This window comes from Platichthys flesus, chromosome 14 (assembly GCF_949316205.1).
Source record: "Platichthys flesus chromosome 14, fPlaFle2.1, whole genome shotgun sequence".
NCBI classification, from domain to species: Eukaryota; Metazoa; Chordata; class Actinopteri; order Pleuronectiformes; family Pleuronectidae; genus Platichthys; species Platichthys flesus.
In genome coordinates this window covers 14,352,063-14,588,468 of record NC_084958.1, presented here as the reverse complement: position 1 = coordinate 14,588,468, position 236,406 = coordinate 14,352,063, and the positions used below count along the sequence as shown (strand labels likewise).

The following is a 236,406-nucleotide window of genomic DNA, read 5'->3' as shown; positions in this document are numbered from 1 at the left end:
TACACACACACTTAAAATCATACATGTACATCACATTCATTGTGCCCACACTCACACACAGCAGGGTGCACTTAGAGTGAGAAAGAAAATGCAAAAGTAGGATGTGATTGGAGAGTCCACTGTGCAGACAAGACTAATCTGCATACACAGAGGCTTAGAAGTGAATATGCATGAGGGAATAAAGCGATATGCCTCGAAGCAGACCACCCGCTCCTTTTGGATTACTGTACCCACCTCCGAGCCTTTTATCTTCTAGCTGGCATGCAATCAAGCTGATTTTGGGTGCGCTGGCTGATGGTTTCACACATTCAATTGGACTTAAGAGTTGCTAACCTGTTGAGATTAAAACAAAAAAAAACACCATCACTAAAGGTAAAGCTGGAAAAGGTTGATTTATGTTGAAAAATTCACCAAAATCTATAACCGAATACCTGTTGAGGTTTCTTGGAATTTTATTTTAAACTGATTTGAAGATGGAGAAAACAGAGAGAATGGATATTTGGAAGTGCAGTGTTAGACACATGAGCTCTGATGACCCATCAAATATTGAAGAAATGTCTGCTGGATCCATGAATTCACATTTCAGACAGACTTCCTCCAAGTCCGTCCTCACCAACGAATGAATATTTCATTTCTGAAAATAGAGTGGCCCTGAAAGGCACCATTACCAAACCCTAATGTCAGGAAGAAAACATTCTCCACATTCAGGTGAAAGTTAGGGTGGAATGATAACAGCCGCCCATGTGTAGCAGTGTCTGAATGGGGTGATTAGTATGATTGTGTTTGACTGTAGGTTGGGGGGGGCTTGGAGCACAAAGGTTAACAATTCATCATCTGCCCATCTTGTGAGAATAAACTAAAATCAAAGTCTTCCATTAATTACTCCCTGGAAAAGGAAGTGTATACCAACCATTTGTCAATTTTAATTTGCACAGCACAAACTAAAATGTCGGTGTCCATCTTACGTTTCTTAAAACTGGGGTTTGGATTCAGACTTGGTGGACACGCATCCTTTTTCAAGATGGTTTCCCGTGTTTTTGTCGGACCTCACAGTGGCTGCCAAGAGCATCAGCCATCATTGCGTTTTACAAGACAAGAGGTTATAGTGCGCCCTGTGAGAAGTGCTTATTCTTCAGGGCAGACCGGATGCTACAGTGTTTTTCAAAAAGTTGTGAGATGGGTGAGCCAGGCCACGGCTAACTGGTTAGCATCCTGACCTCAGTGAAAGCAAAAATGTGATAGAAACAGGAGCAAAACGAGACGCAACCACATTGGCAATGATTTTCACCTCTGAAGACAGTTTTTGGCAAGTAACGAGGTTGGATGCTGAATTTCCAGCGTTTCTGTGAGATTGGCAAGTAAACAGCTGTTAGTGCAAAGATTGGCCTCGGAGCTATAACAACAATTTACAAATACCACAGCACAACAGCCACTGACTCACATGTCACACTGCACAGAGTATACCAAGGTGAGTCTATGAGGTCGTCACTGAGTCACAGCACCTGCAAAAAACCTCTGCTTCTCTTCACCCCTTCCGTTTTCTCTGCAAGGGAGGAAAGACAAAGAAAGCGCACGAGCCAAAGACAGAGATGTCCGCGGTGTGGAAATAGTTAAAGCCATAAAGACGTACAGTACCTCAGCCCTGACCCCGTGCCCCCCCTAGGTATCCCCCTGCGCAGAATTCTTATTCCCTACCAAACTGACAAAGTGTTTTTAATCTTTTCTTTCCCTCTCTCCTGGAGATTGGGGAAACAAAAATCAATAGCTCCTGGCAGGCGATCTAGCAGGCCGGTGAATTACAGGGTCTGCACTGCAACCGGAGCGCTGCATCACAGGGGCCTTGGAATGAGAGACCTTGGAAAAGGCATCAGAGACGCGGAGGTTGCAGGGTCACTCTGGGTCCGCAGTCTGAGGAGCGGGGTATTTACTGCCTCGGCCAGCTCGACGCGATGAGAAATAACTGCCACACGGCACACGGAGAGGGATGGCCGGGGCGAGAGAGATGGTGGCGAGAGAGGCCGACAGTGAGATAAGACAGACGCACGAGGCAGAGATGGAGACAGCCAGGTTGGGGGGGGGGGGGGGGGGGGGGTGTAGAGGAGCCGCTGAAGACTTGGGAGAGTTTGTTGTGATTTGTGTGTCCTCCCGCCATGTGCTATGTGCAGTACAGGTATGATGTCAGGCAGAAGACTGATGTTTTTTCCCCCCCTCCTCACTCCCAAATGGGAAATGATTCATTAGCGTTTGGTGATTTAGAACGTGGCAGCGCTGACCGATCAATATGCATGGGCCCATCTGTCAATACGTGATTTCTGCTGGTAATTAGCTGATGTGGGCCAGTGGTTGTGAATATTGCCTGGCAACTGACAGCCTGGTTGTTTCTGTCATCACTGGGGGGGGAGGGGGGGGGGGTGCACAGGTGGTAGTAGCTCACTGCTGATCGATAGAACACTGCGCTTCAAGGCCCCAAACCAGGTTGAGGAAGACATTCTCCGTGATAGAATATGACGTAAAGAGGCACTTCTCAATTTTCATTCATTTGCATTTGTGAAAGGTTCAGATTTATGCCAAATGAACAGAATCATTCCATCATGAATCATAAGCGATAACAATGAACCGGCATTTCGGTGAACATACATTTGCTTTGCAGAGGTGGAGGCTGCCTGCGTCTCAGGCACCTTTGAGAAAATGTGTCAGATCACTCAATTATAAATCTGGAGACAGCTGGCAGTGCGACAATTAGGAGTGTGAAAATGATAATGATCATTAGGACGAGCAAAATGTTTTAATTGCTTTGTTTTCAAAGCAAGCAGATATTTTGTGAGCAACCTCTAAGGCTCAAGCAAATGTCTGCGATGTTTTACTGCTGTATCTGTCTAAGTTCTAAATCCAGAAGTCGCTGTCTGTATGTAAGTGGAAGGCATATGGAGGCCACCGTTCATCTCATCGGCTTCACACTTGTCATGTATATGTTTTGTGTGTTCACGGTTTTGTACTAAAGAGACGTTCAGTATTAAGAACGATTTAAATAACAGGTGACCAGCGCTCTGCAGTGGCGGTGGCTCGGACTTATCAACGCAAGTGTCGTTTTTGATCGTAACAACAGTGCATCCACGACAACGGTTGGGTTCAAGATGATGGTCAGGCTCACGACAACTACAACTGGTTCTCCCCAATAGACTTAAGCAAAAAGGTTGTAAACATAGATGTAAATATGACGACAAAAAGACACTGAATGACAACTAAGAGAAACGAAACAGAGGAGTGGGAGCCTTCAACACAGCTGTCTTAAAAACCATCCATGATTTTCACAAAGCTTAAAAAAACTGTGTCGTTTTTCTTCACTCTGCAGGTTTGTGGCTTAAACAGGACAGTGGTCATGTGGAGTTTGCAACAAATCCAAAATTTACCAAAATAATCTGCGCTTTTATTTCCGAAAACTACAGAAACCACAAATAGACCAGAAATAACTGGAGTTTTTAGTTTTTTAGCTCCCCCCTTTAATCAACTAAATCCTGCTGCCAGTTTATACGTATTGACCTTGTTTTGGCTTCTGTTTGCTAGAAGCAGCTCTGTGAGGAGTTTCCTGAACTGCACTGTTTCGTGTCAATAAAACATCGCTGTTCATTGATCTGTTGACATTAAATCTTGTAGCCTTACTCCGAAACTATATGTCTTCAGTGATACATCTGAGCTGTTTATTATACATACGCATATGTCTTGATATATATTCACCAACATTATCCTCACCATATATGTTTCTAGTTCATAAGTTCACTCAGAGGGAGAAGCCAGCGAGCAGAGGTGGTGTAAACCGCTGCAGAAGGATGCCTCACTGTCTCTCATTGGCATTTGCATATTAGAGTGTTTTCTGGGGAAAATGAGCTGTAGAAATTAATTCAGGATTAATTGGTGCCTTTATCTCGTTAGGACAATCTAATTTAGGGGATGATGGAATTGTTTAGACTCCCTTTTGCATAATTGGATTGCGGTGAATGGCTGTCATTACCGTCTTTTTAGCATCGTCTGTGGGCCCCCTCTCTCTCACGCAGGCCCCAGCCTCATAAAGAGCGATCATGTGTTACGCCAGTGTTTTGCTAACCCCTGGAACACACCAGCCAGGCTGCAAGAGGCGAGCATGTGGCTAACCGCACAGCAGTGATTAACTCTCTTTTCAGAGCCATTAGCATTAGAGCGAGCAGCAAGCCGTTGAGGAGATTTCACATGAACACATAAGCACGCGGCTAACAACACGGCAATCATCGACGGGCAGAGACAGCCATTCGTTTTTTAGTCTGTCATGCTTTGTGGCTCGTGGTTCCGGGAGCATTACCTGACCCCCCTAGAGGGGCTGGACATGACATCACAAAACCTCTCTGCTCTATTCCGAGACGCTCTCTTTTCTTGTCCAGCACATTTCCAACAAATTTCACCCCTTTTATTATTTTCCACAATATCTCTGAGATGGGCTGTTTTGTTGTTGTCGTTGTTTTTTCACCGTGGGATAAAAAATCAATAGAAGAGAAGCAAAGCTCATGTTAAAGATCACTCACTGGAATACCTGATCTTCTCACTTCAACAACATTGATGTAACTATGGAAACAAGTTCCCAGGATGAGCAGGGATATGCCCATCTCCTGACAAAAGGCTTCTTTATATCTCTTGCAGCCAGTTACCCAACACCACCGCGCAGGAGAGGCTTATATCTGCTGCTCCCTCCTCTGATACCATCATCATTTTTCTGAAAGCGCAAATTGTATAGATATTATTCTGTGGGCCGCTCTCTGGTAAACAAGGCAGAGTGAAATCTAATCTATGGTGCTGATACTCGGGCTGTGCCAGGCTAATTGAGTTGATGTAGTCTGTCCCTGCGGAGGAGCTGGACATACAGTAAAGACAGACTCTATCAAGTCATATAGCTCGTGCACTGTACTTAATGGAAGTGACTCGTGTTTATGGTATCACGGTTGTCAACAATTGCCATGCACATGAAACTGCTGCTTTTCTATGGAACTGCAATCTGATTATTTGCATGATGTTATGGTGAATAAACTGCAGGAAAGAAACAACAAGCTACCCTGTCTTTCCTTATGTCGGCCCCATCCCCCCCACCCCCCCAACCCCACCCCACCCTCCTCCTCCCCTGTGTTAGCGATGCATACTGTGTCATGCTTTTGATGCATCTTAGCCCCCCTCTTCTCGTCTAGTGCCATTTCCATTCTTTGCATAAATGCAGTCTAACAGTATTAAGTATTCATGCATGTTGGGGAAGGTGGTGCCTGTCCTTCAGGGTAAGTGTCAGGCCTGCGTGCGGCACAAGAAAAGCCCCGGGGAGAGGAGAACATTAGGATCCATCAGCCTGACAGACAAATCATTCTCTCATGTAAACATAAATATGAGGGTATGTTTCCACTGCCATCCCACTATCTGTTGCTAGGCTACCTTGCATTAAGCAGTGTAGCTGTCCCTGTTCATTTTGCTCCAGGGATTCCGGCAATACCATCATATAACCTGCTGAGTCTTAATGAGAAGGCCTGCTCATATGAGTGGATATGAACATGGTGAGATGTGAAATTTATTCAAGACAGAAACTCAGCTGTCCGTCAGCGCGGGAGCAGCACGGGAATGTTTGTGAATTTGAAGTGTTTTGGAAAAAGAAGCTTTGAGAGGAATATTTCTCTGCACAAACACACCTGAGACAGGAAAAGGTCACGATGGATCAAAATGTGCATGCCTGCACGGATGCAACACACACACACACACACACACACACACACAGTAAACAATATGTGATGCTGAGCTCCATAAAGGTCATTTGGTGTTGAGAAATCACTGATCCCCAAATGCATTAACAAAGTCAATTAACCATTCTCCGACAAAGAAGAAAGGAACCCATCTCCAATAAAAATAGAGCGCTGAGCAGCGTCCAAGCACCCCCACAATTACAACCACTACGCGTCCCCAGATAATTATGTGAGCCATACATGGGGAGAGAAAGACAGTGGAAGGCAATGGTCACTGAGAAGAAAGAGCGGGGAGATGAGGGAAAGGAGCGCCAACAGCTGGTTTGAATAGATTGTGGTGTGGGATGAATTAAAAAGTTGAACCTTTCCCTGGCCGTATTCAGATGTCTGCCTCTGGGTGATTAATCATGGCCGTCAGAACCTGTAATCCTTTTCAATGGGAAACAAATGCAGCCACTGTCCTCTCTCCTCCAAAGCGCCCAGGGCCCAGGGCCACCAGCCCGGCTGCCTGGTCACAATACCAGAACCATAGAGGGGGCACCCTGGGGAGCGAGGGTGTGTGGACACACTGTAATCTGCTCCAAACATGATGGGATGAACAAAAAAAGCTGGATTTCAACAAAATTGTATGGCACCCTTTATTGGTTTTGTGCATCCTTTTTGTATTCTGCAGTCAATAGTTGAGGCAAGTGGCCCAGCTGCAGGTCCAACACACACGCACACGCACACGCACACGCACACGCACTGAGACTGTATTTCAGATGAGTTTCAGGGACTTGTTCTCTCTGGCTGCTATCCGTCCTTTATGCTCGCAGCCACTTTAGTCAGTGAACTTCATGTCACGTTCCTACACGGTGGTAAACAGCTGATCTAGTTTGGAGAAGACAGTGAGAAAGTCAAGAGCCAGCAACATTCAGAGCCCGGGAGAAGAAAGTGTGTCATCAGCATGAAAATAGAAGCCTGCTAACGAATTCCTAATCATATCCCCCATTTCCTCGAGGGGCCGCGCTAAAGAGGTTAAAACACCAGTCGGTAGATGAGAATATGTGGCGCATTAGCTCTTGAGATGATTTGTTGGCATTCCAAAGGATTCCAGTGTTACTGATTGTTAAATTTGCTGCTGTCTCCCGAGAACTACGGCACATGATGGCTCTCTGTGCAGCCGTGTATCCTTTCAGCAAATGTTAAGAGCTCAACAGAGAGTAATTCCTCCTCAATGTCTCCCTCTAGATCAGGGCTCCTTAGCACCTACTTTGTCAGTCAATCAAGTGAAATATCTTAAAAGCAAAATGCACCACTTACACATCAACAACATCAATCTTGACTTAAGCGTGACTGGATCAAGTACATGTCTGTGTTGCGTTGGGAATGTCCTTGAGAAGAGTGCCTCCATTCTGATTCTAATGGTGGGTATGACCTCAGACTAATCATCTAAAAAAAGCTTGGTATTAAAAAAATCCTTCCGTATCCAACAGAAGACAAATGTCAGTGTTCCCGCTGAGTGAAAGAGCGTAAACGTGTGAAAGGTTATGAGGGTAGTAATTCAGCGGGGCTGCAGGAGAAGGTTGGTGTGTGTTGGCAGCATGGCAGACTGTGGAGAATGGGCCACGTCCAGCCGTTTCCAGAGCCTTTGTGTGTCTCTGTTTGACCAGGCGTCTCCCGGTCCACAGGAGCACAGCTTCGACACATATAGCCAAAGGAACAAAGCGGCCATTATCAGCCCTATCTCATCTCCACCCTCGACTCCCTGACACGCCGGGACAAACAGTGGCCGGGCCCAGCCGCCGCGCTTTGCTGGGGGACTCTGAAGCGGACACTGAAGCGGAGTGGGAGGTCCATTAAACACATAGGCGACACCTTAGCTGTGGACAAACATCAACACAATGGCATGCGGCGCTGGTTGCCATGGAGATGGGGGAAAACAGAGTACGCCGCCAGCGGTGACAAAGAAAGGGAGGGGTCAGGCATCATGGGCCACTGGCAACTGAAAAGCCTCCGCAAACTGCCCTGAGACACACAACACCCTCTGCGTCACACACATACACACACTGTATACTCATCCAGTCAGTGACATGGAGAGAATAACATTAGGAGCAGGTCATGCACAGGATCTTAATTATTCTCCAGTAATGTGAGCTGTTAGCTAATAAGAGAAGAGTTTTTTTCTTTTTTTCAAAGGAAAATAACAGGCATATTTGCAGTTCATAAAAAAATCATCACAGGGAGGTGAAATAAAACCAAAAGATTTAAATAAAAAATTCCCTCAGTGTGTTGAAGTCACGCAGACCTGCTGTAAATCATTGTTCAAATAATAAATCATTCAAGTTAGCTGCAAAATACTAGATGTATATTCATTTATCCCTTTTTATTGTTATGGGTTATTTTTCAGTTTTCAGATAAAAAAAAAAACTGGTGTCAGATGGAAAGAAAACACGGCAAATTTATGAAATTGTCGGCTTTCATCAGACCTTGACGGAGAAACTAAGACACCAAAGTAAGTTTTTAAGCATTTAGATGCTTTGATTATTTTCTCCTTTGTGTGTTGATCAAATTCTCCTTCTCTCAAGGCTGTTAGATCTTTTCTATCAATATAATGTTGCCGAAAAGCACAAAAATATTTTTTTTTGACATGGAAAACAGGCATTCTGGAAATACACAGAACCATAATGTGTTGACACAAAATAAAGACTGTATATAGATGGTCGACACATCTCCACTTCCTCCCACTATTCAGAAATGAAGCAGAAATATCCCTGACAAGAAAACCATCTTGTATGTTGGGAGCCCGAGTCTGTGCAGTAGCATTCGGGGGATGGAGCTGCAGTTGCTAGGCACTCAAACCAATCATGAGTCCGTCACAGCTGTCAATCACAACGTTTCCCCTAATTTTTATGGCATCAGATAATGAATTAAACCAAACTTACAGAGCAAATAAGCACTTGAACAGACATCAGTGTAATAAAATGGTCCACGTCCCATCTGCTAACATGGAGGAGGTGGCGATCAAGGCGTTTGGCCTTCACTTTTCATCTTGCCTGTTTTTAACATTGGGTACCATCAGCTTCTCGGTTTGTTGGACCCATTGGGAGGAGCCTATGGAAGGGGACAGGCAAGCTGCGCCACTGGTGCTGTGGTTGTGCTATCAATCTGTTAACAAGAGTTGCTTTTATTTGTTACTGATGAATGTTTCACTTTGACCCATTTGCAAATGCTCTTCAGTCTGTGACAGTGTTTGTGATTATATGCATAAACTGTGACGGTACAAATGAGTGCAGTGGTGAGAGGGAGGTGAGTGAGAAAGTCAAAGTGTGTACATTCACACACATTTTCAGCGATTTTGATAGTAAAGAGTTTACATCTCTCCAGTTTGAATTCGGGCAGTGATGGATCTGGGGTTTTTTGACATCAGGGGCCATAAAGGGGCCACAGTTTGCACAGAGGGGCCAAATATATGTCCGACATCCAGGCACGTCTCCTGATTCAGTAAAGTGCACATTGAAGTCTTTCTTTGTTTACTGTTTGCTCTATAGCCACACTTAATTTAATATATATAATTGATATATTTTCGAAATTGTTATTGGTATTTCAACAAAAGTTCAATTTATTGTTGTTGTTGTAAGTAAATGAGTTGTTTAATAAGGGGGAAAAAAGACCACAAGAGCCATTCAGGGGCCAATCAGATTTCCGCCCCTGGATCTGCCCCTGACTCGGGGTATCTCGTGTCCCATTTCAAATGAATGAAGTTTGCCTTTTGCCTTTAGACGATGATTCCAAGTGTAAATCCAGTTCAAACTAGCCTGTGCCAAATTCACTTGGACATATTAGCTGAGAGCACAAATACACTTGAATTTATAGAGGGGATTATGGAAATTAGCCGCACATTCAACAGCTCTTCTTGCTTTGATTCAGTTTTCATTTGGCACAAAACAGCAAGTGGTGATTTATGGCTTTTTTCTGCATCACGAGCCTTCGCTGCTCGAGCCTGCTTTCTGTCTCTTTCTCAGTTATGATTGGCGAATAAAACCTGTCGATACAATCATCCCCTCTGACCTCTGAATCTGACAGCACGGCTGCTAAACACTTCAAATATGAGACTCGGAGAACCACGTCAGTTTTACCCTCCCTCCCTCTTTCTCTTTCTCTCTGTCTCCTCTCCTCTTGTAGAGCTTGTGTGCACGACTCTTCCTTTTCTCCACCTGCCTGAGCTGCTGTGGCCTTGTCTGAATCCTCTGAATTCCCAGTCCACTGCAGTGTATCCGCCTGGAAACACCACAGATGCCAGCACGTGGTAAGTTGCAGACAAAACAAGGAAAGTGATGGGATGAAGATGTCAGTTATGGCAAATAGAACTCTGTCACACTCCCATAACATCTCTGTCACTGATTATCAGACCGGAGAGTCAAACACACACCCACACACACACACGTACACAAACAATGTCTGTGCGATAGAGAGAAGCAGGAGAAGAGCTGAAGGCCCCACACAACACTGATTTGGAAAATAAAGGGAAGGTTTTACTGAAGAGACAAGGGTTATGTTGTGGAAGAGATCTGAGGAAATAAGTATCATAAGGCCACTATTAAATGTCTGTGTTTTTAAATTCAAAAACATAAGTAGATATATATATACATCCATATGTTGCCTGTGAGACGGTTTGATCCAGACACCGAGGTAATTCATGAGCAGTAAATCGGCTCGGCATTAGGATAAAGAAATCGAGCGACAGCAATTCCTATTTTCCACAATAAAAGAAAAGTAGCATTCAATAGTAGACCGACATACTTCAGGGTGGTTCCCTCCTTGGTTGTATGGTCAGGGTGAACATAACACGCCCATTCCTGCCATGTATCATGGCGACTGTCAAGATACTCACAGCTTCCCTAGATGAGCCCCACAGATGTGCTTGGATAAAGTTAACACTCTTCGTCACAGTCTGAGTGTCCGACATGCAGGAGAGTCAACAGCTATGAATCCTAACAGTCATTCAGAAGGAGAATTTGCTGCTCACAAAAACAAAGTAGTATTATTCACTCTCCATTGCAGATGGAAATCCCTGATATGACAAATGTAAAAAACAAAAAAAGACAAAAAAAAATCTTATTTCTCCTCCGGACTATGACTGTGACAAACCTGATAAAAACAGCTGCTAGAAGCATCATCATCATTATCATCTGACATCAAGAATTAGGAGAAAGGAAGATGGTGACTCAAGTAGAAAACTGAACAATACAAAACAACTTAATTATTCTGAAGGCAATTTAGTTTAGGGTAATTAAGTAACATCATTTAAGTTTTTAGCGCAGTACTCCAAGACCTGGGATATCTGTTAGCATATTATTTTTCTATACGATGACTTCGAACTTTAAAGTAAACAAAATGTTTTATTACATTGTCAAAAATTGTTTGACCTCATTTCCAAATGTTTCCAAAAGGTCCGATTTCACGCTGCTTCATCACTGTGGCTTTCATTGCACTGTTAATAACTTCATTTAAACATGATTCAGTGGCTTTAAATGTGTGGTTGAAATGTGTTAGCAAACAAAGACCCAGCACTGATTTCATTTCTAATTTATTTTCGGCCCAGACAGCCGTCGGAGTAGAGGGAGGGTCTCGAGCACTTGGGTTGTTTTTCTTGAGTCCTTTGGGGTGGGAGAGAAGGATCACGGGGTGAGGAGTCAAGGGGAGGACAAGGTGACGGATGGAGCCGAGGCATTAGGTCAGCGTCAGGCAGCTGAATCAAGCTGCACCGAGACCCTTCTCCCAACTAACTATGATCAAATACATCATCCGGCTCTGTCAACATGTGTCCAGCCGGACGCTATATCACTTCCACATGTGCACTCGGGCCCGGCCATACAGCAACACACATTAACGGGCTTATCAGCACGCAGCTCATAGAGGGACGCTGACAAAAGCAGCATTACAGCGGAAAAAAATTGATGCATGAAATCAATCTGTGAGTTTCAAAAGGTCATCATGCGTAAAGGAAAAGCATATCATGTGCAGAAGGGTCCACAAAGAGATATCCAACAAGAGGACATTAATTGAAAACGGGTGAACACGAGTTAAGTTGTTTTGAAATTCAAAACATGTGTGCTTTACACATTACCCAGATAATTAATGCGGCAATCATCACTAGTCGCCATTGGGTCGAGAATTAATCTACAGCCATTTCAAAGAAATATATGGCAAAGTACAAGATTCTTTTCAGTGTTCACCCGACATTCATCCACAGTATTTTCAGTACAGAATTCAATTATGCAGAACACCTGAACAAACAATATCTCACAGCCAATTATTCAGCGCCTTGGAAACCAGTGGCAAACAAATTAGCAATGTTAATGTGAGAGAGTCTTGATATTTTTTTGGGCTTTGTGTGCTAACAAAGGAAGCAACACCCCCCCCCCCCCCCTCCATTCCCCACTCTTTAACAGATTGGACTTGATTAGAGAATTAAAAAAAGGAACCTGTTAGGTGTTCGAGACGAGAGGCGTCTTCAGACTGCGGTTGGGGAATCTTACGCATTGTAAAAAATGATGTTTTTCAGCTTCCGTTGGATCAGCGCCATTCTGGAGGACATTTCAGCTTCCACGCAGAACAATGAAAAGCAACCACGAGATATCTTGGCAAGGCTACTGCCCTGTGTATTGATTGGGCAAAGGCCCAACATCCCCTCACTAAAAAGAGATTAAAATATCAGACTTGTCTAAGACATTTATGGAGTCTGTGACCTCACCCAATGCTAAAGTGGAGTACATACATCATAGTCCATCTCTGTGAGCTGCACTGAGTGTTGAGCAGCACTGACAGAGGGAGGAAAGAGGCTAAACATGCGACTGCACCTTCACAGGCGGATGCAGAAGGGATTCAGCTACAAGTCGTGGGTGTAAATCAACTTAGTCGCTGTTTCATTAAAAATTCACACCACGTTGTTGCATGAGAATGTTTAACACTGTGAGTGTTGTCTGGGATGCTTCTCTCACACCTTCCTTTCTTTTTTGGTTCAAATGGATGAGGTGGATTCTGTGGGAACGGCAGGGAGACAAAAGCGTGAAAGATGTGTGTATCCATTCACAGCTCCAGAGGACCTTCATTACAGAGCGAGCAGGTCCTGTCAACATCTTTTCATTACATGGTCCCATATATCCACCCCTGGTGTCCAAATGGTCCGCTCTGTCGCCTGTCAAGAGAAGGCACTCTCGGGGAAAGTCCTCCTATCTCCCCGATCCCCCTCACCACGCCTGATTCCAGACTGCGAGGCGGGAGAGGCCAGGCAGAAAGGGAGGAATCGTGTTTGCCATCAACAGCTCAAGAGAGTAGCATGGCAGCAAGATTGATGACACTCTCCCTGAAAGTAACAAAAGAACTCCTGTGCACGAGGGCCCGCTTATGGGGCTTGATAGAGTTGTCATCCTCTTAATAAACAGCTCTGATATGTCAGTGGCAGTGGCAGCAGGGACTGCACCACACTCACCCACCAAGCCATGGGCAGGACCACCTACTGGCACCATGTGGGCAATCTCTCCACGCACGCATGCAGGGTTAGTACAGGAGAAGGATAAATAAATGACAAAAACATTCCTTTATTGTTGTGCGAGAGAGTGTAAAGGTAAATTATGCAGCGACATTGGTTAAAAAATACATCCTGGTTTTGTTGTGGTTGAGTTTATATCTGGGCAGTTTATGATTTAAAGCTTTACTGAGGAGTAATGTGTTTTCATTTAAGGGCTGATGTGTGCTGACAATAAAAACCACAAAGTTCAGGTTCATGTAAGACTGCAAGTAATTCACAATTGACAAGAGCAAACTAGAAACTAGAGCAGCACAGTAGAGCGCAAACCTCCACCCGGAACCACAAGTCCCCTCTGATTTTAATCCCCCAAATATGCCTGATTACTTTTTTCTTAAGATCAATAAGAAAAAATAAGAATAATTTTCTGAGTAATTGTTCAAAAAAATCTCACAATGAAAAAAAATCCTGCCTCGGCCCCTGAAATGGATCTTCACCAAATTGAATGGGTTCTTCCCTTACCCATACCACATCCTTCCTGTAAGTTCCATATACATCTGTCTAGCAATTCTTGCATAATCTTGCTCACAAACCCACAAATCAACCACCAGACAAACTGCTGCATGTCCGTTGCAGTTGAAACACTTACAGGAGACCATGACGTATGTTCTGTTGTAATGTTTGTGCTAAAGAAACAGCCATCGTTCATTTGGGGGATTAATTCCACAAGAAAATATCATTATGGAGATGGTGAGCTTTAGTGTGGTTAGCTTAGTTTAGAATAAAGATCGACAAGCACAGGTGGAATCAAATAAATCCTGTAAATGACTTCTTCAGTTTAACCAGCTCATTATGATGGCCATGTTGAGGGATAAATATGTAGAATATTTCAAGGATGAAGTCATAGCATAACGAGGATACAGTCGTAATTGAGAAGAAACTCACGATATTACAAGAATATTATGAGAAAAAACTAATAATGTAATAAAATCCTTCAGATGGGAAAACAAAAACATTGTATGCTTCAATTCTTTTCAACATGTTAAATTAAAAACTATGATAAACCTAAAAAAGTAATATGGAGATTATCCACTATTGTAAAAAAAAAGGAAAAAAAGGAGCATGAATTCTGTGTTCACTGTTTAATTTAAAAACTGAAATACAAAACAAGGACAGCCATATGTTATCAGGTGCAAACAGCCCACATGAACTGGAGGGACCTGGATGACAAATGCACAAATTCATCCCCAGAAAATGGAGCAAAAAGAAAAAAAATTCATTTTATATAGTCTGCCACTTACAATATTCACTTATATTTCACCAGAAACGTTGTTGTCTCTGTCACGATTCAATCTGCAGCCCACTCCCCGCACGCTGTATAATACCTAGTTAAAGCCAGCAGGGTGTGAAATGGTATTTGGAAATAAATGAAACTGACTATGAAACACTGGAGTTGGGAGATATTGCCATGTCAAGATGACAGACAAGTCCTGGAATGAAGCAAAAAAGTTATTATCCCAAAGAAGAGCATGGCTGGATTAAATATAACCCATGATGCCTCACGCTGCTCTGCCTTCATCCTCTACGGAGAGAGAGAGAGAGGGAAAGAGAGAGAGAGAGAGAGAGAGAGAGAGGATGTAGACCAAAATCACAGAGGCCTCATTCCCAGCAGCAGCAGCTCGGGCTCCTGCTGATTTTCATCTGAACAATCAATAGTATTTCATACCGCTGTGCCAATAAGTGTTATTGCAAAGTGTTTGGTTATTGATGCTCCATATAAAGTGTTTTGAAGGAGCTTTAGAGGAAGCCGCTCCCTCGGGGCTCCTACTGGCCTGATTTACAGCCGAGCTGATGAGTCACAGAGGACATCGAAACAGCGACGAGTATGTTGTCAGCCTTATTAATTTTTAAGGTAGTGTGTTGTCCTGTGGTTTTGCAGAGGACATGGTGATATATGACGGACGAGGGATGGTGGAGGTTATGGGGCCTAATTGTTAAAAAGGTTGAACGGGGTGAAGGTGTAGGATGTGCGGAGGGTTATCCACCAGCCTGGATCTGCAAAACCAGGAGGTTGGGGTTTAAAGTTTTAAGCTGCAATTTACGCAAAAGGCTATTTTTGAAAATGTACGCTTGTAGAATACAGAGGCGCAAATTTCCAAAATAGCTTTAATTTGTGTGTCTGAGTTGAACGAAATGTCTCAAATCACTATTGTGAAATTGCTAAAAAATAATAAATAGCATCCCCCCCCCCCCCCCCCCCCCTATCCCTGTCTCTTCAATCTTCTCTACCGAGGCCTCCATTGATTATATGCTGACAAGCAGTTCACATTACATCATGTGAGATCTAATTTCCATCAAAGTAAATGTTGGATATTTCTTTTTAATGAATCTGTGTTAAATTGTAAAGATTGTTTTAGTTTCTGTGTTGAATGTTGTCCACTACAGAAGTATCTACAGGTTCAGGTTAATATACCGCTCGTGTTGCTCTGTGACTCAAACGCGAAACGACAGTTCTGCTGGATGAGGTCCTGTGTTGGTAGCTGCTGCCCTCTGCTGGAAAATCAAAGACGTCTCAGCGCTTGCACCCCCCCCCCCCCCAACACATATTTATTGAGTGTTATTTGCATGTTTGATCAAATATTAAACTGACTTTAAGAATCGTGGAGCAGTAAGCAGCAGAACAGATGAAGCCAGAATCAATTCTGTAAAGACTCATTGTGACATATGTTTTGTTTGATTACTGTTCCTCTGTTTAATGAGTAGATTATAATTCTCGTTTCAACTGCTCTTCGTTCAAATGCCTTATCTCTATGTTCAGCAATTTCCAACTAAGGGAAAGTAGTATGTAGTAAAAATAAAACTAATAATCATTATTATAACTACCATTAGTGTGTATGTATGTGCGTATATGTATATGTGCTGTGCTCATGAGCAATAATAATCTAGCAAAGTAATTTGGATACCTCGTAAAATCCATTTCTAGTAGCCATGAGAAGCCCAGGGGACGGCTGTACAGCGTTCAACCCAGAAGGTCAGCGGTTTAATCCCAGTCATTTCCATCTGAATGCCGAAGTGTCCTGCTACTCTATACGTTGTTATCAGATTAAGTTTCATGTGCTTTTTTTATTTAAAAATACTGATATTTTAATTACACTGACGTGTATCGCACTCATCATGTATGGTTTTAAAAAGGAGAACTCCGTGCTCTCTGTCTCTGGTAGAGTTACTCACCTGTTTGATCTGTAAGAAAATAATAAGTATGTGAGAGTACGTGAAATATTAAAGCAGGAAAACGTCCAAGTCACTTCAGTTCTATATTCAAATGAGTGACACTTAATCAAAGTTTGTGATAATACTCTGGCTGACACTTTTGCTTCATCCAGTCGCTGCACTGATGTATTCTTGTTCCAGAATATATAAAATAAAGAGTGATGAATAAAGAGCCTGGTTATTCTTTATAATTTATTTAGTTGATTTCATTTTTCGTACCAAACCATTCAGCGTTACAACTGAAGAAAACATCCGTTTCAAGGAGGCTCAAGAGAGAGTCAAAATACAACAAATGAATCCACAAATAATTAAAATTAAAATGGTGTAAGATTGTAAGACTTCTGGGACTTTCAGGAGTCCTTCTGACACGTTTGCTTCTCGAAAAAAAAACTTTCATGTAGCTTAACTAGTACATGTGGTATTTTGCCCACGTCTTGTATAAATATACAATATGATGATACTGGAAAGATATTCTAGTCAAATCAATATATTTAAATAACTCAGCCTTAAACAGAATATATATATATATTTTAAACTCCTCTCACGTCGTCCTGATGTAAGGAAATCCAGGTCTCTCAGGGGATTCAGGGTTAATATAACTGAATTAGCAATTATTATATGAACATATTCTCCCTCTTCATCCTCAAGTCCATCAGATGTTGCACTACAATCACTAAACAGCAAAACTGCAAAGAAAGACAAGGCATTGATAATTATGTGATGGAGAAAACATGAAATATTGAGGCCAAAACTTGTTCGAGCAAAGAACAGAAAATATATGGACATCGGAAATTCACAGTGAGCGTTAAAGGAATATAATCCATGTTGACATACATTTGTACATGAAAGAGCTTGTTAATATTAATACTGTTTGTTTCTAAATTCAGTTGACACGCATCATGCTCACCAGTTTGAATCCAGGGCATCGTTTTGCCGGAGGACCACAGGCTGGGAAGATGCATGATTATGGACGAGGAGCATTTCTGCATGAGCTTCGGTGGGGACGTCTGCTCACCGCGTTTAGCAGCAGGTTCAAAGAAGAGTCCAGCTGCCGCCACAGTACCAGGTGGTGCAACGGGGTATTTGCGCCTCCGGGCCCACAACTCTTAATGATCACCTTGAGCCACTGTGTGCAGAGACTGCAGCCTGGAGGAGACGTGTCCATCACGTGCCTGGACAAAGTCTGGTCCCGGGAAAAGGGTTGAAGAAGGGGAAAAGCAATAATTTACAAAAGATGATACTGTCTGTAAAGTAAACAAGAATTTGTACTGTGTCATCCAGGCTGCATGGGCAAACTGAGACGTAAAGAGAGAGGATCAGCTTTCTGAGATGACATTCAGCAACATGTGTGAGAGCAGGGTGGTGTTTTTAAAATATATTCAATTCATGGGATATTCAGGCCAGTTTGAGTGTGTTCCTATTCAGAGCTGCTCGTGATATTAGGAGATTACTTTTTTCTACTGTGTGTGTTTTTTCCATCCTCTGGACTGTGAGGGAAACGTAACCTTTGATCATGCACAATGTATTCATGTTCACTTCCCCTACTGATCATCGATCATGAGGCATTGTCGCCCACCTTGAGGTCATCAGAAGATCCTGATTTGGCTTAAGAAACAACCTCAACCAGTTAGAGGAGAATAAGCCAAGTCTATAAAGAGAAAAAGCTAAAAATGTATGTGTGACCATGCTCTAAGAGCTTTGTGTCTCGCTCCTCGTGTCAGACTGGGACAGATTAGGCCGAGACACTCATATTATGGTGGAAAATAACTATGCACATTTTCTAAAGAGCTGTATTTTGTATTCTGTATTTTCCCTTGCGGCTACATTGAGGTGCAAAATACTGCACTTTTCACTGTAGGAGTTCTCATTAGCTCCACCAAAGAGAATCTGGCCCTCTAACTTCCTCCTGGTTTTATTGAGACATCTGTTTTAGGCTGTAACATTCACATCCCCGTGCGAATACTTTGAGCTCCAACTTGATTATTTCCTGTTTTACTTTGAAATTCCTGCCTGATGTGTCCTAACATTTCGTTTGGTAGTTTTACTTCCTGTCTGTCTTTCTCTGCCTCTGCTCCCTGGTGTGTTTCATCTGTTCCTAATCACTCCTGTCTCCTGTGTGTATTTAAGTCGCTGTTTTCCCGTCACTCACGTCAGTTTGTTTCCAGTGTTCTCTCAGTGTGTGTGTGTTTCTTCTTTCTCAGTTCATGATTTTGTTTTTACCGGGTTTTCCCTTATTACAACTACTGGATTTAGTACCTGCTGTCCTGCCTGCTTGAAATCCAGCCTGCCAGTGAGTTAGTTTATTCATTCATTAAAAATCACATCGCTGCTACAAACCTGTTTTTGTGAATGCATTTGGGTCCAAAAACTCTCCAAACCTCAACAATGTAAACAGGGACTCACCAGACATCATCCCCCCATTATGATTTGTAGGAACCTCTTGAGTGGCTCTACAGGTCTTGGAAGAAAAAAAGACAAGATCCGAAAGGATGCTGCTCTCAGGGTGGCACACAAGGTGGTGTTGAAAAAATTGTGGCTGAAGAACTTTTGTAATACCCTTGATTCCAAGCCAGACTTCTAGTCACCTAACTTCCAGCTTGTCTAACTGTGGTCTTGCCTTCGGCCTGCTAGCCTCAGTGTTAGCTTCTCGTTTGGAGCGTCCCAGCTGCTCCACCTTTCTGGGTGTCAGTCCTCACCTCTGGCCTCCTGCTTGACCTCTTCAGCAGTCCAGCATTTGCTGAAACCCTCAGAGGCTGCTAGGTCTTTCTTCTTGACCTCTGGGTTGTCGCTTGAGATCTTCAGATCTGCCATGTTTTTCTCCTGGGACGTCTGCCCCAGGGTCTCCTGCTCTGCCCCTCACCCAGCACCCTGACCCTCTTGAATTTTTTTGAAGACCCCCATTTCAACCTGTTCAGGTTAAAAAGAAAAAAACCACCACACCAATTTATAAAACTCCTGACATTTACCTGCTGCAAAGATTGGAGAAAGGCTTTTTTTTTTTTTTTTTTTTTTTTTTTTCAAATGTATTAAATAGAAACAATATCTTTGTTCCTATTTATTAAATATTTAGATCAGAACCTCACTCCATAAGAGCAGTTTCCCTCTGCAGCCGTCCAACTGACCCCATCATGGACATTATGTGTCACACACACACCATCACTACCAGCACTTACCTACTGAACATATTTTCATGTGTGTGTTTCTGTGTGTATATATTTTTAGATTTTCTTCGGAGGGAGGTCATGTTTTAACCCCTTGTCCGTTTGTTAGTTGGTTTGTATGTTTGCACGATTACACAAAAACAACCAAACTGATTTCCATGAAACTTAGTGAAGGAAGGTGGGTCATGGATGACCCTGGTAAATTCTGGTGCTCATCAGGATCAAGAGAGCGGATGCATGGTTTACATTTTTTTCACTTGCATTAACATTCCAAGAGAATTTTTCAGATGAACAATTCTTTGATCTAGTGAAAAAACAGTCACATTTAGGCAACTGAGATCTATGTGTGCGTGTGTGAACTTTGATGCAGCTTTATTGAATGTAAAGGGACTGTTGGGCCTTGGCCGATTGTATGTGTGCTATCGGGTCCCATTCTAGTTTATTGCACAGCTCTACTCCATGACTTGCCTGCTAATTTGCTGCGTTATGCACCAAAGCAAATTCCTTGTGCATTGAAAACACAATTGGCAATTAATCTGATTACAAAGTTAACATGTGCTTTTTCGAAATGCATCACTCTGAATGCATTTTACACACAATTTTCTCTCGTGGGCATCCAGTGCAAAACCAGATTGAACCAACCCCAGAGGATTGTGGGGATTACGTAATTCCCTTTATTTCAAACCCTGCACCGTCTTGCAGTGACTGATCGCACCACGAGGTGGCGTCGCGCACAAACAATTTACACGTGGGCAGAGTTCTTGCCCCACGTTGCTGGATATCGGAGGCACATTTATTTTCATATATATATTCCCAGAAGCTCTGCATCTGAGGCTTGTTCTCACTTATTTAATTCCTCATCATCGTGGATTGCTGTGAGGATGAGGAGTACGCACGCGCTCAGAGGAAGAGGGTCACGCCACACATCGTAGCAGCCACGCGGCTGAGCTCCTGCTTGGGGGGGGCGTTGCGGCTCCGATCTTGTCCAACGACTCTGACCAATCAACGAGTAGCTCCTGCTCTTATAAAGAGGCCGGACCCGGAGCATCGGTACCGGAGAATGATAGGAACACTAGCGACACATCACTCGACGAGACACTGGACCTGTCTGTCCTTTAGTTTTTATTTCGACTTCCTCGTTTCTCCAGGTAACTCGTCACTTTCTTCCTCCTTTTGTATCTCTGTCATTTAGAGACTTTCAGACTCTGATGTTGGTCTCTAGAGTGTGTTTGTGTTGTTTGTGTTTCCTCACGTTGATCCAGGTGTTAGTTGGGCTTTTTGTGTGTTTTTTCACGTTGATCCACGTGTTAGTTGGGCGGTTTTGTGGATCGACTACAACCAGGAAGCTTGTTATGCAATGTTTCATCATCGATCGTTACCGTGACGACAACAATAAGCAGGATGTTGGTGTAGTGATGCTCGTCACTTTGTTTCCTCCTCTTTATTGTCGGAGCTCGTGTGTGTTTCATTCAGTCTTAATATTCAGGCACGAGAGGTGTTTTGTTTTCTAAGTGGAGAGTGAGGATGATGCTGGAACTGTTATCCCCCCCCCCTTCTCGTTTCTGGAAGAAGGAGACAATGGTGTTTACGCAACGTGCGATCCAGAGCGAAGCGCGGGTCCCATGCGCCTCTCGTTGACCTGTGTCCCTCCTTCTCTTCTTCTCCTCAGGTGTGTTGTAGCAGAGAGAAGATGGCCACGTCCGAGAGCGCCAGCTTGAGTAAAGCTGTCAAACAGCAGTACATGGACCTGCCTCAGGGGGACAAAGTCCAGGCCATGTACATTTGGGTGGATGGGACCGGAGAGGGGCTCCGCTGCAAAACCAGGACCCTGGATTTTGAGCCCAAGAGCGTTGATGGTATGAAACCTCCAGAGTCTTATAAACTCATAAAGGGGGCGCCTTGGATTCGTTGTTGTTAAATTGCCTCCATCCTCTTCCTCCTCCTGCTGCTGCAGATCTCCCTGAGTGGAACTTTGATGGCTCCAGCACCAACCAGAGCGAGGGCTCCAACAGCGACATGTACCTGGCTCCCGCTGCCATTTTCCGTGACCCATTTCGTAAAGACCCCAACAAGCTTGTCCTGTGTGAAGTGCTGAAGTACAACCGCAAACCTGCAGGTAACTAACAAGCTCAGATCGTGTGAATGTGCCCTGACTCGTAGGTTGTCTGCCCTCCACTGAATAACACCACTAATATAAAGTAACTGAAATAGTGGTGGACATGAAGCAGTGACTCAAGTAATTTGACAGTTTTTTGTGTATGTGGTCGGATGTGGCATTACTTTATAAGTAGAATAATGACGTCCGGCCTGTCTCATTATTTTTTTTTTTTAAATGTTCTCTTGAATGAACAAACATGTAATGAGAGCCAACCTCCAACTGTTCATAATTTGAAAAATGTGCGTTCTTCACATGTGGACTTGCATATGCCCATTCATTCTCATCCATGAGAGCCTTTCAATGCAGATTCGGGCAAAAAATTAGAAACAATTTATTTTATAAATGAAATAATCTTTTTGGGGGGTACAGTGTACATTTGTAACCCTGACACCCAATAGCACATTTATTGTTGCCTTATTTCCATGATGAAAAGTCCCTAGAAATTAAAGGTTGCATGTATTTTATACTTTTCTTTGGTATTCTAAACAGTGGTTTCCGAAACTGGCCCATGTAACTAGACTTGACGCTGCTGGTGTTTTGTTTTCTAAACGGATTATTTTCTTTCTGCAGAAACCAACCTTAGAATCACATGTAAGAAGGTGATGGAGATGGTGGGCGATCAGCATCCTTGGTTTGGCATGGAGCAGGAGTACACCATCCTGGGCACAGACGGACACCCATTTGGCTGGCCATCTAACGGATTCCCCGGACCACAAGGTCAGAAGCAAGTTCCAAGTGTTTCTGTGTGTTACTTCTTTCGGCGCGTGTCGTGTTGGTTTAACAATAGTTATATTTGCAGGTCCCTATTACTGCGGCGTGGGAGCTGACAAAGCCTATGGTAGAGATATAGTGGAGGCCCATTATAGAGCTTGTCTCTATGCTGGAGTTGACATTTGTGGTACAAATGCAGAAGTGATGCCTGCTCAGGTAATGACAGTAAATTGTGCTTTAATGGTTTAAACTGTCAATTTGATTTATAATTTATTTTGGACTTATGATGTGTGTGTGTGTTTTCAGTGGGAGTTCCAGGTTGGCCCTTGCGAAGGTATCAACATGGGTGATCACCTCTGGGTGGCACGTTTCATCCTGCACCGTGTCTGTGAAGATTTTGGTGTTGTTGCCTCATTTGACCCCAAGCCAATCACTGGTAACTGGAACGGTGCTGGCTGCCATACCAACTTCAGCACTAAGGAGATGAGGGAAGACGGCGGATTAAAGTGAGTGTCCAAAGCTTTTTTTTAGATCTTATAATTCTGCATAAATTATTTATTTAATCGTCTGATTGGGGAACCTTGTCATTTCTCCTTTCAGAGCAATTGAAGAGTCCATCGAGAAGCTTGGCAAGAGGCACCGCTATCACATCCGGGCCTATGACCCCAAAGGGGGGCTCGACAACGCCCGGCGTCTCACCGGCCACCATGAAACCTCAAACATCGACGAATTCTCCGCAGGTGTGGCTAACCGCGGCGCCAGCATCCGCATTCCCCGAATGGTGGGCCAGGAGAAGAAGGGCTACTTCGAGGACCGCCGTCCATCGGCCAACTGCGACCCGTACGGCGTGACCGAGGCCCTCATCCGCACCTGTTTGCTGAACGAGGAGGGAGAGGAACCCGCGGAATACTAAATCCACATTTCATTGACTGACTCCCACCGCCCTCCCGAATTTATCTTTTAAGCTAGTACTGTATTTTTTATTTTTCTCTCTCCCTCTGAGATGATTTTAACCTGCATTTTAATGGCTTAAAGTTGGCTGGTCAACTTAAAAGATATGGGAAGGTAGCAGCAGGGTACGTCTCTCCCCTCCACTTTCGAAGGGATTGGCTTTTGTAACACTGTTTTATAACCCATGTCATCTCCCCCCTTTGTCTGTAACTGAAAGAACTAAAGCACATGGACACTAAAGAGTAGAGCTGCTAAGGCTGGACAGCATGTCGAACTTAATAAATCTGACTAGTTCATGTTCTGTTAATATATGTTGACCTGCCTTTTCAAGTATCCAGTCTTTCGATGTTACTAATTCTTTGATTTTTATGAAGTGTCTATTTTTAAATGGCAACGTTCGATGTCGTCAGATTTTTGGCACACACTTGATTTGACAACTTGTAGGTACACTTTGTAGATGTCTATACCCAGACGTATGTTGTTGAACTGTGGTGGATCTGTCTATAATGCCATTTGTAGATTTCCTTAAGGAGTTTTATCCTTCTGTTAACTGCGATATTGTAATGCACCTGATTTGGTAAAACATCATGTTACTGAAGCAGGTGTTTTTTAATGGTACATTTAAAACTTTTATTTTTGTCACAACATGGCTGTGTGACTCATGACTTAAAAAAAGGAAAAAGATTAAAAGAATAGGTCAACACTTTGGGAAATATGCTTTTTTTGTTTCTTACCAAGATTTCAATGAGAATATTAATGCAACTCTCATATATATTGATAAGCAAAGGCTTCTACTGCTTCTTGGATTAACTTTGTTAAATCTGAATCAAGACCTTCTAGCAGTCTACGCAAACTATAAGGCAACAGCTAGCTACCGGTTTAAAAGGCAAACCTGGATCTGTACAAAGGCCTTTAAAGCTCAATAATACTTTGCTCAGGTAACTTTGAAAAGAGCCTGGCTAGCAGTTGCTCTTGTATGTAAATGATAACCGGTTACTTGAGCAGGCCGGGGCCATCAGTAGCTCACCTATCAATTCTCATGTAAATGAATCTTGTCATCCTTGGATCGAGCCCAGCTAGCTGAGTTTGTGCTAAGCTAATAGACTGCAGCCAGTGGTGGTATTGATCTTCTCATTTAACTCTAACATAAGAAAGCTTATTTCTCAAATGAAGACAAACATTAGCTTTCCATTGTTTTTAGTTTAGTGCAGATTGGATCATTCATGAACCTCAAACCAACACTCGACTGATTAAGTGCCGATCTCGTGTAACTTGTTCTGAAAGTTTGATCAACTTGCGAATACAAATTCGTTCAAAACAACCAGACAACTCCAGGTTGGCTGAAGGAGCAGCTCAAGCCGGGGCCCCGACCCGGAACGTAAGTGTCTCACTTTCAAAAGCTGTTTAAACAGGTGGGGACACAGCAATTTTTACAGCAGCAGTTAACTGGAAAAAGTAAAGCGACGTGGACTTAAAGGTAACTCTCATAAAAGCTCCACGGCCGCTGCTCCTTGTGCCAAATGTTATGTTTCAGTCCGGCTGGTGTCTTGGCAGGAGCTCAACAGCTGCTTTGTTCTGGACGCTGTTGTTTTGGGGTCGTGTGGGAAGTAACTGGAGACCGGTTCACTCACAAGACAGTTATTAAACTCCCTCACAGCTACAGCCCGAGGCCAGTACTCCCAGAAGTGCTGAGTCATAAACAATACGGCGGCACCACAGATTTTGGTTGAGACCTAGACTTGCTTTGTCTTGATCCTGTTGTTGACATGAAAACACGAACCGGACGAGCATCAGGTCGGGGCTTGCTGGCAGAAAGCACCAAACATAAGTTGATCTTAATATTTATTTAATACTCCAGCATAATTAAAGTTCCTGCATATGCAACTCATAAAGATCATACTGGCATCTATGAAGTTTCTAAGAGGTGGAGACAGAACTTCACAGATGTAAACACAGTGAAGGAATTCTTTGTTTCCCTGCCGTTCCTGCAGAATCAGAACACATTTCAACCACTTCTCTATTTCACAGGGCATAAACATTTACTCCTGGTGTCCTCTCCCTGCAAAGGGGGGGAAGGGCAACAGAGTTTGCTTGGAGACCTTTCCCCTACATCCCAGCTGCCCCCACAACAGAACATTAGTCAGCTCATTGATTGGCTTCGCCAAGGAAAAGTTGACCAATCGTAAAAGCTGAGGGCAGGTTCAATCCTGCTTCAGAGGATGTTGTTTGGCCCGAAGCCAACGTGTGCACTAACACTGATTTGGTCAGTTGATCTGAAACTTCTCTGCCCCCCCCCCCTCCCTTAATATGGTGGTTGAGAGTCACAGATTTGTGGGGAAATGCCTAAAAGGTGTCCTGTCACATCAACACTATCCCAATTGTTGTGGTACGAACACAACTGGGGATAATCTGGCACATAAAGTACATCTGCTTCTGTCTGCATTCACGTTGTAGCTGCTGTGCAGAGCAGCTAGAGAACGGTGGAGCAATAACAGGGGATAAGTCCAACACATGTGCTCTCATCTCTACCAGGATGACCTCGACCATAAAAAATCTCATCCACTAACAGCATCACAATTACAAGGCAACTAAACTGCATCAAAGCCAAGTATTCCCAGTAACGCCTCATATTCCCAGTAAAACCTCCATTCCCAGACACAAAAAGGAACACTGTGTTCTTTTCCCCAGCACATCCCCTCACCCCACCTGTTCCAATATTTTGATATCCCTGTAGAAACATGGACAGTCAGAGCATGCGGAAAAAAGGCATATATAGTCACACAAAAATCTATGGATCTTTTGAATCCAGCTTGTCACTGGGTGTTGACGTCCTCTCGTTTCACACTTGAAAAGAATTTTGCCGTCTCAGGATGTTTACCACCTCGCTACAACGTGTGAAACCTGTCTCTTGTTTTGTCGCATCGGGGCTCAATTGCGGGGGGGGGGGTCCATTTGCAGAAACGACCGCGAGCCACCTCCTGCCCGGGAAGCTCACACGACAGGGGAGACGCCGGACAAAAGATGGAGAGGGATGCTGCCTTGTTGCTATGACAACCACCAGAATGCACAGGCTGGATCGCGGTGGTTCTTGTGTAGCGCGAGGGGGCGGGGGGGGGGGATGGGGGGGACATCCATGTTATGTAAGGAGGGGGAAAAACAACATGGAATGGGGTCTCATAAATGGGGCCACACGATAGCCCCCTGGCCAAACACGGCTTTAAGATGCCAGTCAGTTATGAGCTCTAACACAATCGAAGAGAGAGCAAACACACGCAAGGACGTCGCACCATTTTTACATATTAATGAATCTGTGGCTGACAATTTGGTAGTCTAACATTTAATAGCACATGGATGTACACTAAACTGTGCACTGTGCATCGATCCTTTTTAATGGTCGCAGTTCTGCTGTCAGTGCGTGTTCCGTGTGATTGTTATCACTGGTGCTGGGTTGTTGTGTAACACATCATACTAGCTCAAACCAGTATGAGCTCTTCCTTCCACAGTGTGCAACCAAAGAAGGGAAGTCTGCATCGAAGCCACGACTTAGGACCAGAGAGAACGGTGACATTTGCAGAACGACTTGGGAATAAACTGTGGCTGTGTGGTTTTTTTGTTTTTCTGCAGAAGACATCTGCAACAGATGAAGAGGAAATTTCAGGGAAGGACCATATCGGCTCATGGCTCTTTTCTTGGCCTGCAGAAAAAAGAAGCAATGTGTTACGTATCACAACATCTGAAGGGGTTTTGTGTTTTTGGTAGAAACACTGACCAAAATATAGATGTTTGCATCATTGTGAATTCACCAGGAGCTAAATCTAGTTTTCTGAGAATAGCTTTAGCCTTTCTTGCAGATCCCTCTCTCCTACACATGCACACACATTACTCCCCCTCCCATAAATCTGCACAACGTGCTCACGTGAATCCTCAGGAACACATATGCGAACTCTGGCCTGTCTGCAGGGGCGGAGAATAACAAGCCGTGGCATGTTTGCTTCCAGGGCACAGGGACACACATTCACGTGGTTTGGTATTTTCACACAGACAGATGCAACGTTTGAGACTAGAGGCATCCTGACTGGTTGAGTGCTGCCATGTTATTGGGCAGTCGCTAGCTCTGATGCAGCCACTCTAGCTTACCTGCACCCTGATTGGTCACACCGTTATGTGTGACACAGTGACACACTTTTGTACTGCTGCAGCACAGACACACAGGTCAGTCTGTCTTTGTTTATTTGAATGAGATACTGTGGATATCAAAGATCAGTCAGCTTTCAGAAAGTGCTGTTGACGTGCAGTGGGGTTCATCCAGGTGAAATGCTGTGGAAAACTGGATGGGAAAGATAAATCTATTTCCAAGCGAGTAACTATGCTGTCAATTTGGAATAAAGTGCAGATGTATGCTTATTGTCATGATCCAAAGTATCTTCCCCTTTTAAATTATTTAAGATTGCAACTCCCTATAACTGTATACCTTGTACGTGGATGGGACCTATTTGGAAATATGGGCAAAAATCATTTTAATTATTTGCACTAGGGACATTTCACCCCCCCCAAATCCCCCTGCAATGCTTTAAAATGCCCCTTTTGTTCCAATCCTGCTACTTTTGCGAGGACAACCAAGTTACAATTAACCAAATGTGTCTTTTGGTTCACAGACCTTCATGCAGTTGTACTCGGTGTCCCTGTGGTTCTAACAGTCCAGCCTCTCCTGACTGAAGAGATGGACAGATTTCCAGTGTTTTTCCGTCCCCAAATTCACAAGAAGGTCTCCCCTCCCCCGAAAAGTCTCCAACAGATGTATCTGCAGGGGTTGACCCCTCTTTAACAAACACACAATGGCCGACCCGCACACCCCACCACGAGTCCGCACTCTGTGATTTTCCACAGTGTCATGAGAGGTCAAGGAAAAACACAGACGTTCCAACAGAAGTGATAGAATCATAGGATAGTAATTCCAAATGTACATTTTCTTTACGTTTTACAGAAAATTGCATCATATTTAAAAACTGACAGAGCAGGAAATTCTATTGGTTAATGAGGGAGACTCCTCAACTGCAGCAGCTGACAGTGACAATAACATGGTCAAGTAAATTAAGGGAAGTGCAGGATACTAAAGCTGCAAGTTGTGAAAATGACACATTAACACAAAATTGTGAAAATATACTAAGAAAGGAAGTCGGTAAAGTTCAGCATTGCAATAGTTATATTAAAATAAAAACACGGTAGATGGAGCTTACTGTCCAAAAAGGCAAATAGAATACAATACAATACTAAAACCATATACAATCAAAGGTGCAGTTTGACATTTGTTGCAAATGAAGTAAAAACTTTAACAGTATAGATTGTGTGTGAAAAGTTATTGCAAACATTTAATATTTTCAAGCCTACATTTCAAGTAGAAAGTGGGGCGCCCGCATGTTTCATATTTCATAATCTGAATACAGATGAACAATCTAGTTTCCCTGTTTCCATGTATTTGTCCCATCTATCAATGCTGCCATATGAAATGTATTCACATGAGGCAACCTCCTTGCACAACTGGCTCCCTGGTGTTTTCCACCCCCTCATCAAAACCTGTCTTTCCACCACGATGCTATGGTCAAAATCCAGTCAAATGCACCACAGTGGGTCACTTGTAGATCCCCCCCCCCCCCCCCCCCCCCCAGAAGGGACCTTGAAAGTCTGTACGCTGTTTTCTTTGTCTCTGAAGTTGCTCTGTTGGAAGATACAATAAAGAAAATCACTTGATACCCACATTTTGGACCTTAAGAAGCCTCATGTTGCTTTCAACTCTGTCCTAGGTCAATATTTTGGGCCTGTGTACAGATGATTATCTGATTGAATTTGATGGGAAGCTAAAGGAACAAACCAGACAGTTGCTTTACCACTCCCTTGTTTGCTCTCTGCTGTCCGGCGTATCCTGTCTGTCAGCCGCTGAGCAAGTAATAAAAACCACCAGGTTCAGACTTATATATCGAAGAGGAAGATCATCAAGGAGAGAGTGAAGCTTGTTTTTTAGGATGAGGAAATACTAAGTGAATTATGTGGAATTTTGTACAAGTTGTTCTGAATGAAGTTAAAAGTTGGAAAACATGGTCCATTTCATTGTTAGCAGATGTTATTTTCCAGGCCCTCGAATCACAAATGTGGCTTTTGTTTGTATATTGCTGACTCATTGTATCTAATTTTCACATCTCCTATTTCTCCAGCTATGTTTGGCCACTTTCGCTGAATGACCCAACACATGTACGTGAGACGTGTCTCTCTTCGAGTTTAAGGGCAGCCTCGTAGACAAGAGGTGTCTGAACACACAGAGCATTCTAATCTACATCTTAGCATTTGTTAATAAGATGCTAATAACTGTCTCTGGCTCTCTTTCGGTTAGGACACGTTTACCGCTCCGCTGTTTTCCGTTTTAAATCATCCAAAACCATAGCATTGGAAAGAAAGAAGAAATTGGGTCATTGCAGCAATTAAGAGCAAGATATAAATAACAGAGAGCACATGCACATGCACACGCACGCACATACACGCACGCACACACACACACGCACACACTCACACACACACACACAGGTTTGCACAGTTTATTAGGGCTTGACTCCATTGACTCTATTCATTGTGGACAGCCTGATAAAAACCTTCAGAGACATTTTGCTTTATTTAGACCGGATTTGGGGTTTTGGCAGACCAGGGAATATTTATGCTGAATAAGGTCTTACTAATTTTTTGTTTATTGCAATGCTAATATTAATTGCTAATTTCAATGCCAACACTATACAGAACAGGACATGCAGAGAGGGATTTCAGTCTGTGGTCAATAAAAAATGTAGATAATGTGACACAGTCATGCTGTTGTATAGTGGCCAGACACTGAGTTAACTACATGCAGAGAGCAACAGAGCTTCAAAGACACTTCCTGAAATGTGATTGTCCTGCTCTTGGCTCATACTCGTGTGACCCCGGTTCTTCCTCATGACTTCAACTGACGCCGACTGAATCTTTATGAGGACATAAAAAGATATTGTCATTGAAAGACAATGGGTACTCTTTCTTTCTTTCTTGCATTCTTTCTTTCTGTCGTTCTTTCTTTCTTTCTTTCTTTCTTTTTTTCTTTCTTTCTTTCATACTTTCTTTCTTTCTTTCTTCTTTTTGTATTGTTTCCCTTTTCCATATTTTGTTTAAAGCAAAGGATTTAGGGGCTTATAACCCATATTAAACAAATTTCAGACACAAGGTCAATGTAAGAGAATAAACCAACAGACTGTTTATCAAGTCACATAAGTTAAAAGATTTAGTGACGTTATTACATTAATAGCTACATGAAACAGAAGCTATATCCACATACACTTAAAATTATGTGTAATTTCAAAAGCCTGTCTGCACACACGACATGAAAGCAGATGTGTTTTTTCTGTTGATTGAGAAACTCTGGAAATCTCTGCAACCTGATTTCAAACTTTTGTAACTCAAATATTATTCAGTTCAAGAATGTTTATAAAGAAACACCAATGCAACAGTAAGCAATCTCCATTAATGAATGTTTTAAATGTAATTTTTTTATATATATATATACAAAAACTGTTTTAAATTATACTGGAAAGGATGAAATCAACTAAATTAAACTGTTAAACCAAACTAGACTATTGTTTCTTTCTTTCTGCTCTTTCTGTCTTTCTTCATTGCGGCTGAAGAAGCTATTACAATCACTTTTGATCTGATAATTCTCATAGATTCAGTGTGTAAACTTAAACTTGTCTTTCTTGCCTGGTCAGCACTTCTCTTCTGCAGCTTTACAGCATCCTCTCCACACCTCACTACACAAACAGACGCCCACTGTCCTGAGGATATTAAGACAGGCCTGAACTCAGAATTGGGCAAACAACCTGGGTAAAGTCCATTGTTGGTGGTGGTGAGCGGGCACTTCCTAAGGTCCAGAGAATAGCGCTGGTGGGAGAGAGAGAGTTAAAAACACCCCTGCTTTGTCTGTCTTTGTTCCTATATCCACGTGGTTCTAGTCCTGACCAGCTAAGACAGGAGAAGCCTGTCTGTCACTCTCCCTATTGAACACCTCTCACTGTTGTTTACAGGCATAACAAAGGGAATGCTTATTCTTCCAGGATTCCTGTTGACCTGTTTTTCACCCCCACCCCCCCCTTTCAGCGCACGCACAACCATAAACTGCTGCTTCAGTGTTCCCACTTGTCTCTGTGTTTATGAAGTCAGCTCATGGGAACTGCAGGGAAACGCCACAATGTTGAAATGCTTCTTCGTCGTTAAGAAAACAAGTAGCGTTATCCAACACGTCAGACCTGTGTCTGGATAAGGCGCACAGCAGATATTACACAATGAATCAGTTTAATCTTGACCCTGTTTGTTCTGGCTTTGAGACCTAGAAATGACAAAGCGATGACGAGGCGACTGGGTGAGGCAGAGCCCAGTGACGTCCATGTGTATTGTCAGAGGATTAAATCTACCTCTTCTCTTTGCATTGTGTACTCGTAGTAGTTTACGAATATTCATTGAATACATAACCTCATCCAATCAGGTCTTTTGTTATTGGTTTGAGTGAGAGACCACCAATGGACAAAGTGACTTATTGTAATTTCCAAACTTTCTAGCCTTTGTTTTGATCAGTTTCTTCACTTATTCCATGTGCCGTGGATTTACCTAATTTGAGAAAGAACTGAATGAGTGTGTGATGACATTATGCAGAGAATATCAGTGCAGTATTTTCCTCAACGTGGCATAGGACATATCAGTATACACAGACTGGAAGAATGTGGGCATAAGTGGCCTGAGTGAATCGGACCCGGGGAGCCCCAGTGCATCTTGGGTGCAATCACAACTGCTGTGCCAGGGTCAAGGCATCAGGACAAATTAGTAACCCAGTTCAAATACCTCAAACTACGTACTTAAATACCACACTTGAAAGTGATTGTGCCTCTGCTCCAGATGATTGGGAGACTCATCTCTGAGGTAAGTATTTTTCTGTGTAATAGACACCTCCCTCAACTTCATACTTAAGGCACGACTGATAGCGTTCAATGTGGTTAGTCCTGATGGGGTGGAAGTCCTGAGTCACTTCAACCGGCTCAACAAGTTCAATCACCTCGGCTGACCTGAGAACAGCTCTCCCGTCAGGTGACCCTTTGGTTTAAACAGGTGATAAAATGATAGGTGTAAGATAAGCGATGATTAAAGAATTTAACAGAGCTATTTTGAAACCTGTACTGCTTTGCTCCTGCTTTTACTTATCGTTGCCCTCCAACAGGGATGTGACCTACGCTGGGGTGACGCGAGCTCCAGGATGTGTGCACATGTTTGGACGTGTAAAACACCCTGACTCTGTGTGTAAAGCCTCTGTGTAAATACTTTATGAGATATGATTACACAACAATTACGATGCGTCATAATTAGTTCCTTAGCTACCGTCAGTGTATTAAGCTTTTGAAAAAAAAAGTTAATAATTCCCGAAACAAAGCCTCAACCTGAGACACTTTAAAGCCTCACCTTTGAAGAGCCATTCCATTCATTTTTACACGTAAGCTATTTTCAGTTGAAGCAAAGTGGAGAAAATGTCAGAGTCATATGTGTTGACACCAACAGCAAAATATCCAGACCATTCAGGTGAGGGGTGGAATGTCGTGAGCATGTGTGTCTGCAGGACCTCGCTACCACGGCTCCATCCCCCGATCTCTACCCTTGCGGACTCTGGCTCCACATGCGCAAGATGGCGGCATTTGATTTCAGGATGTTTTGTTTTGTTATTTTTGAAATTCTTATATTCGTTTTTTTTCATTTTGTTACATGTCTCATTCTTATTCTGCATTGTAGTTGCTGTGAAGACGGACCAGGCTCAGGCTCTAATCTATCAGATCACACAAACAGACTGCTGTTGCATAATTGCCAACAGCGTGTCAGGTTCAGCAAGCGACCACAGACAGACAGATTCTCTCCACACACACACACACACACACACACGTGCGCGCTGTGTCATGCACGTCTCTACATCTCTTGTTTGTTCCTTGTAATCTGGAAAAAATCAATACTGTCTGAAAATATAAGGATGACGACAACAGCGGCAGATAAATCACCCGCTGAACAGTTAAGGCCTCCTTCTAACCCAGAGATTTAAAAAAAACAATCACACAAAAGCAGTTCCCTTTCCAACCCCCCACACCCCTTTGAGCCTCAGTCAGATTAAAGGCTGATCATGTATCTGATGGTGCCACAGCAAGTTTCTTACTGCCATTAGTCTGCTGCCTAATCCCAGCAAATCCGTTATTTTCCTCAATACATCCAACACACACACACACACTACGGCCAGCCTTAACGGAGCCTCAACAACAAGTCAAGTAAATGAGTGAAGGGCCAAAGAATAAAGAACTGCTGCAATGCTACTGAAAGGTCTGTCATCACTGCGCATCAGTCTTCTCCTAATCCACGGCAAGTAATCACAACGCAAAATGCAGGAATGACGCATTTTCCCATAAGGCAGATTTCTTGGTGTCTGTCTGCAGCCTGTTCAGACAGACAGGATCACTGCAGCAGAGGGCCAGAGGTTTGAAGGGGGTCATGAAGCAGTGGGGGTGCAACAGGCCGCTGAGACACACCAGTCATTGGACTGATGCACGGCTGGTCCACTTCGAAAACAAAAACACACCTGTAAAGACTGGTGGGGAGAAGGCCACATTCGGACAAGGTGAGGACAAAGTTGCTTTTTAGCATTTTCTGTAATCAACGGAAGTAGCAATATAGTTGAGGGTTAGAAATATATTAATATTTCAATCATTCAAAAGAAAAAAATGATTGAAACTGCTTTTTGCCGTTTCAATATTCTGACCACCTGATATTGGCTATGCACATAACCTTAGCGTTAGCATAACTTTTCACATCATAATAAATGTCCTCAATGTCATTATCATTGTTTATTATTGACGTGTTGCTTGTTTGCATATTTTCAGACGAAATACAGTCCTCTCACTAAAAGCGCAGGCATTCAAATTGTATCAGTTTCTTCCACGTGGATGACGAGTCTCTACCTCATCCCACTATTCAGAAATGAAGCCAAGATAACCCAGTGTTGCCATCTTGTGCCGATGACCAAAATCTGTGCGGGGTCCGTCCTCGCCGCAGAAACTTGGTCCCATCGACCAATCACGAGTCAGTCTCAGTCCCAAAGTTAGCATCAAATAATTTGTTAAAACCAAACTTAAACAGAGGAAACATCATTGCGGTAAAATGTGTCCCCTACAATGACAGACACCATCTATTGAAACAAATTTGTTTTGAGAAGAAATTGCAGGCAGACACCAGGGGGCGATATACATGCAATATACCAATGTCGTTCTACCACTGTACAACTGAGCAAACATCTATTAAACAGGTTTTTATAGGTTTGACTCAAATTTTATCATAACTTTGTGTCTTTGTGTCTGTGAGGTAAATAAACTTCTGGAAAGAGTCGTAATCCTCTTCCTCTTTAGGACTGTCTTCCTTCCTCTTCTTCACGCTGCTCACTTTGCCTTCGGGTAACGCACCGACCTTGAAGGCTCCTCTGGTCGTGTTCTCTTTACAAACTAAATAAAGAACATTGATATCACATTGATAAACAGGCTCATGGAAAGCCAGGCGGTGCAGCTGTCTCTGTGACACAACTTACATCAGCACCAAGGTGAAACAGAGATTACAGGCTGCACAGGCGGACCCTAATCTTTCCCACAGATATTTGACTTTTACCCGCTCAAACAGACGCTGACATGCAACTCCAACTTTTGGATTAAAGACATTGTGTTAACTGTGATGTGTTCTATAGTGATTCTTTGTTACACAAAATAGAAGTGCTCATTTACATTCAGGAAGGACAAAAATGAAGTGTGAGGACTTGAATTTTCCTCTTTCTTCCCCAGAGTGTTTTTTGTTTTTGCACCTGTTAGTTTGTTGCTCTGTCACCATGTCCCTCAAAAACCTTCCACAACATTAGCAGGACAGATGCTCCTGTTCTGGGAAACAAGGGCTCAAATTTGGAAGTGATTTGCATTTCCAATATCACTAAAGAAAAATATATTTTCCCAGTGATTGATGTTACTACGTAATGCAAAGCATATATGGACATTTTTCATTGGCCAATACAGAAACCTGTCAAATTACTTCCTCTTGCATATCAGCAAAAAAAAAGAGCTTGTTTCAATTCTTTCCTGGATGATGGTTGAGTTCCCATACTGCACCTCCAGACTGGCTTCATTCAAATGAATGAGTGAGCATCGGCTGGATATTTTCCTGCTGTATTCTCACATGAGCTCACTTTGACCTTTTACGGATATTTTACTGGAGGCTGGTAGGAGTTCCGGAGAAGAAATTTAATCAAACATTTACGTTTTCAACTACATACCCTCTGGACATTTCCAGCAGAATGTCAGTGCATGACTGAGAGCAGTTTTGAATTAAATGTCTGTGTGCATTTTGACTGAATAATCTGCGAAATAAAATGTGCTTCAACTTATTCTAGGTCAGAAATGGTAATGCACCTTTTCGAATGAGTTGTTACTAGTTGGTCAGGAGACAAAAGTTTGGTGAAAATCTAACTCATGGAAATAATATTAGTGAAAACTGCCTCAGAGCAGCAGCTTTATTGTACTGTGTGATGCTGTAAACAGCTGTTTGCCACAAAATGCATGAAAAAGCATCCTTGATATGTTTTTGAATTATATTATATCATTTTAGTAAAGAGTTGGTTAAAACATAAGCCAACAAATCATTTCATTTCTTGCAGTTATTTTCCTGATCAGCCGTCATTGTCACGCAGCAGCTTGAGGTCTAAACGCTAAAGACCCTGTGAAAACCCTTTAAACTGTACAGACAGGGATTGCCCTCCAGTGGCCAGAGGAGAAGGGAATATACAAAAAGTGTGGGCGACCCCTAAGGCGGCAGGTCTCAGGAGTATTATTCATACATCCCTGCGTAATGGGACTTTCATACGCCAGCGTAATTGATTACATAAGTTCCTACAATAGCAACAGTTGCAGATATGTAAAGCATCATCAAGAGAGTGATGTACAGTAGATGTTCTGAACCATATTAGAAATGCACATATAATGCAGCTCTGAAAGAAGACTGATGGACAAGGCTTGGAAATGTTCGAGGGCTTTTTTTCTGTCATATAAGAAAACACCAGCAGTTGTTTGTAAAACTTAAACATCGGCATCATCTTTGTGTAAATTCTCCTAATATCCCCTCTATGTTCATTAAACTGCGTCATGAATCTAATATTTAATGTATTGTATTTAAAAGGTGTTGTAGTTGTTATTTTAACTCTGGATAAACCAGTCTAGGCTTGATGAACAATTATGAAATGAAACAAGAGATGTGTGGAGAATCACACCTTCTCTCCTTTTTCCCGTGTCTGGGTCAACTTCCTCTGAAGCACTTTCACATCATCTGCTCATTTTGCTTCCTCAAAGAAAGTCCTTACTAGTCCACGCCAACAGGTCCATTCATGCCTTCCATTAAACCTCCACCTGTCTTTTGAACTCTGACATTTATAAACAAAAGGCTGTATTATCTCCTCTTCTCTTTTATACCGTTTCCACCTTTCTAGGCTGCAAAACAGACACTCAGGTAAGAACTTGGTTCTCCCTTACACCACTCCCCACACAGCCCTGTCCCAGGTTGCTCACTGCAGCGTGGGAACCGTTTCCGTGGAGAGCGGTGCATTGTGGCACAGGAGCCGTCATCAGGGACAACGGGATAAAACAGGGATTGTCCATCGGCAGGGACCCAATTCATCCGGTTTGGCACACAGCAGAATGTTCGTGTAACAGTGTAACATCACCCGGCTCGACCCGTTCCGAGTCAGGTCAGAGGCATCTGATTGTTCCTCTCTGTGGTGCAACCGACAGCACAGAGTGAAGGCCTTGTTATCCAACGTGCCCTGCTCCATGTGCAGCGCAAGGACCGAGACATTTAGCTGAGCCGTCTCGAGGAGGTGCTTATCTTATCTGTCCGTTTGTTTGTCTGTAAGGAAGCAGCATTTCACAAAAAACGACTGCACAGCTCACCACAGACCTTAGTGGAAGGACGCGTTATAGTTCACCCATTCAAATTTGGTGCTAACCAAAGTAAATGGGCAGACCCAACAATTTTGATCCATTTATTTTTTAACTCTAAATTGTTCCAGACATTTTCATTTCCAGAGTCTCATTCATGTTAGAAAATACAAATCAGGCATAGGTCATCTAAATCTATGAGTTTGTAATTTAGTGCAGCTTGTTTGATTTTAAGGGGATCGCTAGAAATTTGCTCTCTAAGTATTATATTACCACGAAACTTGGTAGAAGGAGGAAGTATTGGTCAGGAGAGAACCCATTCAACTTTCTTGTATATACGAATAAATCTGCAGGTCCAGATTTTTTTTTTACTTTCTCCTGACATGGTGAGATAGGACAGGCCGGGATAGGCCTTTGTGGAGGCATGTGCTCTCAGAGCCCTCTCCTAATTAAACTTAAACCCAAAGATGCTTAAACTGTGGAGAAATATTGATGGGTTTTGCTGACATGTCTCAAGATAATTAGCTCATTATGCATTTGACCTTTGACCCCCAAATTCCAATGAGTTCATCTTTGAGTCCGACTAAACTTTTGGGGCAAATTTAAAGAAACTCTCTGAAGGCGTTCCTGAGACGTTGTGTTCACAATGGTGGGACGGACAACCTGAAAACATAATGCTTCTAGCCACCGGGAGAACAAATGTTTTCAGAGAGATGCCTGTGTTTTTCTATTCTAAGAATTATACTGCAGTCTCCACAGAATAAAGCATTTTATTAAAGGGCAGTGCTGCATTTATGTTGATGGAAGCAGGAATATTTTATAGTGACCCTAACTTTTCTCTGCACGTTATGGTGATGATAAGATTTATTGAAAATGACTTTGAACTTTACAACTGAGAGATCAGTTACTACATGTCAGGTTGAAGCCAAGTTCCATGAGTTCATTCTGAATCAGTGATGGGTTTGTTACAGAGCGGTTTAAAACATACACATGTTTAAACATTAGAAGAGCTAATACAACTTTAATCCATAAATTAAAATTATTAAAATTATTTTAAACGGTTCCACATTATTTATATGTGAATATCCTTGGATTTCGGACTATTGTGGGTTCCCCCTAAAAATGTTCTCTTAAAACTTTTGACTTTTATAAACAAACGTCCACTGAACAAATTACATTCATATTAATAAAGTGACTTGGAACATTCCTACATGTTATTTGCATTTACTGTTTCAGGTAGTGATTAGGATTGATTAAACATGAAAAATGCTCTCTGATTAAGCTTTATGTTGATAAACTGATCTATTGCATTAATAAAAACTCGATCTAATTCATATAATTGCTTTCTTTGCACAATCCAAGTGTAGAACAGCCAGGTTTAATATCTGTGTGAAATACCTCAACCATTGGCTGTGGTCTAACACTGGAACTACCTTTGTCCTGGTTGATGGAGTGCACAATCGTTGGTGCGTGACGAGGTCAATGAGAGGTCGGGGCTCCCATTTTATAGAAACCTGATCAATAACCTCTCTCTTGGACTTCGGGCCTCGGTGCTACCTGCAGGAGGAACGACCACGGATGACCGGCTGCTCGAAGCGGGATGAATAACAGCCATGTGGATGTTGTACTGTACGACGGCTCAGGGAGGTGCATGTACGTGCTGTAAAACCCCTGCAGAAATCGGAGGTGCTTTGAAATCAGATCAATACTTTATAATCCTACTACATTTGCTTTTTAACACTGAGTGAAGGAGTGTGCATTCGTCCTTGAGGGGCGAGTAGATTTCCAACTGTGATGCCATGATTTGTATCACGCTGCAATGAAAGAAGGGGAGATGTCACAAAATGTCCGAACCCATCATAAGACAAAGTCCAAACCAATTCCGACACCATGAAATTTAACTCAGAAGCCTATTGTTCCTAGCTGTATGATAATTGGAGCTGGCCCGGCCGGCTGTTTATGTAAGAGGGGCTTGTTTATTCATAGCGAGTTCAGTTTGTCCGAAAGCCCGTTCGGATCTCAATGGCTCCATTATTAGGAGAGTGGCTAAAGCCTCTTTCAAACTTCAAACGTAAGAAGCCTCCATCTCGGCAAGAACTGAAACGTAATCACTGTGCACATGCAGCGATGTGCAGAGGGGGGGAGAGAATCTGAATATGTGAAGCCTCTGTTATCTTGTCCACAAATGTTAAGCAAGTTCTCCTCTGAGCGGGCCTGGGAAACACCTGAGATCGGCTTGTCCCCCGACGGTAAACAGCTGAGGACGCGGCACATTTCCACTGACCTGTTAACAAGAGCTACTTTCCATATGTTCCACGGCACCAAAGCGGGAGAAAGGCTCGCACACAGCTGGGTCATTGTTCTTTACAGTGGGTCGGGAGTGTGCAAAGCCTCATTAGGAGCGGATGGCCGTAAGCCTCTTTGACTGTACTCTCTGCACCGGCAGACACTGAACCAGGTAGAGCGCATGCAGCAAGCACGAGCTGCACTGTAGAATAAGAAAAATGACGTGTTCAAATCCCGGTTTAAGGGGAAAATAACAGCTCTGCGAGGAGACGGCGGAAATCTGTGTACAGCGTGAGCTTATGCGAACGGAGAGGTCAACACCTATAGACGTCATTCACTGCAGTGGAAGCTGGTGGGGCATTGGCTCGCTGAGGGAGTTTGGAAATAGAACAAGTGCTCCTCTTCTACCTCAGCTCCTTGTACTGTACATCCCTCACTCCCATCCTGCTTCCCTGTGCACTGCTGGTTCCCAGTACAGTCAACCATACACCAAAACAGGGCATAATCCTCAAACACTGATCCGCTCAAAAAAATCTGTTTGATTTATTTTGCTCAGAACAAAAGGATAAAGCTTGGTAGTAGCAGATGTATTAACATCTTTGTCATCATGGCTGGCAGAGGTGGGATGTAACAAAGTACATTTACTTCGTTACTCAGCCCAAGTACATTTTTCATGTATCGGTACATTACATGAGTAGTTTTATTTTCTGGTACTTTTCACTTTTAATGCCCTACAGATATCTGCAAATATCTGTACTTTGTAATCCAACATGTTCTGCTTTACATGTTCACACTGTTTTTTTAATGTTTCAAATGTAATCAGTGATGAGAGGGGAATCGATCCACTGATCCAATCCGAGTGGGCTGGTCACATCAGACACCTCCCCCTTCATCGATGACAAGGAAACACCTACAACTTTAAAATTGTAAAAGCATATTTAAATGCAAGTACTTCCTTACTTTTACTCAAGTAGAAAACTTAACATGGTACTTCTATGTCAATGTATTTGGTTCTTTAACTTAAGTAACCATTGACGCCTGGTGTTGTGAAATCAAATGACATCGTTGTTTGTCGGATCTGGAGACGCAGTAGGAGCGGCCACTCATTGGCTGGCCTGTGTGAAAGCATTGTCTCCAGACGGCATCTTGATTACGCTGATCTCACCGCCATGCTGCTGGCGTCTCATGGCAAACCGAATGTCAACCACCGGGCGAGCGACACTGACACCGAGCACAGTAATCCCAGCATCTCACAAAGCCTCTGAGCTCGTCAGGGAGGGAACCTTGACCCCAAAGGACAACATTATAGGTGCAGATGAGATTATTAATTTTATTTTATTGAAATTTGCTTTTCAAATACCATTTGATCATTTACTAACTGAGGTGCTTTTAGTGTGAGTCTTCGTATTAATCATTTACCAGATATGAAACTTCCTCATAGTCATTGTTTCAAATGCGATAAGATCTGTGTATAACACATAATCCAACATTTTATTAAATAATACTTTCATTTTGAAGCAGTTTCATACTTTGATCAATCTATAACATGGTGTGGATTGAAAGCTTTTGGTATATATGCAAGTAACTCAGGTCATATTCATTTCACAATTTAAATCCAGTTACTTGAATCCCACAACTAAACCCACAATAGTTTTCACTTTATAATTTTGATTTGAATTGAAAATGTTACATTTCTTGTGCACACCAAACATTTCCAAACTCCTCTTCCCCTTTCTGTCTCCTCCTCCTTCATTGACGTCTGCACTTCTCTGACATCCACACACACACACGTATGGGTAGAAACCGCCTCCTGCAGCGTCTACACCGTGTCAGACTTCTGAGTAAGCAGTATTATGTATTTGTTCTTCATGAGTCAGCTTGTGTCGAGCCTTGTGTCAGTAAAAGTTGAGGAAGCAGCTGCTTCCTTGTGACGCCTGACACTTTTCATTTTCCGCGGTGAGCTAGTAAAACTGATTGTCTTTTAGTGAGGTTGCAAAACTGAGCAATTCTTTTCAATTACAGGTGTGCCATATACTCATTTACCAATAAACCACGCATCATAAACTACATAACTATTTGGAGGCAGTTGGATCAACCTGGTGTTACGATGACCTTTAATCGTCAGACGGGTATTCACTCGTTTTCTTTTGCCATTTGTCTGGTTTTTAGTTTCATGTGATTCTTTCTTTCCTTTCTCTCAGTCTTTCACCTGCTCAGACACCAAGCACCTGTTGGTGTCTGATACATGTAATCAGATCGCCAGTTTCAGGTCGGTTACTGCTCGCTGCAAACACCCATTCAAGACGATTATGAAAAAGAATGGGAGAATATCTGGTCTGGCCAGGGACTTGATTTCACAGCCTGTTGTTCCAGGATAAACATGTGAACTCTCAAGTCCAATGCTTCTTTAGTCTTTATTGTTTGTGCTTCCTTCACCTGTTGATGGTGATGACATAACAATCCCTGTCGTAGAAAATGATTAAAAAGCACATTTGATTGAACTAATGAGACAAATTTCTTTGCACTCAAACCAAAAATGTGTTTTTTCTCCTTCAATATTTAATATTTAATGTAATGTTGAAACGCAACATAAAGCCAAAGCATACCATGCAGATGCTCTACGTATAACTCAATCATGGAAGAACCTTATAATATTTTATTAATGACATTATATTGTGACGTTATAATGAAGGGGCAGGAGGTTGTCATTAGCTTTAGGTTGTTTTTGAACTGTGCATGAGGTAATACTTGACCTCTTTGTGACCTCTTCATGACGTCACTTAGCATATGACATCACATGATGCAGAATTATTATTTTTCTAACAAACTAAACTTGAGATTGTCTCTCTAGCCCTATTATTTGCCTGTATCCACACACAGCTGTGTATCTCGAGGGGCCCTGTCATACGAGGCTGATATACGTTCAAGTGTTTTGAATTTTTTGGTAAGTTTAGTTTTAATTAGTTATTTCATGCTATTAAACTGAGATAAACTGACTGACTCATGATTGGTCGATCCAAACCCATGAAAAAACGTCCTGATGACATTTTATGATAAAGCCGTTGCCTTAAGCTTTGAAGAATGAGTAAATGCTTCCATATAATGAATGAATGGAGGAATGAATGAGCTAGAGTAAGGGTTACCCTAGCATAACCTTAACCCTAATATGTAAAGGTTGCATATCTCAGAATAAAGATCACTGACAACAGGCTGCAACATGATAATTGTTTTTCATAAAGTCTCAGGAGATTTGTGTTGGAGAAAGAAACCAACCATGCACAGTTCTCCACTTCAAACATCTCACTGGTTACATAACTGGCTTTAATCAACATTTCCCTTGCAGAGCTAACATTGAGACGTTTGTGTTTGCATTTCGTATAAAGGCACTTTACATATGAGGCTTTTTTCGCAGCATTACACTGACAGAGTTAGACTGTGGTGAAACATTTCATCAAAAGAAAATAAACCACTTGTTGTGCACTTTTATAAACCTGTCAACAGAAGAGCTAGACAAGAACGAGTACCTGGAAAAGATTGTTATTGAACCGCATGTGACAGAGCACATTGCCTCATCTGTTTGCTTTTAAACTGGATCCCAACTGGTTGCTGGGTCAGAGTCTGCTGGGGGAAGTAGATGCACAAGCCCTCATTTGGGTTGTGGGGTTGTCTCAACGTGACCATGTGTTGGATGCTGAGGAACAATCAAACCACCGGGGTAAGGGGGGGGGGGGGGGGGTGATGATGTGGAGACAATACAGAGGCTGTCCGCTGTAGGCCCCACGCCACATAAAGACCTGTTTATCCCCCCCCCCCCCCCCCCCCCCCCGCTGGCTGGCCTTGCAGAGTGGACAGACAGTGGACTCAGTATTTCCCTCTCCTCTGTTGAGCATTGGGGACTCTCCTCCAGCCTCGGCCAAGGCAAAGCAATTTAAGGGGAGCTGTTGTTTTGGAGAGGCACTGTGGGAAAGTCATTAAAGTGTAAAGCATCGTTCGAAAGGGACTCCTGGAAGAGGCCTCCACTCAGGCGGAGGATGGTAATGAGCGCTGACACAGGCCGGCCACCCCCGTAGTGTGGTGCTCAGATCGCCGCTGCCATGGCAAACTGGTTGTCGGCTTAAAGAAACGGCCTGTTGGACGTACAGGGAGAAGAGCTTCCTCTCTCCCACAGGTGGCCCGTGTCTACGAGCAAACTACTCAATCAGGTCTTTTCTCTCTGCAGGAAATGGCCTTTAACTCACTTTGATGGCCGCTGGTGACCAGTCATGTGCTCTAAACATCGTCATGATTTATGCAAAGGAGACCTGGTGAATATCTGACATGCAACCCATGGCTCTTAGGGATGTCATTCCCCCACTGTCTCCTCTGACTGATCATATCATTATTATTCCATCCATGCACTGTATATTTAAGTGGTGAACTGCACGGTGCACAGGTGAGTACAAACTACCTATCATTCTTTCTCCACTCAGATGAGCCACACGGCAAGCTGTTATCATGGCATTACAAACCCACAAAAGACTCACATAACAGCAGTCTGGGTTAAAGGTACAATAAGTGGCAATCTGCGTTGCATTGTAATGACTGATGATTGCCTTTTCTGCAAAAACACATCATGGGAGTTCCCTTTATGTGAGTGAACGAGAGAAGTTCTAAAGCAATCTGTAAGTCATTCGCTTGCAAATGCATCAATGATCAGCAGTGCCCACATCAGTAAGATCATGGCAAACACAGAAACAGCTGACATCGCTGTAATGTCGGATTCCAGAGCGTGACAACCTCCCTCAAATGTGGAACACCCAAACCAGTCTGAGGCAGCCTGCTGTGGAGAAGTGCTTCTCATCTATTGTCACAGAGCTTTGTCTGAGTCGGGGGGGCCTCTGCTGGAATCCAGTGGTACCACACGTTGTTTACCAAGCCTCATGCACCCCGGGACATTTCAATACAGTATTCGTTTTGTTTTGTAAGCATGGCGTGAGCTTAGCATGCAGCTGTCTTATCGAACATAATCTTTAAAAACACTGACTGTACATAATGTCCTGGTGTGACTCCAGTGCCACACATGGTTCACAGTGAAATTACATCCCTGAATTCAAGTTCTCTGGAGAGGGTTCACCAGACATTCCTGTCAAAAGGAGATGTTTGCTTGCTGGACTTAAATAGGTAGTCATCCTTAAATATTAGCACACCGCCGTTCTATTTTGGGCCCAGCTATTGATTAGTGGGCATGTGCTTGTGGGGTCACATGCAACAGGATAATACTCCCCGAGCAGGTCAACGTACGCTCAGTCGAGGTGGAGGGAAACAAGTGTGACTGTAAACACTGTGAGCTTCGCAGCGTCACTGAAGCAACCGGAGGCCGCATCAATCGGCTTGGTTAATGGCTGGATATGGGAAAGAGGGATTGATTTGACCGCCACTGATTTGAAGCAATTCAAACTATGCCGGGCCCCGGTCGTTGCAACGTTTCCCCAGTTTATATTTTCCCGGATCTCCATTGGGATTCTCTCTCCGTGCATGACTGTGTATGTTTCCTCCTCCCATGGGCGCACATATGGACTTGTGAAAGGGAAGGTTATGCAACAGCTCCGGCCACTTGAATATAACTGCCATTTACTGTTGGTGAATGGAGGAGTTGAGAATGGCGAGGCTCCCATTGTCGGCGCTCATTGGTATGCAGAGTGCCAAGGAATTGCAACCAGGGCCGATGTATCTTCACCCCGGGTCAGTGAGAAGCTTGCTTCTCTGTGTCACCCTCAGAACGGCTGCTGTTACAGAAACAGCCCGGAGATCAACCCACTTTGGACGAAGCCAACTTTGATATGTTTCCTGATAATGAAAAAGCATGTGTTCAAAGGTACTCAGAGGTCAATCTTGTGCAAACGCTTCACTTGCAGGGCTTTCAGATCGGGGACTGAAGAAGTCTCACTGTGGCGCAACAACCAGAAGTGATCAGAAACAAGCAAGTCGCGAGCTTGTTCTCCTGCGCTTAATATGTCAGTGCTTTTATTCTGACAAAACCATCTGCAACCTTCTTGTTCACCGGGAGAAACAGTGTTTGAATGGGAATCTGACTCCTATTGTCAGCTGGACCATCAGTGCACCCAGATAACCAATGGCCTGGTTCATTTTCGTCTTAACACAAGGATTCACCCCAGTTCAGTAAATCCTCCTCCGTCCCCTCCTTCCCAGTCTGTCTTTGTGAGCGGAGGGAAGTGGGTTAGGGTTATATAACCAGTGCCCGCTCTCATAGATCCTCAGCAGCTCGTCTTCCCCTAATCTTTTCAGCTTGATTATACCCTCCATCCCCCTCCTCCTATGCCGACTCATTCAACTGAGAGCGTTCTCACACACAAGCACAACCAACACACGAGCACACAAGCCCAGCGTCCAGATCCGCCATGCACCGGTTTGGAGCGGCTGGAATGTTTGCAAGTGTGTGTGTTTGTGTGCATAGCTGCAGCAGTGATTCGTCAGTGTGTGCGCGGCGTCTTGACATTGTCGCATACTGCATTCGATGGTTAGCTGTGCACGTTACGCCTGAAATTTCCAGACCATTCCAGTGGATCACGGCACGTCTCAGCATCGGGAGCAATCAGTCTCAGTGGGTGCTGCAGACTGGTAATCTGTGCGAACGACGTGAGAGAGTGCAAAGTAACAATCTGCTCGGAGATGTCGACAGAAAGAGACGGTACTCTGATAATATTTGACGTATCGACCGCCTTGTCAGTGGCTGAGTAACACATAGTGATGCTGGGAAGGGTAGACTGCTGATACTGGTGTCTATACAAGTGTTCCTGCAATTCATCAATATGGAGGCAAAAGAGTGTCAGCGTTTGCCGCCGCTTGTTTACAGTGTGTGTCTGAGCGTCTTTGAGTGGTTTTCTTGTTGTCTGCTGCACAACATTCTGCCGTCACAGGGTAGATTCGATTGGTGTCGGGGAAAAGAAAAACCCCAAATCAGGTCAAAGGATGAGACAGTGTTGCTGAAAGCATTTATCGTATCTCACCATCTGGTAAATCACCAGGAATTTGGATTCAGGCCACGTCCATGTGCAGATAGTTAACAGATACACCTGACGTCCAGGCTACGGACTAAATGCTGTCGGCCCCGTTTCAGTTTGAAAACTGGGTCTGCGTTTCAGTGTGGACGTGCAGATGCGAGGAAACGATGAGGTTGAGTCGTCAGCCTCCGAATTACATGAGCCCCTTCCAGGAAGAAATGAACCATCATTAACTTTGGCTACCTATAGAACGCAACGTGGATAATCCATTATAATTGTTGCTGATGCTGTTGTTTGTGTTAACAGCTGTTGTGCAGTAAAATTCTGCATTCTACAACAATACAACAACTTAATAGAAAACAAGCAATACACAATTCCTGTTTCCAGCGGCCATAAGCAGCATGTGCATTCCCAGTGTACATGAGTAGTCACCGTTTTCAGGCGTGTTAGTATGGACGAGGATTAAAAGAGGTTTCTATGTTTTTTCCCTGTTAATGGGGGGGGGGGGGTTGTTGAGGGTCAAGGATGTCGCAACCTAAGCCCTATGAGCCAAATTTGCTCAAAAGGTATCGGAAAGGCCATGAGGAGTTCTTTTTTTAACACTTACAGTGCTCATAAAAATTGGTTTTAAAGCTGCGGACACGCAGAGAGACACAGGTCCAAAGGTCCAGAGCTTGATTTCCATTTTGTCCTTTTTTTTGTCACCAGTAAGCGGAATTGCAGCGGTAAAACCATGACACGTCTCGTTTTACCTTTGCTCACCGAAGAGCATAAACATGGAAATATTCTCCTTGGGTTGAAGCTAACCTACGTACCTGCTTACCTCCGTAAGGCAGTAAATGTCGCAAACTCCAGCTGCCTAAACGTTTAATGTGTTTTATGACCCTCTTCACACGAGGCCAACAGGCAGAAGAGACAGGAAGTTGGCATGTTTGACTGCAGCCCCATGGGAAATGTATCATGGACCTGGAAGCAGTTGCAGTATGGTTTTTGTGTTGTTTCCCCACAATACTAACTGTTCTGGTACATGCTTGATCACAGAAAATCCCATTATATGCTGCAGATATATGAGAGCGTCAGAGTCTTGGCTGAGTCTCTTCTCTTATCCTTATCCAGTCACAATGACAACCCACCATCTGCTGCCTCAGACTCTTACTGATGGTTTTTTAAACCTTGATTACTGTAAACCTGTGTAAAAAACCACCAGGAAACAGGTCAGTCACAATCTTGTGGATTTTTTAGATAATAAAACCAAAGTGAAGGGGGTTCGCAAATATATAAAATAATGTAAATTCTTGCAGCGACTCTTTTTGTCATATACCGTCAACCAAGACTTGGTGGCTGTAAAACTCATAGTGTGAAACCTAACTTAACCTTTTGTAAAAAATGAAACCGTTTTTGTTGCCAATAGAAAAGCGAAGTTCCTGAGTTCATTTTGTCATCTGTGAGCCGTCTCAGAAAGTAGGACACCGCGGATCTGTGCCTTCCTCATTTCACGAGCACAGCGGACACACAAGGGGGAGCTTCAGGAGCACTGTGCACAGAGAATGATTTTCTCATAACATCGATGCAATTAGCACCATCAGCTGAGCTTGCCAAACACAACTGAGTGTCATGTTTTCACCCGGTGATAAGAAATCTCTCAGATGTAGGCTATTAACACTTCTATCCTGCAGCTTTGTGACAGGAGCCGACAACGCCAAATATGGTTCTAATTCACGCCAACACTTTTCTATGAAGTTGCAATGTCATCCGAGGCACTTGAGTATAATCTACTTCATCATGCGTTCTCTGACACTCTGAAAAATAGCCAAGAGAGAACTTGTTATGATCGACTGACATCTACTGGTTTGATGTGAAAGGACACATTATGTAACTTTATTTTAAGGTCATACATGAGGCTCTAGGGCCCTCCAGTGGCAGCAGCTTTAAACTTAAGTAGAACCAGAGCACAGGGCCAGATGGGGCTCATTCCTCACGCATTGCCATCTTGATAAGATGGGACAATATTTTCTGTTCTTCACACTGGCCTCTAAAAACAGTTCAGCACACAGTTTAACCGGGGAGCCAGTGTAATGGAGGCTGAAGCAATCTGTTTGAAAATAATCAGTTTTTCTCAGCTCATCCCGACCAGTCAAGGCAGATGTCCGCCTGCACCGCGCTTGGTTCTCAAGGGAACTTCTGGGTTTTCTCCATGATATTGTTTTGTCGCAATATAGACGGCCTTGAGATACTGTATGGTGTGATTTGGCTCAATACAAGTCAAATAAAGTTTAATTTAGCTTCTTTTGTGTTTTAGAAATTGAAATTACATTATTTGCATCATTATGTGGTTTCGTAGGAGTTTTTCAACATGTGTCCACGCTGGTATGGCAATAAAGGATATTAGACTTTAATGCCATAACAGCGTATGGCTTTGACATAAACAATTGTTTATCCATCATCTATCTGACATGTGGGATATCATTGACTATGTCTTTTTCCTGCAAACTGCTTCATAAACCAAAGAAATGGATCTAAAGTCTATTATACCCCCGGGAACACCCAACAAGATCACACTGAACCTGCTTGATATTATAATATGCTACAAATCCAGTCGTACATTTTTTATTCATTCCATTCATGGTGACACAAAATGCAATGTAGCACATGGTGTCATGCCACACATACATAATGAGAAAGGTTCACGTTGTACTGAAAGAGCTTCTTTATTTCTTCATATATAGATATTCTGAAGGATTCACATTTGGATTGGATACTTTCAAAATCAAGAAAAATTATATTCTTCACAAAAATAATTTTTTTCAAATTTTTGTATTAAGTTCTACACAGGCTTCAACACACATAAAACACAAATAGTTCGCAACAGGCTGTTTGCGATTTCCATAATTCAGTTCTCTTAACATGCAAATATTAAGCTCAGCCCTCTGGTTTGGCTTTGACAGAGAAACAGATCCTTCTTATGGAGCCTTGTCACTAGAAATGGAGGACAACATTTTATGCCCAGGTCAGTGGCTGCCTGTCCAAATAGATATTTCTGAGTTGGAACACCTAGGAGCCATTTGCATGCATTTAATACATCCACAAAAACACACTGTTGAGGCTTTTCCACACAACATGGAATAGAAATCCAGAGCCAAATAAAGGCTTTTATGAAGAAAACTGCAATTGTGCATTTTTATTTAGCCCTCATTGGTTTGATCCTGATGTGTCAGTCTAAGGCAACTTTCCTTTCATAGGAAATCAGGGTTTGAATGTCTTTTTTGTTTTATCAGTCAGGTCTATAGCTGACAAAGACATCACAGTGATGGGGAACAAATACTTTTTATGCAAGCTGAATATTCAAACTCGCTCTTGGCTTTACCATATCTGCTCTCTATACTAGGTCCAGTGGTTGTAAATGTTACACGTGGGAAAATGAAAATGATCATCTTCTAATTTGGGCTACAATGTCACATCATGATCTTTTGTGCACAATCACACTGTAAATTCACTTACTTAATAACTATTTAGTTCACATGAGACATTACTTAAGTCTCTGTTCCACATGGCTCAAGCTCCAAACTGCATTACACTGTATTGAAATCACTGAAAAACTGATGATGATATCAAACGTTATCAATTGAATTTTCATCAATAGCTTTCTAACAAAACAAAAAAAGGAAATTCTTGTTATAAGAGGTTAATCCTGGAGATGAATGTAAATTGTGACCATAATACATTTAATTTAGAGGAATAAATTATCTTGTGAAAGGGGGAAAAGGCAAATGTACAAGACTATGTACATAATTATTTTTAAGGGTAAAAAACACTACACGTCCCTTAAACCAAAATCCTGGTTAATCTGTGTCGAACATAATGTAACACAGAACCAAATCATAGCCGACAAGATTTTTGCAGTTGTGATGAGCACTTCCCCTGTAACAGTGGGCTCCACTGATAACACACATCCCTGTTTTACCGAAGGATTGTGGGTTGCCATGTTTTTCTTACACCATACTTCATATCACACGGATACTTGTGGCTTCTACAGGAGCATATACCATTGTTTCAAAAGCTCCTAGCTTGTGGTATGAGTACCTTGAATTGGTAAAATATTATGGCTGATAATGAAATTCTCTTTTCAGAAAATCAATGGGATTTTGACTTTTGGAAAACCAATGAGTTCTGTTGATCTCCATCAGATATGTTACAACCACAAGATTCTCAGAGGGGCAAAAAATCTCTTTTTAGATTGACAATAAATAATAATGTGAGATTTATCATGATGGTTATCGATATCGATGGAACAATTTAATCTTGATTATTTTATAATCATTTTGGGCCATGTCTCTCAGCCTTACCTTGAAACTGAGATGTAAGTTACAGTTAACGTCAATAAAAATGTGAAATCAGAGTCTGCAAAGATTTTGGTGCGAAACATTATAATCACAGTGTTCTTTTTTGTCAAACTACAAGAATGATGAGTCCATAAGCACAACATTGCACACACTTACATGTAAAAACACTGTATGCACTATTGTCCATTTCAAATGTGTTGGTTGTGTTGTATAATCACTCCCCCCCGTGAGATGCAATACTGTATGCCCCCAAAACAAGCTCAACGATGAGAATGGCATTTAAAATTGTCAAATGTCATCACATACCTGCACAGGTCAACCCTACGGCTTTCACTACCGACCTTTCACATCAAATCATTAAAGTTCCGGAACAAATCCACAATCACATTTTTTTTTCAGGAGAGCCTCTCGAAATCACAGCTGACACTTGAGGTTTCCACAAGTAAAAGTATTGTTTCAGACGAAACTGTTCATAATGCCCCACGTTTAAAAACAGAAACAAAGACTTGGAGGAAAACAGCACAGGAGAGGTAGGAATTTAAATTCCAAAACCTCTGTTCAACAAATACTTGAGTGTTAATCAACTTTGCATGCTAATCACCAGTGGGCTGCACAGCAAGAGAAATCAAAAGCATACTTTTAAGAAGTTGTCACAATCAGAAATATGGCACGACGTAAACTAGAGGTCACACAATCTCACTCAGCGAGCCCTCGACCCAGAAGGATATTTACACTGCCAGCACTCTGGCCTTGGAACAGTGTCTTCTCTGCTAGGCGACCACTTCTTCACGTGGCAGGTTGAGCCTCACCTCCCCTCCTGGCACTGTGGAGGCAGAGTAGACTGCAGTGGCGGAATTGGAAGAAGGTCCGTTGGCCTCCATGGTGAAGACCTTGCAAAAGCTTGGTGGGGCTGCATCCGGAGGCTCCCTGTCTGGGCTTGAAACCCGGGATGACCCAGGGGATGATTCGGGGCTGAGCTGCACAGCTGTAGTGTCCTGCAGCGTGTGCTCGCTGGTCTCAATTTCAAATGCTGCCCCGCCAGTCAGCCCGCCGTGTCCCATCAGTCCCGTGCCTCGGCCTCCCACCTTTGACCTCCGCGAGCTGACAGGAGGTGGGAGGCGGCTGCAGACGCAACAGGCCCCGAAAAAGGAGAAGGCCACCAGCAGTAGGATAGGTCCGATGATGATCGGGGGATTGGCAGAAGGCACCAGTGTGCTGAAGGCAAACGCTCCCACCAGAGTGATGTTGAGTCCAGCCAGCATGATGCATAGGCCACAGGCACAGCAGAGAGCCGGAGAGGGGAGGCCATGAGGGCGAGACTTCCTCCTCTTCTTCTTCTGGGACTCCTTTTTAGGTACAGGGGTACCGTTGGTTCTATCGGTGATGACCATGATTTCTCCCCCGCTCTCTCTTTCTTTCCCTCTTCCTTGGTGTAACTCTATCTCCCAGGGTTTCAGTCCGAACTCTTCCCCATGGCGACGTCTAAATGAACTCCGAATCTTTGTCTGTAAACGACAGCACACGATCAATTAGAGCTGTTTCTCTTATTAGATGCAAACAGACACCCCCACCGCTGTTGTTCTCAGTATCAGTGGACCACTACCTGATGAGCATTGTGGGCGGTGAAGTGTTTATGTGACCATCAATGAGCTCTGAACATTCATAATGGTGCCATGTTACTCTTAACCCTACTCTCAACCTGAGAGGTTGGAGTCTGACATATGACAAATAACTGATACTTTTACATGTGATAATAGTATACTGGATAGTAATGTGAAATCATATCTCTCTATATATACTGTATATATATTCACACCTCATTTTTATATTCCTATCATATTTTAACCATACTCAGAAAACATAGATATATTTTACATTTGCGTCTCATTATACAAATGCACAAACACAGTATTCATCCTTGTGCAATTATCCTGTGCCACTGCAATTTGCTCAAGTACTTTTCTCTACCCATGATATTATGTCTGAATGGGGGATATTGTACACACAAACACACTCCATGTATTTATTTATTTCATTGCCTATGTTTATAACATTTTATGCTTTCAAATGCTCACTAGTCAAATATCGTCTTGACTATCCGCTGCTGTAACAAATTAACCTCTTCATTGTGGGACAGAGTTACATCTTCACTTATTTTATCTTGTATTATATTATATTATCTAATTCAGTTGTAGAAACACCAGAGTTGGCTATAGTCCGGTGACATAATTGAACAACAGGTTAGAGACATGTTTGGAGCATCACTGGTCACATCTAATCATGATGGCTAAGCCTCAGTATTAATCAGAAACTAATTTTACTGTAAATATATGTGCAACCGCTGCAGCTGCTTCAATGTCAGCTATAGGCCACTGGGGAATCATTACTCATCTGTTCTATTATTATTATTGTGAAATGCAATCACATCTGCATTTTCAGTGCAGCTCATTCAAGGGGAAATGACGAGAGAGGATGAGGAGGTAGAAGAGGATTTTTCTGTAACTGTATGAATCTGTGACCCTGGTACGAATGAAAACACATTTAGAGGCTCTCTCCACTGACGTGTTGCATTCATGTAAAACAAAAATCTTAAGCATCTTACCCTGTGCGTCGACACGCTGAAGGTATTCTCATCGCCTAATCAATAGATCGATCGGCCTGATCGCCGCGCGTAATTACGGAGAGGTTGAAAGGACGCGCACGCACCAAAACGAGGGCTTTTCATCCTGACGCTTCCGTGGCTTCACGCTCCTGGGGGCACAAGTCATGACGTGACAATCACACGGTGGCGATGGGACCTGCGGGGGAAGGTGGGAGAAAAAACAACAATAATCCGAGCGGAGGCTGAAGATCACTCAGGTGATTTCTTCCGAGTGGACACCGCTCAGACGCGACAGAACCAGGCTGTGCCGCTGCTGCCGCTGTGGAGCGAGACGCAGCACGCAGCACCTGACAGGTCATCATCCCGCTGCGGACCTACGTGGAGGGGGAGCCGCTCATGAAGCCTGCTGCCCGGGAGGAGCGACTGTCCGCCGGCCGGAGAGTGGAGTCTGCACGTCCCGTTAATTCCGTCCTCCATCAGCCACGTAGATCATCTGGATGTGACTTTGCTGCCTCCTCCTCCTCCTCCTCACTGATCCATCCTTTAACCACTGTCTACAACCTGCTGTGCGTGTGTGTGTGCGCGCGCGCGCATATTATGAGGGCCGTTATCGGTTCAATAGCATCATTGTGAGGACATTTTGACTGGTCCCCACAACGTCAAAGGCTGGTTTGAGGGTAAAAGCTAGTTTGAGGGTTAAGGCTTGGTTAGGGGGTTAGGGGGTATGGAATGCATTTTGTCAATGAGTGTCCTCACAATTAGAGAGAGTCGTGTGTGTGGGGGGGTAGGTTATTAAAGTTAAGTTTAGTTAAGAGTAGGTTTAGGTTTAGGTTATGTTTTAGTTTATGTTAAGGTTAGCTTTAAGTTAAGGTTAATGTTAGGTTAGGGTTAGGGTTAGGGTTAGGGTTAGGGTTAGGGTTAGGGTTAGTCCTAATACAGAGATAAACCTGTGTGTGTGTGTGTGTGTGTGTGTGTGTGTGTGTGTGTGTGTGTGTGTGTGCCTGTGTGTGTGCGTGTGAGGCGTGTGTGTGTGTGTGTGTATGGATACTTAAATATTAATTGTGTCGATTTCAAGAGTAGGTTCTGTTAATTTATTTGTATTTATTTACAATTTCTGTCTCGATTAGCCTATGCTTATCTAAATGTTATGCTGCTTTTCTAGTCTTAGCGATCTCTCTGTGTGTCTCAGGGGCAACTGGGACAATGTATTTCTGTGATTTTTGTGAACTGACCCTTTAAATGTCAATAAACAGGCTCTTAAAGTTCTTGTGCTCCTTTTGACAAGTGCATGCTGGGAAAGGTTCATTGTGGATTGCTTGAAATATTAAAATGGCGTATTCCCTCTTGTTCTGACTCTGGCTTTGATGCAGGTAATTTCATAGAAATATTATGTAGAGGCCTATTAATCTGCGTCTTATTACGTCAACCCGTGCTGGCTGGTGTTCAGTTAATCATTAATTATGTGTCCCTCCAGTATTTAACGCCATGCAGGCACAGATGGGTTGTGGCGGGACATTGTGATTTAAGGCCTGACAATCAAACTGATTGTCGTCATCAAGACACCACAGACTCATCGTGCTCCTGTTGCTGAGGCCCGTCGCCATTATTCAGCCTCACAACGCTTCGCTGTTTTTGTCGGAGCACAGCGTTGTTCCCCATGCAGCAGCCATTCTGCCTGTGCTCTCCTGAATATCAATGCATTATGTTTCACTGCAGCTCACTGTGTGCGTGCAACAGACGTATGCTATTAGTGTATATATGTGTGTGCGTGTGTGTGTGTGTGTGTGTGTGTGTATGTGTGTGCGTGTGTGTATACACGCATTAGTTTCCCCCCATTTGTTTTGCTCATGTCAAGTACAAGCCAGGGAACTTGAGCCAAATTGTGTACAAGTCTCATCATCACATAACGACCATAATAATTTTATAATTGGGGGCTGAGAACATTGTGTGATGATGAGATGAGCTGCAAGCAAGTGGGACTAATTTGCTTCCCTGAGTCTCAGGAGTGGTGGAAATGCTTCACCAACAGTCACTTTTTACTCTTTTCAATGTGTTTTTTCAGAACACGTCAGGAAAACACCATGAAGTGATCTTAACAAACAGGACAGTTGATGCGTCAATTCTATGGAAAAATAATGAATCCAAAAAATATTTGCTCAACATTTCTTGTATTACACTTGGAAGAAATGAAGAAGATGAACAGGGAAGCAGAATAATAAAGGTCAGTGAGATCATGTGAGGACATCACGGCAGGTCTTGATCAGAGGGGGATTGTTTCTGTTTGCGCCGAGACAAGACGTCTGGCATCTCTGTCGACGTCCTGCAACAGAAAACACAAATGTAATGTCTCTTCCCTTCATTTGAAACAACTTTTATGAACCTATTCCCCAAAATCAAAAAAAAAGTTAATGATGTGAGGTCAAAACAATTTAACTCTGCATCAGTTATTTAACAGAGCAATAAAAAGACACTTTTGGATAGTGTGGAAGACAGGCTTTACTGGCATATAAAGGTGGACGACAGAGTCAAAATATCCTGTGTATGAACTCCGCCATCTTGCGCATTCGGAGCCAGCGTCTGCGGCGTAGAGGTCAGGATGTTGATGCACGAGCGGTTTCATTTACAGACTAAAAAAAATTGAAAAACTAGAAGTCTTTTCCTGCCACACCACATTCTGACTAATGCTGATCTGATGACAAATCACTTTTTGGATCAACAACAAATGCCTAGCGTGTACGAGTGATCTGTACTGTACCACCATCCACCTCCCCATCCTGCTCATCTAAACCCTTTTTGTTCTGTATAAGTGTCTGTATGTAAATCGATAATCCACAACTGCACATGAGCATGATTCAACAGAGAAAGACGAGGTTGGTTTCATCTCATACCCCTCTTCTGGGCTGGTTTCGGCCATTGGTCCGCCCTCCACAAAGGTTCCCATACGACTCTTACAACGTTCCAGATTCAGTTGACTCTGCGTCACTGCAAGACCAAAAGGGAACTCGTTGGCAAGACACATCAACTGTCAATGTGACGTTACGGCAGTTTGTCAGCAGAACTACACAAAAACTGCTCAAAAGTAGCTTTGTGGAAGGATGAGACGGGAAAAATTCCTTTCATTTTAATGTCTTGATGGGGCCAAAGGTGCAGATCCAGGAGATCATTATCCACTCACCACTATGAAGGGGTGGGCAAAGTGTATTAGTCCACAAAACCCTTTTGGAGTTTCGGGGTAAACAGCGTTAAAAAAAAAAAAAAAAAAAAACATAAAAAGCCTCCATACTGCTCCTGTGTTTTTTTATACGTCTGAAGAAGTGGTCCCCCAAATACTTTAATTGTATCGGATATGGCTGCAACGCTGTTTTCCCCTGCACCTCCAAAACTCATTTGTGGACTCAAACACTTCACCCATAGCTCCATCGGCAGAGTGGAGGGCATATAATGAGTGAATTTTAATTTTTCGGTGAGCTATCCCTTTCAGATTGTGAAATAGGGCCCTTGCTGGATCTATGAGCTCTACTGAGGGCCATTCAAGTTTATTGTTTTTTTGCTTGTCTGCAACGTTACGCGAAAATCATTGGACGGATTTCCACGAACTTGGACGGCACATGGGCCAAGAAACACAACCAATAATTCTTTCACCCTTTCTCCAACATTGTGATTTTTTTTACTTTCACACCAATCAGGGACAAAATTCATGGATCTTGATTTAATAAATATCATTCTTCTGCTAGGGAGATTACGCTTTCATGAGTTGCAGTGCTTTGTTGGTTTAGGTTGAATTAAGGAACCGTTTGGCCTTAGCAGAGGGGAGCACTCTGTTTTTCCTTTTCATTAGAGCCTTAGCATGTAAGTCCTATGGCTGTCAGGTCAGATTTTTACTACACTGCATTGCTGTATGATGCTAACACACAGAATGCTAGTCCTTGAATTTCCGATGGAAATTTCGTACAAAATGTTCACCAGCACAGTGGCTCGTCTCTCTTCTGCATCTTTGCCTGATCTCGTAATGTTTCCTATCTGGGTCAAGCCAAAGTAATTATTAGAAGGAAAAATGTCTTTGCTATTCAACTTCCCCCCATGAGTTTAGAGTTGCCTGATGCTCTGCAATAACCACCGAGATACAACAGTGCTCTCACTGGTGTTACCTATCAGCTCTCTCGTGTACAGACCAGTGTCGGATTTTAATATTAACCAATATTGGACACAGACTTGAAGGCTCAGTATCAAGCACATGAACACTATCCCCTTTAGATGTTATGTGATAGCTGTGTCAATCAGTGGCTTTTCGGTTTAGACGTCTCCCTCACTCACCTTCTCGTCTGAGCGTTTCTATCGGTTGTTCCGGGGCAGGATTTGCAGCCGTGGGATGAACTCTGAAGTTTCCTGAGAAGAAAAGAGAATGCTCTGAACCTAAATACTTTCTTGGATATGACAAATGTAATTTTTTATTTTTTGCCGTGACAAATATAGTCATTCATAGCTTGTGTAATGAAACCAGGTTCAAATTTCTTTGAATTGACTTTTCCAATAACGAATATATATATGACAACTTACCAAAGGATGGGAGAATATTGTTGAGGTTCAGCCAGGCTTTTACGAAGGGGTATATCGATATGAGCAGGCCTGGAAAGCAGACGCCATTTAATAAAGTAAACCTGGTTGTAGTATAGTGCTCTCATCATGCTTCAGTAACAGAATGATTGCCGTATTCGAATTAGGATTTCACATTGACGTTGTCTTCGTTCCAGAGAAATAATAATGAATCATAATTGTTTTGGTAATGTGCTTTGTACTAGACTGTGACCAGGGATGGAAGAAGATATTGTGTACTGCAGGCTGAGCAAAAGAAAAAGAATATCAAATGCCCACTGTCATATCATAGCATAAATCTAATCACCTGTAAATTGATAATTATGGAAATTTAATATGTGAAATTTTAAGACCTGAGAGCCATACCTCGGGTTTACATAAAAGAAACTCTTTCAAAATGCTCCAATTAAAAACAGATATTGATTTCCCCTAAAAGCCAGAAGAGCTGTCATTAAACCGCGGGCCCTGAGGGTGGCTGTGATGCATGTCTGTGTCTAAAATGTCATGAAAGTGCAGAAGGAGTGAAAAGAATCTGCCAGGAACACTCTGTTCATGCTCATTAGTCATCCTATGTGTTGGCATCATGGCGCATGAGCCCCAAAACACATAATTAGATGCTACTTAGCTTCACAAGTGCTGCCGCGGCCAACATCTCCATTGAGCTGCCGGACACAGCTATAATTTGCCCAATTCTTGCGCACATTAGAAAAATAAATGAATTATTGAGCGCTGATCGAATCATCGGCGAGAGTGTGTTTCACATTAACTATGCATGTTGATGTTGTCTCGGATCAAAAGCCTCGTCTTTTACTCTCTCTCTCTCTCTTTCTCTCCAGGAAAGCAGTTAAGGCCAGTCCTCTGGCCATCAGCTGGTTCCAGTTACACTCCTGTTTCAGATGGGGATAAGGGATGGTGTGTTTTTGAAGAAAAGTGGACGGATAGGTCACAGGCCACAGATCTTTGTTTTTGACATTGGTATGAAATGCTAAATATTTGACAGAGTCGGACGAGTGTGTGGGAACATCTTCACTTTTCTGTTGTAAGCTATCTCACTGATCCTGGAGCTAAATGCATAAATCTCGAATTTTCGTGAAATCAACCATCTTTTTTCTTCAAATATACAGTTTAAAAGCCAAATATGTAGAAAAGACATTTACGAAATAATCATTGTTATTGCACCAAAATAAGGAAATAGTTATCTATTTTTCTTTGTTGTATGGTCTGTGCATTAAAATACATTGTGTTTAACCAGAGTTCACAGCTGGCAAACAAAACCAATTATAGTTTCTATAACAGATTCCTGAAACAAGTCACCGATCCCAAATCCTGTATATAAGCAAGTATCAAGAAAGCAGGGAAAAATCATGAATTATGAAAGGGAGACAATGCTAAACATGTTTTCTAAGCTGCAAAGGATATTGGGTCTCCAGAAGTCCAGACCTTCAGTTAATAATGAGTTAGAATTATGACAGAATGGGATTAAAACCTGTACATTAAGCTTAACTATTCAAATGCTTTTTCCAGTCTCAAGAGTCTCAAACACCTACTCACCCAGGCCCCCTGCTCCCAGGAAGATGCCTCCCACAGCATCGGCGTCACACTCCCTGGACACCCCAATGATGATGCAGCCTGCCACAATGCCGAGCAGGCCTGAGCCCACCCGTAGCCCATGGTACTGCCCAACGCTAACAGGGTTCATTCAGCAGGCGGAGGCCCCCCAATCTGCCCCCCACACACACACACTCACGCACACACGCACACACACAGTCCTTACTCTGTACTCTGCCTCAACTCGGGGCCCCTCGCTGCCACTGACAAACTCTCCTGTGATGTGCATGAGCCGCGCCCCTCCCTTGTTCCTCTGTCACTGACAGAGAAACTTTCTCTGGCTGAGCTTCCACCTCTACTCTCTGCTGCCCAAGACGTCTCATGCATCTTTGAAGACGGAGCTCTGGTTTCCACTGCCACTGATAATTAGAAAAGCTCAGGGAGCGGACTCTAATGACAGCGATACGTGTGCTACAAATCTGATCACAGCTTTCTCCCTACCAGCACTGGCATCCAGTATCAGTGCGTGCCTAGAGTGAAATTCAACCCCCCCCCCACAGACAAAAAAAGAAGAATCCTGGCAGGACGATCAGTTGTTTGAATGCGCAGCAGGTCAAAAGTGAGACAATGGTAGGGCTACTAACATGGAGGAGAGGGAGGGGAAGACAGACAGTCGGAGTATGTGCTACTTGTGGGATTTGTCTGCGAGCTTGAAAGGAATGTATAATGAAAGGTTCAGAGAGTCCTGTACGTGGGGGGGGAGGCCATCCGTAAAGGCCTGCAGTTGCCATAGGAATAGCATATCCATGGCAACAAGGGGAAAAAGTGGGTTAGCAGGATCAACACCGGTGAAAAGGATAACACATGAACTTACTGCATGGAGGAGAAACACTGACATATGTTCCGCTCAACTGTGAACTCCCATCTTCTTTCTCCAGAGGCACATGTCTCAATCTATTATTTATAAGTGCTGGTCATGAGGGGCGTGTGTGTTTGTGTATGTGTCACATACAGTATGCAGCTGACTTCTATTGACTTATAGCCTTTGTGGCTTGCGAAGCAAAGTTAACACACATGCCTCAGGTTTTATATTTGTATGTGTGTCTACATGTTGAATTGGCAGGTTGTTTAAACTCTTCTTTAGATAGAATGATATATATATATAGATAGATAGATAGATAGATAGATGAATGGATATATAGATAGATAGATAGATAGATAGATTTATAGCTGAAGCTATCAGACTAACACACTCTGTACAATTATGGTACAGCAGATTTTAAGTGTATTATTAACAAAAAGTGAAAACAGTGCAAGATGTCATATATATAAGACATATATAGATATTATGTATGTTAAATGTTGCACAACAAGGACATTTTAACCACAAGAATAAAAGGTCTGCGTTGGCCGGGAATCGAACCCGGGTCAACTGCTTGGAAGGCAGCTATGCTCACCACTATACCACCAACGCTAGATATCGCTGTGTAATACGCCAAAGCAACTTATTTCTAGAAGACTATACATATTGAAGACGATACATAATTTAAGTATAAATAAATATTTGTATAAATAAATACGGAAATAAATACAGAAATAATACAAAAATGTATAAATAAATGTCGTAAATATATTTCAACATTTATTTATTTCTACATTTATGTGTCCGTGTGCTGATGACAAAGGCGGGCCTAACCGCAGTTTCATGCAGGATTGGTCACAGGAGGAGTATTATGGAGGACCATACCATAAAAGTCATGTATGGTCATCCATAAGCTGCAACATGCAATTTCACCACTAGATGTCACTAGATTCTAAACACTGAGGCTACAACAAAAACAAAAAACGAGGTGTGGCCAGTACGGGGATCGAACCCGCGACCTTGGCGTTATTAGCACCACGCTCTAACCAACTGAGCTAACCGGCCATATGACGTGTTTTGAAATGTACTTGTTTAAAATATTATGGAGGACCATACATGTGGAGGCCCATTATGGAGGACCATACATACATACATACATACATACATACATACATACATACATACATACATACATACATACATACATACATACATACATACATACATACATACATACATACATACTATGGAGGACCATAATGGAGGACCATACATGATGGAGGACCATACATGACTTAAGTAAGAAGGTTATAAATATAAAATAAAATAAATGGAAATAAATAAATAAATATGGAAATAAATGCAGAATTAAATAAATCAATGTCTTAAACTTATTTCCACATTTATTTATTTATTTCCACTTTTATTGCAGTAGTAGGGCTGGATCATTACACTCCTGTGACCAATCCTGCATGAGACTGCGGTTAGGCCCGCCTTTCTCATTAGCATAAGGACACTGCAAATGCAAAGGAAATGTATCAGGGAAAAAATAAATGTTAAAATATATTTAAGACATTTCTTTTGACATTTCTTTTGGTATTAACATATTTATTTATTTATTTCTGTATTTATTTATTTATTTCCATTTTTATTCATTTCTGGTTTTTTTTATACATTTATTTATTTTTACTTAAGTCATGTATGGTCCTCCATATGATGGTCCTCCATATGTATGGTCTCCATATTGTACCATACATGACATAAGTAAAAATAAATAAATGTATAAATAAATACAGAAATAAATAAAAAAAGGAAATAAATTAATTAATACAGAAATAAATGAATAAATATGTTAATTCCAAAAGAAATGTCCAAATAAATAAATATATTTGCACATTTATTTATTCCCTGATACATTTCCTTTTCATTTGCAGTGTCCTTATGCTAATGAGAAAGGCGGGCCTAACCGCAGTCTCATGCAGGATTGGTCACAGGAGTGTAATGATCCAGCCCAACTACTTCTGCCTCTCTATTATGGAGGACCATACGCTTCACGTCATTGGTCCGGGGACAGCGGTCCAGCAGCGGATCATTTTGTTTCCAATATTATACCATTTTACTGGTCACATTACTCGTATAGTACATATATTGTAAGATTTCCATTAAATGGACAGACCTCGTGGCGCAACGGTAGCGCGTCTGACTCCAGATCAGAAGGTTGCGTGTTCAAATCACGTCGGGGTCAATCTTTTTTTTTTTTCACGTCTCGCTGTTTACAAATATATTGAACATACGATGCAATAGAGAGAACGACAATGAATTTATTTCTTTCAGTAAATTATATATTTATACATCTTTTATAAGAATATATCCATTGTAATAATATCGTAGGTTCAGATTAACAATGCACACATTTTTATAATAAGAGCAGTAAACTACAATCGTATCATCAAATAAATTGATCATCAGGTCATCTAGTTAAATTCTGACGTACATTTCATTATATCAAATAAAATTACATTTTTTTATTAAAAATTAACAAATAATCACAGGACGTTTTATCTTTTTGAGGAAATATGATATGTGTATAATAATACTCCTTCAGTTGTACTTGTACTCGCAGATGAGCTGAGTAGACAAAAAGTAAGTGGCTCAGTTCATGGAGGAAAAAAATCCGAGGGCTCGTCCGGGATTTGAACCCGGGACCTCTCGCACCCTAAGCGAGAATCATACCCCTAGACCAACGAGCCGTTAAGCGCTCAGGGAAATGTAGTGCTACATATACGTGAATAGTTAAATGGGATCGAACATTTTCAAACAAACTACTGTTCTTTAGGAGAGTACAGGAGCACGATATAAATCGAAATAGATTGTGATACGGGATCCCACACATTTTCTAACAGTGCAGGGACCACTCTGATTGCTACTGCGAAGTCCCTGGCAAAACTGATTATAAGAACACTAGTGAACAGCATTTGTTTCTGTTGCAGTTTCCCTCTTGGACCCTGTTCAAACCTGGAATAACACTCCATCCTGAGGGTTCTGATCACAAGTGGACAGCTCATATTGCATTAAAGAGCACCCTGGATGCATCTCCTGTGATCTGTGATCAGATATCACTTTCCTGTTCATGCACACCAACGTTTCTGTTCACAAAGCAGTCGTACGTTTGTTCAAGTCTGCGACATAGAATATTATATGGATCTTAATAGAAAGAAGTCAGGCATGTAAAGGGTCCTGATCTTTATGAGTTTGTACAATTTGATGCAGATCCAAATAAAAGTCCAGATCTAGTGAATTTGAAAGTGGTTCCCTAGGGGACTACCAGGCCTTGACAGAGGTGTATGCTCTACTGGGTGTCATTTTGCTTTTACTGTGACAGAGGGTTTTTTTTGTTGACATTTACACTTATTTGCTTCTCTGAACGTTAATGATCAAATCTGGCATATTTAGGGGACTGATATTTATGTTTGTGCAGCTTGGTGCAGATGCAAATCTTGTGAATGTAAATGTGGTGTTATAAAGGGGGCCTTAGCGGAGGTATGCGGCCTACTGAGTGCCATTTTTGTTCATATATGACAACACCCTGCATAAATTAAACCCAAAAGAGTCTCAAAGTTCTAAAGTTCACAAATATTAAGAAAAACAAACAGGTACAAACTCAAAAAATAGTGTGGAAATGTAGTTCTCTAAGGAAATGTGTTGTTTATATGAGTGTATTTTATTCTGTTATTATGCTGAGAGGCAGATTCACGGTTTGCACATGTGTATTAGAAGCTCATTGTGTACAGGGCAAGATTGGACTTTTTTCTAATGTTTTCATCATTTCCTTATAGAATATCTCCTGGATCTTGGTAAGACAAATGAATCAGACATGTGTAAGGGACTCATATTTATGAGAGTGTACAATTCGGTGCAGATTCAAATAAAAATCCAGAAGTAGTGAACTAATGTATATTTGTACATTGTGTTTTTTAGTGGGGCGAGGGGGGGGGGTCTTTAAAAACAAAGTTCACTCTTGCTTCATTTAGAAAACAGTGTGTGTGACGTGTCCGACATGTCTAGCTTAACTGTGCACGGCAGATTGACGGAACATGACAACGATACAGTTCTCACACGCACCTCGTTCTCTGCGAACACGCACCAGTCAGCAAATCCGACCACGGCAAACGGGTTTTATCAGGAGTCATGTGACCCGCGCTCAGCCATCTTGTGGAAAACGGTGAGAGAGAGGAAGAGCGAGCGAGTGAGTGAGTGATAGAGCTAGAGAAAGAGAGAGAGAGAGAACGAGAGCGAGCCACACAACTCGAATACAAACCTTGTGCTGTCAGAACAAGCAGAGGTAAGACAGCCAAAGTTTAATACACTACAATAGGACGGATCGTACAGTTAATTAAAGTGTCATGTCAGAGAGCCATACTCCGATGAGCTCGGCTGCTTAGGACTGTTGTTGCACCACCATGTTTACGTGGCCTTGCAGCATCGGGCTCCAGTAACCGTGTGTGCTTGTCCGGGTCGTGTGAAGTGTGGGACGGCCCGACGAGGAAATTGTGTTGCGGATCCAAGCTGCGCGGAAGGCCGCGTGTAGCTAGGGAGCTAATACACTAGCGTGCTAGTTGCAAGTGTTGGTGGGGGAGATAAGATTTACTGTCGGAGGGCAGCTTTTGGTTAGTTTGGTAGAATACGTGACGAGACCCTTTCTTTCGTGGGAAACTTGATTATTGTCAACACGCGTGTGGACATTTTCGTTCCACAGCGATACAGTGGGAGGAAAGCGCTGCTAGCTAGCACGCTAATTAGCCAGCGAGCTAATGCGCTGGCAGACCCACACAGTTGGCTGATCGTTTTGCTGGTTGGCGATATTACCCCTGCTTTGGCACCCGCATGTAGCCAGTAGCTCTTTAACTACACGTACGCCGCCACCTTTTCTACACAACCGCACCGCTGTGGTCAACTTTTAACCATTAGGAGACAAGTTGGCCAGTGTCAGTGACACACGTCTCGTTCATGATTCATGTTTATTTGACGTGCTAGCTTGCTGCGCTAGCTTAACGTAATGCTGCTAACTGTGAATCATTTCCACCTTAACCTTCCCGAGTGACCATCGCGGATCCCAGGCAGCGCTGTGAGCAGCGGTTTGGCATGTTTCAGTTATGTAGCCGACGTTAGCTCGGGTCGGCCTGGTCACCGTTGGTTTGCTGAGTGCTCCTCAACTCCCCGGTCTACTTTTTACTGAAGCTAACAACCCGGGCAACTTCACGAGAATTTAGCGGTCAGTCATTTTTTTTCTGCCGACCTTTACTTTAAACCCTCTATCGCGGCTTCCTGTTGACATAGGTAAACAGAGGCAAGTTGACCTGAACACGTTGTACAGCAGACTACTCATAACGTTATGTAAACTCCACCGGCCGTTGAGCTTCCAATGTACTTTAAAACGTGCCCAGTGAGCAGCAGTGGTGTCAGTCCTGTTGCTCTGTCTACCTACACGTGGCCTACTGACTTCCATATGGTCAGTGCTACTGTGAGTCTGCTGTGCCCGATATGTGATCAAGTATCCCTGTTTGCCTAGATCTTTGCCTTTTGGCCTAAACTTTAGTTAAGCCTTGACAGTGGGGGCAAGTAAACAAACGACGGATTTTGTTGACATCCTAATGTTATTTTTGTATGACTTATTTGCTTCTGTAAATACCACCAGGTGTCTGACAAACCCACCCTGCAGGCAGGGGGACTTCCTAAAATAGCCATAGCACATTGAAACTGTACACTGGTCGTCTGTCCTACTGGGAAGGGTTGTATATCCTGAGAGGTTCGACCGTATTGAAGCCAGTTACAACAATTTAAGAGCTTTACATAACTGAAGTGTTAAGTGTTGTCTCTGTAAAACTGTAATTAAATCTATATGGTATGTAATTACCTGTCCTGATATCAGTTGATTTCAGATGTGGATCTCAGTAATTTTGAATGGGTACATTGAACTGGAGTTGAAATAATGTGTCAAATAAAGAGGGAGACCACTCACAGAAAACTAATCTGCAACAATTTTGATGTCTTTTTTTTTTTTAAATACTTGCCATCGTTGAATGTCTGTGTCCAGCTTCTTTACTGCTATGATTTCCTCTTTCTATCATATTATTTTAAGTTTAATTGTCCTTATATCATGATGCTTAAACAATATCTAAAAGGTGTCTTAAGTTGTTCTAATCCCCTTCCTCCCTTTTCATATTTGCAGAACCTTAAAGGAAGTATGGGCGAAACCCAGACACTCAACTTTGGACCAGAATGGTAATTGACAAATTATGAATTCATGATCAATCTGATGATTTAATCTGGGGGGAGTAGGTTGTGAAACTGGTTTCCCTTTGATTACTTCTTTCAGCTTGTCCTCACCTGTTGAGACGTGCCAGTCTCCCCTTTGTCTGTCCTTTCTATATTAACAACCCTTCCTCTGTCTCCAGGCTCCGTGCCCTGTCTGGAGGTAGTGGCAACAGCAGCAGCGGTGGTGGTGGTGGAAGCAGCAACCCTGTTGCCTCTCCACCCCTCTCCCCTGTGTTGCCAACGTATAAACTTGCAGACTATCGCTACGGGAGAGAAGAGATGTTAGCACTTTATGTAAAGGACAACAAGGTGGGTAAAACCTCTTTGCTGTAATCTTGCAATCGACATGATATGCATACCAATAATGGAACTGCTGAGATTAGATTTACATCTCCCTTATTGGTTGTTTCATAACAATTCTGTCAAAGCCTTTCATTGCCTGTGACTGTTTCTCTCCTCCAGATCCCTATAGACCTACACGATAAGGAGTTCCTGCCCATATTGCAAGAGGAGCCCCTGCCGCCTCTGGCACTCGTGTCTTTTACAGAGGAGGAACAGGTAGGAGAACATGTCATATTGTCAGGCTAGAGAGAAATGCTAAAAACTGTTTCTGACTTATGAGGCCAGTTGGCTTCCTTTTCTTTACAGTTCTTGGAATATACATTATTGTTGGTAATTAGGGCTAGCAATTAATGAATGGGTGCCAAGAAGAGTGCTGAGAGTTGGCTGTCCGCCCCCCTGCTCCCCTCCCCCTGTTTGTATTTGCAGAGAAATTTTTCCATGTCTGTAAACAGTGCAGCAGTACTTCGGCTGGCAGGCCGAGGAAATGGTCCAATAGTGGGGGCACCAAGAGGCCGAAGTACCTCAAGGGGTAGAGGTAAGAAATATTACATGGATTTGTCAAGTTTCCCTGCTCATTTCAAGTAGCGGCAGGCATAGTTTACACTCTAGGAGTCTTTTTTTCAAATGAGTTGCTTTTAGCTATTTATATATTCTTTCGGTGCAGTTAAAGACTCCCAACAACTGTTGATAGTTAAGGTGCCTTTGGCGAATCCCACCACTTTGGGCACAGCTTGAGACAAGGAATGTAAAATTAGCTCTTTCTAGGTGTCGTGCTTACTCAGCATACTTTAACAGCTGTTTGTATGAATGCACTCGCACCTATATACAGCTTCCAAAATGTATTTGTGATTTTTAAAGTGCTTAGATTATTGATTAGTCAGCCCTAAATGTTAACCAGGCTATCTATAAAAGCATACAGCTGATCATTTATACTGAAGTTTCTTCTCCAGTATAGGTCCTATACTTTCAACTGTTTGCCCTTACTGTTTGATTCACACAGCCTAAGTACACACACCCAGCTTTAGGACCAGGAAGTGGGTAGAGTTCAATTTAATGCAGGTTTCTGTTAGCTATAAATGAACAGACTTATCGTCAGAGCATTTGGGACAGACTGGGGCTTTCATTTAACTTTTTTCAAAATTCCTTTGTTGAGACATCTTGTTTAATAGAAGGATGTTTTAGAAATTGTTGTAGGTACAAGAAATCAAATGTTTAAAATAGCGCTCAAACATGATAAATAAAATAAAAACAACCACTTGTTTGTGGCACATCTACCAGATGAAAAGGAAAGGTACATTACAGCAGTATGATTCACCATTATTTGCAGTGGGTGCTGGAAGTGTGTTCATTAAAAGTGCTAAGCCTTTAAGCTGCTTAATGTTAATGAGTCATATTGGGTCCCTTCTACCTGCCATTGCTTTCAGGCCGAGGAAGAGGAGATGGAGGGTTTTACCAAAGAAGTTTTGATGATGTGGAAGGTTTTGGTCGCGGAGCGAGGGAGATGCATCGCTCCCAGAGCTGGGAGGAGAGGTATGAAAGACAGTTTTCTTTGCAAGAATGTACAAGGTTTTGACCCTGTACAGATATTCAATATAAGCTTTTTCTACATAGCAGTCAAACATTTGACTTTATGTAATGTTTTTTATTTACTTCAATAGGGGAGATAGGAGGTTTGACAAGCCAGTTCGAAAAGAGCCAGGTTGGTTGTAAATCTTGTTGCGTAAGTAGTCAATACATGACGTACTCTTTGACAAATGCAGCAGCTTACCTTCTGCCCCTTGTTCCTCCCTGTGACCCTGACAGATGCTGCTCCGGGACATTTTCCATTGAACCACAGTAAGTTTGTGTTCAATAATTGATTTGTTAAGTGAGTTAGCTAATCTTGACTCGAACACCACTTTTACTAATGTAATGATGGTGGATGCACTTTTAATAATACCCCTACCCACTTCTCTTTTCAGTCCGAGCAAACTACGAGGACGTTGTGCCAGGCCTACCAAGGAAGCATGACTTGTTCCGTGCAGAGAGTGGGAACTGGCGTTCTTCTCGTGATGATCAGAATGGCGAGGAAGATGAGTGGGGCCGTCGACTGGCGGCTTCTCAACGGGACGGTGACCGGTGGTGCCCCCCTAGCCCAGGTGGGCCCTGCACTGACCAGCTAACAAGTATATTTGTCTTTGTGTACTGCCATGTTTGCTGTGTGGCCTGTTCCTTAGATAAGCAATATTTGTTTGTCACAGCCTGTATATGGTTGTGTTGGTGATACGTTGGGCAACAGAATTTTACCATTCAGTCAACTTGAATGTGGAGTTACATCTGTGAAGTTGGAGTTACATCTGTTAAGTTTCCCAGTCATGGTATCTTACCATTAACATTGGCAACAAGATTAGCTTGTTTTAAATAATTTTAGAGGGACACTGGTGACTTTCTTAACTTCACTGTGTTTTTGACTTGCACATGCCAAAATGTCATTGGCATCTATGGATGAACTTTGTGCAGTTGCGGCCAAAAGATGAATGTCCGTATTAATGAAGCTAAGTTATATCATGAGTTTAAGTTTAGTTATTAGTGAGTTAATCCTAACTATTTTCCCCCTTTTTGTTCAGATGCCCCTCGGTCAGCAGGGTGGCGGGAATACCCAGAGCAGCGTCGCCGTTTCCCGTTCGATGCCAGAGAAGAGGAGCGCGGCTACAGGAGGCCACGGTCAGGCAGCGGCAGCCTGGAAGACGAGAGAGACAGTCTGCCGGAGTGGTGTCTGGAGGACGCAGAAGAGGAGGCAGGCACCTTCGACTCATCAGGCGCCTTTCTCTCGCTCAAGGTTAGACGAGACCTCAGGAATAAATCAATGTAATGAAGTATCGGTCTGCCATTTATTTGTAAAGAATGGCTTGATTTCATTAAATAAGGAGCAGATAATTCCTTTCACTGGAAACCTTCATAAGATAGGATCATTGTCAACTTTTCTGTATATCTGTTATCAGAAAGCCTCAAAGGAACCCATCCTGGAAGAGGCAGAGGTCGACTTCAAGCCCCTGGAAGAGTGTGAAGAGGGCTTGGAGGAGGAGGACGGTCAGCACAAGGAGACCAAAGAAACAGAATCAGCAGCTGATCGAAAAGGTCAGTTAGTTCAAGTGACATTGGTAACAGTTTTTTTTTATTTAACTAGGAATGCTAAACGTGCTTTGTGCTTCCTCTGAATCATCAACATTTTAAATTGAGCCACAGAAAAGCACCAGTGTGGCTTGCGTCGTCTTCAGGGAAAGCTGTAAAAGCCCACCGATTTTATTTACCAAAAAAAAATGTAATCCTACGTCATTCCTTCAATATTGTTTTGTCTTTCCAGAGTTTTCCAGAGTGTCAGAAGAGCCTCCACCTGTTGCACCTCCTGTCTCGGATCCTCAAATCTCTGGCCAGTCTTTTCCCCCAAGCCAGCCGAGCAGAACAGAGGAGGCTGAGAGGCTAGTTGAACGGCAGCCACCCCTGGAGCTCCCTCCAGAGACCTGCAAAGTCCCCCTGCACATCCCGATGTCCAACAGCAGGCTGAAGTCCCTACCCATGACCCACATTTCTACCACCCTTACAGGTGGGCTTTGGTTCTTCACTAACCCTGGTACTTAACTCTACCTACCAGGAAATCCTTCTGACATCTGTTTTTTCAATTTCCTGTTGAATGCAGATGTATCTGCTCCATCGCCAAGTGTCAAGCTACCGCAGCAAAAGCCCATGGAGGTTCCGGTGTCCTTGAACAACCCTTTGCCCTTCCCTTCGAATATGATGGCACATATAGGCCGGCCTACTGCTGTGACACATCACACAGATGAAGATGAGGGACTAAAACACTTTGAACAGGTGAGTTATTTCACCTGTAACAGGAAGCTCTATCAGTAGAATGTAAGGCTGCTGTCCTCGACCACAATTCCTCAAACACTTCTTAGAGGTAAAATCTTTTTCTCAATGAAGAGAAAAGCACATTGTGAATAGTACGATTCCAGGGAAATGACTTCCCTCTTCCTCAAAAGTCATGATGTCAGAGGATGTCTGTCCACTATCATTCTCGGAGTCCATCAGCTATCACCTGATGATTAATCAGTCTCTGGGCGCAACTGCCAAAGGTTTGGGGTTCTAGTGTAGACAGCAGATATCCAGGCCAAGACTTTGTCTTCTGTTCACTCTACACTTTTTATAGTTCACTTAGTTTCTTTGATTACAAGAGTTGATGTTTCTCCACACAAAACACAAACAGTGTTTGTATGTGTTCTAGGTCCAGGCGACATTTTGCCTAATCCTCTATCAACAGCTATCTGCGTATGATTTCGATGAAGCAGATTAATTTTAATCAATGTGTTTCTCTAACTGTTAACCTGCAGGTTACCAAAGCCTGCTCAAAATGTGATTTTGCTCAATTTCAAAAGAGAAACCAGATAACTTCAGATTCTGCATATTCACATTCAGAATCTGTTTATTGAATTTCATCCTTAAACCCCAACAATCTGTTGACTATTCAAACATGTTATGTTAGGTCATATTGATCTAAAATATGGCAAAAATGACATAAAAAAATTCCTCCCAGGAGGCAGAAAAGATGGTGGCGTACCTACAAGATGGCGTGGTGGATGATGACAGACTAGCAGCAAAGACTTCAGAGAAGCCCAAGTCTGCAAGCATGCCGCTCACCCATGAAGCTGCTCTCAAGTGGTTCTACAAAGATCCCCAGGGGGAGATACAGGGTGAGACTTGGGGAGCTTTAATGTGCTTAAAATGTGACTTAAATACATAAAAAAAATGCTTAAACCGTTCCTGTTTCCAATGCTGGTTTTGTGCTTGCTCAGGTCCATTCAATAACCACGAGATGACTGAGTGGTTTCAAGCTGGTTACTTCACAGTGTCACTGTTGGTCAAAAGAGGATGTGATGACGTATTTCAGGCCCTCGGAGAGATCATGAAGATTTGGGGGAGGGTACCGTTCACTCCAGGCGCTGCTCCTCCACCTTTACAGGCATGTGCCATTTTCTTTCATTTCTTAAAGTCAAGACTTTTCTTTAACAATCTGACATCAGAGCAGAGGCCCAGAAGTCCCCGCTTTGCTTGATGTCACATGTTTGTACCGTTTGTTTGAACGTTATTTATTGGAACTGTGTATCTCTGGATGTGATGCAGGGTGATGGTGACCAAGAGAGGTTGAAGAGGCAGCAGGAGCTCACTGCTCTCAATCTCTACCAGTTACAGCAGCTCCAATATCAATACCTTCTCAGGTATGGCATTATCCGCAGAGGCTGTGAAGTTGGTTATTCTGTCAGGCCTTCAGAAAACCCTCCATCGGGTTTTGGTTTTCAAGCAATGGTTGGGTTTTAGACAGGCTTTTTGTTTGGTGCCTTGGGTCGCTAGATAGATAGTCAAACATTCAATTCCATGTTTGTGTGATACATGATCTATTCATTCAACCCTAACTTTCCCTTTCCTCTTGTTTCTCTTACCCACGTGTCTTCTAACTTTCAGGCAGCAGTATGCTCAGGCCCTGGCCCAGCAGAAGGCTGCAGCTCTTAGCTCTGCTCCTCTTCAACAACAGCAGCAACACCAACAGCAGATCAACCTGCTACTACAGCAATACCAGGCACTCAAGATAAGGTCGATAACACTTGCATCCTTCTACAGACACGTCAGCTCTACCTCAAGATAACGCTGTATTTATGATTCGTTTATTTGCTTTGTGTCATTGTAGAGCATCTGAGAGCCCCCTACCTCCTGTGACCCGGTCCTTGTCTGTACCAGACTCTGGTTCTGTGTGGGAAATGCAGAACTCGTCCTCTCAGGCTTCCTGCACACCAAAACTCCAACAAGCTGCTCCGAGTAGTGAGTGTCAAATTTCAGTCCAGAAAGAAATTACGTAATATTATAGCAAGTGTAATTCATTATATTCCATCATTCTCGACAGCATGGGATGGCACCAGTGTTTGGGATTTACCCATAGACTCCATGGCACAGGCTCCAACCATCGAGCAGATGCAACAGTTAGAAAAGTCAAAGGCTTCAAAGGTAAACATTGTTCCTACCTATTTTTCTGTTTTCTTTGTCTTAATGAGACTTCTCCCAACTTATTATATTGTATTATAACAAAGATTTACCATGAGTTGGTGTTGATGTCAGAAAACATTAAAAAGTAAATTGCCAACTTGCAAAACCTGTTAAGATTTCAAATTTGACTGAACTGTCAAAAAGTTTGGCCACATGGAATTGAGGAAAGCAAGAGAGATGTAAAAGAAAGTTTCAGAAATATGCCAAGATTTCTTTCCATCGCTACAGATAACATGAATGTTTTTAATATGCTTATTTTCCACCAGTTGGAGCTAGAGCGGCGTGAGGCAGAGATGAGAGCCAAAAGGGAGGAAGAGGAGAGGAAACGACTGGAGGAGGCCCTGAGGGCTCGACAGGAGGAGGAACGCAAACGATTAGCTGAAGAGGAGCTGGCTCGGCAAAAACAGGTCAAACATCCGAACTTTACAATCTGAAGCACTTACAGCCCGTGATGACACTGAAACTCACCCAGTGTCATAAATCTTTAGGAGGAGGCTTTGAGGCGGCAGCGAGAGCAAGAAGAGGCACAGCGCCGGCAAAAAGAAGACGAGGAGAGACTGGCACAGGAGGAGGCTCTAAGAAGACTAGAGGAGAGGCGGAGGGAAGAAGAGGAGATAAAGAAACGAGAAGAGTTCCTTCGCAAACAGGCAAGTTTCCTTAGTACCTTAAAGCAACAGTCTGAACCTAAAATATCGTCTTCAAAATCATTTTAATGGCAAACTGGCTTGTAATTGGTAGATTGTTGCTGCTTTCACCTGCACTCACCCAGAACACCTGCTCTTGCACTATGTTACATGGGTGAGTGGGTATCTGCTGTGAAAAGTAATAATCAAATGCTTCCAGATTCCAGAATCAGGCCCCAGTTAAAGGATAATGCTGAACTCTAGTAAAAACCAGTGTCAATCTCTGATATTCGTGAAGGAAAAAAACATCAAGGGTTCCAAATGGAGTTTGGTTTTCTTGTTAAAACAACTGCACCTTGGATCGCTGGGAATCATGAAGACTGTATGTTGTTAAACATTGTGGGGAGAAGGGGGCTGTGGTGTGGAGGCTCTGGTCAAGTAATTCAGTTCTTTCAGGGGGGGGGGTTGTACATGAAAACCACTTCCTCCAGAATTAATCTCCCCTTTTGGCTGCAGAGGGCGCCATTGCTCAGCAAAAGTAATACAAAAAAAGTGTTTAAACATCAATTCTGAACTTGTCTCCTTAATTTGCAATGTCCACCAGGAAGAGGAGCGCAGAAAGCAGGAGGAACTTGAAGCATTGCGAAGGCGTGAGGATGAGAAGCGAGCGGAGGAGGCGGCGGCGGCTGCTGCGGCGGCGGCGGCGGCGGCTGCTCTCGCCCAGCAGCAACAGGAGGAGCTGAAAAAAAGAGAGCAGGAGGCGCAGAGACAGCAGGAGCTGCAGAGACAGAGGCAGCAGCAGCAAGAGGCCCTCAGGAGACTTCAACAACAGCAGCAACAACAGCAACTTGCACAAATGAAGGTCAGGAGAAGGACTAATGTGACCATGAGAATGATCATTATTTAAAGAGAGTTGAAGGAGAATTATCTATGAATATATAAATGGTGATAATAATGATGCTATAAGTTAATTTGATCTTTAGGTTCATTGTGTTTTCTCGTTTTGTTTTGTTCGGTAAATGAATTGAAATTCATAATAATAACGCCTTGTTCAGAGGGGATGAGTGTCCTTAAACCCTGAATCTAACTCAATGAAAACCCTATGAAAAAGATGAAGAGCACTGCAAACAGCTGTTTTTAGGATGTACCCAAGTATTAATAACCAATACCTACTATGTTGGTGTGTGAACCATATTTTTACTGCATCACGATGGAAACAAACCAAGATGATGTAAGAGGAACTGGTTAATTTACAGGATTTTATCACATCGATTCCATCGATATTTTATCGTCAGGTCCTTTATTGCAACACCTCATAGGCAGGACACAGTATTTGTCAGCAAAAATCAGCAAAATATTTATACATCTGAAACTGACAGTACGCTTCACCCTGGTTTGTAGCTTCCATCCTCTTCGAAGTGGGGCCACCAGTCAGCCAACGCCATTAACCAGACTCAGAACACCCTGTCACTGGCCGAAATCCAGAAAGGTGAAGAGGAGCGAGAGCGACAGGCCCGGGAGGAGGTAAGGACAAACCATGGTGCCCAAATGGCTCCACAACAATTAAATTCCCTTCATGCCCTCACTCTCCTTGTCTCTCCTCGACCCGCAGCAGCGACGTCAGCAACAAGAGCTCCTGAAGCTACAGCAGCACCAAGCCCTGCAACAGGCTCAGCAGCCTCAGGCCAAGCTGTCCGGTTGGGGAACTGTGGCCAAACAGCCAGTTGCTACCAAGTCCTTGCTGGAGATTCAGAGGGAGGAAGCCCAGCAGATGAAACAGCGAAAGGAGCAGCAACAGCAACAGAAGCAGCAACAGAAGCAGCAGCAGCAGCAGCAGCAGCAGCAACAACAACAGCAACAACAACAGCAACAACAACAACAGCAGCAGCAGCAGCAGCAGCCCCCACCACCACCACAACCACAGCAGCAGCAGCCACCACAACCACAACCCGTTGTCCCCCAACAGAGCCGCACACAAAACAGAACCGTAAGTGACATGTACAACGCCAAGTTTCTTACTGGCTGAAAGCTGCTGCGCAGTTGGAAATGGATTAAAGCGTTTCTGTTCTCAATCATTGTGAGCAGTTTAAGAAAAGCTGCGTGAAAGCTGTGATTTTCATGTTGCCTTGTTTTTATCACATTTGACACTAAGATGAACTGAAACCCAAATTACATAATAGAAGTAGTCATTAAAAAGGGAATGAATCAGGAACTGTGTAAACAATGAATTTTAAGTGCAAAAGCACAGTAGGATTTTCTCCGTATAAAGTGATAATTAACTGATCATCTTTAGGTTATGAACTGTTCCCTTGGGCTAGAGTTGGTTTGTAGTAAATAGTATCAAGCATTTCTCTCTATTTCCTGATGTTTAATCCACCAAACATCTTGCCATGTCAACAAAGTTATAGCTAGTTTAATAAATCCTGATGATCCCATGTCGCTCTCTTCACAGACATCTCTGAGTAGCTCAGTGTGGGGCTCTGTCAACACCAGCCCCTGCACTAACTGGGGCTCGGACTCCAGCAGCATCTGGGGAGACACCCACAACTCTAACATGGGCTTCTGGGACGAGGCCGTGAAGGAGGCTGTTCAGCAACCTCCTCCAACCAAGAAAGGAAGCACGCAGAAGAATAACAAAGGGAACGCCAACCTCAGGTATTTATTAAAACATCTTTATCCTCTCATGACGGATGTGAGTAATTCACAGCTTTTAATGACTTTTGTCTTCCTCCTGCGTTTGTCTGTGCTCATACAGTAACTCCGGGAGTGGGCGAGTCAACAAGAAGGTAGAAGAGGAGGAGAAGCTACTAAAGTTGTTCCAAGGGGTCAACAAGAGCCAGCAGGACACCTTCATGCAATGGTGTGAGCAAACCCTGCACACCCTCAACGCAGCCAACAATCTGGATGGTACGTCTATTAAAAAGAATGTTGTGCTCAGGCGCTGCACCCACAACTATTGATGGAGCATATCTGAATGCCAAAACTCAAAAATACTCTCCATCTGTCTCCCTGCCAGTTCCTACGTTTGCTTCCTTCCTGAAAGAAGTGGATTCTCCATATGAGGTGCACGACTACGTCAGGGCCTATCTGGGGGACACTCCAGAGGCCAAGGACTTTGCCAAGCAGTTCCTGGAACGTCGTGCCAAACAGAACGCAAATCAACAGAAGCAGGCGCCGCAAAACCAACAGCAGGCCCACAAACAGCAGCCGGTGAGCGAGCCCGGCGTACTGGTTATTTAAAGGATCAGCATATGGATTCTTAATGCTTTGCTCCCACGTTGCCTTGTGCTACGATCAAGAAGAGAGACAGCTGTCCCTCTTCGGTGAAAATATCTTTCACTGAGGTTATTTCTGCCTGGCATGAGTGAACAGGGCCATTAAGCTAATTCCCACATCAGTTTGTATCATAGCAATGCAAGAGGATGAAGACCAAATCTGTCCAATCTGCCCGTGAAAGCTTCATATCACAAATGTTTAAACCACAAAAGGTTTCCTTGTTTAAACCATGCAATCAAGAGTCTGCTGGGAGGATAGATAGTATTTAGATCTTCCACACCTAACTTTTGATTGTCTACATACATACTAATATGGAAGCAGATTATCTCCAGACAATCCCAGTGGGTAAACTTGAACTGAGCTGCAGATGTGTGTTTGTAAAATATGTCTCATCCACATTTCTCTCTCGCCAAGGATTCTGTATGGGGCGGAACAGGATCGCCGTCGCTCTACCAGTCGTCCAACCATTCGAGTGGCCAGCAGCAGCAGCGCTTTGAGACCGTCACCTCCGGGAAGAAGAAAAAGAAGCAGAAGATGGTCCGCGCAGACCCCAGCCTTCTAGGTAAGAGCAAACACCCGTCAGCCACAACGCCTCCCTGCTTCTTCACACCTCATCCACTAATTTCGTATCTTTGTGCCTTTTTCAATTTTCAGGTTTTTCTGTGAACGCGGCCTCTGAGAGATTGAATATGGGAGAGATAGAGACTTTGGAGGAGTTGTAAGGGACTGCCGCCGACCAACGCCACTGACTGTATCCCATTTTCAACAGCAGCTGTTTAACCCCAAACCCCCCCCCCCCCGGCCTCGGACTGCTGCCACGACTTTCACCTTTTTTTATTTACAGTTTCCCACTTATCAGACATTCTCTGGTTGTTTATGTCCCCATAGTTTCTAAATTGTGAACAAACTCTCTGAGGCCCAGTGTGTTTTCCCGTTACTAACGGACGTGTAATCTGACTAAAAGGAGAGAACTGGTCTGGAGCAGACTGGCCAGTGGAACATCCCCGTCACCTGACCAACTCAAGTTTGTGGAGCGAGAGAGTCTGTTTGGCTGCTCCACCTCAAAGCATGTACCCGTTTTACAAATCCACTGCGATGACACATTTCAAATTTGGCCTCGAGCGTACGGGATCGTTTCTTTTAAAAGTGGGGACATATGGATGGGGTTGTGGGGATATTCTGCAAAGGTTAGAGAGATTATATCCATAGTTTTGTTTTATTTATTGACATTTTTCCCCCTTACAATTTAAACCCCCCTTCCTCCTCCTCCTCTTTCCCCTCCCCGTTCTCTGCTGGGTGTTCATGGATAAGTGTGGCACAGTAGAGCCCAAGGATTCGTACCCACTTATGTCCTGTTTTAAGGGCATGTTCAAAAGTTCCAAGTAGTTATCTATTTCTTGTAAAATACTAGGCTGTTTAAAGAATAAACTTTCAACTCTGCATCTGTATTATAATATATGAAATGATCTGCTGGACTCATACTTTTTTTTTATTGCGGTATGGAATAATAAAACAGTCTGATGTGTGGGGCTGTTCACACCTGTGTCTGAACCATTCACGAAAACAAATGAATTGGATCCACATTCAGTCGAGCAGCAACACGGCAGTAATTCACTATGGAGAGTTTTACAAAATGTAAATAGTAAAGTAGTGTTTCCTGGTGTTGAAGAGAACATGAGATGAAAATCAGGATTTTTTTTGTTATTATGCATTAACCAGATAAACAAAAAAGTTTCTTCTCTCGAGAAGTAATTCTGGAAGTCTTTTTTTCAACATGGTTATGAAGAAGCCGTCTCACGTGGGAAGCCAGTGAAAATGTCAAACACTTTCGGGAATCTGCCCCCTGACCTGGATCCACTTTATTTTTTTTGGGGGGGACTGATATTAATATAACTTTTCTTAATACGTGGCAAATATGTCTGATGCTACACGATTATCTGCAGTATTGGGATGAAGTGGCCAATCATCCCCTGGTTGAGATTCAGCTTTTTGTGCCCCTCTTGTAAGTTTTCGGTTTACGCCAAAACTACCTGAGTGAGCGTTTCAAGGCTTCCTTTTTTTCTCTTTAACAGTTTTCTAGATTTTCTGTCATTTCAAGATAATTAATGGACCTTGATAGAAGAAATTTGGTGAAGATCTAAATAATCAGAATCTAGTGAATTTGAATGTGGTTTCATAAGAGGGACTGTTGCTCCCTGGTGGTTTGTGCTCTAGATGGGCTTTTCCATCACTCAAAAATGACCGTACTCCTCCAGACCTCCAACAATGTCTTTGTTTCCTTGTGAAAGTCAAACTTTCTACGGTTAGATATTTTCCTCCAGGAGTAAAATAACCTGCAGGGACTTTGTGATGCAACCCACTCTGTAAGGTCTGTTGCTCCTGATTGTTTACCCCTCACACCCAACTCTGTTGCTGGAGGAATCTGGAGAGGGGTGGTCCCTGCGATGCGGTTCTCACAAAGTCCACAGTGTCCAGACCATCCTGTGCACACACCTACAGTCCCACCCCTTCCCCCCCCCCCCCCCTGCGCTCCACTATACTCCTCTCCTGCTCCTCTGCCGGGCGATTCACTCGTTTGAAGTCACTGGTCGAGGAGTTTTCGGAGACTCTTTAAATTTTCCCTGTCGGACATTCAGCCCCACAGCCACCATGGTTCACAGCAGCAGCATGTGCAGAGTGCTGATGCTCCTCGGACTCCTGGTCGTCTTCGTTCACACAGGTAAACCTCTGGAGGCTCGCTGATGTGGTTTGTTTTAATATTTCATTTGTGTGTCTGGGTGACAGTTGTGCATCTTTGCCTGCGTGTGCTACATGGGAAATGTAACAGATGATTTAAAACCACAGGCTGGTTTTTATAAAAAATCTGTCACTCGTAAAATCAAAAACTGTGGAAAGCTTCTGAATCAAGTTTCTAACCTTTTAGGAAAAATAACTGATTTTAATTACTGTGTAATAACTTCTTTTTTGTCTACTTCAATTTGTGGATCATTTAGGTTTAGCTGCTATTTTCCAAGAGCTTATAGTTCCAGCTGCAGATAATAAGGCAGCTGTTGAGTAAAGGTATCAAATCAAAGGTGTGTGTGTATACGTGTCATTTTCTCACACACACAGACTTGGATGTGTGCAGCGTGATGTAAATGATGCAGTTGTTGCAGCTCAGGGGGCAGTGAAAGCTGCTCATTGACCAACAGGATGACTCAGTTGCTTTCATGGTGTCCTTCTGAAAACCCCCAGCCTCTTTGACTCTGAGCTGAATGATTCTGTGTCGTCTCGGTATTTGGATTTAAGGCAGTGGACCCGTCCACATGTGCTGGGTTTATTTTGTGCATGTGAAGAGAGAGTTTTGGTGCTGGTGATGGTGTAGGAGGGGGAGGATGAGATGATGATGAGGGGTGGTGTGGCCTAGTGGTTTGAGTGGTGGTTCTTCAACAAGAAGGTTGCCGGTTCAAACTCCACTCTCTCCCATCTGCATGCCGAAGTGTCCATGGCAAGTCACTAAACCCCTAAATGGCCCCTCATGAATGTTGAGTGTACTAATTGTAAGTCACTTTGGACAAAAGCGTCGGCAAAATGACAAGTAAATGTAAAAATGTAAAAAATGATAATGACCAAGAAAGGCAACAAACTCGCTGGTCCTTCTTTTACTTTAGTTTACTTTTATCTGCGTTTCTCGGTTCCTCTTCTTCACCCTCTTAAATCATCTCAGATCACAGCATCACAGCTCCAGAGCTGAGGTCCAGATGAGCTGTAGAACTCATAGTTACAAACACATTGTTGCTCTGGTTTCCTTAATGTCCCTTTCTTCCTCTTCTTGCTCTGGATGGTACAATCTAAAGAGGAAGTTTTTTTCTCTGCTTTATATTTAGATTTACGGCTTCCAGAAGAGAAACAGAAACTCTGAAGTTGTACAGAACCTCCAACCTGGAAAAAAGAAAATACATTTAGAGAGAAGAAGAAGGAGAACACATATAAATAAGTGACTGATTTATACGTTGAGTAGTGGTTTTGAAGATATATAAACATTGTGCATTGTCAGATCCGAGTATTCACTAAAGGCCATGGTTTTAATTTAGTAAATAGAATAGGCCTTTATTGTCTTTGTAAATTGTACTTTGAAATGTGCTGAGCATCTCCGAGACGTTCACAGGATAAGTGATGGCCGCAAAGAAACAAATTTAAATGAAAGATATAGATTATATTTATACATTAAAAGTAAAAGCTGATAAAATAGTGCATGGTGCTTAAGTATTGCATAGTAAATGAGGTAAAAACAGTATTGTACCTTAATATTGTCGTACAAGTCAATCCAGATGTATAAACGGAAGACAGTCAGTGATGGCTCTGGGATAAAAACTGTTTTTGAGCCTGGAACTGGTGAGATTGTGTCTCAGCTTCTCATCAAGAGCTCGACCTCAACATCTGAAGACGAGGGAGAGTTCTCTGACGTCCCGTGCAGAAGAATTTACCTCCGGGGCCGAGGACACATATTTATAAGGCCTCACAACACACTGGGATAAACTTTATGGTTGATTTGACTTGTGGAACTATCCTCATGGATCCCAGAGGAGGTTTATTTTGTTGATTTGAGTAAATTTTACATATTTCTTTAGACGAGACAAATGTTGATAGACCTTACTGGTCGCCATGTACAGTACATGATGTCTAATCGGACTCCCAACGACCCAGTGACCGACGCAGCGTGACATGCAGCACCGATGTGTGATTCATTGCGGGGAAACAAACTGAGATTTGTCAAATAAGAAGATTTAAGCAACAGCAGTTTGACAATAACTTACATTTGATCTTCTTCAAAATGGCCGATCCGACTGTCTGAGAGACTCAGTCTATTCTGCAGAACACAAAAGGGATTCATCACTGCTATTTTATCACAAGACCTATTATCCAAATCTAAAAATCCTGTAAAAAGGTTTTCTCCTCTGGCAAATGTGGTCATGCCCTGTGGACTGAGGGTGAAGGGAGGGAAGGACGACACCAGCGATGTCGTGTTAGTGCTGCATCAATTCGTGCTTCTCTGTGTGTGTCCTGGTTGTTTTTCACACGCACCCGTCTACGCGCTTTGTCATCTCTCTGGCTGGTGTGAAATCCTGACCGACGAGGTCCGAGGAACAAATAAATGGCCGTCTGTGTTTTTCCGCGTCTGCCAGGCCTTTATGAATCTGGACTTGTTTGGTGTCAAAGAAGGAGAGGCCTTGAGTGACGTCTGGTACAAAGATTACCAACCACGGGCACATGCTTAGAAGAGAGGTATAAATTAAACATGTGTTTAGGATAATAAACATTCCAGCAGGATTAAAAATAAGTGGAATGCTTTTTAGTGTTGAACCATAGTCAAACACATAAACACAAATGAGTTGAAATTTTCAACTGAAAACAAGGTAAGAATAGTTTGAAATACAGGGGTGGATGTGAGGGCCAATTATTTGTCTAACATCCAAGAACATTCCTGATTCAGTGCATGTTGAAGTCATTCCTTGTTTACTGTAAAATGTATAGCTTTCGGAAAAGCTGCATATCATTAAGAACATTTTGAAAATTTTATTTTTAACAAATCGGCATAGTTATTATTAGCATAGTTATATTCAGCTTTGGTCAGTGCTCCCCAAGGCCCTGTCCCTGGATCTGCCCCTGTCAATGAAATAGTACAGCAAAAGACATAACTTAAACTACTTAAAGAATATCAAGTCAGCTGTCTGAAAAACTACATGTTTGTATTATTAGCATTGTTAAAACAGAATCCAGACTATAACCCATTCCCATAAGAACTTATGTGTGTGGTGGTGCTGACGGAGGAGGACACCTGAGCTCCCATCAAAGGCCCGTGGAGCTGCATCACTCACAAGAGGATTCAGTCACATTAATTCCATTTAACACGAATTACAAGCCTGAGTAAACCCCTCTTGTGGAAACAAACACCATCGGAAAACATGCTGTTATTATTTTTTGCCCTCTTATTAAATCAAGCTGTCCGTGGAGGCACAGCCCTTCACACACATCGACGATTAAATAAACATGTTTGTTTGACATCCAGTGCCCGGGCCGGTGCCTGGTTTGGGCCTGGCCGGCTGCTACTGGTTGCAGCCTGCCGCCCATCATGACCGCACAGGCTGCCTTTTGTGCCCTGGGCTGAAGGCCTCATTGATGGCTGAGCTGGCCACAGGCCCGGGCCTCCAGACCTTCATCCAACTGCGGGACAGGAAGCAGAGAATCAACGCAGCAGCATCAGAATCCATCAGCAGCACAAAGACTTGAAATGATATCACACACACTTGTTTATTAGTGATCTTGTTTTCTACTTGATTTGAGATGGTTAATTGAGGCTTATTTGGTCAGAGACAGGGTGAAGGAGTTCACTGAGAGTGTCACAGGCTACAAAGTCAATATGTCGTGTTAAAAATGCAGAGTGTAAATATGTTTGGATTACGGTTTTGTTGGTATGAGCAGAGTCGAGGGCAGGAGAAGTGAATCACTGAGCCTGTGAAAGGGTGGGCTTGTTTTATTTCAAGGGAAAGATGGAGTTCAAATCTTTCCCCCCCGTTTCTCCGGATTTCAAACGCAGTGGCAGAGGCGTTCTCAATGGTTTCAACCGAGCGCTTTCCAAAGGTTCGTGTCAGGAGACGGAATTGTGGCTTTGAGGAGAGACTCCTGTTCTTCTGGCTCCTGCAGAGGTGTGAAAAGTCTCAGGGGAACTTCGTGCTCAGATGGGAGGAATGTCTGAGGACAATTTGGGAAGGAGGGAGAACAGACGACAGACCAGGGTGCAAAGAGTTGTACAAAAACTGTAAACACTCAACAACTCACTGCCTCCCCTGAAGCTGTTTGTACTGCACTGGATTGATCAACCAACCCTGTGGTTGAAGGGGGTCTTTTTTCCGGTTGAACCCATGTGGAAAGGAGAAGCACGTAGAGAGGCTACCTGTAGCTCAAACGGACAAAATGTCCATCCTCCACAAAGACATCCTTATGCCTCGCTCTGAGCCGTTAGCCTGGTGAGACAAGAGCGAGGCTGTTGGAGTCACTACAGACAGAACCATGTGTAAAGCCATGCACTGCAGAGCCATTAGCAAAGTCATGCACCTCCATCAGTGAAATTATCGCCTTGGGAAAACAAAAAAAGGGTTAGTCCGTACTGCCCAGAAGTCATCATCGTCAGTGCATGGATGGAGTTTTGTACATGTTCATCAAAAATACAAGTGGTGAGGTTTTCTTCTTCTTCTTGTTCTGCAGAGACAGTCGCAGACCCGGCCTCAACAACCAGGGACAACCAGGACACCATGTCAGGGGAGCCACCCAGCGACGTCACCACCAGAGACCCCTTCAAGATCACAGAGCCGTCCTTCACCAACGACAACGAGGACGCCACACCCTCCCAGCCTGTGGACGAGGAGGAAGGTAAAACTGACGCAGACCATAGAAAAAGCACAACCACTAAATGTTTTCAAGTATTTATATGTGTGTATTCATTTGTGTGTGATTGTGTGTGTGTGTGTGTGTGTGTGCGCAGGGGTGCTGGGGCCGGGCGCCATCACAGCCATCGTCATTGCAGTCTTCCTGGGAGCCTCTGTCCTCCTCGCCCTCATCGTCATCACACTGAGGAAGTTCACCGCATCCTAGAGTGAACGTGTCCCATCTTGTGTGTGTGTTTGTTAGTGCGTGTATGTGTGTATGTGTTTGTTAGTGCATGTGTGTGTATGGACGTGTGGGTGTTTGTGTGTCTTCTGCCTCTCATCTCGATCTTTAACCTCCTATCTCTTCTCTGAGCTGCGTCTTTCACTTCCCTGTAGATGCTGAACATGGTGGCAGGTCCCTCAACTGACTATATTACAGATTTACTCCTGTAAACACACACTCACACACACACAGACACACACTCTCAATAACTGTTGCTCAACATGTTCACTTGTTCCTGAAGGTATGCTGTTAGAAACTGGCTGGCTCTTCCAGTGGAAACTGTAGCTCGTCCATGTTATTTTTTATTTTTTTTACATGCATGCTCTAGATGCCTTTTAATGTTTGTGAGCATTTAGTGTGTCTTTAGAGTTTGCTTCTCTTGTACATGAAATGCAAGTTTGTGTGTGCGTGTGTGTGTGTGTGTTTGTGTGTGTTTGTGTGTGTGTGAGTGTTGGTGGGGTTAATAGTCTTTTAAAGAGTTTACCTTTCGCTAAATATCATTTCTGAAATATTCCCCTTGGCATCGGCCCTGTACACGTTTTGAAGTTTGTGTTGAACCATGTGCAAACATTTGTTGAGTCAGAATAAGAAGGGAGCAGTTTTTAAAAGGCTCCTTCACTGGATGTGAACAGGGTCGTTTGTTTTACCTGCAGAGCAAACAGGAAGTCACAGTGTGGGCGAATGTGTGTTGCGCTCTCAAGTGACTGTCGTTTTTTTCTGTTGTTGTTTTAGCAAAATAATTTTGTCTTTTTCCATTCCCCTCTGAGCCCTCGATGAAGTTTTGTGTTTATTTTATTTGTGAGATTTTAAACTGAAAGGGAATCCAATAAACCACGTGCCAAATGTCTGTGACTGTCATTTATCCACAAGGGACAGATTGGCATGTACCTCACTGTCCAACAGTAGGTGGCGCTGTGGCTGTCAACTTTACTTGCCTGCATAAAAAGGCACCTTTGGTAACCTTACATTATTCTACACTCAACCCTTGTGGTTCATTCCAGCTCAGATGTGCACGCCGACACATCTCGCAATGTTGCGTCTGAGAAAAAGACGAAAGAAGCATCTTCTCACGCTTAAAATACATCTTTGTTATTGTCACAACTGAAACCAGGAAACCACCAAACTAAGATATCTTTGCAAATCTCTCAGCAGCTTCAGAGAGAACTGAAAGAACCAACACTTAAATCGCATCTGTTTTCAGTCTCTGGGACAGGAAGAGCGATTTCCATTATCACTGATCACAGGACCAACCACTGTTAGAGAACCGAAATACCAGTCATCGGCTTCATCAGCACATTTATACTTTGAACTATCCGTAATTTGATTTAAAGTTTGTTTTGTTTTTATCAAGGAATTTAGTGATGAACACAGCCGTGGGATAGCCCCAACATTTCAACACTAACTTCTGTAAAAACCTACATACACGTGATGCCGTGAAGAGGCAAACCTGCGTGACTTCATTTGTTTTTCGATGGAAATTCCAGTTAGAGGAAACATGAACCACAATCTAACAAAAACCCTCAAGACAGACTTGTGGTGTTTGCCAACACTGCAGTTTCCTCAATCGTACGTCATCTTACCCTTGTGATTTAGTGTGTGTTCAGTCTTTCGTGGGTTCATTTGTTTTCTGTTGCCATGTTAGCTGCATGGCACCACACGTTGGTCACTTGGTCGGTTTCACTCTCCTCACTCGGGCATGAGATGACATATGTGGTTTTAGAAGAAAGGTCCGGTCACCTGCTAACAGGGATCCCTCCATTTCTCATCAGGTGTCATCAGTAGGCCTTTCGCTATTTGCATTTCAATGCTGCAGTACTTCGGTTTATGTCAAAATAGTTTGTTGTTACATAAGAGACTAAACAAAAATGATGAACATAGAAAACATTGCACCTGCTAATAAGCGTGTTAGCATGTAGCTTAAAGCACTGCTTAAATGCTGAGTGTTCCAAAAATGTAAGTCGCTTTGGACAAAAGCGTCAGCTAAATGACATGTAATGTAATGTAATGTAATAAATGACTTGAACCCACAGTTGCTACTATAGTGGGAAAACCTTAAACGTTATTTGTCACATAGTTCTTGATTGAATGGACTTTGTGATTTTTTTTTAAATCTTTGTTTGTTTTGTTAAAAATCCATAAATCTCCATTTACAACAATATGAGAAGAATTATTTCATTTTAGAAGTATAAGTTACTCAGTAGCGCGCAGATACCTCGGCCAAGCACAAACAATCCTACAGATAATTGTCTCGTGTCATATTGGAAATATAATAACGGGGAGTGGTGTGATAACATCAATTATACATTTTTCATAAAACAGCTTTAATGACAGACAAAATAATAATCTCATTCATGAGTATTACGTACAATTGCTTTTTCATTTCTTGCAGCGACCGCCCATTCGATTAGCTTTAGAAGGCACATAAGATGGATGACAGTTAATCTGCCTGGACAGTTTTACCTCTGCTCTGATTTCAAATGGCTGTTATGCACATCTGAGTTCACGTGCAACAAAGTGTGGCAGGACTCAGGAAGTGGTGATGAAACAAAGGTAAAGAAAGCAGAAGTGTGTCTGGCGCAGAGACTCTGCCAGACACCCTGTGCTCAGTGGAGAGTCTGGCATCCGTGAGGTAAGGACGCAAATTCATATTCATATTTTCACCTTCACGGGATTCCTGATATTACACAGCACCAGGTTAGACTATAAAGGTGTTTCAGTGGAATGTTGGTAACAAGGGGAACATCAGTGTAGAATATTTGTGACAAGCAAATATTCAGAAAAGATTTAAAACTTTTAAATTTTAATGGCTATCTAGGGAGTAACCTCTATAGCCAGTATGATATATTGTCAATATGTAATTTGCAAGCAGTAGATTTAATTTTGAACATGCAGTATAATCTGGAGCCTGATCTAATAATGTAGATCACAGCCAATATATGTTAGGTTATTATTTGACACTTATCCTCGTAGGACTGTTGTTCAGTTGTAAATTAGATAAAGCTGCATTTATATCATGTTAAAAAACCTTAAAAGTATTTTAACATGTGGCTGTAGGTGCCAAATCTGACAGATCAAGATTCAAGATCATGCTACTTCCTTTCAAATCTCATTAAATCAGAATCATTTACCAAGTTACACAAACCAATACCTGAGTACTTACTTCTAATTCAAACATGCATTGATTATACAGAGCTCGTCATTGTTGTCTTTGTAGCTCTGACTTGTCCCCACGCCACTCAGAGGTTTCTTATCCTGCATGAGTTTCTGTGCGTGAGCAACAAATAATGACAGGTTCATTTCACAGGCAATTTCACAACCATCATACTCCGACTTCCTGCAGTGACACCATGACATTCAACTGCACATTTGAGGCGGTGGACGAACTGATGAAATATTTGGAGCTGGCCATCTACATTCCCATATTCATCTTTGGTCTGTTACTGAATGTCGTCGCGCTGATGGTGTTCTGCATCTTTATGCGAAAATGGACCGAGACCACGATCTACATGACCAGCTTGGCTCTCATGGACCTGCTGCTACTCTTCCCTCTTCCCTTCAAAATGCATGCGACCAACAACAAGTGGGCGGCCTCCCTCCACCCTTTCTGCTCAGTCTTGGAGAGCCTGTACTTTGTCGGGATATATGGCAGCATCTACACCATCATGTGTATAGCCCTGGACCGGTGGGTGGCTATCTGTCACCCATATAAAGCCAAGTGGCGGCGCTCGCCCACAGCAGCTCTAGGGACCTGCGTGGGGGTTTGGTTGCTGGTGCTGGCAGTGCTCTTTCCAACCGTCCATGGCTTCAGGGAGGCCGCGAAGGCCGAGTTCCAGTGCTTCCACGAGTTTTCAAACAAAGGTTGGAGCCCCCCTGTGATCATCTGCCTGCAGCTGTTTGGGTTCCTGCTGCCGGCCCTGGTGGTGGTCTGCTGCTCAGTGCAGACCATCCGGGCTCTTCGGCAATCTGGTGAGCACAGCCCTCAGAGCCGGGCCTGTGTGAGGGTCATCTACAGCAGCCTCTGCGCCTTCCTGTTGCCTTTCACCCCGAGCCACCTCGGCATCCTCCTGCAGTTCCTGGTGAGAGAAACTACAAGTAAACTGAACCCTGAAGTGAAGAGAGAAACAAGTTAAAGCAGGGAACAAACAAAGATGATAAAACAATCTCATTCAAAGTCCCATCTGTTCAGGAGCTTTTTGTTGCACCCTCGTATCTTAGCATATTGTATCATAAATCATAGCAGATAAGGTTTTTGTACAGATCTTGCAATATTGTGGATGTTTAAATGTCAATATTCTCTCACTACTATAAAACTGTTGGCTCAGCAAATGAATGATTTCATACAAAATATACACAATTATAATATTCGTTTTCTGAGGGCACATGCACAGGTGGTGCACTTGTTATGATAGACTCCTATATGATAAAAGTAACGTTACATAGATCCTTTGTGTACTCGAAACACTTATGCCTATCTTGCAATGTTGAAGAGAGAGTGATCAAAAAAAAGTCTTGGATCTTCCCCATAATCCAGATCCACTCCAAACTTGAATGGGTTCTGCCCTGACCCGTAAGGGTCCATCTTTCCTTCCATAAGGTTTCATGTTTCCAGTAATTTTGGTGTAATCCTGCTAACAAAAAAATAATGACAGAGGTGAAAACATAACATCTCCTCATACATGTAAAGAGCAGAGTTTCCTTAATGCTCCTCTCACCCTTCACTAATCCCAGGTGCACCAAGGAGTCATTCAGGACTGCGACAACAAGACCAGGATCAGCTTGTTCATACAGGTAGCCATGTGTCTGTCCAACATCACCTGCTGCCTGGACGCTTTCTGCTACTACTTCATCGCCCACGAGGTGAGGAGCTCCAAAGACACCTTCAGGATGTCGATCAGCCAGAGAAGAGCCACGTTCAGCACGTCAGAGGTCTGAGGAAGGACAGTTTGAGTCAGAACATGATGGGGTCCTCAGGAGGACCAGTTGACACAAGATCTGGCTTCTTGAGGTTTAGGCGGGCAATGAAAGGACAGTAGACCCTGTGTTTCAAGGGGCTGAAGAAATGGCTGGCAGTGAGTGCGACCTCAATTGAAAACAGAGCAGAGAATAACTTTGAGGCTGTTGTGTTGAGGAATTTTTTTTTTTGTGATTAGGTTCAATGACAGAAAGAGAGAAGGCTCCTCTATAAGCTCAGAGAACTCTGAAGCCTGAAAGAGAAATAACACAGCATGAGACATGTCTCAAAGAACCAGCAGGTCGTCCACACTGACAGCGAGACACTGGTGTGGGATATGATTCATTTGAAAGCAGAAGGATATTAAAGAGCACAGTCATTTTCTCAAGAAGTGAAGTCAAACATAAAGGACTAAAGATCCGGGACGATAAAATCCGGATTAATCTGGTTAAGAAAATACCCAAACTTTTCATTATAGAGACGGGTTCGAATATTAATTTATTTGTGATTTATTTATAGACTTATCACGCATCTCTATAAAATGCAGATATACATAAAAGTCAACTTCAAGCCAGTATATAAATTAGACCAAAGCAATAAAATACATTAATTTCCATATTAATTTATTTAGTACATGAATAACCGCATTTTAGTTGTGATCTTGTGAATTTAATGCAAATGAAAATAACAAATGATTTTTATCAAACTTTAATAATAATTTCTTGACTTCTTCTTCAGCACATTTTTTGTTGTAACGCAAATAACAATATCTATCACCGGTTTTATAAGTAACTGTAAATATAGCATCAGAATAGCATTGAAATTAAAGTACCAATAATCTACATCATTATCCATTAATATATCCGGTGGCATGATGATAAATAATTTTGCCATGTTTCAATTATTCAAATAAAAATAATATTTTGGATGAATAAACTTTATCAATAATCCCAATCTGAATGATGAGGTAAATAATTCAACATAAAGTAATCTGACGTTTTATGAGTAGAAACTGACTGGTTGTTGTGTTTTTACATTTCAACTGACAAAATATGCAAAATGTAAATATCATTTCACTTTGTACCTTTTATTAGGACTTCTATTTAAAACATGCAGCTTCACGTATACGCATTTTCTTAATGTTAAAAGGTTGTGATGCTGTGATGGTTATCAGGGTGTTTGCTGTACATGAATGCTTGTTTTACGATGGTGTATAATCTGTAAAATATTCTTTAAAACATGAAAATCATCTTATTTTTAGTTTGGTACATTGTTTTTGTCTTGATGGTTTTAGTTTTACACCTTCCTCCTCTCTGCTCCAGTTTTCTTTCATTTCTTTGCTTTTTAAGACTGAAGTGATTCAGCTTGAGCTGCAGATTTATATGTAGGCTCTGTAAAATTAAACATGTGAATATAAATATGTATTTATTAGAGCTTGACAGGAAAATGGTGTTGACGGTTTGTTTTCTTACACAATTAGATTAAATTGAATGACTTTACAATTATGTTATGACATGTCCGGTGGATCTGTTTGGCCATTGAAGACAAAGAAATATTCACTTTTATATTCTCAAGGCATTACTGTGGAAACAACAGAGTCGGTTACTTGTGAGTGTGTTTTTTTACCACGATGACGCTGCAGATTTCTCTTCTGTAAAAACAGAAGACATGTGAACTGAATTAAACTGACAGAAGCTGCAAGGAAGTTCACAAGGGACAATACAAATTTGATTTCCCTTTATGAACAAGAACTTCCTTTCATATTATTATTCATGATGTGTGTTATGGAAAGGTTTAGGCCTAATTTGTCAATTCAGTTTCAGACAATACATCTGTTAACTAGTTAAATTCCCCCGTGGCTCATCAGCCTGGTTTCCCTGATGGATTTATCGGTCTTTGGAAAAAACATCATTCTTTTCCCCGCCTAGATTTTCTTCACATTGTGTGTGTTTGAATGAGTCGGTTGCAGATAAAAATGTGAAAGACAAAACTCAAGTTTGATTATTTATTCTTAAAGCAGGAAGATATTACAAGAAAAAAAAACTGTACAGGGAAATCCAGGTCGATGACACATGAGCACTTTATCATAGGTCTCAACAGAGACGGATTTGCTCCATGATGCACATTAGAAAGACACCCCAAATCTTTTATTTTCTTTAACTTGGGACATATCTTAATTGTATTGATAATAATGGCAAAGTAAGAAGAATTCTGAGCTGGCAAGAGCTGAAAACAATGTACAAATCAAAGTGAAGAGGAGGAAGAGAGTTTTAGCCTTAGATATCATCTACAGTAAGTGATCTAGACTATAAAGCATTCTCTCTAAATGTCCTGTATAGAACACGAAGCATAGGATCGCTGACTGCCGACTTTGGTTCCTTTTGTCCCTCTAAAGCACTGCTACTAATTACAGTCTAAAGCTTGTATCCCAGGAGTAGGACGGTTTGACACCAAAGGAAATACAGAGACAAACCATAAAGAAATGAACCTTCACAAAACAATCTCAGATAAAAATCTATGCATATGCAACAATATGAAATCCAGAAGAAAAGTTAATTTACAGTAGATATTGCTTAGGAACAATCAAAATTATATACACCATTCATTAATGACAAAAACCAGCAAAGAAACGTATTAACTACATGAGGTATGTTTTGTCATTTTTCTGACATTCAAACAAAATAAAACGATAACAACAGGAAACAGATATTCACAGGAGTGCACAGGGCAAACCTCGTCGTTACCATTACCCGCAGTGCACTAGGTTACTAATAATGGACGAGTCGAAAATGAAAATTTAAATCAATGTGACAACACATGAACTTGTTTTGCACAACATAACGAGCTACAGATATATCCAAACACATTTATATCGTCAAATATACAGACTAAACTGACTGAGTAAAATAAAAAAGACTTAAACATTGAACTTGAACAGTTAGAGTATTCCATGTTCAGACAATAGAACAAACATTGGAATTAAAACTGAAACTGCTGGACAAACACTCGCTTTTAAAGTGCAGGTAAAAGACTAAGTAATTCAAGAGGTATGATTTGAAATTGCCTTCAGTGTTGGATGACTCTGATTTCTGCCTCAGATTCAGAACCTGCTGCAGATGACTGTCTCGACCACAAACGTGTTCTCGAAGTGACGGATGCTGTGGCAGTTCTTAGCCTCGCGCCGCTCGATACCTGGAAGACAAGAAGCGTGGAGGAAATCAGTTCAGTGCCAAGAATCGGAGTCCACATCTCACTTGTACAACCAGAGTGCCCACGTTGTCCATTTTTGCGTCAGCAGAAGTGATTCCCTCAAATCCCATCCATATAGGGGAAGTTTGTTACATCCTCTCTAAAGCTGTCACGCCAATCAAAGGCGGCAGCCAAATAGCTATCGCTCGCGTGCATCACTACCACCTCCACAGTGTGTGGATGTGTCCACGGCGAGTACGAGTGAGTCACAGAGCAGGAAGTTCCCAGGCTGTGCCCACACACAAACACACACACACAAACACACACAGAGACATGGTAATCCGGCTGCAAGACTGTTAGAGGACAGTTTCACACTGATGAAGTATGACCAGGAAGTCCCTATTTGGTCATGGTGGTATTTTTCTGCATGGTCACTAATTCTCACTTCACTCCCACACGCGAAAACTGAACACTGGATTCCCTGCATACGTCCCAAGAGTGCACATCTCACCCGAGTGGTGTGTGAATGGGGGTGATAAATTAGCAGTAGTTGACTCGTTTTTTAGCGTCTCATATCGCCAGAATAGGAAATGAATATGTGTACTCACGTCGGTGCTGGCTGCGGCGCTTCAGGCGGTAGGTTTCTTTGCCGTAGCAGAGTCTGTGGATGAAGGGGCCCAGCTGCCTCATGCTCCTCACCCTCCCCGTCACCACCATCTCCTCCTGGATGATGTAAGTCTGCGGAAGGTACGTCCCCCTCTGTGGCAAAGAGAAACACATGAATCACTCAATCGATCTGTCTGTGGGAGGAACGCTGCTCTCTCTCTCTCTCTCTCTCTCTCTCTCTCTTGCTCTCTCTCTCAAGAGCTGCACCACTAACAGTGAATGAGGCGGGTCAAGGTCCTCACCTTCATGTTGACAAGCAGCTCCCACAGGTTACGTGGAGGCATCACCAAGGTTGTGTTCAGCTCGGTGATGTAGCATTTGTCCAAAGCAATGTCGTGATAAGCTGTGAGGCCCTGGAATGGATAAAAAACAAACAGGGTTAAAATCGAATATATGTTTAATCACGTAAACAAGAACATTTTAAGAGGGGAAAACCAGTAACAACATAATGATGCCTGAACCCACCCTCTGAAAATCATGGATGATATCGGCGGGATCGCTGCCTCCAAAGTGTGGCACGGGCACGCTGATCTGTTCATAGTTGTCGTCGAGGTAGATGCCGACGTTCTCCTCGAGCTCCTGCCGGCCCCTCTGAGGAGCGTACACCGAGTCCTCGTAGACCACCCGACAGTGGAACAAGCTGTCCTCTGGGATCTGCTAATGGGATGCGACAGTGATGAGTTAGTGTGGGTACCAAGCTATTTATATATATATATATCCTGGGCTGTCGGTGAGAAAAGAAAAAGGAGAGGGAGGCAGAGTGAACTGACCTGAGGTATGAAGTAGTAGCGATAGACGTAGACGGAGGCCAGCACCAGTCCTGACATGAAAACCACCAGGCCGAAGGTGAGGCAGCATAGGCCGGTCGGAAACGGCTTCTTGGACCGGACAGGAAGAACCAGCTGCTCCTGTTTCAAAAATGAAAAAGTCTGGTTAGAGGACAGGTCAATGGGAAGTCAGATGATTATCCAGGAACATGGATATTTTATCGTTGTTATTTTCAATTCTAAAGACGACTTAAAAAATACAGCCAGGAAAAATACGTGGCTAAGATTTTTGTGCCATATCTTAGTGTAAGTGTGATGTGAGCTTTCTCATCCAACTCTATTTCTACTCAGGAACATTTCTGAGAAATATCGGCAGCGTGAAATGAGTCATCGCCACTTCTATGATGGAGCGTCAGCAGAGTTTCACGTCCAGCCGTGCTTTCCTGTACGAGGTCCAAAATCGTAACAGAGTTAATTCCGACGACAGGCGGTTGCCAGGTTGTTAGTCAAGCCCGGGGATCTGTTAGACGTAGGAAGGAGTGGAATGAGACATGCCAGATGCTCACCCACAGTCTCTCAGTCAATCTGCTTGCCTCTCCCTACTACTGTTGCTATGGAGAGCGGAAGCGGGGAGAGCAGATTGTGCCAGGCTCTGACGAGAAGATGCTGGCACGTGTTCGTCTGGGTCTATTCTTAGATGCCGATACTTCCACGCTCCATATTTGCCGTTATTTCTCAGCTACCCACAGAGAAAGTTGAAATGGGAGCATCTACGTGGAGCGGGACTCCCTCAGCAGAGGCGGACGTATTAATAGAGCGACACACACTGGCTCTGACGCCGGGCCTCTACTGTCGCAGCCAATCAGAACACACACAGCCCCCTGACATCATGTGTTGTGTCAATGTGGACGTAAGAGGTTAGGAAACGGGTTCGCAGATGTGATGGATGCATCATCAAGTGATCTTTACTCACAGGAAGAGGCTTAGACAGGCGTCCATTATGTGCCAGATAACTAATTATGTATGATTTGTGGGAGGTAGCCCAGAGGGGAGGATACGAAATGGTCCAAAAAGGTGTCCTGACTTCCTCTATGACTATCTATCTATCTATCTATCTATCTATCTATCTATCTATCTATCTATCTATCTATCTATCTATCACTGACCTGGAAACAGCTAGGTTGCAGATTATGCTCAGTTTCTCTGAAACCTCTGGTCCTTTAACTCATTACAGATCTACTTCATTTTTTGTGTGTAGTAAATGAGGAATTGGTAACAACTAGTCAAACTGATGCATGTGTCCATTATTGTTAACGCAGACTTCTGTCTTTCTATGAATGCCAATCCAAACAGAGAATTAAAAGCTTCTAATCTGTCTTTAGACCGTGTTTACATACATAAGATAGTACAGACAGTAATCCTGGATTACCATTCTCTCTCATTGGCCCTGGCCTCTCCAGCGAGACCTGCAGGACTCACGTGATATAACACCCCGTGACGTCACTTGAATGCTGCTGCAGTGCCATCTGACAGCTCTGTTGTGTTCTCGTTTCAACAAAGGACAGGGGGGATAAACACTGAGGCTATTCCCCCACATGAGCTTCTTCCTATCTCTGTAAAAACTGTATAACCCCATTAAAACGAGGGTGTGCCTTTGTGCTGAGGGCACACACAGGACTGCACATCTGCTGGGTGCACCTTACAGAGGCAAACAGGGTGACGTAATGTCAACATCCCCAGGCTGAGATGACCCCTGTTATTATGATATCACTGCACAGTGGGACTTTCAAGATGCACCGAGAGAAAGCAGGATAACAAAACAACAGCTTTGATTTCCATCTGTTTCCATTTCTGCAGCTGCATCTTTTGTTTAAAAGGAAATATGTCGACGGTGTTTTTGCACAAATTAAAAAAGACGTCAAGTGATAATCGGTGCACATACAAATCAAATATCCCAGGAGAGAATAAACAGTTCAGCTTTAGCAGAGGCTGCTACACAGTCCTGACACACAAACGCACAACATAAAGAAAAACCTAAATAAAGTGTGTAAACTCACGTGAGCCAGAGGCACAATGATCTTGTCTCCGTCCGTCTCTTTGTCGGGCTTCTGCGCCGCAACTGTCTGGAAAGTGATCTTCACCATGTTGGATTGCCCGGTGTGTGAGTGTAAGTGTTTGATTCTTTTCTTTTTGCTTTGTCTCGTTTGTGGTTCGCTGCGCTGCTTCCTTCTGCACCGGGCCGGGCTGGTTCTTATAGCGGCGGATCAGCGTCGCCCCCGGGACTCAGTGACCTCAGCAGCGCGTCTCCTCTGACGAACGAGCGCTGTGTGGGCCTGGAGGAAAAGCCGCCTCGCCGCTGTCAAAATAAGAGCCCTCATCCGGTTAACACGCCTCAAATGAACACGAAACACGGTATGTGTCCTCTTTGGTAAACACACAAAAATCCATGTTTAATTTGACGCTGTCTGGAATGAGAAATTCGCATTTTATTGCCAGTTTTACTTCTGGCAAAATATCACACGCTCTTATTGTGAAGGTTAGTGCCAGATATGGTAGTGCTTTCCGTATTTATTTAAAACTGCATCGCCTTTTTCTCAACCATGTCAGACTTTTCATCACTATCATCACTATCATCCGGAAATGTAGGGATGTTCCAACTCTCAGATAACTGCTGCACTGCAATAAAGTTAGCACCAGGTTACTACTTCTGGTACTAGTGGTGGTAATAATTCATGAACTCAGTACTAATAATAATGTGTCTTACTTTCAATGTTTAAAGTGTGAAATAGCAGTGCAATGACATTTTGTGTGTGTACTTTAAAGGTAAATATGAAAATTCACTCATTATCTCCTCGCCACTATTCAGACAGAGGGGTTGGTGAAGTGTTTGAGTCCACTGAAGTGGTAAGGGGCTGTTTTCAGGGGTAAACAGTGTAGCAGCCAGATCCAATATTTAGTTGTTTTTATATATTTGAAGAATTTGTCACCATTTACCTCAATTGTATCCGAGTATCGGATTTGGCTGCAAAGCTGTTTACCCCTGAAACTCCAAAAGTGCTCCGTGGACCCAAACATTTCACCCACCCCTCCTTCGGCATAGTGGTGAGAAGATATTGAGTGGTTTTCATTTTTGGGGGAACAATCCCTTTGAGTGGACGTTCAAACTAATTCTCTTAAACATGTCACTGGCTGTGGTTTGAAAGTTTTTTTTTACTTTTGAAGAATCGTTCTCCTGCTTAAATGATCAAATGCAGTAATACATTTTTTTGTAACTACACTTACAAAGTAAAAATCCATCTTCCCTCGGGCCCCACTTCAATAAGATAACACTGGAAATGCCTGCAAACCAGTCATACATGTACTCGTGCACATTCCCCTTCCACATGCAAGATGCACAACATGTGCAAATTTGCACAGGGATACACACATGCGGCCTTCGTCATCATATGAGAAGCGTCACGACAGACTGTCTGGGTGACTCAGTGGAGACATAGCTCACAGTGTGTTGAATATGGACATTACATGTTATTGGAGTTGATTATACATCGATAAAAATGGTTGAATTGGGCTACTCATAAAGATACTGACAGTGGAAATGAGTGAGCGGGGATTACCTGTCTGTTTCTCCACCGCACCAGACTCTTTTACACATGTGAGTGAGGTACTTTACAAACAGCTCTCATCTTCCTTACTGAAGTGGGGCATTAGCCTGGTCTTCATAGGAGGACTGATGGCTCACAATCAAGCATGAAATAGGCCTGGCTGACTAATGATGCAATGTGAGAATTGGCAGATTTAAGGCCCACAGTGGTGTGTGAGCACTCTGAAAGGCGTAAGGGCCACTTTGCTGTGTTAAACTACGTTCTCCTCCCACATTATTTTCAAAGCTCTTTATCGTTTATGTTCTACTCCCTTTTGCACTTTCACTTGCTATTTGTCCACACCACTTTTTGACACACTGCTGCTGTACAACGTGGTTTTGTATTATAGTACTATAGCTGTCTTGGATTTAAAAATGTTATTATATTACTTCTTGTCGTCCATGATGTTTTGTTTTCACCTTTTTTTATTCTGTCCTCTTTGTGAAGTGCTTTGTACTGGCTGTTTTGAAAGGGACGACATAAATAAAGTTATTATTGGCCTAACTGGGCAATTGCTGATATGTAAGAGTTATTATTAATTCATACTACATTAATAATAAATTAATACAAAGTATGCTGAGTATGTACATCATTTACACCTTTTGGTTGTTTGCATAGAAATGTTATAAGGTAAAGTGCAGTGGTGCAGGAAGATTGCACCAGCGAGTAGGAAAACGGTTGTTACATAGTGTGAAGTGCATTTGACACAAATGTGCAAAAAGAGGGAATGAAGGACCAAGCAGTCCGTCTTGCTGTTGTTTATGAAGTTATTGTTGTGAATTATGTACTGTTTGCTGTTGTTGTGAATTGTGTACTGTTTGCTGTTGTCTCCTTTATTTTATTGTTGGGAGTTTCGTATTGTTTCCAAGTGTTCTATCATGTGTTGTTTTATTTAAAAAAAAAAGGAAGAACATTGAAAGTGACTCAGGGGGAAAAGGAGCTTTAGCACATCTTTGAACCGGTATGTCTCCGCTGCAGAGGAGCAGCAGACTTTCATGTGCACGTGCGGATCTTCACATCGGAACAAAAGCTGACATGACCACTGGCGGGTACGAGCGTTGCGCGCCCTCGCTGCGTGTCCTTCACGGCCATTCATATGTAAATGAGCTGGGGTATAAACCCGGCTCTCGCCCCCTCGGAGCCGCATTGACGAGCCCAGACTCCCCGCAAGCCCGCGGCCATCTGTCCCCCACCAACGGGCAGTAACGGCTCTCAGGATAAAACACCCGCCTCCGGTCCTCTGCGGGCTCCAGTGCGGCAGCGTCCGGGTCAAGCTCCCCAACCAACATGGCCCCCGTCCGGAGCGACACACACGGTGATGACTGCGGCAGGTCCGACAGGAAGGTAAGCACTCCCCAAGGCCGCTTTGTAGTGAACTTCTCTGTGTGAACTATGGCTAAGTGCTCTCTCCTTGTACCGTGCCGGCAGATGAGGAAGCCCCTGGTGGAGAAGAAGCGGAGAGCTCGCATCAATGAAAGTTTGCAGGAACTCCGAGTTCTCGTCGCGGAAACAGACGTAAGGCAACGTGGATGTGTTTTGTATCACAATGCGGGGTCCTTTGTGGGCCAGTAGCTCTACTGGTGTGTGCTGGTTTTCGTTTAGCTGGTGTCGCTCACTTTGTTTTGTCTTTGCTTCCCGGCGCAGCTGCAATCAAAGATGGAGAACGCGGAGGTGCTGGAGATGACAGTGAAACGAGTGGAGAACCTCCTGAAGAACCGGGCTCAAGGTAAAGAACCTTTTCAAAGGAGTAATCAAAGTCAAATCAAGTTCACGTTTCGCTTAAACCGGTAACTTTTAACTTCAGCATACTTCTAATATATTATTTATTTCACTTAAAACAGTGACTTTTAAATCCACCATACTTGTAATATATGATTTCCTGCCCAGATCATTATAGTTATTTAGTCTGATAAAGTAGTTCATAACAACAATGGCGTATTGATATTCTTATCTATATGAGCCTGAACAAAATAGGAAGTGTGTAAAATACAATTTAATGCTTTTGAATCTTTTATTTAAAAGACCGAGAAATGGAATCACTGGGATGTTGATGTTTTTGAGTTGTTTGTTTTGTGCCTTGATTCTTGTTTTATGTTGTAACTTCTGATTGTCTTTTTCACCTGTTTTTAAACTATACTTCGTTTGTGTTGATGTCTCGACTTCTCCTGGTTTGAATAAGAAAGTAAACAATGGGCCGCTGCATCATGGGAACTTTTGTTTGAATGGTGGATGCTCTGTGTCTCCACAGAAGTGGATGCAGTGAGCCGGGAGGCCTGCGAGCGGTTTGCGGCGGGCTACATCCAGTGCATGCAGGATGTGCACGCCTTCGTGTCCAGCTGCCCCGGGATCGACCAGGCGGAGGCCGCGGAGCTGCTGAACCACCTCCTGGAGAGCATGCCCCTGAACGATGAAGACCAGCTCCGGTTGATGCTGCCCGACGGCGGCCTGGCGGGCAGCCATAGCACTTGGTCCCTGTCTGAGAGCTGTCTGGTGTCTCCGGCTCCGTCCACCACCTCCACCGACGACCTCTGCTCCGACCTGGATGACACGGACTCGGAGCAAAGCCTTGTCTCTTCGTCAGAGGAGGCTGACGGCCAGGATGTGTCCATAACTTACTCCAAGTCAGTGTGGAGACCCTGGTAGACCATTTTCTAAAAAGGAGCAGCATGTTTCAAAGTGTAGTAGCTGTGTTTTTTCTATATTGTTTGTTGTAGGGTGTGAGTTAGGCCTCGGTAAATAACGAAACACTGCGGAGTTCGGTGAAACTTGATGGAAGGTATTTTAGAAGCTCTTTGTAAAGTTATTCTGGAACTACAATTATACAAAAATGTATTTAAGGTTTGCTATTAAATGTGTTGTAGAGGTGAGGGTCTTCATTTGGAAATGTATAGGCCTAGCCTTCTGTGAAGGGGGTAATTGTGTATGTAAATATTTACATGTTGAATATGACTGGGCTGTATAGAAGATAGCTGTCCCCCTAGAGATTGATTGTTAGCTGTGTGTAAATTATTTCATATTTAGTATATTTTAAAGGTTTTTTTTATTGTGTCTGTCATTAGGTTTACTTCATCTTGATTTTCAGCTTTTCATTAAACATCTTTTTAACAAATCATTTGTTCTGAATCTCATTGATCCAGCAGCTTCTTCCAAGAGAGACACATTTCACACAAAAGGATTCCCACTAACCACCCACCCGCAGCTGTTTTCAAGATATTAGTTATTACTCTGCAGCATCTCTCCGAGATCCCTCAGCACATCGTAGACATTTGTGAGGTGTGAGATGAGTCATCAACTCGCTCCTTATATAGGCCTCGTTGAGGACTTGAAACGTGGGTTTTATATCTTCGGCTTTTCGAGTTTTAAAATAACTGAGCACAAATAACTTTCTCAGTCATGACTCTGGGCTCTTCAGCAACAAAACAACCACTTTCTTCCAATAAAATCTGTAGTATTTGGTCTAATAGCACAGGGTTTATGACTAATTGGTAATTAATTTTGTTCTAATTTTGTATATATATATATATAGAAGAATGTGTGTACAACCTTATAAGGGGGGGGGGCAAGGAAGCCATACTAATTCACAGAGACACTTTGAAAGCCTGCGTCTGCGGATCCCAAGACCTGACCTGTGTGGATCCTCTGCACCATGAGCTCCTACATCTACACATGAATAAGAAAAGGCAGCAATCCTGAGCCAATCCGTCTGTAGTGAAGTGTCTCTTGTGTTGTTCCTCTGATGTTCACGTCGAGTGTCGTTTCTCTCACCGTCCCCGGCCTTAAAACACCCGTGGTGAGAGGGAACTGATGAAAACGACGAGCGACCAAGAAAAAAGATTAATACAATGAGCTCTGAGGTATTAGTCATGACACGACATGTTTCCAGAGACTAACTAAGTACTCAAGTGGAATAATTAAGTACCATTCCTTAAATGATTGTAGTTAACATTTGTATATTCATTCATTCAACACAAATATGTAGGAGATCAAGTATAGAGGCTCAGCATGTTGTGGTGTTACTTTACGTGTGTATTTGATGTTTCTTTACACTTACACCCCACTACAGTATACAGGAATACTTTCTTCTATAATATATTAATCTGCCAGCTAAATTTACTACTTATTTTTTCAGAACACGCCTACTTAAACAGGAGCTTCACACAAAGTACTTCAAATGAGATCTGCCTTGATATCTTACTGTTTGTGTTCTCTATATTTCTTTATCTGTAATATAATCAACTGCCCTGTTGGGGAAGGGGGGGGGGGGGGCTTACCTTTAGTTGTTGGGCACTTTGTAACATTGTTAAGAGGAGTGCTATATGAATAGAGTTTAATATTATTATTACTATATATGATCAGCTACGGCATCCTGATATTTCTATATTACTTGTATATTACCATTTTATGGCACATTACACAAAATATTATACTAACTTTTAGTACATAGACTGTATCTACAACTTTCTGACAGCTGTAGTTAGGCTAGAGATTTGATACACACCTCAGTCCTACCCATCCAATGAAACAGTGTGTGAAAATATAGGTGTAATCATGCATATAGTGAGTATATATTTTGCATTGTGGTGATAAGATAAATACCACGCCGGGGAAATTCACTTGCAGACGAGAATCAAAATGAGGTGTAAAATAAAAAGGCAATAATAAAAATAGAAATAAACAACAGAGAACATGCATAATATATATATTAAAGCCTACATCTTTCACTATGGAAATATTTTTTCTAAAGAATAAAACAAATATAGGCCACTATCTTTACATCTTTGATACTGTATAGACTAGTTTTTATTCCATTCTTTTTTCTAATTTTTCTGTAATTCCTTACACTTAAGTTTTGTATGTTACTTATTCTTTGATGCCTAATTTGACTCTAACTGCTGTAATATAGTAAATTGCCCCATTGTGGGACTAATAACACAGGATCTTATATTTTACTCATTACTTCTCCCTTGATACTCCAGCTCACGAAATGATAAGTACAATAGTGTTAACAGTTCAATTCCAATACTGTATTATTAATATCATGTTTATTGAATATATCTAAGAAAGATGTTTCCCCCGGGATGATGAACTTGTGTCTTGAATGTGTGTGTGCGTGTGTGCAGTGGCCTGACACCGGATTTGCGGGGTGGCTGGAGGTGTGAAGGGGCCGCTGCGGGGGGGCAGATTGTAGATGTTCACACTTGGAAGGTGTGAACAGGAGCCGCTTTGATCAGACCTGCTACTGAGCGTCTGTCTGCCGGGACACACACACACACACACTCATTTACATGTGGAAGGTGAATGTCACGACTTCAGCACGGAGGAGGATAAAAGTCTGCGGTCATCGCAGAGCTCAGAAAACACCGCAGTTTAATTCTTGTTTTTAAATCTCGTGAAAGAAATGTGCAAAAGCGCGTTTGTGCAGACGCAGTTGAAACCAGTTCAAGCCTGTGATCACATGATCCCTGTTGTCTAGCGTCGATCTGCTGCTAACAGCCAATAGTTCCTTGGGTCGTTGACACTCATTAATCGATCATCAGTTTTGTATTAGTCCGGTTTAACACTTGCGATGTACCTGTCACGTGTCACCAATATGAGCGAAATGAACACATCTACCACTGTACTTGAAAGTAGGCAACATTAGATTTTATTTTATAAAAAAAAAGGGAAAAACAAAAAGGGGAATGCATTTAACAAATAGAAGGTGCATTTGCTGTCAGTGTCTGTTCAAATAACAGAAAAGACAAATGAATAAAGAGAAAAGAGAGAAAAGAGTTCTGTTTCTTCTTCTTCTTCTTCTTCTTCCTGGTAGTTTAAAGTGACTCAGCATCAAAGTGAAGAAGTCTCCACAGTTACCTGGCATCTGTCTGAGCTGCTTTACACCCGTGCAATAACCCTAAAGTCGGACTTCTGAGGCCACCACACGTTTTTCCTGGCTCCAAGTGGCTCCCACAGGATGCTCCTCTCCATATTTATGAGGGGGCGACATCAGACCAGCTCTCAAGTGTCATGTGGCACACTTTTAAAACTGGCCAGGGCATCCATATTCCCTCCACTTTACATTCAACACCCACCATAAACTGCTGCTTTCCAGACTGGGAAGTGTCCCAATTACACAACTTAGTCTTTACAGCAAGTAGTCTATTTGTGACCCTGTCCTCCACCATAACTTAAAAAACAAAGACATTTAACAGAATTTTTTTATGTAAAAAAAGATATATATACATATATGAGTCATGGAGTGTTACAAACATTCACATGAGCACTGGAATAACAGTATATAACCTGAATGTCAGAGATAGTAAACGCCTCACAGCTGAACACTGACACGATGCCACATCTGCTGGTGAACCAACGTTAAAAAGAAAGAACTCCTATAGCCGCACTGCAGCTGCTCCAAATACCAGAGAGAGAGAGTTTCAAAATAAATATTGCCACATTCAATATTAGAAGAAATCATATAACTTACAGAGCTTATAGTATGTGTTGCACGTCCTCCATCAAGCCCGGGGCTCCGCAGAACATTACTTAGTTTTATGTCACAAAATAGGAGACATTGTCGTTTATAAACAGCTTAAATATATAGAATAAACATCCTACATAAAGATTATCCAATGTAACATCCTGAAAAAGACATTTCTGCACACATAGTAGTTTTGACACTTAGACTAAATGTTGATAATCCAAGCAAACTTTTTGAAACCAGACTTTTAATGGATTGTCCTTGCATTGTGATTGTACTCCTATCGGAGCACTTCTCCCACCCCTGCTGAGGATGGAGGTAGTGAAAGTCTTCAGAGAGTCTGTTGCTCTCTGTAACAAAGGAACTGACATTATCACAGCGGCTAGTTCACCCCTGTGTCACTTCCTGGCTTGCGTGCAAAGCAGCCTTTCACTCTGTGTTTGTTTGACCTCTGCACATCTACTTCTCTCTGCGCATCTTTGCCAAAGTGCTGCGCAGAAACAAATGGAAAAGAACATGCTCTGTCATCGAGCCCAGCAACCCCTCACTAGCGCTAACAAATTCCTACCTCCTGAGGCTTATAAGTGTATTAAAATAAAATATAATTTAACGACCACTACATATTACATTCACCATATTTGAGCCGGTATTCTTTGATATTCTAACAGGTATGGCTCTTGAAACAGCAAGACAGAGACAGGGATGAAGATTTGTATGTGAAGTCCATCTTCCAAGTCTATCTTCAAAGTCAATCAAAGTCCCTCTGAAAATCGGGAGCAGCTCATTGTCTGGCTGGTGTGCGCCTGTGAGCTGGAGACAAGCGAAGGGCCGTGGCAGGAAACAACCACCGTGTTTGACAGCTTGTCTCTGGGCCTATGCTGGCAGCCGACCTCCCCCGTCTCTGTGTCACCGATGTCCAGGGCTGGCTGATAGTCCGCCATCGCTGCTGCTACTGCTGCTGATGCTGTCGATACTGTAGCTGTCTCTGAGGCGCCGTCACAGCAGGAACACACCTGGAAGTCACACACAGGTTTACATGAGTTATTAAAGCGAGAGGGTGAGAGGACCAGAGGAGGAGATACAATGTGCAAAAGTGGGTCCGGACATTTCTCTTTCACATGGGAAGAACACAGCATATCGACACAAGCATCGGTTGTTATCACCAACAACTATCAAATCTTTTTGTCTTTCCCAACTGACTGGAAAATTCCAAAAATCTATTCATCACATATATAATTCTCATTCCAATAATAGACTATAAATATTATACCTTGATGTCTATGGCGTTGGGTTGACCTCCATTCTTCATCCAGGGGTGGACCTCCATCAGCTCCTTCTTCTGCTCCTCAGAGAAGCACGGCTGGTTCTTGTGCAGCAGCCGCAGCTTCTCTCTGTCCTCTCGGAGCACTTGCTGGATGTCACTGCACACACAAGCAAACACAGGCACTCAGCACACAACCCAACAGTCATATCTAACAGCGCTTTTTGAGGGTTAGGGTTTGACAAACTCTGAACAATAACAAGATCCCTTCCTCTGACAACAACAGAGAAAAGGATGATTGTTTCGCACTATTTGTCTCCACCACTTTCTGCAACACTTCAGAAAAAACAGAGACTCTGTTGATAATCATCTGCTGACAGGCCCATCGACTGGGCCTCTTATCTATCCACTGTGCTAACGTAAGGGTGCCATCTGGTGGTGGAAAATATCACTCCATCCTAATTCTTGTATCTAAATTCAACACAACAGAACATCAATCTTTGCGGCTTTGTTTTGCACGTCAGGCACCAGGGGAACAGGGACAATTCACCTTGAGCGAAATACAAACAATAACACAGTAGTGTCCCTGCAAAACTGCAAACTCCATGCAGCGTTGCAAGGAGAACTTTTTGTGTATGTATGAGATGAGATGTGTACTTCCTGCCTCTTGGCTGAACTCGCAGTATCCTCCAAAGTCTTAAAAGGTAAACCAGTCTATTACTGGGGTACTCTTACCCTTCCACAACATATACAGAACTTTGATTATCTAACACAGCAGTGTCTAGAGAGCCGCTACCATAATCCTGATTGGCTGCACCCCCATGCCATGAGGGGCCACAGTGGGTCCTGCAGTACATACCTGATGAACTGTTCGCTCTGCTCCATGTCCACGGGCCTTTCGTCGCTGCCGCTCAGATGACCTTTGACCTTCTGGCTGTTCTGGGACGAGTCCACGCTGCCAAAGTATTTACTGCTGTTGTTGCTTCCTGTAAACAAACAGGACAACGTACAGTGATGAGTTTTTTTTTTGTTTTTTTTTCATTAAACCATGTAAATCTTTTCAAGTAAAATGATGATCCATAAAGAAAGATATGAGCACAATATGCCTTCTTTAAACAAAGCTGATGTGACTTTTAACTCTGTTCTGCTGAATCCCCCCCCCAGATGCTTTGTCAGGTTGATTTTATCTAATACTGTCCATGAGATGTACACAGTTAAGTTCGGACCTGTTCCACTGCCGGAGATCACACTCGCCGACACTCCACTGCCTGATGTCCTGCTATTAGATGTACGGCTGTTGGACGTCCCGCTGGCCGAGGTTCCACGTCCGTTGGACCCTGAGCCCATGGACCCCGAGGTGGCCGAGCCTGTGCCTGAATAAGAGTCCTCTTGGAGCAGAATGTCCAACATGCCGCTGGATAAAGAGTTCGCATCGCTGGTGTTCCCGCTGCCACGTGAGCTTGCCTGAAAACAAAAAAACATAAAAACAAAAACATTAAAGAGGAGCCTGATTTCAGAGATGGACTGCAGTGCTCCCTTCGTCTAGTGCTTCTGTAAAAAACAGGCAGGCGCAGTGTCATGAGTTGTGTTGCGCCTTGCCTCTGCATTTGAAGCCTCCATTGGGAGTAAATATCTGTGAGGAGCATGAAAATCAGTCTGCCTCATCGATAACCTGGTGCACCATATCACACCATTAAAGGTTGAGCTCGGTTAGCAACATGACAGTGATCTCGATCCATCTCCTGCTGATTTAAAGGAGAATGTAAACTATATTTATGGGTGTGAAAGTGAAAAGATCAATATGTTAGCAGTGAATAGTTCCTGGTCACATCTCAATACAAAAGAACACAGAGAAAACGGTGCGTCCCCAATGATGCTAAAATTGGATTAAACTACTGATGTTATTACTGTGGTTCAAGCCTCAGAGGCCTTTCATGCAAAATCAAAGAGAACATGTGCAACAAGTCATACATACAGCACTAATCAAAGATGTTCTAATACTGATACCAGCAAAGGAAATGCCTCTGATAATGCTGAAAATGTCGGGTCGGGTACCGGTGAGTACGCAAACCTATGTACTGATCCGATACCACTTCTTTAAAGTATAGTAGTTCCACCCAGATAAAACTGCAATATTCCATTCCAGGAAAACACATATCGATGAGGAAGGGATTTCCGGTGGTGTCAGTGAGAGCTTCCTCGAATGTCAGCAATATTTCATGCAACGTGGCAACATTTACTGTATCCAAGACTTCAGTTTAAAGCTATCTAAAAGGAAGAAATTGGTTTGGTTTCCCTAGATTTATTAGTTTGTTTTCTTTTTCAGTTTTGACTCTCAAACTAGATAATAAAACAAGTTCTATGGTATTTATGCCCAGTATGTATTTGTTTGTTAAAGGGTTTAACCTGAGCCAGACCATACAAAAATAACAGCAGCCATCACTTCCATACAGGGCCGGTAGCCTACAGCTGTTACAACATGTTATATACGTTGTTATATTTTCAAATGTACTGGTACTGGATCAGTACACGATATCAGATGATACACAAAGTCAAGGTATCAGAGTCTGCTTTGTGAAGGTAAAAATTGTATTGGAACATCTCTAGCTATGAAGGTTATCCTTATGTTTTTCAGTTTCATGTGTCAAAAATACAACGCAATATATTTTCTTCAACAGATAAGGATAGTGCAAATCATTAGTCATCAAAAGGAATAATAGGAGAAACTGTTACAGACATATGATTTAGGAAGAAATGGGATTGGAGAAGTATAGAGGTTTTCTGTTGAGTCGCCTACCTCATTGCTGTAAGCCCTCAGCCTAGAGAACACTTTATCCCAAGACAAACGCTCACAGGCACAGCACGTGCACTCGCAAAACAACGGTCCAGGAGGACCAAGGAGACTGAGAGACGGCTAAAGGGATAATAACATCACGTGTTAATACCCTTGGCCACATTTCATCGTAAGTTGTCGAGAAGGATTCGACTTTACATATGGCATGGCAATACAACAGTGAAATACTGGCACTTTAACTGAGGAATCACTGCGATGATACATCACAGGGGGCTAAGAGACAAAAGATTATTGTGGGACCATGCCACAGCCTCCCTATGGGGGTCCACACAAGCCTCAATGAAAAGTTCAGTGAGGCATTGACATTTTATCCTGACAGTTTAAGGAGAATATCAGTCACACGCTTTGGAAGACTTGGGGAGGAAAGGAGAGAGAAAGAAGACAGCAACAGAGAGAGGGTTATTTCCTTGTTTACTTGCTTCAGCCCCCTCACCTTGGATGGAGTGCCACTTGCTCCTTTCTCCCTTTCAGCGGTGTTCCCTTGTCCTGCAGGGGGCAGCACTGTGTTGTCCAGGAGGTCTGCAGACAGCTCCAACTCCAGCAGGTTGAGGGGTGAGCTGCAGCCAGACTGGAACAGAGGTGGGGATGCCGGACCTCCTCCAAATCCAGACTGGGGCGACGATGGGCGAGACTGGGTCTCTCCCAGGCCCTTTGGGATTTCCGCGGATAGAGGGAGGTGGTACGATGGGGTCATGTACCCGGCCGTGGGGGCAAAAAGGTTCTGGGGGTTGAAGGGATTCTGGACACCGAAGGAGGGTTGAACCATGAAGGTGCCCTGGCCTGGAAAGGCAGCCTGACAAAAAGGATGCGTTTGGGTGGTGAAGCCTCCGGTCTCTGCGTGGTACACTGGCTGTGGTGGTTGAGGCCCAGGGGTCATTGCAGAGTACATGTAGTTTGGCAGCACCAAAGCCACCATGGGGGTGACCATGGGGGTGGTGAAGGGACCAGGATGGATGGATGGCGGGTAGGTAGGGGTTTGGGCAGTTTGGTTGTCCCCAAAATTTGCTAGAGGGGGATCTGTGCGAGTCGCTAAGGAAGCAGGTGTGGGGTAACCCTGGAGAGGGTAGCCTGGCATCATGGCCGGGTAGGTCATGGTGTACGGGGACTGTGAGGTGTCAGAAGAGGACCAGCAGGTGGGGTTAAGGCCATGGTTTATGCGAGGTTGACGCAGATGCCGATGACTGTAGTGAGACTCCGTGCTGTCCGAGGACTCAACCTGCCTTGCTCGCTTCGACTTGGTCTTCTTGTTGCGTGTTTCTCGCCGTGCGACTGGCTCTGTAACCAGTCCAGCATGTTTGAAGGGTCGAGCAGCGGGTACAGCTGGAGGGTCGAGAAGAACAAAAAGGGTTGAGTGATAAGTGATTTGGACATTTTCCTCAACGAAATAAGTTTGGAGAATCATGTAACTACTTCTGCCCCTTGCCCCATATGACTTCTCTTAAGTGACGTTGGCCACAGTTCTTACAAATTACATTTTTTAGCCCAAAACGATTAATGCAGTTTGAAGATATACCCATAAAGTGTGATGTATGATAGAGATTATGAGTCAGTGTGGTGTTCAGTGGTACCATCACTGGCGATCTGCTCTCGTTGGCGCTCCAGGTACTCGGAGCAGTTGGCTTGCAGCGTTGTGAGTCTACTGAGCTCTTTGAAGCGATACAGGAAGGCCTGCTCCTCCTTCTGCGTGTGGGCCGCCAACACCTGCTTGGTCAGCCCCAGTTTCTTGTAGGACTCCCTCTCCTGACTGGGAGGTGAAACAGCGCAATGAGGAGCCCCAGCGTTCCGGCAAGATTCTGTCGTCTCCCCCGCTCCTGGTACATCCTCTATGATCTCTGCACAGATGAGAGTGGGGAAACTACTTAACACACAGTCCAGTAACAGGTGAAAAGTTTGCAGTGAAAATGACAAAAAGCGTTGAACAGGCCGGTAGCAGCCGGTAAAATAATGGCCCATTGTTATTGTAGGTGTAGTATGACATATTATCTACGTCTTTTACTACATCACCAGGTTGTGAGATTGACTAAGTCTGGCCTGCAGAAAGAACTTCTGTTTTATATTGGCCCCAAATAAAAGAGAGATTTCCTAGAGTTTTCGGACTATCATAGTCATCAGAGTGGCCATTGAGCAATCTCTTTCACTTACATCTTACACACTGAACCTTTAACCCTGGTTCAATTTTTCTTCTGATCTGATATCTTTGTAAAAATATGCAGTAAGAGATGACGTTATTTTGGAGATAAATGTTTTTTCACTGCACTGTACCTGACTCAGGCTGAGGTTTCTTGTCACCAACATGCACTAAGGTGCTACTGTAGCTACACTGGCTGGTGACCGAAACCACACTCTCCGGTTTGTTAGGTACAGGCCGGGGCAGCGAAGTGCCAACTACTGCAGTGGCGGCATCACCGGACTTTTTGTCTCGATCATCCATAGCAGAAACTCCAGACTGATCCTTTAACAAAGCTGGTTCTGCCAAAGAGAACAGAGGAGAAGACATACTGATACTGTGTTCTGTGTAGAGTCTGAGAGAGTTTAAGAGCAAAGTGTGAAGAGATTAGAAGCTGTATGTGATGAGTTGATAATAAGTTTCCTTAAGAGGTGTGAACAGAAGCAGTGCCACACCTTCAGACAACTGGATGTTGCTGGTCCCTTTCTGTTTGTCCTCATCCGAGTTGGAGGATGTGGTGTTAGAAGAAGACAGACACTTTCTCTTCATGTTGATGGGAACAATACAGTTCTCCAAATACCTGCAGGAAGCACAACAACACACTGATCAGTTTACCATCTCTTATTGACAATTAGTTATAATATATATATAATCTGTCGTTATATTATTTATAGGAAATTTGGGGATCACAGCTTCTATTTATTAAAATCCTGTCAAATTTGTACCTGACGACGCTGTCCAAACAGCTGATCTGCTGGTAGGAGTAGACAGTCTGATCATTGAAGGCCAGCTCCTCCTGAACAGATGTCTGGCTCTCCTCCATAGACCACGGCTCCTTGAGAGGGGTGGGCGATTCTTTGGTCCGCACCACAGCTGGGCTCTTCTGTACAGACTCTACTGGGGAGAGGCCAGTGGTTAGGGGACGATTGATGCGCTTAGAACCCATATATGATTATTTGCATACATTTTACACACATATATGCGTCTGCAGCTTAACAGCTGGACTTACTGCTGATGCTTTTCTTGTTGTCTGGTTTAGGTGTCTGCTGCTCCTGACTCTTCTGAAGGTGAACGCCATGGCAGATTTCCTGAAAAGTTCGCTGTGAGATAGAGACAAGATGCTGTGGTCAGAAATGATACTTTCTTTCTATGTTTCGTGTAATATTTTGTATATAAGTCACTAAACCCAGGACTATGGACCGTTATTGTATGATCATGTCCAGGTATGGCCACCTAGTATTCGATTGGTACTCACTGGTCTGGCTTTGCTGATCAGTTCCTCCTCCTCTCGCAGCATCTTGGTCTTGTTAATGCTCTCACTTGAGGAGGACAGTCCCAGAAGTTGGTCATTGCTGTTCAGACTACCGTGGCCACTGGAACCACTGCTATGAACCGGCTAATCACAGACAAAGAGAGGGAAGATTAAACGGTGATGTAGAACTGGCTAAATTAATCCAAGTGTCTATTCGCCTGATTTGTCTTTTGAAAGGAAAATGATGCTCTAATCCCTCAGCTCTGCTTCTAGGATTTATCAGGACTAAAAGATTCTGCCTTCATTCTTAATCCACACATAACATCCTTAAATATTTTCCTTTCTCAAACTTCTCACCTGTAGGAGAAGGCGGTGGATCTGCTCTGTCATATCCTGGATGTCAGAGTCCATGGTCTTTGTCTCCCCGAGAGACGAGGCCCGGGCCACAAAAACATCTTCATTTACGGGGCCCCTGTTGGACAAGGACAAAACATCAGTCGATGAAGATCAGGAACATTCAGACTGTGCATCTGTTTAGATATTTATAAGACCGATACTCACATGCGAACTTTGTGTCTCCCGATGACAAACGAGACCTTGCGGCTCCAGGGGTTGACGAAACTGGACCAGCTGGTGTCGAGGGTGATGTACTCTCCGTTTCGAGCACAGAAGCGGATTGATGAGTGGTCAAATGGCTGCCCTGCGTACTGAATGACTATACACAAAGCCCCCAAAACACAAGTTAGAACAGTGTGTGGACAGATTTGCAGTGCAGACATAGGAAATTCTGTCTTGATCTTTATAATTCTGTAGACTCACTCTTTCTGTGAATGGCCATCATGATGGGTCGGTCATTGGGATGCAGGTGGAGCAGGAGGGATGTGCCGATCAGGTCCTGAGGGAGGTACCCGAGGAGAGGGACAGCCCTGATACAAATAAAACATTTATCATGTCAGTTATTTAGTACCACGATGTCCTTGTGTGATTCGCTGCAACATTTGTTGTGTTTTTGGCTCAGCATTAAAAGCATTTCTGTCGTGGCTTACCGCTCATCGACATCCTGGAACACGCAACTGGGAGTGTGGGTGGTGGTGAAGATCCGCTTGTCTGTTGGAATTCTGGGTGCTTTAAAAAGGAAGAAAATTTGTGAAATTGTGAAAAGTGTTAAACCTTTGATAGGAATAACCACTCTGGGGAAAGGTGCTGATTTAAAACAAAATTTCTATTCAAAGTAGTAGTAATACTATTTCTGATATATGATAACAATTTAATATAGAAGAAATGGTAAAAAATATAACTGATAGAAGCAAGTGTGCCTGGATTACAAATAAAAATGTGATATTAAATCATGTTTTTCCTCAAAACCTGCAGTCAGGTACTTACCATCATAACCAGAGTGAACCCTCTCAGCCAGGAGAAGGCAGCAGAACTGGTCCTCAGAGTGGACGGTGTCCTGAACCTTCATCCGATACGGCGTCATGCGGAAGGGATAGTACTGCATGTTGCCCTTACACTCTTTACCACCGCTGTAATTTAGAATGTAGAAGATGAGCTAAGTTAGACAGGGATGATCTATTCACAAATACTCTAAATTAAGGCTTTGCTGTTCGGTTATTTTTACCATCCATCAATCATCCATCATTGTGTCCAGTTAATGAGAGTAAATGTTTGTTGTGTGCTTCAATGCATGTGTGTGTTTTAAATGTGTGTGCACAGAGCGATCTGTAGGCCAAAGAGTTAGAGTGCATGCCACATCACTACAATGTCCGCAGTTCTTTTGTTACCATGGACCCTGGATCCCCTCGTCGCTCTCTCCCCCATGTTTCCTGTCTGCCTCTTCAAATGTATGTACGTGTGTGTGTGTGTGTGTATGTCTGTGTAAATTGCCTGGAAAAAGCATTCGATAACAGTTTACACGCTTATGATGTCACAAACTAATTGAAAGGCATGTGGAGTGTAATGGAACCATAAATAAACCACACAAACAGGTCGGAGCAGCAGACGGACTGACACCCACTCACCTGATACGACAGAAGAAGGATTTCTCTTGCATGATGTCAGGCGGGGATGACTCTGAAAGGGGTAAAAAAAAAAATGTTTAAATTCAGAGGTAACATTTTCTTTAGCGTATGCTTGGGCGGGGGGGCTGTCCCAGGCATACAGGGGTCGAAGCGAAACAGAAAAACTGCAGCTCTGGGTCTGAGGTTTATCGAGTCAAGTCAGATTTTTATGATGTGTTGTTTTTGTACCTGCTCCGGTGCACATGCTCCATGACGGCAGGCGATACGGCGTTGTGAAGCTGTAAAACACGCTCACATCTTGTGGCGGCAGGAACTCCACGAATTTTGTGTTTTTGAACACTTCTCTCTTGCAGTTGAGGATGGAGGCGGCCTGATCCGAAATGTAGACGATGCGTCCCGTGGTCAGAGACACTGCCACTGCAAAGATGTCCTGCAGAACACAAAATCCAAATTTGTGGGATGAATAAAAAATTATATAGTTGAATGCAGAAACATTAAAGTTTTTTTGTTCAAACCTTCCTTATTCAAGCAAAGTGGACAAAACATTAATGAATTGTCAAAGCATGTATTGTTATGAGCAGCTTCAAAGAACATACATATCAGTGTTATAGTGAAAACAATCATCATGGACTGTTTATAAAGATGGATGACATGAAAGTGAAACCAAAGTGTCTCAATCGCCACCTGGTGGCTGGCTGCAGTATAGATTGTAAATCCCCCCTCCGTGTAAGTGGAGGGAACCAAACAAAAAAGTATTTATATATAGGTATATAACAACTTACACTCAGTCTATGATTATTACTCAGTGATCATATACTCAGTTACTCACATTGTTCTTGAGGGTGTACTCAGACGTAATGCTGTCTATTTCCTCTATCGTGTAAGAAGACACATCTGGGCCTGAGGGTTGACTGTCATTGGTCATCAGAAGCTGGTAATACTCCTCATTGGCTGTAAAAAAAAAAGTCAATGTCTGATGAATACACAGGCACCGTGAACAGCAGATGATCTACTCATGCTGTAGTCATGTGAACCTCAACCTTAGCTGCTAACGAGTTCTTATAACCAGCAGCTGTATTTATGAATTTACTTGTGAAGGGTTCACAAAGCGCAGCCTTACCTTCCACCTGTTTGACACAGTGCAGCGCGTGCTTGAGCATGTTCAACGTGGAGGACTTGCTACCACTTCTCTTCTCAGCGGGCAGGTGAAGCTTCAGCTCTTTCAGGGTTTTAATCAGCTCCTTCTGCGTCTTGGCTTTGGCGGACTCTTGACTACTGTGGGTTGCACAACGACAAAAGAGGGCCAGTCAGATTTTGCAGCAAGGAAAAGGGTCCCTCAAAAGAGATTCAACAATTAAAGGAGAAGATAACTCACAATGTATGAGAATTAGAGCCTGTTCGATTAGGGTTAGGCTGACAAAATCATAACTCTCACAGACACACTGTATCAGCATTGACCCCAAAAATCGACATAGGTTGGGCTCTAAAGATTTGAAATACAAAATGTGACTTTCAGGTGACAAGTGTTTCAGCCGCAGTTCCTGGTCTTACCTGCAGCCACTGGTCGAGGGGTTGTCCTGCTCTGAGCTCAGCAGACTGAATGCATTTGAACTGCTTGGTGGAGACGAGCTGTGGGAGTTGGAGCTGTGGGGGAGACGACGACAAGTGAACATTAGGCAGCGAAAACTAAAATGTCCCTCAGTAGAGCCCACCCCTCTGCCAAGGCTCCAACAATCCCATGGGATATTTAAAAAAGCTATGTTCGGCTTTACAATGTAGGGTGTTGATAAGGTTATCCCCAAAAAAGATCAGCCGCTTTCTGTCTCTGTGGGCGTGAGTGGGGAAACAGCATGTACTATGTTTCAATTCTCATTACGGAGCCAGGTAACAGAAGAATTAACTTCAAAAGGTCGGTCTCACCTCCCTGAGGACCTTAAGTGCATCTCTAGCACAACAGGGGCACAGCACAAATATAGAAAGAGCTGCAGACTGAATACATCTGACAGCAGGGGTGCTGCTGGAAATTCTGGTTGCAGTGTCGGTAGATTTCATGAGAACAGGAAATTACAGGTTGGTTACAAGCAGAAGAGGGAAGGCCTTTTTGCATTTTGTTTCGTTTTTATGAAAACAAAGTTGTAGTCAGTTTTAATTCAAGGCCTCGAATTGTGAATGTGCAGGAACTGGACTCTTCCACTGATATGTGTGGGTCTGTAGTCCACTGCATTACCCAGCAAGATTAACCAACGGCTATTAACAGCTGTTTGAGACACTAATTTGTTAATTTGCTGCTGAGAATAACCTCCTTACCTGGCTAATAATAGAAGGCACTTTCCCAAATAGCCTCCCCGAGCACAAGCAGGTATCGTACTAGCAGGTAAAGCCTTCAGTACCCAAGTAAGCAAGAGCTTGTTTAAGACTGAACATGTATTAGTGTCACCAGAGGAGACCTCTCAAAGAGGAACAGGAGGTCCTGTTTAAGATTTAAGAAAGGAAGAGGGACTGGGTTTAAAAAAATAAAAAGAGGCTGGTAAGGATTGGGAGAAAAACAACAACTTGAAAGCACACAAATCTGCCCAGTGATAAACAGAGACAAATACTGCGTTGCTGTGGCAATACTAAGGTGCTGAAGCGTGTGACTTTCTTTTCCTTCACTGGTCAATATCCGCTCTGCACTCCTACTGCATAGATTAAAAAACTATTTTTGGTCAGGCTGGATTCATGTCCACACAATCCTTAGTGCGTCATGGAAATATTTTGTCCCAGTGACACTGGTGGTGGGCGGAGAAGCAGACGTGATTGTTCATCTATTCAACCTTGGAGCTTTTCTGAATCTGTGAAGATTAACTATGAGGGCAGAAGGAAGGGAAATGAAATGTTTCTCTCCAGTCTTTTGCTCTTTTCCCTTGCAATCACAGACAGCACACTAGAAAAAGATACGGTCCAATGATCATGTCATCAAACACTACTGACCTTTTGTTGCTTTCAGAAGATTCCTGCAGGGCAGAGTCTTTGCTGTTTCCATTTGAACTGCCCACCGAGCTGTGGCCGTGGCTGTCGCTACCGTGACTCTCATTGCTGTGCGATTCGGTCCCGCTCCCACTCGACCCACTGCTCTTCATCTCTACGTCCTCCTCAGGAAGCGAGCGAGAGCGGGTGTTCTTGCGATGGGTGTGCATCAAGGCGGGGGGGTCCTGGCCGCTGCTGTCGCTGCCCTCTGAGGCGTGGCCAAGGTCGGGCCCACCTTGGTAACCTCCAGCCCGGTGCAGCTGTGCCATTGAGCCGCACCCAGAGGCCCTTCTCGGCATGGAGCTGCAGGACGTGGATGCTCGGCACCCCGAGGCTCCCTCCTGGTCCTCCAGAATTGCGAAGTGGTAGAGTTTGGAATCTGAATCTTCAGACATCAGGATATGTGTGGCCCTTGGCTTGTTCCAGGTCAATTTGTTGGATGAAGATATAACAACAACAATCACCCCATTTTAACAGGGGTGTCACTGCAGGAAATATGGTAGTGGATAGATCTGTTGAGAGAGAGGTGTTTCACACGTCAGTACCCATCATGCAACAAGAATGCACCACAGCTCGAGCAAACAGCCCATTCCAGGCAGACAGGTTCATGGGCACTGCACTAGTTCGTAAACAGTTGATCACTTGAAAAGATTGTCAAGATTTTGGCAAACCTTTATCGCAAAGTGATAAAACGTGTTTGTTAAAGTTCAACTCCTCCTCCGGCCCTAGATGCTAGAGAGTTCACTATTATGCAATCCGGTTTGTAACAAACCTGACCTGTATGGGGTTTTCATCCCTGCTGTTGTCTGAACTGGGTCAGTGGGTGGTGAGTCAGCCCCACTTGAGAGCGAGTACGGTACAATAGAGCCGTGAGTGACCTGCCTTCTCCGCAAAGTAGGATATTAGTACTTTATTCTCGAAATTCAAAATTAAGTGAGAATTTTGGAAATTTGTTTTCCTTTTTTTAAACCTGTTCCTAATGCTCTTCTATAGCTTTTGTATAAACACAGGCCATGACACATTTAAAATGTCATGCATGATGTGTTTCCTTTCAAAGTGCACAGCGGCTGGCAGCAGGTGAACGAGGCAGTTACATCAATGAAATGGAGAAGAAGCGAGGAGCAGGTGGTCTAACAAGGTATAGATGAGAGAAACACAATCACAGGTTGCGTACATAGTGCTCTACTCAAGCACTGTCACTGGTGTTAATGCAATCAAACAGTCATTCTGGGCCCTTGGGAACATGTTGCTGTAGAAAAAAAGGAACAGTCCATCAGACGGGATGAACCATTAAATTAAAGGTCGGAAAATATAAATTTGATTGTATTTGATCAGGTTTCTTGCTGTCACAGGTGATGGCGACAATAAAGGTCCACAATGGATGTGAAATTACTCATTCTTTCAAGTAAGAGGTTGAATCAGATTGTTTCTAAGTGAAGGTTGTGGTAAACCAATAATAATCCAAAAAAAGTCTTGCCATACACTTTCTCTAAAAATATATCGATTAAGAACTGAAACCTCTTCTATACTCAGATAATTTTAATTTGCAATGTTGCATATACCATTAGTAAAGTGCACTCTTAGTAGAGTGAAGATTAAAAAAATGCTAATTTAATCGTTGATAAGAAGTTTCCAGGTGTAAATCAAAACATTTTTTAGTTCATATTCTCAGTTGAAGCCATGGACATCAACATGTTCATCGTGAATGGACACTTCCAAGACGCAGCGTGTCCTTTATGTGAGTGTGCTCTTCTTTCATGGCCAAGTCATTTATGCAAACTGGACTGGAGCAGCCAGACAGTCTCCTCACATCTGTGTCTGCTGCTGCTGCTGCTGCTGCACTGGGCTGTTTATGTAAGGCCTATTTTTCATGTGACACACTGTGACACCAGATCTCAACACAATATGCACAGTGATCAGTCAACTGGAGCACCATCAGCCTGACTGCGTGACGCCTTCACTGCCCTTACATAAATGTGTGTTAGCTGCTGTCATGTGGTCAGGGCTGGAGGGAGCTTGGTCTACTGACCAGTCTGACCCTCCCACTGACACAGTTATGCAACTTTCACGTTTCGGTGATATCATTTCCAGTCTTATTATTACTAAAATTCATACAAAAAAGACTGCGTTCAATATTAATTTCTTGAAACATTATTTAGAGAAAAATATCTTCCCTGCAGAAAACATGGGTAGACGCCGGCTGACACTTGGATTCAAGAGCTGCATGAATTCAAATCCTCTCTTGTTATCAGAGTAGGTTTCTTCTGGACTCATTGTGTTTTTTTTCATTCACTCTATATTTCTATTTCACTGTAAGTTATCTTTTAGTCTGCATCACCTGAGCCTAGTGTGAAGGCAAAGAGAATGCAGCATTTCAGGGAGGCTTTTGATTCTTTGGGAGAAAACAGAAGAGGTTGGTTTAATGCGGCTGACGTCATTAATCAGAGTCCAGCAGATTCGTCGTCAAGATCGCGTGAAGACATGAATCGATTTTTTTACAGCTCGTCTCTGCTTGACCTACATCTATCCTCAGTGACATCTTAAAAAGCTGCAGTGGGTCCGATGCACTCTGCACACTCTACTGCTGATCCCAACACCACCTATGGCTTTATCTAATTTCCTAAAACCCTGAATAAAGTTCGAGATCAGATAATGGCGAAAAAGGGTGGGCGTGGGGAATTTATCCCAGGCCGGATGCAGATCACCCAAACACTTAGTAAAAGTAAGCAAATACATTGCAACTCACTTGAAGCCATTGACACGAACATCATCATTATGAATGGACGCTTCCAAAACGCAGCATGTCCTTTAAGTTATTGTGCTCTTCTTCCGTGGCCAAGACAGTAACGCAAACTGGACTGGAGCAGCAATATAGTCTCCTCACCTCTCTGTCCGCTGCTGCTGCACTGGGCTGTTTATCTCAGGCGTATTTCTCATGTGACACACGATGGCACGACATGCATGTGTGTTATGTGGGCAGGGCTGGAGGCTGCTTGGTCTACTGACAGGGGCTGACCCGCATTCTGACACACTTATGCAACTTCCACGCTTCCTCCAGTTAACCCGACACTTCCCATGTTCTTAATGCGACATTGTCAACACTGTTGTCATCTGCATTGGAGACGTTTTTTAAAAACAACGGCGCTCGAGCGAACAAGCAGAAACTCCACCAACCTGTCAGGCGCAGCTGCTCTGCGGCTTCCGCTGGGTCCGTGAGATGAGCCCGTGCTGGTATGGAGGCTGTCAGTGTTTGGTTCCAGCGTACGGATGCCTCTGGTTCTGAGTCCGTCCGACACACCGCGATCTTCAGCTGAAGTTCCAGCTCACGTCGGGACTGTGCTCTGTATCTACAGCTGAGCTGGTGACCTCATTCCGTGTTCTGCTCTGAGCCCCTCCTACCTCCGTGCGCCTATTGGTCCAGAAGGCTGCTCGTCACCACGTCACGGTGCTCTGGACCAATCGGCGCCTCCTGCCTCCAGGCGCACGGTCGCGGAAGTCGCCGGTCCGCGCTGCGATTGGTCAGCTAGGCAGCCACTCTCTTTACATAAGGATGTCACCGCGTTCACGTGGAAACTTACCGCACCGCCACCGGCGTGAATGACGAGAGAGCAAATCACCTGGAAGCAGCTGCCGGTGAATGGAGCGATGCCGATGGTTGGCTGCGCGCTGTTATCTAAACTGTTATACAAGTGTGCGCCTGGCCGCGTGGCCGATGCGGCTCGACTTGTTGGTCATTCATGCAGCAGAGAAGACTCTCGTAAAGAAATGTGATATAAAACAAAATCCTGACTGTATTTAATATATTGAGCCTTATATAAAATCTGTGCAGGGATGTGACTGTTGAGGTTGCAGCTGAATTACGTCGTAAAATACGTATAAAATAACCAAAACACTTTGTGTGAGTCCTGTGTGTAGAGATGTCTAGACGTCGAGTCTATTTTTTCCGCTTGACGCGAGCGTATCGAGACAGGAAACACACTGAAAAACGATTTTAAACGATATTGACGACATATTTTATATGATATAAAAGATCAAATATGCATCCCATACTTTGTATTCACCCTCTGTTGTCCTGGAGTTTTAATTTTACCACTTTTACCGACCACATTATTAAATGTCCCCCTCTGCCCATGCACTACAGCCACACAAGCAGTGATACAGATAAAAAGAGAGAGAGGGGGGGCTACGTATTCTCCACATAGGCTTGAGTGGAGAATACGTAATTTACCCCCGACCCCCGATTTTTTACGGAGCAAACAGCGAAGTTCTTCAACATGGATGACATTAAATTAATAATTGAAGTGGAGAAGTGCAGTGAATTTTATGATCCTCGGAACATGTTGTACAACACTAAAAAGGACACATGTTGGGACGCTGTTGCAGTTAATGTTGGAGCAACAAGTAAGTATATGCTTGAAAAAAAAATATGAAATGCTGTTTTTACTGCAGGCTGATAACAGCGGCGCTTCGGCGTCGCTTCCGCGTCCGGTGTGAACCCGGCGTAACAGAGATTTGTTTATACAACCACATACATGCGAAATCTAGAAAAGACAACATGGCAGTGAAGTGTTGCAGCCAAAACGTAGTAAAGAAAACATAACTGTTAAGTGTTTAGGCAAAATCTAGCAAAGAATACCATGGCAGTGAGCGTGGCAGCCAAAATCAAGAAAAAGAAAAACGTGGCAGTAAAGTTTGGCAGACAAAATCTAGATAACTAATTCACTGGTAAAATCTAGAATAGAACCGCCAGCAGCTATTAGTTACAGGCCTTATCTAGAAAAGAAAACACAGCCGCAAAGTGTGGTAACCAAAAGGCAGATGAAATATATCACACACACACGCACAAACGTACACACACACACACACACACACACACACACACACACACAGACACACACACACACACTCACTCCTTGGGTTGTGGATCTTTTCTTTAGAGTTGGTCATAACAACCCCTAGTGGTGGGTCTGGTTTGTACTCCTGCCTGCTGCAGGTCAAATCACTTGTTAGTGATGAATTTACTGATTTGGCCGCAATGTGTGTTAACTGATGCCAACAATGCAAACACTTTTTACTTTAATTACACTGACTAATAACATGTGATAGACTTTATGAACTTGATCATCGTTACGTGTCCTTGTGTTTATTGACCACCTGCGTTTCATTTCTTTCTGACTTTCTGTTTGAATCATGATGAGGGGCTGAAGCATTACCCAACTCACAATAGACAAGTGGCAGGGAGCACCCTGGACAGTTTGAGTCTATCATAGGTCTAAGGACTGTGTGAGCAGACAGACCACCTGGAGGAAACCGACAGATGCAGGGAGACGCTTGCAAACCAGCTTCCTCTCAGAAAGAAATTCGAATAGCTAGATTATCACTGATCCATTATGCACCACAGTAAAATAACTTTAGCACTTTTATACAAAAGTGTTACCCAGACATAAACAGATGAAACTGCTCACTATAAACAGGGTATAAAGCTAAAGTAAAAGTGTATCTTGCCTTTAGAATAATTATTTCCATCCTGACACACTAGTGAGGAATTAACCTGCCACACTTACTGACATCCATTCACACATTTAGACAGGTGCTGGGTCACTGTCTTACCATCTGCTCTGGGCAGAGACATCACAAATAGAGAAGAATAAGCAGTTACAAGTTTCTACTTCATTGCATTTATCTGTAAATGGGATTTTCCATGCTGTTATAGTTGAGAAAAGTCATGATTGCATGGTCAGTGCTGTCAAAGTGCATTAAACCAAAAAAATATATGTTAAAAAAAAAATCTGAATTACAAATTGCTTATATGCAAATTAATAACATAGAGAGCAGGTAACTGTCTAATGCTGTGAGTCACTGTCGCTAAAACCAAACTGTGTTTAATTAAAAAAAATCAGTGCAAAATTGTTGATGTCATGATACCTTCATCATCTAATTCTGTGTACGGGTCCACAGATGGAGCCGAGTCTGCAGTAGGATTTATACCCGGACAGAAAAACAAGTTTTCACATGCGGAACAGATCACCAGATGGCAGAGAGCACTCGCCTGTTCTGACTGGTGCTGGTTGCCTCGTGCTCTGTGGCGGGCTGAGCCAGCGCGATAGAAAAAGGTGAGAGGGCGCCTGAGAGTGCCAAGCATGTGTGACCTCAGAGAAAACCCCAGCTGCATCCTCCCCCACTTACACGTTCATGTGGGATGAATGCTGCATGACAAAATTATGGAACATTAGTCAAAATCACAGTCTACCCTGCTCACAAAAATAAAACCATACTTGCTGCTGATACCCAGGAATTTCCCAGTTAAGGATAAACAAAGACCAGCCACCCATTCATCTAAAACATGTTCACACTAGAAACAAAAACTTCTGACGTAAGAAAATGACTTGCTTCTGTGAGTGCATCATTTGACACATGAACACTGTGCAGAAACACAACTTCTGAAATCTCTTTATTTGGTCAATGTCACCTTTGTTTATATAGCACATTTAAAACAACACGGTTGAGCAAATTGCTTGACAAAGTAAAAAGATACAACAAGAAAACAGCAATACCTAATATATCAAAACACTCATGATTAAAAAAACGAATCAAATATGCTGGGATAAAGTGTTCTCAACCGCAAACAAAGGCCAAAGAGAAGAGATGTGTTTTAAACAATGATTTGAAGTGTGTAAGAGAGACGGCAGATCTAATATGGAGCGGTAAGCTTTACATCAGTGACATAAATGATATGGTTACTGGCCCAATCGGTGTGTTATCATTAATCCATAGACGTTGTGAGTACAATAGGACAAAGAGGAGTTAACTGAAAGTCTTCCTCCCTCCCTGAAACGAGCGGGGCAACTGAAGTAAGAAAAATGACAGCTAAGGTGATTTAAGGAATTACATATATACTGCTGGATGTTTTGCTTAAGGCAGTTCAAGATTACGAGGCTACGTACACAAACAAGCATTACAGTGTTCCCTTTTGTTAGCAAAGTTGCAGGTTTTCTAAACACTGCCAAGAGCAGAAATGGGCTTGATACCATTTGCCATTTACATTACTTATAGGGAACATGCAGTATAACAAACCAACAGTACATTAATTATAGGGAACTTACAGTATGACACACCTCCATTACATTACGTATAGGGAACATACAGTATAAAAAACCTCCAGCACTTTAACTAGAGGGAACATATAACACAGTTCTGCTGAAGTCTGTTTGATGTGTGCCAGTACAGCTGAGAATTTTCAGTAAAACTCTATGATTGGATTGAAGGTGAAACACTTGCAGTGACCTGCACGCTTTGTGCGATGGGCACTTCTGTCCCATTCAACAAGTCACCTCAATTATTTCGTTTCCGTTTCGTACATAACCGCCTGCCTAATAAAAGCTTTTAGCACTTTGCACACATCATCAAATTTCCATCTCCCATTCAATCAGCCGGATGTGATTCAGTCCCTTCCTGCTGGCAGTGAGCACGGGGCAATCTCCCTCACACTGAAACATTCGTTGCATTTAGGACACTGATACATGCTGTGTTCAGTCCGTTATATGTAAGCAGACATCTGGTTGCTTGCATGTCGGTGATTCCATTTAAAGGCCTCACAGCCCCGGCTGCGTCTGTCTGTGAACACGCTCCCTCCCACATGCAGTTTGTCTGACGCGTGGGCGGGTGTCAGTGCTCCTGTATGAAAACTCACTCTGCCGCAAACGTGACGTACGCCACAGATGGCGTTCTCACTTCATCAGAAGTTATCTCAGCTGTTGCTCACCGCCACCAAACTGGAGTGAGCCAGTGAGAAAATGCCCGAGTCAGGTTAGTTTTTCAATGTCACAGGGGATTGTGGAAAAAAGAAGACTGAATTTACACAGCAATAATTGACAGTGTAAACACAAACATCAGGGGCCCCAAATGTTTCATTCTTTCTTTAAAGAGGGAATTTGGGTGTTTTCTATTTTTTTATTTGCCTTTATTTAACCAGGTCAGTCCTGTTGAGATACATTGACCTCTTTTCCAAGGGAAGCCTGGCCAAGACAGCAGCATACAAAAAATGTCTCTATTGAAAATCTAATGGAGGTTACAAGAACCGTATCTTCAAATGTCAGTAGTTTACTAAGACAACTGGTTTAAAGTCCTACATCTTTACACAAGTCCAAACTTCAAAGTGATTAAAAGGGTTATTATATTAGTGACACTTGTTTCCGGTAAGTTCCATAGGAAGACAGGCATTCTTGTCATTACAATCCAATTTCATTACATTTCTAGCATGACCTCAATTCAAATTTGGTTTAAGAACCTGGGGGGTCAGGTGACAGGATGTTCCTGATCCTTTTAAGGCTCTAGGCCAAAACTACTGATATTAGTCAGCAGGCTACAAGCACCACTTGACACCTTGAATGGAGTTACTGGCAACGATGAAAGTGCACAATTTCAATGCACTTTCAAATCATTGGTGACGGAATTGTCTGCAGAAAGATAAAGATGGTATGAGCAGTCAGTAAAAAAAGCTGGAACATTAACTGGTTACAGTCCAACAAAGATGGCCTGGATTGGTATTGTGACTGAGTTTCAAACCATGGAGAGAATCACGTTTTTGCTAAATCTATGGAACAACAAATTGAAACTAGTTGATAGGAACAATGTCATTTATTTGATCACCGAATATAAACTACAAGGTTTTGCATGAATTTTCATAATTATATTAAATAAAATGTGTCCCACACTGTGATTCTTTAAAGGCGTCAGGAGCCAAGGTTGGAAAATACTGGGTTATTCTCTAACAATGGGTTTGATGTTAAATCATCCAGTATCTAAAATCCCAAAATATAAAAGTAACTTTTAAGTAAGGCTGTCAAATATATATAATAAAGTAGTTAATACAATAATGTAAAGGCGGTGTGGCCTATGATACAGAGTGGTCGTTTGGACAAGGGGGTAGACCATTTGTTTTCCAACAAGGAGGTTACCGGTTCAAGTCCCACCCTTCCCCATTTGCATGCCAAAATGTCCTCAGCAAGTAACCCATACATTTGGCAGAACTTCAACCTCCAATTCATTGCACAATATCAACTTTTTTTTAATTAAATGAAAAGTAAATTTTCACCACTTTCTAACTTTCTTCAAATTTTGGTAAGAATTTGAGCACGTTAAAGCCCTCAAAAAGCAGTTTCTTTAAATATAAAATATAAAGGAAATGCTGTTTAAAGTCCATGAATTAATAATACATTTACAGAGGAGTCTCTCCTTCTCCAGTCTTTGAGCATTAAGAACAAAGTGTCTGCACTATGCACCATCAATTCATGTTCTATGTTCTAGATTTTCAATTTGATTTTTGACAAAGACAACAGCAGTTTTCCAAAGGGGGAACTCAAACACTAAGTACATTTACTGCATTGACTCCTCTTTAATCAAACCCCAGCTTAGCAGAACACCTCCGTGTCTTTACTATTCAATATGTCTCCCCCTCCCAGTCATCACCAGTCGGAAGTGATTCAGTCCTTCCATCTATCAGCTTGTCGACTTCGAGCGGAAGAGAAACATGGTGTTGAAACTGACGCCAAAAACAGGCCTGACAATTTGAGTAGATCTACCTGCGTGTCATTTTCAAATAGAGTTAGTGGTCACTGTGTTTGTAAATGGGTAGGGATGTAAGCGTTACGCCCACTTTCTTAGATGCCCATATTTCCTCCATAGCCTGTGAACGCAAGAACCCATAATAGTTCTTGGAGCCGAATCTGCCTCCATCTGTGAGCACACTCCCTCCCACATGCAATTTGTAGGAGCGAGTGTAGGAGGGTGTCGTTCTTCCTCCTGCACAAGCCGAATTTTGTATTTCATTTAATTTTGTTCAGTAATTTCTCTTTACTGCAGTCGACCTCTGTGTGAAAAATGCTTTGCAAATTTAAACTGAAAATTTGAACATACATCATGTATGAGGAAGGAGCTTACGGGATCTTTGTTTAAACCTGCAGATCTCTAATTGCCCAGTTTCATCTGCACACCAAATGTCATTCCAATTAGGTCACTTCAGATATTTCAGCTAAAAGACAATCACACAATTTCTGCTCCTCTTAAGATTTTAACAGAAAGCAGCCTCACAGCTTTTCTTCCATTTTAACACTGGATACATTTGTTTTTATTTCATTCATATAATATAAATATTACCTTAGACTTAAGTATTGCATGTTACTTATTGCTTACTGGTGCCTATTGCTAATAACAAATTCCCCAATTGTGGGACTAATAAAGGATAATCCTGTCCCATGTTTTAACTCATTAATGTTACTTGGGTTTATATTGTATATTTTAACTTATTAATTACTTTTGACGAGAGCGTGTTTCTCTATTCTTGTTGCTGCTGTAACACAGAAAACTTCACTATAGTGGGACTAATAAAGAACTTATGTAATACTCAAATAATGTTAATACGTTATATTTCTTTTACATCATTTTTCAGCATTCATGACACAAACAGCCCTGAGAAGAAATACCATTTCAACATCTTGTAAACATGATCGTTAGAGATTGAAATATAAACCTACAACAGAAAACCAGTTAGTAAAGTACATATTCATCAACTGGCTTTAGCACTGAAAATATACTATACCAGCAGCCCAGACTCACTTGTTACAACAATCACCACAGCCATGATACTAAGCAAATATCGCCCTCTGCTGGTAATCAACAGACAGGTCATGAGTATGACTTCTGAGCAAACTGGATTTAAAGTTTCCTGTTAAATAGGTGATTAATAAAGTGTTGAGCATCAGATTTAAGTAATACAAGAATTCAGTCAATTTATTTTCTAATAAACAAACATACAAAACAAACAAAGCTCGGCTCCCATGTTTAAACTGTACAAGGAGAGAAACAAGAGCACAGGACTAATACTTCAGGGAGGGAAGGAATTTAAAGAACTTTTCCTCCTTTCACTCTGCAAAAAGTGCAAAACCTTTATACATAGTAATCACAGAAGTAAACTCCGCACATCCACGTTGTGGCCCGATATTGCAGTAAGGGAAAATATTATCAGTATAAGTGCTTTTTGGGTTTGTGATCTCCATTTCAAATCTGTAGTTGCTGGCTTAAATATCTGGTGAATGAATTGGTGGCAAAAAGCCATTCCATGGAGGAACGATGCAGGATCAAGATAAGAGATGGAGGTGACAGTAAAAATCTAAAGATCAGTAGTGACGACAGGAGTGACTCCATGAATGAGCAATGTTGGGCCGAGGTCTCGACTCAACAGGTCCACCTGGTGCAGGTAGGCACGGTAACGGTTTATGTCTGCAGGTGGGCGTGGCAAATACAGGAAACGCACAGCAGGTCTAGGGGCTCCGTGTCGGAGAATCAGATTGTTGACAGCACAGATGTATTCTTCTGTGAGCTGAGCCGCATTATTGGGGAACATTTCATTGCCATCTTCCTTTTGAGCCCTTTCTTCTTGCTCCATCATCTCCTCACTCTGCGCACACTCTGGCAGATTCCCTGTCTCCCGCCCTCCTTGTCTCTGCCAGTGCAGCGCCACCACCTCGTCCCAAGTCACCATCTGCACCTGAGCTGAGATTCTTAGCTTCTTTAGCATCACCCTGAGCTTAGTCTCCTCCTCTTCCTGCATACTGCAACCAGCCTCAACGCACAGGAAGAGGCGGAGTCTGGCCTGATTCCAGGTGCGAGTCTCTTGCAGCACACAAGCCAGCTGCAGGAGGAACAGCGAGCAGGTGTCAACGTAGCCATGGCTGTCTGGTTGAAGCAGATTCAGAGGCCACACATCGACAAAGGGCCCAGTCATGCTTTGCTTGCCTGCAGTCTTTCGTCCAGAACCCAAGACCTCCTCCCGGTTGAACTGATCAAAGTAGCGAGCCAGTGTCACATTCTTCCCCATTTTAACAGCGTCAGCAATCAGTGACACGTATTCCTCTTCCTGAAGATCTTTGTCTTCCTCTGTGCCACGCACACTGGGGAAGAAAGGGGACCGATGCTCCGTCGGGTCTTTGGTTAGACAGACAGTATCCAAACCGTAGCCTGTAGACACAAGAATTTTACCTTGCAGGTTGTCTTGTGGGCTGCAGTCATCATAGAAACCCAAGACAATGGTGTTTGGCCGCATTCCACCTTGACACAGACATAAGTATCAAAATTGCATCTTCAATAAGAGCTGTAAGGCTTCTCCGTGTGATACATTATCAATATTCATTAGAAATCAACATTGTACAGCTATAAGGTAAACTTGCCTACCAAATCCTGTAATGAAAAGCAGGTTCTGAACTCCGTGTCGGACAGAGTCCGCCAGGGTGAGGTTGACAAATGCCTTAATGTTTAGATGATCTACTAGAGACAGCCAGGATTCATAACAGCTTTGCAAAGGATCAGAGGGCAGCCCGTCTGCAGAGAGAAAAGACAATCATCTCATTCCCTCAAGGGCAGCATGTGTTTGTTGTGACAAGCAGGTGTGTGAGGCCCCGCTCAGACCTTGTATCAACATCCTTTCTGAGAGATTCGATCATCACAAGTATACAGTGTTTGTCTTTTCGCACCTGGCATTACAATGTGTCCTGAGCTGAACATCATTTCAAAATGGTTTAAAATGTGGCGGATTAGAAGACATTAGACGAGTAGGCACTAGGCCCTCCTTCATATTTTAATAACAATAGTCTTCAATAGTTGTAAAGCCTACAGAATTACAATACAAAATTTTAATTTTGGTCTTAGCACCAATTAAATGATGTAGATTTTCTTCTTACCTAGTAAACCCAGCTTTACATGTCCCAATACATAGAGGCCACTCTTCTTCAAGTCATTAATGAATGTCATAAGACCCGTAGAGCTGCGAGGGTTTGCCACCATCAGAAGCACCTGGGGCCTCCAGAACTTCACGTGGTCTTTACGCACGTCCAACATCAACAGGTACTTACGCACCTGAATCAAACAGAGATGGGACGAGAAAGAGAGAGGTGCTGTTACCCCTATTAATGTTGTTGTTGTGAGACGGAAGATTGGTTTGTGACTGTGAACCTGGTGGAAGATGAGAGCCTGGCTGATGTATCCCCAGTTGCTGATGGGACCAAAGTAGTGGATCAGCATCAAGAGCAGCAGCATAAAGGCTATGCTGGCAAAGGCATAAATGGCACTGATCAGAAACATCATGACCAAGCAGCCAATGATGCCCAGTGTGCAGGTGTGCCAGGTAAAACAACGGAATGAGGGTCTATGTCAAAATAAAAGAGAATGACTGAATAAGACAATTACCTTTAAATCATGCTTTCGAAAATTAAATCCAGAACAGGAAGCTTAGCTCAAAACAATATCCTTTACTTTACCTGAAGTTTGGTGCAGAAGCCCATTCAAGAGCCAAACAGGCCAGGTTCACGGCAGCATAGACCAACAAGAAGAAGATGGTTACAATACCAGCTATGGTGTTCAATTTCCCCGCAAACAGCACCACCTAGTGTCAGAAATAAAGATCATCATTTGGCTTAAACTTGATTCAAAGCACCAGTTAAGTCACAATGAAAAGTGAAAAATGTCTTATCAATATTATAACATCTTTAAAACTGTAGATCTAGTTGTTTATTTTAATATTTCTTTCCTCTTTTGTATATTAACTCTTTACGCAAATTCTGATCTGATTGAATATTTTATAGAATACATGATTACTAAAGAAATTGATAGCTGCAGCCCTAGTTTAGTTTCATTCACCTGACAAATGTTCAGCCAATAAAAAGCAGATCAGAGGCTCGATATCTGGCATCAACTTAGATGGTCTACTGCGAATTCAGACTTTTTAAGGCTTAAAGTTCTGAATGTACAATATTACAACACCTTGTATAACCCTATATGAAATAATTCGGAACTGGAGTCCCTGATATTTCTTAACGCATAATGGTACAAAACTATAAACATTACATTTAGATGGTGACTGATTAATGTAACGATCAGAAGTATTACATACACAGGGAGTGGTTGAAGATGAGGGCAAGGGAAGTGACATCAGTGTAATAATCCCACCTGTACAAGCAACCAGGACACAAGCACCGATGCCCAGGGGTTCCCACTCCGAGATGTTTTCCTCGTCAGAACCAGGAGGCCCCCTGTACAGATACAAAAATCACTCTGTTATTGCTCATCATCTTGAATCAAATAAACAACTGAGTCATCCAGTCTTAAGCCAAACCCATAATGAGGGGATTTTTCTTCTGAGAAAATCCATCTGCTGTCAAACGATACTTTCTCAGTTTATATACACCAGGAAAATAAGACAAGTGTCAATGTCTCACATTTCAGATGGAAGCCTCTTTCAACAGATTGCTGATTATTAAGAGGTTGACTCAGCTTTGTAGAAGACTAGCTGGAGTTGGAATTTGCTTTCATGTACACTGGATCATCTATATAGTCCTGATCATAACCTAAACAAGCAAAATTAAAAATGTGAAGCCTCTCACTACAGAAAGGGTCTAGGGCCATGTCCACTGTCGCTTGTCAGCTGACATGCTGAAATCTACAAGTCCTTCTCTCAATCTTAAATAAAGATGGGAATAACATCCATTGGAAAACTGGCAATACAAATTAAAAAATGTGTGCAGTTAGACACATGAGCAAAAGTCTTACCAAACAGGTTGTCTTTGGACAAAGCATAAAGGATCCTGGAAGCGCCGATCAAATTACTCATGGCAGCAGATATAGTGGAGGAGTAAACACCAATGGTCACCATGGGAGGCCATATATTGATGTCTCCCATAAAACTGTAGTTTTTTTGGAGCAGGCAGCTACGAATAATAGAAAAAAAAAAAAAATTCTGAAATAAATTGTGGACAATAGAAAATTTATTCTGAGGATTATCTGTGTTAAATTTTTTTATAAATATTGATTGTGATTACATTCAAGGAACAGGAACCATTGAGCATAATCTTAAACGTCAACTAAAATAATACAATTCCAATGCAAATATTTATGGAGGTCATTTTAATTACAGATCAGGCTTTGATGCACATGTGTTCCATAATCAGACACTTTGCACCAATAGAAAGCTTTGAGTTACGTTTTCTCTTACTCGTGCTAATTCTATTCAAGTGTCTTTGACTATGTGTGCATGTGTGACTCACCGGTCACAGGACCAAGCAGCCAGAAGACTCAGCAGATTGTATGTGATGAACGTTATGAGGACAGCTGCAATTGTTCCTCTCGGGATAGAATAGCTGGGGTTTTTCAAGTCACCTGCAAAACACACGTCAGAAGCTGATTTCTATATCACAGTTAAATGTCCCCAGACCAAATGTTGTTTTTACTTCACAATACGACAGAAATGCATGTTTAGTTTTGGACCCTACAGTACCACCAGCCCAGCACTAGTACTCAGTTCACTTTCGTGGTAAAGGGATATAGGAGGCAACAATACCATCACAGGCTTTGCTGACTTAAGTTGTGGTCACTTCCTTTTTGAAGTGGTGTATAACGACAAAAGACAACTTTGTATGGCCCCTCGAAAACACATTTATTGATATGATTTTAACACTCTTACCCGACATGTTGGAGCCTGCCATTATTCCAGTGCAACCATTGAACATGACAGCAAACACTGTGGCAAAATTCATCATGGCACCGGTGGTGTAGTCCACTGTGTAATTGGCTGGAGGGAGTGACGGGAGACCTGATCAGTCATACATGTCAGAATTCACCTGTACAGGGAGCTATTGCACATCAGATCTCTAATGAATGTCATGAACCTACTAAACAGAGCTGATATTGCATGTTTTTTTATACAGGTGCCACATTGTTTGAAAAGACTTTCGAAGGCTGTTAAATATGCAGATATTATTTTTATAACAATAACAGCAACATATCCAACACTTACGCAAGAGGTTACTCTGCAAGGTGTGGAGTCGGAAACCAGTAAAATTGGCTATGGTCAGGCTGGTGCTGTTAACAGATGGCAAAACCACCCCAACAGGCCTAACAATGAAGAAACTGATGAAAACGGACACAAGCACTGTTGTGACTATGATGAATATTATAAAGGCGGCTTTGGCATAGATGTGGGCTCCCACCTGTTAAGACAAACATAATGCATTGAGGTATTAGTGGCATATATCTTAATATACTGTTAACAAAACTGCATCTTAATTTACAAGAATTAAGTATAATAAAAATAATGACATCTCACCAAGCAGACAAGGAAACACAAGAAGAGCAGGCCAGTGCCATAAAGCACAGACCACAAGTATCCTGAAGGTAGCACCTGAAGTGGACCTGCAGAAGCTGCACCCCCCTCTGAGAGAGGACAAGAAACCAGCGTTATCTGATACATCAATATACTTTCATGTCTGTCTCATTGCGTCCTATGGACCTCACCTTCTGGGATGCCAAAGACAGACATAATAGCCTCAACCAGACCTAACACATAGAGAGCACTGCCACACACGTTGGCAAAGAAGAACATGATCCCGATGCTGCCACCGAACTCGGGACCCAGAGCTCGGCTGATCATATCTGGGGAGCCAAGTTAAACAAAGACAGGACACCACATCTCACCTAATAAAGTTCAACTACAAGTCAGATTCACAAGTGAAGCTTTTAATATCTCTGCAACCAAGGATACAGTATGCACCTCCAGCATCCAAAGCCCCATTGGTGGAGATGGCGCACACAGAGAGCACAGTCATTGTGATAATAACGTAGGCCACCAGGAACATGGCAATAGACTGATAGAGCCCTGCTTGTCCCACGACAAATCCTGTAAGCAGAGGGAGGACATCTTGAATTTATAATCGAATTGATGCATTTAATACACGTTTTTATTATTTATAAAGAACCATGTAGCTTCACTATTGTTTAGAAAACAGCCTATGGATATATTCCAAATGATCACTGTAATTATTATACATTATATAGACAGTGTGAAAAATCGATTACTTCAGTCATTTCGCAAAGAAATATTAGCTTACATCTTTTTACATAAAGAAAAATCTTCAGTTGGACAAATTTGAATTGACCCAACCTGAAAGTATTGAACTGACTACATAATTTCAAAATAACATTTATGAACAATCCTTTATACCATTGTGAAAATGTCCAGCTACACCCATTGAAAATCAGGCAATGCAAAAGTTTGAATAAGAATTTTCAAAACTGAAAATCATATTGTATTTTATCCAATCTAATGCTGCAACAATTGGTTGATTGATCGAATGACAGAAAATCGACATATCAGAAAACAATGTGCAATTAAGCAGCATTGGAAATAACCTTTGTTAGAGGCAGCTTCAAATTCAATGGCTCACCTTTGCCCTACATGAATTCAGTCAATAGCTAACACTTGTGTCTGCTGTTTACCCGAGACAAATCAAGCAAAGGTTTTTTAAACTAGCTTTAGTTTTATTCCTCTGTGTTAAAGTGAGTGGTTAAATAGTCGCCTCGTCGTACTCACCTATTCGCAGGAACACGACGACGCTGAACATGGACAACAGAGTCGGTGTAACCACTCCGAACACCACACCGAGCTTTCGGGCGGGTTTCTCCCCGGACCCTCGGCCGTCCCTGCACACCTTGGCTCTGCCGCGTTTGGAACCATCTGTCGGCTCAGCATCACTGGTGGTGAGTCGGTAATGTAGGAGGGGAGCCTTCTCTGACATGGCGGCTTTAACGACGACGGTTTCAGCAGAAACTCTCTTAACTAGTGGCTAATGTCCAGGTCCAGGAGCTACGGTGCCAACAGGTAAGCTAGCGTTAGCTTCCCGAGCTACCGCCATTCACCTCCGTCAGACTCACCTGTGCAGCTGATGACGTTTAATGAGCTGGAAAATGACGCCCCTTCCTATAATTGGCTGATGTCGTCACTCTCTACTTGATTAAGATCCGCCTCATGCTATATGCCCACCTGTTAGCATTAGCATAACAACAGCACATGCTTAAAACCTAACCAGCTAGGGATAAAAGAAGCAAAAAGTTAGCTCACCATAAATCAAAACACCGTTCTCTCTAACTAATCACCAAACAAAATAAATAGGTGTGATTAAATAATGGGTGTATAACAAATCATAATTGTTTATTGCATATTACATCGTAAAGGTTTTTGTCATAATTAATAATATTCATATTCATATAGTGTTGCAAACATGTACTTAGAATACTTTACATATACACATGATGGATTTGCTGAATTGGGATAAAAAAAGAAATACATAAGAATGTGTACATATATACAGCAAATCGTAAAATATAAAAGATATAAGTTCAAAAAGTGCAATGAGAACAAAAAAAATCAGCTTGTTAAATTCATACCAGTAGAGTGCAGCAATATTTTCTAGTCTTCATTATCCTTAAGTATGGGTTGTTGATAAGTAGCCGGAATGTTTTTATTATTATGTCTATTAATTTAAGTGCAATGACTGTCTAGCAATGTAACCACATTGTGCGACTAATTATAAAAAAGGACTTAAACAAATGTTTCGTGAAAACATGAACCAAAAATACGAAGTATGATTTTTTTTTGCCTCTGGCCATGTGATCAAGCTGTAGATCGCTCTCTTAACGTTGAACAATCATTTTAATTTTAATACATTTGCAAACAGTGAAGTCGAGACAAAGTCGCCTCTAAGCTACATGTAAAAAGAGAAGCTACTTGCCTTTTGGTAGATCGGAGGCTTGTATTGGTCGTTAAGGCCTAAAGTTTTATTCAACGCATCCTTAGCTCTATGTAGAATGATACAACGATACCTCCCTCCAATTGGTCCATGATGCTCATTATCGCAGATACATTTCTGCTTTTTGCCCCTAAAATGTGAGTCTGTCAATAACAGGATAAAACAGCAGACTTTTTACAGTTGAGACGTTTCAGGGTGAAGAGGAAGTCCAGATCAATCCTGCTGTTTTGCGTTGTTGGAATTTATTGCCTTGGGGCTCCCGAGTTTAATCCATCCCGTCATTTGTGAAGAATAATGGGTCCACCAAAGTTGTTAGTGTGTCACTTGTGAGGACATCTGTCTTCCATATTAATCATGAACCTCTCCAGTTTTCCTGAGATCAGTTGGTTGTATCTCAGCAGGACTGTGCTCAGACTCTGCGACACAAGAGGAACACAAGACAATGATGGAGTCTCCACTGGCCCCTGTTGGTCCAAAATGAAAACAGAACGACAGGGTGTGAGCAGAAATGTGAAAATGTGGCTTGACATCAAACCATAAGGCGAGAATTGATATTTTCAAAAATGTCAAAATTTTATCCTTTAAAAAAATTCTTGACAATAGAAATCAATCGGTCAAACAAGCAATCAAATTATGTTGGTATTACCCATATTCACAAATCACAATTTGTCTCATAGGGCGACATCCTCTGCCCTTAACCCTTAACAAGAGTAAGGATAACAAATCTATTAACAGGGGGAAAAAACATAGAAACCTCTGAGAGAGAGACACGTGAGGGATCCCTTTACCAGGATAGACAGAAGTGCAATAGAAGCCACGTGATCCACAAATGAACTGTCCAAATTGGAGGTTATTATGTAAAACACTGATTGCAGGACATCCATCTTGCCCATGTGTGACTTTTGGGAATAACTGTTTCACTGGGAAAGTATGCGCTGCTATCTTCTTCTTGTCCTGAGGAAGGAAGTCTCGAGGTCAAACAGCATAACATCACTAGTCCCATGGCACAGATATTCCAGAGCCACAGGTTTATGAGAAATCAGGATATTTCCTCTACAGAAGAAACTGAAATGCCTCTCAAATATAATCAAATAAAAAACAGTTGTAAGTCACTATGTGCTAAATTTGTCAACACTTTGATACTTCGAGCTTTGATAAGGTCATTTGTAGGTTGAAAATGTTTAGTGAAAGTCTTACACAAAAAAAGTCACTAAATATTGACAGTCACTGTCAATAGTTTGGGATAATTCGATTCTTGGTGGTGAAATTTGTCAATTTCGAGGGTAACATGTATTCTAGAAATCCAAAAATTATGAATCTTACCCTCGACATGTACAGTACATTTATTTTTTGACCTGTAAATCACCATATCCGTACTAAATGGGGGACGCTTTACTCGTGTATTCTGGCAGTTTATGAACGTGACAGCTTCTTACACTGAGCTGAAGGTTTGTGAGAATGACCAGATAGTTGTTGATGTTGTTCTCCAATCTCTGCAGCAGTGAAGTGACACATCCTGGCGTACTCAGGGCCCTCATGACCTTCACACCTTCAATAAGAAGCCGCAAGGATGCAATGATGTCTCCTCTCCTCTCCTGGTACTGCAGTAACACATGCACAGAAAAAGACGACAAAACTTGTTTTCAGAGCAAATCATTTAAAACAAGAGTAACCACTCAAATCAAAAGTAAGCAAGTAATAAAATCCACTATGGCAGAGGATTTTGGATTCATACATGTGCTAACATACTGATGTGTTTTCCCAAGATGCTACATGAAGCTCTGTGCAGGGCAGCTGAACCGGTGTGGAAAGGGTCATGACGGCATTGCAGTCACTCTGCCAAGGAAGAGACATGGAAAAGAGGTGAAAGGTGCCAGTCTGGTGAGAGACAGACTGATGGGAGACTACAGGTAACAACAGATACACAGGACTGATACATCAGCCCAGCAGGGGGGAAGACAGACAGAAATGTTGGGAAAGTTTATCTCTCAACTGTAAAAGAAAAAACTCACCAGTGCGCTTTCCATTTCTGCCACAATATTCAAAACCCTTCTGGCGGCTCGATTACACACAAAGTCTATGGGTTTCGTCTCAGCATCCCACACCTCGGAGGCTACCATACAGAGCAGCAGGAGTCCTGCACGAAAACAGAAACACATTTCGAAGCTGAGGCACCACCTGCAAGCTACTTCAGCTTATAGCACTAATGTCTTCATGTGTAAAACCTTGATTAGTTTAGGCTCACTACTCACTGCTTAAAGCCATGCCCTGCTCAGCCTCTCCCGATGAGTCTTCATTTGTTCCATCAAGAGATTTGCCAGGTGGAAAAATGCGGTGTTCCACTGTAGTGTAGGTGCTGTGTGTCCTTTTCGTCTTCGCACTTGATTTCCCACCTTCTCATTCAGTGCTGGGAAGGGCAAGTGTTATCTGGCCTGAGAGCAGGATGCGCTTCAACTTCCCAGCTGCGCAGCATAACAAAGCGCTATAGCTTGAGAATGGCTTTTCATTGGTATTAGCCCGGATTATTTAGCTTGTCCTCGGGGCCAGAGTTGGCTTTGGAAGCGCTACAGGGACAGCGTGCTTGCTGACTAAAAGGTTAATGATTTATTATTGTGAAAGACTCAATTTGCTCAGCTGACGTGCAATCCAGTCACTACAGGTGGAGGGTATTTACTTTTTGTCAAGGTTTGTCCCGGCCAATCGTGGCCGCATGGGTTAATATAAAGCACAAGACTGATGTCAGAGGGAGCCACCGGCCCACACAACATGTGGGTGTGTGTGTAAGGTCTGTGCTTGTGGTGACTAATCTGTTTGACTGGTGCACGTATACGTAAAGTGTATGTGCAGTTTGTTTTTAGAAACCCACAAACCTGTCCTGAAGGTTGACTGTTTCACTTTTGATATATAAATTCTTACACAATAGTTCCAAACCTGGATTTGTATTTTGGAATCTTTTGTTATAATAATTACACTCCAATTTTGACCAAGCTGTATTGTATATAATAATCCGTTTGTTTACCTTATACTATGTATCACCCAGGAGGAGAAGTGAGGATCTATACCCGGATACATGAAATCATCCATGGGGGTGTAATGCCATGGGGCCGCAGCTGGAGGACGTGGTGACGCACCAATTCAATTGGTATGAGGGGGGGTTTCAGAGACACGGATAAGAGACAGGGGAATGCAGCATCCATCATCATTTAAGACACACGTGCTCACCCCCATCACCCCCAACCTGGACATTGACTGAGCCACTGCTCTCTTCAATTTGCGCCAAAGCTGTTTACGTGTGCCATGCATGATCAAGACGCATGTCGCCCAATAATAGACCATAAAGGGTGTGAGTGTGTGTGTGTGTGCCACATTCAAGGAGAAGGGGAGAAGGGGAGAGACGCAGAGAAACGAGGAGAGGGTGAACACTAAACACGTGTTCAGTTTTTCTCCCTCCAAGCGTCCACCTATCGCTGCAGACAATCCCGACCGCCGGTAATTAAGACGAATGCGCGCCGCTGCTCGGCAGATAATGACCGGAGAGCCTGGATTTCTGCACACAAGGAGACAACTGCGGGACATGGCACTGACACCGTTCCCGCATTGCATCACGGACACGACCCCCGGTACCCCGCTGTTTCCCTCCCACTTCATCTGGAGCCGATGGGGAGACAGTAGCGTCTCATCCTAGAGTTTCTTTGACTCATGCTGCTGCTGCAGTCGCTCCCGGTCTCCCGGTAATCACGCGCCGTGTTGACAACTTTGGCGCGGTGCTATATGGATTGCGCACCAGCAACAGGCCAGTCTCTGGGATCTTCTGAGATTTTCTCTCGGGTTAAATGAAGTGTTATCTCCGGCCGTCGTCCGCAGCCTGATCACATCATCGGCCAAGAGTGCGAGGCAACCTGTAGCTGCGTGCCCCTTTATGTCAGGCATTATCCCGCTAAGAGGCGCAATGAAGGGACACAGCTGACGGTTTCGAATCTGCAGCCCGAGGAAGAGAGAGGAAACAGAAGATCAGGAAAGTAACCCCGGTGGAAACCGTAAGTATTCTGCGAGCTGACAGGATGGATCCCTGTCTAATTTCTCATATAAAGTGCCACATTTCCATGCGTATCTCCAGAACTTTGTCCAGACCAAGCTCAAGGGCAAACAGTAATTGAAGGTCTGATTGGGTTGAGGTTTATTTGCTGGTATTCTGGTATCTTTTGTGATTATTTCCCGTCTTTTCGAGGTATTTTCTTATGACTGACACGAGAAACTTGCCACACAAAACAGGTGGTTGTACATCGTAATGTTGCACATCAGTGAGTCAAGGTCCTTGTTGTTGGCTTACTATATGTATAAATTAATTTTAAATAGATGTGTGATGAAATGCACAAATTTACAAATATGTCAGATTTAATAATTGTATTATTTATGGCTTTTAGGCCCATTATAAAAATAACTTTCCAAACAATAGAATATAATTAACTTAGAATTACATTGTGGTACCCTAATCCAAACCCCTATTAAGCACACATTAAGGTCGAGCAAATTCCTGTGATCCTCTTTTCATGCTCTCTTATCATGCAGACACTGAGGCTTCATAAGACAAGAAAACCAATGATCTTTCTCCTCACTGTCCTAACAAACACAGGAGACGTGTTTTTCTTCTTCTTGCATGCTGGTATCACTTTGACCTCCACGCAGAGGTGGATGATGTATGTGAATCCTGTGGAGATGGGGAGATGTGGGTCACTGGGCTGGTGCTCGGGGCTGCAGAGCACCCAGTTTGTTTGCTGCCGGGGCCACGATACCTCTCCCTGTCTGCGGCTGCCAGCTACCTATTAAAATGAAGGGGGCGCAGTGACATTCTTGACCGGCTCTTACAGCAAAGCGATATGATCCAAGGACAAGCTGTTTGCGCAAGGCAAACAGATATGAACCTCTGGTGCATGATTAATGACCTCTGAAATGAAAAGTGTATGTTTGCTCGAGTGTGCTTTTGGGTGAAATCCTGCAGTGGTCCCAGAGGTCCCTGTTCACTCTGCTGCCTGTGGTCCAGCACTTTGAACTGGTTGCCTTGCTGACAGCCAGTCAGCTTTAGTCTGTCACAGGTCTGTTTTATCTGTCAGCCAGTCATGGCTTTGTCTCCCGGAGGAGTTAAGTCTTTTAATCTGTTTGATATTCAAATTTGCTCTGGCCTGTGACCAGTTGGATCCTTCAATGTGATTACATCATTTAGAATTTATTAGTGACCCACTGTTTGGGTACAATTCCATAACAGTGCAATAAATCAATCGTTTGTTTTGAAAATACTGAACACCTAAATTGAAATCATCTGAATTTTCCATCCAACCGAAGGTCCAGTGGTGGACTTGGCATATTTTTGGCTCCTGACGAAGCAGCAGCAAATCCTTGGAATAGTGGTTATCTATCAGGTGCGAGGCTCACTTGGCAACGCATCTCTCAGTGCAACAGATTTCACTGCCAGTGGAAAGCACATACGAAAAGCCTTTAGTGAAAGCCCAGAGAAGTGAACGCAGAGTAAACAAGTGTCATCTGAGGAAAGGAAATGATCTGAGAGCGCAACAAACCTTGATGTCGGAGCGTTCAGTTACATGCAAACTCCCCTGAGAAGATCTTCTGTAAACAGAAAAGGCCAACAAGGCAGCCATCAGACATCAGTCCTGTTTAAAATACACACAAGAATACACATAAATACCAATGGGCAACTAATAAAAAGGAAAAACAGTATTAATTGTCTTTAACTACTGTTTGAACTCTGTACACTCTACTGAATTTCCAGAGAATGCAAATGTCCGAGGCGGTTCTCTCCGGACAATCTCCAGAGTTTTTCCTGCCAGCCCCCCAAGTAAAACATCGGCAAAATGCAGAATGAGCCCCTGTGAGAAAACATCATGAAAATGTCTGTGTGGAGTGGGAATGTTGATGAGGCTTCTAACACACCATGAGCGTGAGAGCAGAAGAATACAAATATCTCAGGATGTCACTTTAAGATGAACCCCATTATGCCACCTAGGGCTAGGGACATATATGACATGCACGATGTCTGCAACCAGTTATCCTGACATTTTCGGGAGTTCATGTCTGAACACAACGTAAGTGAGGGGATGGACCACTAATATCCAGTGAGATGTCCTCTAGATGTTGTCTTCTGGAAGAGATGAACAGGGCCAAATTCATTTCTGAAGATAAAAATAGGGGACATTTGAAGCCTTTACATTTTCTTCACACTATCCTTCAGCCTAACAATTCATCAATCATAATCATTTATGTTTCCCCTCAAGGCCAGGGTGCGTATTGCCTTCACGCTTCAGAGAGTGACAGTGTCACTGTCATTCTTGTTTGGTTTGCATCATCCTGAGTCTGCATCTTCAAGGAGTAAAGGAAGAAAAAAAAAGTTAATTTAAAGGGGTATTCCACATTTTAACTGGTAGTTTAGTTATTCTCCAGAAATGGAGCTCAGACTCCCTTAATATGTCCACCGCCATCTTGCGCATGTGGAGCCAGAGACTGTTCAATGGTGATCGGGGAATGAATTTGCTGTAGCAAGGTCATAAGCTCGACCACCACTAGTCAGTCTCAGCTTTCATTCAAGATTTTCACCCCTAAAAACTAATTAAAACCTAGCTTACCAGAAAAACTTGCACCAGTTTGAAATTCCTAGAATGACAGAAACCATCTTTGAGAAAAATGTGTCCGACGTGCACTGAGTTTTTAGTCAGGTCCATGTCCCATAGATTAACAATGAGGAGGTGGGATTTCTTACCTAAACTGCATCCAGCCACCAGATGGCGATTGAGACAATTTGGCTTTACTTTTGGGATTTGTCACGTTTATATACAGTCTGTGTAATTGTCATATATGTACAGAATTATGGATCATTTCTCTTTTACCTTTGTACTCTGTAAAACATCGGAAAAGCTTAGATAAATTACAAATCATAATAATGAGAATAATTCAAATAGTAATATAAGAATAGAATTAGTCTGGACAGTCCTTTTGCGCGTGTCCGCACAGGGAACATCACCAGGTCCAGTACAACTCCAGAGAGACAAAGCAGCTCAGTGATTGTGCAGGAGGGAGGCGGTGTTTTGTAGTCAAACCGCACTAGAGCTGCTGCAAGAGCAACACTCAGCTGTACCTGCTCATCTGGCACACTCTCACACAGAGGCAGCAGCAGGCGCTCTGTATCACGCAGCAGGGCTCATGTTAAGGAACCTGTTACTCATGTGATGGCAGCGCTGCAACCTACTCTATGGATTTATTGGCGCAGCGAGTCTGACATCGGGCAACTTAAATGAGGATATTGCAGCAATGGTGAAGGGCAAGGCAGAGAACCGGACGCTCCAGTATCAGCAAACTTTGGTGAGTTTGGTCGAGGATGAGGTTTTCAGTCATGTATGAGGTTATAATGGATGCCTTCCCGGCCGGAGGATGGAGCTGCAGCCTCTGCTTGCTCATCTGTGTCCTGTGTGAGTGCAGCAAGAGATTGTGTGTCTCTGCAGCCTTTTATAGGATATATATAGATCAGTGTTGTATTTAATGGCTGATTCTCCTGCTCCCTTTATAGTTGCTGCTGTGTTATCGAGCATCCCTCCCTCCCTAGCACTCCAACCATTCACCTTGATCCACAGGTGTTGCATCACACTAAGCCTCTCCAGCACCCACCCTCTTAATGAATTTCTATATTTTAAACCATGTCAGATTAATTTGTTCAGCTTGAAAAGAAAATGCATGTATCTGGCTATCTGCTGATCAAATTAAGTGGAGTCATTATTAAAATCTGAATATCCTCACCCTGCTTGCTGAGCTCTGTGTATTTCGCTCACGTCCTGTCTTCCTTATCTCCTCTATTTCTCTTGCAGATCTTGTTCCTCCTTATGCCTCCTCGTGTATTCCTCTGTCATCCTCCCCTCAGCCCATCCTGTTTGCCAGAGCAGCCCTTACTGAACTAAAAAGTGGAGTGTTTCCGTACACACATGCTTCATGCACCAGTTTTTTCCCCGCTCATGTCATCGCTGGAGAGACAGTGATATCCTGGGGTACTTCACACAGGGATATCTATAGTCAGATAAAGGGACAGGCAGGCAGATAGGCAGGCAGGCGGTCAGTCAGTGGATTAAAGTGTCCTTCCACCCTGTTTTTTTTTTGTGTGTGTGTGTCTGCACTTCACTCATCCCCTGCCCTCCGTTCATCTCTTTTTGTGTCCTGGCATACATGTAAGATGATGTGCACGGTCCATGGGGCAGCTGTGCACATGCAGCCATGTTTGGCCTGTGTGATACAGAGGTGAGCCTCTGCTCATATTGGTGTGTGACGATCAGTGCCGCGCTGTGACTCTCAGTGTAAAGATCAATAGTAATGAAAAATGGCAGTCAGTCTCTTGGGATTGGAACTCTCTGTCTGCCGTCTCCCTCTCCTCTGATCCATTGAGCAGACCTCTCAGATCAATGTCTTTTTCATTCACTCCCTACATGCCAGTCCATTACCCCAAAATAGATGCAGCTGTGTGTGTGTTTAAATGCACATGCAAGCATTAGCAGTGGCAGTGCGATTCAGGGGTTTCAGGTGTATTGGTGCAGTCTAAAATTGGATTCCATTGTTGACAAAAAAGGATCCTCTGTGTTTTAGTTTGCCATCAGCAAGATTCAGAGGATTTTCATTCATTCGTTTCCTGGGAATATTTTGGCAGCACAGAAACCCAGCAGGGCCGAGCAGACGACACAGAGTTGATAGAGAAAAAGCAGAGATCTGTCTGATACCTTCTCCGGGAAGAAGCAACGCAGAAATGATTGTCTCCTCATTCTCAGCTGCTGAAAAATGCAATGTCTCTCCGATCTATGTTCTTTTCTGGTAGCAATCTTTTTACAGAGTCAGCAGCTGATAGACTGTTGCGTTTACTGAGAGAATGAAACAGAAATAGCCTGTTCATTTATGGCTGCTTGACTTTTATACTCAGTGAGCATTGCTGTGCGAATCCATTAACTTAAATGTGATGGGTATCATAAACTTATCAAACTTAACAAATCCAAATAACAAAGTGCTTACAACTGAATAATTGATATAATTACTTTGCAAATACAATGATTACATTTCCTACCTTGGAACATCATCCCCAAAGAAAACAATTCAACATACAGATAATATCCATTCATGTGTTGTCCAATGACGCTGTATTTCCAGCGGTGCTGTATCAAACCAATCTAATGGAGATTTCCTAGAAAGCATTTCGCAGTGACCTCATCGAACCCATTATATGAATTGAACAGTAAAACAGGGAATAAACAAGCTATTTACAGCAATTAAGATTTGCATGGACAAAGGAGTGTGTTTGAACTCAGGCCTTAATTATCTCCGGGGAAGGAGGTTGCGTTTTCACCCCTGGTCTGTTAAATGGTTGTTTGGTTAGTTTGTAACCACGATTACAAAAAAACAACCAAATAGATTTCCACGAAACTCGTCGGAAGGATTTTGTATGAGTCAGGAAAGAACCCATTCAAGTTTGGTGCGAATCCAGATCAAGGGGCAGATCAGGAATGTTTTTTTTTTTTATGGAGGGATGGGGCTTTATTGTTTGTTTTATAAGGGGTTTGTCATAGACTGAAATGAAAAGAGAATGAGGCAAACGGTGTTCGTGGTGACTTGGTGTCAAAGTGCTGCAGCCCTCCATCTGAAGCCTTTCAAAAGCTCTCAAAAGGTGTGGGAGGTCTGGATGTGTCACAGTGTTTGTACACGTGTTTTCTCTTTTCAGAAGCGTGGGCAAGTTTGCTCCATGGGTCTTGCATGTGCATGTAGATTGCTGGTGTGTTTATGATTTCTCATTCAAGTGATCTCAGACTTTTGAACCCCGCTGTATGTGCGTGTAGGAGGGTTTGTTCCGTACCCACACGGACCTACTGTATCTGCCTACGCGTTAATTGAATTTGTGGTAAGTCTCTGCCAGAGCAGATGTTTGGAACAGCATGTTCATGTCCCTCCAGCAGCAGGAGGCTTGATTTTTTTTTTTGTTCTGCTGCTGCTGCAGGGATCGAAGTCACCTGAAGAGGATAAGCCTCCACCCAACATCTTCCCTTAGCCCGCCCCCCCCATCCCAACCCCCACCATTGGGCACTGCAGCACGGCGGAAGCAATTCCACATCACACAACATGCGGCTGATCCTTCTGGATGAATGCGTCTGTGTGTTTTGTTTCTGAGCAACCTGCTTCACTGACGATCAAGACACATCACTTATGACATCCAATTCTCGCACGTCCGCATCTGTTTCCATATATTTGCAGTTGATAAATATTTAAAGTCACACTAGCGCAGCCTTTTAATGTAAAACACAGTTACATAAAGTGTTGCTGGTCGAGAGAAGATGGGGCTATATGCATGCAGTGAGATAGTATCAACTGTTGCTTTGACCAATTAACCTTTCTTGTATTGATTATGGTAAATTTCCCAGGCGACTGAAAAATTGAAGGGAAAGAAATGCAAAATATCTGTGTTTGGTGGATACATATTAGTATGTATGATAGCTTCAACTGAACACACAGTAGTGAGGCAACATGGAGTGTGCTGTGCAGAATTCAGACAGATTGTCTCCTGAACAACAGTGAGTAAGCACCGTGTCCACAGAAAACTGGACTCAGCGATGTGAGATCTGCTGCCTCTCTCTTCGCTTTGCTGTTGTTTGGTGTCTCGTGTCGCAGACCAGTTGGGTTGGTAGATATGAGCATGCTGTTTGCAGTTTACTTCCACCGTGCTTCAGGATTTCTGGAGCTTAAATGAGACCGTGGTACTGTTGCCTCTCGTCGCCATTTGGTGCAGCAGAACTTTGCTTGTGTTCCAGGAAGAAAACTCAGATATTGATTAGAAATTCAATAGCGTATATATCTATCTAGTATTTCAGCATCTTTTGTTCCCTCTGTCACTGCTGCACAAACCAGACACACACACACACACACACATAAAAGTGCTGTCTCTTCAGGGGGGTCTAGTTCATCATAGTCAGCATTCTGTGTTCTCCGACACAGAGGCTGGCTCGAGTCCATTTCAGATCCTGTCACTTCAAACACTGCTGTTACCTGCACACCACAGAGCAGCCCACTGCAGTGATGGCAGACAGAATAATTATATCTCAATTCATTTGAGTCTTAAAATAGACTCTGCTCACTGTAATGTACAGGGTTCTTTCACAGTATATCCCATATGCTGAACAACCACCCCCCCTTCAAATCTTTATATGACAAGATGTCCCTCTCCTGATGCTTCATCCCTAACTGATGATAAACCCCGACCCTCCTCACCCCTCTATCTCTACTAATATGGTCGTGTGTGTTTTGGTGTATTTTCCCTTCCCTCGGTTTGACGTATGTAAAGGTCTGCTCAAGAGCATCAAGGGTTTTCAGGTCTATTATACTTTGTGTGTCTGTGTGCGTGTGTGTGTGCACATGTAAGTTCTGACTCATGGATAACGATAAAAGCTGCACTGGAATGAGTCAAATTTGTCACTTTCTCCTCTAATGCAATGTTCAACCTTGGATTAGCCACAAAGCGTTGGTCCTTTTGTCATTTCCCCGGTCTCATCAACACACACTTACACCGCCACATTAGTACATCCATCATTCTCTCTGCAGCAATCAGTCTCTTAACTCTCACACACTACAGAAAAAGGGGGGAGATTAAAATCATCTTATGAATATGCATTAATAAAAAGCAGCGAGGAGGAAAGTTTTAGATGTTTAAGCCTTCTTCATTATAGTGTCAAATATTTGTCCTTGCCGTCTCTACACAATGAATAAATTATCCTGCAGTGCCTTGGGAATTGCTGAATAATAGAGAACTTTTTATCTCATCTGTTGTGCTAGGCTTGCACATGGTCAGAATCAGAGAGCTGGCAGAGTGAGTGACGGTAGCAGTCAAGTGGGGGGTCGACGAGAAGAAAGTTGGTGGACATGTGGCACTCTCTTCTTGTGAAAAAGTCTGTGGGTGATCCTGCACAGTGAGTACTGCTGTACAGTCAGATTAAGTTGCGGTAGAGTAGCTGGTAAGCAGTTTATATATCGATAGTACTAGGAAGATACTTACTAGAGCCTTATATGGATTTTGGGGTTCTAATGCCAATAAAAAAAATTCGCTCCCTAAAATTTACATTGACACCCATCCTTGATTTGGATTATCTTTGTAACACGAATGGATTTTTTGGTAAATTCACTTTATTCCATTAGAACAGCTATTTTGCGCTGAGTGGAACCCTGCTCTCTACGGTCTATGAAAAACCAGTCAATAGCAACCAGTGGGATGCAGGAGTGGAACTGGTTTGAAGGGCGGTGATGTGGGAGGTAAACTGACTAATGCAGGTGCAGAAGTTGGTAACGTGGGAGGTGAACTGGTTACAGATAATAGCTCATTTAACACATAGGGTCCCACCTGCTGCTCTCGCGGGGGGCCGCGCTCCAGATGGCCGGTGATCGTTTTCACACAGGCCCAAGAAAGAAAAACTAACAGGCCCTGTTTGTGCTCCTAGTGGGAGTTTGTCTGCTGCTGGTTGTGGGTTTGCATGAGTCTACTCTGTATGTGTGGGTGCATGAAAGTTCCTCTGCCAACGCATAAAGATTCAGGAAAGTTTAGTTATAGTTTCCTATATCATCTTATGATAAAAATGTAGTCCAGTTATCAGGGCAGTATTTCACTATCGAGGAGAGCTTGGTGAGTGTCACTGCTTGGCTCGGGAGCTTAATTTGTACCACAGCCGCTTCGGGACGTATTTCAGAATGGTTAATGGACAGCTTGATGAACTGCAGCAACAGCTGGCACAAAGATAATGGGTTGTTCTTGAGCACTGAATTTGACGAGGGTCCCGTTTGATAGCTCTGCACATTTGGCTCATTCCTTTTCTTCGATAGCAGTTCCACCCGTTTCTTGACCCTACAATCAAATCAGCTTCATTCCATCCTTTAAGGCATCCTCTGCCAAAAGCTGCAATATTGCAAAAATCATTCGTTGCTTTAAAGTTGCTTGCAATCCATAGGCGCACAGTATCAGATTAATTAAGTATATTTCATTCTGATATTATTGCACATTTGAATGCCCTGCTGACTTTCAGTAATTAGACAGACCACCCTGGTGTGAAGGTCAGGTTGTCTTTGCATCGCACAGTGAACAAACACTGGAATACCAAGTTTCTATCCGTCAATTTTCATAGCCATCTTCAGAATGTACACATGTACACTGAGAGCAAATTGTCAGTGCCGCCATTTCCCCTGTTCATAACGGCTGTGAAAAGACTTCACTTGGAGACGTGCGACAAGAATAAAGTCCTTCTAATGGAATTGTCTTAGTTGCAGATGTCTTCAGTATGGAAGATGAACAGTGAATTTGAGGACATGCCTGTATTGTTTAAAGATATATGAACCAGTAGAGGGCACCTAAAGAAAAAGGGCTTTTAAAGACATTGTGGGACTGCCGAGTAGTTATATCAGGATTTGACAGTGTGATCAAATAAATGATTTAAGCACTTAGATTAATTCTAACTGGTCCATTTTTATTTTCTGAAAGCGTTGCATTACACATATGCAAAATGTCCACTCAGTCTGTTTACTGACCAGGGTCCACACATTTACTGGCAGATCCGAGAGATCTAGTGTTTCTCAGACTGAGGTAGTGCTGCTGCTTGAAGGTCATTATGATCACAACCTCATGTTTTTATTTTATTTGATTAAACTGTCAATGAGAACCAAATCCATACAGCCGCTCCGCACCTCCTGTTCATGCGAGCAGAAAGAGCGAGTGTGGAGGAGTCGTGATGCCCATCTCAATGAACACGAGGGGGTGGGGGGTGGACAGAAAGGGAGGTGATGCATAAAGCAGAGATATTGCGAGTCGAAGCATCCACAGGGAAACCTAGAGGGACGTTTATCAAAAAAAGCAAAGGGAGAGAGAACAGGAAGGAGACGAGTAGAGAGTCTTGAGGAATCGTGATGCTCATCTTAATGTGGTGTGCTATGAAGAGTGTGTCAGGGAGGAAAACTACAGTCTGAATCATGTTCCTGCCACAGCAGTGCTGTAAAGCTGTTGTTGAAGCCATCTCAAGTAGCAGGCTTCCAATTCTCTGCCAATAACCAGGATTAAACAACATCTTTTGTTTTTTCCCCATTATACTTTACGGCCAAGTACAAACGGAAAGCAGTGCATCCAATAATGAGACCGTGGTACTTCTCAAAGTCGAGTGGTTGTGCTGCCTCAGCAAAAATGTATAGTGACCTTCAAGTACCAGTCAGACACAAGCCAGTTGTACGTGAGAGCTTCAAACAAGCTTTTATTAAAAAGTCATGGACTCTAGTGGATGTGAGCTTAGATTTGGAGCAGATCTGCCTACGCGGTCAGAATCACCCCCCCGCTCGAGACGACAGCCCTCTGGTCTGAGTAAACCTTGCTCTGCGCAGCTCTCCCTGTAGGAGCAGAAAGGAAATTGCATCTGTCACTTTGGATTTGTGTAGTTTTACAATTGTGCTTAAAAGATACATTTAATTGTCAAGTGAAGTCTGAGAACAAAGATGTCAAACAGTCTGGTTTCAGCACGGACTTGCTTTCCACTCGATATCAATTCTGTATCTGCAGAATTAACTCTTGATCCGTTAACAATTTATTCTCCACACCAACCAAAGGTTAAATCTGTATTTTGCTGAAGCTGCTTTTACTGGATTGAAAAGCCAATTACGGAGTTTGTCCCAAGAGGAGTTACTAACGTTGCCGGTGGCAGGGCTGTTCACAAGACTCTGTGCTGCTGGGAGAACACACCGACGTTGCACAGTGGATGAAGACCTGAAAAGCATTTCATTTGGCATATTAAAAGCAAGTAACCTTTACTGTGACGTTAGATTAAGGTTAATAAGCTCAACTGTACCTCGTCTTTCTGTGGGCTGTAGGTGTTCTGATCCACGAATGCGAACATCTGCATGATGAAACGTTTGTAGTGAGATGGGTATTGAAGCCCGGAGGAGCTGTCGACAGGCACCAGTGTAGTCAAGTAACGGTCATCATTGTAGGGACACCTGGAGCAAAGATGATCTCATGTTAAACCGAGTTGCTGAAAGTTTATTGAAACACTCATTTGTAGGAGTTTTAATATACCCGCCAGACAGAAGGTCCCATTGTGGCAGACTGTCAGGATTAGAGGTGGAGGTGGCCCAGCAGTGCTCCAGGTTCAAGATGATGTTTGGGTCGGCCCTCTCCAGGATGCGCACCTCGACGTACACAGGTTGCCTCAGCACTTTAGTGACGGGATAGTCTGCTGCAGTGTAGAATGATGTATACGCCACCTCATCTGGAAACATAAGCTTTGTTTTATTATAAAAATACAAAAAAATAATCTGACGCAAGAGTACTAAAGCTCTACCACTCACCCTCCACACATCCCTTAGAGTAACACTGTCCGCTTCCAAGCCTGAGCTCCACTCTGAGGGGTCCAGCAGCAGCCACTGGCACAGGTGGAGGAAGATCATACACCTCCATGACAAGAGCCTCCACAGCTGTGCCGGAGTAGCGGCACTGGAACAGCAACCTGTTGGGACAGTGAGAGCAATTACCAAACATCTCAGAAAACCAAAGAAACAAAATATACGTGAACTCACTCAAAGTGACTGTCCCTGGTGATCGAGCCCCTGGGGCCAACTCCCACTTCATATGAAGACGACATGTGGTTCTCATACACCACAAAGCCATCTTCTTCCTGCAGTGGACAGAGAGGGGTAGCAAGGTGGGCAACTAAAACAACCTTGAGAGATCAGTCGTTTGGGTCATTTATCAAGTAAAGCTGCATTTCTCTACTTTTTGCATTTAATGGAACATGTGTACGATGAAGGATCCAGTCCAGTTTTATTACCCTCAGGTTGTTTCCACCCTTTGGTTGGTCTGTCAGTTGAATAATGCAAAAACTTCAAATGTCCACAAGACATTTGTTAAGAAAGGCATAATTTCTCACTTTAAACGGCATCCAAGATTCACAAATTTCTCAAGGAATAATTCATGAGTCTCGGATATCTTCTGGATCTTTGAGCAATCAATCTGATGCAGCCTGACTGAATTTAAGGAGACTGTTGGGACTTGGCAACAGTATGCACTTCACAGTGTATGGTTTCAAGTTAGTCAAACAAATTATATTTAATGTGCAGGATCTTAGAAGTATAACCACCACTTAGTTTCTTAAGGAAATAATCTGTTGCATCCCTAAAACATTAGGCCATGGCATCAAATCAATTACATAGACTTCTCCAAACACACACCTTGATTGTAGTACCACATGCAGTCACAGGGAACTGGAAAATGGCAAATGCAACAGTGAAGTCTACAGGGCTACAGGATGGGTCGGTATTTGCCAGTAGGCTGATTGAATCCACATCTATTTGAGGCAAAGTGGCATCTCGAGCCACCACCACCACAAACTGCCCATCCCTGGTGCACTGCACAGTCACTGGGAGAGGGAAATAAGATCCACGGTTATCGGTTAGTTTGTTTCCAAGCTCTCACCATGCTGTGGTTGTATGAGAAGTACAAGAAACCACATACCTGCTTTCCCATAGTAGCACTGCTGCCTATTAAAGCAGCAGTTTATGTTTTCACACTGCATGGCTTCGATGTCTGGAGTCCCACACTGAATCTTCTCCCTCTCCTCCACCTGGCACTTGTCAAAGGGAGCAGCGGGTGGAGGAACCTTCTGCTGCTGCTGAGGCAGTAGAGCTGGAAAATGAGACTCTTGTTTCTGCTGAAGTTGTGCCCTGTAACGCTGGGCAGTAACATCACAAAACAAAACAACAACTACAGAGACACCAAACAGACTCTTGAAAAGCTCCATGATGGTGTTGACCAGAAATGCAACAACACATGTGGCTCAGACACAGGCTTTTATACCAGACTGATGAGTGAGGTTTTCTCCCTCTCATCATTAGGAGCCAATCGGGTGGCAGCCCTGTAGAGTTAATCAGCTGTGGGCTGACAGGTGGAACTCATTGTCTGCTCATCTCTCTGGGAAAAGACTGTTGAGTCAAAGCTGTTTACAGAAGGTGACTGTTCTTACCTTGACCCGACACAAACCTGCTGCATCATCTCTTTAATTCTGCTTTTCTTTTACACAGATGTATGGGCGGTACACCCAGGAGCTGGGTGTGTATGCCAAGGAGGAAGCGGCCCGCCTGCGGGATGGAGGAGGAGTGCAGGATGGAAAAGGACTGCGGAGGAACACCAGTGTTCGCAGTCGTGCTGCAGATCTGCTGGATTATGAGAAAGACCCCTGTGCTAAGTGCAAGTGTAAGTGATGCTCATTTAACAACCCCACATCTTTAGAGTGGACTTGCAGGGTGCAGGTAGTGTGGTGCTCAGACGACCTGAGGGTGAGACCAAAGCTGTGCATGTAAACAAATCTGGTGTGTGTGTATCTCCGTAGCAGCAGACTGCAGCGCTACAGCAAGTGTTCAAGTTGTGTAAACACTTTCGCTCTGAAGTACAGCAGACACACGGGAGCAGGAGGGGATGTGACTGATGTGAGCAATGACCTCCAGCCAACAGGGCTGTCTCAATGTCAGACAAAGACAGCCCCCTCTACTGGCTGCCAATAGCTCATCGTATGCATACCTGTGTGTCTGTGCAGAGATGTTTGCCTGGCTCTGAGTGTATTTTTTGTTTGTGTGAGCAGAACTCTGATCTGAACTGTCAGATAATTTTATGTCTAGTCCATCCAGATGACGACTGCAGATAAGGGAGTGGCACCGGAACGTAGTTCCACTTCAGACTGATGCACTCGAATATTAATGGAGTGAAGGATTGTGAGCGTCTGTGTGCACATCCACCATTACTTTATTTTTATTCACACTTTGGCCTTCATAACCTTCTTTAAGGCACGTTATAGAAAGAACAACAATTCACAGTGAACTTTGAGGATGAGTTATAATAACGGTAAAAAATAGACAATGTTATTTATATTTTGTCAATTTTTTTGTTACGCATATCAAATCAGAATCAGAATCAGAAGTATTTTATTGCCAAGTAGGTTTACACCTACAAGGAATTTGCTCTGGTAATTGGTGCATACAATGAACATAGGACATAAAACACAATAACATAAAAACGCAATAAATACAACATACATAGGAAAGGCAATAAAAAGTAGAAAACCAGTATATATTTACTCACTGTTTACTTCTTATTTACTCACTTTTTTCCGATATTTATACAAAGTAACATTTATTTTTACATAAACATTTCTGGATAAAAACATATAGAAGATATAAAAAGTGAAGTAAAAAGTGAAATGCAAAATGCAAAACAGTAAACAGTGTCCGATTGTAATATGCAATGAATGCAGTATAATATAATATGATATGATAAATGTGTTAATTTAACACATCCTTGGGGTGAGGGGGCGGAATAGAAGACCGAGTCAGGTGGGGGTCCCGGGCCTTGTTGATAAGGCCAACTGCAGACGGGAAAAAGCTGCTCTGGTGGCGGGAGGTTCTGGTCCTGATGGACCGCAGCCTCCTGCCCGAGGGAAGAACCTCAAAGAGTTTGTGACCCGGGTGGGAGGGATCAGCCACAATCTTGCCTGCACGCCTCAGGGTCCTAGAGGCAAACAGGTCCTGTAGAGATGGCAGATTGCAGCCGATCACCTTCTCAGCAGAACGGATGATACGCTGCAGTCTCCTTTTGTCGTTAGCGGTGGCAGCAGCGAACCAGATGGTGATTGAGGAGGTGATGATGGACTCGATGATGCAGGTGTAGAAGTGCACCATCATAGTCTTTGGCATGTTGAATTTCTACAGCTACCGCAGGAAGAACATCTTCTGTTGTCCTCTTTTGGTGATGGAGCTGATGTTCAGCTCCCACTTGAGGTCCTGGGAGATGATGGTGCCCAGGAAGCGGGAGGACTCCGCAGTGACGACTAGGGCGTCTCTCAGGGTGATGGGGGAGGGTGGGGCTGGGTTCCTTCTGAAGTCCACAATCATCTCCACTGTTTTCCGAGCGTTGAGCTTCAGGTTGTTCTGCTCACACCAGGTCATCAGACGGTCAATCTCCCACCTGTAGGCGGACTCATCCCCACCAGAGATGAGCCCAATGAGGGTGGTGTCATCCGCGAACTTCAGGAGTTTGACGGACTGGTGACTCGAGGTGCAGCTGTTGGTATACAGGGAGAAGAGAAGAGGTGAAAGAACACAGCCTTGGGGGGAACCAGTGCTAATGGATCTGAATTCAGAGACATACTTACCCAGCCTCACGCGTTGCCTCATGTCAGACAGGAAGTCTGTGATCCACCTGCAGGTGGAGTCAGGCACACTCAGCTGGGAGAGCTTCTCCTGTTGCAGATTCGGGATGATAGTGTTAAACGCAGAGCTGAAGTCCACAAACAGGATCCTGGCGTAGGTTCCTGAGGAGTCCAGGTGCTGGAGGATGAAGTGGAGGGCCATGTTGACTGCATCGTCTACAGACCTGTTGGCTCTGTAGGCAAACTGCAGGGGGTCCAGGAGAGGGTCAGTGATGGCTTTGAGGTGACAAAGCATGAGGCGCTCAAATGCCTTCATCACCACAGAGGTCAGGGCAACTGGTCTGTAATCGTTGAGTCCAGCGATCTTGTTTTTTTTGGGGACAGGGATGATGGTGGAGGTCTTGAAGCAGGCTGGTACGTGACATGTCTCCAGTGAGGTGTTAAAAATGTCAGTAAACACCGGAGACAGCTGATCAGCACAGTGCTTCAGGATTGATGGAGAGACAGAGTCTGGCCCGGCTGCTTTGCGGGGGTTCTGTCTCCTGAAGAGTCTGTTGACGTCCCTCTCCAGGATGGAGAGAGTCATCACTGTGGTAGAGGAGGGGGAGGGGGGGAGGGACGCAGAGGTGTCACTTCCACAGAATTGATGTGGAAGAAACTTATTAATGGAAATTAACCTGATTCATTAAACCCAAATTACTGCCTGACTATAGAGTACTAGAGCAGAGTAAGCTTAAATGTGCTTAACGAAAGTACCTAATTTAAGATGATAAATCTACCTAAAAAAACAAAAAGACCATGACTTATTATTTATTATGTTTTTTACTCTTCTCCTCCATCAAAGTAATCCAGTGATGGTTGTCAGTAGTAAGTAATTTAGCATACTGCTAAAGGTGCAAAAGTATAAACAAATTTAGGCTCAAGCCTCAAGGTTGACATTTGTATCCACTGCCATCAAGTAACCATATTTTGGGGAGTGGGTATTGGGGCCTGGTTGAGAGCTCGAGGACACTGCACAGCCAACTACACACCTACACCTGCTCTCTGTAGTCTCTGTACCCGTCGGATGGGGCAGTATCCAAGCCCCTAATGCATATGATGCCGCATCTGTTTGACTCTAAATTGGCCCATCATTTACTAAATGAAAATCATGCTGTAATGATGAATACTTCAAAAGAAGTATAGGGTCTGTTTCTCCTATAGAAATGCATTTATTTTGCAATCAGTGGAGTCACCTTCTGCTGGACTTTCAAGAGAATACAGGTTTCAGGCACTTTTGCATGGGCTTCACTTTGTGGACCCAGAGTCTGTATCCATTTCTATATATAGTCTATTGTTATAGTCCACAGTGTATCTCACTGAATCAGCACAAAATGATACTTCCTGTTTACATCTCCTAAATTCTAGGAATTGAAGTATTCTTGATTCCCTCTTAGAGGCGAAACAAAAACCCCTGTAATGGACTACATTATGAATTGATTCATTGAGAAAGTAACTCGCGGCAGGATAAATTCTTAGTTGCACCCTCAGATTTGGTTGAACTGAGCCCTTAAAGTGTAACTTCACCCCCAAGTTTTTTGCTGACGTGCCCACTCAGGAGTAGTCGATGGTGGCAGGGGGCTGCCCACCTTTGGGTTTGAGTGTTTACCTTTTCAAATGTATAAAAACAATGTCATGACGTAGAGAGAGAGAGAGAGAGAAAAAGAAAGTTAGAAATTTTGTTTAGAGCGTAAGTGTGCAGCATCTCTTTTAAATACAGACATCAATGCATTAAGCACTTCTGAGAAAGTGACGAAGGGATAAGGGAGAGTCAGGCAGAGTGTTTGTTTTCACACAAGTGAGTAAGTGTGGCTGTTCCCCAGGCTCCCTCTCTGCCTCCCTGCCCTTGTTAGTGGTGATCTGATTAAAGGTCGATTTGCACCCCAGGTGAACGCTTCACTATATCAGGTCAGCCTGACTCGCTGGCGGGCTTTAATGGCAGCCATTTAAAACAATCACTCTCAGATCAGGAGCCAGCCAGAGTGATGTGTGTGCTGCCCGCTGTCTGCCTGCTGTGTGCGCTCGTAGATCAAGAGGTGTTTATATTTTTAGACCCGTCTCCAGATAGACGCTCAGGCCGGACAGGTTGTGCTTTCCGCTGTTTGTGTTAGGTAATGTGTGAGGAGAGAACCTTTCAGATTTGGTGGAAGTGGGAGTTTTAGTGTTTTCCTCTTGTGTATCAGTGTGTGGGAACAGCATCTCTGTGGGTGATGGACTACGAGTATGTGCCTCAGTTCATATCAGCAATTGAAGCTGCAGCGTTCAAACAGGGCAGCCTACACATGCAGCTAACGGCTCTGCTGCCGGTCGTGACTGAGATCTGCAAACTTAAAAAACTGCCGCTGCCTCACTTGTGCTTGTTTTGGCTCATGAAGAGAGTCTCTCTGGGCACTCACCGTTCTCTTGTCTACCAGTCCCTCGCACCTTCACATGTTATTTTTGTCAGGTGATGCAATGCAGAGGTGGAGAGAATGTCTGGCAATGAGTGTGATTTCATTATGGGATCATCTGCGAAAGCCGCTGAACCTGCGGATGTGAGCTCGAGCCAAGATGCACACGGAAGTATGCAGGGTGCCAGATAAGAGGTGTGTGGTGCGTGTGTGTGTGTGTGTGTGAGAGAGAGTTTTTCTCAGCCTCTCTCAAATGGAATGTCCAGTGAACTTATAAATAAACATTAAAGCCTTTTGTTGTAATTTCAACAGATAGATAACTTTAAACTGTGTCCAAGGTGTGAGTGGTTTGTCAGCATGTGTGTGTTCTCTGGTGGCACCTTGCCATCCAGCAGGTGGCCCGGCAGTTTTGCCCCAGCTCCCTCTAGAGACCCAGCGTTTCCCCGGAACCTCAATCCTGCAGAAAAGCAACATTAACTGTTCTTGGCTTTGGCCACCCCGGTAAACTCGCTGTAAGACTCACAGTACTTGTAGAAAATAGAATTTGTTTGCAGAGATAAAATGTTATACAATATTTATCCTTCAGGCAGCAGAGTCCGCCTGATTCGTCGTCCTCTGTATCTCTATTTTCCCGCCGCCTCACCCAGTTGACAGTTTTCTCCATGACGAACACAAATTAGTTCCAAGCCGGAAGTAAAAAAAAAGAGTTTTTATGAAATATGGATCTGGCGAATGTGTTAATAGCCCATTTTTTAGCCTCCTGGGGACAGACACATCTATGACTGCTCTGGATATTGAAGTGAATTCCAGACAGTTTGGCAGTGTCCGCAGACAGGAGGGAGAAATTAGTCCAGTGATGCTTCTTTTAGCTGACCCAACTCAGATTTATGAATTGTAATCTAAGAGTATCATTTATAACTGTGACCCAGCTATGTTTTGTCTCCATATTCTCATATTTGAGGTGGATGAAGATAAAGTGATGCTCCTAGCATCATATTCACCACATAGTAACCTTCTCTGGCCTCCTTGTGTATTTACCAGGAGCGTATTCACAACTGGTAAATACACAATGTATCTCTGTGCACGCTGCGCATTGTGTTAATTTGTCTGAAATTCAAGTCCAATCATTGGGGTGGCACGGTGGGGCAGCGGTTTGAACTCTCCTGGGTTTGAACAGTCAGCCGACCAGGGCTTCTCTGTGTTCTCCCAATTTCTTTCCTGGGTTTTCTCTGGGAACTTTGTTTTTCAGTTTGCAGCCATCCCAAAAACATATAAATGTAATTATGAAGAAGATATAATGACCATACTGTTATGATATTATATGAAAAAATATTAATAGATGTTGAAAAATCCACAAAAGTCAGTTGAATGTAGCTTTAAAAATCATTTGTATCCAGTATGAAATGGTGTGTCAGTAAACTGGTATATTAAAGTAACAGCTTTTTACATTATTGTGAATAAGTATTCAAATGATTTTTTTTATATATATATTTCTGTCATATTGTCAACCCACCCCTCTTGGCTCTCTACATTTTATTATATTTACCACACGTGTTCTCAGGTTGTGTTTTTTTTGCTTATGTGTGAGCAGTGTACCTCCCTGGTCTAAATCCTTATGTTCCTCTTTCTTTTCTCCGTGCCCTCAGTGTGCGCGTCTCGCTGCCAGAAGTTCCTGATCTCGCGGGTGGGGGAGGACTGGATCTTCCTCATTCTGCTGGGGCTTCTCATGGCTCTGGTCAGCTGGGTCATGGACTATGCCATCGCCTTCTGCCAAGAAGGTAAGAGAGATAGAGAGCCAGAATGAGGGAGAGATAGCGAGAGCGAGCGAAGGAAGCATTAGTGAGACAGATGGTCTGAGTTAAGGACTGTTCTCACAGAGGCAATAGAGTTGTGAAAGAACCAAGTATTTATCCATGAGAGGCCATGTTTAAACTTAACATCTAAGAGGCACTGAGATGCATCGTATGACTGGCATACTGCATCTGACTTATATAGATTTAAACAAATATGCAATTAATAAATTGAAAAACTGTATAAATAAATACAGTTTTTACACATGTACCAATTTCAGAACTGATAATCAATTATCTCTATGCAGAGACTTTAGGTTTTAAAAGTAAATTTTACTTAAATTGTACATTTCTATGAATACAGACTCAGCTCAGCTTTCTTTCTGAAACAGTAACAGTGACCTGCAGCATCTGAGCGGCGAGTACGGACATCACTTGCACTGATGAATCCCAACCACCGCTGCTACAGAGTGCTGGTCCCCTGTTTATTCAAATTGTATTAATATTGCATGTAAATATACACATGCCAAGTGTGAAGCATATAAAATGAACGGTACTCAAAGTATGTGAGCCACATACAGATAGGCAGAAATTTCCTGGAATTGACCAAATACTGAGTTGCGAAGTGATGGGGAAAAAAAAATCTGGTGAATGTGTTCACGACTTATAAATCTCGACAAACGTGGGAATTAGTCATTGCATTGTTCAGTTTTCTGCTGCATTGTCCTGTGATGAGGTGACGTTTGTTTGTGTATCTGCAGCACAGAAGTGGATGTATGGTGGACTGGACAGTAACATGCTTCTGCAATACATCGCCTGGGTCAGCTACCCTGTAGTGCTCATCACTTTCTCAGCGGGTTTCACACAGATCCTGGCGCCTCAGGCTGTTGGTAAGACACACACAAACAGACACAACCTTTATATGCACAAACGTATGCATTCACATCTCTAATTCCTGGTCACATATCCATATTTGAATAATGTAATTGGTCCTATAATGCACCATAAGGCTTACCAAGGACATTTGCTGTACATTTGTTCGGGGTCACCTATGTAGCAAATCCATAAAATATACATCTGATGAGATGTGCATACAGAAACCAGCATGAATATCAATCAGCTATTCCCCCGCACACACCCCCCGCCCCTTCCCCTCCTGCTCTTCATTTATTCCACTCATCCCTCTCTCTCTGAAATTGCTCTCTTTCAACTCCTCTTTTCACCCGACTCCATCATCGCACCTGGCACTTCCTTTGTTTCTTCGACTCGCAGGTTCAGGCATTCCTGAGATGAAGACGATACTGAGGGGGGTGGTCCTGAAGGAGTATCTGACCTTTAAGACATTTGTGGCCAAAGTCATCGGCCTGACCTGCGCCCTGGGCAGCGGCATGCCACTGGGGAAGGAGGTAGACGGGTTTAGGTTTTGTCTTTAATCTCCTCCGATATCTCCACAGTCCTCTTGGCTGCACAAATTACACAAGACAGATAGCTTGACAGTTTTGGAAGTTTCCCATCAGGAGGTAATAAAATCTTCTTGCATCGTTAAAGTCGCGGCGGCAAAAATAAAAAAGTGATTTACTGCTTGCATCTCCCATTTGGGAGCCTAGTAAATTCGTTTGGATTGACTGAGCAGGGTTTAATCTTGCCTCGGTTTGGAATAACGCCGCTGAACTTGAGCTTCACTTAGCGCTCTGATGTGCCTTCAGTTATATCCTGTCTGCTAACACTCCGATCTCTCTCCCGTCCTCCCTCTCAGGGACCCTTCGTTCATGTCGCCAGCCTGTGTGCAGCCCTCCTCAGCAAATTCATGGCCGCTCTTTTCGGAGGGATTTACATGTTTAAAATGGTAACTAGCTTTTTAAAAGACTTTCAGACACACATCCAACTTGTTTGAGTTAATGAGCTTCACTCATGCAACTTGGTGTTCTCTCTCAGATAAATTATGGAAACATTAATCATTTTTTTAATGAATATCATGGCTCATTTACTTGTGCATTATAACTAAAGTCAATGGTGAGTAAGTCATAATTGTTATTGGCATTAATTATTTGAACATGTTTTTAAGTTTGGAATTTGTTCGTACCTAACATCAATGTCCGAGGTTGTTTCTCTTTGTTTTCAGGACCGGTGCTCACTTTTCACAAACAGCCTCAGTTCATCATCCGCAATCTGATGTGTTGGTCACTGACCCGCTCCACTGGACCAGTTGATGGTTAAGGACCCCTTCATTAGCCATCAACTTGGAGACCTTTTATATTGCTCGGCGCTTCTTTGATCATCAGCACAAATGATGGCTTCCAAAAACACAATTGTTTTTATTAAGGAATTGGAGGAAATCTTAGTGTTGATTTATGTAGATGAGAATATTTCTAGGATCTATGCCAGGGCTGTTTTTTAGTTTTAACCCTAGAATGAGGGAGCGCACGTTCTGTACCTCCACCAAGTAGGGCGAGGCCACGTTATGTTATCTCAGCATACGTTGCTAGTTACCTGTTTCTAGTCCTATTGTTTACCATTTAATGACAAAAAGGAAAAAGTCCTCCCCCCTATGAATACACAACAATCTGCTAGATCTGGACTTTTATTTGGATCTGCACCAAATTACATAACACTCACAGATATCAGCTCCCTAAATATGATCATCAAGATTTTCTTCTATTTTTATCAGGTTCAGAAAGGTCTGGATTATCATTCTACTCGGGTACCATGAAATCGTAAGATGCTTCCATGAAAACATTTGTATTTTAGTCCTCATACATATGCAAGAGGGAAAACAAAAGAACATAGATGGACTATGAAAAATCTCTGACGTTCCTTGGACTCTCCAGGACACACTCTCTCCTCCACTCATGTGAAACCCCCATCCCGGCCTCCTGTCCCTTCCTGACTGGACTACGTGTTGTAGGTCTGTCGGTTCTCCTCTACGGCACCACCAGCTATAACGGAGGCGAACACACTTCAGAGACTTGGAGCAGCAAAAACAAACGTCACCACAGATAGAAAGACTCTTAATTGTCCAGGGTTGACGACAGCCATTAAATATAATCAGTCTGGGAACATGTTCATTTTGTTCTCTGTGGAATTAGGACTGTGTTTGCAGAAGCTCATTCGCTGCTTGTTTGATTTTGTGCAGTTTGAATAATGAGCTGGATGGCTTCCAGGAGGAGGATGAATGAAAAAAAACCAGGTAACCTCTCCACTCGCACAGATGGCACTCACACATATCTCTCTTTTTTTGTGTTTCAATTTGACTGCTAAAGGAAGAGCCCTTTGAGGGAAGCAAGGTACGACTGCATGAATCAGATAGTTTCTTTATTGCCAATTCCATCAGCATCAATAATCCACGCTGCCCATTTCAGATCAGCTGAGAGACACCGGGGCCTTTCCATTTGTCCGCGCTGTGTTTTGATTCTGTTCAGTGAAGCGTCGCAGCGAGGCATCGATCTGTGTTGCCTTCGCTTCAGTGCAAACCTCTCATTCCATGATTTCAACACTCAATCTGTGTTTTCAATCACGGCCTCCCATATTACACTGTTCACCCGTTCACATGTGTGACCTCATCCAAGGTGAAAAGATCTGTGACTTTGACTGTTGTGTGTTGTGTGTCTGTGGCATTTGCACATGCTTCCTGTTGGAATACGTGTGTGTGTGTGTGTGTGTGTGTGTGTGTGTGTGTGTGTGTGTGTGTGTGTGTGTGTGTGTGTGTGTGTGTGTGTGTGTGTGTGTGTGTGTGTGTGTGTGTGTGTGTGTGTGTGTGTGTGTGTGTGTGTGTGTGTGTGTGTGTGCACGTGTACTTATGACTTTCTGAGGACCATTTAGAGCATAGCCTTTACAGAGTGAGGACATTAGCCTGACTTCATGTTTTCAAAGGGGCTGCTGGTTGAGGGTTTGAATTAGGTTTAGATTAGTTTAAGGGTTAGAACACAGCACCCTATCACAGAGCTGTGAGGGGCCCAGGCACACACGGACTGTAAGAGCTAAAAGACATTGAAAATGTCCCTTATTAAACCAAAATTCATTATTTAAAATCCAACCGTTGGAAGAATAAATAAACAAGTTAATAATGTAATTAAATAAGGGAGACTTAAAAGATCACAAGCGAGGCGACAGAGTTTGACTTCTTATGCAAAACTCTCCCGACCCCCATCGCCTCTTCCCAGGCTGTCGAATTAAGAAAATGTTTGTATATTAACATGAAGTTAAATAACAGCAAATATAAATGAAATTCAAAGAAGTATATTTAGTTGTATTTGAATCAAAGAAGAACATGTGACAAAACCACTGTGTGTTTGTGTATATATATATATATATATATATATATATATTAAAATAAGTTCTATTGTGTAAAAACACATGAAGATTCAAACAAACACTCAATTGCAATATCATAAAAGTGGTGTGTTTACATATATGTTTTTGTGTATGCATTTGTGGGTTAATCAATTTACAACATTGACAAATCTTTAACAATTTATAACATTATGAGGACATGGTCTAGGTTTAGACATTTAGTTGTGATGGAGGAAGGGGCAGGGGGAGTGTCCTTACTTGGATAGAGAACAAGAGTGTATTTGTATGTGTGTGCGTTTTGTTATGCACCGCTCTATTCTCTCTGTATGTGTGTGTCTGTCTGTGTTTGGACAGAACGAGTTGAGGAACACAGAGATGCTCTCGGCTGCCTGTGCAGTGGGTGTGGGCTGCTGCTTCGCTGCCCCTATTGGAGGTAAGACGACATGGCCACTGCCACTGATTGAAAGGTATCTAATTATGGGAGCTAATTAGATGAGGGGAACATTTACCCTACGTGCACCAGGGGGAGCAAGTCTTCATCAGAGCCTCAGTCTAACTCTGATTCAGAGCAACATACTGTGTGTCAACTACCATTGGTCAGATTGACGATTCACTGAACATGAACATTGAGGTCAAAGGATGATTCCAATAGTTTTAGAGGATCAGAGATTTCAACTAAGTCCACATCAAGGTGTCTTGAATATAATCAATGTTTTTATAATGAGAATGAATCAAATGACAGTGTGAAAAGAATGGGACAATTTGAAACGGGTCAATCTGGTGGTGGTGTTCAGACGCTTTATATATAGTTTTTAAACATTATGCTCTACTGTGATGTTTTTAAGGACGTGATTAAATTGTTCTCTAGAAACAGTTCTCCTGTGGGATTGAACTGTTGTGTTTCTGGGTTGCAGGGGTGCTGTTCAGTATTGAGGTAACATCAACGTTTTTCGCCGTGAGGAACTACTGGAGGGGCTTCTTCGCTGCCACCTTCAGTGCCTTCATATTCAGAGTGCTGGCCGTGTGGAATCAGGAGGAAGGTACAACACGGGACAATATCAGCTGTGTTTATTCAACTTTATAATGACGTATTGTTGTGTTTGTGACTTTACGTGTGCCACTGTGTGTTTGTTGAACTAAAGAATGATGGTAACGATCTCAGATTTAGATCCAAAACGATGTAGGAAAATATTGCAAAAAAGGAGAATCATATTTTATCACACTTTATATCATCAATTCCTTAAATGGGACAAGAGTCTATCTTTAATTCCCTCAACGTCACAGTATTTTATTCTATTATATGTAGCTTACATTTCATATTGCCACACAGTCTGAACAATGGTACTCATTAACCAAGCACCTTAGGTTATTTCTCCTTAAGAAAGACCTTAAGAAGTTGTATGTCAGACTCATAACAGAATTATCAATCGCACCTGTGTACTTATATTGATAAATCCCATTGTCTTCGTAATTTGAAAGCACTTACAGTTATTCCTGATAAGCATTGGTAAAAAGGACATTTCTTTCTTGAGATTAATTACAAGCTTTAAAGAACCACATACCAGAAAAATATGATAGCAATTATAATCCTATTATACAACAGTAACATTCTATTGAAAACACAATAGGTGATTATTATGTCAGTTGTCAAATGCATGTCCCCCTGAGTGCGCTTAGATTTTGTTTTTACCTATTAACTAATTCCAGATAAGAAAACATTGGTGAAGGCAAGAAACGTCATACAAGCTTTAGGTGACGTGGGTTTTAAGAAAAAACATCCTCTTAAGAACAGTTGGTGAATGAGGCCCAATCTTTGTTTTCCCCAGAGACCATCACTGCTCTCTTTAAGACCCGCTTCCGTCTGGACTTCCCGTTCGACCTTCAGGAGCTGCCAGCGTTTGCCATCCTCGGGTGAGTGTGTTTTTCTTGTCTGACCCAACGTTAAACTGATCCCAGAGCAGTTTGGCGCCTCGGTAAATGAGGGAATCTAATCTCTTGTTCAGCCTCACCCGTTCAACCCGTTCCTATTGAGAGGCTGAAGAGGGAAGTTAATCCTATGATGTTTTTACTCTTCTGATTAGAGGTGGAGCCTGTTTACAGATCACCATGTGGCATGTTTGATGTTTTTTTACCCCAAATGCTTAAATAGATTAAACAAACAAGTAAACATTGGTTGGCGTCCTGTCTCAGATCAGTCAAAGCTGTATTTCCGCCCAGTATTCTCTGGGTCTGCTCACATTAAACCGACCCAACAGGAGTGTCTTTGTGTGTTTGTAGGATTGCCTGTGGTTTTGGAGGGGCTCTGTTCGTCTACCTGAACCGGCTGATTGTAGAGTGCATGAGGAAACAGAAGACCATCAACAAGTTCTTGCTGAGGAAGTGAGTATCTGATCCCTCATGTTGTGATCCTTTACACATCCCTGCCACTTAGATGACGTTTGACCTCTGCACAGTAAAGTCTTGGCTCAAACTCATCCACATCCCAGGGAGCTATGTATAGCCTCTTCCTCCTCACCAGCCAGAAATGAAGCACACGCACACAGAGTGACGAGCACACCCATTAATGACCCTGCAGTCCCTCTTTTCCTGTCAGGCGTCTGGTGTATCCCGCACTCGTCACCCTGCTCATCTCCACGCTCACGTTCCCTCCAGGCTTCGGGCAGTTCATGGCTGGACAGGTGCGAATATACTTTCACACTCCTGAGAGTATGTCTCTATTGTTGCTAAATGATTGATGCTAACTTTAAATGAAGGGTGTCAGTGTCAGGTTGTGGGTCAGTTTTTTGTTGCTGCTCCCAAACCTGCCATGGGTTATTATAATTAAGACGATGTGCTCTGCAGAGTGCGTGCAGATCCGAACGTGTGACGATGTAATAAACAAACCTTCAGAAACGTTTTCCCCCATGTGACCTGTCAGCTGACCCAGCACGAGTCTCTGGTGGCGCTGTTCGACAACCGTACGTGGTGCCGTCAGGGTGTGGCCGAAGAGTTCGACTACATCAGCCACCACCACGCCTGGAAACACCCGCAGGTCAACGTCTTCGTCACACTCATCCTCTTCATCATCATGAAGGTAGGCCGTCTGGCACAGGTGCAGCTGTCGGATGATGACGATTTGACGATATGATGATGTTTCTCAAACAAACCTTCTTCTCTGCCTGTCTCAGTTCTGGATGTCAGCTGTGGCCACCACCATGCCTGTTCCATGTGGGGCCTTCATGCCAGTTTTTCTTATTGGTGACTAAAAATCTACGTTTCTATTGGTTTCTCTCGCGGCTGATAGAACCCCTTAAATCTCACTCACTATTTTTTACTGTGCAATACTCATCCCTATGGGTGAAATTCAATATAGTAAGTATTCTAGAACGATCTGCTCGCACTGTATGTATTTTATTTATCGTGTTATTATTCCTTGTATTTATATTATGTGTTTACCTTTTATCACTTTTACTGGTGTCTAATTATTGGACTGTCCTGTTGGCTGCTGCAACACAGCAAATACCCCTGGACTAATAAAAGATTGTCTTATCTGAAATAATAATAAACCAAATTTGACTTAGCACATTTCAATTATCAAATAAAAATTAATAAATGAACACAACATTAGGGCAGAAATATAACAGTCAAATACTTACAGATGCGAAAATTGAATAAAATAAAACATTTTGAAATGATCAGAGCCCTGATAGAGATGTCTTGCCGTGTCAATGTGTGACGGACAGGGGCAGCGTTTGGCAGACTGGTTGGAGAGATCATGGCAACCATGTTTCCTGATGGCATACATGCTGATGGCAGCGTGTATCCCATAGTTCCTGGCGGTTATGCTGTAGTTGGTGAGTTGCTCTAAATCAGTTTTCTTTGCACACTGATCTTAAATCCACCATTTCCTACCTAATTTACCTTCATAACCAATGTTCCCACCACTTTTCACGCATCTTTTCACCCAGCTTATAGAATGTGAATGCTGAAAATTTATTCCACTTTGATTGAACATTACATTTTTGACTGAAGTAAAACAGAAAATCGCTCAGAACAAAATTGCAGCAGTGGTGACTCACTGGCTAGTGTGAAAGGATGGAGTTATGTGTTATGAATGAGAACAACGTTCTGCAGAAGACGATTTCAAAAAATGATTTCCCTTCGATTCACCTCCCTCCTACACAGGTGCTGCAGCGCTGTCTGGAGCAGTCACCCACACTGTATCCACAGCGGTCATCGTGTTTGAGCTGACGGGTCAGATCTCCCACATCCTGCCTGTGATGATCGCCGTCATTCTGGCCAACGCCGTGGCCCAGTCGCTCCAGCCATCTCTGTACGACTCCATCATCCGCATCAAGAAACTTCCTTATCTGCCCGAGCTGGGCATGGGACATCACGAGTGAGTCAGTGTGTCCAGTGTGTGTCTGGCTTGAATGCTCAGGGCAGACTTTCCCGATTTCTACCTATCTGGCCTTTCATTTTCTTCCCTCTCTTGTTTCCACTTGCTCCCCCTTCTCATCACTTGACCTCCATCTCCTTCCCCTGCATCTATGTCTCAGGAAATATAATATCCGTGTGGAGGACATCATGGTCAGGGACGTGCGCTTCATCACTCTGAACTCCTGCTATCGGGACCTGCAGGAGATGATGCTGACAGCTCAACTCAAAACGCTGGCCCTGGTTGAGAGCAGGGGTAAGTGCATGAGCAATATTTCAACAATGCAAAAATAAAACCAGGTCAATGAAGAAATCGTTTTTCTGAGTTTGGTGTGGACGGACGCGACACTGCCCCGCACAGAACCACGACCCATATGCATACAACTTCAGGGCGGAAATTTCCGTTTAACTTAACATGATTTATATCACTCTCTCGCTTTCTCTCCTTCTCCTTCAGAATCCATGATCCTGCTGGGCTCCATAGAGCGACTGCAGCTCCAGTCTCTGCTCTCGCTTCAGCTGGGACGCCAGCGGAGGCTGGAGTACCTCCACCAGCTGGCCCAGGACAACGGAACACACGATCACCTGCCCAGCCTGACAACTGACAGCACCCCCAGCTCACCTTGCACCCACACCCACGGCAACTCGTCGGGCAGCACCTGCCAAGGGGTCCGCTTCCTGGTGAGCATCCAACAGGTGTGAGGCGTCCGGGGGCGCCAGGGCTGGGCTGTAGCGATAAGGTTGTAGCGATAGAGAAAAAGTGGATGATCAGACACAGCATGTGTGAAGCATGTAGTAGTAGGTAAGGGCACAGATGGAGTTTTTGGATAGCTGTTATGGTAAGTGTTTATAAAGTGAACAAATGTCCCTCATTTCTACTTTACATTAACACACGTCTCCTGTGTCTCTGTCGTCTGTGCCCTTACCTGTGCTGTCCTGTTTGTTTACGTGCATGTGCTCGTATGTGTCTCTCCCGTGTTATCCGTATTCTTTCTGTGTGTGCGTGTGTGTTTCTTCCTCTTTTAATATATTTTCCATGTAGATCTCCACAGAGGAGTCTGCCTCCTTCAGCCCAGTGGCTTCCAATATTCAGCTTCCTCTGAAATCTGCCTTGAAAACTGTGTCTGCCATCAGTGACACAGAGACGCCAAATAGTACGTACCTTACCCACAGTAGGACACATAGAGGAACAAACTGAATAATGACTGACTGTTGTTTTCTCTCCGAGGTTCTCAGACGATCTCCTGTGCGGACCAAGACAACGAGCTGCTGGAGGTGAGCACAACAGCGAGGGAGAACTTAACAGGATATAAAAGATGCATGTGGGCAAGTGTATCATGTATTGTATTCAAGGGTAAGTGCTGCGGCAGGATCCACCCACGGGCGGCTGGGTTTCCATGCTGGGGTCTTAGCGTTTTCCTATAAACCTTATGTATGAGTCATTGCCCTCTCACTGCAAAACACAATCAGCTTATATTTGTGGTTATAACTGTTGCACTGGTGGGTCAGACATTGTGAAGAAATTACTTTGTGTTTTGAGAGCAACGTAGTGAGGTGGTGCCCAAAGCTGAAGTATTTTGTTATTTGTGACACCTGCATAAAAGAATAAAGATATTCCACATTCCTAATTTGAACACAGGCAACAGGCTGATCTTCTGACATTCCCCCTCTCAAATTAGGTGGAACCCAAAGTTATGACCTTACTCTCAGCAGTGGCTGTAATACCTGTAGTGATCAGAGTTTTAAATATATAAAAATATGTCAGGCTTACTTCTTCGGGGAAATGTGGAGAGGGTTATTTAAAATTCTATATATTAGGTCTTATTTGTTTATTTCTTTTTCTTTATAGTTATTGGCAGTAAATGTAATGGTTAAACTCTAAAATGTCAAGTTGCTTTGTCATAAGAGTTGGAATTCACAGACTTTTGTCATAAGTGGTGAGAGTTGAAGCTAATAACAAGGGCTCAGTCCCAGCACTCACTGTAATGCGATGGAGAGGTTTGAGTTTCTGTTTCTGCAGTGGCAGCTGAAACAAGTTGTCAGACACTGTTGAATAGAATGAGCCCATAGACGATACTTGAGGGAAAACACAGGGATTAAAACAACTTTACAAGAATCCTTCAAAATTTGATCTGTCAGCCAATGTTGCATTAGCATTGGGCTTCTTGTGCAGATTTCCTTTCTCTTCATGTGTCGCTCTCGGGCAACATTGTCCTCATGTCCCAGAGTCTTCTCCCACTGGAAGTCAGACTGGGATCCAGTGTTGTGGTAGCACCAAGTTAAAAGTCTAAAACTGTCCGTTGTCACTGATGTTGTGTTAACGTGCTGTGTTGATGCCTTTTCTCCCTGATTGGAAGAGCCCGGTTGGGCCAGCTCCTCCTGAGAAGAGGAAACCCAAACGAGTGAGGATCTCCATGGGGGTAAGATTGTCTGCCGCCTGGAAACTGTTGCTTGGTAAAAGTGTGTCATGTGCCATCTAGTGGCTGGCTGCAGTGTAGGCCATAAATCCTGCCTCCTCCATGTAAGTGGATGGGACATAGACTGAACTAAAGAGTCCCGTCAATTAATTTGAGTTTGATATTTGATACTATAAAAAATGGACAGTCGATATTGGCTCCCCATTGGTCGACCGTGCATGTTGCATGGGACCTCGCGGCTGTGGCCCCATTCCCCGATCGCTGCTGCTACTGCGATAATTTATAAACAGTCTGTGGTTGATATACTGTAGTTATTGAACATAGTATATGTTCTTTTAGGACTCAACTGAAGTAGAAGATTGTATGACTCTAACAGAGGTGAGACTTAACACACATGTATATATATGTGAATATATATATACCGGTATATATGAATATATATATACAAAATTGAGTTTTCAAACCAACAGTGTTGGAGTTTTCAGTGTCTCGTTGTTCTCCTCGTTTCAGATAGCAGAGTGGGAGGAGCAGCAGCTCGATGAACCGGTGGACTTCAAAAACTGCAAGATTGATCCTGCTCCCTTCCAGCTGGTGGAGCAAACATCTCTGCATAAGGTAACATGAAAACAAAGAGCACTGAGAACACTGAAAACTAAACTCTCAGTGTCAGTGCTTTGACTGGAGATCGGATAAATGGATGAACCATATCAGAAAATGTACTCAAATTACATATACTCTTTCCAGCCAAGTTGCACATGGTTTTCCTTCACATTGGCTCCCTTCCCCCCCTGAAATGTAAATAAAGCCCCTCTGTATTTGAGTCTGTAACCAGGTAACAACCCATCTCTCCTCCTCCACAGACTCACACCATCTTCTCTCTGCTGGGTCTGGATCACGCCTATGTGACCAGCATGGGACGTCTGGTTGGAGTGGTCTCTCTCAGAGAGGTGTGCATGTGTATTTCCTTCAGTTGTTCAGATCTTATTTTCTTTACCCGATGATTAAACCTCCTCCTCTCTCTCCCTCCTCCCTTTCTCTGCCACCGCCGTCGGCGCTCCAGTTGCGTAAGGCCATCGAGGGCTCAGTGACAGTGACTGGAGTGAAAGTGCGCCCTCCGCTGGCCAGTTTCCGTGATAGCGGGAACAGCACAAACGTATCTGAGGTAACTGAACTACACAAGCTGTGCATCCGCCACAGGGGGCTCTCGTTGCCCCGGGAACCCACCCCCCCTGACGTGGTGAACCAACCCGATCTCCAGTACAAAGAGATCCCCGTCAACTTCTCAGACCAGACCAATTTGCAGTTTGAAACCAGTCCCGGCGACGTTACAAACCAGTCGTCAGAGTTGGTGCTCCAGGAGAGTCCCTCATTCACAGAGGACCAATCAGAGTTCACGTTTGACTGCAGCCCCTCCCACACTGAGGAATCAGAGATTGCCTGTGACTATGACCCGCCCACCCCCACTCCTGAGCCGGACGAAACAGAGCAACAACATGACCCGCCATCTCTATACAAGGACCAATCAGAACTTGAGGAAGAGTGTAGCCCCGCCCACACGGAGGATCTGTCAAAATGATCTGATCCGTCCTGTCGTCTCAATGTTGACGTTTCTTATGTTCGTAGAGGTCACACTCACCAACAAGTCCAGCCTGGATACCTGCGATTCTAGCACTGTGGCGTGAGTGGGTTTTGTGTCTGTGCAGATGCCTATTTTAAATGCTAAATCTGGTTTTAGTCTATATTTCTTTATCGTCCACAAATCCTGTGAGAAGACCAAAATCAATACTTTTGTAGGACTGCACTGATTTAGTTTTACACGACATGAGTCAGCGGCGTTTGGAACACGTTTGAAATTGAAACGATCAGACGATGTGGAGTCAGAGAGGAGGGATCCTATAAGGCCTCTCCTGCCTTTACCCTCTCCGACTAACCTATAAACTGTAAATAAAGATGGACGACATGACTGCTCCCCAAAAGTGAAACCAAATTATCTTCCTTACCCTTGGTGGCTGGCCATGTCCCATCCACTACTAAAATGGCCCTCATCAGAGAGCATACATCCACTGAGGCCTGACAATCCCCTTAAAGGTAAAGTGATCAAAAAAGACTCAATGTCTGGATCCGCACCGAAGTTTAACCAGTTCTGTCTTGGCTCCTGTCCCATCCCTCCACCAAGTTTCCTGAAAATCTGCTCCGTGAAACCTCCTTGGCGTAGGCAAGCCTGGAGGAGGTGTGAATTATGACCTATAGAGCAGCCAGGCACCAGGGGGCGATCAAGACACTTTGGCTTCACTTTTGAAATCTTGTGTCTATGATTTGAATGTGTTTTTATTCATTTTGGGACAACAACAGAACTCTATGGTCCGGTTGAATAAACTATATTATATGAGTATTTATAGAAGTATAATTTATATGTTATTTACTACATAAACTATATTTGGTTACACAGAAAAATACTAGTTTGGTATTTTCGTTTGAGTGACGGCAATAAGAAATATGGAATATCCCCAGGTTTATCTTTTTACTCTTTTTGTGTGTGTGTGTGTTAAGTGTGTGTGTGTGTGTGAGAGAGAGAGACACCTTCCTTGCCATGCTCAAATCTGGTCCCGACTCATTATTGGATTCTAAACAAACAAAGCTCCTTTAACACATAACATAAGTCACATGACATAGGTCACATGCAAATAGCGGCGAGCGATAAACGGGAGCAACTCACAAGAGGAAAAAAGACGTAGAAAACGATCTTAATGAGCACATGATGGTATGAATATATAAACGTCTGCCTATTCACAGCATTGGACTGATGCACCACAGGGTTGTTGGCCAATGATGTTAATATATATATATAAACAGGAATAATAATACTGTAAAAGCAACAGTTTCATTGCTACTTAGTTTGCAACACTCAGCAGTTACAACGTCACGGCCTCTAGAGCAGTTTGTTTTAATATCTAGTCGTTTTCAGACATGAACTCCGGAGAACGTCAGCAAAACTGGGTCCGGATCTTCCCCACACATTAGCTCATTTGGACATTCCTCGGAGTTCCTAACTTAGTTCTTAGTACCCCTCCGGAGAATGTCAGGAGGTCATCCTGAGTTCAGTGCATGTTTGAAAGCAGCTTAAGATATCAGCCCCAAAAACCCGCCATTAGCCAGGATTGGTTCACATGACGACAAATGCAGCTGCTTCCAAAGGTCCACCCGGCTCGGTTCAGGGCTCCGATTAAAGCTAGAGCACATTGTAATTACCATGAATCTAATTTAGTGCACATTAGGGGCTGGATCGCTAAGGGCACATGTAGACCGCCAGTCAACCGAACAGCCCACACATCACTACATGAATTTAACGTGTTTCTAGCACGATAAAGGAACAACTGTTGAGCTCCTTGTGACAGGAAGCTACTGGCTGTACAGAGCGCACACTCACACAAACACACACACACACTTATATGCACACATGTACTGTATGCGGCCTGTAGATATTTACCACCTTGATATGTTACACATATCTTTATGACAAATTAAATTCCTTCTGGCCTCAGACGCAGTGATGAGAAATGTAAATGCTGTACGAAGCACAAGTCCAAAAACTGTCGTGCGTGTGTGAGTCCGTGTCACGACCTTCAAATGGGTTTTAGCTTGACGCGACGATTTTGAGCCATATTTTAAATCTTACGTGGCGACATCCCGACTCGGGCTCATATTTACTTTGTCTTTGTTTGTGCAACAATTCTATTAATGTCCTAACTTTTTTTCGTTTGCATATGGAATGTGAAGTAGTGCTCGTCATATAAGAAAACGTATAAGGAGTTCAATGTAGAGAGTGTATAAGCGCATTTGCAGCGTATCTAGTTAAGCAATAAGTCTGTAGTATCTCCCTTTATATGGCACTGGCCTGTATATGCTTTGTACATATGAAAATACACGGATGAGAGCTCCATACACGCTCTGTACAGAGGAGAATTATGCATTTGAAATTCCAACAGCCATTGTTTCTTTTCAGAGAACATGAAATTGTTTTTTTTGTACATGAGTCAATGATTAAATTGAAAGGAAAAACTGCCTTTAAGAGAATAAATCATTTGTGTTTGTGGGAGGGGGGGGGGGCAAATAAGTTTCTGTCAAAAAGAATCATTTTTATATTTATTTATATATATGTATGTGTGTGTACGCAGGACAATCGGACATTCAGTATCAAACATAGCCCGCCCCACATGACACAGCATGACCCAGAATAAAACAACACTACAAAATATCAATAGAAAATGCAATAGCAACACAATGACTCTTCACAATAAAATGTACAAAACTCAGTTTGAACAACAGCTTTACATTCTGGTTGAGCCTGTCTGATATACTTAGATGTTCACAGCAGCGATAAACGGTTGAACGAGATCAGTACATGAGAGGCCCGAAGGCCGAGACAGAAGGCAGGGAGTGGAGGAGGGAGAGGAGGGAGGAAGAGGAGGTGGTGAGAGGTTTACATAGAAAACAGAATAGATTACGTCATATTCAGAATCAACACGGACTCAAAGAGACATAAAGATGGACAACACATCACATATAATACTCTTTATCTTCCTTTTTCTTCTCTACGTCATCCCTCCCCTCTTCCTCATCGAACGAGGCCACCCCAGAGGAGGCCCTGTCCGAGAAGAAGCTCCTCGGGCCGCAGTGCCACACCCGCGCCTCGTGGAACACGCTGCCCTCCTCGTCCTCGTCCTCTTCGTCCTCCTCTCCAGGAGACTCCGAGTACGAGGTGGAGTAGCAGGAGTCGAACCTGCCACTCCGGCCCTGAGGCCTCCACTCTGGCTTGTGGTGGATGCAGACCTCACTGTGCTCCTCCTGCGAAGGAGCCAGCCGCTTCCTGTGACAGCCCGGCCGCTCCTCTTCCTCCAGGAACGGAGGCATGCGGTCGCTGGGTAAAGTGGGTGATCTGGTCTGGGATGAATGTGGGTCACTGTGAGACCCAGGCCGACCAGAGAGCAGGCTGCTGCTGCTGCTGGAGCCAAGGGGACTGTCGGAGGGTGGCTCCTCACTGCTGCCCCCCTCAGGCTGGTGTGGGGCTGTAACAGGATTGGACGTGGTGGCGTCTGAGGGAGGAGCAAAGAGTCAGAACACCTGGGAGATGGATGGATGTTTGGGAGAAGGGGAGGGAAGAGGAGGGGTAGTGTTAGTGATGGCGCACGAAATGAAGACGATGGGTGAAATGACACAAAATTAGCAAAACGTAGGCGACTGCATATACCTGAGCTCTGGAAGGAGAAGGTGTGAGTCTGTCCGCCGCTGGAGGAGTCTTCATCAACGGAGTCTTCCTCTTCATCGTCGTCCATAGAGGCCCAAGCTCGCAGCTTGGCCTCAGCGATGGCAAACTGCTCCGCCACCCCTAAAGGAAACATGCGTCCAATTATTGCAGAATCTTCTACCAGTTTTTGACATACCTCTATTTTATGCATTATAACTTCTCATGTGAACATCACAGAAACACGCTTAATGGTTTGAAATGAAGAAGACACTTGTGCCATTAAATGTACAATAAAAAAAAAATCTAAGTTTATCGCAGATTGAATATATCACAGGAGATTCTTCTATATAAAGTAAAGGTTCATAATCTGCCTATTATTTTAATAAAGTTTTTCTTTTAAATTGCATGAAAAGTGACTCAAACTGAGTGTAACAGAAGAAAAAAACTGTTCTGAGTGAGGGTTTGAGAATAAAAAGATACAGACGTCATAATGTACTCTGTTCTCACCCCCCCCCCTCCCCACACACACTCTCCCTCCCTCCCTCTCCCTTGATCAAACCACGCCGATGTCACTTCATGGCGCCAGAGACGATGAGTCACAGCAGAACAACAGGAGCTGCAACCATTGGTGGGCAGTGAAGTGTTTTGGGAGATTGTCTAATAGGCCACCATCTGCTGCCAAGTCCAGCCGTCACCCAGGAGACGGCGCAGGGGGCGGGGCGTTTGACAGACAGGAGCTTCAGAGGATTAGTCGCGTGGCAGAAGGTGGGAGCTGAAGACGATGCTGGGGCTAAACCAAGCTGAGTGGGACAGACGTGTCCACACATGTACGTCCTGCACAGAGCCCAGCTGCAGATGCACCGCACTTGTATCTCGCCACATGAACAGAACCAGGAGAATATCCTTGGCTGAGGGTCGGTAAAGGTCACCCGGGGTAAATACCTGCAGCAAACCGGGCCTCCTTCTCTCCTTCAGTCAGATGGCAATAGGAGCTGATTTGGGAGTGGGCGGCCGGCGGGGGGTCTGCGGGTTTGGGCCAACCTTTCCACTCTATGAGGTGGGCGACCCGGCCCTGAGCCAGGGAGGTGGGCTTGGTCACATGGTCCCTCACTGCCTGCGAGATGCCTGGAGGACGACACAGAGACACAGAGGTTGACGGCCGAAGTTGGAAAGTCAAAAGAATTTCAGACATTTGTGTTAAAGAAAAAAAAGATAAAAGGTTGTCACCATTTAAGGAGGATCTGGCGAGGGCTGCGAACTCATGGATGCCGACACTTTTCCGGGAGTCTGCTGGAGATTTTCCGGACTTTGGGATCATTTCACTCTCCTCAAATTTCACCTGCAAGAAAGAATTGAATTTAGTGTTTGCAGCCAGTGCAAGACAGTAGTGAAGCTTTGTTTAATGTGTGTTTGTGATTGTGTCAGTTCTGCAGCTCCCCAGTCATTTTAGTTTGGGCAATATTTACTTTGTCCCCCTTTTTTGTGAGAAAAATTCATATAGCTTTATCTGTCTGAATAAAAATCTGAAACTCATATTCAGGTAAAGTGTATCTACCTGCTATTTCCAAGACCGTCTGTCCGTATGTGGAACATTTGTCTCTCTACCCATGGAACCACTATCGCCACCAGGCCACTTTCATAATTTGTTTTCTTTTTTTATTTCACCATATCATACTGACGCAGACATTCAAGCGGCTGCTGATCTTCAATTCCTCTTTACTAATTACAGGCTTCTTCTTTTTTTTGTTGTTGCCTTGCTTTATGTCGAGCTGAGTTATAGAGCTTTTATTTTGAAAGGTTTGGAACTTGGGTCTGAAGAGTGTGCGCTTGCTTCGCAGACATCAGACATATCCAACAATTAATGTATGAAAAATAACACAAGCTCAGTTAATAATTTAAACTCACATAGAAGCCACACACATGACATTTTATGAAAAACACTGACGATAAAATCTCTTCTGCAGATAAAACCGGTAGGATGAACACAAAGTTGTCTAACTTCACTCTGCACCATTGGCTGTTTATAAAAAGCTCTGCACACTTACAAAACAAAAAGTGACCATCTGTGGTATAGAAACTGTTTGAGGAGGGTTAGTCATCAATGACGAGGAATAACTCTGAAGTCGCTCCGGAGAACAGATCATTCCAAACAGACTCTGTCCTACCTCCCTCTGTCTCTTCCTTCTTTCTCTTCTCCTGGACCTCAGCCTCATCGTGGGAGACGCAGAACGCTGCACCAACACAACTGACAGTCCTAGCTTCGGTTTACCGGTTTTAACCACCGGGCATTCAAGCAAACAGCTATGCCCTAAATTTACCGCGCAGTCGCTAAAGCCACGGTAAGCCGGTGAAACCAGTTAAAATGATCGGGGGGTTGAAGGTGACGAGGGCAGTGGTGGCGTTCTCAATGCAACCGGGCAAACACATGGCGACTGACCAGCTCCTGCTAAGCGGCTCGAGCCCGAACTGCCTCAAAGCTGCTGATCCCTATTAAAAGTGATAGGGCTGCCTAACTAAACAAACTGCTCTTTCAAACCAAATGCTCATATGACCTCACACGGCAGATCTCGTGGTTCGGGGGAATCTGTTCCAGTAGTTCATGAGAGGGGCCTGAAATAAGGGCCTGACCTGTATATCGGCCTATGTGACACGCATATCAGTATCAGCTTATTATTTGACGAAATAAACAATGTATTAAACAACTACGCACATTTATATGTTTGTATTTTACATAAAATTTGTGTTTCCTTTTTATTCATAGTTATTTATAACACATGTTATGGTTAAACTGTGACATATCAAGCCTCAATTACCTTTCTGTCTTATAAAAGTTTGATAACAACTTCTTAAAATCTATATTCTACTCAATATCGGTACGTTCATATCGATCGGGCTCTTTTGAAATATGTCTTGTTGTTAGGGCAGAGGAGCCTTAATACAAGGACGGTACACAACACAGAGCACGTGCATGACTCAACGGATACCCTTAAGCAGATTTGCTCCCCAAGCAGCTAAGAGAGAAGAGGCTCCTGTGGTGAAAGGCTTAATGACGAAAGTCAAAAGCGACAGTGAATGTGTGTCGGAAGCAAAAACCGGCAGGTAGAGGACCTGGGAGGCAGCGATGTGAAGTCGTGAACAGAATGTTTGTGTCACTCCGTCGGAGTGGAGAGCTTAAGAGCTGCACGACACGCCTGAGAGCTGCACAGATGTCACTCATGCTAAACACATAATGAGAGCAACACACAGGGCTGGCCCTGGCAATGTTGGCGCCCCAGGCGAGATTTCAAATTTTGGCGCCTTCCCAACATACACACGCAAACTGTCATGCATCCCCAAGAAGTTTTGGACTATATACAGATGCACACATAGGCAGAAAAAATTGTAAGCTATAAAAAACAACAAAAATATATAATAAAAAATATAAAAAGAGTCTGAAATCAGCTGTACTGATAGCATATCATGGCATGTCGACCAAAATAAACATTAATGATGTCCACAATCGGGCTGATTCTTACTTCTATATTGTTCTTTCTTCTCCTCCTCTACTTTGCGGTGCTTACCGAATTGTGCACCTGATAATTTAATCTTTTTTTTAAGAGGGAAGCCGGCAGGAAATATACTTGCTTTGATTGGATTATTAGCACATCAACTCCATCCATCTCTCATGCTATGCCTTGATGTGTTGTTTCTCCGCTTCCTTTGGACTATTCCTCCATTTGATGTCCCTTCAGAGTGTCTGGTCGTACCTCAAAACCTTCTGGAGCTGTTTGCTGATATTGGCACAGAAGTCCATTGTGTGAATAGTTTGATTTTATTATTTTTTTGATGCTGCCCACTTAAAAACTGTTACTGGCTTTACAGCTGACAATGATGCACCTATATACAATACACTGTTACACAAGTACACTTCATTCTCACATTTCATAATTAATACTTGGCCTCCAGAAAATTAGTTAATGTGCGCAGACAAGTGATAGGAATCCGAAGCTGTTTTTCCAAGACATAGCACACCTAAACTTTGACGTGCATGTTTTATTAAAACTATTTCAGATAATTGAAATTCTACTAACGCATGTTGAAATTATTTAATTCTTTGCTTTTGGTTTTTAAGCTATATTAGGATTAAGGTGTAAACAGAGACAGTTTCTCTGTTTGAGAAGGAAATGCTCTTCTTTTAATATCATTGGTTCATCTACATTCTTCTAATAGATCTGTAGTTTATCTACTTGACGGTTAAGTAGATAAACTACAGATCTACTTAACCGTAGGAATACACAGGTAGGAATACACAAGTATCTACCATCGCTACAACTCGGTACCCATCATCCATATTGTGTTGTGTACGACTTTGAAGGAAGTTTTCTTCTGTTAGTACAAAACTTTTGTGTTGCTTGCACTGTATGCAGTGGAATTAATGAAAATGTTCCGCCTGACACAGTATGCTTGTTGCACACAGAGTACCTAAGGAGATGTGTTGGTAGTAACATTTAAACCAGGATGCTGTACTCTCAACGCATACTGCATGTGACTATGCAGTATTTTTTCATTAGCAAAGCTCATTCAGAACAGCTGGAGTGCAGATGAACCCAGCAGCCAGCAGGGGGCAGCCTCAGGACATCACATGGAAACAAGCAGCAGACTGTGATTCTTGAAAGGCGTCAGAAGACAAGGCTGAAAACTACTGGGTTATTCTCTAACAATAGGTTTTTAAAGCATGTTAAATCATCCAGTATCTAAAATCCAAAAATATAAAAGTAACTGTTAAGTAAGGCTGTCAAATATATGTAGGAAAGTAGAAAATCTCTGAAGTGTTTATCATAGGCAGCATGTGACACAGACACACACACATTCACACGATAATTTGTCTATACTCTCATTACGCTTAGTTCTCTTAGTTTGGGAATCAGCAGGCGATATAGCCTAATCGGTAACGTGACCATTCTCCATTAGGAAGGTACTGATTTCGAAACCCAATCCCGCCCATCTTCATGCCGGCTAAATACTGCATCCTCAAAATTGTAAGTGATTTCGATCACTTATTAACTGCCATATATCAAACAATTATTTATTTAATTAAATAAAATAATTTAATTTAAATTAAAAAGAAAAAAAAAAAAAAAAGCGCGTGCAACTCCTGCGCAATGGGGTTCTGCGCAGGATGTGTGCAATCGGCTTCTGCGCATTTCTCCGCGCTGGATCAGGGGGTTAATGATGCCGGTCTTCACAGGTGACTGACCTAGTCAAACCTGTGGCCGCCACCCCCACCCCCCCCCCCCCCCCCACAGGAAATGATGTGCTTGACAGTGTGTGTGTGTGGCCTCGGCCCAAGTATTTAATATTGGCGAGGAAAGGAGGCGGATAGCTTTTTGCGTCGCTCCGGGTGCTGCCGGCGCGTCCCGGGGTTAGAGGATGATGGTGTGACGTTACTGTATTGTTTTACATTGCATGTGTCACGTCATGATAAATCAGTCTCTTGTGCCGCCCTCTCAGCAATTTGGGCCCTAGGTAACCGCCTGTGTCACCTGTACCAGGAGCCGCTCCTGGCAACACATGTTGAGCAAGTGGAGCCCTGACACACTGACCGCAGCACCACAGATGGTCTCCTTTTAGGTCAGACAGCAGCAGCATCGTACCCTAACTTGCCTAACTTTATCTTTCTGTGTCCTCTATTCTGTAGTAGGGTGAAACCATTGTTCAGTATACAGTATATACAGTAAGTCACAAAAGATTCGAATGATATAGGTTATTTTATTTTACATGAAAATATTTTACAAGAAAAGGTGACATGGAAACAAATTAACTGTCAGTCATCTTTTCTTTTCTTTTTTATAAACATAAACACGGTCTCTTATTAACAACACTAACATAAATAGGTCCGTTTATGAAGAATTGTTATTTTCTGACCTTTTTGGATGCAAACAATGTGCTTCAATTAGACACAATAAAAACCAACATATTCAATGTTGTGTGGCTTTGCTCAAAGCTACAAAGCTAATAGTAAACGATGAATGCCTTAAAGGGGCAACGTACTGAATCAGGAATTGAGCATGTGTGTTTGACACATAATTGGCCCCTCTGGGTAAATAGAGGCCCCTCTATGGCCCCTGGTCTTGTGTCTATTTGCCACGGTCCACTCCCCGCCGAGGATAACATGATGTTACACTGAACATGTCTGACTGGAGCGATGCCTCCTCCTATGACATCACCAGAGCTGCAGCTGTGAGGATGAGACTCTCACCTTGCAGGAACAACAAGTGGGAGCGAGTGGAGCCAGTGTGTGGGCAGCCCGAGCCTCGCACATGGGATGGATGTATGTATGTTTAGATATATTAATGGATGGATGGAGGAATTAATTGATTAATGGATAGATGGATGTATGGATGAATTTATGTATGTATTATTGATTGATGTATGGATGAATGAATGAATGGATGGAGCTTCAGAGCTGTTGGGATGAGTTGCTGCTTTTTTTTATGGAAACGAAGCACTGAAGCGCTGAAGCAACATGAGCGGTTGACTGACCCACTGCAGGGTAAAGGCCTGTGGGCTGCAGTTAGAACTGAGCGGAGAATCACGCGCGATGCAGCAGCGCGTCTCCTGGCAACCCTAAGAAGTCTGCATCTCCTTTCCCTCCACATGCACCCGCGGCTGCAGCACGATCACGCGCGGCACCTACCTGTAAGCGGGACCGCGGCAGCTCATGATAATGCGCTTGATTCCTTCTCCAATCCGATCAACAGATGACACAGCGCGGCTCGTCCTCTTGCTGCTGCTGCGGGCTCTGCGGTGCAGCCTCAGCGCCTCTCGTCCATCACATCCCCCGGTCTCCAGCATCACATCCCCGGCTCACAGGCACCATTTGTTGCTCGGTGGATGCGGCTTGTGCACAGACTCCGTCCAAATGTCTCCCGATGGCGCGCGTCATCAACGTGAGGCGGTGTCACATCTTCTCCTCCTCCTCCTCCGCTGCTCCGAGTAAAACACTGCAGCTCCTACACGGCATATTTGATTTTATTCCACTCATCCTCATCAGCAGTTATTTAGAAACACATTCAACATGCATGCAGGGCTCCTCATCATCTGCTGCAGTCTGGAGGAAGAGGATGAATCGGAAAGAAATCTGAATGTCTGAATTCAAAACTTGCAGTCATTGGCGGAGTCCAGGGTTTCTTTTCTCCATCAGGGGCCGCAGGTTACAAAGAGGGGCCAATATATGTCCCAAAGCCGTATCCAGACATGGCCTCCACAGGACGCCATGTATTTTCATCTGGAGATATTTGCAGTTTCTTTAAATGTCATCGGTCCACTCACTTGCGAGGGATCCCCCTGCCCCCCCCCCCCACCTGCAGGGTGCATAGAGACACAGCAGCCCTGGGGCACCAGGCCTACAGGGGCCGCTGAATTCACCAAATCCACTGTGTGTCCATGTGGTTCGAGTGTGTGACTCAGGCACCTGTGCCAAGTGAAAAGAGGAGGGATTCTTTTCTCAAAGGAATTCTTCTTTGACGACTTTGATATTTCATTTCACGTGGGGGGTAGTTCTATATTAAAAGGATGGTAGAAAGTATTTTGTTTTCTAGGTCAGCACCAAATTGCACGATGCACACTTGTCACAGGTCAGTCCCCTACACACGAGTTGTAGAAAAACAGTAAGTTAAAGAAAGTGAAAAAATGTTTATCTGATCTGCCACTTTGTCCGGATCTATTTAAATGTGTCGGGTTAATTCTCAGCCCAAATCACATCCTTCCTAGTTTTCGGCTATTTCTGCCACAAAATTCACTGGGACACATAACAGGTTTCAAACAGACTTGTACAAAACTCTGCTCTGCAACTTAATAAGTCCTTTATTTGCAATGTTCCGTTACCTCATCTTTCCAGTTTCAGATGCAAAAGAAGCATAATTTCTTAAATAAAGAAAGCAAAAAAATATTTACAAAATTCCAATAAAACTAATAATCAATGGATTATCTAAAGAACCTCTGCATCTGGACAACTGCTGTTGGAAAAGAGATACACTGCAATTATATCAGCAATTTATTGTTTCTGAAAAATAAAACTGGGAAAAAAAAAGTTTTTATTATTATGTATTTACAGAACACTCCTGAAATGTATTTCCACTTAAAGTAGAAAAGGCTTTCGGATCGTTTCTGTGGGTATTTTTTTTTCTTTTTTCTTTTAACTTGTTATATTTCATCAAGTTAATTTTCTGTCGAGTTCAAGTTTTAATGGTGATTGGGGTCATTAAGTGTCCTTTACGACAGCTCAGGTTTAGGTACAGAAGAGGTAAAGATGAGGAGTCAGTCAGTGTGGTTCACTACTGGGGATGGGTGAGGATGGCTTAGAGGAAGCATTAAGACCACCCCCTAGTAGTCAAAGGTCAACATCAGTCCTCCATCATTCTGTCCTCTTTTAAGTTCCAGGAAGCAGGAAGAGAAAATAGACAACCTATGCTTTAAAAACTCCATCCATCAAATCAAGATTAGTTCAATGTACATCTCTTCTTCTGTTTAGTTAATAGAAACACACTTCAGTCATGCTGCACACTCCAGTAAGGGACAAAGAGATAGAAGAGCTGTGTGTGGATTGAACACACGTTATGGCAAGATGATACCCATGTATCAGGGAAACCCACTACACCGCATGCCCAGCTGTTTATTCTCGCAGATCAGATAGGATGTTAGGCGTCAGTATTATCTTGAACCATAGAAAAGCAGCCTGTCGGTTTTCTATTATTGTGCCTAAACAGGTTCGTAGTGATGTGGGATAGTTCACACCTTGTTAACAACCAATCAGTTTTCAAGTTTATTTGATTAGGACACTTGCTGTGACAAGCAGGTGAGGACATAATGAGGAAGCAAGAAGGGGAGGGTCGAGAGAAATGATTGTTTTCCAAGTCCACCCTCCATGAAAGGAAAAAAAAATAATAATAAAGATTTATCCTCACTGAGGATTGATTTGAGTCTGCCTCTCTGGCAATATTGTCCACAACTCTCCAGAGCCGCCTGCAGAGCCACCACCTAGCCAAAGGGGGGCGTGGCAGCATTCAGTTCACTCTTTTATTCCTTGTCAGACTCCTCCTCTGCCTCGCGGAGCCAGGTGAAGAAGGCGGTGACAGATTTCAAGGCCACACCTTTGCCCGTCTGCTCCGCAGGGTCTTTGCTCGTTTCCCACTTATAGAAGGCCTCTTCTTTAATGACGTCCTCATCGTACAAGGCGTCGAAGAACATCCGCAGCAGGTCTGCAGACACACAACACACAGGTCAGCACTGGTCACTAGGTCCATTCACTGTTGTGAATGTTGAATTGTAAAATACAAGAGTGTGCACACACTTTTGTGCACGTGTGTAACTATCTGTGTAATATCAAGTAGGCAGCTTGACATGTAGACTAATCCGCAGCTAGCTACAGCTGGACACCCCCAAGAGAACTAAAATACACAGAAGTCACAAATATTTCTCTCCCCTGACAGAAAGTAAACTCAGTGCATTGTGTAGTAGACAGAAGGATTCTCTCTGAACAAAAATGAATTGAAAATTAACTGTAAAAATCTCCATCGATTCTGACCAGGCTCACTGTATCGTAAGGTATTGATTATTTTGTGTGCTCGAACACAGAGTAGGAGCTGGACACTCACTCGCAGGCTGCTCCATGTGCACCATCAGAGCCTGGAGGGCGCAGAGGGCCTGCAGCTCTTTCTGCTCGTCAGACAGGTATTTCTGCAGAAGACTGGCTCTCTGTTTGATCTGACTTGGATCCACCCTGTACGGGTTGTCACCTGAAACAAGGAGGAACAGACAAAAATCAATCCTGATATTCGGATTTGTGTTCGGAGAGGAGAGGAGAATTTGCGCTGCAGCCGCTACGTATTGTTGTCAGTCGTACTCACATATGATGGCGGACTGGCACACTGCTGTCATCAATGCTCGTAAAAACTGGTTGGAAGTCGCCTGCTGCTCGTCCAAGTTGGCCTGAAAAACCAAACAAAAAACAGCTCAAGAGAAGGAACCTAAACGTAGAATATGTAACTCTGGACACCAGGGGCCTCTCACTCAAAAACACTGACAACATTGTGAAGCAGCGCGGTAAAGCCATAAGTGAGAAGTGGATACGACGCAATTAAAAAGGCGACCAAAGCGAAACGCCTGGTTACTTTGAATAAAATTTTGGATTTCTCTTGTTTAAATATTGTTTGAAACTTTCTGGATAACGCAAGTACAGGTATGTTAACTATGTGTATAACAGATTTGGAGTTTTTAGACATTTTAATAAAGAATTGTTAACACTGTCATAAATTTCCTCATTCCCCATCAATATCTGTGAAAAACCCTCCACGGTCACATTCAACCCTCTGAGAATAACATGACATCACAGTCCCAGTCACACACCTCTACCCAGTCACCGATGCGCTGGTTGTCGGCCTTTTCCTCGAGGAGTCTGTCCAGCTGTTTACTGAGCTCCTCTCCACTCAGGGCTTTCTTTACACCCTCTTCCACTGACTCCGTCATTTCTCCTGTGGTGAAATCCATCTTCTGAAATGCCAAAACATAAAAGAAAGCTTAAATATCAATCAAGTGATTGACTCATCAGTGGGGGTTTTTTAAATCAATAAAAATCCCAAACAATAACAAATCAATACAGAACCATGAATAAATGCAAATCCCTTCCGTGTGTATTCTTATTTATTTCAACCATCAAATTACAGGTATAGGGAATAAAGCTGTAAACTTTTTAAAAAATGTAAAAAATAAAAAAAATAATACTCAGTTTAAATTCTAAGAATATTGTCTGTAACTACTACAGGCCATTTGAAGTAGTTCACCATGTGGCCCAGCAGAGGGCCTGACATATTCGGTTCCTACTGTCCCATCTGTAAACTAATGAATAAAACAGATCTATTTATATATAAAAAATGTAATACACTAAGGTAATCTATACCCATAAAAAAAAGCTTCATCCTCAAACCTTAAGCTGAGCATGTGTAGTGGTTTCCCGTCATTCATATTATTCTTTTAAGTACCACACACGCCTACAAACCTGTTCAGTGACAAACGCGTTGACGTCCTCGTCCTTGGGCAAGAAGTCACTCCAGCTCAGCCCGCTCTCTGTCCACATGGCCCCGACCTTCTTAGGTGTCTAATGAGGAATAGAGACATTAAATCAAAAGAACGAGGGATTTCTATGTGAATGGTTGGAGGAGCGTGTCAGTGGGGATGTGGAAGTTTCCAGGATTTGATCTTTGAGATATGAAGGACTTACCATTCCGTCGCAGAGCAGCTTCAGGATCTGAACCAGCAGCACAGCAGCCTTCCCCAGGGGGAGGAGAGGCTTGGAGATCTCCCTGAAGACACAAATAAAAACAAACTTTTCACTTACTTTAAAATAAACTTTCCGTCGTTTTATTTGCTACCATTCACGCAGGTACGAGTGACAAAACGAAAACTTGTGTTACGTGACAAGTTTATTCCTTTCTAAGGTAACTGATGGAAACTGATCTGTGATATGTTTGAATATCACAGAGTAGGTGCTTCAGTGACATCCAAGGTCTAAGGTGCAATATATATGTACACTAGAAAGACAGGAATATTTAACATTCAGATTTTGTTTTCAGAATATCGACCCCAGCGATGGCTCATCACCAAAAGCCCTTGAATCTCATTGTCTTTCCAGGTTGACATCTTCTCTGCCCTCTTCTACGTGTGAGGCTCCTCCTTTCAGCTCAAGACATTTGTATTTTCTTTTTGTTTGCATTTTTGCATCAGTCATACGTTAGAAATGACCTCAATCAACCGTGGAGCTCACCTGAAGAGCTGTCCCATAGGGATGCCTCCCTCGTGGAGCAGGGGGGTAATGAGTTCAGCCAGGTAGAGCCATATGTGAGGTATATCTATGGCCATGTCTTCGGCTGCCTCCAGGATCTCTTCTAGCCTGCAACCCCCAAAACCAAAAAGCACTTAGTGACGCTTTCAACACACACCATTGGTCTACAAAATTGCACCTGCAGTTACAAAAGAAGAAAAAAAATGTCAGCCACTGAGGTTTTTTCCCGTTCGGCGCTCACCCTTTGTAGTACTGTGGTGTGGGCAATGTCCCTGCCTTTATAAGTTGGTGCAGCAAGTGGCCCATGCGCTCTCTAGCGATTGTGCTGCGCTCCAGCGTCGACTCCACGCCGGTCCGCACAAACACGTACAGCAGCGAGGTACTGTTGAGCTCTACCACACACTGCAGCGCCTCCTACAGAGCGGGGAGGGTAGAGGAGAGACAGACAGTCAGAGTGGATCGTTGAAGCATTTTCTGCTTAACGTGCATGTATTTCAATGGAATTCAGTGTCGGATGCTTGTGTATATTGTGCCATGGTTGTACCTTCAAGTCATTAATGTGGAGGTATTCTTCAACGATGGCATTTGCCTTCTTCTCCAACTCTTCCTCAGTCAAAGTAGGTTTAGGGAGAGAAGGAGGAGGAGTGGGGGCGCTCTCACGCTTAGCTGCAGGCAAAAGTAACATTCCAAGTTAAAGCTCAGTCGGTCGACTTCTTTCACGGTCATTTCATCAGTATGCACAACTACAATTGAATTCTATTATATCCGTCTTAACTTTGCCTGTCTGGGCTTTATACCTGTGAGATCTTGGCTTGGAACCCTGTCCCGACTTCCTCGGTCTCTGCTTCCTCGGTCTCTGCTTCCCCTGTCCCGACTTCCGCGGTCCCTGTCGTTAGTCATGCTGGCGACGCGACGCACAGGGTCAGCCGAGGTCCGGCTGTCTCCAGCCCTCCCTCCACGCTCCTGCGACTCTCTGCTGAAGCTTCTCTTTGTGATTTGGTTGCTGCTGCTCCTGTCGTCACGACCTTCCCGTACCTCATTGCGAGTAAAGCGATCCTTCTCGCGGTCGCCCCCATCTCCACCGCGCTCACGACTGGAGCTTGACCTTAAGGGTTGCGAGTGAAACAGTGAGCTATGCAGTGAAACAGTAAAGAAGACGGATAGATTTTACAGCTTCACATTACCTCTGAGGAACTCTGCGATCGGAGTCGGATGAAGACAACGAAGAACCAGACTGAAGGGCAGAAAATCGGTTGGTGCTGGGAGCTGGACGACCAGAATCTAAAAGAAGCAAAAAGGAAAGATTATCCCCTGAGCAGCTAAAGCATCGCAAACCATACAATCTTTATGAGGAACATGTTTTACCTTGCTCTCCACTGGCTGGTTTAGCGCCAGTTCCTCCACTGCTGCCTTTGCCCCAGCTGCCGGCAAGGCTTTTGCCTCCTGGAGCCAACATTGTGAGGTTGAAGTCCAGAGCACCGGGCTACAGAGAAAAAGCATTACAACACTTACATTCCCTTTACATAAACATTAACACAACTGTCCCAAATCATCAGGGTAAACTTGAGCCAATTTTATTCTCATGGACTCTTGATTTAACAAAAAAAGAGAGGTAGACAAAACTTCAATCAAGACTTCAACTTATGTGGTCTTGCTGAAAAGCATCAAAACCATGTAGGTCATCGAAAGAAAAGCTCAAGAACTTTACACACAAGAGATAAAATTGTCTTATACCTTGGTGATCTTGCTAAGGCGGCTGGTGTCGATAGGTCTGTTCTTGGAGATGGGCACAGTGTTCCATCCCTCATCCTGAGGCGGGTTATTACGGCCACCTCCTGGTGTGTGGGACCCTCGGCCCCCCCTGTCCCCTCTGTCCCCTCTGTCCCCCCTGTCCCCTCCCATCCTGCCTCCACCACCTCCACCTCCCTTGGAAATGAGCTGCTGTACTTTGATGTGTTCCCTGTGCTCTTCCATCTCCGCCTCCTTGTGAATTTGGTCAATTGTTTTAGGACCCTGTTCTCCTCTGCGAGGCACCCAGTTGCACTGTGGATCAGAGATGGACGATGGTTATCAAGCAGTATTGAAATGTTTAACACATTAAGACCTAAGGCACAGAATAAAAAGGCACCCTTAAAACTAAGAATCGTTTGAAAACCACGCCTTAACCTGAGGGTTTTCCAGAGAGCTACACAATTAAAGAGTTCAGTTCTCAGCATTTCAAGCAGATGGACTTGAAAAAGGTTATCATAAAGGCTTTCCTTTTAAATGATTGCTATTTCCATTAACTCCCCACTTCCTCCTCAAACATGTTTCCTACCGACTGAGCCTTGATCAGCGGGTTAGTAGAAATATAATCTTTCAACGTTGTTTTCATCAATAAAAATCTGATGTAATCTGCTTTAACATGTCTCCTCTCTCTTAGATCCTCAGCCATTGTCTGACACACAGACAAACGCTAAGAGAGCCAACAAACTGCATTTCCCCTGATGCATTTAGCTTTTTCTGTGAGTAGTTCATTCACAGGTCTTAAAAACTATGATATCCTGGATGAGATATCGACTCCTAAAAAAGGGAGAAGCATTCAAAAGTATCACCCAGTCTTAAAGATGTATAAATGAAATGTTGCATCAAGTCTAAATGGGTTAATTACACATTTCTTTGTGACTCAAAATCCCTGATGATTACTTCACACACAAAGTGAAACAGTTCTGCTCAATCAGGAACACTTCTGAGCATTTCTCAGCATCTGTACTGCTCGATACAGGCTCTTTATTTCAATATACAGTTGATGAAATCACAGTCACCTTTCTGAGGTCCAGGACGTCTTGCAGCATGAAGCGGATTCTGGATGAAGTCTTTTTCTCTTTGATGATCTTGTCCATCTGGTGAAAATACTGATCCATACGAGGCTGACAGGGACACAGAAGTGGATTTTAAGTCACGACTGTCAACTAGAACCATATACAGGAAAACAAGACTTATTATTATCATCCGTCTCCTTGGTTCCTCAATCCCATCACTAAATCAGTGGCCCAGACACGTGGCACAAAAATGAAAGTCATCACTGGAAACAGAATGAGTTCATGCTTGACTTACCTTGGCCTTTTCAAAGTCCAGATCTTTTCCAATAGTGGAGAACAGCCTGCAGAGACACTCCAGAGACTCTTGGTCGTGATTCTTTAGAAGTTTCACTACACAGTCGTGCATGATGGCCTCAGTAAGCATCTTCAGCTTGAAGAGCTCGCCTATGAACTTAATGTTTCCCAGTGAGCGCCGGCGGGCCTGGTCTCTGGCATCATTGAGCGCCACTCTCATGCGCTCACGCTCTTCATCCTGAGGGAACACACAAGCAGGTGTTTGCGTTCAGTGTTGGGGTGTAAAAAACTATCAGGTTAGTCTACATAAATGTCTGTGTTGGCTGGGACAGTGACCATGACGCATTGCATCTTACATCTTTGGAAGCCTCCATCTCTTTCTGCTTCTTCTCAAAGATCTCATCATCATCCTGGTCCTTCTCAAACTCTTTCTGACAGCGGTTAAGCAGCAGTTTACGGAAGTTGGCAAAAGCTCCTGGCTTGTCCGACGTGGGGACTTTCAACTGGGGGAGAAAATCAAGGAGGTACAGTAAGCATCTTTTGATGGATTTACACTTTTAATTTATCTACTAATGACATGTCATGAGCAAAACCATAAAAACTTAAATATACAGTGTTTTAGGTATGCTCCTGCAGTTCCTCAATACCATCACCAACATTCAGTGGCCCAGACATAGAAGTCATCGTTGGAGTGAGTGACACAATCACAAGATTCAGACACAATCACATGACTTACTCCCATAAGGCAGCGGCACATATTGGCGTAGGCCACAGAGAAGTTGGGCTCTGAGATGGCCTTCTCAAAGATGAGGTCAATGGTTCCTTTCAGCCTCTCCTCCGTGTCTATCGCCAGATCCGTCACCTGCTTCATCAGCTCCTGAAACTTCTGAGGAGTCAACTTGTTGAGGATACTGCGCAGACGCTTGAACAGCTCCCGAGTCTTGCCCTGTTCAGTCTCATCTTCTTCGGTTTCCTCTGCAGCGCGGCTTCGAGTGGACTTCTTCACTGATGGCTTCCAGGCCTTCTCAGCCTTGTTGAGTTGCACGTCATCATTGAAGGACATGCTGCTGATGTTGATTTTCCTGGGTTCTTTACGCTGACCCTGCTGGGAGCGACGTGGCCCAGGAGGCTGAAACGAGGCAAAGGGGTCCATATTATCAAACTTGAGTAAAAATAAACCTTATTTAACAAATATGTAAAAAAAAAAATGCGGACAAGAAAGATCAAATTGACTCACTGGGCCTCGTGGTCCTCCCACTGATCTGCTCCCAAGATTCCCCAAATATGAGGGAGTAAAATCAGGACCAACGTTAATTAGTCGAGCTGGGTCAACAGGTCGCATGGGAGTCTTGTTCACCTGGAGATACAGCAGGGAAACAATTGAGGTGTGGTCACAAACAAATACAAAACGCTGTCAGGACTAATGTATCCTGAGCTTTCACGTTTTCTTCTATATTTAGCATGATACATTAAAAAACAAATAATGCAAAGTTCATGAATTCAGTTTATGGAGAATATGCCCTCTACAATTCAGTACAATCCATATCAGGCATTTAAAGCATTCAGCATAATGGATGTTACATTTTTCAGACTGCAGTTAGAAATTAAACTGAAGCCCACGCTGTTAGGAGTAGAATTAGGCAAAACGTCAATTACCTTGTCCAGGACCACATCACTGATGGTGGGCAGACCCTCAGGTTTGTTCATACTGGCGCCGATGAACTGGAAGCCCAGGAGGAAATCCCTGTCGTACTGCTTCTTCTCTTCTGGGTTTATCGGCTTCCATTGTTCTGAGGGATGTGTAAATGCAGAGGATTAACAGTGATGGGAAAACATATCCTTGATTACATACAATTAGTTTGACTTGGGAGATAGGTACAGCTCTGTAGCACTATCGACAGGAGGAATAATTTGTCCTGAGCCTTACTGGAGACATTTGAAGAAGCATGAACCTGTTGCACAATGTGCCAGTCTCTCCATAATCTCGCCACTCGTGCTCCACAATGCCAGTGCTTATTGTATTTTTAACCAATTATGTTAAAGCCTATACGGCTACCTCTGTCAAGGAGATTGTCCTTGCTCCTTTCCATTTGTTTGTCAGCAACATTACAAAAACCTGTGGTTGTAGGAGTTTTTTATTCCATATTTCAACATTGTGAGATACAGCATTTAGGACATTTTCACAATTACCCAGGGATTAATTTGTGGATCTTGATGAAAAAGCTTAGCATATTTGGGGAATGATATCTAGGAGTTTGTGAAATTGGGTCCAGCGTGTAAGGGGGCTTTTGGGCCTTGGCTGAGGTATGTGCTCTACTGATTGCCATTCTACTTATTTTTAAACTTGGAAGACCGAAACACGGCCAATGTGTAACCTTGCAATTTTTATTTGCAAAAACAATAAACAAATTTAGGGTGCATACAGACCTCAAGGTCATGATCACAATTTCAAAATGTACTGTAGCTGCTTAGTTAAACTATACAGAACATGCAATTCCCTCAGACTCTTGTTCATAACTCACCTTCTTTGTACTGGTATGTGGCTTTGGGCTTGTCAGGTACTGAGTTCTGTTTGTCCTCTTTCTCTTCCCAAGTCTCATCCACGACCTCAGCAGGAGGTTCAGCTGGAGCAACAGGGACAGGCTCGGCCGGAGCGGGCACAGGTTCAGAAGCAGGCATGGGCTCCTGCTCCTGCAGCAAACATAAACGGAAAGAAAGAATGTCATACTTAAAAACTTAATTAACTTTAGGGATACAGCATAAATGTGTGACAGTGACTTTAACACCATACGGATTGGTACACACATCTGTGAATGCATCCAGGAGGTCTCCAATGGCCTCCTTTTTGTTGAGCTCCTTCATGTTCCTCCTCTTCTTTGGCAGAGACGTAGCAGCTTCAAAGAAAGGACAAGGTGTTGACATAACTGAATTATAAACATGATCTAATTCATAGACGCAAGTGAACGTAATCTCCACCTTACCTTGCATAGTAGATTGCTCTGTAGGGCAGCTGATAGGGGCAAGAGGGACATCCTCTATTTTCTCCTTTTCCTCTTCCACCTTCTTCTCCTCCTCCTCCTCCTCCTCCTCCTCTTCCTCTTCCTGGGTTGGTGCTGCCATTTTAGCTACAGGTGTGGATTCCTGAGATTGAGAGGCATCAGGCTTGTCAAGGGATGTAGTGTCTGAAAGCGCAACATCCTCTGACAGTTCCTCAACGTTCTGAGGAAGACCGTTGGAGAGGAGAGGCTCTGCTGTTACAACCGGAGTAGGTTCGGGTTCAGGTTTGGGTTCAGGTTCGGGTTCAGGTGCAGAGTTGAGGACAGCGCTCTGGGTCTCTGGAACAGCATGTTCCTGTACAGAGGGTGGAGGCTGAGAGATTTCAGTTGAAGCCTTTGCCACGGCTTCTTCTTTTGCCACGACTTCTTCTTTTGCCACTTTAACAGGGGTAACTATCGCTGCATCTTCAACTACAGGCTCCACCTTGGAACTAGCCACCTGGTCCTCTTTTTCAACTTTCTTCACTTCCTCTGTTATCTTTTCTTCCTTTTCTGGTGCCTTCTCAGGTGGAGCTGGGGCAGCCTGTGGTTCCTCTATTTTGACCTCTTGTGCTGCTATTGATGCTGAAGGGCTGACAGGAGCATCGACTGTGTCACTGACTTTAGTAACGTCTTTCTTTACTGCTTCAGCAGGAGTAGTAGTTGTAATAGATGCTACTACAGGAGGGATGGAAGAGGGAGACAGCTCGTCTTTTATCAATGGGGATGGATCCTCAGTAGCAGCTGAGGGGGCTACAGATTGTGCATCGGATTCAGCACACACAGACATCTGGCTGATCATTTCCTGTTTGGCCTCCAGCACAGGCTCTGTGTCTGCTGTGGCAGGAGGTGGAGGGGTTTCAGCACCAACAGCAGGCTCCATGTTATCATCTGGGCAATGGGACATATGGAATAAGACTCTGGTCAGTCATAAAGGGAAATTGGAAACTGAGAAGGGAACCTTGTATTCTTAGTCCACCCACAATGAGAAAAATGTACTCACCTTGTCTTGTCACTGTAGCGACAGGCTGTACAACTTCACCATTGGTCTGTGGAGGACTTAAATCTGCTATGGAGGCCTACAATTGCAAAACAAACTAAATTATCACCTGCCATTTCATCCAGTTTATGTCAAAACCTGCTATACATGTTTGGATCCTGTTAGTTTTTAACCATCATTTTTTGACATGTTTGTCATCCGACATCAAGATCTTAATGGTTAAACCTAATTTATATTGGGCTGCTCAGCAGGATGTGATCTACTGGACTGTTGCTACTAGCTTAACTCTTTAACCTGTTAACATTTTTTTAACAGATTTTAATCAAGATTTTATTAAGCTTTTTTATGGACTATCGTCTACTGCGATGAGGCTGGATCTGAGTGATAGTTTTAACATATTTTTTAAAGATGTAAAATTTCTGTTCTCTTTTGTGTAAAGTAAGTTGAGCTTCATTTTTATTCTATGAAAAGTTCTACATAAATTAAGTTTATTATTATCATTATACACAAATATACATCATGAAAATATGAAACTACAAATATTTAGTCACATATACTGTATAATCTACTCTTGTCTCTGGGTGCAGGTCATGTAATGGATGTGCATCTGTCATCTCTCAAGAGATGGGAGTTGCGCTGGTAGGGTGCAGCCTCGAGAGATGTTATCGGGGGTTATTTTTTCACCCACTCCAGAAATGCACTCGGGTTTCTGTTGCACCACACCACAAGGACATGACCATACTCAAATCTAGCTAACTCACGAGAGCTGCAAGTTAATGCCATCCAGGCCCAAAATACAACCACAGCTCTGAACAGCACATAAATGTAGACTTCCTTTCTATTGTATGTTGAGGGAATCCCATGCTAGAGTTGCGATGTGTTGAGGGGATTATAGTGAAGTGAAAACATGCCACCACCATTGTGAAAATGAACTGCTTGCTTACGTGTAACTAATTCCTTTGTTTTACCCTTCAATCAGGGCTTTGTTCATACGAACCAACTCAAATATCCATTTTCTTATAATATACAAATAAGGAATTATATCCTAAACTAAATCAATATTTTTGTCTTTAAAACACTTTAGAAAAAAATCGCCAGATAAGACAAAATAAGCATATGCTAAAATTGTAATCTCCAAATGTTCCTAAGCTCAAGTTTCATTTGATCAAACATTCAAAAGCTTTTACAGTTTTCTTTTCATTCACTTCATTTTCCAAACATACAATGTGGTAAATCAGTACAGAAGGGCCAACAGTAGTTTGCATTTTCAAAATAGGAAATACTTAACATATAATCTGTGATATAAGTTGTTGACACATACATAACCCTATTTACTTAAGAACAGATTCAAGAGAGAATGGTATTCCATAATAGTTCTTACCTGTGGGGGAGTCGGTGTGGTGGTGGACCTTCCACCTGACATTATCTCCTCTGTGATGTCACGCCCGCCCTGGTTGGGGTCTCGTATTCTTATCTATCAGAAGAAATGGAAAATATAGGTCAAGTATCTTACAATAAATTACAACCAGTTTACAATGATCCTGCCAGCACTCATCTACGGCTGCCACCCTTCATAATAATTACTGCGGTTATTTGGAGGTAAAAGGGAAAGTTCCACACGGAACAGACAATACAGACACTCGCTATTCAAATTTTTTTTGAACTCAGACAAGAGATTTGGTGCCCTTTTGTTGTAACACACTACCGGTTTGCGTTCCCTCTTTAGTGGGCCTTGTGCCTGTGCCGGCGGCTGCTGCTGCTGCGGCTGCTGCTGCTGCTGCTGCTGCTGTGGCGGCTGCTGCTGAGGAGGCGGGGCTTGTTGCTGTTGCTGGGGGGGGTTGATCATGACCGGTGCGGGCTGGACAGACGGAGAGTACTGTGGCTGAGCAGGATAATATGCTCCTGCTGGAAGGTTAGAATGAAACAAAAAAGCATAACTGTAAAATAAACTAAAGTAAAATAAAGTGCATTTTCACATTCAAACGATCAGAGAGTCCCATGTTTCTTTGCTCCCGTGGTTATGAAAAACAATTCTTTGTTTATTTTTCTTTTAGTTTTTTGAAATTATGTTTGTAATTGTTGTAAAAAAGGACTTCAAGGTTCAAATATGCACACACTTTTGCGTGTTGTTTAATGTGGCTCTACAGCTGGATATATTAATAATATTGAGACATTAACACCCGTACGCACAATAACAACCCACATTTTGCATCTACACAGTGGTGAATCCTGTCAGAACACAAACATTACGGTCTTCACCTTGAGCCTTTGAGGTGTGTGGATTAAGATGCTAAAAAAATGTAAAAAACATTAAAACTGTTTTAGACGTTGATCCCCTTCAGATGAGGGAAGCCTGCGTGACTGGTACAAACGAGTGGAATAATGACCTTCCAGACTGTCTAGTTTACAGTTATAAATTGAAAAAATGTGTTGTCATTATACAAAATACATTACTCTACACCACATAAAATTGCATCAGTGGAATTTGGACTAGGAAACGTGTGTCGACTACCCAGCTAACAAGAGATCTGCCGGTCGTTGCCGGTACTCTCTGACTTCAAGTTCAGCCTTAGCTGTGTGTATGCAGTCTGCTCGTAAACAGCACAAAGTACAGACTCCATTGAGCAGGGGACAGTAAATTGTGTTATACATTTTCTTTCTGTCAGACTTTTCAATGTCAGACGAGCTGGTAACAGCGCAGGCCAGAGAGGGTAGTTTTTGTGGTACGCCAGTGAAATGATGTCTTGTCATGTGTGAAAACAAGACTAAATTTAATTTAACATACATTTTCTAGCCAATAATAATTATTCCCATTTTATTCATAATGAGATTTCTCAAGTTCAACTGTGCATTATGTGTTTAACATTTACAAAGTCAACTACCCGATTACAACATAACTTGGAAGGATGCTGTATGGGTCAGGCTAGAACCCATACAATGTTGGTAAGTATCCAGATCAAGGGGTGAATCAAGGATTTTTTGTAACATTGCAAGATGGGGTGCTTTGCTGAAGGTATACACTCTCATAATCATATTCAAGTTTAACTTCGACGCTTCACTTAAAAGAAATGTTTTTTTGATTAAAAATATTTATTGACAGTGTTTTTCCTTGTGCTTACCTTTTGTATTACCAAAAATGTGTGTATCTGGCCTACTCTAACTGCCTTTCACGCAGAAGAAAATACACATTAATATCATACTAGAGACAGGAAGTGCCACAGAAGCCTGCTGACCAACACACAAGCACACACACTACTCACCGGGGTAGCGCTGGGAGGTGAGAGGGGCACCGTGGAGAGAGAGACGGCCGTTCTCTCGCCCGCCCCCTCTCCCCCCACCACCCCGCCTCTCCCTCGCAGCAAGAGAGGGCTCTGAACCAACGCAGCAAAAGAGAGGAAGAGAGAGGGAGGTAAGGAGAGAGGGCAGGAGGAGACAGATGCAGAATGAGTTAATGAGAGGATCCAGAGGAAGCAGGGTGTTAAAGAGGTCCCATGAAATAACGATGACTTTGCTGTACTCTTTCCCCATGTTCCTGGCTACACCCTATTTGTTTAGGCCACACAAATATCAGATTTTTTTGCATACCATTAAATCTAAATTGTACTTTCTGGAGAGTTAGAAGTTCAGTGACTCAGATTTTTATTTTTATCTTCCAGTTAAAAATTTGCAGAGGTAACACAGGTCAGAGGTGTTTGGGGAGACAATCTTACAAAAGTGCAGTGGTTACAATCATGCTTTTTACATCCTTTAAACTCAAATGAACTCCCTGTCAATATTAAATTCCACATTCAGTTTTGATGTGGACTGTATATTCAGCACAAGAAGAGAAAAGTGTCAGAAGCAACAGTAAAAGTCATTTCTTGGAACCTATGAGGCAGTGTCAGGTGAAACTGCAGATAGAAAGAACAGAGACCGAAGCAGAACTAAGCCAGACCACATGCAACTGGCAGATCGCCATACACAGCAGGGTTTTGAACCCGAAAAGACATTAAAACACACCAACCAGCCAGGCAAAACCATGACACACCCAACAAAACATTGTGGGCAGAGACAGATCCGCAAAGAAATATGGGCCGAAAGCGGATGCTTCTCATTCTCAATAAAATTTTCGTTTTCTGATGCTTACGAGAGGTTTGAACTATTTTGAAAAGACAACCAGTTTGTTTTTCATGTTCATGGTTGTGCTTGGTTGTTGGTTTTGGGCAAAAAACCCTTACCATAAGCAGTGTATTCAGCCGGGCTGGTTCCCGGATAGAAGCCAGCTGTACCGGTGGTCACAGGATACTGCTGAGTTGGAGGCATGTATGGGGCCCGGTACTGTAGATAAAAAAAAAAATAAAGAGTCAAAAACAAACACAAAAGAGGGAAGACTTAAAGTTCCTGTATCTTGGCAATTTAAACATTTGTCATTTTGATTGTGTGTTGGGGGGTGGGGGGTCCTGCATGTATAGTTGTCCATCCTGTGATGTTTGAAAGGTACTGTTCTGATACTGTATATTGCTTCATCAACTCTTTCACCAACTCTCTGAGGTGCTCCCTCTTGGCCCACCTCCCAAAAATCCCATTCTGCTGTGACTGGTCAGCTGTCCCGCTCTTTTGTGACTGGTGAACCACTTAGAGCATTTGTTGGAAACGTCTCGCCCTCTACCCGGAGGCTTCCTGATCATGTTACAATGGTGTCTGTTCTGCCAACTCAATTTGAGCCAATCTAGCCTGAGGGCGAGCATGTTACTTGGTAACGTAGATGCTTTAAGGGGGGGAAAGCCAGGAATGCAAGGCACTTCAGAGGTGTTTTCTCTGAGAGATGAGGACTGTTTGTCGCAGATGTTGGCCTTTGTAACGTAGCACATCTCCTACATGTAAAACAGTGCTTTGAAACTTAGTCAATTCCTCACAATGTCTTTTAAGTCACAAGCTCAAACACGGAGCATATTTCAAGCATTTATTTAAGCTTCCCATCACGACTTGCTTTTCCACCAGATATTCTGAGTTGCTGGAAAGCTGTTTTAGACTTTCTGTTTCACTTGGTAAAGAACTCACCAAACTCATCACATGAGTCATCAGCTAATTAAGTCAAAACAGGGACTCTTAATGAATGTAGGCCTGAAAAAGTCAAGCATTAAGGCTACAGCCCATAATGCAACACTGCATTTGTTGGTAAGTCAGTGTCTGATTCCTTGACCTCCATTTTTTTTTATGTAATCTAAAAAGGTTATTTTTGGGGCTATAAGGAAGATAGAGAGAGCATTATGGGAGCAGGTTGTTGGAAAGGGAAGTAATATGCATTTGTAACGATTGACTAAAGTGAACCAACCTGTCCAGGAGGGGGGATGAAGTAGCCCTGAGGGGATCCAGCGAAAGACAGCTGCTGCTGGGAAATCATCATCATCGGGGAGTTGGGCGGGTAGACATGGGTAGGTCCAACAGGTCTGGGGCCACTACTTGTCTGTACTCTTGGAGCACTGGTGGCCATGGCTGGGCGGTTTGGATAGTATGTCTGGAGAAAAGAAGGATGGGAAGGTAGGATGAAGAATGAATTTTAGCACAAGCAAACGTGTTGCTCGGCCTGTGCTTTTAGTGTCTTTGCTATAGTAATCCTAATCCAGGTTTTAGAAATATAGCAGCATCAGGCTGGAGGCAATGCACACACCAACTGCCAATGTGTGCAGCAAGTTCAGTTCATGGGTTACACTGCGCCTACATTGCACTGGATGTCAGGTATCCCTGCTACACTGGTTAGCACAAGTCAAAGGGGCGGAACGAAGAGAAAAGCTGTTACCTGTAATGCTCTGTATCCACCCTTCAGCCGCGCAACACATAAGCAGCAGAGAGCAAGAGAGGGAGTGAGAATAAGGTGAAAATGAGAACAACAGACAATGTGCAAGGTTGAAGTTAAAGGGTGTAGGGGTCAAGAAGATGAAATGCAGCAGTGCATCTCACAGTTATGAACAGTAAGCTCAAACAATCATAACTCTGTACAGGTCTGCATATAAAAAGGATCCGCTCAAGACTTGTGGTTAGAAGTTGTGAGTGATTTCTTTTAAGGGCCCCAGGCACAAGCCAAAGTTGATGTTGGAATGCTGCAGGTACTGAAACGGAACTGTTAAACTGACCCCAAGTCAGGTATCAGTGTCAACGTATGTAGTAAAGCAAAAAGCTGCTAGGAGGGGAATTCTTGTCTTGATTTGAACATAACTGTGAAAAGATGACACTACACTGTACGGCAAGTTATTTTTTCTTTGTCATGGCCGATTTGGAATATTGTATTGGCATTACATAGGGATTGAAAAATGTACAGTAATGTGCAGATGCAGAATTAATGAATATAACTTTTAAGATAAAACTCTACTTTTGAAACACCGTGACAGGTCCTACAGACAAATATGCATTTCTAGAAAGCGGTGTGGAAGCGTTACTGGACCTCGGAAAAAATGAAGTTATGTCACAAAGACTACATCATTCTCAACTAATTCTCCTACATGTGGAATTGAGAGCAAGCATTACAAAAGGGAGACGGAGGTAATGTAGGGCAAAGAGTGGGAGTGTTAGTACCTGTTGGTGTAAAGGACGGGGCCCTGCAGCAAACTGGGAGGACAGCAGAAGAGAGGAAAGAAGTCAAGATTGACAGTCAAGGTGAAAGATGACAAACAGACTTTAACAAGCACACATACACAGGTTTAGCCAAAGCCTTAAAGCAGGAGGAGCCGTGTCAGAGATCATCGTGAAAGAGCAGTAGAGTGAGGCTTCTCGTTCATGTTAAAACATACCACAATGACCATGAATGCTAAAACCTGGGAAAAATAAAGAAAACAATGCTGTTAACAATACCTGTCTTGTCTGGGGTGCAGAGTTCATTTGTGGAGGTGGAGGGGTGGCAAAAACCAGAGAAGGGGGCTGTCCTTGGCCGTAGGCAGCCTTAAGGAGGAGAGAGTAGAGGATAAATAGATGTTATCAAACTAATCTCTTACATCAGAAATCAAACTTGAATTATACGAGGTCGGTGGCTCTCACCTGTGTCAATCCAGGGGAGGGGGCAGGGTTTGGGACAGAGGTGGGTCCCGTTATAGGCTGTGGTGGTTTGTTCATTTCACACTCTTTTATGGTTCTGCATTAGGGTGGCGTTGTGTTGCCAGCCTTTCTGCTGGTGAGAAGAGCAAGGAATAAAAAAAGAACGAGGTGAGTATCAGAAACGTTACAAGTGCTTCAGTTCAAAACCGACTTTAATTAGGTTTTTTCGCAGACAGAGGTGTTTCACATCTGTTGGACACATAACTGGAGCCATACAGGTCAGACAGCACAGTGTGAAGACATGAACCATTAGTGTGGTGACATCTAACCAAGCAGCGAGGGTGTGGTCTGAGGGTTTCGCCTACGATAACGGCAACTCTTGCAATCTTGTTTCAGGGTTCATGCATCTCGTCTTTTGGGCAGTTCAGTGTTCAAATCTGTTGTGGATTACTCACTCAGATTAGACTGCGACAGACCTAAAAACTATTTTTTAGCAGAAGAATTGTCATGGGGGCTAATAAATCACTATGAAAAAGGGGGGATTTGACATACAGCCCTTAGCAGCCGTTGCAGACTCAGCCACTGAACAGATGGAGCATTACAAACACATTCCTAAATCATCAAGACTTGGCCAGAGAGGGAAAAGCAATGATACAGGGTGGGAGTTTACTTCTAGTGATGTGGATATGTACTCCATGCTCAACTGACTGCTAACACACCCTTTGGACTTCACCGATTTGGGGTGAGTTTGAGAAAATGGATACCTAGGGTCAAAGTTCATCTACTGTGTTAACAGTGGCTACTGCCCCCTGGTTGTGCTAGCTACATGTGCAAAGCAACCATTCAAATAACAGCTGGTGCATATTCCTTTTTCAAAACCCTGCAAACAGCTGTCTCATCTGGATCGATTGTTATTACACATGCCCTGGGATAATAGACACATGCTGGAATACGCGTCTGAATACTACTGGCAGACGTGTCATGCTCCATCCACCTGCTGACACAGGGTACAATCGTTAGCTGCTAGCTAGTGCCATGCCTCTTTTAGACAGGGGCATCGATGTACAAAGATACCATATGGTTCTGAAGGGTAGTGATGGTTAACAGCCCGACGAGCACATTAAATACGATAGGTACACGGGGGGTACATTTCCTCTGGGGTTAAGCCAAGTTATAGCACGAAAAGGCGTTTCACCGGCCCGCTAGCGAGGGGAGAGTCCCGACCAGAGCAAGTTAAATCGTTAGCTAGCAGCCGGCTAACGTTACGTGTCCCACTACCCCAGACATTTGGCTCAGCTACGCTACGTGGCTCAGCGCTGAGTTCACATTTAACCTTTACGCACACAAAGCCCAGACGTGTCTATTACACCAAATTGACGGTGCGTCCACGGAATACAAAACCCAGAAAACATTAAAAAGCCACTTTGGGAAGAACAACACTTGACAGCGAGTATGTTACACTATTTCATGCTCAACGTTAGCGGTTTAGACAAGCCCTGTCCTCCGAGGTGTATTACAGGCCCAACAACCTCCACGGACACACCAACCTGTCACAGAACTGGTGCCAACATCCCACGAGAGAAGAAACCAGAACGTGATCGCTACTTGTATTGAATCGTCGCCATGTTTATGAAAACACGGTGGAAATCGCTTTTACACCATGAACGTGCTCGCGTTGGAGCTAACTATCGCTACCTCACGAAGCCGGAGGTGACAACAGTGACCATCAGCCACGAGAGCGAGTAACCCCGGCTGTCACTTCAGCTAACGCTAGCTCAACTTTGGCAAAGCGCCCGTCTCAAAAGATAAAACACAAACCGGATCGACGCCTCGGCATTCAGCTCACATCGGTGTGATCTCTCCTCGTATTCTAGCCCCCATTAGCCGGCAAGCCCTCCCCGTGTGCCGCCTGACTGTCTGACAGCCGCCGGGGCCTGCTAACACCGGCTAACACGTACTAGCCTGTGCGCCTTTGACGAAATGAAGCAAGGCTCCGGCGCTGCTGGTTTTCACTCTTACCGGGAATCAGTAGTGAGTGTGGTGTACGGGTTGTAGTCGGGGGATCTGCCTCTGATCAGCCTTCTGTTACTGAAAGTAGTTGTGTTGTAGTTTCCGTGTCCTTTACTCCAACAGCAGATGGATGCCCTTTTCTTGGCTACTGACTTAGCGTGCTAGTTAGCTAACCGGCAGCCGGGGCGAGCGCTGCTGCTGTCACTTCGGTTTAAATCCCCGGGCGTGCAAAAGTGCCAGTGCACAAAATCAAACAATATAGTACTTTGGGAGTACTACTGACAACTCCGATGGCCCCGAAAAAAGCCTCTGGACCGTGGGTCCATGATCAGGGCGTCGATGGTGACGGATGCCGGTTCGTTACGTACACCACTGTCGTGTTTAGCGGCTCAGAGCGAGGCCATGGTGCGGTGTTTCTCGTTTGTGGAGCCGGTGCGCCTCCAAGTCGCATGGGTTACTTCCGGGGAAATTAAAATTTAATGCGGTTTCCTTAGTCATGTGACACAGGCGCTTCTGTCACTTCACCCACACAGGTCTCACACAAATATCATCACCGAGGTTCCTAATTCCTCCCTTAAGGTGGAGAGAAGTTAATTTTTTTATTGTTCAATATTGTTTCTTCACACATTTTTTGCACAATGATGTGGTTGTATTTTCTGTTGTGCAGTATAAATAATAACAAATGTAGTAATGCACTTTAAAACTGGTAATAAGATGTGTCATTCAATTAAATAACAGTCTAATCAAATTACATTTTATAATATAAGTAATTCATATTTGAGAAACAAGAGTAAGCGAGTGTGAGTTAATAATCATTCCACAGTGCTGGACGTGATATTGCAGTAAAATAAGTACCGCTAAACTAAACACTGGAAAGCAAAGGGTTTAAAATGATTTAACAGAAAACAGACAGAACAGAAGGAGAGCAAAAAAGAACACGGTAACGCATATTAAAAGAGGAGTAACAAGTTCTGCATGGACACATTGCAGGATGCAGTACTGCCATTCCAATCAATATTTCCACACAATAATCACCAAATCAAGTCAACAAAGTTTGAAATTGGATGTACGCTAGATAATTGTTGCCTTGACTGAATTCACCTTTCAACTTTTTATTAGTATTTATTTATCAATTTAATTTCAATCATGTAACAATGCATTTTATTGTTTCCTGTTTGGTTTTCAATCCTTCAGTTTTAATTTATACAGCACCTTGTCCATAAGCAACATGTATAATAAAACACACAGACACAAATATACCTTTTGGTTCTAGCAGATGTGTATAAATAGCAGATGTGTATCTTATTTATATTCATACTTAAGATGTGAAAAGTAGCAAGTTACTTCATTTGATAAGCTGGATCAATAAAATGCTATAAAAAATTTTACTTGAAAAATCTGGGATTGATTATTAAAAGTTGCTGATTCATTTTCTACATATCAGCTAATCTATTGCTTTGATCCAGAATCAATTCATCTTCAGGGATAATAAATAAGAAATAAACAAGACACCATACACCAATCAGGCAAAGTGGCTGATCAGGGGCCCGGGATGGCCCGATAATCTTTTTATAATAATTTATTCAGCTGTCACTATTAAGTTATTATTATCTGGGTGATTATTTAGTTGTTCACGGTGATTTAGCTTTCATCATGTCGATTTTTTTTTTTACATTATCTTTTCTTAATGCAAGTCATTACAGCAAATACACAAGGGCTTGTACTTGTCTGATTTGAGATTTTTATTTTCTCTTTCATTTAATATACCTACATGTGCAGTTTTCGAAACAAATTTATTTAAAATAAACACATACTGTCTCAAAATCAGCATTCAAAAGGCTTTATTGGAGAAAAGTGAGGCACGGATCAACAAAACATGATTGATTTAATGAAAAGATATCATCCTGCTCCAACAGCATGAAAAGGGCCACACATAGACATGATTGTTCAGGACGCTCTTCTCAACACAGGTCTACATTTTGGGTCGGTAAGAAAATACTCAAAGCATGTTTTGGGTTAATTGTGGGAATTGTTGGAAGATGCTTGAATCACAGAGCCTCGGTTGAGGTGCAACAAAGTCCACGATCCCCTTCAGCTCTGACACAGATTGTAAGTGCAAAGCTGTTCAAGATCTGTCAGGAAGAAAAAAAACACATAAAGTGACTTGTGAGTGGAGAGCAGAAACTTTCTTTTTATGGTGTGTATGTATGCAGGGTCCAGGCTATTGTTTATCTTTCAAATTACTGTCCCATTAATGTTTAATCAACCTCCATCGGTACAAACCTGAGGTGGATTCTTTGCAAGTTCTGAGTGAACTCATCACGGCCATGTATTCTTCTCCCAAAAACGTTGCATAGTCCTGACCAGTCTCCTTGAGACATTTAGTGGAGGACTTGAAGAGGTGGTTCGATCCATATTCCGTCCCGAACATTTGGAACTTGTCAGCGCTGGTACTGCTTCCAAAATTGGTCTAAAATTACATAGAAAATGTTGATTTAATAAACAATGAATCATTTATTTTAAAATAAAGTCATTTATACATGCATACCAGAGTCAAAAAAACAAAGGCAAAAAAGTACAGTTGAAAGTTGAAGTGACTTTTACCAACAAATCAATTCACTCTTTTTCTGCCACAGTGAAAAAGACTGTGACTGTAGACGTTTTAAAGTATTTGACAATATGATTTATTCTTGGTGCAAAACAAGGCAGATATTTGACCAAAGAAAAAGATAAAACATTAACAAATAAATAAATAAAAAAAGCATCCATTAGAGTAAAACAAAAAAGAGATAGATTATGTTGTGGTTGAGGACAGAGGAGAGATTTACTGAAGGCAAATTATAATGATCTATAAAAATGTAACATTTTCTAATGCAAACAACCAAAAACTAAAAGAAACCTGAGGATGAATCACTGACCTGCTGATGTTTCAGAAAGCTGACCACCTTGGTGCGGATCTCTGGACGGGTCACCACAGCGTGTGCGGGCACTTTAGCCAAGTGGCAACCCAGGAAGTCACTGACTGGCACTGGACCCTTGCCAGGGCAGATCAGCTCATATTCACTGGACTTGAGACGTTGGGCCCAATCTGGTCCATGACCTTTGACAAGAGGATAAGGGATGTAAGAGAAGAAGAAGGGGAAGAAGATGGATGGTAGAGGGATGGAAGAGCGTGGATCGAAAAACAACACTGTCATAGATGTGAGAGCTGGTCAGCATCAGTTGCTTACCATCTGTGTTTTCCCCGACGATTGTGTGTTTGACGAAGGCAACATCACCGGAACCTTCTGCCAAACATCTGTAAAAACAGGCACAACATATATGGAGATGATGTTCCCAGCCGTGGTAGAATAATCAAAAGAAGAGTTTGACATTTTCCTTAATACGCTTATTTTCGGTAATATGCGTAACGGGGACATCAGAAACATACAGAGTGCTGTACGTGATGACATGGCTTTATGGTCACTCCAGCCAGTGGGATCAGGGAACGACTACATTTAGGCCAAATTCAAACCAGAGTTGCTGCAGTAAGGACTCAGCATTCTACGTGGCCCCAGAATCAGAATGATAATTGATACAGCCAGACCAGAGTCCAGTGCTGACACAATACTGGGGAAGTATTTTTTCTTTTGTGACAATCTATGCTTACAACATACACGTAGTTTAAGGGGTGTGTGAGAGAGAGGAGTATTATCTGCGATACTCAGTATTCTCAGAGAGAAATGAAATCTGTGTATTTCCCATAAAGTCCAACTACTACTTTAACATACAGTGCATGAACATTAAACCTTCAACAGAGACTAACTGCAGTGCAGCATCTTACCTAAAAGCTCCAGCGTAGCCGTAGTACCTCTCTTCAGCACTGGGTTTGCACTTGGACAGAGAGTTAGAATCTCCAATGCACTGAGCACAGAGCGAAGAGCTGGGTTCGGCTCCAGGGGCACAGCTACTACTGAAATAAGCCGCTGGGAGTTGTGTTGTGTAGTTCAAATTGTGTGGGGAAAAAAAGCTCAAATTAATTCATGCACTAAAGTTTTGTTAATGTTTTGGGAAAGATGAAATAACTTGACAAGTGGACATTGTTGGAAAAAAATCTCTAAATTAACGTTTTCAAACAAAATGTTCTCTCTCTACAACTGAAAACATTATTACGCTTTGATTTGATTTCAAGCTTTGCTTGAATGAACCAGTGGTAACTCACAGAAGTCGCAGTCTTGAGTTTCTCTGTAGATGAGACCCATGGGGACGTTCCAGCCAGCAGTTCTTCCCAGGCCTGTGTGGCAAGACCTCTTGCCTTTCAGGTCTGACCAGGTCCTCACTGAACCTTGCTTTACCACAGCGACAGCATAGTAAGAGGAGCCTGGGACTACGAGAGTGGAGGGATGGAAAGACCTTGATCAGAAAACTACCATAATTATGAACTAGTTTCACATAAAGATCACCTTGAGATGCATGAATGTCCTTATAGAAGTCCATATTGGTACATCATTGTTTTGTTCGGTTATTTACAAACAATTCTACACAATTCAATTATCCTTACAGGGAAAATCTACAGGGTTTAAGTTCCAATTAGTTGTTTGTTCAACAGTCAATTGTTCAGTCAGTGCAGCAGGTCACTGAACAAGAACAAATAAATGGAACGTTTTATTTCAGGCAGGTCTAAATTTAAATATATCTATGGAGAATAACATTTCTTTGTATTAATATTCACATGGAGATACCCTGGAAATGATTGGGACGGATAAATTGAATAACAAATCAACACAATATAGTAATATTGGTTAGATGTTTCCTCGAGTTTTGTGTGTATTTGATTGTGAAACAAATAATTCCTTGTTTCATTTTAAGTGCCGGATGTGTAGAAAGAAGAGAAACACAAACTGGTTTATTACCTCCACCTGTACCGCACTGGCCTGTGAAGAGAAAGACAAGCAAATATTACTCAGGTCGATAAATGTGGAATAAAAATACGGTGCATACGTTTATTTTCAGTGCGATCATCTGACCTTCATCATACTGCTCCACCATAGCAGGAACTAGACCACACTTTCCAGCTGTGTACACCTGACCTCCATCCACTGCCACTGCATCAGCCTCTTTATGCTGCGGGTGATTTAGGCATAAACAGAGAATCATCAACCAGCAGCACAAAATTAAGCAAAAATATTATCAAGTTAACAACAGTTTCCATGTTTCAGCCATGACTGTTTTACCATAATCTTTTTCAGGCAGTCTTCAGATGAGATGCCTTTGATGCAATCAAACTTGGTGCTATCTAATAAAAAACTGTCGCTCCTCCACCTGTCACACTTGGCTTCCTCACTGTCGCCCACAACACACCATTTTATGGTGTCAGTCGTGGTGCTTGGGGTTCTCACTGGAAAGTGAAGTAAGATTCAATCATAAGACAGTGGCTCTGGTCAGTATAACTGTTTCTCTGGTTGATATAAATGTCAGTCAATGTGTTAAATCCGTTTGTGTTTACAGCACCTCTCTTAATGGATCTGACGCTGTCTAAGTACTTAGGACCCAGATACATGGTGTAGTCCACGTTCGGGGGCAGCGGCATAAGCCTTGTTGTCGAGTCCTTGAACATCAGGTTCTTTCCACCATAGGGCCCCGACGAGAAAAGGTCAAAGCCCTGAAAAAACACAAACAAACATATGTTCAGGCAACTGATTTAGTGTACACCTTACAGTCTCTGTTTAATATTCAAGCTTCAGAAATCACAAACTCAAATATCAATTCCCTTAATGTGCCTGATTTTTTTAAAATTATGATCCATTAATTCCACTATGGAACCATTCAATCACTGAAAATGTCAATATAAACAAACTTTTTATCAAATTTAATGTGATTCCAGCATCTAGAGAAACAAGTCGGGCTGAAAACATATAGAAATCTATATCCTGTGAACTTTACAGCGTTACCTTTACTGAGTCAAGGCTTTTCCAGATGAAGTCCCCCAGCTCCTTGTCATCACTGCGAGTGACGACAGCATGACCTGGAACCTTGGCAAGGTTGCAGATCTCATACTGGTCCAAGGGCTTTCTGGTGTCATCAGTGCAGAGCAGCTCATAGTCGCTCCTTTCTTCAACTGAAAGAGGTTCACAACAGGGATTTTAGAGTTTCAAATAACCCGTGTAACTATCTTCACAATGATACGTTTTACTTTATGGTTTAGCAAAGGAGTAATTTGCTCATATGGTTATCGGTTAGGGAGTGAGAATCTTATTTGTGTTTTGAATCTAAATGTAAAACAAACAAAAAAAACTCATAAAGGAATTTGTATTTATTTGACAAAACAGTGAGAAAGGAAGTAAAAGAAATGAAAGAAAAAAAAGACGAAAAAAAAAAGAGCTTGGTTCCACCTAGAGCAGATTGTCACTGGGAGGTAATGAGATGGACAGAGTTAGTTTTGAAATAAGAAGGAGAAATAACTTAGAAAGTTCAAGATTTTTAAAATAGAAATGATGGTTTAAAGAATAAGATTTAGAGCTCATTATAATATGGTAATATAATTTGTGCCCATGATAGTTCAGTGATGTGATATGAATGTGACGAGGCATGATCAACAGTGCTGTTGTTTGTTTTGTTGTTATTGCTAAATGTATTTTTTTAGTTATAATAAGAAATTTAGGAGGATTTCTGCAGAAAGACATTTGACAATTCTAAATTCATATAATTCAATAATTCAAGAATTTTGGGAGAGATGATTGTGTCACACTGACCAGGGACAGTGAGATGCTTCACAAAAGCCACTTCTCCTGTTCCATCTTTCAGACACCTGTTAAACAGTACAGAGCAGACATGCATCAGCCTAAAAGTGATCATCACAGTAGTATTGTGTTTTCACAGAGAGGATAGGGCAGTGAAAGTCAAATAAACTGAGACAAATCAAAGAAGGAAACTCATACTGACTGGAAAGCTCCGTGGTAATTATAATAAGGATTAGAGTCAGATTTTTCGCAGTTTCCTCTGCACAGCTCGCACAGCTTCGGGCTTGTTGCCCCGGGGGCACAGCTGGACTGGAAGAACCCGGCCACCGCTGCAAAATAAAAATTGTAAAACTGTAAAAATACAGAGTCATGGCAGCTCACCTCTGCCCCCAAACCAAAATTATAGTGTCAGTGTCTTGACATTCTTCTATTGTTTGTCATTTACATCATTTACCTTATAAAATGAATGAAAATCTGATCGAGTGCCCTGTGCAGCTTCGTTGTTTTTGGAGCGTTGCATTAAAAACATAAGACTCACCGTCCTCCAAGCTTCCATCATCACTGCCTCCCCAAGTAATGTATCCCTTGTCGAGCAGAGTTCCTATGGGAATGTTCCAGCCTGCAGATTTCCCCACCCCAGTATGGCAGGTTTTCTTCCCCCTGAGATCACCGAGTTTAAATTCTGTGCCCTTCTTCACCACAGCAACAGCGTAGTAACAGGTTTCAGCAGCTGGATGCACACCCAACGAATGTGTGCAAAAGTTAAAACACATAGTGCAAACAAGATGCAAAACATTCTTTGAATCATGCTTATTTTGAAAGTAAAGAGAGATGACTGGTAAACATACAGGTGCCGTACTGCTCAGCAATTATGGGATGCAGCATTAAATCATCCAGTCCAGCAGTGTAGATGTCCCCTCCATCTAAAGTGATGGCATCAGCCTCACCAGCCTATTTTATTGGTATAAATGCATTGGAAATGTTATCAATCACTGATCCTTCGAAAAATGTTGTATGTATCTTCGCTTGAAAACTCTAATTTGACGTAAATTAACACGTCTCAACAACAGTCCAGGGGTAAATCTATTTTACAGCTGTTTTGCATAGATTTTAAATATTCTCGTATGTAGTATGATGGATTAAATTGTGTAGAATTTTTGCATTGTGACAGTGGTGGACAGAAAGCATTTACTCAGGTGACAGTAATATTAACAATGATGACAACTATATTATCATTAGAATTATAACTATTATTTAAATAGATAGATACAGTAGATGCTGTATTACTACCAAGGGGAATAAAGGCATAGTACTAATAATAGGTCAAAATGAGTCAAGAATAAATTCACTGCATTAAAAAGAAAGTCTGGCCACCAGTCTGGTCTGGTCACTATAAAGAAGTATGTGCTAATGGAGATATTGACAATACAAATATTTTAAGTTCAAGGTGTTTGAAAGACAAAAGTAACCAAGGCATGAAAATAAATATAATATATAAAATAAATAAATCGATCAAAACAGAAATCCCGATAACAACAAATATATTTATATTTTAATTGATTTAATCAGTGTTGGAAGAATTATTCGTGTCTTTACTTAAGTAAAATAATCGGTATCACAATAATCTGAATATGTGTAAATCTAGTTTAGTCTGATATTTTATATATATTTTTTACATCCAACATTTAAGGTAAGTGGAAGTACTTATTATGCAGGTCTACCTCTTATACAGTAGCAATCATAATAAAAAATCGTCATCATCATAATAATAATTAATAATCTTAATGATAACCATATCTGTGCACCTTCTAAAATATGTAATTGAAATCAACCATCAGATTTACTTTGTCAGATTATTTAGCTTTTGCCTATTTACTTAAGAATCTAAATCCTCCATACGCCACTTCTTCAATGAATTGAAATCTGAATTAGAGTGATGGTAATATATATATATACATATAACAGATAAGTCACAGCATCCACGCTGTAGGAGGCAATGGAGAAATGTGTGTGCAGATGCAGTGATGTTGAGGGTGGGTTGTGAGTGTTGGCACCTTGATGGCGGTCAAACAATCCCTGGTTCCGCTTCTCTGCACACAGGAGAAAACCGGGGCCACAGCACTCAGGGCGTCACACTTCGCCTTCTCTTGCCCCGACGTGACGCACCACTTCACGCTAGTGATGCAGGAGGCGATGGTGGCTGTCAATGTACAAGCTGGAATGAATACATCAGGCAAAGACAGAACAGGACTTTGCACAATTTCAAAGAGGTCTTTACCGAGGCATCCGAGCAGCGACAGGAGCAGGAGGGGCTTCATGTCGGGCGGCTGGGTCTCCTGCAGGTCAGCACAGAGTGGAGCCGCAGGGAGGCAGCTCAGGCATTTTATAGCGAGCCTCACTGCAAAAAAAAAGAAAGAAAAGAAAACCTTTGCTCAGGTTTCCTAATGTGTGCATGCGCCTGTGTACTGATGGCAGAGAAAAACGTCCCAAGTGTCGTCACATTGGAAAGTCACCGAGGCAAACTGTCAAACAACCGTGACACTGTGTGAACTCACCCGGCAGAACAGTCATGAGTCACAAAGCTATCCGCCTTCATGCAGGATCCAAATATTCAAGATTTCTGTCAACGTTTTATTTTAAACCTGCAAATTTTTGCTTTAAATCATATATATCAACAAATTGAGTGTTGTCTTTTATTCCTTTTCTCTGCTATTCGTATACTGTGTCATGCCCTTATCTTAAATAACATGATTTCATTTTTGTACTGTAGCTAGCTTATTAAGACAGACAAATTCAGAGGGGATGAATTTTACTCATTTATAGTTTTTAAAATATAGTTTTTTATCACTTTGTAAAATAACTTTGATAAAGATTTGGTAAAACCAAAGTCATGTTTACAGAGTCAATATTACCCAACACAAGTGCTTAAGTTCGGTTTGTAAACTTGCTCTTTTGTCACCAAATACTGAAATGTGACCCAATAACTTTGACGATAAATTTTGTAATTTTGTTAGACTTTGATCAAAGCAGATACTGGAAGACTGGATGGATTTCAGATACTGCCTCCTAAGTCTTTGTGACACGACTGATGGTGAAGATGTTTACCAGGCCAGGTTTTCTCTCTTTGTCCATCTCTTGAACCCTGTTCATCTCACTGTGTGTCCTCGTTGTGCTCATTACCTTGCTTTACCCCAGTCTGTGTGCATTTGTGGTGATGGGAGTATTACCTGAGGGTAGTTCAAAGTGGAGCTGATCAGTCAAAGGTCAGTGTCTGTATCAACTAAATATGGACTGAAAAATCTAAAATCAAGATATCTCTGCGAATAACGTTGATCCGAAACTTATTCCCCAGCGTGTGATAACAGATGACGAGTGACAAAATGTCACAAAGACTTCAGGCATCATGTTGACGTCATTAAGGAATGGCATTTCAACATGAAAAAGTTAGCTAATTAAAGCTAAGTTTGGTAATCGTGGGGAAGCTAGCAAGAGCAGGCAACACACCGATAGACCTAGTCCCCTTACATCGGCCCTCTCGTTAACGTTTCTCCCCAAAACACATGAATGTGCATTGACAACTTCTCTCTCCCCAGCTTCAGTGACAAACAGTTACACCAGGGACCAAGTGTTTCAGAAACAACTTGTCAACCCAATCTTATCGAAATGCTAACATGGAGGAGGCAGGGTTTCACAACCTATAATGCAAGCAGCCACCAGGGGGCCATCAAGATGTTTGGTTTCCCTTTTTCAGCAATCTGTCATGTCATCCATCTTCAGACAGTCTACAGCTCTTTTCGGACACGCACTGGACTCCACAGATCCTTTTTATTTTTTTTCCAGAGGAGGTGAATGATGGAACGCAAAGCTCCGCAGCTTCTACGCACTTTATCCGCCTGATCTCCTAGCATAAAGTCCGTAGAAATCCAGCAGAAGTTGAGGTTGATGATGCTTCTAACACGTGACAGAGGCTAAACTAAAAAAATGTTTTTTGTTAATCTACATTCCTGAACTCTTGCTGTGCCTTTGTCCATCTGCTGACACTTCACTTTGGTGTTAGTGACACCTCCTGATAACACAGTCGGCAACAACATTATCCCAAGCTTATTGCACAAGATGGAATTCACTACATGCATTATTCATTCAAATAAAATAATGACAAACGCTGGCTGTGTCGGGTTTTGTGTTTTTAAAGCGAACAAAATATCTTGAAGTACAGAATAAAACGATTTGTATAAAAAGTTTGGTTTTGGATTCATGTTTCTAGTTGTAAATGACAATATTTAAGCATGTCGCTGATCAATAATTTGAAATAATCTCAACTTTGTTATCAAACTGACTGACAGGGTCCGTAAGGCCATCCTGACTGGGCCTAATCAGATAAGCTTATCATCAGTGTATGTTGTCCTTTACCATGCAGAGCAGGTTGTTGAAAAGGCATTATGGATTGGATATACGTACATTCTCAGTCTGTTTTGTCATGAGCTTGTTCTGGATACGTCACTCGCAAACGTGCCACTATAAGGGGGGAAAGTGTTGTCAAGGCACAACGTATAAATGATTTTACATTTTTAAAAAAAAGGTAAAAGTCGAATATACCTCTGGGAGTCGACTGTGACGTGATCCTCAGATGGTGACGATCACCTGACATCCACACATCATGTTAACATTCTTTTCCAGGGCCTTTAAAACACAACCACACACATCTGGCCTATGTATATGCAGCCTTTGAGTAATGTTACTTTCTACCACAGCATCTTTGTAGGTCGAGGTACAGTGGGTACGGAAAGTATTCAGACTCCTTCAAATGTTTCACTCTTTGTATCATTGCAGCCATTTGCTAAAATCAAAAAAGTTCATTTTATTTCTCATTAATGTACACTCAGCACCCCACCCTGACAGAAAAAAACAGAAATGTGAGCGTTTTTGCAAATTTATTAAAAAAGAAAAACTGAAATATCAAATGGTCATAAGTATTCAGACCCTTTGCTGTGACACTCATATTTAACTCACATGCCGTCCATTTCTTCTGATCCTCCTTGAGATGTTCTACTCCTTCACTGGAGTCCAGCTGTGTTTAATTCAACTGATTGGACTTGATTAGGAAAGGCACACACACTTATCTATATAAGACCTTACAGCTCACAGCGCAGGTCAGAGCAAATGAGAATCATGAGGTCAAAGGAACTGCCCAAGGAGCTCAGAGACAGAATTGTGGCAAGGCAGAGATCTGGCCAAGGTTACAAAATAATTTCTGCAGCACTCAAGGTTACTAAGAGCACAGTGGCCTCCATAATCCTTAAATGGAAGAAGTTTGGGACCAGAACTCTTTCTAGAGCTGGCCGTCCAGCCAAACTGAGCGATCGTGGGAGAAGAGCCTTGGTGAGAGAGGTAAAGAAGACCCAAAGATCACTGTGGCTGAGCTCCAGCGATGCAGTAGGGAGATGGGAGAAAGTCCCACAAGGTCAACTATCACGGCAGCCTTCCACCAGTCGGGGCTTTATGGCAGAGTGGCCCGACGGAAGCCTCTCCTCAGTGCAAGTCATATGAAAGCCTGCATAGAGTTTGCCACAAAACACATGAAGGACTCCCAGGTATGTGTATAAGAAATACGATTCTCTGGTCTGATGAGACCAAGATTGAACTTTTTGGCGTTAATTCTAAGCGGTATGTGAGGAGAAAACCAGGCCCTGCTCATCACCTGCCCAATACAATCCCAACAGTGAAACATGGTGATGGCAGCATCATGCTATGGGGGGTGTTTTTCAGCTGCAGGGACAGGACGACTGGTTGCAATTGAAGGAAAGATGAATGCGGCCAAGTACAGAGATATCCTGGTAGAAAACCTCTTCCAGAGTGCTCTGGACCTCAGACTGGGCCAAAGGTTCACCTTCCAACAAGACAATGACCCTAAGCACACAGCTAAAATAACAAAGGAGTGGCTTCGGAACAACTATGTGACCCTTCTTGACTGGCCCTGCCAGAGCCCTGACCTAAACCCAATTGAGCATCTCTGGAGAGACCTGAACATGTCTGTCCACCAACGTCCATCCAACCTGACAGAACTGGAGAGGATCTGCAAGGAAGAATGGCAGAGGATCCCTAAATCCAGGTGTCAAAAACTTTTTGCATCATTCCCAAGAAGACTCACTTATGACCATGTGATATTTCAATTTTTCTTTTTTAATAAATTTGCAAAAATTTGTTTTTTTTTCCTGTCAAAATGGGTTTCTGAGTGTACATTAATGAGAAATAAAATGAACTTTTTTGATTTTAGCAAATGGCTGCAATGAAACAAAGCGGGGTCTGAATACTTTCCGTACCCACTGTGTGTGGGGAGGGTGGCATGTCTTCAGACTAGACTTTACAAGCAAGACTCATCGTTCAACACGATGATAAGATACAGGAGCCTTCTCTAAGGCTCCTGTCTCGAGTTTGGGCCCCCCCCCAAAAAAGTTCACCAAGTCTATCAGAGCACTCGTAAATGCTCCCGTCTTTCAAACACAACACCAGCTTTCTATTTTCACACAGAGCTCAGAACGAATGGACTAAATAAACATTTTCAATGATTAAATTAACTCAGATGATAGGATGAGGGTCCAGATGACACAGAGGATGTTACACAACTGTTTTCAGAGGCTGAGCAAAAATCAGTGGTCTGATGGTGGCTCACTGATCACTCATTAACTTCCATTGACTTCTTTCTGAGAACTTGTTGCAAAGGACCGACATCCTTCTTACACAACCCATCAAACAAACCAGGTCTGAGGCTGCTGCTGCCCCAGTCCCCTCATTAACCTTTCAGCAATGGGGAGTAAATTCAGGTTTCTTTATGAAATGCAGGATTTAAGAGCTCTGAAAAATAATAATCCACTGATTTGAAGTTGATATTTTGTCCTCTGATTCTCTTCTTAGAACTTGAATTCCCGATGCTACAGTACAAACCAAACAAAAAAAAAAATAGAATGGCACTCGGTAAAGTTCATACCGTGGTCAAGGCCAAACAGTCCCCTTATGAAACCGCATTTAAATGAATTAGATCCAGATTTTATTTGGATCTTCACCAAATTGCAAACACTCAATCCCTTAAACATGTCAGATATTTTCAACAAGACCCATTAGTTATTCTCTGAGAAGTCAATGAATATGTTAAAAAAACTCCTATCTCACAATGTTAAAGTTAAAACAAAATGATGGTTCCGCCCCCTGATACATGTCTGCACTCAGATTGAATGGTTATTGTCTTGACCTGTACTGCATTACAGATTCATGGAAATCCGTTAAGTAGTTTTTGCATAACTTTGCTAACAAACACACAACCAAACAATGGCAGTTTACCTTTTAGTGGCATCTTACGTTAAACTTTTAAATCTTAAAATCACCCAATCAGGGCAAAAGAAAACATTTTGGGGTTAAATGGAGAGAATGGGTTCAGTACTCATTTATTCTGCATTGTCCTTTGCCAGAACATTTACCCACCTTTAGTCTGTTACGCACATAAATAAAAAAATAACTGCCGATGAAGCAATCTGCAGTATCCTAACAGCGAGGGGAGTAAAACAGAATCAGTGTCCTCAGCTGTTTGTTCAGTTGCATGACTTCTTCTTTCACCTCTGACCGTTGCCCTGAACATACACTATGACTATTATTAGATAAAAGTAATTAGTTACTATTACCTTATCTTAAAAGGGAATACAAACATGAATTTAATTCCTGTAACTTAAACATGTATTTGAATAGCTGACCAGTTATCTTATTCTGGCATCAGAAAACTAATGTGGGAGTGCACATCACAGAGTGCCTGAAAAGTAGCTTTGAAACAGAAAAATATGAGGAGTAGAGGACACAGCTTCTCAGCAGAGGGGACAACAACTTAGACTTGAGGTTCATTTGTATAAAACAAACTGCACCTACAGCATTTTCTACCCTGTTTAACACTTACAAAGCTTATTTCAACATTTTGAAACCTGCATTAGACAGACTCCACATTTGTCACCTTCAAGGCACATTGTCACCACCAACTGTCCATGTGAAGAACTGAGAGTGACTGACAGACGCTTTATCTGAGGGTATGAAGAGGTTGAAAGCTGCAATTTATGACAAAGCTGAAATTATAAAAATATGTGCATCGGACCTTGTCATAGGACCAGTTTAAACTCCTTAATTGGCTGAATTTGTGGGAATCTCTCCTCCTTATACAGCTATTGTCCTGTTTCATTTAGGAGACAGAGGCTATTTTCCTCGGAAATCATAACATTTGGTTCTACTGGGATCCAGGTTTATCAGTCATAACAACACAGGGAATGGCTGCCCATAAGTGAACAGAAACTGTAAAGACGATTGCAATTTAAAATCTGAGGGGGGGGGGGGGTCAAGACACCATTTTGAACGATATATTTGATAGCTCTATAGCTACCATTAGATTAGCATTCAAACGCTGTTGGAAATAATGCATACAATCAGACATGCTAAGGGCACTTATATCTCAGCCTTATCCATTTGGTGCAGCTCTAAATAAAAATCTTGATTTTGTGAATTTAAATATGGTTTCATCGGAGGCTTTTTCAGCTGCAGTATGGAAATAAAAAGGGCTAGAAACCTGTAACTGTGGCTTTAAGACGTTTCAGTTTAAGGGGACTGTTGGGCCTTGGTGGGGGTATCCGCTCTGCTAAATGCCAGTTCTAATGATGGTTTGGGTTTTTAACATTAGTGACACTGAAGTTATGAGGTTTCTTTCAATAACTAGTTAATAGAGTAAATTAACAAAAGACCAAGCAGAAAGTCCCTTTGTTTTGGTGGTTATATTTCAACATCAGCATATTTTCTTGGCAGCATATAAAAAAAACAGAAAAGAAACAATGACTACAGCTAAATACCAGTCTCTCTAAGCCATCTCTGTACAGTGTAGGTCCGACTGATGAGACCTCCCTTCATTGATTCCTTTCTGTATCAAAAGTTGAAGTCCAAAAAACAATCTACTAGTCTCTAATAGAAACTTGAATAAAAATGTGCAGATCAGCCCGAATCCTCTCAGACCTACACAAGTGTGTCACTGATGGTGGAAACATTTTTGTTGTTTGTAGTTTGCAGACATTTCTTCTGAGTGCCCCTGCTTTCCAAATAATTATATGGTTCAAACAATGTTTGGGTCAGAATGAACAACAAGTCTCCCTTTACCGCTCTCCAGGTCACAGGAAATAACAAGCAGCACTACAAAATATACTCTTTGACATTATCTTCAAATCCCTGTTGCCTCATCGACATTTTGTAAAAGATCAATTTTTTGGTTTTACTTGATTTAAAATGAGCTATATCATATATATTCTATCCTGATGTGCCTGAGTGATCATAAAGTACTGCAGCCTGCTTCAGAACAGAATATATCACATTTAAATGCTGGAGTCTGCAACACTTTGCTGGCCAGCTGGAGAGCACTACAAAGGGATTAGGCTGTCAGTAGAGATGTCATTATTCAGACTTGTAGAGGCGGGGGAAAGAAGTCCATCCACTACGAGTTGTCTTGGCAAAAAAAAAAAAAAAAAAAACGGGGCCTAATTCCAGGAGAACAGAAGGTTATGGGATCAAGGCCAATAACATCGTCCCAGATCATTGGTGAAAGGGTGAGATCTACCAGAGAGATACAATGGAGCAAAAAGTGAGTGTGTCTGATTAAAGGCTAGTTCCTCTCCTGCACAAATACAGTCTCCTGTGGACAAAGCCCCGCCTCCTGCAGCGTGATGTCATAGTCCAAGTGGGCAAGCTTCCTTCTAGGAAAGTTGGTGACGAGTTCGAAGCGTTCATTAGGGTATCCTTTGGACTGGACGTGTCTTACCAGTGCCTTGAAAAGAGAGTGATAAAGCAGGAGTCAAAATCATTAATCAAGTGATATAGATTGGTATATATTTATACATATATTAAACATAACTACAATAAACATGAACCTGGGACAAGCAGCTGTTCACTTAGCTTAGCAGAAAGACTGAGAACGGGGGGAACAGCTAGCCTGGTGGAAATAAATCCCTCTATCAGCATCTATATGGTACGTTGCTCTGGAGGATTTATCTTTACCAAGAGCAGGGTGGTTCAGTTTGAGAACATGTTCAGTTTTTTTTATATGCTTTCACTTGCATTTTTCTTTTGCTCTTAGATGCAACAAGCAAATTTTCCCAAACACAAAATCTCTGGGGAAATGGTGACGTTTGAAATTGCCAGGATGTGTTCTCACCAAAAGTTTTGATTTAGAAGACAAGGAAATCTGCTCTCTCTGTCCATCTGGGTACCGGAGCATCAACCTGGCTTTGGGACCTATGTGGGGAAAAAAAGGAGAATGTTTGATGAAGGAATTGTGTGTGTGTGTGTGTGTGTGTGTGTGTGTGTGTGTGTGTGTGTATATGTGTATGTGTGTATGGGTGTGTGTAATGTAGCTGGATTTGACTCTCCTTTGTTTACATGTTTGAAGTCATGCATCTGGACTAGATCGTCTAGTCTGTGAGCTCTCATTATTAAAAGTCGGTTACACCTGTCAATATGTCTGTGGGTATTTTAAGATAAATTAAGATGTGATAATCCTCTAGTATGCAGCAGTATAAGAGGTTGAGTTCTCATTAATTAACTGTTGACACACGTTTTGAGAGGGTTTTTTCTGCAGGCTGAAGACACACTCATACCATTGTCATCAGAACAGTCCAAGTCACAGGTGTTGGTGGTGCTGGGCTTCGCTGCTCCAGAATTTTCTGCTGCCGAGGGACAGTGGTTGTCCCCTGAATCTGGACCAGGATGAGGATGACGAGGACCGGCAGCCGAGGGCTCCAGGTGGTTCTTTTTGCTCTCCTCTTTCTTGTGACTGTGGTTGTTTTCTTTGTACGGAGACTTTCTGTGGGAGGAAGTTGAACTGTCGGGATGTAGACGCTGCTGTGCCACAGTGGCCGAAGGGACCGGGGCGTGCTGGCTGGTAGAACTTTTCTCTTCGTGGGGTGCTGGTGTTTCACTGTCTGAGCCATCAACAGAGATGGGACCCTCGCTGTCGGAGAAAGGTTCTGCATCCGATTCGTCATCTGATCGAGGGGAATCAGGAACTTCTGGGACATTTGAAGACTCGTAGTGGGTCTCCTGTAGAGAGGCTCGGATTGCTGCCTCCAGCTGACTGTCTTCACTGGCATCTATCAGACTCTCCTAGAAACAAAAAGAGAGTGCAGCTGTAGAAAACAAGCTGGGCCAAATGGCAGAGGGTGATGATAAGATAGTTGCAAATTTAGAGAAATATGAAATATGAGTAGCTAAGCAGATAGGCGATGCTGTTAATCTATCCCTAAAAATGAAGTCTTCTACATGTAATGCATCCATTACTGCCAGGAAGAGAAAATGACGACATATTGATGACCCAAGTCTGAGATGATGACTGTTAAGAGTTGCGACAGAAGAAGAAACTGAAAAAAGTAAATAGAATGAGAACTTGAGATGACACAACGTAGGAGAGACCCACAGAACGAGCCCGTTTGGCAGGAGGTGCGTGGCAGGATGGCCCGTCAAGCTGCCCGTGCTCTGCCAGGAAGCCAGTCACTTGCTCCAAGAACGATGCCACATCCAGCTGGTTCCACTCCACCATTTTTTGTCCTAGAAAGGTCGGTAAATGAATTAATTTAAAGCACAATATACTGGCAACGGATGAAATTGACTGGTCATAGGCATCAAATGGAACTTGCTTCCCTGCACTCTGACTTGGCTGCGCAAGCATGGTATGTTTTCAGCCCTATCAGAGTTTGCGTGAGCTGAATGAGAAATACTTTTTCAATGATATCTCCACCAATAATAGCACTCGAAAGACTGTAAGTCGATAAGAGTTCAAAATGCATATTTGCATTCTATAGGACTATAGACAGAACCTAAAGGTTATATTGATAAAATATAGTTCAAACATGCTAGGTTTATGACGTCAATGTGAAAGGAGATTATTACAAAATTAAAAGCCAAACCATTGCCTGATTTAGGTGTAGATAGTACATGCAGGTTTATCCCGTTCCCCTCCCTTTTTTCCATTTGCAGATTAAAACATTCTCTGGTTCTGCATTTGGCTATTAACTTAGTTTTGTTCTGTTTGTATTGTCACACAGATGATAGCATAATTGATTCCCTAACTCAAATTAAAGTTCAAGTTCGTTGTAAATGTGTCCTTTTCAAAACATTTCTCATAGATTAGCAAAAAGCAATAACTTTGAACCCATGCATTGACCTTGACCTTTTGGGGATTTAAAAGAAATTAAAATTGACATGAACTCTCTGCTCACCTGTCCGGGGGTCGAGGATGGAAATGTAGGGGAACTTGTTCAGCTTATAAAACTGAATGTATCTTTGTCCCTCTTCACTATCATGATAAACCTGTCACGACAGAAAGAGCAAAATTGTATGAATTCTATGTGTACCGCTGATCATCCACTTTTTTGCAAGGATCATTGACTTCATTTTGTTTAACATCGCATCAGTTAAATCTTAGAAACCCTCGAGCAACACAATGAAAAGAGCTTTAAAACCACATACCTGCCAGAAAATGAAGTGCTCTCTAATTATGGTCTTCACTGCATCGTTACTCCAAACATCCCTGTTCAGGCACTGGCAGGCGAAGTCCTGAACATTTTGAATGTTGATCATTAGCCACTTGTTCTCCAGCTGGCCACAGTCTTTTGCCTGTAAACACCAAAGAGAAAATACAGAATCAGCAAAACAACACAATTAATTAAATTAATTTGATAAATGAATAGCGAATGGTGGAATTACTAAAGATGGGCTCGTACGACAGGAGTTTTGTAAACCCAACTGATTATGAAATTAGGTGGCATCATAAGGAGAACAACACATAAGGAAATCCTTTTCTCGTCTATAATCTTATACACACCCAGGAGTTATCTATCTTTTTGATGATATCTATCAACAGTAGCAAAATAGCAAACGTTAGCATCAGAATGTTTAGTATTGCCTGATGGCAGCACTGTCAGCAGCTCCTATCTGTCTGTCTCTCTCACTGGCAGTTGTGGTTCCACCACTGGCTTAATCATCCTGATGTTAAAGTACCGAACAAGATTCTAAACCAAATTACTCCCCCAATTCTCTGGGGCCGAATAGAGGTTAAATCGGTCTGAAATTCCTACAGTCTGAAGCCAGCTTAACTTGACAAGTGTGGATGAACACCAAGTGCACAAGGTGTACGTGTTTAAGCTACACTTTGACCAAAGACAATTAACCACAATCACTACATACACAATTTTCCTTCATGGAGAACAGTTATAACCATCAACATCAGTGGTATGAGATCATTTATCATGGTGGACCAACTCTCTAAAAGCTGATTTAACAAATACCAGTGAGTGAATTACACTGTCATAACAAAAGTGACAACCTGCATACTCCTGCCCTTTCCCCCTGTGATCCTCTGAAGTTTCATTAAAAGTTCACACAAGATGAAGAAAGAAGTGCAGTGTAATGTGTCCAGTTAGTGACTTCTTACCGTCTCAAAGCTGCCTTTGTGCATGAGCTCAATGGGAGGACGGAAAAGGTCTGCCAGGGTGCTCAGTTTCTTATCCACTGTTCCACCGTTACGCAGCTCCTGTTCCTGACGGACTAGGACGAGAGAAACATGCACAGCGTCAGAGCGAAAACACAGATTTGGTCAGTTGGCTGTTGTTATTTAATTTCAAACTTATTACAGCATTTTTCTTAATTATTCTGACTTTTGGGCTGTAATAATTGCCATTCAAAAAGTCCCCCTTTTAGAGGAATTGTTTTGGGGTCATGTGGTTACCAAGTTAAATGTACAAAGTGAAACTTCAGCTGCAAGGGGCGTCTTAATCAAAATCGGTCTAATCTACCTGAGGTGAAAATCATGAACACAGATGAAGTTATGTATTCAGGTTTTATATTCACGTTACGCAGCAAAGGGCAATGACCGACTGGGATCCTTTACGAGTGACCGACACTAACAGTGTTTATCCTTTGTCATACGTCATTTGTTCTGGGGGGGTTATCGCAGACAGGGACAAAGCCACGTAATTATAAGGCGACCAAAACAAAGTGTCTCGCTACCTTGAATAGTCTCAGTCTAAACATGGTTGTAAACAGACTGGAAAATGCAAGCGATCAACTTAATATACATCAGAAGTCAAGTTGTTTTTAGACATTGAAATGAATTGTTACATATCATAAGCTCGGAAAACTTTATTATTACTTACTAGTTTCTGTTTGGAAGTCTCTGAAACCATCAAATATTGATCGAGCAGGTCGTCTTCGCTTTGGCACTGCACGTGTAACAGACACATCAAAAGTCACACTCATTAGATGATTGTAACCGCAGAGCCAGTAGAAAGAGAAATTTAGATTCAGATCTATCAACATGAGATGGAATAAGACATAGAACAATACCTCCAAACAGTGGTTCAGGTTCCACCAATATGTCCTGCTTCTGTGGAATGGGTGCTCGTACTTCACTGAGACACAAGGCAACAAATGTGATTCCAAGATAAACAAACCAGTCTTAAACAATGATGTAAGCCTAAAATGATACAGCCTCTGATTTGATTAAACCAACCAGCATGAACCCAAATCAAACAGTGCCTTGAATGCCAAATTTCCCCCCAACTCTAAAGTAGCAGAGACATTTTACCGGCACTATAAAGAAAGACAGTGTCTTAAAAAAACTGTTGTGAATTAACTATCAACTTACTCTTCAGGGGGAGCTCTGCTGCTGGAAGCTGCTGAACTGGAGCTGGTGCTGGGCTCCTCTGCTAATGCGCCTCCATCCAGGAACATGGTCACCGCCATCTCCAGGTTGTTGCTGCATGCTTCCAACATATGTTTCCCTACACTCTCTGTGGCTCCTAGAGGAGGACACAGACATGCGGATATTCAGAAACACATGTCCATAAAACTGAACAAGTAAATGTGTCAACACTCACAGAATCCACGTCATTCATTCAGTGCCAGAGTTTAAACACACAGAAAAATGTTGCCCATTGAATACTTTACTTCTTTATGAAGGTGTCACTATTGAGAAACTGATAATAGATAAATTCACATAACTGGCATTCCCATAAAATCCTGCTTAGACATTGAGATCCTCTGTCAAGAGCGGTTTTAAAAGATTCTCGGCTAAAGACTTAGGAAGACGGAGCTTTTAAAATATGAGCTCTAAGGCTCTGGAACATCCTGCACGAGGAAATAGAGCAGATGGAATCAGTGGCTTCCTTTAAATTAAAGTTTACAACATATTTTTATTGGAATGCCATGATTTGACTAAATTCTATTGTTACTGTAGTGGGTGGTCATTCAATTTCTGTCACAAGTTTTGTGCTTTCATTCTTTTATTTATTTCTCTCTGACTGTTTTATTTGTTGACGTTATTTTTGGTGTAAGTTTTATTTGCTTGTTTTTCATTTGTGAAGTGCTGTATAATAAAGATATTATTATTTTATATATCAACACTGTGATAATAAACAAAAACATGGCTTCGAACAATTCAATTTTATCAGTAAATCACTCTGAATGGACACTTCAACACTGTGTTTTTGATCTTCGTTGAACCCAACCTCCACAGTGTTTCTGGCTCGAACCCTTTTCACCATTACTCCTACACATTCTGACTTGTACTGTATATTATACTTTTCTTCTTTTGGTAAGCTCTTTCTACTTTGCTTTTATTTTAATTTAACTGTTGCACTGCTGATCTGACCGGTTTGACACTTTTCATGGTACTGTTGAACCTGTGTTAACTTGCATATGACAAATGAAAACTTGACACTTGACTTTAAGGTTGTACAATTTTAGGATTATAAATGATCAAAACAATAGTGATCCTTTATGGGTAGATTCGTTTCAAACTGTAAAGCACTCTGAATTTAATTTGATTTGTTTTCAAGCAGCTATATAAATACAGTTTGAATGATTGACATTATTGAAAATGTGTAAACTTGTATCACCACTGAAATGAAAGTAAAACAACTTCCACAAGGCAACACCACGTTAGAAAGGACGACGGTGTGATTCTGTACAAAGAAGGCAGCAAGGCAGAGCACAGCTCACACGATCCGGAGCGAAGAAGAGAAAACGTGCAAAGCAACAGAATGGCCCTATAATACATTCAGTTTATGAATGCACACAATGATCGAATTAATAATAAAGTCACGCATATTGAGAAAACACACGATCTGTGGATGAACTTTCGTTGTGTTTTAACTGAGGAGCTGCACCGTCGGACTACAGCGATCCCTCCACTGGCACTGCGCATGTCCGTTACACTTCCCGAGTCCGGTAGCAGCCCCCGACCTGAGGCTCCTGTTTCCTCCGATAAATAACTTCAAACCGAAAATATAAAACCAGATCCGTCCTTTCAAACAGCGTCCACGCCAAAAAACAAACACACAACCCGGGACGTGCAAGCGGGCGGAGAAACGTGTCCAGTGTGGTCGGCAGCACGCTGAGAGTGGAGCTGACAGTGAAGGCAGCACGAAGCCTGGCTGCCGATGAAGAAGGGAAATGTTCTCAGCCGACGTCCATTCCACATTTACCGAGCAGCCAGGCAAAGCGGAAAACCCCCCAGAAAAAGCAGCTCTTTACGGGCGAGATAGCGTCTTCAACCACCGCCACACCGGATATCACACATTTCTAAGTGATCGTGGAGGGTATGATTCCCAGTCGGCGGGTTTCGGCTCCATTTCCCGAGTGTTTCCCCTGAGTTAAGCAGATCAGAGGCGCTGCTTTCCCCCTGTGTGTGGAGCATTGACAGCGCTGGGGCCAGAGAGACACTCAACGTGCCTGCTCTCCCCTGCTCTAGCGGATTTCCTGTGTTTTAGGGCCACTGGAGCTGCTCCCGCTGTTCCCCTAAAACCTCCTGAGCAGCACCAACCTGAAATTAAATGTTGTTCTCACCTGTTATTGCTGTGAATTGTTGTATTAACCCATTCATCCCCGGAGCTGAGGCGTCTCCGAGCGCCGCCATCTTACCGCCACAAACAACAACATAAATGTGGCGCATGCGCGGCGCGGTCCTTTTTGCCTACTTCGCCTGGCTCGGCGCGAGGCCCTCGCGTCACCATCGGTCACCGCGCAGGTCTGCGATGCATTGTGGGTCGTGTAGTTATGTAACTAATGATTTTGGAGGGTACATTTTTCAAGTAGAACTACAAATAACACCCGCAATTTTGAAGGAGTTCCATGCGAATTACAGAAAATATCCAATCGCTCCAACTCATGCTCTAAAAAAGAAAGAAATATTTTATCTGCTTTTTTGTCATAACATAATTAATTACTGCTTTATTTATTATATCTAATATCTATCTAGTTATCTGTTTATCTAACAGTTCTGTCGCTTGGGCTTACTCTTTTCTATCTTGAGTACATATATGTAATAATTTTGTAGATATACGTTTGTAAAAGGAGTTCACAGACAAAAAGGGTAATGTAGTTCAATAAATAAAAACGTGATTACAAATTTTAAAGTTTAAAATAAATGTTTTAACCTTATGATTTTGTGAGGTAAATTTCACACCCATTATCAACATTACCTGTAATTTTTTACAGGAATTTTATGCTAATTACAGAATATATCCAGTCTCTAATATCTGTATAACTCTTCGGTATTGAGCAAAATTCTTTGGTGTTATAAAATCTTGAGTCTGTATGTTGTTTAGCCATGAGCTGATTCCCATACATGTGTAGACAATGTAAATTCTCATTGGTCAAATTAGTTTCTCTGGAAATGACAAGGTAATTAACCTGACAATTTGTTAAGAATTTTGTATTTTTAAACAAGAAGCATTTACAAATGGGTATTCAATGATGTGTTTGTTTACTCAAAGCTATAGAACTAACAGTAAACAGGGACTTAAATGTGCACCTAATTGAATCAGGAACTACCCTGGATGTTGGAGATATAATTCTCATTTTAGAGTCATTTTTGTGGATGATATGGGAGAAGGCCTGGCTCCTACCCAATCGATACCTAATAAGAGAGTAAGTTCAGACATTTTGTTTTTCATGAATTTGTTAACTTTATCCAGCAAAAGCCTACATCAATTAACAAAGCAAGAAACTGACATAAATTGGTGGGGTCAATTTCTACATCAATCATGTTAATTTAACATCTACAAACAAGAATGGACAGGATTTTTTATCTCTCTGTTGCAAATGAAGAATATTAAAAAAAGGTTGATATGGGTCAATTTAGAGGATATTTAATCAAGAGTGACTCATGACCAATATAAAAGCTTATAAATTAAAGTTACATAGACTTAAGTTGTGTAATTGTATTGTTATTTGCATTATACATTCAGTTTGAAAACAGCATCAACCAAGTCCAAACCCTGAAACTCAGTTCTAACAACAAAGAGCTAATAGCAGTTGGTCATTCAATGGCCACTAAAGGTATGCTATATTTAGTACCGTATCTCACACCAATCTGTTGTGCTGCTGGGTGTAAACAAGAAATTAAAGGATATCACTTTACAAAGGGAAGGTCATAACGGCATAGACTTTCTACATGACATGTCCAAATTATATTTACAAATAAACAGTGACAGCTCCAATCCCACTGGCCGATTGTATAGTAATTTAAAACCAAATATAAAACGACTCTACATCCATATCAGAGATAATCAGTAAATCATAATGTCCCTCAGTTTTACTCATATAGGCTTATTAATGTGCTCCAGTTGAGCTATGGTAAAGTGTGTTAACTGTGAAAAATCAGATTTAAAGGGTTCCCAACCGCAATTTCTATTCCATTGAAAAAAGAACTGGTAGGTACTGATATCTCTATGATACAAAGCATGATGTTATTTCGATCGAGTATTGACTCCGGCCATATTAAACTCATTTACAGGTAATTTAATTCAAATTCAGGGATGTGCTGAAATCTGAAGTTTCTCCATCACTGTGACCTGTGACCTTTTTGCCCTGAGATGGGAAATTACTTTCATATAAAGATTCGTTTTAATTTTAAATATGAATTAATCAAGTGCACTCAAGCTTTATATACAAGAGACCATAAATAATTCACTATTGTTTCAACATGGCAAAAAAGCCAATCAATATACATCAGTATTTCTTTACTTAAGAAAGAATTAATACTGAACGTGTCGATGTAGTGCCTTAAGTAATTCTGGGGAAATCGGGTCTGCAAATCTGTATGAAGTTTATCTTCCATTTGAAAACATCACCCATTGGTGTCAACTTCTGCCCGTCACAAGTGAATTCCCTTAAAAACCAGTCGACATATTCCTGTGATGGCTTCAAATAAAATGTATGACCAAAAGAGAACCAAGTCTGTCATCAGTGATGTATTTAAGGTTACAAATAAACATGACTACTCAGAGCTCAAGGCTGAATTAAAATGACTAGATTCACCCCTTTAACATGAAGTGCATCAACATTGAACGGGTTCTTCCCTGTCCCATGAACTTGAACTTAGCACTTTATGCAAAAACCTGACAACAAAAAAACAAGCCAACCAATGAACACGGGTGAAAACATAACCTCAAAGGCAGAGTTGAAAAAACAGTGTGGGAAGTGACTTACAGAGTTGGTGTGGGCGGGGGGGATATACCACTAATTACAAAACAATCTTTGTGAACACATTAAAATGATATTACATTCTCATCAGCTTTATTCTACTGCACAAGTCACTCTTGTTGAACAGAACATCGGCCTCTGAGCGGCTTTGAAGGAATAGACTTCTTCATTAAAGACTCATCAGTTTATGCTGATATGTAAAATGCAACTTTACTGAAGAGGGCCAGGATCTAACACTTCATTTTAGATGATTATGTGACAAAAATATTTGCTATCTGGATCCATTCTGAAGCATATAAATTCAAACAACACTTAAGTATGTATTCTGAAGACTAAAATACATAAATCATAGTTGTCATGGACTCGCCCTTTAGTGTCGATGTTTAAGTGTTGTACGTGGTGAGAACAGTCTCATCCTGTTCAACCAGAACAAATAAAGCCACAATAAAGTCCCTCAACTGTTAACAACACCCCCCTTTTCTTATCTTATGTTCGCAGTGCATCTTCAACAATGCAGTTAATGAGACTGGTTTCTTATTTGCTAATGGGCAGTGTTTGATTTAGGAGGGAGATGTCTCCATACAGTGTCATATACATGCAAAACATTAAAATAAAAACAAGTGCAGAGGAAAGGTGTTGGGGCTATGATGGGCATCCAGTTACTTTCACAGCTCATATCCAGCTTAATAAATAAATAAGCTTCCCTCCAATAGTATAGATCAAGGTGTGAATGAGTACATCCATACATGCATGTATGCATATTGAGTGAGCCATGGGTGAGTTTATTGTTGGAATGTATATTTGTGTATGAAGTGACTACATGACTCAGTGAGCCCAATGTGTTTCTATAGGCAGGGGAGTGAGGTGAGAGGTGAGGGAGGTGCGGGGGAACACTGAAGTTGGCAGGTTTGTTGTTTGCTGCAGTTTAGAAGCGGATGAAGGTTGCGTCAATCTGGCGTACGCTGGGTAGCGCCAGCATGATCTTCCGTCGGTACTGTGGGTCCTTCTGTAGCGGGTTTCTTTCGAGGTAGACCGTCTCCAGAGATTTGGCGTTCTTCAGCTCATCGAGGTCTGACCAGTTATCAATTTGATTATCGTTCATCTAGGGAGAGAATGGGAGGACATGTAGCCAATGAGGAGACATGCTTAGCATTGTCCTGCATGGCAGAGGACTATTACAATAAATGGATGTTGGGGAGAGTTAAAATAATCAACTGTTGCTTAATCAGTCAGAAGGTACGATTTCTGACCAGCATGTCTATAGAGTACGTTAGTCTTGCTTGTAGTTTTATTTGCTGTTGTTTATTTAATCACTGAAGTAGTTTTAATGAACCTTGACATAATTAAGACCTATTTAAACATATTTTAGACCAAGTATGTAATATTTTAACATATTTAAGACTTTTGAGGCCTAAAATTCAGATTATTGACTTTTGAAGACCCCTGCGGAAAAACCAATGAAAAAGTCTAAACGCTGACAGATTATTTTTGACACAGTCATCTGGGTCCTGTGTAAATAGTGTTGGTAAAAATGAAGTGTCAACAAGTAACTGATGGATGACCATATAAACATTTGTATTTTTTTCTTGTTTTAAAACTTGAATAATGATATCACTTTGTGATCAATCTTTTCACATTTTCCTTTGAGACGCTGTACTGTCAAATAAGTTCTGGTTCCTCAACTTACCATGTTATCTTTCTAACGTTTCTATTGAATAAATATTAGAATCGAGATTATTTTAGCCCTTTGTTGATCTATTTTTAAAGTATTTTATACATCCTGTTTATCAACCAATAACATATTAATTGATAAATTGCATTTGAGATGTAATGGCAATATATGAACTATATATGTTTAAATGACAATTCCAACACAATGCTATTGTGCACACCGTCTAACTGGCATGGCTTATTCAGACTTTAAATTAGATATATCAATTATAGATAATAAAGACTTTCATAATTTCGTTTAGCTTCACACATAATCCATACCCAGAATTCCTGCAGCTCCGTCAGATGGCTGATGTTCTCAATGTTTCTTACTCGATTGGCTGCAATGTCCAGGGTTGTCAGCTTTTTCTATGAGGGTGAGCAAACAACGTGTTTGAAAATACAGAATAAACTTTGTGTATATGTCTGCACTTTTAGTCAAACGCATGATGGATAGTTTGGCATCCAGTCCTTTTAGAAATGGGGCTATTGAAATTCTTCAACTCACATTGTTCTCCAAGCCCTCGATGACCTCAATGCCATTGTGGCTCAGATAGAGCTCCCTCAGGTTGACAAGGCTCTGCATACCCTCAATTTTAGTAATCCGATTACTCTGAAAATAAATGTACGCAACATTGTTAACAAACATGACCATATGCATATTTAACTTAAAGTTTTGCAATTACTCCAGAAGAGCTGAAGAACATTTGCGTTACCTGAATACTTAAGACAGTCAGGTTGTGCAAACCCTCAAAATTCTGAAGCGTAGTTATTTTATTGGTGCCAAGAAACAAACTTTGCAATGATGAGAGATTATCCAGGTTCTCTATGACCTGTGAACACAAGAATTTCAAGAGAAAAAAAAATAAGCATGTTAAATGTAAGTCATGATTAATTCACTAATGACCTTTGATGCATTTTTACCCAGTTATATCAGAGCAAGATGTGAAGATTTAAACAACATTCTCAAAAAGGTTTAACCACACGTCAAACATCTCACCCTGATTCGATTGGAGCCCAGCTCCAGCATCTCCAGGCATGTCAAGTGTTCCAAGTTGGAAATGCTGCCAATTTTGTTGTGAAGTAGAAAAAGTTTCTTCAGCCGAGTCAAGTGCTCCAAACCCTCCACTTTCCTCAGAACGTTGAAGGACATATCGAGCTGCCTGTTGATCCATAAAATTATTGTCTCCATTATAAAAATCTGCGTTCTGTAATGTCAGCCATATATAAAAAAAAAAAATACTATACAGCTGTATATCTACATTTAAAAACATGACATCATACGTTGAGATTACAGAGTTTTTCCAGACTTACTTCAACTCTGTGAGGGTGTGCAGGTTCTCCAGTTTGCGGATCTGATTGTCGTAGAAATCTAGTTCCTGCAGTGATCTCAAACTGTCAAGGTTTTCTATCTTTTTAATGAGGTTTTGTCGTAAGGAGAGTGTCTGTATGGAGAGATAAATAGAAGGGGAAGTGAAAGAAATAAAACTCGATTTTTGTCATCGAATTTACTTTGAAAAAAGGAGGAAAGTGATTGGAAGCAAGATAAAAGATCATCACTCAGTAACTGTCAGTAACTTACTTTAGCCTTTTGTAGCACTTCCAATCCTTCAATCTTTCCAATACGACAATGAACAAGATCAATATCCTAGAAAGAAGACAGATAACTATAGATGACAGCCTGTCTATGGGTAATAGCACTCAAGAGTTTATTTTGTCATGCACAGACATCTGCCCATCACACACACTGTCTTCCTTAGAAGCTGTTGTGGTTAAACATTTTGAGAAAATACATCAAATTTTGGTGTAAAAGAGGTTTATATTGACTGTAGGTGTGGATGTGAATGATTGTTGGGTGTCTAGGGTGTACCCCGTCTCTGGCCCAATGTCAGATGAGATTGGCCCCAGCTGACAGAGAATGGATAGATGGATTAGTACATCTGAACAGCAGCAGTGTTTTTAGATCCTGCTCTCACCTCTTCCTCAGGGTCCAACGTTATGGTCTCCATGTCAACAGGAGACTCTTCTTTACCTTTAACAAGAAGGAAATTAATCCGTTAATCCGTTCAAGGATACAGACATGGAAAGCTTTCCTAAAGCAGTTGAGAAGACTTATGTGTGGCTATTCAACACTGCCATGATATATGTATAGTTCATGGTCATGTCAGGATGATATGAGCGAACAGGCGGGTTTAGAAAACATCTTCCTTTCAATGTCACAGAGGTGCAGATGTATTGATTTACTTGTGGTAGCGGGCTGATTTGGGTCCACGTCTCCGTTGGTACTCTTCCTCTTGGTCTCATCATCCCCAGACTCCTCGGACTCACCCCTCCGATCCACTGCAGTCAGCAGACGAACACAAGAGAAGCTTCATTAGCTGAAGATCTAGAAGGTCCGGGTACCATGGATGTTACATCATGTTCCTGCACTCTGATTCACTCGTGCCCCCAGCGGGACTACAACTCCCAGAGGACACATCTGACCGTGACTTGCTGTAATTCAATTTTAGAGACAGCTTGCAGGCTAAGGTTAGCTCACGCCCATTCAGAAACAAGCTGAGCACTGCTAACTATGTTAGCGAGCTAGTTAGCTGACTGGACCACGTTTAAAGCTGAAATTGGAACATGTCACATGAGCGGATCCGGCCATGTTAAATATAAAATCCCCTTTTATTATATCTTAGGTTTTTTATAAGTCGGAGAAAGTGAAACTGTTATTATGTGGATTAGCAAAACGGGTTGAGTTGACTGAATAGCGTTCCACTAGCGAGTCTTGTTGTTAGCCTGTTAGCTCGCTAGCTAGCCAAGGATGGAGATCTGCTTAGTAACAAGGAGAAGGAGTCGCCGAATGAGCTCACACGAAGCCGCAGATGTTCATCCGCACGAACACCGGTTCACCCGCATCGTACAAACAGGTCGCAGCTGCATCTTCACACATTTACTCACCTTCCATTTCTTGAAGCTCTCCAGCAGACAGGGAAGCCATGTTTCCTGTAAACACTCCTGACAACCGCTCAGCCAATCCGGTGGAAGCTCATTCCCCGGCTTCACACCAAGAGGCGCTGTGGCACACTGACAACAGAGGCGCACTGGCTCGTATTAGCAATTGAGACTATACCTTAAAACCATAGAATGTATATAATGAGCTTAAAACAAAAATAATACATAATGTCATAATAATCATAATCATATTAAGTAGTATTTTCTGCTTTTGCTATGCCACTGTATATTTTTGATGTTTAGTTTATTTTAGTCTTTTTACTTTATTTATTGCCATCTCCTTTCTGTTGTTCCCAGAATTTAGTTACTTATTTTACGGGATGTACATCAAATATAAAACACATATCAATAAAACTCTCAAACAAGATATTCTGTGTTAAGAAAACATTCATAATGTATGTAAATGTTATTCTGTTTGCTGTCTATTTTAAATATCTTTTAAATATTTACACATATATCCTATTTTGAAAATATTTTTAAATCTGTGAAGGTCCTATTCATATGTGTCTATTTATTCTCATGTGTCTCATGTTGCTCAAAGTACTAAGACGAATCAACATGCCTTACTTTACTTTGCCTCATGCATTGTGGTTTTGCTAATGTATTTATTTTTTCTACTCCTGTTTACTATTTTATTGGTAAATATCATTGTCCAACAAAAAGCGTAGGTCCCTGTTGAATTCCCATTGCAGGCTCCTGCAGCCTTGCCAACTTTGTTTATAAGAACCAGAGCATGAAATGAAAGGAAAAGAAACGTGAGATATTGTGAAAAGAGTTAGTATTACACAGAACCATGAGTCCCACGCTTTTAAAACCAAAGTCTTAAAAAGAAGTGTAGCTTGTGTAATTTCACCATGTATCGCTGCACAGCAGGTCGTTTTGATTAACATGTCTGTAAAAAAACCTGGCTCCTTCACAGCAGACTGTTTATACAATCTTTTCCTGTCTGTCCTGCATACCTTCCATTTTAGGATTATGCCTGTAGAGGACTGAAGAGCTCGGTCTTGAGATCTGCTCAAAACATAACATGTCACATTTTAAACATCCCACATACGCAGCTGTTAAACAGACACTGGCCGAAAACATCTTATCCTTAGTACGCTATATGTCATTGGATAAGAAAAAACTAGGAACATAGAGTAGAGATTATACTTGACCTACTATTTGGATAAGCAGACCAAGAGATAGAGATGAACAACATGTTCCTTATTATCAGATTAATAAAAACAACAGATAGCATCAGGATAAAGATAGATTTGGAACTTTAAGCCTTTTCCCACGAAGATGAAGAATAATTGTAAATACGCAGGATTATGTTAAACTGGACATCTGGCTAAATATTTTTGGAAGCTACATGTCACAGAATCATTAACATGCCAGTCAGCAGTTACATTTACTTATTAACATTCCTCTACAACGGGTAATGGGTGGATAGACTCTTTAGCTTATCTACAGTGAGTTTTAGGTTTGTAATGTGCAGGACCCTTTTGAAAAGAGAAAGTTGTATCATTGTTTTGTCTCTAAAGAATGAGATAGATGGTATAGTCACATAGTTCAGCAATGTCACCACACATCAAGAGGGTTCCTGATATGAATCCCTGTTTCGGTCTTTCTGTGTCTTTCTTTCTTTTTCTCCTCATGCTCTTCCTCCCACAGTCTATAGACATGCAGA

The 236,406-nt window shown here is 42.7% G+C and overlaps 18 protein-coding genes and 6 non-coding genes across 38 annotated transcripts; 7 read left to right on the top strand and 17 right to left on the bottom strand.

Moving 5' to 3' along the window:
* The first annotated feature begins 18,688 nt into the window (after window positions 1–18,688).
* Window positions 18,689–24,208, top strand: LOC133968357 (glutamine synthetase-like). Of its 2 annotated transcripts, none has more exons than XM_062404354.1 (7): window positions 18,689–18,814; window positions 21,355–21,541; window positions 21,640–21,801; window positions 22,414–22,560; window positions 22,643–22,770; window positions 22,861–23,060; window positions 23,155–24,208. In XM_062404354.1, exons 2-7 carry the CDS (start codon window positions 21,376–21,378, stop codon window positions 23,465–23,467), a joined length of 1,116 nt encoding a protein of 371 aa, XP_062260338.1. In that variant the 5' UTR covers window positions 18,689–18,814; window positions 21,355–21,375; the 3' UTR covers window positions 23,468–24,208. The 2 variants fall into 2 exon arrangements, with proteins under 2 accessions (XP_062260338.1, XP_062260337.1); XM_062404353.1 differs by lacking the exon at window positions 18,689–18,814 and adding an exon at window positions 20,681–20,833.
* A 25,194-nt stretch (window positions 24,209–49,402) lies between these two features.
* On the bottom strand, window positions 49,403–54,653 carry tmem275a (transmembrane protein 275a). Its single transcript, XM_062403641.1, has 2 exons — window positions 53,783–54,653; window positions 49,403–52,685 (listed from the first exon to the last, which is right to left on the bottom strand). Exon 2 carries the CDS (start codon window positions 52,569–52,571, stop codon window positions 51,951–51,953), a length of 621 nt encoding a protein of 206 aa, XP_062259625.1. The 5' UTR covers window positions 52,572–52,685; window positions 53,783–54,653; the 3' UTR covers window positions 49,403–51,950.
* A 1,311-nt stretch (window positions 54,654–55,964) lies between these two features.
* kncn (kinocilin) lies at window positions 55,965–60,268 on the bottom strand. The gene is made up of 5 exons (XM_062404120.1): window positions 59,927–60,268; window positions 58,340–58,408; window positions 58,097–58,168; window positions 56,671–56,764; window positions 55,965–56,102 (listed from the first exon to the last, which is right to left on the bottom strand). The coding sequence occupies exons 1-5, from the start codon at window positions 60,072–60,074 to the stop codon at window positions 56,027–56,029; spliced, it is 459 nt and encodes a 152-aa protein (XP_062260104.1). The 5' UTR covers window positions 60,075–60,268; the 3' UTR covers window positions 55,965–56,026.
* Window positions 60,269–61,325: 1,057 nt separating this feature from the next.
* trnag-ucc (transfer RNA glycine (anticodon UCC)) lies at window positions 61,326–61,397 on the bottom strand. The gene has a single exon. It is a non-coding gene; the product is annotated as a tRNA-Gly (tRNA).
* Window positions 61,398–61,776: 379 nt separating this feature from the next.
* trnai-aau (transfer RNA isoleucine (anticodon AAU)) lies at window positions 61,777–61,850 on the bottom strand. The gene has a single exon. It is a non-coding gene; the product is annotated as a tRNA-Ile (tRNA).
* Window positions 61,851–62,958: 1,108 nt separating this feature from the next.
* Window positions 62,959–63,030, top strand: trnaw-cca (transfer RNA tryptophan (anticodon CCA)). The gene has a single exon. It is a non-coding gene; the product is annotated as a tRNA-Trp (tRNA).
* Window positions 63,031–63,463: 433 nt separating this feature from the next.
* trnap-agg (transfer RNA proline (anticodon AGG)) lies at window positions 63,464–63,535 on the bottom strand. Its single transcript has one exon. It is a non-coding gene; the product is annotated as a tRNA-Pro (tRNA).
* Window positions 63,536–64,996: 1,461 nt separating this feature from the next.
* gigyf2 (GRB10 interacting GYF protein 2) lies at window positions 64,997–78,938 on the top strand. 2 transcript variants are annotated; one of them, XM_062404118.1, is made up of 29 exons: window positions 64,997–65,127; window positions 67,015–67,067; window positions 67,241–67,409; window positions 67,563–67,658; window positions 67,869–67,977; window positions 68,867–68,972; window positions 69,101–69,141; window positions 69,246–69,278; window positions 69,404–69,580; window positions 70,049–70,260; window positions 70,424–70,559; window positions 70,786–71,025; window positions 71,119–71,291; window positions 72,013–72,169; window positions 72,272–72,438; window positions 72,600–72,694; window positions 72,939–73,067; window positions 73,162–73,292; window positions 73,375–73,475; window positions 73,781–73,921; window positions 74,003–74,161; window positions 74,742–74,999; window positions 75,539–75,661; window positions 75,750–76,124; window positions 76,590–76,792; window positions 76,893–77,044; window positions 77,154–77,347; window positions 77,828–77,975; window positions 78,068–78,938. In XM_062404118.1, the coding sequence occupies exons 2-29, from the start codon at window positions 67,030–67,032 to the stop codon at window positions 78,133–78,135; spliced, it is 4,131 nt and encodes a 1,376-aa protein (XP_062260102.1). In that variant the 5' UTR covers window positions 64,997–65,127; window positions 67,015–67,029; the 3' UTR covers window positions 78,136–78,938. The 2 variants fall into 2 exon arrangements, with proteins under 2 accessions (XP_062260102.1, XP_062260101.1); XM_062404117.1 differs by having other exon boundaries at window positions 69,404–69,607.
* A 1,064-nt stretch (window positions 78,939–80,002) lies between these two features.
* snorc (secondary ossification center associated regulator of chondrocyte maturation) lies at window positions 80,003–85,938 on the top strand. Its single transcript, XM_062404907.1, has 3 exons — window positions 80,003–80,132; window positions 84,659–84,823; window positions 84,936–85,938. Exons 1-3 carry the CDS (start codon window positions 80,063–80,065, stop codon window positions 85,043–85,045), a joined length of 345 nt encoding a protein of 114 aa, XP_062260891.1. The 5' UTR covers window positions 80,003–80,062; the 3' UTR covers window positions 85,046–85,938.
* A 2,437-nt stretch (window positions 85,939–88,375) lies between these two features.
* LOC133968945 (G-protein coupled receptor 55) lies at window positions 88,376–92,032 on the top strand. Its single transcript, XM_062405210.1, has 2 exons — window positions 88,376–89,178; window positions 89,831–92,032. Exons 1-2 carry the CDS (start codon window positions 88,387–88,389, stop codon window positions 90,032–90,034), a joined length of 996 nt encoding a protein of 331 aa, XP_062261194.1. The 5' UTR covers window positions 88,376–88,386; the 3' UTR covers window positions 90,035–92,032.
* Window positions 92,033–92,044: 12 nt separating this feature from the next.
* Window positions 92,045–96,959, bottom strand: itm2cb (integral membrane protein 2Cb). Of its 2 annotated transcripts, none has more exons than XM_062405212.1 (6): window positions 96,733–96,959; window positions 94,679–94,816; window positions 94,374–94,562; window positions 94,151–94,261; window positions 93,851–94,001; window positions 92,045–93,245 (listed from the first exon to the last, which is right to left on the bottom strand). In XM_062405212.1, exons 1-6 carry the CDS (start codon window positions 96,817–96,819, stop codon window positions 93,154–93,156), a joined length of 768 nt encoding a protein of 255 aa, XP_062261196.1. In that variant the 5' UTR covers window positions 96,820–96,959; the 3' UTR covers window positions 92,045–93,153. The 2 variants fall into 2 exon arrangements, with proteins under 2 accessions (XP_062261196.1, XP_062261195.1); XM_062405211.1 differs by having other exon boundaries at window positions 94,374–94,565; window positions 96,733–96,957.
* Window positions 96,960–99,369: 2,410 nt separating this feature from the next.
* hes6 (hes family bHLH transcription factor 6) lies at window positions 99,370–101,426 on the top strand. The gene is made up of 4 exons (XM_062405214.1): window positions 99,370–99,660; window positions 99,745–99,831; window positions 99,961–100,042; window positions 100,565–101,426. Exons 1-4 carry the CDS (start codon window positions 99,604–99,606, stop codon window positions 100,957–100,959), a joined length of 621 nt encoding a protein of 206 aa, XP_062261198.1. The 5' UTR covers window positions 99,370–99,603; the 3' UTR covers window positions 100,960–101,426.
* A 2,526-nt stretch (window positions 101,427–103,952) lies between these two features.
* On the bottom strand, window positions 103,953–120,651 carry per2 (period circadian clock 2). 3 transcript variants are annotated; one of them, XM_062405207.1, is made up of 24 exons: window positions 120,512–120,651; window positions 117,302–117,849; window positions 115,883–115,975; window positions 115,452–115,606; window positions 115,161–115,282; window positions 114,560–114,761; window positions 114,332–114,383; window positions 113,694–113,836; window positions 113,357–113,435; window positions 113,130–113,236; window positions 112,872–113,025; window positions 112,668–112,782; window positions 112,314–112,454; window positions 112,068–112,158; window positions 111,784–111,955; window positions 111,514–111,638; window positions 111,154–111,360; window positions 110,460–110,723; window positions 109,325–110,211; window positions 108,835–108,951; window positions 107,264–107,501; window positions 106,897–107,023; window positions 106,047–106,197; window positions 103,953–105,789 (listed from the first exon to the last, which is right to left on the bottom strand). In XM_062405207.1, exons 2-24 carry the CDS (start codon window positions 117,730–117,732, stop codon window positions 105,529–105,531), a joined length of 4,434 nt encoding a protein of 1,477 aa, XP_062261191.1. In that variant the 5' UTR covers window positions 117,733–117,849; window positions 120,512–120,651; the 3' UTR covers window positions 103,953–105,528. The 3 variants fall into 3 exon arrangements, with proteins under 3 accessions (XP_062261191.1, XP_062261192.1, XP_062261193.1); XM_062405208.1 differs by having other exon boundaries at window positions 111,784–111,952; XM_062405209.1 differs by lacking the exon at window positions 108,835–108,951.
* Window positions 120,652–128,104: 7,453 nt separating this feature from the next.
* On the bottom strand, window positions 128,105–135,215 carry LOC133968941 (solute carrier family 12 member 9-like). 3 transcript variants are annotated; one of them, XM_062405203.1, is made up of 14 exons: window positions 134,751–135,215; window positions 133,923–134,057; window positions 133,676–133,813; window positions 133,488–133,594; window positions 133,179–133,371; window positions 132,846–132,953; window positions 132,430–132,541; window positions 131,936–132,093; window positions 131,336–131,418; window positions 130,648–130,772; window positions 130,343–130,535; window positions 130,072–130,246; window positions 129,566–129,712; window positions 128,105–129,442 (listed from the first exon to the last, which is right to left on the bottom strand). In XM_062405203.1, the coding sequence occupies exons 1-14, from the start codon at window positions 134,953–134,955 to the stop codon at window positions 128,505–128,507; spliced, it is 2,817 nt and encodes a 938-aa protein (XP_062261187.1). In that variant the 5' UTR covers window positions 134,956–135,215; the 3' UTR covers window positions 128,105–128,504. The 3 variants fall into 3 exon arrangements, with proteins under 3 accessions (XP_062261187.1, XP_062261185.1, XP_062261186.1); XM_062405201.1 differs by having other exon boundaries at window positions 130,072–130,535; XM_062405202.1 differs by having other exon boundaries at window positions 128,105–129,352; window positions 130,072–130,535.
* A 128-nt stretch (window positions 135,216–135,343) lies between these two features.
* thpo (thrombopoietin) lies at window positions 135,344–138,532 on the bottom strand. Of its 3 annotated transcripts, none has more exons than XM_062405204.1 (5): window positions 138,219–138,532; window positions 137,979–138,103; window positions 137,716–137,802; window positions 137,403–137,579; window positions 135,344–136,430 (listed from the first exon to the last, which is right to left on the bottom strand). In XM_062405204.1, the coding sequence occupies exons 1-5, from the start codon at window positions 138,229–138,231 to the stop codon at window positions 136,287–136,289; spliced, it is 546 nt and encodes a 181-aa protein (XP_062261188.1). In that variant the 5' UTR covers window positions 138,232–138,532; the 3' UTR covers window positions 135,344–136,286. The 3 variants fall into 3 exon arrangements, with proteins under 3 accessions (XP_062261188.1, XP_062261189.1, XP_062261190.1); XM_062405205.1 differs by having other exon boundaries at window positions 137,403–137,567; XM_062405206.1 differs by lacking the exon at window positions 137,716–137,802 and having other exon boundaries at window positions 137,403–137,567.
* A 971-nt stretch (window positions 138,533–139,503) lies between these two features.
* On the top strand, window positions 139,504–174,610 carry clcn2a (chloride channel, voltage-sensitive 2a). Of its 4 annotated transcripts, XM_062404807.1 has the most exons (25): window positions 139,504–140,003; window positions 153,085–153,256; window positions 159,280–159,411; window positions 160,185–160,313; window positions 160,696–160,829; window positions 161,180–161,269; window positions 162,684–162,707; window positions 164,068–164,146; window positions 164,628–164,753; window positions 165,540–165,624; window positions 165,991–166,092; window positions 166,307–166,391; window positions 166,631–166,786; window positions 166,881–166,950; window positions 167,436–167,546; window positions 167,878–168,091; window positions 168,252–168,385; window positions 168,587–168,810; window positions 169,172–169,283; window positions 169,358–169,404; window positions 170,487–170,549; window positions 170,886–170,924; window positions 171,057–171,161; window positions 171,407–171,493; window positions 171,607–174,610. In XM_062404807.1, exons 2-25 carry the CDS (start codon window positions 153,085–153,087, stop codon window positions 172,120–172,122), a joined length of 3,036 nt encoding a protein of 1,011 aa, XP_062260791.1. In that variant the 5' UTR covers window positions 139,504–140,003; the 3' UTR covers window positions 172,123–174,610. The 4 variants fall into 4 exon arrangements, with proteins under 4 accessions (XP_062260791.1, XP_062260790.1, XP_062260789.1 ...); XM_062404806.1 differs by lacking the exons at window positions 139,504–140,003; window positions 153,085–153,256; window positions 159,280–159,411; ... (2 more) ...; window positions 161,180–161,269; window positions 162,684–162,707 and having other exon boundaries at window positions 163,883–164,146; window positions 168,587–168,825; XM_062404805.1 differs by lacking the exons at window positions 139,504–140,003; window positions 153,085–153,256; window positions 159,280–159,411; ... (2 more) ...; window positions 161,180–161,269; window positions 162,684–162,707 and having other exon boundaries at window positions 163,883–164,146; window positions 166,289–166,391.
* On the bottom strand, window positions 150,243–152,834 carry LOC133968649 (zona pellucida sperm-binding protein 4-like). The gene is made up of 8 exons (XM_062404808.1): window positions 152,519–152,834; window positions 152,236–152,423; window positions 151,585–151,682; window positions 151,357–151,514; window positions 151,085–151,277; window positions 150,858–151,005; window positions 150,700–150,775; window positions 150,243–150,402 (listed from the first exon to the last, which is right to left on the bottom strand). Exons 1-8 carry the CDS (start codon window positions 152,802–152,804, stop codon window positions 150,326–150,328), a joined length of 1,224 nt encoding a protein of 407 aa, XP_062260792.1. The 5' UTR covers window positions 152,805–152,834; the 3' UTR covers window positions 150,243–150,325.
* A 65-nt stretch (window positions 174,611–174,675) lies between the features above and the next one.
* On the bottom strand, window positions 174,676–183,467 carry fam131aa (family with sequence similarity 131 member Aa). 2 transcript variants are annotated; one of them, XM_062404810.1, is made up of 5 exons: window positions 182,468–183,467; window positions 177,019–177,130; window positions 176,734–176,916; window positions 175,795–175,932; window positions 174,676–175,639 (listed from the first exon to the last, which is right to left on the bottom strand). In XM_062404810.1, exons 2-5 carry the CDS (start codon window positions 177,107–177,109, stop codon window positions 175,104–175,106), a joined length of 948 nt encoding a protein of 315 aa, XP_062260794.1. In that variant the 5' UTR covers window positions 177,110–177,130; window positions 182,468–183,467; the 3' UTR covers window positions 174,676–175,103. The 2 variants fall into 2 exon arrangements, with proteins under 2 accessions (XP_062260794.1, XP_062260793.1); XM_062404809.1 differs by lacking the exon at window positions 182,468–183,467 and adding an exon at window positions 177,957–178,097.
* A 1,114-nt stretch (window positions 183,468–184,581) lies between these two features.
* On the bottom strand, window positions 184,582–204,205 carry eif4g1a (eukaryotic translation initiation factor 4 gamma, 1a). 2 transcript variants are annotated; one of them, XM_062404802.1, is made up of 31 exons: window positions 203,767–204,205; window positions 201,751–201,880; window positions 201,568–201,654; window positions 201,292–201,324; window positions 200,054–200,236; window positions 198,957–199,056; window positions 196,445–196,644; window positions 196,121–196,213; window positions 194,743–194,818; window positions 193,686–194,630; window positions 193,510–193,598; window positions 193,227–193,395; window positions 192,361–192,494; window positions 191,942–192,061; window positions 191,441–191,833; window positions 191,061–191,207; window positions 190,706–190,942; window positions 190,414–190,518; window positions 189,344–189,652; window positions 188,975–189,092; window positions 188,794–188,890; window positions 188,407–188,714; window positions 188,154–188,275; window positions 187,851–188,023; window positions 187,592–187,717; window positions 187,049–187,130; window positions 186,827–186,925; window positions 186,178–186,321; window positions 185,679–185,760; window positions 185,427–185,567; window positions 184,582–185,030 (listed from the first exon to the last, which is right to left on the bottom strand). In XM_062404802.1, the coding sequence occupies exons 2-31, from the start codon at window positions 201,823–201,825 to the stop codon at window positions 184,849–184,851; spliced, it is 5,169 nt and encodes a 1,722-aa protein (XP_062260786.1). In that variant the 5' UTR covers window positions 201,826–201,880; window positions 203,767–204,205; the 3' UTR covers window positions 184,582–184,848. The 2 variants fall into 2 exon arrangements, with proteins under 2 accessions (XP_062260786.1, XP_062260787.1); XM_062404803.1 differs by lacking the exon at window positions 201,292–201,324.
* Window positions 190,605–190,679, bottom strand: LOC133969061 (small nucleolar RNA SNORD66). Its single transcript, XR_009924167.1, has one exon. It is a non-coding gene; the product is annotated as a small nucleolar RNA SNORD66 (small nucleolar RNA).
* LOC133969062 (small nucleolar RNA SNORD66) lies at window positions 191,332–191,396 on the bottom strand. The gene has a single exon (XR_009924168.1). It is a non-coding gene; the product is annotated as a small nucleolar RNA SNORD66 (small nucleolar RNA).
* Window positions 204,206–205,581: 1,376 nt separating the features above from the next.
* On the bottom strand, window positions 205,582–213,075 carry tfa (transferrin-a). The gene is made up of 18 exons (XM_062404268.1): window positions 213,032–213,075; window positions 212,755–212,874; window positions 212,531–212,676; window positions 211,325–211,427; window positions 211,015–211,206; window positions 210,679–210,805; window positions 210,489–210,544; window positions 209,688–209,854; window positions 209,248–209,398; window positions 208,971–209,134; window positions 208,764–208,860; window positions 208,650–208,670; window positions 207,959–208,123; window positions 207,581–207,722; window positions 206,988–207,055; window positions 206,676–206,857; window positions 206,041–206,227; window positions 205,582–205,889 (listed from the first exon to the last, which is right to left on the bottom strand). The coding sequence occupies exons 1-18, from the start codon at window positions 213,045–213,047 to the stop codon at window positions 205,849–205,851; spliced, it is 2,145 nt and encodes a 714-aa protein (XP_062260252.1). The 5' UTR covers window positions 213,048–213,075; the 3' UTR covers window positions 205,582–205,848.
* Window positions 213,076–219,259: 6,184 nt separating this feature from the next.
* On the bottom strand, window positions 219,260–227,492 carry ubxn7 (UBX domain protein 7). The gene is made up of 11 exons (XM_062404641.1): window positions 227,385–227,492; window positions 225,184–225,337; window positions 224,883–224,947; window positions 224,693–224,758; window positions 223,972–224,084; window positions 223,008–223,154; window positions 222,758–222,848; window positions 221,956–222,086; window positions 221,141–221,645; window positions 220,699–220,778; window positions 219,260–220,311 (listed from the first exon to the last, which is right to left on the bottom strand). The coding sequence occupies exons 1-11, from the start codon at window positions 227,488–227,490 to the stop codon at window positions 220,150–220,152; spliced, it is 1,620 nt and encodes a 539-aa protein (XP_062260625.1). The 5' UTR covers window positions 227,491–227,492; the 3' UTR covers window positions 219,260–220,149.
* Window positions 227,493–229,777: 2,285 nt separating this feature from the next.
* ppp1r7 (protein phosphatase 1, regulatory (inhibitor) subunit 7) lies at window positions 229,778–234,818 on the bottom strand. Its single transcript, XM_062404723.1, has 10 exons — window positions 234,681–234,818; window positions 233,979–234,074; window positions 233,711–233,766; window positions 233,317–233,382; window positions 233,049–233,179; window positions 232,735–232,897; window positions 232,451–232,567; window positions 232,243–232,347; window positions 232,017–232,103; window positions 229,778–231,126 (listed from the first exon to the last, which is right to left on the bottom strand). The coding sequence occupies exons 1-10, from the start codon at window positions 234,718–234,720 to the stop codon at window positions 230,950–230,952; spliced, it is 1,038 nt and encodes a 345-aa protein (XP_062260707.1). The 5' UTR covers window positions 234,721–234,818; the 3' UTR covers window positions 229,778–230,949.
* Window positions 234,819–236,406: the final 1,588 nt, after the last annotated feature.

What these genes read in the sequence shown, in the direction of transcription:
- tfa (XM_062404268.1), bottom strand. An exon ending in CCAGTGCGGTACAGGTGGAG is followed by an intron (nt 208,124 to 208,649) that starts GTAATAAACCAG and finishes CCACTCTCGTAG; the next exon opens with TCCCAGGCTCCTCTTACTAT. An exon ending in GCTTTCTGAAACATCAGCAG is followed by an intron (nt 206,228 to 206,675) that starts GTCAGTGATTCA and finishes ATGTAATTTTAG; the next exon opens with ACCAATTTTGGAAGCAGTAC.
- LOC133968945 (XM_062405210.1), top strand. Translation starts at nt 88,387, where the DNA reads ATGACAGGTTCATTTCACAGGCAATTTCACAACCATCATACTCCGACT. An exon ending in GCATCCTCCTGCAGTTCCTG is followed by an intron (nt 89,179 to 89,830) that starts GTGAGAGAAACT and finishes CACTAATCCCAG; the next exon opens with GTGCACCAAGGAGTCATTCA.
- LOC133968941 (XM_062405201.1), bottom strand. Translation starts at nt 134,955, where the DNA reads ATGTCAGAGAAGGCTCCCCTCCTACATTACCGACTCACCACCAGTGAT. An exon ending in CGTCGTGTTCCTGCGAATAG is followed by an intron (nt 134,058 to 134,750) that starts GTGAGTACGACG and finishes CTCTGCTTACAG; the next exon opens with GATTTGTCGTGGGACAAGCA. An exon ending in TGTCCTGGTTGCTTGTACAG is followed by an intron (nt 130,773 to 131,335) that starts GTGGGATTATTA and finishes TTCTGACACTAG; the next exon opens with GTGGTGCTGTTTGCGGGGAA.
- eif4g1a (XM_062404802.1), bottom strand. Translation starts at nt 201,825, where the DNA reads ATGAACAAACCACCACAGCCTATAACGGGACCCACCTCTGTCCCAAAC. An exon ending in GGCTGAATACACTGCTTATG is followed by an intron (nt 196,645 to 198,956) that starts GTAAGGGTTTTT and finishes CTAACCTTCCAG; the next exon opens with CAGGAGCATATTATCCTGCT. An exon ending in ACCAGCCAGTGGAGAGCAAG is followed by an intron (nt 188,891 to 188,974) that starts GTAAAACATGTT and finishes TGCTTCTTTTAG; the next exon opens with ATTCTGGTCGTCCAGCTCCC.
- gigyf2 (XM_062404117.1), top strand. Translation starts at nt 67,030, where the DNA reads ATGGGCGAAACCCAGACACTCAACTTTGGACCAGAATG. An exon ending in CTTTTACAGAGGAGGAACAG is followed by an intron (nt 67,659 to 67,868) that starts GTAGGAGAACAT and finishes TTGTATTTGCAG; the next exon opens with AGAAATTTTTCCATGTCTGT. An exon ending in CGCAGACCCCAGCCTTCTAG is followed by an intron (nt 77,976 to 78,067) that starts GTAAGAGCAAAC and finishes TTCAATTTTCAG; the next exon opens with GTTTTTCTGTGAACGCGGCC.
- fam131aa (XM_062404809.1), bottom strand. Translation starts at nt 178,004, where the DNA reads ATGAGGCTGAGGTCCAGGAGAAGAGAAAGAAGGAAGAGACAGAGGGAG. An exon ending in GAAGGAAGAGACAGAGGGAG is followed by an intron (nt 177,131 to 177,956) that starts GTAGGACAGAGT and finishes TCTTTCTTGCAG; the next exon opens with GTGAAATTTGAGGAGAGTGA. An exon ending in CGCCAGATCCTCCTTAAATG is followed by an intron (nt 176,917 to 177,018) that starts GTGACAACCTTT and finishes GTCGTCCTCCAG; the next exon opens with GCATCTCGCAGGCAGTGAGG.
- tmem275a (XM_062403641.1), bottom strand. Translation starts at nt 52,571, where the DNA reads ATGGTCATCACCGATAGAACCAACGGTACCCCTGTACCTAAAAAGGAG.
- LOC133968649 (XM_062404808.1), bottom strand. Translation starts at nt 152,804, where the DNA reads ATGGAGCTTTTCAAGAGTCTGTTTGGTGTCTCTGTAGTTGTTGTTTTG. An exon ending in ACCAGGGACAGTCACTTTGA is followed by an intron (nt 151,515 to 151,584) that starts GTGAGTTCACGT and finishes CTGTCCCAACAG; the next exon opens with GTTGCTGTTCCAGTGCCGCT. An exon ending in ACAGCCCTGCCACCGGCAAC is followed by an intron (nt 150,403 to 150,699) that starts GTTAGTAACTCC and finishes CTGCTCCTACAG; the next exon opens with GGAGAGCTGCGCAGAGCAAG.
- LOC133968357 (XM_062404354.1), top strand. Translation starts at nt 21,376, where the DNA reads ATGGCCACGTCCGAGAGCGCCAGCTTGAGTAAAGCTGTCAAACAGCAG. An exon ending in TGAGCCCAAGAGCGTTGATG is followed by an intron (nt 21,542 to 21,639) that starts GTATGAAACCTC and finishes CTGCTGCTGCAG; the next exon opens with ATCTCCCTGAGTGGAACTTT. An exon ending in AGGGAAGACGGCGGATTAAA is followed by an intron (nt 23,061 to 23,154) that starts GTGAGTGTCCAA and finishes TTCTCCTTTCAG; the next exon opens with AGCAATTGAAGAGTCCATCG.
- ppp1r7 (XM_062404723.1), bottom strand. Translation starts at nt 234,720, where the DNA reads ATGGCTTCCCTGTCTGCTGGAGAGCTTCAAGAAATGGAAG. An exon ending in TGGGCTCCAATCGAATCAGG is followed by an intron (nt 232,568 to 232,734) that starts GTGAGATGTTTG and finishes TTGTGTTCACAG; the next exon opens with GTCATAGAGAACCTGGATAA. An exon ending in TCGAGGGCTTGGAGAACAAT is followed by an intron (nt 232,104 to 232,242) that starts GTGAGTTGAAGA and finishes TCACCCTCATAG; the next exon opens with AAAAAGCTGACAACCCTGGA.
- ubxn7 (XM_062404641.1), bottom strand. Translation starts at nt 227,490, where the DNA reads ATGCGCCACATTTATGTTGTTGTTTGTGGCGGTAAGATGGCGGCGCTC. An exon ending in AGCAGAGCTCCCCCTGAAGA is followed by an intron (nt 224,948 to 225,183) that starts GTAAGTTGATAG and finishes CTTGTGTCTCAG; the next exon opens with TGAAGTACGAGCACCCATTC. An exon ending in AGCACTTCATTTTCTGGCAG is followed by an intron (nt 222,849 to 223,007) that starts GTATGTGGTTTT and finishes CTGTCGTGACAG; the next exon opens with GTTTATCATGATAGTGAAGA.
- per2 (XM_062405207.1), bottom strand. Translation starts at nt 117,732, where the DNA reads ATGTCTGAAGATTCAGATTCCAAACTCTACCACTTCGCAATTCTGGAG. An exon ending in AGAGCAGATCGCCAGTGATG is followed by an intron (nt 110,212 to 110,459) that starts GTACCACTGAAC and finishes TCGACCCTCCAG; the next exon opens with CTGTACCCGCTGCTCGACCC. An exon ending in CAGAGCGAACAGTTCATCAG is followed by an intron (nt 106,198 to 106,896) that starts GTATGTACTGCA and finishes TTGTGTGTGCAG; the next exon opens with TGACATCCAGCAAGTGCTCC.
- kncn (XM_062404120.1), bottom strand. Translation starts at nt 60,074, where the DNA reads ATGAACCCTGTTAGCGTTGGGCAGTACCATGGGCTACGGGTGGGCTCA. An exon ending in CAATATTCTCCCATCCTTTG is followed by an intron (nt 58,169 to 58,339) that starts GTAAGTTGTCAT and finishes TTTTCTTCTCAG; the next exon opens with GAAACTTCAGAGTTCATCCC. An exon ending in GAAACCAGCCCAGAAGAGGG is followed by an intron (nt 56,103 to 56,670) that starts GTATGAGATGAA and finishes TTTCTGTTGCAG; the next exon opens with GACGTCGACAGAGATGCCAG.
- clcn2a (XM_062404807.1), top strand. Translation starts at nt 153,085, where the DNA reads ATGTATGGGCGGTACACCCAGGAGCTGGGTGTGTATGCCAAGGAGGAA. An exon ending in TCCTCTTCATCATCATGAAG is followed by an intron (nt 166,787 to 166,880) that starts GTAGGCCGTCTG and finishes TGCCTGTCTCAG; the next exon opens with TTCTGGATGTCAGCTGTGGC. An exon ending in GAGTGAGGATCTCCATGGGG is followed by an intron (nt 170,550 to 170,885) that starts GTAAGATTGTCT and finishes ATGTTCTTTTAG; the next exon opens with GACTCAACTGAAGTAGAAGA.
- hes6 (XM_062405214.1), top strand. Translation starts at nt 99,604, where the DNA reads ATGGCCCCCGTCCGGAGCGACACACACGGTGATGACTGCGGCAGGTCC. An exon ending in GCGGCAGGTCCGACAGGAAG is followed by an intron (nt 99,661 to 99,744) that starts GTAAGCACTCCC and finishes CCGTGCCGGCAG; the next exon opens with ATGAGGAAGCCCCTGGTGGA. An exon ending in CCTGAAGAACCGGGCTCAAG is followed by an intron (nt 100,043 to 100,564) that starts GTAAAGAACCTT and finishes GTGTCTCCACAG; the next exon opens with AAGTGGATGCAGTGAGCCGG.
- itm2cb (XM_062405211.1), bottom strand. Translation starts at nt 96,819, where the DNA reads ATGGTGAAGATCACTTTCCAGACAGTTGCGGCGCAGAAGCCCGACAAA. An exon ending in TCATTGTGCCTCTGGCTCAC is followed by an intron (nt 94,817 to 96,732) that starts GTGAGTTTACAC and finishes TTTTTGAAACAG; the next exon opens with GAGCAGCTGGTTCTTCCTGT. An exon ending in GCTACTACTTCATACCTCAG is followed by an intron (nt 94,566 to 94,678) that starts GTCAGTTCACTC and finishes GCATCCCATTAG; the next exon opens with CAGATCCCAGAGGACAGCTT.
- snorc (XM_062404907.1), top strand. Translation starts at nt 80,063, where the DNA reads ATGGTTCACAGCAGCAGCATGTGCAGAGTGCTGATGCTCCTCGGACTC. An exon ending in GGTCGTCTTCGTTCACACAG is followed by an intron (nt 80,133 to 84,658) that starts GTAAACCTCTGG and finishes CTTGTTCTGCAG; the next exon opens with AGACAGTCGCAGACCCGGCC. An exon ending in GCCTGTGGACGAGGAGGAAG is followed by an intron (nt 84,824 to 84,935) that starts GTAAAACTGACG and finishes GTGTGTGCGCAG; the next exon opens with GGGTGCTGGGGCCGGGCGCC.
- thpo (XM_062405204.1), bottom strand. An exon ending in CAGAAATGGAAAGCGCACTG is followed by an intron (nt 137,803 to 137,978) that starts GTGAGTTTTTTC and finishes CTTCCTTGGCAG; the next exon opens with AGTGACTGCAATGCCGTCAT. An exon ending in TCACAAACCTTCAGCTCAGT is followed by an intron (nt 136,431 to 137,402) that starts GTAAGAAGCTGT and finishes TTGGACCAACAG; the next exon opens with GGGCCAGTGGAGACTCCATC.